Source organism: Nelumbo lutea, chromosome 6, assembly GCF_056320005.1.
Source record: "Nelumbo lutea isolate HS-2025 chromosome 6, American lotus-T2T, whole genome shotgun sequence".
Classification (NCBI taxonomy): Eukaryota; Viridiplantae; Streptophyta; class Magnoliopsida; order Proteales; family Nelumbonaceae; genus Nelumbo; species Nelumbo lutea.
In genome coordinates this window covers 30775664-31041910 of record NC_142689.1, presented here as the reverse complement: position 1 = coordinate 31041910, position 266247 = coordinate 30775664, and the positions used below count along the sequence as shown (strand labels likewise).

General features: G+C 37.2%; 13 protein-coding genes and 3 pseudogenes across 26 annotated transcripts; 9 read left to right on the top strand and 7 right to left on the bottom strand.

Annotated features, from left to right (window-relative positions):
- Positions 1–14135: 14135 nt before the first annotated feature.
- Positions 14136–24306, bottom strand: LOC148848334 (dihydrolipoyllysine-residue succinyltransferase component of 2-oxoglutarate dehydrogenase complex 1, mitochondrial-like). Its single transcript, XM_088949895.1, has 15 exons — positions 23891–24306; positions 20941–21018; positions 20747–20821; positions 18926–18986; positions 18805–18832; positions 18502–18572; positions 18212–18286; positions 18003–18058; positions 17814–17858; positions 17434–17697; positions 17246–17340; positions 16712–16802; positions 16415–16525; positions 15331–15525; positions 14136–14597 (listed from the first exon to the last, which is right to left on the bottom strand). The coding sequence occupies exons 2-15, from the start codon at positions 20992–20994 to the stop codon at positions 14406–14408; spliced, it is 1413 nt and encodes a 470-aa protein (XP_088806021.1). The 5' UTR covers positions 20995–21018; positions 23891–24306; the 3' UTR covers positions 14136–14405.
- A 6266-nt stretch (positions 24307–30572) lies between these two features.
- LOC148848333 (U-box domain-containing protein 28 pseudogene) lies at positions 30573–31370 on the top strand (annotated as a pseudogene).
- An 11286-nt stretch (positions 31371–42656) lies between these two features.
- Positions 42657–69424, top strand: LOC148848332 (ubiquinol-cytochrome C chaperone family protein). Of its 2 annotated transcripts, XM_088950780.1 has the most exons (8): positions 42657–42919; positions 43155–43366; positions 44545–44758; positions 46751–46917; positions 48318–48442; positions 60651–60711; positions 62567–62615; positions 69004–69424. In XM_088950780.1, exons 2-8 carry the CDS (start codon positions 43193–43195, stop codon positions 69060–69062), a joined length of 849 nt encoding a protein of 282 aa, XP_088806906.1. In that variant the 5' UTR covers positions 42657–42919; positions 43155–43192; the 3' UTR covers positions 69063–69424. The 2 variants fall into 2 exon arrangements, with proteins under 2 accessions (XP_088806906.1, XP_088806907.1); XM_088950781.1 differs by lacking the exon at positions 62567–62615 and having other exon boundaries at positions 42660–42919.
- A 4252-nt stretch (positions 69425–73676) lies between these two features.
- LOC148848331 (putative kinase-like protein TMKL1) lies at positions 73677–77094 on the bottom strand. The gene is made up of 2 exons (XM_088950779.1): positions 76140–77094; positions 73677–75293 (listed from the first exon to the last, which is right to left on the bottom strand). Exons 1-2 carry the CDS (start codon positions 76621–76623, stop codon positions 74704–74706), a joined length of 1074 nt encoding a protein of 357 aa, XP_088806905.1. The 5' UTR covers positions 76624–77094; the 3' UTR covers positions 73677–74703.
- A 14234-nt stretch (positions 77095–91328) lies between these two features.
- On the top strand, positions 91329–93739 carry LOC148848330 (uncharacterized). The gene has a single exon (XM_088950778.1). It carries the CDS (start codon positions 91624–91626, stop codon positions 93289–93291), a length of 1668 nt encoding a protein of 555 aa, XP_088806904.1. The 5' UTR covers positions 91329–91623; the 3' UTR covers positions 93292–93739.
- A 9755-nt stretch (positions 93740–103494) lies between these two features.
- LOC148848329 (phosphatidylglycerophosphate phosphatase PTPMT2-like) lies at positions 103495–113289 on the top strand. Of its 5 annotated transcripts, XM_088950774.1 has the most exons (8): positions 103495–103737; positions 103838–104013; positions 104256–104669; positions 108634–108756; positions 109798–109891; positions 112201–112283; positions 112370–112459; positions 112757–113289. In XM_088950774.1, exons 3-8 carry the CDS (start codon positions 104460–104462, stop codon positions 113147–113149), a joined length of 993 nt encoding a protein of 330 aa, XP_088806900.1. In that variant the 5' UTR covers positions 103495–103737; positions 103838–104013; positions 104256–104459; the 3' UTR covers positions 113150–113289. The 5 variants fall into 5 exon arrangements, with proteins under 5 accessions (XP_088806900.1, XP_088806899.1, XP_088806902.1 ...); XM_088950773.1 differs by lacking the exon at positions 103495–103737 and having other exon boundaries at positions 103738–104024; XM_088950776.1 differs by lacking the exon at positions 103495–103737 and having other exon boundaries at positions 103809–104013.
- Positions 113290–115749: 2460 nt separating this feature from the next.
- LOC148848328 (acid phosphatase 1-like) lies at positions 115750–121925 on the top strand. Its single transcript, XM_088950771.1, has 3 exons — positions 115750–116548; positions 116705–116914; positions 121594–121925. The coding sequence occupies exons 1-3, from the start codon at positions 116088–116090 to the stop codon at positions 121769–121771; spliced, it is 849 nt and encodes a 282-aa protein (XP_088806897.1). The 5' UTR covers positions 115750–116087; the 3' UTR covers positions 121772–121925.
- Positions 121926–123648: 1723 nt separating this feature from the next.
- On the bottom strand, positions 123649–126208 carry LOC148848327 (uncharacterized). Of its 2 annotated transcripts, XM_088948478.1 has the most exons (3): positions 125946–126192; positions 124358–125864; positions 123649–124219 (listed from the first exon to the last, which is right to left on the bottom strand). In XM_088948478.1, exons 1-3 carry the CDS (start codon positions 126019–126021, stop codon positions 124201–124203), a joined length of 1602 nt encoding a protein of 533 aa, XP_088804604.1. In that variant the 5' UTR covers positions 126022–126192; the 3' UTR covers positions 123649–124200. The 2 variants fall into 2 exon arrangements, with proteins under 2 accessions (XP_088804604.1, XP_088804602.1); XM_088948476.1 differs by having other exon boundaries at positions 124358–126208.
- A 14319-nt stretch (positions 126209–140527) lies between these two features.
- Positions 140528–151907, top strand: CRK (ARP2/3 complex 16 kDa subunit (p16-Arc)). Its single transcript, XM_088949510.1, has 4 exons — positions 140528–140860; positions 140953–141025; positions 141170–141270; positions 151504–151907. Exons 1-4 carry the CDS (start codon positions 140763–140765, stop codon positions 151637–151639), a joined length of 408 nt encoding a protein of 135 aa, XP_088805636.1. The 5' UTR covers positions 140528–140762; the 3' UTR covers positions 151640–151907.
- A 2343-nt stretch (positions 151908–154250) lies between these two features.
- LOC148848325 (homeobox-leucine zipper protein HAT4-like) lies at positions 154251–156522 on the bottom strand. The gene is made up of 3 exons (XM_088952303.1): positions 156113–156522; positions 155356–155666; positions 154251–155251 (listed from the first exon to the last, which is right to left on the bottom strand). The coding sequence occupies exons 1-3, from the start codon at positions 156273–156275 to the stop codon at positions 154817–154819; spliced, it is 909 nt and encodes a 302-aa protein (XP_088808429.1). The 5' UTR covers positions 156276–156522; the 3' UTR covers positions 154251–154816.
- Positions 156523–167700: 11178 nt separating this feature from the next.
- Positions 167701–186439, bottom strand: LOC148848323 (U-box domain-containing protein 35-like). 2 transcript variants are annotated; one of them, XM_088948604.1, is made up of 8 exons: positions 186331–186439; positions 185924–186045; positions 173357–173556; positions 172014–172321; positions 171178–171279; positions 170334–170762; positions 168761–169516; positions 167701–168054 (listed from the first exon to the last, which is right to left on the bottom strand). In XM_088948604.1, the coding sequence occupies exons 2-8, from the start codon at positions 185932–185934 to the stop codon at positions 168037–168039; spliced, it is 1824 nt and encodes a 607-aa protein (XP_088804730.1). In that variant the 5' UTR covers positions 185935–186045; positions 186331–186439; the 3' UTR covers positions 167701–168036. The 2 variants fall into 2 exon arrangements, with proteins under 2 accessions (XP_088804730.1, XP_088804729.1); XM_088948603.1 differs by lacking the exon at positions 186331–186439 and adding an exon at positions 186132–186242.
- LOC148848324 (uncharacterized) lies at positions 179508–183209 on the top strand (annotated as a pseudogene). Its single transcript, XR_016100673.1, has 4 exons — positions 179508–179724; positions 180630–180824; positions 181720–182804; positions 182910–183209. The product of XR_016100673.1 is annotated as an uncharacterized LOC148848324 (transcript).
- An 11177-nt stretch (positions 186440–197616) lies between the features above and the next one.
- LOC148848322 (enoyl-CoA delta isomerase 2, peroxisomal pseudogene) lies at positions 197617–198291 on the top strand (annotated as a pseudogene).
- Positions 198292–198524: 233 nt separating this feature from the next.
- LOC148848321 (rRNA processing protein-like protein) lies at positions 198525–218827 on the top strand. 2 transcript variants are annotated; one of them, XM_088950371.1, is made up of 14 exons: positions 198525–198754; positions 199004–199096; positions 199187–199374; positions 200068–200140; positions 200384–200458; positions 200550–200660; positions 200803–200845; positions 201699–201792; positions 203286–203388; positions 203483–203578; positions 203725–203751; positions 216992–217091; positions 218412–218496; positions 218620–218827. In XM_088950371.1, exons 1-14 carry the CDS (start codon positions 198746–198748, stop codon positions 218744–218746), a joined length of 1224 nt encoding a protein of 407 aa, XP_088806497.1. In that variant the 5' UTR covers positions 198525–198745; the 3' UTR covers positions 218747–218827. The 2 variants fall into 2 exon arrangements, with proteins under 2 accessions (XP_088806497.1, XP_088806498.1); XM_088950372.1 differs by lacking the exon at positions 203725–203751 and having other exon boundaries at positions 198542–198754.
- Positions 218828–219895: 1068 nt separating this feature from the next.
- Positions 219896–227851, bottom strand: LOC148848320 (MADS-box protein AeAP3-2-like). Of its 3 annotated transcripts, none has more exons than XM_088950369.1 (8): positions 227507–227851; positions 226933–227210; positions 223392–223458; positions 223064–223225; positions 222814–222855; positions 222673–222714; positions 220734–220954; positions 219896–220137 (listed from the first exon to the last, which is right to left on the bottom strand). In XM_088950369.1, coding segments are annotated over exons 2-8 (723 nt in total). In that variant the 5' UTR covers positions 227121–227210; positions 227507–227851; the 3' UTR covers positions 219896–220136. The 3 variants fall into 3 exon arrangements, with proteins under 3 accessions (XP_088806495.1, XP_088806494.1, XP_088806496.1); XM_088950368.1 differs by having other exon boundaries at positions 226933–227350; positions 227507–227814; XM_088950370.1 differs by having other exon boundaries at positions 226933–227213; positions 227507–227739.
- Positions 227852–231854: 4003 nt separating this feature from the next.
- Positions 231855–257705, bottom strand: LOC148848319 (ceramide kinase-like). Of its 3 annotated transcripts, none has more exons than XR_016100707.1 (14): positions 257082–257705; positions 253340–253501; positions 253074–253241; positions 252872–252964; positions 251286–251378; positions 245552–245777; positions 245419–245445; positions 245141–245234; positions 243978–244127; positions 234752–234853; positions 234014–234403; positions 233670–233736; positions 233350–233594; positions 231855–232369 (listed from the first exon to the last, which is right to left on the bottom strand). XR_016100707.1 is itself a non-coding variant. In XM_088949506.1 (14 exons), the coding sequence occupies exons 1-13, from the start codon at positions 257250–257252 to the stop codon at positions 233457–233459; spliced, it is 1881 nt and encodes a 626-aa protein (XP_088805632.1). In that variant the 5' UTR covers positions 257253–257705; the 3' UTR covers positions 231855–232369; positions 233427–233456. The 3 variants fall into 3 exon arrangements, 2 of the variants coding, with proteins under 2 accessions (XP_088805632.1, XP_088805635.1); XM_088949506.1 differs by having other exon boundaries at positions 233427–233594; XM_088949509.1 differs by having other exon boundaries at positions 233495–233594.
- Positions 257706–266247: the final 8542 nt, after the last annotated feature.

The following is a 266247-nucleotide window of genomic DNA, read 5'->3' as shown; positions in this document are numbered from 1 at the left end:
CTTATATATGAAAAAAATAATACATATATATGAGTTGAACGAGATAAAGTCAAAAAAAAAAATGATGTAATATCACTTATTGTAATAAGGAAATAACAAGTGTAAATGAATAATTTTGAATTCAATAACTAAGCGGGAACAATGTAGAGAGAAAAAAGAAAGTTATAAGGGTTGAGTTAAATTTGTTTAACCAATAAAAAAAATAAATGGAATATATTTGATAGCATTCCATTATATATATTTTTACTAAAGTTGAATTTTACCAAGATTCCAACCCATTTTATGAGAGTCTCTAAATATAGTTTTTTAACTATATGCTTTTATACCAAACATGGTTTTGAGAGCATTATGTAATTTAAAGTATGCTGATTATAATATATTTATGATCTACCTATAGACAAAACATTGCCATCACAAATGATTATGTATAATTGGATAGTTATTTATTTTTGGTGAATTAGTTCCCATTCTAAATTCAAAAACTTAAATGAATGAAATACAATTCATATTTATTAATTTTCTTTCCCTTTTCATAGTTGATACTTGTTTAATGGTGGATTTAAATCCTATACATGTTGCACTTGTTTAATAAGAGTTTTGTTTGTCAACACAATTTCAACCTCAACCTTTAAGATGTTCAAAACCTACTTAATCAAATACATTTTAGTTTCAACTTCAACTAAAAAAAAAAAAACATGAGGCACCTCAGCCACAACCTAAGTTCAAACCTACTTAGTCAAACACATTTTATTTTCAACTTCAGCTAAAATTAAAAAAAAAAAAACAAACAAAAACAAAACATGAGGTCACCTTAATAATCAAACACAATTTCAACTTTAGCCATTTACAAATTAACAACATACTCAATATGCATAATATCTAATTACCTTATTACGAGAAGTAAGCATAGCAAAATCAGTTTCATTATTCTAATTACCTTATACAAAAAAAAAAAAAAGAATTATCAAGTAAAATGTATCTTCAAAGAATATAGGGTCCTCCATATAAGGATTTCTAATTCATTCTTTTCATATTCTTATCCTTCCAACAACTTTGAATATGACTTTGCATATGACAAAAATAAATATAATCATTAATTGAATTTTTAATTATAAAAACAAAAATCGTAGGGTCGTCCAATTGAATACATATGTAAGAATAGTTAAATATATATTTTTTTTCGACTTAGTAGGCATGCAAATATTCAAGACGTAACATAAAATCTATGAGGTTAGAATCAATCATTAAATAAAGTTATGAACACAATTTGATATTATTATTTACGGATATTAGGGCAAATTTCTCATATAAAATTGATTTATCAAGTAGCCAAATATTCCTATCTGTGTTGACTATTGATATCGAAAATATCTTTTGGTTGGGTGCATCTAGTTGTTGTCCAAATTTCTATAAAAGTGCACATTTTTTATTGAAATAGTTGAATTCAAAGTTCATATACAATTATTTGATAAAATTATAGACTATTCTATGTAATAAGAATATTCCTTAGCCTCATTTCAACTATTGTAGAGACTATTTTAATTATAACACTTTATAGGAAATATGAAAAAATGCATTGATTCGTATACACGTCTTATGTTATGCCTAACCTGTGGTTGTTATTTTGTTATTCAATTACTTTTATTTTATTTGAGACTACTATTTGCATCATTGTGGATTAGTTTTTTGCTACTTGTTAGAGACTAGGGTACAATTAGAGTGGATTTGAAGGCAAGTTCAAGTTCAACTATATTAACTTAATCAATCTCTAACCTAATCCAAACTGACTATAGTTTATTTGTCTTTGACCTAAGAAAGATTAGGCTTGAAAGTGGTAATGTATTATTTCCTTTATGGATTGAAAGGGAGTATATGGGATTGATGAGGCTTGAACTAATTTCTCATTTTTCTTGGATATATATAAATCTGAATCTTATAATTGTTTTCTTGACATTGTTGTGTCCATAAACATTTTGGAAATAATGTACTGCATTCAGGCTCTACATAGAAGCAAATTGCATGAGGCTTTAACTGCTGTTAGGTTGGATTTGATTTCCTATTTTAAACCCAACTAGAGGTCTCAAAGTACCAACCTTACATTGGTGGAATTTGGGTTGGGCTCCAAAAAAATATAGCACATGTTTCTTATAGTTCTAATTATTCTATCACAATAACGAATTGACTTTTTATGTTTATGCAGTTTCATGCCTTTTTTTCACCATGCGTATGTGACTATTATGTTTTATTTTCTTTTTTCACTCATATATTTTATGTCAATTTTAGTTGCATTTGCCAAGTTCATTCTCAATGTATGTTGTCACACTTGCATTAACATTGTTTCTTCTTTGGAAACCTACCATGGTAGTTTTTGCCGCACCTTATGCGGTAATCCTTGATTGTCCATTCCCAATAGTAGTTGCTCTTCTAATTACATTCTACTTATTAGCTAAAAAGATTAAAATAGCGTTTCTTTTTTGTTTAGCCACTTACGTTACTCTTCTTGTAAGTTTGACTAAAACTTTAATTCTTTTAAAGTGCATTTTTTGTACCCGTACATATTTTCATATTTGTAAGAGTATGATTACAATTATCAATGACCAATGTATAATAACAACATTATTACCTGTTGAAAAGATAGTTGGGCGATAGTTGATGAAAAGTAGCCATTGATAATGCTTAGTTGCGGAATTCCTCAAAGATAAAAGGTGATGAAGAGAGCAAATCCGTGTTATATTTCCATCGGTGGAAAATTGGAACACATTTTTGCTTCCAAATTTTCAATGTACAATTATACCTCAAAATCGAGGGAAATATTGACAATATTGCATATTTTCCTCAATTTTTTGGTTTCTTTCACACCTTTTTCTAAACAATGGGAAAAGTGACTTAGGTGCATATTTCCTTCAAACTCGAATTTGCACTCTTCATAAATGAAACATAATTAGATTTTGTGTTGCTCAAAAGATTTTACTTCAAAAAGTCACAAGTATAATTTTATAGAGTCAAATTAGGATAAGCTGATTACGTTAACTAGAAAGTAAGATTTTAATTTCAAGTTGAATTGGTACCACTGGTTTTTGGAAAACCTTGAATCGAAACCAATTAGTTAAGCAGTTGTTCGGTTTAATTTTCAGCCTATTTGGTTTTTTTTATATTTATAATGTATATTATAAATAAATATATAAATACTATAAATACATATATATTGCATATATTATAAATATGTATACTTATATATAATGCATAGATAATATAAAATACATATGAAAAATGTATATAATATACATAAATATATATACTCGTTGGTGTGGTTAATTGCCGGTTTTCATATTGGTTAACCAAACCAAACCAGTACCTTTGATTTTTCAAAAAGATTGAATTGAAACCAAATTGATGTGTTCAATTAAGTAGAATTTTCGATTTGGTTTTGTCAAATTGGTTTAGGTTTTCGGTTGTTGATTTGCACCCCTACAACCAACACCAACTCTAAGGTTGCAATAGTATCAAAAAGGCATTTAAAATGCATATTTACTTCCTTAAAAAAAAGAACAAGAATGTACATTTAATTTCTTACCAAAAAAAGGAACATATATCTATACTACTATTAAAAGTGTGAATGAGGTCTAGATTCTAGATTTTTGACTAAAATACCCCTACTCTTTGAACTTAGTCTCCCTATAATTATGAATGCAAAAAACATAATTTGAACTACAACTATTAAATTCATTATGTTCCTCGTCATCAAGTCCTATATTTAAAGTATTAAGTCTCATTTCCTTTCATTAAATCTTATATTTAAAGGACATTAAATAAATGAGTTGTGTGGACTTTTCTTAACTAAAACACCCTTATTTATGAATTTAATCCCTCTTTTAACTAGGTAGGCAAAAAATGTAATTTAAAATACTATATATTATTTTCCACTTTATTAAATTTCTTTTCATTAAGGTATTAACTCTCATTCTCTCTCCTTAGATAATTTATTTGAAATATTTATGTTTCTCATAAATAAATTCTACAAATTAAATCTACATCTTTCAAAACCAACATGAAAAAGAACTAAATAAAGCATTATTTTGTCTAAGTGGCAAGTAAATAATTCAACCATCAGCATCAAATGGGTCAACCAATGTTTTCATAGTTAAATAATAAAAATTTAAAAATAAATATAAATATAAATATTAAAAAATTATGAAAAAACTATGAAAAATTTAGGCACATCTCTAATATTATATATTTATCATACAAAACAACATTAAGCATATTAAATAAAAGCATTTTTTATTTAATGGAAATGAAATACAAGATTTAAAACTAACCCAAAAACAAAACCATTTTCCCGTTCAAGTGGTGGGTCAATGATTCGAACTTTTAGCAAATGAATTAGCCCATGATATCATAAATAAATACAAGTCTCCCACCACGCCACATGCTTGTGTTTTAAATCAACCCCTAAACCACTAGTCTAACTTAATTCTTGCGTTAAATAGTGAAATAAAATAACTTTTATTAAATATTATATATATAATTACATACATGTAATCCAAATAAATAACACATAGTTATGTTTAACAATTCCTACTAAAAATTAAAAGAATAATATTCAAAATTGTTATTTTATAAACTAATAGAATAACTGAATAAATAACCTATCAAATTCACATTAAAATAAAAAAATATTTTGATCTCAAGAAATTTATGCAAATAAAAATATTAATAATAGAATAATTATTTTATTAATTAAAATCAATATATATCAATTATTAATTAATGTGCTAAATTACCTCACATTAAATAACAACATATTAGATATTTACAAATATTTGGGAATATAATATTAAATAGAATCTATAAACTCTACCAATTAAACTTTATACCAAAAATGGTTTTTAATTTTAGAAATAATATAAAAACAAAAATACTAATAATGTAATAATTATATTAGCAATTAAAAATTGCAACATATAATATAATTTTTAATTTTTAATTGCTATATATATCTTAGAAATTTTAACAAATTTGATATATTTTAAATTGAAAATATATATTGTTATAAATTATTAATTGCTATTTTAATTTAAATTTGAGAGTTTAATATTTGATTGACTTTTTTGTTAATGTAAAAAAGTAAGAAATAGTAAAATAGCAAATAATTGATATAATAATTAAAATGCAATATATGCATTTATGTGTCATAGACTCTTGATTGATGCATTATCTATAAAATTATATGATATTTATGCATCTCGACATATTAATTGTAATGCACTTTTCATATAAACTATTAACATATACATTTCATAGGTATTTATACATTATTTGTGGTTATTTGATTTTAAATTTGATATTATTAATATATATTAATGAAATACATATACTACCCCACCATAAATATAGAACAGGTTTTACTCGTTAAAACTTATTCTAAATTATAATGAAATATAGAATTCCAATATCTCATAGCTAGTCACGCTCGAAGATCAAATGTAGGGAGAGCTCCACTCTTTGCCTTGAATGATATACTGAAAACGTCGAAATCCTTGCAACCCTTGATGTTCTCCTCGGGATAAACAACCATCCCGGCCATGCTCCTTCCATATTCCCAATGGCACTACCGTGGGTACATTTTATGCTGTTAGGAGATATCACAATTCTTCCTCCTCTTCACCACGAATCTCACTGTGCCAGTGATATCAGAGAAACCCCCACTAATAAAAACAACACCGGAAACCCTAGAGAGAACCCTACTGCCGATCTCTTCCTCTCCATTTAAAAAACAAAAAAAAAATTGAAAGGGAAAAAATAAAGAGACTTGACAACGACAACGAGAGATTGTGATGAATTTTTTAGAACGAAATTATATAACCTATAATCTCAATGTCATCAGAAACTAGTTAGACAAAGATCTCACTGTACTTCAAGTTCGAGTAGGTTAAAACTTAAAACCATTGGGCAGTAGGAATGGCCACCAGTGAATAGTTTAACACAGTCAACAACGATGCCAAGACCTATAAATTGATGAAATTCCATTATTGGAGGCAGTCAGATTCACATATAAAATGGCATATGAACCAGTTAAATCATCACTCATCTAAATTCAATGCTCAGAGTCCATTTGGTTTGCAAACAAAACTAGAATCGGAATCACCTATTCCTGGTGCTTGTTTGGTTCACTCAGGAATCAGAATCAAATTCTGATTATTGTTGTCTGGTTCAATTGGAAATTAAAAATGAAATCAACTAAAATGTTCAATTCCATCCATATTAAAAGAACCTCATAAACAACCCACACATTATATATTTTCAATATATATACACATCGGCAAAATGTTAATAAATGCATATATGGAAAAAAAATATATAAAAGAAAAAACACACAAAAAATAAAAATCATTATCTACCATAAATTTTTGTAAAATCATTATCCAATTTAAAGAAAACAATTTTTTTGTGAAACTGATAATGACTAGAATCTATGTTGGTAACTGAGATACAGTCAAATACCATCTCTTTCATGGGAAGAAGCAGAATATCCTAGTATTCTGATTTTGTTGTCTTCATTACAACCCAACTAACACAACGGATGAGAATAGAGGAATTCAGGGAACTTATCCATGGTTCTTCAATCATAACTACATCATCCTACACACGTGACAATCTTTTAGATTCTTGGGACTTGTGCCATATTTGGCTTGTTTGTTATGTAGCATTAGTGATCTTTGGAATGTCTGAGACAATTTATCAATGATCTCTGTCGGTGTCAATGAGCTTGGAATTACATATTTACCCAACCCAAGATGTGCATAAGGACGGAAAGTAAACTATAGTGGCATAGAGTATTAGTTAGAAGGGCTGCTTCAGAACTAGGCCTGTTCATGGGTTAGTTTGGGTTGGGCTTCACCTCCCAAGCCCGGCCTGACCATCAAGCCTAGGTCTTGAGCCTAAGTCCAACCCTTATATAAAGTTTAAAGTTCAGGCCTGAGCCCAATCAAAAAATTGGAAAAAGATTTTTTCATTTTTTATTCAATAAAAATTGGTTTATTTATATTAAAAGACCTCAAAACCTAAAATATTATATATATATATATAATAGTTTTATCATATAATACATTATCAAGTTGAGCTCAGGCTCTAACTAGGTCTTTTTTTTTTGAGAAAGCCTGAGCCTGGCCCAAAAAAGTCGGGCCCGGTGTTTTAGGCCCAAGCTCAAGCCTGTGGGCTTGAAATCCTGTTCAAGCCCAACTTAGATTGGGTTGGATCAGGCTGGCCCATTGGGCTACCCGACCCATGAACAGGTCTATTCAGAACTAGCAGAGAGCTCACAAATGAGAGAAGCACTAGAAACTGAAATGGAAATTTGAACTTTTTATCAACAGATTGTCCTTGACCAGACTTCTGAATTACATTGGACAAATTTTGCTTTTATCTTCTAGAAGTGTGATGAAAGAATCTTGTATAAATTAGCAAGGATATATGGAGGAAATTGTTTGTTTCCCCACAATGTTTCTTGCAATCTAAACAATGGAAGTAGTTATATAAATTACTTTTCTGAATCTCAACCGAAGAGTAGCAAGCTAACAGATCTAATAAAAATGACTAAGACCATGGGATGTGAAACCTACTTTCACAGGGAGCTCAGACTGGGTATTGGCAGACTCCCTCACCAGATGTGAACTGGCAAGAGCCTTGCATCTATTCAGTTCATTTGTCCATGGATGGAGATTGCCAAATACAGCTCATCCATCCATTGATTGAAGCAATATGGCATCTACCTTGTTTTTTAATTCTCTCTTTTTTATTTTCAATTTTTTTTTTTTTTTGTGAATGGTGGGGGTGAAGAGGGTATTGATCATAGGATCTCGCTTTTATAACATCAGTTCTACACTGGCCGATAAAGCTGTAGCATGAAACTTTGTTCAAGATTTGAATTCTGAAATGGAGAAAGACCCAATAAACTGATGAAGGATAAGGATGTTTCTATTATCTATCAGTGTTCAATTGCACTACTCAAAGTTTGGACCTGATCGTACATTATGAGATCCATTTATGAAATATCTGAAGGGATAGGATATCCATCACATGGACGCCCAAAGATTGCGGAATAAGGGGGTGAATTTCAAAAATTTTTCTCTCCCTTCAACTAGGAATCGAATTCCGTATTTAGAAAATCATATTTTCAAGAATCATTATTGAACCATAAACTGAACCAGATCTGAACCAAAAGAAGTAGGGAGGGATTATACCTGATACGGAGAAGCAGTATCTCCCAACGGAGGTGTTCACGCCCAAGGAATGATCCAAAATCTGCTCCCACTGAAGATGGCGCAGTGCAGGGTGGAGCAGAATCAGTAGTGTTCTTCCAAAAGAACTTGACCCTTCGCAAGAATCAACTGGGCGGCTTGTGAATACAACTCCCACCAATATTTTCTCCAAAAGATTGGTATCAAGATCAAATCTTGATTTCTCCCAAGAACTGAAGATCGAACTGCTGGAAGCGGCAGCTGTAGGAAGGAGCCGGCAAGAGAGTATTTACAGGGTGCAAAATTCTCTCTTCTAGTAATCTCAGCTCTGAAGACAATGATCTGTGGATTGCATGCATGTCTGAAGACAATAATCTCAAAGGGATCAGCTCCTAATCCCATTAGGAGTTGTTAACCCAAATCATATTTGGATTAGAAGTCCCTTTTACGTGATAAGGTATAATCCTTATCTTATTTGCAGATTATATCAGCCATCTCCTAATCTAATTAGGAGGCTTCCAAGATCTAAATCTTATTTAGATCTTGGACTCTCTAAGTGGATAGGGTCTGGGCCCAATCCTATCAGCTGATCCATCTCAGAATTCGCCCCTTAAGTGACTAATCAAATTAGCACAGTTCGAAATGGGCTTAAGGCCCATTTAAGGTTATGTATTCATTTAGCCTTCCAAACTGCTGCCCAGTTGGGCTTCCTTGTATGGCGTGGGACCATAACATTGATCTACACATCAGCCACATGGGTTCAGCCCAGCCTTTGTTACAAGGCCTGGCCGAATACACTGTTATGGACAGTGCACCCCCTGAAAACCATCTCATGGTCTCTATGGGCCCAACACTTACCCTAAGTGGTCCCTAGGCCAAGCCACCTTGTAACACCCAAGGAATGTGAGCAGATGCAAGATTAGCCCATCAGGTATTATCCTCAATGGTCTTACACTTAACCTCTCAGCCCATAATGATCATACACTGCCCGACAAGAGAGGACCTCTCCCTCGGCTGCATGGAACAATGTTGCACTCTCTTTGGTATGGATCCCGAGAATTAAAACCTATTTGCAAACATTTCGAAACCATAATATATATACTTTTATATCTCATTAAAAATATATTTTGCAAAATGAATCTCAACGATTGAAATCTGTTGCCGGCAGTCTTGGTTTCCATTAGTGAAAGTACATCCCCGATCATTACTTTTGTTCGATAAAGGGGCTGATCTTGTCACTATGATCACCCACTCAGATGAATTCTCAGACTGTCCCAACATACCCAGGTTTTGACCCCCGCTAAGGATCTCACTAATTGGTATATCAAAGACAGTCCAATCTGACACCTAGTGCAGTATCATAATCGAATCTAGGGATCGGGCATAACTTTCCAGTTTTGCCCACCAATCTCCAAGGTCCAGGGCAATACTGGAAATCTGGTACAGTTCAAAGATTCAATTAATCGTACACTGTATGTGCCTAGGGTCTCACCCTAGTAGCTGAGACAAGCCACCCCAACCGACATGGTGACACCACAGTGTCAGCCTTGTCAGGATAGGTCTCCCCAGACCGACCCATTGGCTGTGAACATTCTAAACTAACACGAGTCTCATTAAGTGTCCAGTTTAAGGGTATCACACAGAAACATACCAAGGGAACATGAATCAAATATGCACTTTTATTCATTTACAATAAACTAATAAAATACATCATCTTGATTGAAGCTAAATACATACAAAACTGTCTAACAATATATTTTTTTACAAATAGTGGACTTATAAATGGAAATATAGCTGTCAATGCTAATCGGTCAACAAGTTTATGACAATTCAAGGTAGTTTTCCAAATGGTCAATGTATTTCAGCTACAGCATGGATAAGTTTTCTCATTCGACTGTCCCAATTTCTGATCATAAACTCCCATCATACCAGGTTATTTGGGGCCTCCAGATCCAACTTAACAAACATTGAGTATTCTATTGGCTTGAAGGAGAAGTTATCATCTAGATTTTCTCTGTCACATCAAAGAAAGAAGAGATGAAAAAAAAAGTTAAGATACACCACCCACATCCTTTTTTGGACACAATTCACTTCCATCCCATCCACATTCTTAGATCTCTGTATCGGGAGAGATATTTACTACAATTTGAAACCAATATGTTTCCCAATTGTACACCCTTGTAGTAAGAGCTATAAATACTTTTACCTGTTTGTTACTGAAGACTGATGAAAACACCAACAGAAAGGGTCTTTGTTGTAAATTAAAGTATGGAATCTTTGTCACTAGGGGTCCTTTTAATTTATCCAAAAAAAAAATCAATTTTAAGTGATTAAATATGAGTTGGAATTTATTACCAAAAAAAGATATGGGTTGGAATGGTTCACCACACCTGATCCATTTCCAAAACACTGAAATAGAACACAGCCCATAAAATATGAACATCAGATTAATGGCAAAACATTTAACGCATCAGCCGGGAATCGAAACCGGGTCTGAACCGTGGCAAGGAACTATTCTACCACCAGACCACTGCAGATTGACATTTGCCTTTCTGCTGAATATTTTATAACAAGTAAAGTAGAAAGGTAAAATTCGATATCTGATTCCCACACAATTGTATAATCTTTTTATGTTAAAAATTCTGTGTCATGATGATCAAGTACGGTTGCATCTCACAAACAACCGTGGAGGTTATGGTGCTTTCGGTGCTCTCCATCTAAACAGTCGTATTAATTTGGCTGAATTGTTTGAGTTTCCAATTCCAGTTTTCCTAAATTGCATCCACTTTTGTCGTCGAGGTGGTGACAAGTGACAACCTGCATTCATTAATCCCTTTTTGCCTCTCTGTGATCCTGAAACCGGGCCTTTATGTTTTTGTCATGGTTTTGAAAATCGGACTGGTTGATCTAAGAATCGGTCATGGCTCTGGGTCCCATTTTGTATTTTAAAGCTGTCTAATTGGGTTGGGTTGTAGATTAGGGGTCCGTTTGGCAAGTTTTTTTTGAGAATATTTTCTTGCTCTGATAGTTAATAGGCATATTGAGCTTTTGACATAAGATCTGGGCAGTCTAAAGACCGTTTGACAAGTTTTTTTAAGAAGATCTTCTCGTAGCTTTGATAGTTAATAGACATATTGAGCTTTTGACATAAGATTTGAATAGCCCGAAGACCGTTTGGTATATGCGCATCTTTTCGTGCGTCGTTTCGTGTCTTTCCACGTGAGATTAAAATGTGGAAGGCATGGGAAGCTTCATTTGGAGCTTCCTGAAATCAGCCCAAAATTGGCTTCCCGTGTCTTTTTGGTGCCCCATCTTTTGGTGGCGAGTTCTTCCGCATGTCAAATAGGAACAAATCAATTTTCGGTCTTCTCGGCTTGTAAGCATACAAAAGACCGTGTGAAAACACACACCAAACAGGGCCTAGATTATTGGACCATTTGACCTAAGAATCGATGGTCAAAACAGTTCAGTTTTCAGTCTGATTTTCAAAACCTAGGGTAAGCTATAAATAATCACCGCTCATTGCTTACAATCATACAAATAAAAGACTTCAGATCTCTTGCCCACGAGAACCCTATCCATGCCTAAATAATCCTAACTGTTCTGGGTCAAATTCCCTAGTTGAATGGTTTAGTTATTCAGTCCGAATAGATGACCTACTCTAATAAAAATATTTAAAATTTTAAAAAACAAAAAAAGGCTAAAAACTGTTGTTTGGATGAATGGTTTGATCACTTGAGTCAGCGATTCACTAACCAAATTAGCAACTTTTGGCCAAAAAATGGTTTTTGGGTGAAACAGAACCAATCAGGTCCCAGCTTTTCTGGTTCAATCTGGTTTTAAAAACATTGTATAATCCCAATTCAGCCTTCGAGAATGCCAGGAACATCTGGCACAAGAAAGGCTTCACTTGGGATCCAATCCCGCCTGCACTTGGGTTGGGGGATGGCTACCCCTTGTTGTGTACCGCTTCAATAATATATATACACACTATGAATTCAAGGATTTCTTTAGAACCTACATGTGAAATGCTGGGCTGAACAGATTAAAAGAAGAATGCCGCCAGGTCATTAAATTTTTTTAATTTAAAATGGAGAAACGACTAACCCTTCTATAAAAGCAAGAAGAAGAAGAAGTAGAAAAGAAAAAAGACATGATACCATAATAGATTTGGGCAATCAAACACCCCCACACCCTACCCCTTGAATTTGATAGATAAATTACCATGATTGGTTATCTTTTTTATGATACCAGTTGATTGATTACAATCAACCCGGTTTATAATTATGTGTTATTGGTGAACATTTTTTTAGAACGAAACCATTAATTGTTATCCACTATTATATCGATCTCCACAAAAATCAATATGGGGCAAAATTTGAGAAACCTTCAGCTCAAGCATAGGATAAAAAGAAGCATTACTAATTTTACAAGAAAAGGCTGAAAAACCAAGGGTAACAAGGCTTCCTGTCAGAAAATGGGCAAAACGCAAAAACATTTTCTCAAATTAAAAAGTTAAATTAGATGTCACTTCCGTTCTTATAAAGTGGGTTATTAATTACAAAGTGTATTGTATAGTGTAGATGAAAAATTAGTGGGTATAAATTAATAGATACTATACAACCAATTTACACCATACCATATAGTTTATGGAGTAATCTACACAATTGATCATAAAGTTCTGTTTGGAATGAATAAAAATACAAATACATACAAAATAATAGAAAATACAAGGTTCTATGCTCTACATATTTGTATTTGCACTCCTTCCAAATGGAACATAAATGTCTAATTTTTACAATTTATATGATAAACAAATTGAAAAAAAAAAGACATTGGCAATTGAATATAAAATTCAATAAAAATTGTAATAAAATAATTTTAAAAGTAAAATTTATTATTTTATTGATAAAAATTTTAAAAAAATAATATTTAAACAAATGAAATAACAAATTATTACAAAATGAGCATAGCATCAAATTATTTATGCAAACTAATAATCTATTAATTCCCATACTAGTTGTGGACAAAGCCTAGAGGAAAACTTTGGTGGAGATATCCCTTTGCAGCGAAGCACGGTAGCAAAGGAGATCTTCGGCGATAGAGAATGCTTTGTTGTAGGGTTTAGGAGGATGCGTGCGATGCATAATATCAAAAAATGGAGTGTAAACGGACTTCTTCCACGAGAAATTTGCATTGTTGATATTTTGGGATGTGAATAAGACCGATCCACGATATAGTGTGGACTGAACCCATCCACGCTCAACTGAACAACGTGTTCACCCCATGGTATGAACCAAAATGGTCCATCCATGAGATGAACACACTTCCAAACACCACCTAAGCCTTCTAGCTTAAATGAAAAGCTTATTCTAAATTTGTCACATAGACAATGGTTCAAAAACAATGTCCTATACAAGAATACGTGGTGGTTCAACCCGGAGAACAAACTGGCTAAGCTTATTCTAAAGATGGATTTCAAACACCGTCATTAACAATGTTTTTAAAACCAACCCGGAGAACAAACTGGCTAAGGGTCCAGTTTCTAGGTCGAATGGTTCAACTGCCCAGGTCAGTTGTTTGTTGACCAAATCAACATTCTTTTGCCAAAATCCGATTTTGGGGAAAAACAGAACCAGTCAACCTGACAGATTCCCGGCTTTTCCGGTCTGACCATCCAGTCTGGTCTGGTTTTGAAAACCATGATCAGTAACCTTCTTGCACAAAGATTTGGAAAGGAAAGAGAAAACCATGGTAAAAACAACATTTGGCGTGTCAAGTATCAACATATTGAAGGGCAATCCCCTATCTATTATACAACTTCTAGGGAAATCTCATGCATATTCTATGCTAGACATTCAGAATTCCCAAGAAACCATACGGAGGAACCAGAAATGAGATAAACATGAACACAACTCCACAAATATAAACCACAGTTAATGTAACCTAACAGAGTCTCTTAATCTGTAATTGTAAACAATGAAAGGGCCGCAGTTGTTGTATAACTTTCTGCAGGGTTTTACCAACAAAAAGATCCCTGCAACTGCAAAGTTTTAAGCTTTATATGAGTCAGGAATTATTGTGGTCCAATAAAAATTAAAATATGCCAGAATCTGAAGTGCCCTGGCAAATCACAAAATCAAAAAAATTCAATGGTGTATATCTTCATATATCAAGAAGCAGTCTGCGAGGATCCTCCACAACATCCTTGATGCGGCGTAAGAAGAAAACTGCCTCTCTTCCATCAATCAGCCTATGATCGTATGTCAATGCAATGTACATCATTGGCCTTGGAACAATGTTACCTCCAACAACCATTGGCCGGGTCACTATTGAGTGCATACCTAGGATAGCCGACTGCAAAATACAGATAATTTTGAGATTCTCATTCATATCAAAAGGGAATTTTAGTTCATTTACTGCCATCAATTGGTCGGGCTGAGTTGGAGTAGACCCAATAAGTAAATGTGCAGAACTAGTTCCAAAGAAGACCCTATTGGGTCTCTAATCGGGACTAATTATTATTTAGAAATAAAACTTGATTTAATCTCTTAAAATAAATAACAAATTTATTTATCAAATAAAATAATAACCTAAATTTACAACATAAAAATGGGTGTCAAACAAAATTTATCAGAACATATGAATAAAAGAATATCAAAATACTAGCCCCGCGGGGGTCATTCTCTAGTCATAATTGACAGTTAAACTTTTAACGTAATTTTGCAATAAACCTACTTATTTGTTAAATTGACACATTTGGACATCATAATATGATAATATTACAAGTATATCATGAGAAAAAAATAGGTATTAGAATGGGTTTATTTTTGTAATATGCCAATATACATATAAATAAAGCAGATCTACACCCTATTTAATTGGGTTGGTTTGGTTCAGGTCTGCCCCGGCCCACTGACATTTGACAGTCCTAGTCAACTGATAAAGAGATTTGAGCATGTTCAATTTAACTGAACAGTTAGGCATAAAATAATTCAAGAAAATGGCTTATAGCCACAAATAAAGGAAAAAGAGAAAAATGAAAATTGCCCATCCCATAAACCAAGTCAGAAGGGTAACAAAAGATTACCTGTGGGGGGTTAATAATAGGAGTGCTTAAAAGACTTCCATAGACCCCACCATTGGATATGGTAAATGAGCCCCCTGCCATCTCATCAATTGATATGGTGCCATCATTAGCCTTCTTTGCTAAGGTATTGATCTCCTTCTCTATCTCAGCAAAGTTCATCTTATCTGCATTGCGGATAACTGGAACCACAAGACCCTTGAAAACACAAAATGCAAATATTAACTCAATATATTTCACACCCATTCTAACTTTGTTATGCAAAACAAGCTCATATTGACAAACTGCAATAAAATTCTGTCTAGTTTGTCAAGAGAAACAGGCACATATGTTGTGCTACAGAACGAAAATTAGTTGTTCTCAGTGTTTTCAAAGGAGTAGGAGGCGTGTGCCTGGAGGCGCTGACACCTCTGAGGCATACACCTCAGGTGCAAGAGGCACACACCTCATACGTTTTTTTTTTTTCATGAGGTGTGCTAGAGACATACGCCTCATGCACCTCATGAAAAAAGACAAAAAAAAAAAAAAGAAAAAGAAAGAAAGAAAGAGAAAAAAAGGAAAGGAAAAGAAAGGAAAAGAAAGGGAAGGGGAAGAAAAAGAAGGAAAAAGATGAAAAAAGAGAAAAAGAAAGAAAAGAAAAGGGAAGGGAAGATAAGGAGAAAGAAAGTGCTATGCATCTTCATTATTCTTAATATAAAAGATTTTTATTAATATATATATATATATATATATATATGAGATTTATGTTCCTCTTCTTCCTCTTCTTCCTCCTCATCCCCCCTCCTCTTAAGGAGGCTTACACATCTTACATTCTGAACTACGCCTCACGCCTCTAAGTAGTGGAACACCTCCGCGTTTTAAAATATTCTTGTTCATTTTGGTTGAGTTCAAGGTTTCAAATTATGTTAACTTTAAAGTAGCTTTTCCATTGCATCTCAGGCAAAAAATCTTTTATCTCTTTTTAGCAGTTCAGTCATCAAACTTGAAAATTTTATGGAACAACATTGATTATTGGCTGGTCCACAAAATAACATAATGAAGAATGGATCAATAGTAGAGAAATTACATCAATGAGTCATTCACAAACCTTAGGAGTACCAACAGCAATACTGATATCAATATAATCCCTATATATGATATCATCACCATCAATGACTGCATTGATAATTGGCTGATTCTGGAGCCCACTGACAGCAGCCTGAAACAAAAATTAATATTATAAACAGAAAAAAAAAATCTATAGATACATGCATCATACAATTTTTTTAAGTAATCAAATATACAGATTACAGTATACATAATATTATATAATTACATACAACATATTATATTGTATACAAATTTGTGAAACTGCAAATTTCATTGTGTGACACATATTACATACTTTCACAAATCCAGACATAAGTCCTAGCTTCACACCATGCTTTTCCAGGAAAGCATCTTTATAATCAGAGCGCAGCTTTATCAGGTTGGTCCTGCATCATTCAGGAACCCATGTCAAAACATGCATAAATGTTGGTTATGTTCTATAAGCCAACTTATTCATGCAATAAAACCTAAACTTTAGCCTAGTTAATAAAACAGGTTGTTAAGATATGCCGAATATGGGTAGTTTAGTCTTCTTCTGTTTATTAAGTAACTTGCTTATGTGGCAGTGTTATTAGAGTTACTCTGCCCCACACTTAAGTAAGGGCATTTCTGTCTTTGTAAACATGATTAGAATCTAATATAGATTAAGGGGGTCGACTGGATGGGTTAACCATCAGATTTTTGACAGACCCTTCTTCTTCTTCTTCTTCTCGGACTACTGTAGCAGCAGTCGAAACACAGGTAATAGCAAACCACACTAAGAATATGCAGACATGACCATTTCAAATTTTAAGTGAGAAATAATGTTATACATTATCCATGAACTTACATATCAACCTCATTGAATGTGGTAAGCATAGCAAATGTGTTTTGTGAGTCTTTCAAACGTGTTGCAACCCGTTTTCTAAGCCTTGTCATAGGAACCTAGAATCAAGATAAATTGTCAAATATTAAAACAATATCAACAGGATTTCTTTCTAAATCATGTTAAGGAAATCCAAGAGTCGTGAGGCTTACACGTCTTTCCCTTTCCTTTGGAGGAAGCTGAGGTTCCTTAGCTAAGGCTTTTGGTGGTGGTGGTGGTGTCTTAGCCTTGTCCTTAGCTTCTGCTTTAGGCTCTTGTTTGGCCACACTGACTTCTTCTGGAGGAAGAGATGACTGAGAAGCCTTCTTATCTGATTTCTCCTCTGATGGAGCAGCATGAGTAGCACCTTCACCAGATTTTGAAATAACAGCAATCCTGGTTCCTGGTTCCACGGTATCACCTTCCTTGGCAACAAACTACAAACAAAGAGAATATAACTACATTCAGGACCATGCCTGATTTTCAATAGCAAGTGAAGAGAACATAAATAACTTTTAAACCAATATGCCATTAACTGCTAATGATATTTTACCTTCTGAATGACTCCAGCTTCAGGACTGGCAACATCAATGGTAACCTGATCACAAAATACACAATTAAAAATATGAGAATATCCTTCTCCCATGATCATCAACAACTTTTGAGTATTGCAACATCCAAGTCATAACCACCATTATTTCAACACTACAACATTTTGTAGACATTGCACCATGATAAATACCTTATCAGTTTCCACTTGAGCAATTGGCTCATCAACTTGTACACTATCACCAGGTTCTGCTCTCAATACATTAAATGCAATGAATTTAAGGGCAAGATATTATGTATATACGTTTGTGTGAATGTGTGTGAAAACTCAATCGTATACAAGAACAATGAATAGCACTTGTTGTTTATTAAGAATCATAAACATCTGTCAAGAGAGCATACTCTTCAAAAAATTTGCAAGAGTTCCATCAGTGATAGATTCACCCATGAATGGGACAACCGCATCAACCAAATCACCTTCATTTTACAAAAATAAGCATGTAAGACAATGCTGCTTGAGAGAAATGCTAGGCCAGAGACAGAACATGCATGTATATATACATAGGAGGATAAATAGACATACATACAAGCATGCATGTATGGGTATGTGTATACTTTTAGTTTGTAAGTATTTTTGTATTCATTCATAAATCTATGCAAGAAAAAACTATTGAACATGATAGCTGTCATACCATTGTCTGAAGAAAATGATCTACACCACACTCGAATGGGACTACCTGTTTGTGTAAATGCAACAAACTCCCTGCATATTTACCATAAAAGATTTTGAGGGAGAAAAGGGGAGAAAGAGACACTGAGGAACAGAATTTAACTCCTGTAAAATACACATTCTTTTCATTATCATTTCACATGGGTAAGTGTTTACTCCAAAAGGAGAAAAGTCACAGAAGTAATATTTGCAATATTCAAAATAAACTATCTTCATATCAATACTATGAAACATGATCTTCAAAAGATGAGAATACACGGCTAACCTTACAGGCTTCGAACTAACTGAGCCACCTGTACTAACACAAAATTTATAAAATCAGTTACCATGAATGTGTATGCAAGCACATCAATGAGCTGACAAAAAGCAATTATTTACAGGATTACCAGGAAGAAAATGGCAAGTGAAGTTCTGAAGCTGTCTAGATCCTCTTTTAAGGAGTAATGCCTGTGCAAATACTAGTAAATAAAAGGAAAAAGAAGCTTTGGAGAAGCAAAATAACAAACAATAATCAAAATAGATAAATTATGTGGCACAGTGCCAAGGAAGCTATGGGTAAATCAAGAATATAATATAAGCATAGTTTACATCAAATCACAACACTTAAAGTAGCAACCATGTGCTCCTGTCCCCGAATGGTCTACCTTCTATCTAGATGATCTCTAAAGGGTTAAGCTACTGACAGAAACCTTTGTCTGCAAGAAAACTGTTTTCTGGGTAGGTATGGACATTTTGTTAAAGAGGCGAGCCTCTTTGTTTCCAAGATAAAATTCATGCTCTATCAGATATACAGATCACCCAATGATGATACTAATTTATTTATTTACTTTGGTTGGTAAATGGGGAACCCTATGTTTTTATCAAAGTGAAAGGATAAGAACAGGGTACAAGGAGGGGAAATCAAGCCAAGCCCCACTGCTATTAAGAAAATAGCAGCAAACAAAATACAATAGAACCTCCACAAAAAAAGGGTCCACCGCAGGTCTGCAGAAGAACAAACCCCTAATACAGCTCAGGCCTGTCAGTTCAGATATGAAATATTGTTCTGGGCTTTCTTTCAAGGAGATTTTGGAGGATATTTGGTATTTATGTAATTCTGTCTTATGTTTTATTTTGTAATATCAAGTTATGTTGAGGGCTGCCTATCTATTATTCTATTAATTGTATGTGGCTAGTCCAACAAGCCAACTGGTAATATGAGTTGTCTGAGAAGCCATCGGGTATGGGCTAATTTAAGCCACTGTTATTTTCTGATTGAGACAGGAAAGATATAGACTGTGCCACTGTGGGATATACAGGGGTTATAGATTCCATCTAGGGATGACCATTGTCCAGTCCAGGTTGGGTTTTTATGGGGTAACAATGGCATTTAGTGCTGCCCAGGCCTGAAAATATATATGTCCGAGCCTGGGTCCAGACCAGGCTGGGCATCCTGGCTTGCCCATATAAATTAATAAATTAACATTTTAAAAAACTAAAATTTTAATTTAAGTTCACAATTAAAATTACGGAATATATATATACAGGAAATATGTATTACAGAAAATATATATAAAACTCCGGGCAGTGGGTCAGGCCTGCAATAAAAAGGCTGCCCAGGTAATATAGATACAATGTGTGTTTGTGTGTACAGGAAATATATATTACAGAAAATATATATATATATATATAATACTCTGGGCCAGTAGGTCAGGCCTGGAAGAAAAATGGCTGCCTGGGCCTAGAAATTTCTAGGATGGAACAAGACAGGCCAGGCTATGCGAGACCATACCAAAATGATCAACATTAATCCGAGCCCCTAGATCTGCTTGCTTTCATCTTATTCCCATTTTTCTGCTAATGGATTTATGCTATTCTCTCCCCAGTAGATTTATGATACTGAAATGAACCACATAAACATTGTGTATTTATTTTTTCTAGTTATTTTATTTGATGATTTATAGCTTCAAGAAGAGTCTTTAATATCCAGTTCTCTTCAAACCTGAATTGGTATGCTTTATAAAACCTATGATTGCCCACTTATACATGATATGATGGAATCAGATTGAGGGGCTATTATATCATAAGAACCGCTGCTTAGAATATTACTATATAAAAAGTTTAACCATTTTGTTATTCATGGAGGTAAGCTAAAACTAGTTCCAGAAAAAAATAATAATAATAACAAGAACATGGGGAAATGAATAAAACAATTCAACTATGGATACCTCCTTTCCTGCAATTGTGTAACTTCTTGATGCAGACACAGCAGGACGAATCCTATGCAATGGCTCTGCTAAAATCTGACACAAATGCAGATGAGTCCATGTGAAGTATCAAAATACTGTTCCACTAAACTCAAATCAATACGTAAATGCATACATAACCAATGAAACAGAATAAAAGACAGTTTAGGTTCTACCGAAGCACATGATCCACCATAAGCAACTTTTCGCCTTATAACCCCCCACATCATCACTCTCTTTCCCTAGAAACCAACCTAGAAATTCAAAATATAAACAAAACAATCTCAAATTCGTCCACCGTATTGCATATCCGTAGAAGGAAAAAATATTACAAATATAATATCAAGTTTTAATTTATGGAAAGGTTTTGATCCAACAATCATAACAATCATCTGTAGCTTAGCTCAGAACCAATGACTGGATTATTTTTTATTTCGGCCATTTGGAACCAACAGTAGTTCCATGAAGTAAATAACATCGAACACTAAACAGATTAAAGAAACCAAAAACAATTAATTCCAGGAATGATGTAATAAGTATAAGAACATAATAGATTTAAAAACAAAAAAAGGGGGGGAAATCATGAAAGGTGAAAAATAAATTATTAATTCACCATTAAAATAGATCTACACGAAAGGAAATATGACCTCAGTTGTGGATTTTGGAAACATTATCAGATCTTAGAAACTATAACATCTATGCCAGATGCCATCCACATTAATATTCTTCGAGAGCACAGAGGAAGAGTGAGAGATCAATAGGATGTATTTTTATCAGATTCTACAACCTTATTATTTAGAAAAACTAACCAAATTTCATTAGAAAAAGAAGTACATGAGAAGATGTACAACACAGAGGGGGAGCCCCAAAAGCTTACAACAGAGAAAGCCCATCACTACAAAAACTCCAAAAGATCACCAAATTTAGCTAAGTCATCTGCAATAGGATTTAGCTCCCTTGGAATCCAAATCAGGTTTGCATTTAGACAATCCAAAGAGTCCCTAGCCTTTTCTCAATAATGACTCAATCTCCATGGTCCACCGTACTTGTCTCTTAGCCATTTTATGGTATTTGCTGAATCACCTGCAATAGTTCAGTTCTGAAATTCCAAGTTTTTCACTATTCTAATTCCTGTGAGAGCAGCCTCGTAGAGTCAGCAAAGCCAATCGGACCACTGAAGACCCAGCAGATATTGCCCCTTTCATCCCTTATAATGCCTCCAATGCCAGCTAAACCAGGATTGCCTGAAGCGCTTCCATCAAAGTTTAGAGTCACCACTCCTTCACAGATAGATACTGCCTTTCACAAGATAGCTTGAGGAGAGTGTGGAAGGAACAGAAAAGTATGAGCATTTTCTGCTAAGGTCATTAACTGATAGACCTTTGAACAGATCCAATTAACAGCCCAAAGATTACAAAGGTAAGTAATACCAGAAATTAACTCTTCAAGGGATTTGGTCTTATTGTCAAAAGGCACTTGTTTCTTTCCTCTCAAACTTCCCACATTACTGCATGCAACACCCTTCCCCCCCCCCCCAAAAAAAAAAAAAAACCTTAAAAAGATGAGTGCCATATTAACTACTAAACGAGCGAGCGAGAGAGAGAGAGAGAGAGATCAAACATTCCATATCCAAATTCATAAATCACAGCATACCTTTTAGTTAATAATTGCAAGACCTAATTTATTCTTGTCATCATGGTGGTAGTGGTGCAGAACAAGAAAATGAACGAATAGAAATGAAAATTTACTAGTTTTTTTTTTTTTCCACTGGAGGTGTGTGTGGTGGGAGGGGGGCTCAAATGTCTGACATTTAGTGGATTCTCATTACACAACACAGTAAACAGTGGAAGAAAAAAAGTAATCTCTAAGGCTCAATTTGGAAGGAGTAAAATACAAATACATAGACCATAAAGCCTTGTTTTTGTGTTGTTTTGTATGTATTTGTACTGTACATATTCGTATTTGTACTCTTTCCAAACTGAGCTTAATGCACACATAGAATGTTATGCATCACACACTTCATTAGCATATTATTCATCATTATACTGCAAAGGAGCTGGGGATAACCTGTTAAGCCAATATAAAAAAGTCAATGAGAAATGTTACAAATTGTGTATATTTTCCAGTAAAAACCCACAAGGGTCCTAGAGCAAATGGGCCTGTGACTTTTTCTGCAACTAAAACACTCCTATGTTTTCGAGAAGTTGTTGAAATTGTGATATACACTACATATTTGTAGATCGAAACATTGATTTGTGTAAACTGGGATTTGTTGTGTGCATGGAGAATTTTAATGGATTCAGATTGGAATTTTCCGTCTAGGCTAGCATATTGACAATACTCCTTAGGTTTGAAGAGGACTTTGCCATTGAGCATGAACCACATATAAATTTGTTTGTACCATTAGACATATATCAGGTAGCGTGAAAACATCACTAATGGGAGAATCTGCATTAAAATTGAGGAAGAAGCTGGAGAAGATGATACACGAGACCATTGGTGATTGCAGAAGACGTTGAAAAAGATGAAACGAAACTGTTATTCTTAATGGAATTGTTCAACGTTCAACCCATGATGAGTCATGTAGTTATAATTAGGTGAAGCTTCTATTCCGATTATCAATCAACAACGAAAAAGACCTTTCCAAGAATAGTAGTTAAAACAAGTTCCCAGTTGATATCAATAAGAAGGCAGATGATTCAGGCTTTTCAGAAAATGGAAAACCCAAGCAATAAAAGGATCATGCTTTGACTCAAATTATTTCTTATGAATAGCTCGCACCATATTGTCAAATTTGTGAACAGGCTAGAAGCAAAGGATTTCTTAGAAGATTATTGGGTACAAAGACCATTTGTTTTGTTGGTCTCTTTCACAAGACTTTCCCATCAAACATTTGTTGGCTCTGTCCGGGGATGCGAAGAATCGAGGACCTCATAAGTAACACCTTAGATTATTCGACTTGGGATACCGATCGAACGTTGGGTGGAATTGTTTTGAGGGCGACATGTTGATTGAACAGAAGCTGGTAGAGAAAATCCACCCGACCTCCGGTTGTGTAAAGCGTGGAGCCAACCTTTGACAGAACAGAGAAGAATAGGAACAAGTAGCAGGAGAGAAGATTCATACCTGAACAGGGCGAGATCGACGCCGGTGCTTCTGCTTCTGCTCTTACTGTAAACCTAGCACCATAGGATGGAAAAGGCAAAGATGGTGGTTTCCCCTACCCACTGTTGTTCGTTCACGCGTGTGAAGGTATCGCCACTCGCCCGGACCAGTTCACTTCGTCAAAAGGCTCCGGGAATCTGGATGCAAGTCTCTGCCGAAGTCCGAAAAATGAACTGAGAAGCGTGAGTTGGCGGTGACGGGATCTGCTCTCACAAATGGGCGCCTGATACGCACGTGAATGAGGACTAATAAATACGGGAGATGCTCTCAATACATGGTTGGATGTGCGTGTGAGGCGCCAGGAGTGAGGAGCAGATCCGGTCTCGAGTTGGCGTGCGGGGCGCAACTCGTCGGACGTCTGGTCAAAATTCTAGAATGCAGTATTCCATATTGATCCCTGTATTTACGGTGGTAAACTTATTGGCCCTCAAACTTTATTTTGCGAGAAAGGCCACCCTGAACTTCTAGATCCCAGCATTTTTGCCACCCGGCCCATAAGCCGGGAGATGGTGAAAAATAAGGATATGTTTGGTTCATCTGGAACTAGAATTGAAATCAACCGAAAATTTTCAGTTGTGTATTTGTTTTGTTAGTATTGCTTATTTTTATTTTAATTGTATTATATATTAATATGTTATCTATATATTATTATATTATTTAATAATTAATGAATTTATATTTTACTATTAATTTATTAACAATTTTTATTGTCTTGTTATTACTTTAATGATATTTTATTATTTTACTAGTAATTTATTAATATTAGGGTTTGGTTTTTTACAGGGAGGGCATAAAACATGTTGGTTAGGATTTTAAGAAAATTAAGTTAAAAAAAAAACATAAAAGATAAAATAGTATTATAAAATGGGGTAAATTACAAAGACGTCATGTGTTATGGGGTAAGTGAGAAATACCCCCTATATTTTCATCTATGACAAAGATCCCTTGAACCTTTACATTGCAAAAAGACCCCCTTCATTAGCATTCCACAAGTTAACTTGGAAAATGATTATCATTTAGTCGTTTAAAGCCTTTAAATCCCAAAACTACCTTTTTATTATTTGTCTATATGGTTACCCTTTCAATTATACTTTCATAAATAGCTTATAATTCTTAAAAATATTGGTTCTCATATAATTAAAATAGTTATCATGAAACATGTGTACATAGATTCTTCTTCTCCAACGACAACGATAAATATATATTCACTACTTGGTGTATTGGACAGCTCTTAGCCAATGAAATACTGGCAACAACATTCCATAAAGAAGGTTGTAGAGTTCTCATCAAATGGTTCTCCAACAATATGTTTGTATAGCTTAGGCTTTGGGAGAAAATCAGAAATTTTGAGAAGAAAAAGAAGAGGAATGGCTCTGCTCGTTTTCGACATTCTAAAAATTTCAGTTCACATCCCCTTGACCTTGAATTACAAGAGGGTATTTTTGATAACTCAGTGCCTTCTGTCAGCTAATTTAACGGTTAGGGGGTCTTTGTCGCAATGTAAAAGTTTAAGGGGTCTATATCACAAATAAAACTATATGGGTTATTTATGACCCATAAGAGTAGAGGGGAGGGGCCTTTGTAATATACCATATAAACTAAGTATAATTCGAGGGTTTAAGAGTGTTTAAGAGCTTGTTTGGTTCCTTAGACGTTTTTCTGCATTTGCTTCATATATATATATATATATATATATATTTCAAATAATGCTCAAAAACACCTACACCTTGCAAAATAGATATAAGAGCCATTAAGTTAGGGGTGAAAGTTGGATAACTAGTTTTAAGGCTTTACACTACATCTCACTCGAGTTTTGGAACTGGGCCTGTTCAACTTTTGATAAAAACCCAACCCGAAAACCTCATTAGGGGGAGGTTTCAAAGTGGTGTTTTGTAGAACACCTTTCTCATTGGCGACCATGGTCTGCTTAGGTGGAACAGATGTGGCAAATGAAAGATTTGTTAAGATAAATCATAATACACCAAAGAGATTGGCTTTAGTGCTGGCACCGTTCGCATGGCCTTTTACAACCATGCATTGGGAATGTTTCCATACTTGTATACTTTTTTTTTTTTGTGGGGAGATATTCCCAATAAAAGGTTGCAAGGCTTGTGAGGACCAAATCTGATTTCACACCAAAGCCATCATGCATCATGAATTCATGATTCCAAATACACAAAAACCCTACTTTCTTCAACCTATTCGAAGATGACTGACGTTGCCTCCTTGTCGTCGTTGCCAAGTTGTTTATATTTGTAATCATTCACACAAAATGTTAACCCTACAAAGATTGTTGCCAGCAATACCTAAATGGCAACAATGGTCACGAACAAAAATAAGTGAAAATTTTTTACTTAATCATGGTTTATTAGGCATGGCCTTTGTTTTGTGAAAGGGTAAAATATAAAAATCTCTGGTAAGATTTCTGACAATCATAAAATCCTTCCCTAAAGTTTCATTTTAATAAAAATCTCTCCTATAAATTTGAAAAATCCTACAATTATCTCCTTTCCATCATTGTCTCAATTCATTACCAATAAAAAATTATTGTCGTCATAACAAAGCCTTTGAAGTTACAAATTTGCCCTTACTACTTTTTAGAGAATCATTTAATATAACCAAAATACCAGATATACCCTTTAGACTTCACTCAATCATAAATTTTGTTAGTTAAAAATTATAAGTTTTTTTTTTTTTGATATCTTAGTAAGTCTCCATCTGAATTGATAAAATATGTATTTTCAAAAAAACTAATACATTAAGCCAATATTTTCTAAATGAGATAATGAAAGAAATGAAGTAATTGCAGAATTTTTCAAATTTGTAGGAAAGGTTTTTGTTAAAATGAAACTTAGAAAAGATTTTTATGATTGTTAAAAACCTTAGGGAGGTTTTTATATTTTACCCCATGTGAAAAACGCCAATCATAAACAGCCACGCTACTAAATAGGCAAATACTTATGAAATTTGACGAAATGTTAACAACTGGAGTAAAGTGCTGAAATTCAAAAATTCAGGGATCTTTTATCATAAGACAATGTTCAGGGAGTAACTTCTGAATTCTTTGAATATCTAAGCAATTAATAAAATCAAAGTTGACGGCTACAGAGGCAAAGACTAGAGATTTTTGTTTTGTAAGAAGACTAGAGATCAGATAACCCAACCCTGGAAGAACTAAAAAAAATAAAAGAACTCACGAATAGGTAAAACTCATATATATATATGATACGAGTGGATCTGAGTAGGGGTGTCCATAAAAAACCGAAAAATAGAATTGAACCAAGAAAAATGAATTATAAAATGTGGTTAATCGAATCGATCGATTCGGTTTTGGTTTGGGATTTTTGAAAAACCGAAGGATCGGTTTGGTTTTTGGTTAATCTATAAAAAAATCGACCGGCATATATATTTTATATATATTTTTAATATATATCACATATTTTCTATGTATTATATATAAATGTATATATTCATTATATATGTAAATATATACCCATATTATATTTATAATGATCTATTTATAAATATATAATATATATTATAAATATAAAAAATAAAAAAAACTGAAGAATCGAATCGGTCAAAAACCAAAACCGGCAGACCGATTAACCGATACCACCAGTTCGGGTTACAAAAAAAATGCCATGGTTCAGTTAACCAAACTGTGAACACCCCTAGATCTCACATCGCACATCAAGAACATTTTTGTGGGCTCATTGTACAAGTATATCTCCGTGATCAGTGATATAATGCATCTCCCTACTCTTAAGTGTTAAAAAAACACACCGATCTCACAACTCCATCGATAACAATACAAGATGTTCCCTATATGTGGCTGAGATGTGCTGTGAGGTTGGTGTTAAAAGAGCATATTCGGACTCCGTGGAGAGAAATTGATGAAACACAAAAAGAAAAAAAAAAAAAGTGTGATATTGTTCATGGCTACATATTGGTGAAATGTAGAGTTTTCATTATTTATTTTTTATTTCATTTACAACAAATTCTATATTTTTTTACCTCTTGTAATGTGAATGTAAAGATGAACAAAATTTTAGGTTAATAATTTCTTGAACCCTAAGTTTTAGGAAATTCACTTACTCTATCCTACTATTTATGTATTGTCTTAAGCTATGTTTGGTTTGAATGAAAAGTACACTTTAATTTCCTGACAATTGACTAAAATCTCCTTATTACTAATATTTGTTAATGTAAAGATGAAAAAGACTATTTTATTCATCACTCTTCTTTAAATTTTCAAAACGAAACATTTGAATAAACTTGTTGATAATGCACAATCCGGCCACTCCTAGCTAAAAGCAACTGAGCTCCTAGCTGGCGACGGGCAAGAGATACCTGCGTGAAGAGAGATGAAGGAACCCGAGGTTGCTCACCCGATAGGAACACTCCGATGCTTAAGTTAGTACTCGGTTGCGAGCTAGAAGAAAATGAGTTTTACAAGAAGATGAGAAAGCTAGAGAGTGGTGAATATGCAATACCCTGGCCCCTGGGGGGTTGAAGTCTTTATATACTAACGCTCTGGCAGTTTTGAGGGGACTGATTCCAAATCTCTGTCACGACAATCTGTTGTCAGGCAATGTCTCGAAGTGATTGGCTATCATCGTCAGGATTGGGGAGTAGGTGGGCCAATACGATCGTTGTAGGGTAAGGTCCCGCCCAGCCAGGTGAGAGACAGTGAGTGTAGTCCTTAGAGTTGGCAGATGTTGCGCCGCCAGACAAGGGACGTGGGTGCAGCTTTCAGGGTTGACAGGTACGGTTGTCAGATAGGAAGCTTCTCGCGGGACTCATGGCTACTTGATAACGAACCCTATAGCGAGCTACCTTGTGGCGAGCTACTTGTGTCGAGTTGCTAGTGGCATGCCGAGGTGATTATGCCCGAGGTGAGTCATCTCCGAGGTGGCTCACTTGCTTGGGTCTAGACTGTCGTGAACTTGGTTGTTTTAGTCCGCGAATTGGGATGGACTCAACTCGAAGTACCTTCAGCTCAGGACATTATTGTACCCAAGCTCATTCTGAGGCGAGCTGATACTTGCTGAGTTGTCATCTACGTCAAGTCATGTCGACGTGTCGATCCGCTCATGTCAATTTGTTATTCATGTCAAGTCACGTACATGTGTCACCCATTTATAGGGTCGGACCAAATCACCTTTCATCACTTGTCATTAAGAGAAATGCAAGCACCAAACCTACTGCCGCATACCCCTGACAATCACTTCTTCAATTTATTTTTAGTTTTATGCTGGTTTTGAAGGCATTATTGTGGGGACCATAGAACCTAGACAAGTCAGGCAGGTTCTTGACATGCTCTTTTTTTGAGGTTCTAAGCTCAAGCGTGCATGTTCAACCTTTCCCAGTGAAGAAGATACACTTCTGCTCCGAGTGAAGTTTGTTTTTTTTTCTATTTGGTAAAACAATCAGGGAAAATTAAGTAGTTGAGTTCAAATAAAAGGGAGATGATAAATCTCAATGATGCTAAGCTGAAATTTCTTTTGAAGCTTGTTGAATTATAGTTTAAAAAAAGAACAATAGAGTGCAAAATCGACCATAAAAGGGTATTATTGGATTTTCAAAAAGTTCTGTGTCATGTGGTGTCATATGTAAATGACTTATGATGAAAATTAACAGAAGGGGAGGATTTAGTCAAATGTTAGAAACTTAGGGTTACTTTAAGACAATACATAAACAGTAGGGGTGGAGTTAGCCAATTTCCTAAAACTTAGGGGTACTTTTAAGAAATTTGCCCTTAAATGAATGTACCCCATGTGTTGATCAAGATATTTTAAACATATCATACGATTCATAAAACTGCCTGGATATATCTTGTAAGATGGTCCCACAGTACGGAGAAATATTCCATCACTTAAACATATAGACCATTTTATATGTCAATTGACATTTTTCAAAATTTCAATTTTACCCCTTTTTATATTATTTATGTTCTTCTTCAAATAAGTATGGCTTGTTTGTGAGTGCTTATTTGAAATAAATACTTAGGGTTGGACCACATCATTAAACACTTATTGGTGTTTTGGAAATAAGCCCAAAATAAGTGCTTATTTTAAAATGGACAAATTTCTTAAACTATCCCTAAGGTTTAAGAAATTGACTAACTCTATCCCTATTGTTTAAGCATTGTCTTAAAGTACCCCTATTATTTTTTAAATTGACTAAATCGTCCTTGTCATTACCACAAGGAAAATGAAAAAGACTATTTTACCCATTATTCTCTTTTAATTTTTCAAAATGAAATGACAGTGATTTGCATCCTCCCGGTAGATATTCACTTTAACTCACACTTCGAAGACCAATGAAAAGTGGAATGACCGAGTACAAATTACTAGGGGCTCAATGATTGGTGAGAAGTGGAATGCTTGTATAGGAACCTTGCCAATGCCTGATGAGCATCGATGATGAGCACGACCTTCCCGACCATGTTTTCGCTGAAGTAGGACCTTTGAATGATGTTGTTTCTTCACACGTTGACCCGTTCTCTCATCCAACTTCAAAAGCCACACTCCCCCATCCCCCACTTCTACATCTCTCGCTCCTCTCTCTCTCTCTCTAAGCTTTCAAAATCGATCTCAAAAGAGAAGAAACTTTTGATACATTGAAGTAGAAGGAAAATATGGTGACGAACGATCTGTTCATCACCATTATGAGCTTCTTCAAATGCCCCATCTCCCTTGACGTCATGAAATCCGATAACAAAACCTGTCTCCCCATTACCTACGACTGCTTTAGTATCCAGAAATGGCTCGACATCGGCAACAACACATGTCTCACCACCATGCAAGTCCTCTAGAGCAAGGACTTCGTTCCAAACCACACCCTCCACTGTCTCATCCAGATCTGGTCCGACAACCTTCCCAATACCACATCCTCTTCCTCCCCATTGGCCTCCCCTCTTTTGACTCAAGAGCAAGCTAGAATCTTGATCAAGAACATCGAGGACAAAACCGAGAACTGTCTTGATTATTTCTCCAAGCTTGTCGGTTTTGCCTAGTAGTCCAATGAGAACCGAGCCTTTTCTCGTGAAGATGGATGGTTTCATCTGAATCACCGTCGTTGTTCTTGGAAGCAATGCCAATAGCGGAGAAGAGGTAGTAGGGATTGAAACCTTCGAACATGTAGTTAGGATTTTGGATCTCACCCTGATGGATTACGCTGATAAAAAAAACAACTTATGAGATTAACATTGAAAAGGAATAAATATTTCCTATCATCAATCCTTCTTGTTTTAAAGAAGGGAAGCTTGGATTCGAGGATTGGATTTGCTAGGGTTTTTGAGGCAATCGATGTTACTGATGAATCCAAGCTTCTAATCACTGAGAAGGAAGGGTTATTGCCTGAGATAATCCGTCTAATGACTTCCAAGGCAGATTCGATCGCGATCAAGGGTGACGATTGTACAGAGAATTCTTAAAGTATCGAACACAATGATGGAGCATGCAATGGTAATCCTCTTGTCTCTTCTATCTGTTCAGAGACCATAAGGCGCAAGAAGCGGTAATGACCTTCCTGGCCACGCTTTCTATTTATACTAATTTCTTGAGAGTTGGAGTGTTGACTGTCCATGTGAATGGAGGTGAGGAGAGAAAGTGTATGTGAAAAATAGAGAAAGATTTTAAAGGGTGTTTTTGGAGTTTTTGAAAAAAAATGGTCAAGTGATGTTATATGTGATTGAGTGTGATGAAAAGTTAACAGTAGGGAAGGATTTAGTCAATTGTCAAAAATAGTAGGGGTACTTTAAGACAACACTAAAACAGTAGTAGTAGTAGTAGTAGTAGAGTTTGTCAATTTCCTAAACCTTATGGGTAGTTTAAGAATTTTTTTCCTTTTAAAAATAAGGGCTTAGTTTCAATTTTTTTCTTCCAAAATGATCCTTAGTTGAATTTTAAAATATCACTTGTAAAATTATCCCTAGTTGATTTTTATAAAAGTACTTTTGTAAAAGTGCTTTCATGAAATTGCTTTCATAAAAGCACTTCCGTAAAAGTATTTTTATAAAAGTGCTTTTATAAAATTAATTTAATAAAAATACTTTCATAAGGGTATATTTTGAAAATTTGAAAGAAAATGAAGGACCGAATACTCACAATGCTTATTTTAAGTGCTTATTAGAGAAAAAGACTACCAAATGACAAATGCCCAATATAAAATAAGTGCTTCTAAAGTAAGCACTTGAAAAAATTGGATGCCAAATGCAAATAATTGCTTATTCCAATAAATTTCCTAGTTATTATGGGATTTAACATTTAAGGGAACGGAGATCCCAATGAAGCAAAAAAAAATCCTATTTGCAATTTTCCCACCTTAAATCTTGGTAGAATTAGAAAATAGTGAGTCAATCACGACAAACCATGTTTGCTTTGAGTAATTCAAAGTTTCAAACTATTGAATGGAGAGGAGAAGGAAAAAGTGGGAAAAAATGGTACATTACAGGGATCCCTTTATACTTTAAAGCAAACATCGAAAGTGATGTATAATGTTGGTTAATGGAAAAGCTTCATACACTCTACCACATGAAACTATGACACTTTGGCTTAGATGGTTTAGATATACAACTTTGATGCCCAGGGCCTTTAGTTTAATTTAGTACATTGCTTGGATGGGTAAAACTAATCTGTATGTCTAAGGATAGAACACTTCGATAGCCTCGGTTTTTTGAGCCGATTTAGTATATCATTTAGATGGCCTAAATTGGTTGAATTGTGTCACCTGGATGGTTGAAATTAATCCATTAGACTTGTGAAAACACTCTAAAGACTCAGCCTTTTTTATTTCATACCTCATTTGCATGGACCAAATGAATTTAAATCTCAGTATGTAATTTCAATGAAGGAGATAATTTGATTAATCTTAGAAGGCCATTTTGATGTCTCATATGTTAGGATTGTTTCTAACATTATTTTATTTGGCTTCTATTTTATCCCTCATTTTGATATTCCATTTGAACCATTGTGATTAATTAAAATATTGGAACATTGCTTGGATGACCAAGGATTTTGGTCTTAAAGGACCTTTGGTAGCATAGATTTTTGTGTTTCAACACATTGGACAGCTGAGAGTGGTTCAACACATTTGGACGGTTGGAATTAATTGACCAAGATTGATTATTTACTTTGATGATACTTTTCTTTGCATACAAGGAGACCATTTTGATAGCCTATATTTCCGTGTTATTATAAATTTTGAATGCCTTAAATAAATAATAGTACCTTGTTTGGATGGTTGATAAGTTGAGGTCAATGCACTAATCTTAAAAGACTACTTTAATGACCAAACAATTGGATTTTTTTTTTTAGCCCCAAACTTTACTCTAGGTGGAGGTGCAACCATCTAAAAATTTATTACTGATCACAAATAAATGAATAAGTATAGGAGAGTATGTAGTTCACCTTGCCCCAAGAACCCAATAGACAAGCACTTCCTAAGTCACTCTTCCCAAACCCAAAAACAAGCATTACACCCAATTTAGACGTAACCACAAGATCCCAATCTTGTCTTTTTGCAAATATTTGATGATTGATTCAAGTAATGTGGAGCTCGACTAGTACAAAAATTGAGTCACAACCATGGTTTGCTAAGTTGGCATTTGATCACACTTTTCAGACCTCTGAAATCTAGAAGTGTTGCTTTTCAGACACCACTTATGTTTGGGTTGAGTATGTAAAGCATCAACTGCCACCTAAAGCATCAACCACCTAGTTGCATTTTTTGTAAGTGTGGCTATTTAAGGTTACCTGCTAACTAGAACCCTTGATTCCAACTCTAGCCAAACTCCAACCAATATGAGCTCATCATAGAGCCTTTAACCATCAAGAAGAGCTTGACCTTTGGCAAATGTTTTATAAACAAAAGGCCAAGATTGGATCATCATTTGCATCCCAAATGATAATTAGGAATGGAAATGGGGTGGGGTGGGGATAGGAAGCCACTCTCCACCCTCGTCCCCACAAAAATCTATATCCTCATTCCCATCTCCATCCCCTCAACAGGGACAAGGTTATCCCCATCCCTATCCCTATGAGGATCCCCACTCCCCGTGACAATTTTATGATGCCATCATTTTATTTAAAAATAAAATAGTTAAATTTTACAATCATATTAAAAAAGATCAAAATATATTCAACCATATCTTTAAAAATATTAATTTACATATATACTTATATGTATAGATACATGCATTACATACACACATGCATATACATATACATATACATACATATCTATCTATCTATCTATATATAAGTGGGGATCCCTATGGAACGAGAAGTTCTCTCCCCATCCCCACACCATTCCTGCCAATGAAGATGAAAATTTCCTCATCCCCATCCCCAATTGGGACAAGTCCCCACGAAAATTGTCATCCCACCACCACCTCCAATATTTGTGCTTTTCTCTAGTAGTCCAACACTTATCCTGGTTCAATCCACTTCACCACTCATAGTATTTAGTGGTGCAGATGCACTTCTTTCAAACCGATAACTTGAAGCATTAACTTTTTTTTTTGGGGGGGGTGTTCTTTTTTTTTTTTTATTTTAAGAGGGGGAAAAGTTGGTCAATGGGATTTTGGTTCCCATTGACTAAGAATCTCATGTTCATTTTTCAGATTAATGTGGGGATTTATTATCCAGATAAGTGATGCCCATCTCCTAGGTGGATAAATAACATTTTTACCTAGAATAAAAGTTGCTAATACTTGAATGGGACAAAATTACCGCTTTTAATAATGGATTTTTATGACTAAAATAGTCATTACCTTATTTAACCAATAAATAACTTACCGAAAATGGAACACAGGAGGTGTCTAGCCCTGTAGTGATTATAGTCACCATTGTTTGAATACTATTTGAATAACAACACTTTCAGAATGCCATAGCACAACGCTCTTTCCATATCTCCCAAAAAGATGAAAGTTGGCAGTACGCGACCCACAATACATTTTGCTTATACCAATATCATTGCCTAGATTATTTGTAACCATTGCATATCAATTGGATTTTTAATTAAGCTTAATCGAATAATCTTTCAATGATACAAATCACTAGCTAGAATTTTATCATTTAAAATATCTACTTCTTACATAAAAAAAAGCCATATTAAATGGATAAAAATAAAATTATCCTTTAAATTTAAATTAGGACACAACATTTTAGAATTTTGAAATACATAGTTTGTTACAGGAGGAATCTAATAAAAAATCTGCAAAGCCTATATTTTTTAGCATATATACTGGGCCACTTCATGGCCCGAGACATTAAAAGACTTAAAGTGCCCATTTGGGAGGGTTTTCGTGCAGCGGCTTCTGGCGTTACATGAGTCAAGAAACCAGCCATGGAGCCGAACCATGTTTGATAAATACTTAGAAACTATATCAAGTATTTTTTTTTTTTTCGAATGGCTCTATAAATGTAAAAGCCCTCCCAAACGGGTTCTTATATAAACTTAATAGAGGACGACAGATGCAAGAATTGCCAAGGAAGATTGGAACAAGATGATTGTAAAGCTTGAAGGATTGATTGAGAATCTAAGCAAATGAGTAAATGCCTCCGTCCAGCCTGCTTGACTTTCAAAAGAGCTCTATAAATGGCCATGAATTCTGCTTTCTCTACGATGCTGCCAACTGAAGATAAAGCTTGCTTCTTGGTAACCCAATAAAAGATAAATTACGAGTTAGACATAATAATAGCTGAGAGCATGACGAGTAATACCATTATCACAGAAAAAAACAAAGTTAACGTCATTAGGCACAGATAGAAGAAAAAATTTGATGGGGCATGGGTTTCATATCAGAATGAGAATGTTTTTGTAGAATCCAAATTCAATAAACTTAAAGTAGGAGTAGTTTTATACTTTTCTTAATAAACCTAATCAATCAATGAACACCCAATAATTATTAAAATTTTTTCATTCCTTCCATACCAAATATAATACAAAGCCACAACCGTTCAGGAAAACCTCTGGACCTGAATAGGTTTATCCATAATAAGTGAATTAAGATTAACCACAAATTGAGCCCGACTACCTTGAAATATTGGTCAAATGTAAAGTCTAAGGAGAGCCACACCATACTATCATTAGCCAAAGAGCCAAGGTTCCCTTTCAAAGGAACAAAACCATGAAACACCCAATTTATGAGGAGGAGAACTCTTAAGCTTCGATCAAATTTTGAGGCTAATTAATCATCATTCGAGGAGAAAGATGAGAAGTCCTAATGTCCCTTTCAACATAATAAACCTTATGGGTAATAACTAATAAGCCTCCAATACCTATCATTTAATTAATCATATCCAAGAATCCACAAAAAAAATGGGAGAATCACTAATATAAAAAATGTTAGTATGGGAGAAAAATTCTGGTCAAAGTAGTTAAGTTCCAATTATTATCAAGAGAAAAAGACAAAATCTATGGTACATTTACTCCATCATGCAACAAAAGATGTGATTGGTTGAATGTGATAGTAGGTATATCTATCTCTATCTATATTATATATAAAAGTGTGAATGTAGTGTTTAACTGTTTTTAGACTAAAATTACCCTCTATTTATTGATAAAGACTATAAAAGTCATTTTATTATAGTTTTTATGTTAGCTTTAATGGCTATAATAATGGTCATATTTGTGTGTTTAATCCATCTCTAATTGTAAATGTTGAAAATGTAACTTCAATTATTATTTTTCAGCTCATTTAATCTCCTCTCATTAAGTCTTATACTTAAGGTATTAAATCTCATTTTCTCTTATTAAATCCTATACTTTAAGTTATGTTTCATTAATAAATTCTAATAATTAGATCTATGCCAACATTTTTAACAATATAAACTGATATATTTTAAAACTGACTAAAAAACAAAACCAATATTTATCCAAACAGTAGCTAATCAATTCAACCATTCAAATCAAATTGATAAACTTATGAAGTCATAGTTACATAATAAAAATTTTAAAATAAAAATAAATATAAAAATTTACAAAAAAGTAGAAAATATTAGACACATTTATGTTATTTTTATTAATCAAATTAAAAAAAGTGTAATAAACAATAATTATTTTTATTCATAATGAAAATGAAATATATAATTTAGAACTGACCAAAAATGAAATATAAAGATTAATTATAAAAAGGTTCAACTTTTGAATCAAATGTGTTAACATTTAATGTCATAGACAAATAATAAAAATTGATAAAATAAAAAATAGAAAATACATAAATTTTGCAAAAAAAGCATTCAGGCACATGTAAATATCATGTATTTATCATATTAAACAAAACATAAATGTGACATATCAAGAATACTTTTACACACAAAAACACAAAAAAGTTATAAAAAAATTAAACACATTTATAATTATATTTTTACATTACTATTGAAAACATGAATAAGATTGTAGAACTTTCTTTTTACTAAAATCAAAGTTTTAAAAACCAATATAAAAACGGAACCACTTCGTCTTCTGATTTTCGGGTCAGGAGTTAAACTATCTAGTTTGAGCGGGTCAAATTGGTAAAATGTAAAATACAATGTAACTTTTTATTTTGACTGTTAGATTAGGATTAGGTTAAAGTCCACCATATATATACATAATTATGAAAGAGGAGTATAAGACATTGAGAAGTGGCTGGTTAATGTTGAAAAGTTAAAAAAAAAAGTGAAGAAACAAAAAAAAAATAGAAGGAAGCATCACCGGAGGTGGTTGTCACCATGTTTATCGATCGTTGTTGCATAATTATTTTGCCTTGAGAAGAAGAAGAAGACGCCATTGGCAGATATCTCCATGTTCATTATCACCACCACTACAATACTATATGCTCTCTTATCTCTCTAAATCTTTTTCAAATTCTATGTTGTTTGCCTCATTAGTGACTTGGTGTTGATGAGGGGTGATTCGGCTTGACCTAGTAAGTAAAGGACATGTGAACGTGGCCTGCCAGTAGGATGACAACTCAACACGAAGTGCCATGTCAACAGATCAGGGAGCTCGGGTGCTTGGTTGCCTTGGAGCTAAAATCACTTCGGTACCCATATATGTCGAGGTGCCATGTAATCGATTCTAAAAGCTTCTTAGCAGACTCCGAACTATTCGGGATCACATTATGTAATTATAGGCCTTGTCTCCTCCTCCCGCCCGAATTGGAGGGAAATGATAAACTTCATTAACCGATGTGTTACTATCCTAACTAAGCATAATGGATCCCAACATCACGGGCCAAAGATTTTGGGAACATTTCGAGAGACCTACGGCATCCTAGCTATATAATGGCATCAACCCCCAAGAGTTAGGTACGCGCGATTATTTGTTCACTAGATTATTTTTTCACTAGCTTACTAGTATATACACTTTTAGCTCCCACAATCCAATACTAACTTAAGCATCAAAGCGACATCACCGGGTTAGCCACCTTGGGTTCTCTAATCCTCTGTCTTGCAGCTTAGTCTAGTTCGCTACGTAACTAATGTCCAGGCCATCTTCCAACTAGGAGAATCAGGTGTATCTCAATTTTTAATAAAATATCAATGTTTAATCTCTCATCTTATGATTTTTTGTTCATTTTTATTTTCTAAGTTCTATTTTAAAATAAATAAAAAAAAAGGAATTAGTTTGGAAGCAACCCAAGAACCATTATTGGGTCAAACACTTCAAGGGTTAAACTAAACGAGTTAGTGGTTCTTTGACCATTTCAACAGATTTTTTGTAAAATAGCGATTTAGGGCCAAACCAAACCAATGACGATTGGTTCCTGGGCCAAAATGGTTCGACTATTCGGTCTGGTACGATTTTTAAAGTAGTGACTAAAATACTCATTATTTAATTTAATCCCTATTTAATTGTAAAGTTTAAACTATAAATCGAACTACTAATTTTTGCCCCATTCTCTTTATTTAAATCTTACATTTTTTTGATAAATGAACAAAAGAAAATGATACACCAAAAAGATAAAACGCTACAAAAATAAGAGTCTAGGCAAGTAGGTAGGCATGTTAATGATATTTGAAACTTCACAATTCGATCTGATTATCACATATTTGGATGGGGTGCTTATGTAATCAAATTTGAATTTTGCAATACGTATCCGATTAATAATACAAAAATAAAAAATAAAAATACATGAAGTTTTTAGAAATTTTTGGATATGATTATTATTATTATTATTATCATTATCTAGAATTGCCATGTGCAAAGCACATGCGCACTTACTGGTCTTTTAAAATGTGAAAATACACTTCATGAAACAATAACAAATAAAGGTAATTTGAGTTCAGTACCCCTCAGAATTCCTAATGCAATCATAGAATTTAGGTTAATGTTAAGGGGGGAAATATTCTCAATTTACGGGGGAGGGGGGTGGCATTTATAAGGGTGGGTGGGCATGATACATTTAAGAAACCAATAAAACAATTCAGAGGGGGACTAAACTCTAAAAAGGCCTAACAAATAAGCAACTCTAACAAGATAGGTTCATATACGAATTTAACCTACACCGAATATTAGTGATTGCATTATGGTTGAACTTGAAATTAAATCCACGATTTTAAAAGACAAAAGATTATGGGATAAAGGGCTCTGAATCATAAGAAGACCCTGTTTGCTTTTTGGTAAGTTACTTATCCAGGTAAATGCACTTACCTAGGCAAATGCTTCATAGGAAACACGTACTTAGGTAACTGTATATACCATGTTCTTTTATTTCCTAGGTAATCAAGATAATGACCATTTTATCCATAAAAATCCATTATTAAAAGGGGCATTTTTGTCCCATCCAAGTGTTGGCAACTTTCCCCCAGGTGGGAAAGTTATTTACTCACCTCGGAGATGGGTGTACTTATCCAGGTAAATGGTACCTAGGGAGATAAACTTTCCCCGGTCCCCACATAAAATTGAAAAAAAAAATAACATGGGTTTCTTGGTCGATGGGAACCAAAATCCCATTAACCAACTTTCTTTCCTCTCAAAATCCAAAAAATGAATGCCCCAATATCACTAGAATTTACCCAAGGAACCTGCCAAATGAACATTGAGCTAGAAGGATTAATCAAATAAGCAACTTCACTATGGAATTCTTTAAGAACTAGAACAACATTTCCACAAAAATTGAAGTCTTTTGTTTGATATGAAAGGGAAAAAATGTGATTGTTCTAAAGATATTTGGCTTTCCAATAGGACTGCCCAAAGTTTGAGATTTTCTTTCAATAATCTCAAAGTTAATAAAGTAAGGTTTTATTAAAAACACCAATATTTTGAAATACAAGATTGCCATGAAAAAGAGGCTATTTGGTACGGCTTTGTGTTGGAGGCGAGTTGCATTAGTTGAGCCATGGTGGTGAACACCCATGTGTTTTAGACAGACCACCTGGAATAACTTTGTAGTATAAGTGTGTGTGTGTGTGTTTTTTTTTTTTTTTTGGATTTTCACCAAATACAACTTCCATGATTTATGTGTGAGGCTCAACTAAGACTAAAAGTTGCATTATGAAAGCCCTCCCAATGGGCACACTAATCTATACTATATATAAAAGTGTGGATTTAGAGTGAAAGTTTGTATGGACTAAAACTACCCTCTATTTCTTTGTTTGAGAGAGGGTATAAAATTCATTTTATTACAATTTTAATACCGGCTTTAATGACTACTAAAATGCCCATATTTGTGTATTTAGTCAATCTTTAATTATAAAGGTTGAAAGTGTAATTTCAATTATTAATGTCCACCTCATTTAATCCCCTCTCATTATGTCTTATAGTATTAACTCCCATGTTCTCTTTATTAAATCCTATATTTAAGTTATTTTTCACTAATAGTTGCTACTAATTAGATCTATATCAATATTTTTAACAACGCAAACCCATATATTTTAAAATTGACTCAAGAACAAAGTCATTCTTTATCCAAGCGGTGGTTATGCAATTCAACCATCCAAATCAAATTGATCAACGTATGAAATCATTATTAGGTAGTAAAAAATTTTAAATAAAAATAAATGTAGAAATTTATAAAAATGTAAAAAAATTACACATTTATGATTTTTATTAATCAAATAAAAAAATAAGTGTAATCAACACAAAATATTTTTATTGATAATGAAAATGAAATACATAATTTAAATTGACCAAAAAATAAATTATTTTAATGCTTGGATCAATATTCAACTATTGGGTCAAATGTGTTAACATTTAATGCCATAAATAAATAATAAAAATTAATAAAATAGAAACATAAAAATAAAAAAATACATAAATTTTGTAAAAATGCATTCTATATTTACACTACTATTAAAAATATGAATAAGATTGTGAAACTTTCTTTTAACTAAAATACTCATTTTTGAATGTAGTTCCTATTTAATTGTGAAGTTTAAATTGTAATCTAAACTATTACTTTTTGCATCATTTAATTGCCTCTATTTAAATATACATTTTTTAATAAATGAACAAAAATGGATATACAAAAAAAAAAGTCCAGCCAAGCAAGTATGCTTGCCAAAGATACTTGAAACTTCACAACTTAATCTGATTAAGTGATTATCACATAATTTGGATGAGGTGTTATGTAATCTGATTTGAAGTTTTCAATCTACATTTGATTAATAATAAAAAAAAAAAAATACAATGCATTGAAAATTTTGGATACATTATTACTATCATTATCATTATCTAGAATTGTCTGTGAACACTTACTAGTATTTCATGGGGCTAAATGTAGAGGGTGCAATAGTACTATTTGTAGCTGTAGGCTTAGGTTAGACTTTTGTCAAGATTTGAGTGGGCTTGGCTTAGGTCTGATTTCGAAGCAGTATAAAATGCACTATCTTGCACCAACTCGAGTTACATCTTAGCTAAATGTCACACATTAGGGTTTTTATTTACCCCCCACCCACTAGGGATGCAAACAAACCAAATCAGATTTGAATTAAGGTATATTCGAATCCATTCTAATATATTGTAGGTCCAATCCGATATTAAGATCCGATCGGATTTCAAAAATATTGATTCAATTTGAGTATGATAAGAATGTTAGATATCAAAACTAATCCGGTCCAACATATTTTTAAAAATATTAATAAATTTTTAAAAGGAAAAGAAAATATAAAAGTTTAAATAAAGAAAAACTCACACCACCATCCAATATATTTGGATATGATTCCCAATTATATATAGGGAAAGTATCTAAACTTTCAAAATGTGCCAATTTAGCACATGTCATTAACAAGTTCATTAACCATCCGTTAAATGGCATTTGAAGAGACATTAATGCCCTTCAAGTATCATATAATTTTTTTTTATTAACCATCCAAATGTTGATAAAAATACATGAATACACCCAAATCCTTGCCTCTTTTATTCAAGAAAGTTAGGGTCACTAGATTGCCCATTTACTCTTTTTTGGTTTCCGAATGTCCATTGACCGTGACCCCAACTTTCTTAAATAGAAGATATAAGGATTTGAACCTGTTACTTTTTTATCAACTTTTGAATGACTAATAAAGATAATTAAATAAGATACGAAAGACATTTATGTCTTTTCAAATACCAATTAACGGTTGGTTGATAGATTGATTAATCGCAGGTACTAGATTGGCACTAGGGAGAATACTAATCAGGAATTTGCCATTATGTATACTTGAATTTTGTAATATCTATTTATTATTAGTAAAAGTTTGTTTAAATTTCGTTTTTTTTAATATAAATTTTGTGGTTCTGCTAAGGAACTGTTGCTTCAAGTTTTATTTTGTGGTTCTGCTATTCTATGTCCGTTCGTATCAGGTTCAAAACTGTCGGTTCACATTCAACTCGAACCCGAATAAAAACGGATCAATCTGGACTCGATCCGATCCATTTGCAGCCCTAGATCGAATGGAATCCCGCCTTCACCGCGGTTTGGGGAATTGAGATATTGGAGTTTGGTGCTTGTTGAGAGAACCTGTGAAGAACTGGAAGAAATCGATCAGACTAGTCCCTCTTGCTTGAACTCAGGTGATTACTTGTTTGTTTTCTTTATCCACAGATAGAAAATCCAACACCCAATTGAAATGAAACATCTCTTTGTTTCATTCCCCGGAGAATTTGGTGCTAATGTTCTTTTTCTCATTTCTTCTTACATTCATGCTTTCTTCTTCTGCTTATTCTTTTTGTAATTATTAATTTTCCTTATAGGGTTTGAAGCAAATTGCAAAAATTCCGTATTTTTCTGTGTTTTATTATTTGGCAGGTAAGAGAGGCATTGAATTAAGGTAGAGAAACCCGACAATGCTGCCAAGATGGAGAAGAACAATTATCCATCTCTCCAGGGCTGGACTACACAAGAGTACTGGAACCCCAAAAGATATATATGTTGCTTACAGAAACCATTCCAGGGTTGCTGCAGCTACTACTGTAACTTCGACTGATTCTACAGTAAAAGATTCGTCAAGCAAACAACCGGTATAAGTGCTAATTCCTTTTTGTCCACTTTTCCTTTATCATATACACCTATGTTCAAAATTCAGTCTTTGTTCTTTTTTGTGAGACAACTTTAGAAAACGAAGTTCAGAAAAGATCTTAGTGGACAATGTTGCTTATTTACACTTTGTGTTGCCAAAAAAGTGTATATCCTGCTCACGAAGAATGGATATGAAATTTCTACCTGTTATATGGAGGTGAAAATCCATACGGACTAGGATAGTATTTGCTTACCCTAATGAATATGGTTCACAGATATCTTTGCATTCCCCAATGAGTAATTAGTTCATATGAACCTATCCACGATTTCTGAGCAGAACGGTGCAAAATTTAGGCAATCCAGTGAATCCATATATAAAGAGGAAACATGTTAGTTTCCACTGTTCCACCTTTAAACAAGCATATCTTTTTAAGGGGCATGACATGAGGTAACTTTCAATATAAAGGAAAAAACTTCTAATTTAGGGACACTGCAGCAATCTTTATCTCTCAAGAAGATAAAAAACTAATTAATCTGAGGTACTAAATGAAATTAATTTTAATTATATTTAGAATTTAATCAATGAATTTGACAAAACCAGTCCAATGAATTTGATTGATCAAATTTAATGCGAGTGGCCAACCTACAAATTGTGTATTGTGGTTCAAGCCTGAATAAACCATGATATGAATCTGGAAACACTATCGTGTTATTCTAGTGAAGAGCTAAAGAAAAATAAAAAGTATAAGAACTTTACCCCATTTCATTAAGCTGTTTTGTGGTGCTAAAGCATATGGACACTGTTAATGAAAGTATTCTGGTGTTTGATGTTGCTAATAGTATTTGTCCTTTATGCATGATAAATAATTCAATATATTTCTGATTTTTTTCTCTTCCTATTGATATGGGTACATGCTCTGGGCAAGTGCATACATCTTGCATATAATGTACTTAACAGATTCATGTAATCCTTTGTCTCTGTGCTCCTGGGACAAGCTTAGATTTTCTTTTTCTTTGCATAGCTATTGTTCAATTCTTTCAACTTGTCATGACAGTATAAATGCAATCTGAATTTATTCACATCTTCAACTTGCTTCAGTTTCAAGCAGTGGCATACTGGCACTTTATGTTCAGTTAATTGTGTCTATTATTCATTTTATGCAATTGCCTGATTTGACAGGTCAACATAAATAAAATGTTTTGGAGCAAGGCATGCTCTTTGGCCCTGGCTTCTGATTCACCTCTGTATGTTGAAGAACCAAAGTATGAAGGATTTAAACACATCATGTTCAAGCTATTACTGTTTTATAGTAAGCAAAGCAAATCCATTCGTGGGGCAAATGTGGTGTACCGGCGCATTATTTCACAAGTTGATAAACCTGCTATTTATGATGGTGGGTTATTTTTCATTATACATACACAGAAAGAGAACCATATTACTTAATCTTTTCCCAGTAATTTTTCTGACCATCTTTGCCTGATCCTTTTGTTAATTGGTATTCCTATTGCACTTCTGCTCTTTGAAGGATGGAGACTATGTAGAATCTACATTGACAGTTCAAGTATTGTATTTTTTTGGTAGCAACTATTTGTAAAAAAGAATCTGATTATTATGAAGACATTCATTGTTTTTGGCCATATTTGTAGAACCCAGGTATTTTATGTACCTACTGATAGGCAGGTCATGTTTAGTAATTTCCATTTAATTGGATAAGATTGTCTTACAAAGAAAAAGAAAATGAAGTTCATTTCCTTTTCAGGAAGTAGTTTGTTTATTATTGGTTTCAGGTTATGCTTACCACTCTTATATTCTTCTTCATGGTTCTTTATATGTGATGGTAGTGCAATAAAACAGAATAGAGAAAGGGTACTTGTTAAGCAAGAAGCCTTGAGACCCCAAGTTGAAAGTCCATACTAGCTAGTTAGTAGATCTGATGATTGCCCTCCATAATTAGAGTCGTGTCAGGTTGTCATTCTCTTTGGATACCCTTGGTTGGGTTCAGTCACTAATCATGTGAATTACCAAAATTACCAATGCAGTCATGCTCAGTGCTTTCCCTTAAGTTTTAGGCTATGTTTGGTTTGAAAGAAAAGGTAGGGAAACCTGTACAAACCTTGTATAGGTGTCCCTATCTTTTCTTTCAAACCAAACACAGCCTTAAGGACAGGAATCCTTTAACAGTTGGTAATGGAAAATTTCTCACAACATTTCAGCACTCTTTTTCTTTGTCAATTATCATCCATCTAGATAGTTGCTTGTTTCTTGTTTATGTCTGAAGGGCAGTATTGGGAATTTTACACATCATACCTGATGTCCCTAAAAATTTTTTTGTCCTGTTTGAGATAATTACTGCTAATACAATAAGAAATACCAATATTTTTCTTTTTCTGTTGGGGTCGATTTGGTTTTAGAGGCAAGCTCCTTTGAAGAGTTCTTGGTGTTGCCATACATTTGGGCATTTTGAAGGACCAAACAGAGAACTTTTGTGATGCCATTATACTTCTCTGAGTGTCTACATTGCTATATGTGGTTCTTTTGAAAGGACTTCTGTTTCTTAAGAATTTATTGAGATTAATCTGATGCAATTAAAAGTTTTTAGCTCTGTTTTTTTTGGAAACATGTAACTTCTTATCATGTATGTATTTTTTCTCCTCGAGATATTCACTGGTTATTATTGGTTGAAAACACCTAAAATGGAAAGAGAAATTACAACTTCATGAATGGGGGCAATCAAGTGCAGGATAAGGATTCTTTACACCGTAGTCTTGTACCATTATATGACATAATCATTACTGGGACTATGGTCCATAGCTTTTCTACTTGGAGGGTAATAGGGTTATATTTCTTTGGTTTCTTTTCTTGCCCATTAGTAAATACACTTTGATTTGTTGCTGCTAAAAGTTCATGAATTGCGGAATAAGATTACTGGTAAAAAATTGCAGGATAAGATTATTTTTTCTAGACCCTTGTATTGCAACAGTACACCATAACCTTTTTAATGAATCTGTGTACAATCTCATGTTGGACTTAGCCTATTCTAATCATTATATTTGGTTAAGCTGATATTAGATTTTGATATCTTTTTCTCATCAATAATTTAATGTGTGCTCTTCCACCTGTAGTATTTAAACTTGGAGAAAACCATTAAAGCAATAATTTGTACAGCTTTCTGAGGGATCTTCTCCCTTTATCAGATACATATCCATCTTTCATAAAAAAGCAATCTTTTCTTTTTCTTGTGTACCATATTTGGCTTTGCTACAAAATACCTTTCTTAGCGAATTTGTATGCCATCTCATGATGCATTTAGCATTCTTCTGATCCTTATGTTTGGATATCTTTTTCTCTTCATTGATTTAATGCCTACCATTCTCTTCCACTGCAGTGTTTAACTTGGAGAAAACTTTTAAAACAACATTTTCTTTGCTTGTACTTCATATGTGGCTTTGCTTGCGCCGCTTGAAAGAAGAGGGAAAGGAAGGTGTTGAATTTGGCCAATACTTGTATGAGATCTACAATCATGATCTAGAATTGAGAGTATCCAAGGCTGGGGTTAGTTATGCTTATCTTGTTAACTTTAAACTCATGGAATTCAGGCAATGTTTCTTTTAACTTTTCAGTGATGTTTTCTGTTCTTATTCATGCAAGTGTCAGAAGGAGCAGGTGAAAAACTGCTTTCTAACAATTGTCTCACATTTTTGGAAGCTGGCACAGAGTTGAACGCATGCCAATAATTTCTAAGAAACTAGGAGTGGCTTAGAAATGATTTAAGCACTAATAATTTAACAATTGATGTGGCACAAAGCAGAATGGAATGTTGAAAGTTGAAACATGATTCTTGCATATATCTGGGATAAGGCCTAGATGGTGACAGTGACAATGATGAAACAAAGAGTGACCTAAACTTATTAAAAAAAAGAGTGGCCTATTTATTGGAAATGTTTAAGCAAGCTTTGTTGCCTCAGGATGATTTTTTCCCTTGAAGCTAACCGAATGTCAGCCTTAATATAGCTGAGCCTTATCATTTTAGTGAACATTATCCTCTTACTAGTAGTAGTAAGTAATTATTAAATCATGCCATTCTTCCATCTGATACCATGTCACATGTATCATTCATGTGCATAACTTCAAGAAATAGAGAAACCAAGTCATGATTGGAAAGGGCAGCCTGTCTAGTCAACTGGTCCAAGAGAAAATCAATACTTTATTTTAGAGTTCTGTAAGTTTATATCAATATCCTTCTGGGTATAGTGTATAGAGAATTAAATTTATGATATAGTTCATCTGATTCTGATGCACAATAGTACTGTACAAAACAATCTAGAACACAGTCCCTAATCTCTTACTCTGTACACTAAGGACTGTTAAATTTAAATTAGCATCTTGAAAGCACATGCATGACTTATTCATAAAAAAAACGTACATGCATGACTTGGTCATCATTCCTACTATGAGAAGCAACTAAGGTAGCTGGTGCCCATTGGAATGGCATATTTATGTAAAGTTAAGATGGTACACATGAATAGTAGAACCTTTCATTTGAATGCCAGACACGTAGATCTCATGTACTAACATTGACTAGACCAAATGCCTGAATAGAATTCAATCTTTCTCTTATGTACAGTCAAAAAGATTTACTAATTCGATTTTGGCATCACATCTCTTATGTGCTATCTACCTCATCTATTTATATGTATTGCCTGTATTTATATTTAATGCAAACTGTTGACTTATTCTCATTGATCACTGGAGCTCCATTTGTTCCTCTTACAGTTTCTACTGGTAATTTCGTGGAACATTTGTGATGTAAATCACTTATACTAACTTTGCATATATGGCTCAGAACAAGCATCTTTTTTGGTTAATGGTAATGGTACAAGTGTATAGTCTTTTTTGGGATTGCTTGACCTGTAACTTTTTGTTGCATTCTTCCTTGTTTCTTTGAAATGCAGGTTAACTTATTGTTGACCAGATGGATGAAGGATTTGGAGAAGATATTCTATGGGAATGTGGTTGCATATGATGCTGCAATGCTTCCTGAAGCTAGACCAGGTGAATTCCAAAATGTGATTTGGAGGTAGGGTTTTGATTGAAGCTACTATTTTTCAGCCTTCCCCAGTGAATGTTTGATGTACCTTTTATTTACTGAAAGAATAATGTGGAACATTGATTGCTTTTAGTTGCTATTAATACTTCATCCATAATCATGTTTAGAGGAATTACCTTTACCCAAAAGCAATGCAAGATAAATGGAAAAACATATTACTATGGAACATAAATATTCAACCATTACCTATGCTACAACAACTAACAAGGTTTAGACATAGTAACATATCCCCATTCCTTACCTCTATTCGTTTTGGGTAGGATACTAGAAAATAGGAAAAAGTTATGGAAGGGTGACTTTTTTTTTTTGATCAATAACTTTGAAATTTCATTAAGAATCAATAAGGAGTATAAGCAATCAAAAAAGGGGAGATAAACTCTCTTTACATATTACAACTTACAAATGAACCCAAAAAAGGTTTTCACTACCGCCCTGTTTTGCTAGAACATCAGCAAAGGGAATTAGCAGTCCTATTAGCTCAATGCAGCCTTACTTCAATGCCTAGTGTTAATTTCTTGAACTTCCTTCTTACATTCCTCTATCTTCAGAAAATTAGAAACTGTTTTCCTCCTTTTGCAACCAGCCCACTGCCAATATGGAATCACCTTCAATAATCAACTTTCTAATACTCATATCCCTTGTCCTTTGTACACCTTCCAGAACTTCCAAAATCCCAGCCCTTAATGAATCACCTAAACCAATTGGACCTGAATAAATTGCAAGAACTTTGCCTTCTTCTATTCTGAAAACACCTCCAATGCCTGAGGGGCCTGGATTAACCACACTGCTCCCATCAAAGTTAAGTTTAATAAACTGTTGGGACCCAAACACTCCCTTCGAACCCAACTATAGGAGTGGAGCAGGCCACCACCGAACAGCATTTCACTAGAAGACAACGTGGCAGATCCTCCCAGAGTTAGTTACACTCACAGCCTCCCATAGTTAGTTACACTGCCACCAGAAAATATTCTCTCCATGATTGCATACATGTAGGCCAGCTATATAAGGCCCTGATCATGTAATAAGTGGCGTGAATGAATAACCCTTTCACCTCTCTCTGAGTCATTTTCTTCCTACCTTTCCCCTCTCTTTCCCCCCATCTTTTGTTTTATGAGGTTAAGCCACCCTCGAAGGGACTTCCGAGGTGAGCGGTAACTCATCAGATTGGTATTAGAGCCAGGTTATCCAAATCCCAGGCTTCACGATGCCACAAACATGTTCCACTACCGTGGATGATAGGGTCGACCAGCTTGAGGTTGGATTCCACCAGGTGTTGAACGAACTCAAGGAACTCAAAGTGGTCGTCTCTAGCTTCGCCTCTCAGCAACAGTCCGGCGAGACCAGTCACCCAGCAGGAGCGAAAGCCTCTGCTTCCAGTAGCCAAAGAACAGGGTATTACCCCACTGAAAAAGTCACTAAGATCAACTTTCCCAACTATTCCGGTGGAGATCCCATTCCTTGGATCTTTCAAGCAGAAAGATATTTCGAATACTACGAAACTCCCGCACACCAACGTGTCTCCATCGCCTCCATTCATCTAGAAGGAGACGCGATTCTTTGGTTCTAGTGGTATCGCTAGAATCATCCCCAGGTAACTTGGGCGGAGTTCATCGAAGCTTTGTGCATCTGCTTTGGGCCGACGACGTTTGTGGACTACGACGAGCTTATCACTCGGTTGAAGCAGACTGGAATGGTAGTAGAGTACTGGCTTGAGTTCAAGCGGATGGCGACTAGGGTACACGACTGGCCGGAGAAAGCCTTAGTAGGATGTTTTGTGGGGGGCCTCAGAGAGGATATCCGTCTGGAGGTGAGGGCTCTCCGTCCGCCTACAAGAAAGAATCAACAACCTTCATAGAGCTAGCAAACCGACCTACCCGAATTTGAGGACTCCTCCACGGGTCGATCAGCTTCCTTGAAACCGGCTGGGGATCATCAGAAGCCCATATTGCCCCGGCCCACTATGCCCTTCAAACGTTTCTCATGGGCTGAGATGCAAGCCAGATGCGAGAAAGGCCTTTGTTATAATTGTGATGATAAGTTTGGACCGGGCCATAAATGCCGGGTCCAACGGGTGTTTCTCCTACAGATAGAGGAAGAGCCGGAAGAGACAGACCCAGAGCACTTAAATGACTGCAAACTGATTCCAGACGGACTAGAACCTGACGGGGCCAAGATCTCCTTACACGCCCTCATGGGCCTCAACTCTCTTCAGTCCATGCGCGTAGAAGGAAGATTGGTGGGCCGGACCGTGATGATTTTGATTGATAGTGGCTCTACCCTGAATTTCATCACTTGCAGTTTGGCTAAGCAGCTAGGTATGACCATACAACCCACTCCTCTCTTTTCAATCCATGTGACTAATGGTAGTCAGATGTCGTGTAATGGTGTATGTAAGAAGGAAAAAATCCTCATACAGGGCCATAATTTTGTGGTGGATCTCCACCCATTGGATTTCTCGGGGGCTGATATTATTTTGGGGATTCATTGGTTGCGTGGCCTGGGCCTGCTCTATGTGATTGGGCCAAAATGACAATGGATTTTCACCAGGATGGCCAGACTTGTCATTTACAAGGGGTGCGGCCCCCTAGTCCACAAGGTGACACTTTAGCCTCCATGATACGGGCCTCCAAGGATGCTAGCCAACCCATATTTATGCACTTGGGCATTCGGCCCACAGTCCAAATTTTGGACAACCAGGGCTGTGTTCACCCCACAGAAGCCCAACATGAGGCCTTACGATCAATACTCGATCAGTTTGGCGATGTATTCAAGGAGCCGAACCAATTACCTCCACCCCGGGCTCATGATCATCAAATACCTCTCTTACCCGGTTCTAAACCGGCTAATGTGAGGCCATATAGATACCCTTACTTTTAGAAGCTGGAAATTGAGAAGGCAGTGAGAGAACTATTGGAAAAAGGGCATATATAGACCAGCACCAACCCTTTTTCATCTCTCGTACTCTTAGTGAAGAAGAAGGATGGTAGTTGGCGCTTTTGCGTAGATTACTGGGCCTTGAATCAAATTACCATTAAGGACAAGTTTCCTATACCCCTAATTGATGAACTACTGGATGACTTAGGAGAGGCATGAGCGTTCTCCAAATTAGACCTGTGGTCCGGGTATCATTAGATTCGGGTCCACTAGGCTGACATCCACAAGACGGCCTTTAGGACCCACGATGGCCTTTATGAGTTTTTGGTTATGCCGTTTGGACTCACCAACGCCCCCTCCACCTTTTAGGCCCTCATGAATGACATCTTCAGGCCATTCCTAAGGCGATTTATTTTGGTGTTTTTCGATGATATTCTGGTGTACAACAGGGATTGGGACACACATATGGAACATCTGAAACTCACCCTCACAACTCTAAGGGGGCACCAGTTACATGCCAAAATGACAAAGTGTTCCTTTGGACAAGGACAAATTCAATACTTAGGCCATGTTGTTGCAGCAGGTCAAGTGGCCCAAACCCACTACTTTTAAGGTTATGTGGGGCTTTCTTGGGCTTATCGGATATTATAAGCGCTTCATTAAGGGGTATGGGCTTATGGCCACCCCTCTAACGTGTCTATTAAAGAAGGATTCCTTCAGTTGGACTGATAAAGCCCAACGGGCTTTTGAAGACTTGAAGATAACAGTTTCTAGCTCTCCAGTCCTCACTCTTCCAGACTTTTCTCCGCCCTTTGAAATAGAATGTGATGCGTTGGGTGTAGGAGTAGGGGCCGTCTTGATGCAGAAGGGGCAGCCCATTGCTTATTTCAGCAAGGCTCTCTAAACAACTCACCAAATTTCGTCCACTTATGTCAAAGAAATGATAGTTGTGGTAATGGCAGTGCAAAAGTGGCGTGCATACCTATTGGGACGCCAATTTGTTATTAGGATAGACCAACGGAGTTTCAAGTACATAGCAGAGCAAAGGGTGCACACCCCGAAGCAGCAAAAATGGCTTAGTAAACTGATGGGCTTTGACTACCTCATAGAATATAAGCCGGGGCCCGCAAATAGATTTGCTGATGCCTTGTCACGAGTAGAAGAGTTAGCCCATCTGACCTGCTCTCATCCCAGCTTCCCTTTGTTTGAAGCTATACGGCAAGAAGCCAGGTGATCCGCAGTTGCAGGTCATTAGAGATATGTGGAGGTGAGACCCTTCACAAGTTGCTGGTTACCAAGTTGTGGGGCCTGATCTTTTCTTTAGGGGTCGGTTTGTTGTTGCCCAGAATTCGGCCCACAAAGCTGAACTGCTAAGGTTGTTTCATGACTCCGCCTTGGGAGGGCACTCGGGGGTGCTACGGACCCTAAAGAGGCTCAACAACCACTATCATTGGGTAGGAATGAGTAAGGATGTATTGCACTATGTATCCGAATGCCAAACATGCCAACAGCAGAAATACTCGTCACAGTCTCCTGCTGGCCGTCTCACCAAGTACAACCATTTCTTTGCATTACCTCACCCTTACACTGCAGCAATGGTGGCTGACATCTTCATCCGGGACGTCGCCAAGCTGCATGGGACCCCAAGATCCATTGTCTCAGATCGGGACCCTGCTTTCCTGAGTTCATTTTGGAAGGAATATTTTCGGTTGCAAGGAACCCAACTGCACCCCTCCACGAGTTATCACCCGCAGACTGATGGGCATACTGGAGTTCTTAATCATTGCTTGGAAGCCTACCTTAGATGTTCCATAGGGGAAAAGCCTTGACAGTGGGCTCACTGGCTTCTGTGGGCAGAATACTGGTACAATTTGACTTATCAGTCGGCTGCTGAAATGACACCCTTCAAAGCTTTATATGGCAGAGAACCTTCTCCCATATTACCTTATGAAAAGCCTTGACAGTGGGCTCACTGGCTTCTGTGGGCAGAATACTGGTACAATTTGACTTATCAGTCGGCTGCTGAAATGACACCCTTCAAAGCTTTATATGGCAGAGAACCTTCTCCCATATTACCTTATGAATATGGGTAATCCAAGGTGGCAGAAGTAGAGACCCGTCTACTTGCGAGAGACGGGATTCTTAGATTGCTTAAGTCCAACTTGACAAAAGCCCAACAGCGAATGAAGGCCTACTATGACACTCACCACCGCCCATTAGAATTTCAGGTGGGTGACTTTGTTTACCTTAAGCTCCAACCTTACCGCCAGATCTCGGTATTAAGACGGGCTTGGCACAAGCTAGCACCCAGGTATTATGGGCCTTATAAGGTTCTAGAGAGAGTGGGCCTTGTTGCTTATCGGTTGGACCTCCTGCAACTTCAAAGCTTCATCCAGTGTTTCACATCTCACTTCTTAAGAAGGTGGTGGGAAATCATACACCTGTCTCACCCAACTTACCCGAATTCATTGAAGAAGGGGACACTGACACGGAGCCTATCAGAATTGTGGATTTCCGTTGGGTTTGACGAGGTGGTCAAGTTGTGCCAGAAGCCAAGGTAGAATGGGCTGGGCTTCCTCCAGATGATGCCACTTGGGACCCAAACACTCCCTCCGAACCCAACTATAGGAGTGGAGCAGGCCACCACCAAACAACATTTCACTAGAAGACAGAGAGGCTAGCATGACATGCGGCAGAGCCTCCCAGAGTTAGTTACACTCAGAGCCTTCCAGAGTTTGTTACACTGCCACCAGAAAATATTCTCTCCATGATTGCATACATGTAGGCCAGCTATATAAGGCCCTGATCATGTAATAATTGGCATGAATGAATAACCCTTTCATCTCTCTCTGAGTCATTTTCTTCCTAACTTTTTCCTCTCTCCCCCCCCCCCCCCATCTTCTGTTTAGGAGGTTAAGCCACCCTCGAAGGGGCTTCCGAGGTGAGTGGTAACTCATCATAAACCCACTAGCTAGAGGAGACCAAAGAGGAGTTGTGGCAGTCTTGTAAGGGGTTGAGTTTGTCACCTCCTTCCAACTACTAAACAGAACTTCCACTGGAATATCATCAAATAGGTCTTAGGTTTTTATCCAGTGGACCACTATTATGTTGATGACTTCAATAATTGCTTCTGTACTTCCTCTCCTTATTTGATAAGATCCTTGAAATTCTCTCCTCCCAAATAGTCCAGATAATAGCAGCTCTGTACATCTTCACAATATCCTTCCCCTTTTCTTTGGCTAACTAAATGTTGAAGATGCAAACAACAACAGTTCATCTAAAAAAAAAAGATGCAAACAACAAGCTTTGCACATTTGGTGGGGGAGTCCACCTGATCAAAGGTAAGAATTTTTTGTGTACATTTCTAGAAAGTGACTAGAGATTTATATTTTTGGTGTCTATATGTAGGTTTCTAAGATATGACTCTTAAATCTTAATAGGTTTTAGGGTACAGACTTTGTCAGAGCAGTTAACAGAAACAATGTTAAAAAGACTCTTGTTTGGTTTATAACAGGTGCTGAAGGTCTGATAGTGGCATAGTTTTCAAGGTGTCTAGGTGATTCTGGGCAACACTGGGGTGCTATAGTTGTCAAGTCGCCTAGGCGATGGAATTTGAAAGTATAACATGTATATCCCTACTCCTCTTAATCTACATTATTGGTTTTTTATACTAACAAACGTACCTGTATGCTAGCTATTAGCAATAAAATCATTTGAATAAAACATAAAGTTCCATAGCTAGCACCCAGGCCAAAAAAAATGGGGGATTGCAGATAAGAAAAGAGTGAAAAATAAGGGGGTGGAGCCCTTGTTTCGTTCACAACATAAGTTGTCCAAGAGGACGATGTGGACTGTGTTTAAGGGGGTGGAGACCCTGTTTCAGGCTAAAAAAAATGGAGGAGGATTGTTAAGAAGGAGGAGGAGGAGGAGGAGGAGGAGGCGGAGCCCCTGTTTCATCCCAAAAGAAGAAGAAGAATGTACCAGGAGGTCTTCCCGTCATCGTTTTCTCTTCTCAGCTCTCGGTCTTAGCTCTCGTTTTCTCGTTTATTAAAGTAAAAGAATTACTTTAATAGAAAAAGATAATATACAACAGGGTGTATTGTAATAAGATAAAACAAACCAATAAAAATGATATAATACATATGCACATTCAAAAAAATAGTATAGCATATATATGTCTGAGTGCCTAATACAAAAACACGTAGGCGTTGGGCGAGGCGACTTCTAAAAATCGCCTAGTCGCCTAGGCGCTACCTTGACAACTATGTGGGGCGCCTAGTTGCCTAGGTGATAAAAAATTTATAATATAAAAAACTAACTTTTGGATAGTTCCTTAGTTTTATATGGGCGACACAGTGGACTCCCTCTAGGAGCAAAATGCGCTTCAGCATTGATCTGGGAACCAGTCTTAGAGCGGCTAGAAAAGAAATTGGCAACTTGGAGGCTAAATGCTTGTCCTTGGGGGGCAGAATTACACTGTTAAAAAGCTCCTTATCCAACTTGCTGGCATTTTATCTCTCCTTATTCCCAATTCCAAGTAAAGTGGCCCAAAGAATTGAGAGGCTGCAAAGGGACTTTTTATGGAAAGGTTGGAAGGAGAATAGGAAGAAAATACACTTAGTGAGTTGGGACAAGGTGTGCTATTTGAAAAGTAAAGGAGGCTTGGGTCTTAGGCGAATGAGAACCTTTAATAAGGCTCTTCTTGGGAAATGGATCTGGAGGTTCAGGTTGGAAAGAAACCACTTGTGGAGGAAGTTAATGGCAACAAAATACAACATAGATAGAGGAGATTGGATCACCACTTCTCCCCCATCCTTAGGCTGTTCGGTATGGAGGAAAATATGGACATTCTCCCCATTTTCAGTAGAGGCTTAAGCTCCAACCTTGGGAAGGGTGACAGGCTGTCCTTCTGGAAAGGTCCCTTCCACACTCCTCTTCCCGAGTTATTTCCACATCTATTTCAGTTAGCAGACCATCAAGATGCAGTGATTGCTGAATGTTTTGAGGTGGTGGGGAACTCAGTAGCCTGGTGCCCTTCTTTCAGAAGGAATTTTCAGGATTGGGAAATTCCTGTCCTGGCTGATCGACTCGATCTGCTCTCCCTTCAACCCCTAAATCTACTCAATGAAGAGAGCTGGTCCTGGACTTGGAGTACAAATGGCCTCTTCTCAGTCGAGTCATTTGCCACTCACATGACAATGAGTACTTCAGAAGATATGTCTACTTCCAGAATCTGGAATCCAACCTCTCCCTCAAAAATCAATGTCTAGTGTGGGCTGCAGTTCTAGACAGGTGTTTAACTAAAGCCAACCTATGTAAGAGAGGGGTTCATATTCAGGACCAGAGGTGTGTGTTATGTAGTCAAGGAGTGGAAGATAGCAGTCATCTGTTTCTGCACTGCTCAATATCTGCTAGAATTTGGAATCATTTTCTTGGTTCGGTGGGTCTTGCCTTGTCAATGCCAACTTCGGTGAAGATGTTGTGGAGCTGGGGATTACAGGGATTGTCAAAGCTTGCTTCAGTTGTGTGGAATTCAATCTGCTCAGTTGGGGGCTAGGCTGAATTCTAGGAGCCTATGGCATCTGTAATTTTGCTATGTTTGGGCTGTTTCCCCATCTAAGGTGTTTGGGGGCCTTTGTACTAGTATCTTCTATTAATAAAAATTACATTACCTTTTCTCAAAAAAAAAAAAAAAAGAAATAGTTTCTTAATTTTATATACCATTCAGCATGTATATTAATTGAAAAAATAGCAATTCTCTTTAGTAAGAACATTAAATTTCCTCTAAAAATGTGGCAAATCATCACATTTAAAAGGTAAAAATCTTTTACATATATTAATTTCATTATTTTCAAAAATAATAATACTGTAATAAGTATTTAAGAGAGCAGTTTCATATCAATTAGCAGCTAAAGAGGTTGTTAACTTTATATGATAAATATTCAAGATGGAAACTAAAATAGAAAAAAACAAGGATGGAGTTTCTGTTTGATTTAATTAGAGACATAGAGAATAGAAAAAAAAGAACCTCTTTATAATTCTATTTTTTTTTTCCTCTTACCTTTCTTTTTTTTTCTTCTCTCTTCAAAACCCTTTGATCTTTTAAATTTCAATAGTAAAACATTAAAACAAAAATAATAAAATCTTTTAACACATGCATTAATAGATACAACAATATAAAAGGTGCTCACTTTGTCATTTTTTGTCGCCTAGAAGGGTGCCTAGTTGCTAACAGTCAAGGTGTTTGGGCGAGGTGCCCAGCCAAGGGTGCCTAGTCACCTAGGTGATGCCTTGACAACTATACTAAAAGCATAGTGGGATTGGGTATTGGAACAAAGGGTAAGAGCAATCTGCTAGTTTAACATCGGTTAACTCAGCAGAAATATTAGCCAGTGGGTAGTTGATTCTGGAGAACTGGGATAGGAGGGGGAGGTCCCTTTGTGGTTCTCTCAGGTGATCATTTCTTGGACAAGATGCAGTACCCAAATCCCATGGACCTACAGGCACAAAATTCAGGAAATTGAATGTATTACAAGGGAGTTGAATGTTGCTTTTAAATGGGTGAGAAAAACAGCAATTGAGATGTTCGGTACTCTCGCTAAACAAGGGGTGTTGGGCATCAAATGTTTTGGGTAAAGCTATAAAGTTGTTTGAAGTGGAGAAATTTCCCACCATGTTGTAATCTTCAAGTTTGACTTAAAAATCTTCTCTTATTGAACAAAAAAAAGTTAACACGGAGGTCTTCCTAGAAAGGGTCATTGAAAGAAATATTAACACTAGTCACTTGGACTCAATATCCTCCAATATTTCTGGTTATGCCTATTTTTATTTGTTGGGAAAATTTGGAATAAGGGCTCTAGCTGAAGCTTATGATGTTAATTAGGGGGCTTTTTTTTTTTTTAGTTTGGAGTTTAAGGAGGACAGGGAGAAAGTTCAGGGCAAGGAAGAAGGCCTACCATGAAGGTGATACAAATTTTTTAGAACTTGTGTGTGTCTGTGAAGAGGGGGAGGACGGGGGAGGGGGGGGTGTGTCCTGGAGGTGTAGGCACAAGATAGAAGTCTAGAAAGTGTGAAGTGCGGAAGGGAATGATATAATGATAGGGAATACAAGGATCCCAAAGTCTAAAGCAGTTGTGACCTTAGGTGGACCCTAAGGTCTGCCAATAACCTGACAGATGGGCTAGGAAAACAAGGAGCCACTGGAAATAAGTTGTACTGGGGTTTGAATCGTTTGATTCCCTAAAGGACATTGCAAGGAAAAATAGATTGATGGCTAGCCAAATGATGGGGTGCCTGGTACATTACTGTGTATATACCATTCTTTTAAAAAGCTAATAACAGTTACTGAGTAAAAAAAGGAAATTGTAAGGGAAAACAGATTGATGGTTAGTGGGACTAGGCAAAATGACAGGGTGTCTGGCACATCACTGTGTATATACCATTGTTTCTTAAAGTATCAAGAAAACAAATTACAGTTACTGAGTAAAAAAGTAAAATCTAGGATCCCTTATTTTTTGATCAATAATCTAGGATTCCTTTAATCAAAAAGCTTTGTAAGGCGTTTTTTGTTACATTTAAGTATGTTATTTTTTCCAATTTAGGTCCTTTTTTTTGGCGGGGGGGGGGTACCATTTGTCATTGTTTTGATCCTTGCTTCTTGGTTTTGTCTCATGTTGGTGTCCTTTTGAATGGGAAATTCCATGTTTTAGGGTTGGTTGCTTTGGGTAGGGGCCTAGAAGGTGATATAACCTATTGCATTTGAACAGCAATAGGTTGGACATCCTTTTACTGGGGATGGTTGGTGTTTTTACCTTGGTCTTGTACTTTTTCTCACGTTGACCTCTTTTACTCCATGGAAGAATTATATCAGGTTAAACCTTTCATCCGAAATTTCTATACATTTGTATTTATATTGAATTCAAGGATCAAAATATCAGCATCGGGCATCGTACCGAAGAACTCAGAATCGGTTACGCTTAAGAAATGCATGGATACGAACGGAAAATATGGAAATGCTTGGATATGCTAGGGAAACATATAAAAATTCCATAAATACATTAGTAATACTAAATTTAAAATCAAATAGCCACAAATAATGTATAAATACATAGGCTATGTATATTTTAATGGTGTATGAAAAAATACATTACAATTAATATAGCAGGATGCATAGATATCATACAATTTTATTGATAATACATTAGTCAAGAGTCCAAGACACATAACATGTGCACATATTATATTTTAATAATTATATCATTTGTTCTCTATTTTTTATTTTTACTTTTTTTACATTAACAAAAAAGTCAACCAAATATTAAATTCTCAAATGCAAATTTTTTGATCAATTAATATCAATTAATAATTTATAAAAATATAATCTCAATTTAAAATATATAAAATCTACTAGAATTTTTAAGATACACATCATATGCAAATTTGTAATTACTAAAATAATTATTCCATTATTAATGTAATGTAAATTAAAATATAATTAATTATTTAAATATATATTAACCTTAAGTACTAAAATAATTATTCCATTATTAATATTTTATTTGTATAAATTTCTTGAGGTGAAAATCATCTATTGATTTTAACGTGGATTTGATAGATTATTTATTCCATTAGTTTATAAAATATTAATTTTGAATATTATTCTTTTCAAAATTTTGTTGAAATTGTTAAAGATAAATATGTATTATTTATTTGGATCACATGTAGATACTGTATCTAATAAAAGATATTTTATTTTACTTATTAACATAAGAAGCAAGTTGGCCTAGTGGTTTAAAGGGTGGTTCAAGTCTTAGGCGCACTGCGTGCTAGGCAACTTAGGTTTGAATCACCCCATCTCCACTTTTTAGTAGAAAGATGCAGTGTATCAGTCCTTATCAATGTATATCGTCCAATACAATGCAATATGGACCGATACACACCCATATTGCCCCGATACTCCCCGATACGCATGACTGGCAGGATACACCTCCAATTGTAGCGTATCTAGTATCAGTTATGGTTGAGACCAATATGATACGCCCCATATCAGACGTATCGTATCGATACTTCAATCCTTGACTGAAATGAAAATTACTGTCTGAAATGAAGACAAACACATTTTCTGTTTGGATTAGATCAGGTTGCCCCAGACCTTGACTTGAGTATGAATCTTTTGAACCTCATTTCAATTTGGGATGGTGAGTTGGATTAAGCTTGGGCCTTAACCAAGTTGCAGTGTAGTTGCTCCATGAGTCAAGTGTCTGCTTGGTTTAACTCTTTGTTATGATGCTTGTCCATGCTGCAGGAATGTATTCTCTGATGATGGTTCACCAATGCCAAATGATGCTGCATCACATGCAGTGCAGGCACGCTCTCTCATCTTTCAATATTTTCAATTAAATTTACATTCATATTTTGCCTTCATTTATCACTTAAATCTGGAATTTGCTTTTAATTATGCATGGTTAATGATGTTAAATAGAGTCATATTCCTTGGGTACAAACTGGTGAAGGGACAAACTTTTCCTCACATTTCTTGTGGTTGATTTTTGAGTAAGAGATCCATTTGGTATGGTAGGGGCCATTACCTGGTGTTATGGTAAAATCCTGGGCTGGAAAGTGTGAAAACGGGTTTGAGTCTGAGAGCGGTCACTTTGTGCAAAAAAAAAATGCCAAAGGTTAGGACTGTATCCAGTCTATCTCTCCCAAGACCTCAGATAGACCAACATTGGGTAATGACCTTTTTTTTTTTGATCAATTGGATAATGGCCTTTTTGAGATCCATTTGGTATGATTAGATCCCCCAAGGTCCTTCCTGCTATTATAGTGGATACCTTATCCCTCTTCTTGAGTGAGTGGTAAAGATAGAGGCTACCTTAGCTATTTTCCTGAGCTAGTTGTTGAGTTCCAAAATAGTGTGATTGTGGGGAGGTTTTGATCATCCATTTGTCAAATCTGTATGGCTGTATCCTAATGCGAACCACAAGTAACACTTGGCCATCAGTGGAAACCAATTTGTGTGTACTGTTTCTGCAATTAAGAGTACTCTTGGATATCTTGACAGTTCATCACCATGGCTCCTTGACTATCCTGCACATTTTTTGTTGATTAGGATATAATCTAATGCTGGTACCTTTCAGTTAGATCCTGCTCACCTCTAAAATGTGTTTTTCTCATTTATGTCCCATGAGAAAAGGTGGAGCCTTTTAGAAAGTCCAGAGTTAGATCTTTCCATGGTGCCCTTTTTAGATGTATGAAATGCTGGTTGTATTTGGAGGAAATATGTTCCACATTGTATCGAGGCCTTTTTGTGGCCGATATTTTACTTGACAAGGTTCTCACTTTTTACCTTTCAATAATATAGGAATTCAGCTGCATGGATGTTGTATCATATGCATATCTACAAAGGAGTTGGTGAATCTGTTTCCTTTTTTGCTCCACCCTTTGAACGTTCTTTTGCTTTGTTTCAGACTTCATGGTTTGTCCTCCCTTGATGAGGCAAAGCAGTGTTTATCCTGGCATTTGGTTGTGGTTGTGAGAAGAGGAGCTACTATTTGGTCCATGGTTCCTTCTTCTATCTGTTAGGCTGTTTGGTAATAACAAAACCTAAGAAATTTTGAAAATTTGGAAGAGCTTTTGGGATGCCTATGTCAGATGTCAAGGAATTTTTGATGGATTTGTCACTAATTCTCATTTCTCAATGAGTTGAAAAACTCAAGGTGTAGTGGCTTTATTTATTGTCTGTCTAATGTTTTGGGTTTAGAGCTCAGTATATTGTAAAATTTCATCGTCTTTGGGCCTTTTCTTATATCTCTTCAATCTTCATACATGCATATTAACAAAAAGGCTTGATTACTAACCCTCCTCATCACCACCAAAAAAAAGCAAAAAGAAAAGTCCCATGAGAAAATATTCATGGTTCAAGAAATATTATTAATCCAATTGTTTGATATTGAGACAAGTCATTCCACTAAATCCCATGTGTAATTGGTCAGGGTGTAATCTTTTTGTTCTTAGACCATATTTTCACATATTGACCGCTGAATCTGAGCTTGCACACCTACTTCCCTTAAATGAGGGGTTTGCACATAACCTATCAAATCTTGAGCCAAGGGGAGTTACCCACGTGGCCATATTTGTATTTGGGCATCATTCACCCATAAACTAAACTGTTAAATGGGCATTGAAAGCCTGATTTAACTGTCTTTGTTATGCTTTCAGGCTATGTCAAGGTATGCTCGTCGGGAGTCTGCTTGCCTGTCATTAACAGGTAGGTCACCATTTCCCAACATTGGTTGCTTCTCATTGTATTTGTGTAGAGAACAGTGATGTGGGCCCCACAGCTGTGGTCCCACTCTGTCCGTAGGGTAGAATGTATCTAGTCACGGCTGTGGTTATTTTGCTGTTCTGTTATTTCTAGTTTCAGTTTTATATTGTTTGTTATTTGTTAGCAGTTATGATGTAAACACCAAGGGCAGATATGTCCTTTCATGTAACTAGCATAACCTATATATATTAACTTAAAGTGGCGGCGGCAGAATATTGACATTCTGTTCTTCTCCTAAAAATCTGTATTCTATTGCTCTTCCATCACTCTTTCTTCTACATCTTCTTCACATTCTCTTCTCATCGAACCTGAAATCTCTTAGTGATCAAGACTGAATAGCAGTCTTGAAAACCTACATGGTATCAAAGCCAAGCTAGGGTTTTTCATGTGAGTCTAATACCAGCCGACCACATGAGAATCTCCTAGGACTGAAAGCTGAAAAGGAGGAGTTCGCATATTGATTCTTGGAGATCGCCAGAGGTACTAGCATCTGTTGGAAACTTGCTAGGGTTGCAGAGTGTTGGTGGTCAGGAAGGATCAGAGAAGAGGTTCAGGTAACCCTAGAAGGCAACGAACTATTTTTTCCTTGTAAGTTGTTACTTTTTTAACAGAAGTTCTTTCAGAGAAGATAGGTTGGACCTATCTGGAGGGGAAGGCCGAACCATTCTAGCTCTTTCTCTCTTCAATTTCCTAGGGTTTTACAGCAAACCTTGGACCGAACTGTGTTTCTCTCTACTCTAGGGTTTGAAAGTGATCTGCGGCAAGCCCTAGTGGTTGACTGAACCCTGTGATCTACCTAGAGCTACTCTTAAGTTGATTGGTAGGTCCGATCAGATTCTAGGGTTTCTTATTAACCATACTGCAAGCTCATCTATACAGTTTGGACTGTGTGACTGAATTGCTTCCTTTCAGGACTGATTAAAACCCTAACTTTCCCTAGCATATCAGTTTTGTTTTAAAGCTGTTCTCAGAGTTCTAAGGGGGTTAGAGATCTACGGACAGCTACTGCTGTGTTGGCTAGTTGGTTTCAGATCAGAATTACTTCGGTTTTGTGCACATACACCAAGAATACAGATCAGGCCTATACTGTTTTGATTGTGATTGGTGATTCAAGTATTGTTTTGAGACTTGATAGAAGTGGAGTCTAAAATTCAGGCAGAAGGCAGTCTGGGGAACATCAGTTATGGTGGTGTTTCTGAGATGGGTGATCAGATTACGACCGTAAAGTTTGATGGATCAAACTATTTGGAATGGGTCCAATCAACCATGATGGCTATTGGTGGAAGAGGTAAATTAGGGTACCTTCTGGGAGATATGAAAGAACCTTCCAAGGGAGACCCGACATATACCAAGTGGATGCAAGAAAACTACTTGGTTATGACATGACTGTGTAATTCTATGCAGCCTCATATTAGCCGGAACTATTTGTGGGCAAAGACAGCTAAGGAGATATGGGATGTTATGAAAGAAATTTACTCCCAACCCCTTAATGTTGCCAGAGCATATGAATTGAAATGTGAACTGAACACCCTTAAACAAGGGGAGAAACCGGTATAAGTCTACTTCTCTACCTTGAAGTCCCTGTGGCATGAGATTGATCACTTAGAGACTCTTGAGTGGGAGAGTCCCAAAGATGCTCAGACCCATAGAAAGCACATCGAGACAAACAGAGTTTTTGAGTTCCTGGCGGGACTGAACCCAGAATATGATATTGTGAGGCAGTAGATTTTGACTAGAGACAGTGTGACTCTCTCTCAGGCTTACTCATTTGTACACAGTGAAGAAACCAGAAGGAAGGTTATGATGCAACCCGTATCAGCCTTTGTAGCGGCTACACCCAAATCAGGGGGTGATTCAGAGAAGGACAGGAGGAAGGAAGACAAGAAGGATGTAGTATGTGAACATTGTAAGAAACCCAAACATACAAAAGAGACATGTTGGAAACTGCATCCCCACTTGGTTCCTGCGAAGTTAAGAAACAAGAAGGGCACTGCTCATGTAGCCATGAACACTGATTCAACATCCTCATCTGGCACAAAAGGAACATCTTTGGAGACCTTAGCTGCAGTTCGGGCTGCCCTAATACAATTAGAAAAGGAGGTTGGAAATTCAACTCAGCCACCACAGCCTCCATTAGCCCCTGTCACATCTGCCTTCGCCCATTCAGGTACTCGAGCTTCAGCCTATCATGCCTCAGCTCCAGGTACTACTGAGCCTTGTTGGGTAATAGACTCAGGTGCATCTGATCACATGACTAACTTGCCTTCACTGTTTACTACTTACCATTTGTCTTCTGGTAGAGATAAGATATCTATTGCTGATGGTTCCCTGGTTCCTATTTCTGGGAAGGGTGACATCAAGATTTCAGATACTATGTCCCTATCATCTGTTTTGCATGTGCCTAAGCTTGATACTAACCTTCTTTCAGTCAGTAGTATTACCAAGCATATGAACTGCTCAATAACCTTCTTCCCTGACCGATGTGTTTTTCAGGACTTGGAGACGCAGAAGGTGATTGGGACTGGCCGTGAGACAAATGGGATCTATCTGCTTGGGGAGCGGTTCCGTCAGGGAGAGTCAGTAGAGAAGTTGCCTTTTGTTTCTCAGAGTGTGAGTCCGGTTATGCTTTGGCATAACTGATTAGGTCATTTGTCTTTTCGATCTTTACAGAGTTTGTTTCCTACTTTATTTGAGTCTATTGAGTTGTCTTAGCTATAGTGTGAAAGTTGTGAGTTTGCTAAGCATTGTAGAAAGCCTTATTTATTGAGTAATAAAAAGAGTGATAATTCTTTTGATATTGTGCATACTGACGTTTGGGGGCCTTATCATATCCCTTCAATGGGTGGGTACAGATATTTTTTGTTATTTGTCGATGACCATACCCGCTTTTCTTGGGTTTATCTCATGCGTTCACGAGATGAGGTACCTTCCCTGACCCAAAATTTTCACCAAATGATCCTAACCCAGTTTGATGCTAAGATCAAAGTTCTTCGATCTGATAACGCAAAGGAATACTTTGCCAAATCATTGACATCTTATCTTCTTCATCATGGGGTTATCCACCAGAGCTCTTGCCCTCATACACCTCAGCAGAATGGAGTTGCCAAGAGGAAGAATAGGCACATTTTGGAAGTGACTAGAAGCCTCATGTTTACTTCCAATGTCCCTATTCGCTTCTAGGGGGATGCTATCCTCACGGCGGTATACCTTATTAATCGGATCCCTTCCAGGGTCCTTGATATGCAATCTCCTTTTTCGCTTCTACACCCACATGAGGACTTGTTTTCTATTCCCCTTAAGACATTCGGTTGCACTTGCTTTGTGTAGCTTCTCAGACCCTATCCCTCCAAGTTCGAACCCAAAGCCTCCAAATGCATCTTCCTTGGTTATGCACAAACTCAAAAGGGTTATTGTTGTTATGATCCTGTCTCCGAGAGGGAGTTTGTCTCCATGGATGTCACTTTCTTTGAGGGGACACCCTATTATCCTCGGGTCGCCCCTCAGGGGGAGAGTAGTGAGAGCGAGGTTTGAGTTCTTGTCTTCAGGGGGAGAGCAGTGAGAGTGGGGCAGTTCCTTTACCTATTCCATTGGGTGATGAGAATTGCATTGGTGAGGGTGGTCAGAGGGATCAAAAGTTGAGGGAAAGCTGCAATGGTGAGGGTGGTCAGAGGGATCAGGAGTTGAGGGTTTATCACAGGAGGTGCAGGCAGGTTGATTCTGATCATCAGCAGTCCAGACCAGCTCCAATCTCATTTGCAGCTCCAGGTCCAGATACTTCAGTCCCAAAGCCCACAGAGACTTCCTCTACAGATGATCTTGACCTTCCAATTGTAGTCCGTAAAGGGAAACGACATTATACCACATCCACAACCCACTGTATTTCCCACTTTTTATCCTATGATCGTCTATCTCCTACCTACAGGTCCTACCTTAGCTCCATTTCCAATGTCCCTTGTCCAAGAACAGTGCAAGAAGCCCTATCCGTCCCTGAATGGAAAGATGCAATGCAAGTTGAGATGGATGCTCTGTTGAAGAACAACACCTGGGAGGTAGTTGATGTGCCAAAAGGAAAGAAACCAGTTGGATGCAGATGGGTATTTATGGTGAAGCATAATGCAAATGGATCTATTGAGAGGTATAAAGCTCGGTTAGTTGCAAGAGGGTTTACACAGACTTATGGCGTAGATTACTTGGAGACATTTGCACCGGTAGCCAAGATGACTATTATTCGAGTTCTCTTGTCCCTTGCAGCAAGTCACGCTTGGCCTTTATACCAAATGGACGTGAAAAATGCCTTTCTGAATGGAGATCTGTAGGAAGAAGTTTACATGCGTTTGCCTCCTGGGTTCTATGATGCAGAAGTAGGTAAGAAGGTCTGCCGGCTCAACAAGGCTTTGTATGATTTGAAACAGTCACCTAGGGCTTGGTTCGATAGATTCAGACTAGCACTTGTGAAGTTTGGATATGTACAGGTCCAGTCAGATCATACTCTATTCATCAAGAGGGTGGAGTTCTCTTTGACACTGTTGGCAGTATATGTTGATGATATTGTGGTCACAGGGAATGATAGCCATGAGATTGGGTCTCTTAAACAGCTTCTTCACCAAGAATTTGAGGTGAAGGACCTTGGTGTACTTTAGTATTTTTTGGGTATTGAGGTTGCTAGATCCAAACATGGGATCTTTATATCTTAGAGGAAATATGTCCTAGACCTGTTGGCAGAAACTGGAAAGTTAGGTGTCAAGCCTACAGATACACCAATTGAACAGAATCAAAGGATTAGTGCCGAGAGTGGGGAGCTTCTTGAAGACAAAGTTATGTTTCAGCAACTGGTAGGAAAGCTCCTATATCTCTGCCTCACTCGGCCAGATATTACTTATGCTGTTAGTGTTGTCAGCCAATATATGCATTCTCCTAGAACCACACATCTTCTTGTGGTAGAAAGAATCTTAGCTTACTTGAAGAGATGCCCAGGTAGGGGTATACTTTTCAAGAACAACAATCACATGAAGGTGGAGGTTTATACTGATGCAGTTTGGGCTGGGAGTGTTGATGACAGAAGGTCTACCTCGGGATACTGTGCCCTTGTGGGAGGAAACCTTGTCTCTTGGAGAAGTAAGAAACAAAGTGTTGTCTCTCGGTCAAGTGCTGAAGCAGAATACAGGTCCATGGCCAATGGAATGACTGAAATCCTATGGCTAAGATCTCTACTTGAGGAGTTGGGTATTGAGTATGAGAAGCCCCTGATGCTGTACTGTGATAATCAAGCCGCCATTAATATAGCACATAATCCAGTACAGCATGACAGAACCAAACACATTGAAGTTGACCGCCATTTTGTGCGAGAGAGGGTCTCATCTCAAGAAGTATGCCTCTCTTACATCACATCCAGTATGCAACTAGCAGGCATTCTTACTAAAGCCGTATCAAGAAAGAAGCTAGAGGCGGATCTATCCAAGTTGGGAATGATGAACATATACTCCCAACTTGAGGGGGAGTGTAGAGAACTGTGATGTGGGCCCCACAGCTGTGGTCCCACTCTGTCCGTAGGGTAGAATGTATCTAGTCACAGCTGTGGTTTTTTTGCTGTTCTGTTATTTCTAGTTTCAGTTTTATATTGTTTGTTATTTGTTAGCAGTTATGATGTAAACACCAAGGGCAGATATGTCCTTTCATGTAACTAGCATAACCTATATATATTAACTTAAAGTGGCGGCGGCAGAATATTGACATTCTGTTCTTCTCCTAAAAATCTGTATTCTATTGCTCTTCCATCACTCTTTCTTCTACATCTTCTTCACATTCTCTTCTCATCGAACCTGAAATCTCTTAGTGATCAAGACTGAATAGCAGTTTTGAAAACCTACACTTTGTAATTGCCATTTCTTGTCAGTTGTTTGTTAATTGAAGAATTAATGTGATGCACTGAATAACTGAATATAAAGCTGAGGCTTTGCATTGTAACTGAACTAACTGATTCAATGCACCACTGCCAGATACTGGTTCTTGTCTCAATTTGCTTATTAGAGAATAGGGGGTTGAAGACATCCTTGATCTGAGAGACCATGAGGGGAATATACCATCTCATTTATGTGAAGTGAATGACTTGCCATGTTTTCTTTACCACAGAATAGATCTTGATACTATTATACAACGGAATATGCTTTTAGGTATGAGAGTATCATTAAATGAGAATATTACATAGGGTTCTTGTTACCTTGCTGATTGGCACTTACTATTGTACAACTGTTTCTTCTTCAACTTTTGCGATTTTGATGTCCCGGTGCTGTATGTATCTCAAGGAACTAATGGTACTTTCTTGGCTGGACAGATGGAGAAGCTATATTTTCTGGCAACTTCAAGTTTAGCTCATTAGAGAATCTTCCGTGATTGCATGAGCTGATGAAAGAGTACTTGATGGGAATCCTGTACCTTTGCAGCCAAAGCAAAGTCTCATCTGTTATCTTAGTTTCAAGACAGGCTTTCTAATCGCAAGTTAAGCAATTGTAAAGTTTTCTTGGCTTGTCATTGTTAGGATACTTTATTGGGCTAAAGGTGAGTAGCAATAAACAATCCATGTTTGTAAACTTTGAAGTAAATTGATTCTTCATTATTGGGTTGATCATTGTCTTCTAAGCTTGTGAGGTTTCCTTTCCCGAATTACATAAGGTACAACAATAGTTGGTGTGATTTATAATTTCAACTCCATTGTCATATCAAGCATAAGTTATATTTCCTCTTGTTTCTCTTTATGGTTTTACGTCTTGTATCTATCCTTTATACGATGCAGATTCTTTTGTTTGAACTAATATATTATACAAAATTACAATCACTGGCTGATCATGTCTCATAGCTGCAAATAACCATAATTGCCTTAATATTCAAAATTTGAGGAAAAACTGATTGATTTAGGACATGTTGGTCAGTAATGGTCTTGGATGTCTATGTATATAGGGGTGGGAGGAGAATGAAAAAAAAAAGTCACAATGACAAAGGGACTTTTGGGATGGTTGGGCCCTCATAATTGTTCACTTTTCAGATTGTCGGGTTCCACAATTTAATGGGTCCAAGATGAGAGATTGAGCTAAAAAGTAGCTTGGACTGATCATACGGCTAGGTTCTGCTGTAATTATTTGGGCGGCAGTAAAAGAATCAAAAGATCGAAAAAGAGCTCAAAAAAATTCTGCACTGGTTTGGTTAAGGACCATTTGACCTGACTGATTCTTGCTGAGGGAATATTTTTGGGTGGGAATGTGTGACTGGTGGTGGTGACCGCCTTTATTTAGCATTTAGGGTCCAGTATTATCTGCATGTCCTGTAGAAGCAGACCCAATACGCTGTAGAATAACAGTGATGATGGGTCAAGGAATATAGTTCAACAGTTTTCGTTTTTCCCGGTAAAAGACTTGTTTATACGGGGAAAATTGTTAAAAGCGAAAATTTCTGATCAGTATCCTATACTTTAGGGGTTGTGTCGGGGTTGTGCCAAGTCAGTCCGCGAGAACTTCAAAACGTGTTTATTTATTTAGATTATGAACTTTCAAATTGTATCTAATAGATTCCGAATGTTAATGGATAAGTGAAATGATAGAAATACCTGTTGGATGTCATCTAATTTTCTTTATCTGCCACTTCTACATAAACCAACTCAAGAGCTGAGCAGGTTGAAATGGTAGTACTTCAGATGCGACGATTGTGGTGGAGAATCATCGCATTCGTTAATGTTGAGTTCATGCAGTATTCTTTTGCACATCCGGGGAGTGGGAGCTTCAACAATTGATCGGTGTCCGGTTTCATAACCCTTATTCCCCTTTCCTTCTTTTAACACTCAGACGAAATAGGTAAAGTGGTTAGAAAAATACCATAAAGGGTAATTTTATCATTTTAAAATTATTTTATATGCACCTGATGCCATGTGACTGTGTTGATTGATGGTCAACTAACGATAGGGACCTATTAGACACAATTTGAAAGTTCAAGGTACTGCAGAAACATATTTTGAAATTCAGGGACTGACCTGACACAACCCCCAAAGTACAGGTATTGGTCAAGAATTTTCTCTTGTTAAAATGCAGCTTTAGAAATGTTGATTGATCAAATCTATCTCAACTACATAACATGTTATAGCCTACAATCATGTTTCAAGGTATCGATACACCTTTGTGTATGAGAGGTGTATTGATACTTTAAAGTTTAAACCATGTTTTCAACCTGTCGTTGACTCGGCCGGTTGAACTGTTCAAGCTGTCACCCAGTCAGGATTATGGGTCCGATTCAGTCAAGACTTGTCAGATGGTCAAAAACAGTTTGACCCAACCGGTTTGGCTGTTGACCCAGTGACCAGGTCGTGGGTTGCACGCTCAATGCATGCAAATTTTCAGAGGCCATAATTTTGTACTCCGATGTTCAATTGGGGTGATTTATTTTTTTATTTTGGGTAGATTTTTGAGATCCATTCGTCCCAAGGTGTTACAGGTGCCTTATCTTGCCATTTTTGCAAAAAAACCTATTTTTTGGCATCAAATTGTAATTTTTAATATTTTTTATAAAAAAATTAAAAACTGAATTAAAAAACATAAATTAAATATAAAATAATACATATAATATATCTAAAACATATTTATACATTATTTATTGTTAAAATATGTATTTATACACACAAACATATATATATATATATATATATATATATATATATATATATATATATATATATATATATATATATATATATATATATATATATAAAACCCACGACTTAGACGCAAAAACAGTTTGACCTCCAGGTCGTTTTTTAAAACATTGATTTAAACCATGTGCTTTTATTTTTTTTAGTAAACACCTGTTTTGTAAACAAGTATATTGTGTACCCAAAGATATGGGGTATACCGTATCGATATCTTGAACTTTGCTTACAATACAATGCTTGTAAACTGTCGTTGATCTGACTGATAAAATTGGTAAAACCATCAGCCGGCCATAATTCCGGTTTAGTCAACCATAAACCTACAAACCTGGGTCCCCTACAAGCAAAAACTCTGCTCATAGCATCCAATCGTATACATTGAGAATATCTTCTGCACATATATGAAAAATTCATGGGGTGATGTTATCAATGCGTGGCTGGATTCCCATGTTTACAAGAGTGTGCAAAGTTTTGCTTGCAGAGTATCTTGTCGCCAAACCCACTAGCAGCTTAAAAACTTTTTTTGGTAATAACAGCTTAAAAATCACTGAATTGGTCAAAATCCATTCAATCTAGGTGGTTGACCATTGACCCACTTGATCAAATCAATGGATCATGGGTTACGAGTTACAATTGATATACAAACTTCTGGAGGTCATAACCTTGTAATCAGGGTGATTTTTTCTTTTTGATTTTAGATACATTTTGTGATATATGCATTCCAAAGTCGTTTTATCCCACTATTTTTGCTAAAAAATACCTTTTTTGGCCTCAAATTTAAATTTTTATTTTTATAAAAAATAAAAATTGAACCGATGACTTGCAACCCAGAGGGAAAACGGTTCAGCCTTAGGGTCGGTTTTAACATTACTACAATATTTAAGTGTATTAAGCTTATACTGATATAAACAGTTTTAAAAAAGATAATTTGAATTTGGTATCTATTTTCTAACATTTTCTCTTTTTAATCCCAGTGAGTCAAATAATTGAATTACATGATCAGATTACTCGACCGTGAGAAGGCCATTACCCAATGTTGATCCCAGCGATATGGGTTCTGGGTGGGACTGTGAGAGGGGTAGACTGGATAAGTGGATATGGTGTTAACATTTGGTTTTATTTATAGATTTATTTTTTCACAAAGTGACTGCTATCTATCAGGCTTGAAGCCCCGTTCTCATGACTCGTGTTTTTACCGGTCCGAAATTTTATCATTACACCAAGTAATGGTCCCTACTGGTCGACCCGTGACCCAGTGACCAAAATGGTTTCAAATTTCAAATATCAATCGGTCTGAGTCCAACAATTGAGAGTATTCATTCTTTTTGACTAGGGTTCATCACTTCACCTAAGGGGTGGTCAATCAATTGAACAACAGATTTTACCAGTAGGAGACATTACCTTTATTACTTGTCACAGACAAAAACCATCTTACCTTTAGGCTGGAGGTACCCTATTACAACCCTGCAGGCTCTGGAGCCTGCAGTAACAGGGATTTGCTTCATACGGAATGCTGATTCAATGATCCAATCTGTCCATACATTTGATGAGAAGTGCCATAAAAATTAAACCCAACCCCAAAGTTCACGGATTGGGTGGAGACTTCAGTCGTGGGCAGTTGGGCCTACCAAAGTTCTATCAAAGAGAGGCTGAGCTCCATCATGCCTGGCCTTGCTAGAAGCTAACAGCCTAACACCCCACACCATCCTCTGCGTCGTGTATATTATTATATTGTCTTGGACCTCCTTGTCTACCTTGTCAGGTGGTGCATTTCCTGTGGCAAATGGGCTATTGTCTCGGCCTGAGACATGCCATACGGAAGGAGGGTCACGAATCATGAGAGACGTCAAATGATGCCCTTATCATTTTAGACAGGATTCCAAACCTGCATTGGCCAAACACCAAACCTGGCCCTCATCTCTTTGGATGGAAGTGTCAAGTTTCCAAGTTAACAACCTTATTTGGAGTAGATGGACATCTGAATTTGAAGCTTCAGTTCCGGGACTTCAGATCCAGACAGGTGGACAACCAAAATATGTATTCCATCCAATTGATGAAAGTCCAGCTCAGTCACGCTGTGTCATTCCTTTGTTCTACTTCACCCCAACTACTTTCATACCCACTCACACCCACCATGGCACCCCATCCCCATGCCATGCCGGAGAAAGTAATAAATTAGGCATTGTATTCATGTTCTTATATTCTTCTTCTTCTTCTTACTATAAAAGTCATTATTAAAATAATGAATTTTGATATGAAAATCTTGCAGAAAGCAGCCAACAGATCGCACACTTGAGAGGAATAAATTACTTAGCAGATTCATTGAAAAGGCATGTGGAGGCTCTGTTTTTATATATTGAGAGGGTGGAAGGGGGCAGCCGGGATAAAAGAGGAAATAATTTAAATATCCCATCTGCAATTACATAAAATAGATTACAGTGTATCAAGTTTTGTATGGACTGATGTGGACAAAGATGGAAGATAATTTTTTATTACAGACCACTATGAAAATGACCTTAGAACCGTCTTTTCCTGTGCTGATGCTCTGTCTCCAGTAGCCATTGAAGAATGGTTTAGCCACCCAAGACAAAACTGCTTTTGGTTTAAAGGAATCTGATCACCAACCTCTTATGATGGAAACAAAGACACACTTATCCCTGAACAAATTCCTTGTAGTACAAGCTTGGATGATAATAAAAGAAACGATAGATGGAACTGCATTTGAGTAAGAGATAGGAGAAATGATCAAGTAGTGTCATCAAGAGGAACTTTGTTCTCTACATATTTTCCAGATATTCATGGTAAAAAGAATTTGGAAAAGCCTGATCCTACTTGCCGTTGGTTTGACTAGCTAACCTCCAAATGTAATTCAAACTCTACTCCATTCTTGAAGTAACTATGGTCAATTCTCCATTGAAGGTCCATTTCTTGAGTGCTTAAAGAAATCCAATCCTTTGCTATCTATAATGGGTTCTTCCACCATCTTGTAGAACTATATTTGTCAATGTGTTTATCAACAGTATCCAAGCTGGGGCCCATCAAATTCAATATTTCTTTCTTCTTAGCTTGCAAATGAACAAAAACTCTAAACACAACACATCCAATCACCGACTCTATCATCTTGCCCAGATGGCTGAAATTTTCAACTTTGGTTCAAGAGGAATACTCTTTCATTGCCCTTAAATTAAGATCATCGCCATCACAATTGTCATCATCATTTTGGTGGCCACAAACACTATCAAGAATAGATTATTGAAATGTAAGTGTTTGGCCGCTTCAAGACATCCCCATGTTGGCCACCATCAAATCAAGTTCCCAATAGTAGTCTGAAAAATCCAAGGACTTCTATCTTCCAATTTCTTCGAGCTTTATAAGCACTTGTTTTATATCTGGTCTCAAAGATGGGGAAGGAGAACAACAAGCCATTGCTAACTGAAAGAACATGAGGATGCGCTCTTCCATGATTGACTTTTGATCACTGCCTTCATTAAGAAGTAAGCTGGGATGAAATATGTCTGAGAACTTTTGATCAAGAATTGCATTTCTCATAGAGTTTGGCAGATATAGATCCTGAGTGGGTGATGAGTTGGTGATAATGGGCCCCTTCCTGGTAAGTAACTCAAGTAAGATGACCCCAAGATTGTATATATCACTCTCTTTGCTTGCATCCTTCATCTTGATCAACTCAGGGACTTTATATCCCTGAATGGCAGAAGCTTCAACCATTTCCTGACCTGCAGTTGGATTCAAGAGGAAATGTAGGCCAAAATCTGACACATAGGATTGGTAACTTCCATCTAGCAAAATATTCTTTGATTTAAGATTTCCATGAATAATGGGTTTCTGCAATCCAAAATGAAGATGATCTAGTCCTCTGGCAATACCAACGGAGATCCTGTAAATGATACCCCATTTGTGTGACTCACTGTCTCCATCTGTCAATAAGAAAACATATTTTCTCCATTTAAGATGTCTTGTTTAACTTGAAAAAGAGAATAAAAAATGGCAACTCAAAATGATCTCAATTCGAACTCGAGTTAATTCTGAAAGTTTCATAAAACTAAGAGAATGAATTCTCTTACAGGAGGAAGAGGAAAGAAGAAATAACAAAAAAAGTAGTTGAGATCAAACATAATTACATACAGAGAAGAAACAACATGACTATCGGAATTGGAACAGTGAGGTGATTTCTCCACATGCACAGAAAGAACAAAAAGCAGAATATGTGATTTCAGTGCAAATCTAATTAAGGGCTCCTCAGAAAGCTGGGAAAATAAACAAAAATACTTACAAAGTAGCCTCAAGAAAGAAATTATGTTTGCAAAGTGCAAACAAGATATAGTTGATAAAAAACTTCAAAATAAGCTTGATTTCAGTTTTTTAATTAAGAGAACATAGTATAACAAAAGCAGATATTGATTCAATGATTCAGAAAAGAAGGAAAATGGGTGTTTTTTTTTTTTTTGGTATTTCAGGAAATGGATGTAGATACATAGACAATATGAGAGAAATAAGTACATGGATATGTCGGTCAGAAACCATAAATATAAAAAGAATGTGAAAAAAAAAGAACTTATGTCTTCATTCGATTAACGTGAGGCAGATTTTAGTTCTCCATTTGGATTATAGAATCAAATCAAAGCTGTTTAACCCCGTCTTACATTTTTTCCAATTCAATCTATTCAACCATGATTCTAAATGTTCATCCAAGATGATCTGAAATGCATTTGCAGTAGAAAATAAATCGCAACAAATTTAAATAACAAATTGTAGGAGATTACCTTGAATGAACTGAGCCAGAGTACCTCGGCTTAAGAAGGGATAGACAAGAAGCTTCTCTCCTTTCGGCCCCGCATAGAAGGCCTGAAGAGGTACTAAATTGGGATGCCTGACATACCCCAGCATCTGAATTGCATCAATAATCTCCTTCATCCTTCCCGTGCACGCCGGTCTGAGAAACCGAAGCAACCTCACTGACTCATGCCTCTGTAAACTAGCCTTGTATAGTGTCCCGTAATTTGATTTTCCGACAACTTCTCCCGGAGCATCCAAGATATCATGAATGGTGAGACTCTCACCACCCGGAAAAGTAAGCAAGTCCTCTGTTTCGACTATATGTTCTTCCTTGCACTCGAGGTCCTCCATCTCTGCAGATGAGCGTCGCATCCATCTCTTGCGCCAGAGGTAGAACAAAGATAAGAGGACGATCAGCAATGTTGCACAGACTACGCTCACAACAACTCTGAGCTTGTGGTTGTGTTCCATGTCATGAACAGAGTAAAGACAAGTTTCCTATCTCCTACCTAATGGAAGAACTTATAAGCTTTATTCCATTGCTTTTCCATTCTAGGGTAATTAATCGGAAAGTGGGAGCTCATTAATGCGCGCAAACAATAAAAAATCGTAGATCAGAGAGAAATATCTGGACGCGTCAGATCCCAATAACTCTCAGTTACGTTGCCAGCAAAGTAGAAATAAAGAAAAGGGATGAAAAGCGTCCTTCAATTTGCTGAAGCCCAACAAACTCAAGAAAAAGCTTGGAGCTTTTTAAAACCCTAGAAATATTTTGAATTTTGAGGTTTCAGAGGTTCAAAGAAGATTCAATTTCTGGAAACCGGTCTCTTTCTTCTGGATTGAGGCCGGCGAGAAGCTTTTTGCGCACAGAGAGAGAGAGAGACGAAATCGGTGAAAATAACATCAGTCAGTACACGCGGCAAAGTATCGGATACCCGAGCCATATAAAGGGTGATTGATGCACGTGATAAATAGGTTCCTTCTATGAGCGATACCGTGCGGTTACCTGCAGATGAGGGCTCGATTCTCAACCGTTGGATTCATGTCTTCAACTACTGGTAGGTTTTCTTGTTAGAATATTCGAATCTGACGGTTGAAAGAGGCTATTTCCTATAGAAACTTAAATGACGAAAATGCTCCTGTTGCGTTGTAATAGTGTTGTCAGAGGTTCAGAGCCAGAGTCAGAGTCATCTCAAGTCATCTCTCTCTCTCTCTAATCTAATGTGTGTTGATTCTCTGATTCAGACGGTCCATGCGTGCTCAGAGACAGAGCTGACGGTCAAACTCTGGATAATTTCTGTACCAGGAACCAATGGCTGTGATCTTTCGGCTACAGATGCAGGTGGGCCCACCATGTGTGATGGACTGACAAACGTCTAGGTGTTGTTGGTGGTTCACCTTCACCAGATACCTTTTTTTTTTTTCCCTCAAAGCTACCTATGTCGTAAGGCATGGTTGGGTTCAGTGGCGTATAGATGGATTCAGATTTCATTATCGAAACCACGTTGGCTCATTTAACACCGTTGGATTGAGAGATGTGGAGAGATAAGATAGATTCACTTTCACTGTTTCGAATTTGAATTTACTAATGATAGCTTCGCGTGCTGCCACGTGGGGCCCTGTTAATCAAACAGATTAACCCCGCAATAGAACAAAAATGTGAAAAATAAAATAAAAAAGCAATGAGTAAGAAAAACAAAACGAAGAGAAAAGTAGAACAACAAAATTTGGAGGCAACATCATCAAAGAGTTGATGATGGGATGGAAGTGACGTGTCACACTAGTGAGTTGACACCATCAATTTCTCTCTTCTCCATTTCAAAAGCCTTTTTTTTTTCTGTAATTTCTTCCAGTCCAGCTGGCTAATTAATCGTGTGAATTTATTAAAGATTTGAGGTCTCTGTACCTGTAGTTTAAACAAAAAGAGGAGGAAAGGAATTAAGGAATCCTTTGATTGCTGCCGACACCTTACTGGGCTCATCATTTGTTGCACCCAACCTCCTCAAATAATCTCTCTCTCTTTCTCTCTCTTTCTCTCTCTCCCTCTATGTGACTCTCTTTTCACTCTTCTTCCTCATCCATTGATAATTCTTTAGGAAAATTACCGATTAGTATACTGTATTTTGGGTCTAATGACACTTTAATTCTTGAACTTTGAAACATGATAATTCAATACCCAAATTTTTAAAATGTGCCAATTTTGATATTTATTAATCATTCCGTTAATCAGATATTAAGTGACACTTGAAAAGACAAAAATGCCTTTATAATGTCATCTAATTCTTTTTACCAACTATCAAATTTATTGACAAAAAATGAACAAATCTTAAATACTTGCCTCTTCTATTGAAAAAGTTGGGATCACCAAAATAACTACTGAGACGTGATTCTAACTTTCTTGAATAGAAGAGGCAAAGATTTGAGATTTGTTCATTTTTTACCAATATATTTGATAGTTGATAAAGAGAATTAGATAACATTTGAAGGATATTTGTATCTTTTCAAATGCCACTTAATAGCTAATTAACGACAGGTAATGGATTAATATGTTTTGAAAATTCAAGGACCAAACTGTCACTAAACCCAAAGTACAGAATATTATTCTAGAATTTTCCCTCCTGAACTACTCTCTCTCTCTCTTCATTCACCCTTTTACTCATCCATTGATAATTCTTCCGGAGGAATTGGCCTCCTCTTGTTACTAAATACAAATCCATTTTCTTTAAAGCTGAAGGGAAGTAGAATGCTCCGAAAGTGGAAACAAATGAGGTATTAATTTTATTTAATAAAATAAATGGGGCATTAATGTTAAGTTCCAGGTTTCAACCCACAAGCTTTACTAGCTTTGCCTACCCAGAAAAAGAAAGACACTTCAATTCAATGAGTTATAATTCAAAATATGTATATGGAGAAAAACTAGGAACTCTGATTGAGAATATTATCCCTTTTCCGAGAATACTTCAATTGAGGGCTTGAATCATGATTCATGACCCTCCATTGACTGAGCTTTTATTGACATCATTCAAGTTATTAGGTATAGGTTATTAGCTTTGAGAAGCAAATTAATGAGGTGTTTATGATGCCAGCTAGTGAAAGCTTTCTTAAACAGATACCCATTTGTTTACAGCAGAACCAAGAAAATTAGATTACGTTTGCCAAGGGGATGACTGACCCAAGACCAATCCAGCCAATCAGTAGACTTGATACCACCAATTCAAATTTGAGTTATTTTTCTTTATTTTTTATTGATTTTTCTTGGTATTGTACCAGAATCTTGACTAGTTCTAGTTTTGCTATGTATCCTTGCTCTTTGGAGGATATCAAAATAGAATGGAAGATGAGTAGACAACTCTCTTGGGTTCAGTCAAAATTAAGTATGGTTGGGTCTTCAAAAACATTTATCACTAAAAACAATGTTGCCTGCGAGATCCCGCCCATGTAAAAGACTTTCGGAGCTCTTAGATACTAGTTTTCCTATCAAAAAAATAAAAACATTTTCTAAGCTTTTTGACCAGTAAAAGCTTTGGCATCTTTTCCCATATGAGTTTCAAATTGTCTTTAAAAGCCTTTGCCATACATACATGGTAGCTGTTTTCTGAGAAGATCCTTAGCAATTTTTCCTTGTTTTTTAGAAAGAAAGATAATGATGAAGATGTTGATTTTTAATTAATCTATATGGGTGTTGAGGATTTTGCTGTCATTGGCTTGATTTCATTGATAGCTCATTTCTTATTTGTTTTTGTTTAATTAGTTAGTCAGGACCACAACTTACTTTTTAGAAGCTGTTAAAGTAGTAGTTTATTTCTTTTTTAAGTTGTAAGCACTAGCTGTCATATTCTTGTATTTTAAGTATGAAGTTAATGAGAGAGGGGCGGGGCAGTCAGCATTATTGGCTTCTCTTCTTTTCTTCATTCTTTCTTCTTCACTTCTCTTATCTCACAACTTCTCTCTTTTCTTCTCTTTTATATTGATTTTAATTTTTTTGCTGATTTCTACTTGGTATTAGAGCCTAATTAAGCCTTTTTGAAGGTGGGTGATCCATGCTGTCCTAGATTAGTTGACTGCACGAGGAAATAGAGTGTTGATTGATTCCCTCTAGTTTGCCCTGTTCTTGAATTTTTTTGGGTGGGATTCAGTCATCAGGAGGGTAGTTTGTGTTTAGGCATCAAAATCACGAAGAACTAGAATGATGAGAAAAGTCATCAGGAGGTTTTTCTGGACACTTTAGGGGTTCAATGGAGGGCAGTTCAATTTCTGGCTCTCTTTGAGCTTCTTGGAGAGTTCGATTGGATTTTCTCCCTTTTCTCTCTATCCATGAGAATGGAGAAATCTCTCTTGATTGCGTTTTCAACTTCTAGAAGAAATTCTCATCCTTTTTTGTGAGATTGATCTGTCTTCGAGTATTTTTTAATTGCTTTCCTTATTGTTTTAAGTTGGTTGAGTTTTGATATGGAAGGCTATAGTGCTGAACAGAAATCAACCGACGAGCTGGGCTTTGGTGGAGGAAGTGCCGGTGACTGATTTGGATATAAAATTATTACTACAATTAAATTGGATGGTACAAATTAAATTATCTAGAATGAACACATTCAATTAAGATAGCTATTGGTGTATGTGGAAAATTGGGGTATATTACTTGAGAGGAGAAGAAACCTGATATAAATCTTTCCTAGTAGGTGCGGGAGAATTAAGAAAACAGATTTTATTGCATATCATAGACATGGATTAGAATTAGGCATGATTAACTGTCTTAGACATGCTCCATTAGTGTGATTTGGTTAGTATTCAATATTGATAAAAAAATATTCCTAGTGTTCTATTCTTAGAACTGGGACTTGCTCCTCACGTAGCACACCACACATTGACCTCACAACACATCCCACTATGTATTGGGAACCCCATGAATAATAACACATAAGCATTGGGGATTTTCTTGACGTGTGGTTGGGATGTGCTATAAGGTTGGTGTGAGGAGTAGACCCGGACTCCCATGATTAGCACTTGAGTTAAATGGACCAAATGGTAGGGGTGATCATTAAAAACTACAAAACTAAATCGAACCAAAATTTTCAATTAACTAAACCAATCAGTTCAGTATTTTCAAAAAATCAAAGGTACCGGTTTAGTTTCAGTTGACCAATATAAAAAATCGATGGTTAACCAAACTGACTGTTATACATATATTTATATGTATTATCTATATATTATATATATTCATATATATATATGTGCATTATATATGAATATATATTTATATTTTTTTATTTATAATATATTATAAAAAACAAATAACTGAAAAAACTACAAATTAGACTGGTGATTAACCGAACCGAGAGCAGTACTACTCTCTCGGTTTTGGTTATTGGTTTTCAAAAAAAACAGTACTACTAGCTCAGTTTGGGAAAAAAAAAAGCCCACAATTCGGTTAATTAAACCGAGAGCAGCCCTACTAAATGGGCAAAACAAGAGCCACGAAAACAAATTTAGTACATATTATGTAAAAGAAGGAATGGAGTCTATGAAACAACCTTAATGAAAAAGATCTTATGATAGGAATATCTTCTCTAGCCTTTATTGTTCTTTGTTCAATGACCATTAAATATGAGTAGTGATGCAGGCAATCAGACCCATCCCCGCTGACCAGGGTCAGGGCAGGCTTCAGGAAACTCTTAGCCTATGTTTGCTTTGAAGGAAAAGAAAGAAAAGGTAGGGAAATACATATAAGGTTTGTGAAGGTTTTCCTACATTTCCTTTTCTTTCCCTATTTTTTCCTTCCAATCAAACATAACCTTAATTCACGTGACGAGAGTGAGGTGAGGGTGGTATTTGTCCACCCCTCTCCTATATATATATATGTGTGTGTGCGTGCACATTTGCATATGCATGTATGTTATTATTATTATTATTATTATTTTAGAATGAATATATCAAAAGATACTTGATAAACCAAATCACCACATAGACATGAAGACATTATGAGTTTTAGAAGAATTTATAAAAAACAACTTGGTCAAGTTTCAATGTAACAACTAAAAATACAATAGGAGAAATTCAAGGATCCATGTTGGCTCCAAGAATGGGGATGGATGGGGCTGGGATTTCCAACCCTGTCGGGGCTAGGGTGGGGTACATATATTCGGGGCTGGGGATGGGATATGCAAAAATCGGCCCCACCCACCTAGTTGCCATTCTTATTTATGAGCAGCAAAGTATGATTCATGCAATTGGGTAAATGCAAAAACAGTTTCGTGAAATCATTATCATCTATACTTTGTCTCGACGACTATATGGGGTCAGCTACATGAATCTTGTTTTGCTATTTCATTTTTTTTCTGTATCATTATTTATGAGCAGCAAAGTATGATTCATGCAATTAGATAAATGCAAAAACAGTTTCGTGAAATCATTATCATTTATACCTTCTCTCGACGACTATGTGGGTCAGCTACATGAATCTTGTTTTGCTATTTCATTCTTTTCTGTATCATATTCAATTTTTAATTTATGGATCCTTAAATCATTTCTTCTTTATCTTCACCCAATTACTTTTCGGTTACCCCGGGCTCATCTATCCCTTCAACTTGTAACAACGGTTAACTTTTCTTAACGGGTGCTAGTAGATGGAAAGCTGTTTCATTGAAAAGCCTGTAAATTCATTATCAATCTTCATAATTTGACTGGCATGATTACTAATAGACTACTTCAAAGAGGACAGACGAAAGGACTGGTTCAGTAGATGACAGAAATCAGAGAATATCCTTGTATTCTATGACTGTTAACTTTGGTCCATCTCCTTTTTAGACTCAGATGGGTTTTCAATTAGACTTCCTATGCAGGAATCTACAATTGCAGTCGAGCATGCACAGACCTACAAGGTGCGAGAGGTTGAGAGTCATGAAACTTGTTAATTTGCTTGATGAATCACTCTGCTAAAAGCCACTAATTTGCTTGATGAATCACTTGTTAATTTGCTTGATGAATCACTTTGCTAAAAGCCAGACCTACAAGGTGCAAAGTGGGCCGTGCTCTTCATTCATCTGTGATTTAGCGGGCTGTGCTGGACTGACACACGGGTGTGGGTGGGCTGTATCAGACTACCCCAAAACCCTTAAAAGGTCAGGTTTGACATGGCCTACTAGGGGTTAGGCCGTTGGCTAGGCCATCGGAGGATTTATTTATCAAATAATAAAATAAAATAAAAAACTCAAGTCCAAAATGATCCATATAATGTTAGGCTATACAACCAGCATGACCCACTTTACAACTCTAATCTTTTGAAAATAGGAACTAATCTATTGGATGTAAATAATACATCATCTAATCATGTTGGCTTTCAGATTGGCCTCCTAGGTAATGATGAGATCATCCAGAGTTCACATAACACTCATGACTCATGCTGTATGTGAAAGATAAGCCATCTCATTCTGGGCATGAATGGTATACAGGCAATGATGGCTTTAAAACTAAAGCCTCAATTACAGATGGGTAAGAATGAAACTGAGATGTCTTACAGGCCACAGCATTGATTATGTTATTAGGCGTGCAAGGCATCTATGCATGAACATATAAGGCCGTGTTTGGTTTAATACAAAATTTTTTACATTTTTTTCTCATCTTTTTGTTTCTCTCTTATTTTCTATAAAACCAAATAGAGCCATAAGATAGATGTGACTGACGGTATTGATGCAAGGTGTGGTTTTCCTACTGAGTGATGGCTTAATCTCGTCCTCTATGACTCTATGAGGATGCTATAGACCAAATAGACCATCTCTTTTTGGGCATGGTTAATACATGGAACAGCCAAACGACGTTAAACTGAGGCTACTAAAATTTGATGGAACCGAAACCAAGATTGGTTGTAATGCAATTATGCAAATGACATCAAGAGTCAAGACTCCGCTAACCACAATCCCTTGTGTTTACATGCTAAATACATTTGAAACGTATTTTTACCCTAAGATACCGAGGATACAAAACACAGCACGCCTGCAGCCAAACAATGCGCGCAAAGGACAAATGAAACTCTGGGTTCAGTTCTGGATAGACCTGTCCATGGGTAAGGTCAGGACCAGGCCCAATATATATATTTATATTTATGGGCTTTAGGGTCAAGTTTTGACTCAAGATCTAGGCCCAATAGTTGGGTTATGGGCTCAAATTCGGGCTTGGACATTTTCTGTTAATAAAGAAGCAAGTCTTTGTCCAAATCCGGACTATCCAGTCCATGAACAGGTCTAGTTCTGGAATAAGGCAACAATAAAATGAAGTATTTTAGGTCATGTTTGGTTCACTGCTCTGAGCATCATTCTTTTAGGCTATGTTTGGTTTGAAGGAAAAATGTATGAAAACCTATACAAAGTTTGTAAAGGTTTCCTTGCCTTTCCCTACTTTTTCCTTCAAACTTTACATGGCTTTAATTCTTGCTTATTCTAGGCAAAAATGAATAACATGAGAGTGTTTGGTTACAAAATTCTTGCCATAGGCTACATTCTTTTTAGAATAAAAAATCAGTCCCATAGCACAAAAATTGAGTAGCTTGCAGCATGGAAAATAATCATGTCCCATCTTGCTCATTTTTATTCTTTGAGGAAACTTTGCCTACACAAATGCTGCCATATATGTTTACTTTTGCGAAAGCACTTTTACAAAAGTGCTTTTATGAAAGCATTTTTGTAAAAGAACTTATACATGAAAATACTTTTACACGAAAACCCTTTTATAAAAGCACTTTTATAAAAGTAAATTTATGAAAAGTACATTTGTGAAAGTAAAGTACTTTTATAAAAGCATTTTTACAAAAGTACTTTTATGAAAGCACTTTTACATTAAATCACTTTTATAAAAGTATTTTTGCTAAAGCACTTTTACAAAAAGCACTTTATGGAAGTACTTTTATGAAAGCATTTTTACGAAAGCGCTTTTATGAAAGTACTTTCACAAAACATATATATCAACCGATAAACATTGACTATTGGAGACCTAGGTTGGTAGTTTATGAATACCCACACTTTTTTATTTTTTTTTTGAAGAATGAAAATGAGCAACATAGTACACTTATAAGTCTGAAATGAATTCATTTTTAGGAAAACAAATGTTCGGTTCATAGCAATATTTTCTCATTCTACCTATTTTTATGATCCATTTTAGAATTTCATCTTGGGTAAAAATGAGAAAGAATGAGAATTGAACAAAATATGGCCTTAAGCGCTTAGATTTTCTGCTATACAAAGGGCATATATACTTAGAAAACTCAAACGGTCATCCCCTTTCAATATTAGTTAGGGTTGCAAGCCTGTAACTTGGTTGAATCCTCGATCAAATGAACCTGACTTGACTTCATATCTTTATGTTATATAAACATATATTCATGCAAACACTTATTAATATGTATGTGTGTTGTGTAGTTGTCAATGGATTCTTAAAGTTTGATATGATTCACATCGAATCTGATTATCCCATGTTTAGATATTAGAATTTGCATCCGAGTAATAATTGGATCAGATGTAGATTTAACTCCATTCGATCTCATTAAAAAAATTATTTTATAGTATAAGTATGTATATATAAAGATATTATATATAATTTATAATTAATAAATTTAATATTTATATTATATGCATTTGTCATGTATAAATAAAAAATAAATAATTTTTAAAATTTTAATTTTTTTACCATTTTAAGCATAATAAGTCAAATGTAGGTTAAATCTAAATGTGATCCAAGTCTGATATATCAGATTTTGGATTGGATCCATCCAAAGGTTTGATAATTGGATTGGAAGCAGATTTAGTTGGATCCGATCCCATTACATCCCTAGAAATATATCTCAAAAAGGGCCTTCTCTTCTACCTCCTTTCACCAATAAAAAACAATATATTAAGTTATTAGCTATGAACATCAATAAACACCATCCCATTATGAGAATGATAAAAATGCAAAGCACAAAAGTCTGTAGATTCCACACAGACTATCTAGTCCTGTGCTTATGCCACCGACCCTGAATTGGTAAACAAATTGCCAGGATTTTACACAGGAAAACATGAGCTCATGGTCGTGGGTGGTATATTTCATATTCCAAAAAGTTCCTAGACAAACATCCTCAATTATTGCTTATTTCAGTAGTAGGCTGATTTCAGTGAGAAACGATCCAGTTGATCGGGTTCCCCTGTACTTGCATGGGGTTGGCTGTTTGTTCATTTTTCTTCTTTACAGCAGATGATGAATGTGCAACAAATCAAAATGTGATGAGAGAATCCTACAACAGCCTCGTTTGTTTATAAATTTCTCACTTACTCGAATAAATAGATTTATTCAGATAAATGTTTCTTAGGTAATATTTACATGGGTAAGTTCACTTATTCGTGTTGTTTTGATGCCTAGGTAAATAATATAATGATGTTTTTATCCATAAAAAGCAAATGTTTAAAAGAATAATTTTGTCATATTATGTTTTATAATTTTTTTTTTCGGACAAGAAAGTTATTTATCCACATAGGAGATGGGATAAGTTATACCCAAGTAAATAAAATTCTCTTTACCATGTGGCCTTGTACTTAGACCTTGTTTGTTTACCGAAAGACCATTTACCTGGGTAAGTACACTTATCTATGTTTTTTTTTTTTATTTTTTTGTTAAATTTACCCAGTTAAATGAGGCCTCTCAACTTCTCATGTTCTTCTGTCTCACCCACATTTTTCTGGGTAAGTGGTTAATGTTTCTATTTTTTGTCATTTTACCCTTACAAGTCCATGTTTTTTGGATTATATTGTTTGAATAGATATTTTTGGTGGATTGTATTTTAAATATTTACTCTACATTCAGGAAAGTTAACTTTTTCAAATGTGACAAGGGTGATATTTTTTGAGGTATCATTTACCCGGGGAAATATATTTACCATGGGTTCTACTTAAATATTCAAAAAGAACGTGGGTATCATTTCCCCTTAATGCAAAAAGCATTATAAAATTGTTGAATGAAAAAAAGATACTTATTGATCAACTTTCCCCCTCTTATTTACGGATAAATAAAAGGGCCTAAAAGATTACAATTTGAAAAACTAGCAAAATCCACGTCCACATCAGACCGAGCCCATTGAACTCACATCTTGATTCGACCCTTCTGTCAGGCCCTGGTATTTTCTCACTACCGGCACCCACCGCCGGAGCTCCCTTCTGGTTGCTGACACCGGTGCCCTGCTGCCGCCTAGTGGCGAATCAAACTCAAACTCATTAGTATTGGTTGATGGGAGTTTTGGATGTTACTCCGGTTCACCACCCCATAATCATCAAGACTTTTCTTCATATGATTATATCGGGCTTGGGATTTGTGAACATTTGGATACATGGACTGATAAATTAATATTTTCACATTTTCCATTTGCTTTTCTGTTTGTTCAAAATTATAGTAAGTAGAAGCTCCCGGAACACAGAAAATGTAGTTTGGGACCTTTGGGTAAATTGGGTCGGTGGCATAGTCTGCACGAAAAGAAAAGAAAGAGATACCTTGTCACCTCGCTTCTTTTGATTTCTTCAAAAAGAAAGAATATAACTCTTCTCATGACTCATTTGCCATTTCGGTTGTCTGTTTTTATTGTGTGGATTTTTCATTGAAAACTATATTATACATAGAAATGTGGCATAGTTTTGAAAATCGAAGCAATAGATGAATAGAGATAAGCTTATACTTCATTAATCCAAAGTGATAAGTTCACTTTTGGTAATCTTTGAATGGAACCCTACAAATTCAGTAATAATGGGCCATGAGTAGACAAACACGCAAGTGCTGGCGAAGATCAACCAAAACCCACTCTAATCCACAACAAAGCCTTGTCTGTGCGTGTGCATATCATCCAAATGACCAAAACCTACTTTAGCATCTAAGAAAAAAGAATATTAGCAATGGCATCAATCACCTACACTCCCCCTGAGTTCACATGGGCGCCCCACAGGACGTGCCTCGTAGCGCTCCACATTCCCACAGCACATCCCAATTCTTCGAATGATAAGTATGAGAGATCTTTTCAATGCACGCTAAGATGTGCATGTTGGACGCTGATGTGATCTCATTCTCACTCCTTCCCCTCGAATTCATATCTATGCCTCACAATGCGCCCCACAGCCAATTTCAACTGTGTATTGGCAACATCTCCCAATGATAAGTATGAGAGATATTCCCAGTGCACGCTGAGATTTGTTGTGGGGCATTTTTGGGGCATAGATGTGAATTACCTCCCTCCTTTCTCTTTCTAATACTATATAAATAATTTCATTTAGAATGCCAATTAGGGGTGCCAATGGTATTTGGAAATCTGATTTTGAATTTGAGATTCGGAATAATAGAATCGAATCCGGATAATTTGAATATCTTGATTCAATCCGATAAATATTTGAATTCAACCGATTATTTAATTCTTATATATAATATATAAAATATTTAAATATTTTATATAATTTATATATGAAATAATTAAATTATATACTTTATATAAATAAAATATTTATTTTATATATTTATTAATTACCTAAAATAATTAATTGCTCGAATTCAAATCGATTCGAATATTTAATCAAATTCAATTTTGAATTTTTATTTTCAATATCTGGTGGATATCAAATCAAATTCAGATATTGGAATTTTCTAATCAGATTCAAATTCGGACATTGCCTGATTGGTTTTAATTTCGTTCCGTTTACACCCATAATGCCATTTTTTTTTGAAAATTTTCAATAAGTATATCCCTGAATTTCATCTTCTTGTGTGTATTGATTTTCGGGCCCTTGGTTCATTTGTTCTTATGCTTTCTTTTCTTTGGGAAATCACACGAAAAGTTGGGGAAACAACATAATCCATTTGTAAATATAACATAAAATGTTTTAATAAAAAATTAATATTTTAACCAAACATGTTAATTAATTGTGTTTCTAATATTAATTTTTAGACATATCTTTTAAAAATTTATATAGCACATTTGGGAGACAAAATTGGGTCAGTCATAGGGATGGCAATTTTCCCATTGAATTGAATTCTCGTCCCACTCCAAATGGGGTAGGTTTTCCCTAGGAATGGAAACAATGTGGGTTTGGAGTGGGGCACCCCATCCTTGTCCCTACTTTGTAGCCAAAATCCACTACCCCATCTCTGCCACATCCCGCATGTTCCTAGTGGTAGGGCAAGTTCAGGTGCAAGTTACCCATACTCAATGGGGACATGGAATTCTCGGATTTTCCTCATCCTAAGGCAATCACTTAAAAATACATCAAAATTTGGGAGTATTTTAGAAATGAGATTATAGGAATTTAGGGGTACCTTAGAAGTTAATATTAAACCTAAAGGATATTTTAATAATTAACTATCGAGTTTAGGGAATTATATGCAAATCACATCCCAGCCTTATTCCAGACTTGAGGTAAATATATTTTCCTTGTCCTTGTTTAAGATCAAGGGAATTGTCCCATTTGGGGTGGGACAAGGCAAGGCAAGATCCAAATTTTATGGGGAAAGTTGCCATTCCTAATTTTCTTCGATTTTAAATAAGGATGAGAAAAACTTTTTGCCCACAAATGGGGATGATGTTAGCATATAACTCCTTGAACCCGCTCTAAACCTGGTGTTAAATTATTAAATTACCCCTAGGTTTATTGTTAATTTCTAAAATGTTCCTAAGTTTCCCTCAAATTCCCAAAGCCTTATGATCTCATAATCTCATTTCTAATATACACATAAATTTACATAGTTTCATTTTTAAAATACCCTAAAATTCCCTATTGGTGCCTTACATCGAACCTCCCCCGCCATCGAGGATGGAGAGGGGATGGGGTAGGGGATTTTGTCTATGGGGCAAGATGTAGACTTCCTATAATGGGTATCGGTGCTGAAAAACAGATATGGGGCACTGATATCAAACAGAATGTGTTGTTATTGCCCTAGTAAAAATCTTACCTGGCAATAACATTTCCAAACAAACAAAAAAAAGACACCATCTTCTCAGAAAAATGGTACTTTCAACTCACATAGAAAACTGTATTGTATATGCAGCATTGGTGCCAAACATATACATAATTTATTTGGTCAATTCAGTTCTATTAGATAGACCTTACCCATTGACAGCTTTATCACTTATAATCCAAAACTCAGGTTTTTATAAGTGGAATAGGAAACTGTTCTGGGTCTGGTTTCCGGGTCAAATGGTCTAATTGTCTGATTCAAATGGACAATTCGCTTAGACAAAGAAATAAAAAATTTAAAAACACAAAAAACGGCCAAAAACCTTCCTAGGTCGAATGGTTCAGCAGCTTGACCGCCGGAATCAGTAATTTACTGTTTAAATCAACGATTTTTGGTCAAAAAACGGTTTTGAGTTAAATGGAACCGGTCAGGTTTTTTCCAGTCCGACTCCGATTATGAAAACATTGCTCAAAACTTCAAAAGTCACAACTCAGTGATTCACAGCTTTCTTTACTATTTTAATAAACGAGACTCAGCGTGGTCCTCAAGAGCGTCTAAACACCAAAATTCTTTCCACCGTATGACCCATTTGAACAAAAGTGAACAAAAGCGTTCTCTGCAAGCACAGAACTATTTACTAGTTTTCTAAAAGCAAGCGAGAGGAATCCTGACCACATCCACGCAACTTGATTACTTGACTGCCCCCCTCTTTTGCCCCAAATTCCAAAGGCATCCCCATTTTCTGCCTAAAAATGTAACTCCTGAACAATACAACACATTTTTTAAATTTGATATGTCAGAAATACCCATTTCTTTAACAAACATGGCTATGAACCACAACTGCAAATCTTGAGAGTTTATATTCCTTTATTGTCCTGGTAACATTATTTATTTATTTATTTTATTTATTTTTGGGTGGGTGGGGGGGGGGTGAGTGGGAGATTAGTGAAGGGTTCACATTGTTGATCCTAAGCAAGCATTATCTGTGGAGGGAAGGGACTATCCTAAATTTCTAAGCAAACTAACTATTTTAGACTCAAATCATGGTCATGGGTACTTGCCACGTGGAAAAGGTTAATATAAAAGAAAAGGATGCTGATGGCTAATTGGCTATAGGCTACACTTGCCACGTGGAAAAGGGTAATATACAGAACCACATGAACCCATTTTGAGTTGCCATCCAGAAGTCAGAAGGTCAAAGAATTTTGTATAAACAGAATCTGTATCCAGTTTGTTCTAGATCACTTACCTGACCTACATTCTAATTCTGCTTCTAGATTATTAATTTAAATTTGATTATTGTGGCAGTTTTATATATGCGTTAAAGGAGAGGTTATTTGTGTCATTTAAATACTAAACGGTTAACATGAAACCATCTCCTCCCAAACTTTCCCTTTTGCTTTCTTTCCTTAGACTCAAAGTTTCCTCCTCTTCCTCTTCTTCATCTGCTTCTGCTTCATTGGCTTCTAGATTCCTTTCTGCAAGAAACCGATTTCAAGAGAAAGAAAACCTTATCTCTGTTCTTCAATGGAGGATGTAGACTCTCACTACAGACCCCAACGACAGAGTTCTGAGGTAGGACCTTCAACTCCAATTGCAGCAAGTAAGTTCTACGCTCATTTCCTGTATAAAGCTGTTCTTGTCGCAATTTTGCTTATTGTTGTTCCACTTTTCCCGTCTCAAGCTCCCGAATTTATCAATCAAACTATACTGACCAGAAGCTGGGAGCTTCTCCATCTTCTCTTTGTTGGTATTGCCGTCTGTTACGGCCTATTTAGTCGACGAAATGTCGAAACAGAGAAGGAAAGCCAGACAAAAATAGATAGTGCTCAAAGTTACGTCTCTAGAATTCTTCAGGTTTCTTCAGTTTTTGATGATGAGGTTGAAAGCCCATGTGGGTCTGATGAGAACAAGATCCAAACCTGGAACTCTCAGCACTTTCATGGGGAACCCGTCGTTGTTGTTGAGCAAGAAACCCCTGCTCTTGATGAGCAGAAAAGTACCATCAGTACTATTAGTAATAAACCACTTCTTCTGCCTGTTCGAAGCTTGAAATCCCGGGTTTCACACCGAGATGCTCTTGAATCCACCGTTGAACCTCATGGTTTATCGTCGGCTTCGCTCAGCAGGTCCAATTCTGGTTCAAAGAGTTCTAATAAAACCAGAAATGGGGAGTTGGGTGGTTTGGATCCTCTAGATTTGGAGGAGAAATTGAAGGAAAGTGTTGTGCTGCCATCCCCAATTCCTTGGCGTTCTAGGTCGGGAAGAATGGAAATGAAGGAAGAAACAGGTGCTATGACCCCTCCTCTGTATTCTCTCCCTCCTTCAGTTGACGAATCTGAATTGGATCCGCTCGAGTCACGGTCCTTCCAATCCCAAACGTCTTGGTCATCTCGACCCAGTTCAACGACTTCCTCGCCGAAGAAGCTGTCTCCTGTTCCTTCACTTTCGCCAGAACTGCGAGGCAAGAGTGTGGAAGAAATGGTGAAGAAGAAGAGTTTTTACAAATCTTCTCCCCCTCCCGCCCCACCACCGCCACCTCCATTCTATCGAAAATCTGCATTCTTGTCATCGAATTCTAGCTCAGCAAGCGATGGGTCTTCTTATGGGAAGAGGGACGTGAGGAGAAGCATGGAAGACGAATTGAAGGATTTTAATAGGAAGAGGATGGAGGATATGCGGAGCAGAAGCAACTTGGGGTCTGGCAGTTTCAAGTCTGATGGTAGGCCAAGAAGTAATATTGAAAGATCATCATCAATGGGAAGATCGGTTAGAACAATTAAAGCAGGCGAACCAGTTTTGGAGGCAAGGAAAGCTCGAGAAAGCAATGAAGAACGAATGGATGACAAGTTTGTAAAAAGAAAGGTGGGAGGGCCGGAGCAACTTCCAGTTATCACTGAAAAACCAAAGCCACCACTGTCCAAATATCAAATAGAGGAGAGTAAAGAATTTCTGGACAAGGTTACTGTGGAATCTGATGAAGACTCTGATGGTGAGGCTGACGACTACGAAGAAAGCTTTGCCGATGAAGAAGTTGCCTCCAACACTGGCACTGAGGCTGTGGGCGATCCAAATGAAGTGGACAAGAAGGCTGCCGAGTTCATAGCCAAATTCAGAGAGCAGATTAGGCTTCAGAGGATTGAATCCATCAAGAGATCAACAGGGCAAGCCAGTAGTAGAAGCTCGTCAAGGTAAACTTGAAGCTTCTTCTGCCCTATAAAATTCAAAACAATATATCAATTTGAAATTTATGTTTTTCTTCCACTTTTCCCTTCTCTTTTATGTTCATATTTGCCACTTGGGTATCAAGTTAATTTTGAAATTCATAGCCATGAAGATGATATGCGAAGATGATCTACATGGGTTTACAATCTCTGTAACCAGCGTCTAGATTGGAGAAGTATCGCTACTGTTATTTATTTTCATTCTGGTTGGTTATAGCGGGTTGATGGCTTTTGATCTTTTGAGCTGCTGTACTTGAACAGTTGAACCGCACATCTTTTTAAAGAATGTGAGTTCTTATTCAGTTGCCTGCAACCCCTTTAAGAACCAAACTCCTTTACCTTTGTTATACATTTCAGAATTCAGAGTCTCTGGACGGAACTTGGATTACTGATCAGTGATCATGAAATATTTTTCTTCCCTTTCTTTTCTTTTTCTTTTATTTTGTGGTGTTATGGGCAGTTGGAATGAATTAGAACTTTCTACAATAGATTGGGCTAATGTCGTTGGTGTGGGCCTCTTATTTCTTTTGATGAGTGAGTGCCCCATCCGCTATCGAAAATTGAGCAATGGTAAGAATTCAAGATTTTTTTTGTAAGCCTTATACAAATTTATTGTACACCATAAGTCCGGAGTATTGCATCAATCGAGTTTGTCTTTTTTTTTTTTTTTTACTTTTTCGTAGATGAATCTATGATTATTAATGTGAGTTGTGGTGAAATCGGATTGGTTCTCACATAACCCTCTATGGAATGACATTCCCAATGCGTGGCGAGATGGTCCTGTCTCAATCGAGTGGTGGCTCAATTGGTATATTAGTTGGGTTGTTTCAACAAATTCATCTCCTCTCGTATAACCTTATACCATTCTTCTTGTGCTTTTATTACCGTGAATTTCTTAGAAGCTTTTAGGTTTATCTACATCTAAAAGCATTATATACTCGATTGGTGGGTATCTTCTTGATGGTTGCGTTTTGTAGTTGACATTCTTAAGTAAATGAGGGAGCCAATCCTCCTATTCATCCTCATCCACATCTTTATTGGGAACATTTTTATCATTTTTTAAATTTATATCTTGTTGTTGTACATCTCCCTCATCATTTCTATACATCAAGGGAGGAGAAAATGGATCTAAATCTACAAATTTACCATTTCTACTTGAGGCTTCTCAAATTTTTCATCAAGAAAGATCAAATCTTTGCTTCTAAGGATCTTCTTGTTCACTAAATCCCAGAACTTCTAACCAAAATTTGCATTTGTATAGCCCAAGAAAATACATTGCTTGGTTTTGCCATCAAGCTTAGACTACTCATCCTTAGATATATGCAAAAAAGCTCTACAACCAAACGCCTTGAGATGATCGTAGAAAAATGTCACTTGCTATCTATACTTTCAGCAATATTACCATTCAAGGGAACTAATGGAGATTAATTCACCAAATACACTACTATATGTATAATTTTTCCCTAATAGCATATTGACAACTTTCCTTGTGACAATATATATATGTAATTCTCTCTAAAATGGTGTGGTTCATTCTCTTAGCTACACTATTTTTTTTAAGGACTCTTAGGGACTGATTACCATGCTGAATGTCATGGTTCTTATAATAATTCTGAAATTGATTTCATATTCATCACTATTGTTAGTACATATGCACTTGAGAGTAGGGTGGCAATTTTTCACTCAATCCGCTGAACCCACCCAATATCTAACCCACCCAACACGCCCATTTACTTGGTGGGTTGTGTGGTCAACCCATCACCCAACCCTGCCCATTTAAATGGGTTGGGTTGTGGATAACCATTGGGTTAACCATTACATAAGTATTAATTCCTTAGCATTTTTTTTAATTTTCTTCCTTTGAATTAAATAATTTATAATTAATGCATTAATTTTCTATTAATTATTGACTAAATTTAGTTTTATCTTGAATCAACACACTTCACCCAACATAAATCCATATCAATTTGACTCGAGTTCGGACCAGTTCAATGCGGTCTGACCTGATCCAGTATATATTGATTTGGGTCAACTTGAATCTGAAATAGACCCCGGGCGGGATGGTTCGGTACCGCTTGCTCTGTTCGGTTTGGTTTGTCTGGCCCAACCAGTATTCACACAGACTGACCCAACTCGATACAAGCCGATCCAAGTCAAACCGAAGCTAAAACAGTTTTGGGCGGGATGTCCGCGTGTTTTTCCCAACCAGTATTCACATGGACCGACCTGACCCAATACAAGTCGATCCAAGTCAACCCGAATCTAAAACGTTTTTGGGCAGGATGGTTCGGTGTCCGCGTGTTTTGCCTAGTCTGGATCATCCGGTCCACTAATATCCACACAACCCGACCCGAATTCGGATCAACCCGATTTACTTACGTTGACCCACTAGTTCGGTCCCAAACCTATGCACAAACTTGATATGGTTTGGTCCAAGTCAATCCACCATTATTTGAACCAGTCCAATCCGGTCTGACCAGATTGATCCAGATCTAAACGGTTCAACCACCCTTGATGAGATTAGCTTGAAGATAATCCAATTAGATAATTCAAGTTGGTTTGATCGGTTTGAACCTAAGTGGTTCGATCAAACCCGAAATCCAAACATAGTCAAATGGCTTCGCCGCTTATGTAAAAATAACATGCAAGTAATGTGATTTGAACATTCACCGCCTGTGTAAATAGTAACTACAATTATCACCAAGCTATGACCAACTTATTTGTTAAGAGAGAGTTAGTTTATTTTTTAAGTCCATAAGTATAAGATTAATGGGTTTGGGCGGGTTGGATTGGGTTAAAGCGGGTTTGGGTTAAACCCAACCCATTTAATTTTATATAACAGGGTCATTAATGGGTTGGCAGGTTAGATGGGTTGGTTTGTAGCTCAACCCAAACCAAACCCAACCCAACCCGCCCAATTGCCACCACTACTTAAGATGTTTATTTGTCTCTCTTTCAACCATAGAATGAAAAATTTTAAAGACATCAAACACTTAATCCTTAGATTTCAAAGCATAAGCCTATACTTTTCTACTAGCATCATTTGGGAAAGTAACAAACTAAGATGCACCACCAAGAGTCTTAGCTTTCATAGGCCTACAAAACATCAGAATGAATCAATGAATTAATTTTAAAATGCGCATTCTTTTATGAGGATAACTTTGAAATGAAACTTTATTTTGTTTACTACATGGTTTTCAAAATCGGACTAGACCGGACAGATCGGAAAAACTGGGAACCGGTCAGGTGACCGGTTTCGTTTTTCCCCAAAACCAGGATTTCTCAAAAAAACGTTGATTTTGGTCAACAAACCGTTGACCTGGGCAGTTATCCGTTCAAACTGTTTTGACCATTTTTTATTTTTTAATTATTTTTTAATTTTTTTGTCATAATGGACCAACCGTTCGGTTTGAATGGCCGGACCGTTCAACCCGGTAATTGGACCCCTGGCTAGTTCGGTCTCCGGGTTGGTTTTAAAAACCATGGTTTACTATGTAAACAATGAATGCATGTATTAAAATGCATACCTTTCGTACTAGTTGAAAGATTTTTCTTTAAAAGAATTTGCATCCCCTTCTTACTCATGTAGCCCAACTCTCTATGCCATAAGTATGTTGGAATTTCCTTTTTTCATAGTATTACTTCACCTTTGCATATATAATATATATGGTAAAGAATGCAACACCTCTTGCCTTTTTCTACCACAATATACCCCCTTGGATAGTTTCCATTTTCATTATCAAATTGGTCATTGAAACAATATTCGTCTAGTTTCCTATCTGAAATCAAATTCAAGTAAAGATTTGGAATATGTCTGACATCCTTGATAACTAGTTTGTAGGTTGCATTAGTCTTAAGATAAATATCACCCATTCCCATAATTTTGGAAGTTCCACTATTTCTCATTCTCGTAACACCAAAATCGCTTGCACTGTTGGAGGTAAAATATTCCTTATGAGGGGTAGAACGATAGGAAAAACATGTATCAACAATATAATTTGTGTTATGGCATGCTAAATTGATGCAAGACTCTTCACGACCTATAAGAACAATAGCTCCACTTATAACTGTAATGGTGTTTCTCTTTCTTAATATTTTTCTTGAGTTCCCCACACTTACTTTGTAATGGTCTTATTTCTTACAATGAAAGAATGTGATGTCTTTCCTTGACTTTGATTTACTTTGACTTATACCCCGAGTTTCTGTAAGAAGAGCATTGGGTTTTGGATTCAGTGATTTTTTTTTCTAATTTCCTTATTAAGCAAACTACCTCTTAGCATATTTATTGTCACTAGTCCATCAGGTCCAAAGTTACTAAGAAATACCACAAGTGTCTTCCAACTTTTTAGCAATGAACTAAGCAATAATAGAGTTTGAAGCTTATCATCCAATACCATTTTCATTGAAGTCAATTGATTTATAATGTCTTGCATTTGATTAAAGTATTTGGTGATGGAGGTACATTCATTGTACTTCGAATTTACAAGGTTTTTAATCAAGAAAGCCTTATTATAAGTGGTCTTTTCATATAACTCTTCCAACTTGTTCCAAAGTGAAACAATATATAGTTTCATTAGTTACAAGGTAATAAAACAATCATCTAACCATTGTCTAATAAAAGCAACCACTTTCAAGTCAAGGAATTATCAATCATCATTGGACATATCTTTCAACTTGCCATTATAACCTTTCATATGTGCATATAAGTCTCTAGAAAACAATAAATCCTTGACTTTTGTTTTTTAGAGAAACCAATTCATTTCATTTAACAAAATCATTCTAATTGAACTTCCTTTCATGATTTACATAAGAGCTAAGTTCTTTAATACATTTAGTTGGGAATAAATTCCTATATTTTCCTTGTATAAACTAAAGAGATTTAACAACAAATGTCAAGCACATAGTAATAAAGGGGAACAATCAAATACAAAATAAACAATAGTAGAGAACACCAAGATTTACATGAAAAACCTCTTAATGTGAGGGTAAAAACCATGAAACCAAAGTTCGAAATTTTCATTATCAACAATTATAATGGGTACAATGTTTTTTTTTAATCTAGTTACAACTAGATGATGAACATCAATAAAAATTCTAGATTACAACAACAAACATCATCAACAAATATTGATAGAAAACATGAAATTTTTCACTAAGAGTGGATGCATAATAGTAAAGCAATAAAAGAGCTTGCGCTTTTAGCACTTTTTGTCTTTTATCACTTTATCTTTTATTTGTCTTTATTAATTGTGTCAGTACATGTAGATCACCGTCAAAGAGCTTGCAATGTGAACCGTAATGATATAGAAGTAACCGCCACAATATTTATGGTGAAGTTTGTTACCAATGCCAAAGGCAGTATAACCACATTGCTAGTAACTGAAATCGCAGGGCCCCATGACCTAACAAACCATATGGGACCTCTGATGGCGCCTGTGATGAGCTCACTAACCTCTTTATTAACATAGGTATCATTTAGAATAAGCGATTACAAAAATACAATATGCGATGTCACTAACAAACATAAGTGGCACAACCAACGATTGATGCGCTATCACAATCTATCAAAACTCTTGGATTAACCTAACATAGTGGGGTGCCTCTCAGGTAGCAATGGTGCCAGTCTATTTGCACTTTGCAATACTACATATTCATTATTAGGCATTTGCACAAAAGAGACACCACCCCACATGATTGATTACATTTAATCTCTTAAACAGGTTGTATCTGTACCTAAAAATTCTGATCCCAAGAAGATTTTTATGGACATGTGGCAAAATCCTAACAACTCTATCCGTTATGTGCTTAAAAAATCATAACGACCTTTCTAGGATAGGATGTTTCTTCTCGTCATTTTCCTATCTCCCTTTATAGCCTTATCTCTTCGTTCATAAATAGGAGAGGCCTAAAGCCCTCCATACGAGATCATCTCAAGAGCCCTAACTTCCCAGCCTTCAATCTCCTTCTTAACTTAACCTTACCAACACCCCCTACTTCCCTTATTTCTTTGGTCATCCTCTGTCTTTTAGGGAGACCCCTTCTATAGCCTTACCATCCAAATTATAAATAAATCCCACCGCATAAGGAGCAAACCCTAACAAAACCTATATTGGCAATAGTCGGTTTCAACAAAGATTATGAGGCTCCATGAAATAAAAAAGCAATCAATATGTACCTTCTAGGGCATCAATTAGATGAGGTGGTCAGAACTATCCTTTCGCCAAAGCAAATTACAATAGCTGCATCCAAAACTTCTAAACAAAGATTCATGGTTATTAAATACTTTGTAAAAAGTTAAAAAAAAAGAAAAAAGAAAAAGAAAAATCTTGTTGGGACTTTACTTAAATGGGGAAGATGGTTAGAAAGAGGAATAAGATGAGTAAATAGTGGAATGAGAAGAGTAGTGTGTAAACTAAGAGGAATAAGAAGATGAGCAAGTAGCATGTAAATTGAGAACTATGAGGGGAAGTTGCCACAAAGATGCAACATACTAATCATTTATGTTCTTATTTTTACATTTGTTTTGGGAAGTTTCCTATTATGGAGAGATATCTAAGAGCTTTGCCACGTGGCCTAATGAGAAGACTAGATAGAGGGAACTGAAGAACATGAGAGGTTCAATGAGAAAGGATAGGAAAGGGAAAAGGAGAGAGAGTTTAAGTCGAAGACTAGAAGACTAGATATCCATTTGTAATTTTTTTTAGGGAAATTGTCAAAAACTCACCATGAGTTTTCAATATTTCTCTTAAATTCACCACAACTTTTCAAAATGTCTAAAACTCACCATGTCACTAACTTGATGTTAAAGAGACTAATGGCTGTTAATATATTACTATTTTAACCTTCATAGAAAAATATAAAATATATACATATATTTTAATATTTAGATATGAAAAAAAGGAAAAAAAGTTCAAAAAATATTTTCAAATATAAAATACATAAAAAAAGAAATTGCAAAAAAATAAAAAATTATAGAAATTTCACACCAAATAAAAAATTATTTTCAAATTATAAAAACTACAAAAATTGAAAAACAAAATCAGAAAATAAAAATTGTAGAAAAAAACAAAAAATTATAGAAAAACACAAAAATTGCAAATAAATAACAAAAAATACAGGAAATTTTATAGATAGTAGAAAATAAAAAATGTAAAAAAACAAAAATTAGAAAAAAACATTAGAAATTATAACAAAACACTAAAATGTAAAAAAAAAATTGAAAAATGAAAAAAACCCTTTTCCTCTAACTCACCATTCAAGGGTGATTTGGTCATAAAAATTGTTATTTATGCTGACATTGACACCTTTGTTAAGAAACATTAATGGTGCACTAACGGGAGGTGAACTTTGGAAAATAAAAACTTACTGACATGGTGAGTTTTAGAAGTTTTGAAAAGTTGTGATGAGTTTAAGAGAAATGCTGAAACCTCATGGTGAGTTTTAGACAAATTCCCTTTTATTTATGTGTATAGAATGAATGATTTTTTTTTTCTTTTGCTATCAAAGAAAAAAAAAGTAAAAATACCCCTTATCAAGGGAAATGCCAAATAAATTAAAAACGGTGCTCCCAACACCCATATGCACATAACCCAAAAGATGGTATAAATGGTTGAATTCAAAGTTGCCCAATCAAACATGATTTTGAACTTTTGGTATCATAAAGTTAAAATACCTACATGATACTTACATGTGAGCCTTTCAATTTGGGGTGCAATCAATCCAAGATGAGCCAAACTTCTGTATGTCTTGGCTCGGGTTGACTAAAATACTATAAACTTGAGTTCAAGTTTGAGTTCGATTCAAACTTTATTTCCTGGTTCAAGCTAGTTTGATTAAAGCTCAAGTTTGGCTTGAAAGGTAGGAAGTATTTGCACATTATACATAGAATATAAAATTATATTTTACATATAAATCTATTTTCATACTATGTTATATCTATCTATCTATCTATCTATCTATCTATTTGTATATGTTAATCGAGTTAGGCTTATGAGCTTGAACTTTAGAGTTAAACTTTTTATTAGTCAAGCTCGAATTTGAATAACTAATCAAGCTTAGCTTAAGATTTGAACTAGAGCCTAAACTATTTGATTAGAACTCAGCTCACTTGAAGCCCTATTGTCAATGATACATTAATACTCGAAACTCTATGACTCGATCCAACATCTGATCCAATTATCTTGAATTCAAATGATGTGTTTACGTATTCGGATCAAATTTGTATTTTGCAATATGCATCCGATTAATAGTTGGATTGAATTTGGATTTGACTGCATCCAATCCTATTAAAATCTGAATCTAATTATATTATAATATTTATTAGTTTTAATATAAAAATATATAATTATATTTAAAATTATATAAGCTATTTATTTATATTATATTATATATGAATTTATATATAGTAAATTCAACATGTATATATATATATATATATATATATATATATATATATATTAATTTATTATATATAAAAGTTGAAAATTAATTAATTTTTTTATTTTAAAAAATTAAAGCAAAATCAAATTAAATCCGAATCATACTTGAGTCTATTAGGATTTGAATTTGAATTTGAGGTCTTCAAATTCAATTAGATTTTAGATTTTAGATTGAATCCAGATGCAAGTTATCTGTTTGTAGCCCTACTTAGGTTTTGAGCCCAAACCTGAACCCATGGGCCTAAATTTATGTCAAAGGCCAACTAAAAGTGGGGCGATGAGCCTACCTGGCCCATGAACATGTATATTAATGATTAGTGAGAGTGATCTCACCTAGGGGTGCAACTTGGGCAAGCCCAGCTTGAGCCCAAACTGGTCCAACTCGGAATTTTACACGGGTTGCGCTTAGGCCCAAGAAGTTTGGTTTTTTTATTTTTCGGGCCGGGCTCGGGTCTAGCCATTAGGTAGCCTGAACCCAGCCCAATTATATGCACACGTATTCTATTTGTATATATATTTTGCATACAAATTTACATACATACATAAATATATGAATATATATTTGCATAAATATATTTATATATGTGTAATTTTAGAGTGGGTTCATTCACCAACCCGAGCCCCGCGCAAGCCCGAACCCAACCCGAGTGCATCAAATTACGGGGGGGCTGGGCTCAGGTTGGGAAAATTGGGCTTGACCTCGAGCTCTGGCCTTAAGCCCAAATTTTAGAGTCGGGTCTGGGTTGACCATAAACCCGACCCAACCCACCCAACTTGCACCCCAAATCTCACCCACCAAACCTAAAACGGATGTTTACAAAAAATCCAAAACCAAGAGAATCAAAATTCAAAATTATATTTTCCTTGCCATTTACAATGGGTAGGAAAAATGATTTTTTTTGTCTATAAATAAATTATAGGGAAAATTCCTAATTAGTACCTTTTACTTTGGGCTTAGTGCCATTTTAGTCCCCAAACTTTAAAACGCGACAATTCAATACCCAATCTTTCAAAATGTGTCAATCCAATACTCATCGTTAATCAATTGTTAAATGACATTTGAAAAGACACAAATGTCCTTTAAGTGTCATCTAATTTTCTTTATCAATCATCCACATACCGATAAAAAATGAACAGTCTCAAATCATTGCCTCTTCCATTCAAGAAAGTTGAGGTTACGTACTAGTGGGCATTCTAGTGACTCCAATTTTCTTAAATAAAAGATGCACTGATTTGAGATGTTACTTTTTTTTTCTTTTTTGTCAATATTTGAATAATTGATAAAGAAAATTAAATGATATTTGAAGAATATTTGTGTCTTTTCAAATAACATTCGAGCTTGACTTACATCAAAATTTGACAAAAGCAACCTTGAACCTACACGTCTAATCACAAATGACAGGCAGTAGATTGACAAGTTTTGAAAACTCCCTTAATAAATTATCGCATTTTATAATTCAGGGAACAAAGCCCAAATTAGTGGGTACTAATCTAAATTATAAAAGCGCTGAAAATAACAACTAAAATATATTAATGGGTAATAAGATTATGCTCTATTTGTCCTTGAAAGTAGACTAATTACTAATGTACCGTTACTACAATAAAACAAATTTGGATTGCTTAATGAGTGCTGCAGGGTAAAAATCCCTTTATTTTTCTACTATATATTGTTTTTCTACGTAACTGACTCATTGAGCAAACGTATATCTCTCGGCAGATTGGAATCCATACTTATTGGTCCCATCTGAAATCAATCCAACGGTTACAATCGTCTGGCATTTAAGTTGTAGCTCTAGAGTCGAGACGCACTGTCGTATCAGATCGAACGATGTTAGGAAACTGGAACACTATCAGAGTATCATCATGCTGACGTTTTTGGTTGCTGGACTGAGTTCTCTGATTCCGGCATCACCAGTCCAAGTGTCCAGGCCCAGGGGCCTTGTCTTTGTAATAACAGGAATCTGGAAAAGAATCGATTGGTAATATCGTAAATTAGAGTAAAGTTGATGGCGCTTTGCAGGCTAAATTCCCCCTATTTTTTGTAGAAATTAGTTAATTAATTTGGCTTTCCATTTCCAGGGTTTGTTGAGAGGAGAAGGGTAGAGACGAGAATCTGACGGAACAAGAAAACTAGAAATTTTTAAAGTCTGTGCATGGTTGATGGTTCGATTCGATCACGACAAGGACAGCTAAGGAATCGGCGAATCGCTTGCAGGAGAGGAATCGTCTTTGTTCGTCTCTGCGTGGATTTTCAGGTTCAGTCATGGTAGATCTTGTGCAATCCAGTGAAGAATATGTGTTTTTCTTCGGTTCGGTCTGTCTCTGAATAATCATCATAGTTCAATTTCTCTTATAAATTCTAAGGTCCAACCGCTGATCATGTTGTGCTCTTGGTTTGGTTGGAAGGACTGTAGAGATTTTTGTGGCTTTTAGTTTTGATTCCTTGAGTTTTTTTGAGCTACAGAAGATATCAACCTTGTTTGGTGTTGGTTGCCAGAAATTGAAGGGAAAAGGACTAGGGAGTTTCGAGAGAAAGAGGGAATTGAGTTAAGAATAAAGATGCGTAAGTTACTTTTTCCTGTATGATGGTTTCAGAATTTTGACCCACCAGATATACGTTTGGGTGGCAGACACTAAAGCAATTTGTGCTTCGTAAACGAGGTGTTTTCAATTTGGTTCACCTGTGGATTCCATCGGAGGCATGCATATTGAAGAATTGAAGAAAGTGGACCTGGAAAGTGGAGAAGAAGAGACGGTGTCTAATGTTTTCTGTAACGAGATTGCTGTATCAAGTGCAAAAAGAGCTTTAATTGGAGCAGGAGCTCGTGTTCTCTTCTACCCAACTCTTCTGTATAATGTTGTCCGGAATAAGATTCAGGCCGAGTTTCGATGGTGGGATGGAGTCGACGAGGTACATTTTACATCCACGCATCCTTTGACATATTTATTTTTTGAGTTCGCCTGAGTTTCTCCTATGCGGTTTTGGGTTATTTTTTATGCCAAGGAGACATCTTTGTTTTCGGGAGATCTCCAATTATCGCTTTTCCTTTGGATTTAGGCATTAGTTGTTGATTTATGTAAATTAAAAGAGGGAACAATACGCTATAGGAAAACACAATTAGAGCATCAGAAAACCGTAATCACTCGTCATGTCAATTGTGTAGGTCATTAGTAAGTTTGAAGATGACAAAACCTTTACCTTAATTCTAATACTCCTAAGTTGCCATTTTTTTAATAAGAGATGGCCCTAAAACGGCAATAGAGAGAGCTGTTATCTTAACCAATGAAGATGTCATGCTTGAGAAGGGAGCCAGATATTACTATTTTCCTTAATGTTTTTACTGATTAATATAGTAACAACCTTGACGAGACCCATTTATGGCTTTATGCATTCTCTGATTTTTTTGGTTGTAAATAAAAAAGAAAGTTTATTCAAGACAAAAGAAAAAAGGAGAACAATTACAAGGTGACAAGGTATCACCCGCAAAGAAAAAGAAAGAAAAGCTCAACACCCTCCAAACAAACGTTGAAAATTCACCTTTGAGCCCCTACCCATTCTTTTACAACCTTAAAACTCCACCCTAAACTCAATCACTCCCATTCTAAACTCACCCTCAATCACCCTAGATTCAAAAACCTTTATAAAATACCCCAATTAGATGACAGACGTAGGCAAATTCTTTTCAATTCCAAGAATGCTTTATGTGCAAATTCCTCCCCTCCCAGAAATCGCAGACCTAATATTTTGCTCACTTGAACCTCTGTTTCAATAATTTTTTTAGGATCAAACTCCCCTTCCACCTCCCTCACCTGGTCAACAACTACCTCATCACCTTCTACTCGGTCTCTATCATCTTTTCATCTTCTTCACTCCCGTCTAACATATTTTCTTCTCCTTGAGATTCTGGAATCATTTTTCCTTTGCTTTTCTTAATCTTCCTCCATTCTTTAAAAACTCAGCCATTCTTCTCATCACCTCTTTGAATTTTATTTTTGGCCTTCACTCCCTTTTTCTTGTAGGCCCTCATAAATCTATTACATGGCCCCGCCCCCAAGTGACCACCATCCTTTAGATGTTAGAAAACTTTAGTTACGTGAATTAAAAAGTCAGGTCATTTTGGGGCTGCATGCATGGCATTTTGGGATGTTACACTATCAGTCTCTCTACATATCAGCTGTAATTGGAAGTTGAAGAAATACCAAAAACAAAGTAAGTAGTGCAGCAGATCTCTTCTTGACGATAATTGTTTTCATATTACCTTTCAAAAAAAAAGTCTTCATAATTCTAGATTTCAGTCAGTAATATTGTGACAGAGATTCTCCATTTGTATGTTACGTTCTGATGTGTCTATTTTTATTATTTTATGTGGAGAGAGAATAAAATCAGAATGAATGAATATAAACCACTTCAGAAAGGATGGAGCCAGTTATGGCTTAAAAATTGTGGTTTTCACTTGATTTTAAACTTCAGTAGTCTTACGATCATTATTATTGAAAAAAGTTAGAGGAAAAAGGAAATTCTGTTAGTGATAAATGATGCCATGGTTCTCTTAAAATATTTTTAAGATAAAAATAAAATTATTAAAACTAAAAAGGAGAGAATACACGAAAGGTGACCAAAGGTCACCAGAGAGAAGAAATAAACCACCCTACACCCTACACCCATGACCCAACCACACCTGAAGCCACCCCCTTGACTATAACTCACTCCAAAAACACAAATTCTCCATGCCCAAGATCTGGAGACAATCACCAGACCATATAAAACCCATAAAACAACAATAAATAGCCTGCAAACCAACATCTAAAATGGGATCAACTAGACATCCTACTGCCAAAACACCAAAACCCAGACTCTGCTACAGCCCTACATCACTTCACAAGACTACAAGATAAACATGGCCCAACACTTAACTCCTTTCTTCAAATCCTTCAGCAACTTGAACAGGAGCCTCTCTACTTCTCTTAAGAGCTTTCTTTGTTTTCTTCACCTTCTTAATAGGGCTGGCCCCCAATAAACCCCCATTCAATATGGAAAAATTTTCGAAACCTAAACTATATGTTTTTTCCTGACTTTTGAAATGTCTTGCAGCATTTGGAATCCTATTCAAATCTTTTAAAACCTTATTGTTGTCATTGATCCTCTTTAACTCCAAGACTGCATTCTTCTCAAAAGTCAGGTCTGCAACCTTCTTCCACCTTCTTTGTCTATCTCCCCATCATCTCCTTCCCTCAATCTGTCAAAAGCATCTTCAACCATTTAACTAAAAACAGTCTCTCTCTCTCTCTCTCTCTCTCTCTCTCTCTCTCCTGATCATTATTTTGCTCCAATTCTTTAATCCACTATGGAATGGGTGATGCAGTGGAGTGTGAAACAAGCTGGTAATATTCCTGCTTAGGAACTATTCAGTGGGCTTGGCCACTTCAGAACTATTCAGTGGGCTTGGCCACTTCAGAACTATTGTTCTTTCTGAAACATGAGATGGCAATCCATCATTGTTGGCATAAATTTACAGAAATAACTGATTAATTTGTTGCCTCTACACCAGGACACTTTTGTTTATTGATAAGGATTATACCATGGACTATTTCGTGGTGGACTAGTCTAGATTGCAAGATTATGATTAACTAGTTATTGACTTGGTTATTTTTTTTCTTGTAGATGCAAAGTTCTAGAATGCTTATAGAGGCAGTTTGGTCCAAATTATTTCATTCCATGGTGTATCTGACCTTGTTTCCATTAAGATATTAGATGTTATTGAAACATGCATCCATGCAGCCATTTTGATGTAGTCCTTTTCTTGGGATGCTGCCTCCATGTTTTTCTAATTTATCAGTCACACAATAAGATAATATGCTCCTTTCTTTGATTGTTCATCTCAAAGAACCACTCAACCTAAAAGCTTAAGCTGTTAGATGAGGTTCTTGAATAGGTTAGTATTCTCTAACATGCTCCCTCACACAAAAGCCCATTGGGCTTGAAGCGTGAACAAGCACAGGCCCACCCATACCTTGTGCTGAAACTTATTTAATTATAGTCGAATCCTTAATTATAATGGGGGTAACGAGGATTGAACACTAGACCACTTGGTCAAAATGGCTCTGATACCATCTCAAAGAACCATTCAACCTAAAAGCTTAAGCTGTTAGATGAGTCCTTGAATAGGTTGATATTCTCTAACAGTTCATTTGCCATTCAAAGGGTTCCCTTGCAAGTTTAAGCTACTACAACATTTCTGCATCATCTGAATTCTGAAGACCTTTTAGATTTCTTTGCTATGTCCACCTTTTCTTTTTCTTTTAGGTGTTGCCATTTTGCTGGTTATGCATGTTGAATGAATAACTTCTTTTTCATTTTGCAAAACTAATAGTTTCTTCAGTGCCTTTAATGGCTGCCAAGTTTGAATCCTTCTAGTCACCAAGTTAATGGCACTGAGAAAAATTCTCCGCACCTAATCCTGTCCAATATGCATAGTTGCTGTTGTCCTCTGCATTTATAATGATCTGGCTTAGATTGTATTTTCCTTGATAGTCTGCCTTTGGACATTCTTTCAATATGAATCATGATGGCTATTATCCTGTAGTTAAGTAAATGGTTCTGCTTTGGGTTCAAGTAGATCAGTAGATGTGGTTCTGTTCTCGTTTCTTAGGTATTCTAAGGTGTTTTTTTTTGTTCAATAATTTAGATAGTCTGGGTTTTCCTATGTAAACATTTACTAGCTTTGCTGCAGTTCAGTTATATGGTTATATTCTGAAACTAATTATCTGGATCTGTAGTTTAAAGGAATCTTGGACTTAAATGACTTATGTTTTATATTCATGATTTTGAAAGTATTAGCCATTTCTAAATATGGTACTAATACACTCATTATCAGTTTATATTGTTAGGTGCTGTTCCATTTCCAACTGATGTTCCACGCTTGAAACAACTTGGAGTTCATGGAGTCATCACACTAAATGAGCCATATGAGACTTTGGTTCCCACATCATTATATCATGTGAGTATTTATTTCTGTTATTATCTTTCACTTCATTTTCAGTTTTTCACTTGATCTTTTTTGCTGCTAGTTTTTACTTGTTTAGTTCTGCCAAATATCAGGCTTCTTGTTCTTATTCCTGTATGAAAGACAAAGTTGTAATTGTAAGAGGGGAAAAAATATAGCTGAAACCTTTTAAGTCTGAAAACTTTACTGTCATGTCAGTACATTAGATTAACAATGTGCATTTTTCACTGCCTTCTGGATTACTGTAAATTTTGAAAAGACAAATGAATCATTCTAGAATTTATTCATATGGCAAATACTGATCTATTATTTGCTAATGAAACAAACTTTTTTGTTAGTTAACTTTTATTTAATGAATTGTTTTTATAAGATCTTAACTTATGTTGACTGCGAATGGCTTCCAACTTCTTTTGGTTAATGTTGAGAATGAGATGGACTGGATTGGTTAAAAGTTGTGGTGAGGGCATTTCTTATAACTTATAGTAGGAAGCTTCCTTTTATCTCATTTTCTTGGCATGAACCATAGAATTCTTAATCATTTGAATCACTTGCTTGTTTAATTTTATTTTCCATGTTTTCCAAAAGAGGAAAAAAGAGACCCTTCTTGTTATGTGAATGATACTTCGCAGATAGGTGACAATAGATTTGTTCTGAAGGCATCCCAATTCCCAATGTTTTGACAACACACAACCTGATATCTACATTTGTTGAAGTGGTTGACTGTTGAGTGCTAATGACTGCTTTTCCATTTCCAGGATTCATACTCATTTCAGCTTTCACAGTTTCTTTTTTCTGAGAATCTATTATTTATGCAGTTTTTCCCCCTTTTGTGCACATGGTGTTTTTACTTGATTGAGTATTTCTAAGAAGATGTCATGATGTATATGTAAAGGATTACTAGATTGAGTTTCAGAACGGAAGCTAAGAAGACAGTATTATTTTGACACCATCAGTCAACCCTTTTTCTTTTATCCTTTTAATTGTTTTTAATAAAGTTCATTTGTTTATTCACTTACGTTCTCTGTATATTTGTAGGATTATGGCATTGAGCATTTGGTGATTCCTACAAGGGATTACCTTTTTGCTCCATCATTTGGAGATATATGCCAAGCTGTAGACTTCATACATAGTAAGTGATCTTTTCAGTTTCCCTTCCTGTCCTGGAACATTATAAACTGAATGGCTTTTTTTTTTTTTTCTTTTTCCTTAGAATTGGTGTCTAAAGTGTCCTTAAGGTTGATGCTGTTTTCGCTTCCAGGCATCAGCCAAGATAGGAATATGACTGTTCCACAGGTCTAATTTATTAGCTTAACAACCTTGAGAATATCAGCAGTAAATCACTGATAGACCCATTGAAATTAAAAGCTCTCAATGATTATCTGTCTACACCATGATCTGCACTAGAACCAGCAAGAGTTTCAGACTAAACTTTTGAAAGGCCTCAAATTTTCTTTGCCTGTATACTACTCTCTATTTCCACCCTTTTAGTAAAAAATAAATCAATATTTATTGGGCAAATTTCTTAAATTACCCCCAAGGTTTAGGAAATTGGCTAACTATACTCCTACTGTTTCAGTTTTGTCTTAAAGTACCCTTACTGTTTCTAACAATTGTCGCCATCGTTAAATTGTAACAGAGACACGAAAAGTCGTTTTTACCCCTACATTAAGAAAGGGAGCCAAATAGTAAAATACTATTTTGACCCTATATTTAACACAACAGGCGTAGAGATGTTTCTGAGTAGAGAAGAACATACACCGCTGCTGGAGTGGAGAAGAACATTGTTGCCAGTGAGGTTATTCCGGGAACATTGAAGGAGACGGAAGATGCTGAACACAGAGAGAAAATCAGAGTGCTATATCCCACAGAAACTAGCTTGTGGCTCTGAACAGAGAGAAAGTGAGGGAAATTGGAGGACGCTGAATAGAGAGAAAAAATTGGAGATCTTAAACTTGTAAAAATCGGAGTGACGCTGGTGCAAGGGAGCAGAGTCTACATCTCTGCGAGAGAGCTAATGCAGAACCACCGAGGTCAGATGCGTGAGCGAGGTCATTAAGAATGAATGCCTCGTTGATGGTCATCGCCCTCGTTGATGCTCATGGAGCTTATACTGCTGCTCTGAGGTTGCAAAGGAGAGTTTCGGGCGTTTGTCTGCAGCCTCAGTGGGGAGGGCGCTGTTGGTAATGGCTTGTAAGGAGGTGGAATGGGTTGGGTTGCTTACATTTTCAGTTTTGTGGGTTTGTTGGGTAGAGATTCATTTACAGATCACCAGAAATGTTATATTTTCTTATCCTTTTCTTTCTGCAATATATCAGATCTTACTGCACGATCAGATGAGAGGAGGTCTATGGCAGCTTAGGCAGTCCATCACTCACCGCCTCGCTCAGACTGATAAGGAGATGGGGGTGCACTGTAGAGCCGCTAGTTGTGCCATAGCCGAGTGCAATCCATTTCTCTCCAGACAGTGGATGCAGAGAGTGTATGACCTGAAAGAAACAGCGTATGACCCGGCAAGGGAGATGGACAAACAGGGGATTTTGGGTCCAGGAGGTGGTCGAGAGGAAGGGGAGAATGAACAGTAGATCTCTTTGTGCGTAAGTGAAAAGGGCATTTCCGACCATTAAAGGGTATTTTGGGTATAATTTAACATTAAATCAAACACGTGAGGTTATGTGTAAATGGTCTGTGACGGAGAGTTAACGGAAAGGGAGTTGTGCAACAATTGTCAGAAACAGTAGGGGTATAGTTGGTCAATTTCCTAAACCTCAGGGGTAGTTTAAGAAATTTGCCCATACTTATTCCAAGGATTACAGAATAGGAAACCAAGATGGGTTTGCATACAACTTGAAATAGAAACCATTGCATTTTGTTTTTCATAGCTTCAAGAGGTGCCTGTGACGGACCAAGTTCGAATCTACTCCCAACAAGCCACTACAGCCGCACAGTAGGAAGATCTCTCTTGTCGTTCAAGGGGAGATGTTCCCAATGTGCAGCTGTAGTGTCTTATTGAGAGGTTTGTTGGTAGCAGATCCAGTTTCTGATGGAGCATTATGGAATTCTTTTGATCTCTGTCAAAAAAGGGAGGGAAAATATTTCGATTCTTCTTATTTTCATTCTGATTGCAAATCTATTTGACTCAATTTTGAATGCAATATTTTATTGGTAAAGTGTAACAATAAAAAAATAATCTTACTTGAGATTGGGGTTTATGAGATTGGAGAAGTATCTCTGCTTATTATTACCTATGCATATCATAGCTTGTACAGATTGGGCCTTGGCGATGGACTGTTTGTACCTTTTGGCTTTGATGTCCTTTGCATACCGTGTTACTACCTGCCTCTATTTAATGCGTTGTCTTTAAAATAAAAGGCACTCAAGTTGCTCCGTAGAATTGCCTGTTATAGTAATTTGATCCTTTTCCCTTGTGTCCTCATGAAGAGAATGCATCTTGTGGGAAAACAACATACGTTCACTGTAAAGCTGGTCGTGGACGCAGTACAACTATTGTCCTCTGTTACTTGGTCAGCACTATACCCAAGAATCAGGCACAATGAATTAATTGAAACTTTTTCAGACTAATATTTTATTTTATTTTGTTTATATACAGGTGGAACACAAACAGATGACTCCTGATGCTGCATACGAGTATGTGAGATCAATTAGGCGAAGGGTGCTTTTGGCATCCTCCCAGTGGCAGGTATTGGTTTTTAATTTAACCATCAACTCACCCTTTTAACTTTTTCTTTTAATGGAGTGTTCTGGAAATTTCAGAGAACTCAAATTATACCTAATATGATTATATCCTACAGGATTTTAAGACTGTCAAGACAACTATCCTGATGGGATACAATCACATTTGACTTTTATATGTAAGCCCTTGTTTCTGGATTTGCGATAGAACATGGAATTCGACAATTGATGGCCATTTTCTACATTTGTATTGGTTGGATGACCAATTCTTTCTACTGGAATAATGTGAGGCCGTGAAATGCAGGCTGTCCAGGAGTATTACCGACGCAAACACCAGGTTGGAAGATCCGGCTTCTGGGTGAAGGTGCCAATTGTGAAAACCCCAGGTTCCACAAACACCGGAGACGTTGTGACATTTGACGATGGGTCAGTTGTGATGATCACGGAGTCAGATGTGGAAGGCTATGAAGAAAATCGCGAGTCAAATGTAGTGGGCAACGGCAACGAGATATGGGCACAGCTGAGCCTGGCGTACAGGGTTCAATTTGCTAGTCAGGCAGCTTGGACGAGGCTTTCGTGTCTATGGCTGCGCTGCCATGCGCGGCAGCAGGTCTCAGCAGAGAAGCTCGGCAGGGAGAGCAGCTGCTCTGTGGGGGCTGATAAGTTGGGAGGGCTTGTAAACATTCATGTCTATTGAGATTTCAAGTTGGTGATGAAAGTTTACAGAGATACTATGAAGTTGTTTTCGCCTGCTCTATGCATTTCCAACAATGTATGAGTACCAACAACAGTGTATGCGTTTCCATAAGTAATCTAAGAAAAATGGAATCTAAGTAACGTATTGGTCATTGGTCACCACCATCCCAGCAAGTGTAGGCCCTTTTTTTGTCATCTCTCTCTCTCTCTCTTTCTCTGGTGGAATTGGTATCTATAATCTATGGTGCGTTTGCACTAGTATATGCATGGGAGTGCAAATTCTGGTTCATTTTTCCTCTTCAGGATTTACTTTGCTTCAAGCTTTGCTGCTTCAGATGTAGGCAAATAAACAAAGTAAAACCTGAAGAAAAAATAAACCAGAGTTTTCTCTTCTCATTTGCATTAACATACTTTTGTGCTGGTGCAAATGAAATTGTTTTGCAAACAAACCAAGCCTTAGGGAATGTATAAATTTGGTAGAGAAGTTAAGATACACATAAATTAAGATACAAGCCGATACATTAAGAAAACTCAAAATTCCCCAATACAGATCAATAAAACTAAATCTGAGTCTTAATTATTATAAATTTTGTATATACACATTTTTAATAGTTTATGTGAAGTCTGAACCATCAAAAGAACACCGAAGGTAGAAGGTATAGGTAAAGCTTAAATCACATGTTATTTTAGGGCTGTCAATGGATTGGGTCCGACCTGATGGGACTGAACCGATTCTATTGGCTCTGGTTCTGGGATTTAGACCGATGGATTAGTTTTGGTTCTTTTTTGGTCCCGATTATTATTGGGCCAGGACTGCTTTTATCCCATCTTGAACCAACACAAATCCGACCCAAGTCATATATAAAATGAATAGTATTTTCGGCATGTTTTTTATAATCAGGTCCAATGGGCCCAAGAACAGATCGGTTTGATTCTAGGTCTAAAACTATAAACCTTATGGGGTCTGATTTGGTTCCAGGACTTTGACATTTCTTGTTGATTAAGCACTGGTTCAACCCTGTCCTGACCCAGACCCGATCCGTTGAGAGCTCTATGTTATTTTAACAATTGTAATGGTATAACTCGGTGGCAATAATCCATACAATTTTTTACAGCATTAGCTAATGTGATAATTTATAAACTTTAAAAGAGGCAAATATGTTATATGTTTCGATTTGCAATAGTGATTATCAATTTGTAATGGTCGAGTACTCGAGTGGTATGGGTATGTAATAATTGAGCTCGGTTTGTAATGATTTAATATGGGCTTGTTAAAGTTTGTGATAGTTTTTGTATCGACGTGGACCGATACATTAACCGATATTGTTGTCATTTCACCTATGCTTCATGACTGATGCTCAACTATTACAGACAGTCACAAATCCATATTCAACTGTTACAAACCATGATCAGCTATTATGAATATATATTTAACAATTACAAATCCATATATACCTGTCTGTTTTGAATTTGAATTTGAATTTGAACTATCCATCAATTAACAGTTTGGCTGGAAGACTTAAAACACGTCACCTAAATAAATTTATCATTAAGCCGAGTTGCTTACTCCTCAAATTGTCATACCGACCAATCTTGCCTTACATCGGGAATATCTTTAGTATATTTGTATATGCATGTTATTATTCATGGGAGATGTTTTTAATACACAGTGAGTGAGATATGGTGAGAGGTGGGTATTAGGAGTATTTGGTGAAGACCAAATTTTGATGTATATTTAGTTGACAATAAGTTGTAAAAAGTACATCAATAAAAAAGAAGTTAATTTGCATTCAAGTGAGCTTTTGATAAAAAAACGCACATGCTTTATTGGAATTCGTATTTGCATCAATTACAACTAAAAGTCTGTTTAGTAAGAAATAAATTTGTCAATGCAAAAATAATCCAACTTTGCAATTTATATGGACCGTTTCCCACTCTACATGTTTAAATTCACACTTATTTGCATCATCTCCAATTGCAACCTTAGTATTTTTTATATATTTTGGGGATTTATTTAAAATTTCCTTTGCAATATTTAAAGTATAGACACACATGATACATATACAAAACTTGTGTATCATCTATCATGAGCAAGTTCAAAGGGGCAATACTCAGTTTATTTATTTTTTAACTTCAAGTTTTAAGTTATGAAGAAGGTTCAGCTCCTTCATGGCTAGAGCTGAAATAGGGTTGAATGCTTTTTCCTAAAATATTTATCATAATTATATTATATTTAGCAAAAGAAAGTAATAAACCATTTTTTACTATTCAATTCAACTTAGAAAATAAAAACCCATTATTATCAAACGGCACCACTATTTTCAAAAGCAAAGTTGAGCAAGCCTTCTAAAAAAAATAGTCCAACTTTTCTTTTTTGAGTAATTTTCTCTTTCTTTTTTTTAAAAGGTGGACAAGGAGGCAGGAACGTCGTTGGTAAAAATGATTATGACGTGGCCAAATCGCCCGTTTACTAAAATCAGGATGCCTTAGTCAATTAGTTTGGTAAGTACACACAGATTCACCGAATCACGGATGCATTAGTCAATGATTATGTGTATCCATCTTCCCTTTATCTACCGACCATTGGCCCACCAATCGAATGGCTTGGATTCACGAGCATGACGGCACGTTGGTGAACGTATATTCGTTTCCATTTCCGCGCATTTTCATTAGCTTTTCCCTCCGGCTCCAAAAAAGTCTCCACCTACAGCTTTCAAATTCGTTCCCCTCCTTTGTTCTTTCTTCCATTAGTCCATTACTGATTCCTCTCCTCACAAGGCATCTCTCTCTCTCTCTCTCTCCCCCCCAGCCCCAGGAAATGAAAATTGTTTCCTGGTCATTGGGCCATCTTAAATTCTTAATCTGAAAAAAAATTTAAAGCATCCCCACCCCGCCCTCTATATTCCTCCTGCTCCTGATTCTCTTCTTAAATTCCAACCATGTCTTTGATTCCCACAAAAGTTTTTCTCTTTTATTTTCATCCTACCATGTATCATCTGGGATTTCTTCTCCTCTTGGGTATCTCTTCGATTGTCTCTGCTCACGAGAATTTCGATCCTCACCTGTTTCCTAGACCTTTAATCGTCCAATACCCTGATAGTCTGAAGCTCGAGTTGAAAGAATCTGACGAGGAGCTACTGTTACAATGTACGAGCTGGAGGTTTGCTGCTGAAACTAATAACTTAAACCCATGGAAGACGATCCCCTCAGAGTGCGCAGGTTATGTGAAGGACTACGTGACGGGCAGGGGTTACCTTGTCGATCTTGAAAGGGTCTCGAAGGAGGCGATTGCTTATGCGAGGAGTGTCCAGTTGGTAGGGGACGGGAAGGATGCCTGGATTTTCGATATCGACGAGACCCTGCTCTCCAATCTTCCGTATTACGCCGACCATGGCTACGGGTGAGATTCTTTATCTGTGGTTGCAATTGAATTTGGTCTTACTGTGATGGGTTCCTGATGGATTTGATTTCTGATTGTTTCTTCCTCCTTTAAACTGGGGCGATGGGTTTTTGCAACAAATTGGGTTCTCATTTGGGTTTTGGTGGCTTCCTTTAGCCTGGAGGTTTTCGATGGGCGTGAGTTTGATAAATGGGTGGAAAAGGCTATGGCTCCTGCCATAGAGTCCAGTTTAAAGTTGTACGAAGAGGTGTTGGAGTTGGGGTTCAAGGTTTTCTTGTTGACTGGGCGCAGCGAAAGGCATAGAAGTGTTACAATTGAGAATTTGAGAAATGCAGGATTCCAAAATTGTGACAAGCTCATACTGAGGTACGAACCGAAACTTCTATTGTGCATGGGTGGAACATTACTGACTGTTTCATTTGATGCTATCTATGGACGTCGGATAAATTGATAAATCCTTGGTGATTAAACTAAGTTCAGTTTTTCGTCTCCTTCAATTCCAATTGACTTTTGTTAATATGTAAATATCCAGGCTATCTGAACTATTATAACACCCTATGAGAAGTTTCAGTTTAGGGGATGGTAGGATTATCTTGTCAGTTTTTTTTTTTTTTTTGGGTAAGTTGATCTTCAAGGAGGGCCATTGTCTGCCTTTCATTTATTTCTACTGATAAAGAGTTCTGCTTAGAATTCCATTTTGGAGAATTGGAAACTACATTCTACACATGTTATATGCATTATATGTTCGTATCAACCCAAAGATGATTTCTTTGTGGGGTGAACATTCAGGAGCTGGATGTGCTGATTCTTGTGTGACACCAAGAGTTTGCCCTAATAAAACAAATGGACCTCCGTGTGAAAATTTGTATCTAGAGTCATTGGATGCTTAACTGAAAAGTGTCAACAAAGGGGTGTTTTGGTATATATAGTTCCGGTTCTAAAGTTCAGGGTCTTAGGGTTATAAGTTTGCTCTGGATTTAAATGTAAAGCTTTCAGCAAGAGGGAGGATTAGTGTCTAGCTTCCTATTGATAAGGAAACAATACTAGAGAAAAATATATAAAAAAGGAAGGCATTTTCATTTGATCATATTTTAAGGTTTAACCATTTCCATTTAAGTTGGAGGCTGAATCTTGAGTCTAGGAATAAATGACACATGCATGGGTCTGGAGCCCCTATAACTCCTATGTTTGGATATCAGAACCTGCCATTGGTTTGGTCCTGGAGGGTAGACTAGTTAGTTTAAACATCAGCACGCACAGGAGACCAAGTGCTTGTTTGAGAGGGTTTCCCTGCATTTTCTTTTTGGTCTTTCATGGATTTCAATTCACAGAAAGCCAAACAGCTACATTTGGTGAAAATGCAGAAAACTATCCCCAACTTCCTGAATGCTGATGTTCCAGTGTAATCTTTCAGGAACACCGAGCAGTTGCTAAGCCATTCCTGCTAAGCTGCTCAAGTTAAGCCCTCCCTAATGTGGTTTAAAAGGCATGCCTCTAGGTGCACAGGCGAGGCACATTTTAGGGCATGCGCCTTGCCTAGGTCCTAGGCACACCCCTTTCAAAAGGCACACGCCTGGTGTGCCTTGTGCCTCAGCCCAAGCATGCGCCTTTTTAAAATTCTGCACATTTTGCTTGTTTTTGAGCCTACCAGCTGGGCCGGGGGCAGAGCCCCAACCACGCCCCTCGAGGCAAGCCCAAACAAGGCCATGTTAGGGTCTTAAATTCTTATTTCTCACATAAAAAATAATGATTTTATAACTTTAATTGCCTTTTAAGAATATATTTTACTGGAATGAATGAATGAACAATATTAGCAAATGGGGGGGGGGGGTTTGGAGCTTCGAGTGAGCGAAGAATTTAAGACCCTAACATGGACTTGTTTGGGCTTGTCTCAAGGGGCATGGTACAAAGGCAGATAGAATCAAGAATGCAATATGTTTTACATCACATTAGCTACTTGAAGTAATGCAATTGAGGAAAAAAATGAAATTGTGGGTTTTACATGCTTGAAAGTGCTTTATATGTTTGCTTTTATTTTTAAAATTTCATTTGAATACACTTTACATGTTATGTTTATGTTTTCTAATTTTAGATAATAGGTTTTTAAAACGTTTATTTTAAAATTTAAGTTTATATTTTTATTAACATTATGTTTAATATTTTTTATTATTTTTTAATTTTTTGGCATGTTTTTGAATTTTCTGACTTTTTTATTTTTATTTTTTAGCTTCTTTTTTGTAATTTTGTGCCTTGCACTTTTAAAACACTGGATAGAAACAACAAATAATGCTCAAATCAAATTGTTAGACACCAACTGATTATGCTAATCTCTTAGATGATCAAAGTTTAATCTGGGGCTCTTCTAACCTTTGAAACAACATGAGCTAAATTATGGGGATCGTGGAACTTCTCCATCAGTCCTGTTGTTCCAGACCTTAGACACTTGATGTGTTGGAAATCTGACTAATAGTTGGTGGTTTAGTTTATCAGTTTCCATTAGGTGCTCTCTTTAGCTTTTTCTTGTGTATCCGAGCCAAAGATTCATCTATTTGATCATTTTGTTGGAATATCCATTTTCTGATCCCACTTTTGAGTTTTCTTGCTTTTGTCTGTCCGTTATCTCTTTGGCGCAATTTGATCAAACAACACATACCTGCCATAGCTGTTGGCATACATTTATTAGGTTCTTTTTTTTATCAACAACACAGAGAAGAATTTTACTAAAGAAATGAATAAGCAATTACGGCAAGAAGTTGTGTAAAAAGCCTACACATGTTGGAAATAATAGTACCTAATACACCTGATACTTTATGAACATTTTTGGAATATGCATTATAGAAAAAGTACTGAATAAGAATATATACTTTATCAAATTCATGCTATGAAAAAAATTTGTATATGTTAGAAGTTTAATTAAATTTGACAAGATATAAGGATTGAGAAATGATATTTAGCGCAAAAAGTTAAATATAAAAGCATGGTATCATCATATTAATTTGGATAGTGATGGAGCGCAATCCGGCCGGTCTTAGCTGTCAACGATTCTGCCTCTGATTGGAGCAACGGGGTGCCTGAAACGGAGAAGATGAGGGAACTCTGGGGGGAATCCGGTGAGATAACTCCGAAGCTCAAGTTAGTATTCTCTCAGAGGCAAAGTAAAGACCATATGGCGCAATAGTTCACATACCTTGTTGTTGGGGGTAGGGGGCCTTTTATAACCACTTCGCGCACTCACTCCGAGGTCTCTGTCAGGTCGGGTATGATTATCTCTGTTTCTGCCAGTTCGGGTGTCATCCTTTCTGCTGGGACAGAACCGCCACTGCTCCTTGTTGGAGCCGTCTCTGTAACTGGAGATGGCGGTGGCGGGTGGCCGTTTGAAGTGTGGCCGTCAAGCGTCAGATCCCAAGTCAGCCGGGTGCGCCGCCTCTTGGTACGAACTTCCTTGGTGTTAGGCATGGTATGGTTTGGCATCCTGGAGGCGAAGTCTTGGAGTGGTGAGTGAGGTGAAGTCTTGAGTTTGGAGGTATGACCTGTACTGCCATAGCGCAGGCCAGCTCGGTGAGGTGAGTCCTGAACTGCTACAAGACAGGCCAGTTCGGCGAGGTGTGTCCCGAATTGCTATAAGGCATGCCAGTTTGGTGAGGTGTGTCCCGAACTGCTATAAGGTAGGCCAGTTCGGCGAGTGTGTCCTGAACTGCTATAAGGCAGGCCAGTTCGGGTTACTGTCCCTTGAGTGGCTTGGGGCCTAAGGGAGAGTTCGGGCTCCTAGTAGGGAGTTCGAATTGCTGGTAGGGGAATTCGGTCTGCTGCTGGTTCTTCCCCTTAGTGCTCGCGCCTTAGGCGTGCTCTTGTGCCGATCCGTCGCCTTTGCCACGTGTTGCGTAACTATGAGGTCGGGCTAAATCTTCCTTCATCAGATAGTCTTTCCTATTAGTCATATCCTCACGTATTTGTATTCATAGGCATTCTTAGTCTAGATCCTTTTTTATACAGGCATATCTCTGAAAAGATTTTACATCCTAAAGTTTTATTCATGTTTAGAGTTTCAGGGGTTGCTTCTTATGATAGCACTTAGTGAAACGTACTGCCCTATAACTGGTCTTAAAAATGGAGGGAACAGAAGAGAAAGTGGACTCTTTTACCTTGTGGGATTGATGCTGGAAATATGGAAGTATATTACTATGTTATAATTTTATTTTTGGTGAAAAATATTATAATATATTTTTAGTGTTTTATGTTGGGTCTGATTTCATCATTCATTTAGAATTCTATCCATTTGAAGTTTGTTGCAAGTTATGTCATGTCTTCATTATTACAGCGCTAAAACTTGAAGGAGCAAGGTTACATGCTATGCCCATTATAATTTGTTCTGAGAATCAGGAACATACTACTATCATTCTTTCCCAATGCATGATGACAAGGAAAAAAGATATAAAAGAAAAAGAAAGAGTTACATTAATGAAAATGTTTTTGGTATATATATTATGTATATACTTATATATGTTTTTATTGCATATTATTTTATTTTATATTAAATATATTTTATACACATTATGTTTATGTGTCATATTATACAAATATATTATAAATGTTAAACATAATGAATTTAAAGTTGTAGGCCTGGGCTTGTGTAGTGCTGGGCCTGGTCCTGGGCTTTGTCCGTTATAATAGGTGTTAAAGTCCCACCTGGCCCATGATCACATTCCCCTAATCATAATAAAAGTCCAAAAATTAGGTAAGGATTCAAGAGGGCCCTATTAAATTATAGAGGTAATCTAATTTGGTCTGTTGGTCATTAAAACTCCATAAATATGCCTTAGTTTTTGGACATGTGATGCTTTTTAGAGCTTGAGCTGAAGTCCTCTTAAATGATTCTAAGGTTTTCTTTTCTTTTTTTTTTTTATGTTTTCCTTTGAATCTTGAATATTGATCTCTAATTCAAGAATATATAGTATTTATTTGTTTCTAGAGGCTTTAATCTTCAAATTACTGTACTTTTCTGATTTTCTCTAGTTTCTAAGGATTTTGATTTGCAACATGTGCAGAAACTTGGGGGATAATGGAAAATCGGCTACTTTATACAAGTCAGAGAGGAGAAGTGAGATGGTGAATGAGGGGTATAGGATTCTCGGGAACTCTGGAGACCAATGGAGTGATTTACTTGGTTCCTCCACATCTAACCGTTCTTTCAAACTTCCAAATCCCATGTACTACATTCCCTGATATGCATTTATTTTTAGCAAATAACAGCAATAGAGCCGAAACTTTTATATTGTGGCAAACAATATGTACTTGTGATTATGGACAAGTTGCTTAAGTGTTTCCAAACATCCAAAGTCAATTGTATTAATAATATGACAAGAAAAAATGTTATCAAGCATTGGGAACATTATGGTGTTCTGTACCATTGCTGTTTTTACCTAAAACTTTTGGGTTGACCATACAAATTGACATACAACTGTTATTTGAGGCTGTTTATAGTTGAATTAAAAAATGCATGTGAGGCTATCATATATGATGTAAAACACGTATCTCTCACCAATTTGTATTTTGATCAACCCAAAAGTTTCAGGTAGATACAGCAATGGTACCAACTACCAAACACTCTATATTGTCGTCATTGCTTAAGGCTTACATCAAGAATGTACATACTCATACACAAACATGCAGATACCTGAATAGGACAGTGTTATTGACACAACTACAGATTTTTTTCTTTTTGGTATTTGGTGCCGTGCACCATTGATAACTTCCCTTGACTCCCTTTCTCCCCTAAAGTGCTGGTTGCGGTAAGGTTCAAAATATCGATATGTATTGCTGTATCGGTCGATATGTATCATACCTGATATGCCTTTATAGAGGGTGTATCGGGGTTTTAACCGATTCGGGGGTGAACAGACCTTAAACCGGCCCCTCTGAACCAAATTTCAAAAAAAAAGAAAAAGAAAAACCTACCGATACTACCCGATATTCCTCTACCGACATATTGGGTGTATCAATATTTTGAACCTTGGGTTGCGGGATTCAATTCCGCATCAATGCTGGAAGCCTAGAACAAATCAGTCAACACACCAACAAGCCAGTCCTCAGTTGGTATTATAGACTATAAGAGACTGTATATGTTTCTCTCATTGACTTTAGTAGGATGCAAATTATTTTTAAAGATAGCTTCACAAACTAAAGTTAGAAGCATGTTATTAACTAATCATATTGGACACTCAGATTTGTATCGTTTCCTAAGAGTCCAATAAATCAAAGGTTGCATATTCACTTCTTTTTTAAGCTTAAGAAGATGCTAGTTGTTGTAGGAGATGAATTGAAACCATGGGTGCAAGTCGGTCTAGTCCATAGTTGTCAAGGAGACTCCTAGGTGACAAGGTGCACTTGGAGGCTTGTCTCATCTAATCACCAAGTAGTTTTGAACAATGAGTTATAAAATACTTTTATATTCTTAATTTTTTGTTGTTATAACTATAGAATAGACATTATTAAACTGAAATGTTCGTTTTGTGTGTTTATATACTAACTTCTTTTTATAATTTTCTTATTTGTTAGGATTTAATCAGCACAAACATTGCTAAATGTTGTATTGAACCCTCAAAGACTTCAAAGCCTGAACCAATAAATAATGAACAACTTAAAATGTTGTCTAATCAACACATTTTCTTCTTCTTCCACATTTTCTTTTCTTCTTTTACTATAAAGAAAATCATGGTTCAGCCCATATTTTTTTTGAAATTTCTTTTCTTTCTTCATATTCTTCTCATGAATATGTCAGAATATGTTGATTTTCTATACTTTAACATTAAGTTCATATTTTTCTTATGAAAATTATGGATAATTATTAAAGAAATATGTTTATGGAACCTACAGAACTCCCCTAGAATATATGTTTTTTACTTAAAAAAGTCCATTGCCTATGTGCCCCTTGTCGCCTAGCCCCGCCATGGTGCCTGAAAACTATAATTAGATCATGTTAAAGTCAACCCTAACCCAACCTAAGCTATTTAAAAAAAAAAATCGAATGATAAAATAACCTTACACCTCAAGAAAACCTACCTACAACTTACAGCATGATTTCAAATTCTTAAAAATACAAATAGATGTAATGGGCTGCGGTAGATTGGAATTTTTGGGATTCTTTGATAAAATACACCACGACTCACAGTAAGAATAATAGATTCATCTACCAAAAAGTAAAAAAAAAAAAAAAAAAAACTCGAATGACACAATATTCCAGACTTATACAAACATTCAACTCATTTCAAGAAGCCCACAAAGTAAAAGAAAGTGAAAGGGAAGAAAAATATTTCTTGATCAGTAACCCAAGTTCTTTGTTTCATTTTTTGTTGGTGGCGAAATTATCTGGACGAGGATACCAGTTCCATCCAGGGACTCCGCAATGTATATAGACTGCAACTGGATTCCATTCCATGTAGACACAGGTCAAGGAGTTCGACTTTTAATGAGGTTGCAGGCAGCTGAATAAGAACTCACATTCTTTAAAACGATGTGTGGTTCAAGTACAGCAGTTCAAAATATCAAAAGGCATCAACCCGCCATGACCGACCAGAATGAAAATACATAACAGTAGTATTACTTCTCCAATCTAGATGCTGGTTACAGAGAATGTAAACCCATGTAGATCATCTTCACATATCGTCCCCATGGCTATAAATTTCAAAATTACCTTGTTAGCCAAGTGGGCAAATATGAACATAAAAGAGAAGGGAAAGTGGGAGAAAAACAAAAACTTCAAATTCATATATTGTTTTGAATTTTATAGGGCAGAAGAAGCTTCAAGTTTACCTTGACGAGCTTCTACTACTGACTTGCCCTGTTGATCTCTTGATGGATGCAATCCTCTGAAGCCTAATCTGCTCTCTGAATTTGGCTATGAACTCTGAAGCCTTCTTATCCACTTCATTTGGATCGCCCCCAGCCTTAGTGACAGTGTTGGAGGCAACTTCTTCATCGGCAAAGCTTTCTTCGTAGTCGTCAAACTCACTATCAGAGTCTTCATCAGATTCCACGGTAACCTTGTCCAGAAATTCTTTATTCTCCTCTATTTGATATTTGGACATTGGTGGCTTTGGTTTTTCAGTGATAACTGGAAGTTGCTCCGGCCCTCCCACCTTTCTTTTTACAACCTTGTCATCCATTCGTTCTTCATTGCTTTCTCGAGCTTTCCTCGCCTCCAAAACTGGCTCGCCTGCTTTAATTGTTCTAAGCGATCTTCCCATTGATGATGATCTTTCAATATTAGTTCCTGGTTTACTATCAGACTTGAAACTGCCAGACCCCAAGTCGCTTCTGCTCCGCATATCCTTCATCCTCTTCCTATTAAAATCCTTCAATTCGTCTTCCATGCTTCTCCTCACGTCCCTCTTCCCATAAGAAGACCCATCGCTTGCTGAGCTAGAATTCGATGACAAGAGTGCAGATTTTCGGTAGAACGGAGGTGGCGGTGGTGGGGCGGGAGGGGGAGAAGATTTGTAAAAGCTCTTCTTCTTCACCATTTCTTCCACACTCTTGCCTCGCAGTTCTGGCGAAAGTGAAGGAGCAGGAGAGAGCTTCTTCGGCGAGGAAGTCGTCGAACTGGGTCGAGATGACCACGACGTTTGGGATTGGAAGGACCATGACTCGAGCGGATCCAAATCAGATTCGTGAACTGAAGGAGGGAGAGAATACAGAGGAGGGGTCATATCTACTGTTTCTTCCTTCATTTCCATTCTTCCCGACCTAGAACGCCAAGGAATTGGGGATGGAAGGACAACACTTTCCTTCAATTTCTCCTCCAAATGTAGAGGATCCAAACCACCCAACTCCCCATTTCTGGTTTTAGTAGAACTCTTTAAACCTGAATTGGACCTGCTGAGCGAAGCCGACGATAAACCAAGAGGTTCAACGGTGGATTCAAGAGCACCCCGGTGTGAAACCCGGTGTTTCAAGCTTCGAACAGGCAGCAGAAGTGGTTTATTACTAATATTACTGATGGTGCTTTTCAGCTCATCAAGAGCAGGGGTTTCTTGCTCAACAACAACGACGGGTTCCCCACGAAAGTACCGAGAGTTCCAGGTTTGGATCTTGTTCTCATCAGATCCACATGGGCTTTCGACCTCATCATCAAAAACCGAAGAAACCTGAAGAATTCTAGAGACGTAACTCTGAGCACTATCTATTTTTGTCTGGCTTTCCTTCTCTGTTTCGACATTTCGTCGACTAAATAGGCCATAAGAGACGGCAATACCAACGAAGAGAAGATGGAGAAGCTCCCAGCTTCCGGTCCGTATAGTTTGATTGATAAATTCGGGAGCTTGAGACGGGAAAAGTGGAACAACTATAAGCAAGATTGCGACAAGAACAGCTTTATACAGGAAATGAGCGTAGAACTTACTTGCTGCAATTGGAGTTGGAGGTCCTACCTCAGAACCCAGTCGTTGGGATCTGTAGTGAGAGTCTACATCCTCCATTGAAGAACAGAGATAACCTTTTCTTTGCCTTGAAATCGGTTTCTTGCAGAAAGGAATCTAGAAGCCAATGAAGCAGAAGAAGAGGAAGAGGAGGAGACTTTGAGTTTAAGGAAAGAAAGCAAAGGGGAAAGTTTGGGAGGAGAACTGGAGAAGAGAGCAGATTCCAAGCTTGCTTTGGTTCATGTTTACCGTTTAGTATTTAAATGACATAAATATCCTCTCCTATAATGCATATAAAAAACTGCAAAAATAATCGAATCTAAATTAATAATAATCTAGAAGCAGAATTAGAATGTAGGCCAGGCAAGTGATGTATGTAGAACAAACTGGTTAGAGATTCTGTTTATACAAAATTCCTTGCCCTTCTCACTTCTGGGTGCAGCCAAAAATGGGTTCATCTGTTTCTGTATATTACCCTTTTCCACGTGGCAAGTTTAGCCGATGGCCATCAACATACTTTGTCTTATATTACCCTTTCCACGTGGCAAATTCCCATGACCCTGTTTGCTAATCACAATTATAGAGAATGGTATTACTGACATTATAATATTATAAAATTCAAAATATGTGTTGTTCATGAGTCTGCCATTTTTAGGGTACACTTGGGATTTGGGTAAAGAAGGGGGCAACCAAGTAATCAAGTTGCGTGGATTCTTCTTTTGGAAAATATAAATAGGTCTGTGCTTGCAGAGAACGCTTTTGTTCAAATGGGTTATACTCATTGAAAAGGAATTTTTGGGTGTAGATGCTCTTGAGGATCACGCTGAGTCTTATTAATTAAAATAGAAAATAATGAATCGAACTAGGTAAGTCTCAGACGAGATGTGGTTTTGAGCCTCGTTGCTAGCAGTCTGAATGAATTGGAGACAAAATTATATACACCCGGCTGAATTATCATGTTTTTGTCTGCATTACTAACATGGCTTCAAATCCACCTTTGAATTACAGCCCCTATGGGGTAAAAGACGAATCAATACCAAAAAAATATTAAAAATAGAAAATAAAGTTGTGAGTTGTGACTTTTTTGAGTTTGGGATGATAAGTGATACGGTTGATGCCTTTCCAAACAGGAAGTCATCGATTTATCGGTGGACATGACTAGGCTTCAAGATTATGGTCACTAATCCGAAATCCGATTGGGGCCCATTTCGAGGTTGTCTTTGTCACAAAATAAGGAAATAAGGAGGTTGAATGGGTGAATTGTTGAATGCCCTCATAAACACCTGCCCATATGCTTACTAAGATTTGGAGTAAACCGGATGGTTGATTTGGTGAACCAATTGACTCAATTCAGTGATTTTCTTTTCTTTTTTTTGGGTAATTGGATCCCGGTTAAAGGACAATTTTTCATGGTTTAAATGGGCTAATCATCCAACTAACCGGTAAAGCTGCGATCCAATGAATAGGGGTGTCCATGAAAAACCGAGAAACTGAGAAATCAAACCGAAAAAATGTGAATAACCGAGTTGACTAGCATACTACATGCATTATGTATTAGTAAATTTATGGAGTCCATTAATTTGTGCTCATTTATTTGATTAAGGTGATCTTTATATTGATTTTAGGCAATTTTTTGAGATTTATGCATCATCTCCTACTATTTCTGCTATGAAAAAAAAAAAAACATTTTTGGTCTCAAATCCCAAATTTTAGCATTTTAATAAAAAATAAAACATATAAATTAGATATAAAATAATACATACATATACTACATATAGAATGTAATTATGCATTATTACACTCAACTTTTAAAATACTGATTTTATACTATATATATTTCTAACTATAAAAAGCTAGAAAACTAAATTGCTTAATCGGTTAACCAATTGATTCGGTTTGGAACTTTACAAAAAATGAAAGGACCAGTTTGGTTTCAAATATGTGCCCACGGTTCGGTTCATGATCACCCATTTTGATTTATAGTTCAAGTCTTGCAGCATTGTTATAATCAATTAGTAACCAAGTTCTCATCTAAGGATTTCTCTTAAATCAAATATGAAAATGATAATAACATAGACTTGCTTATGCATTTTCACTGGATTTCCCCCATTTTTCATGGGTAAGGGAAGAAATATTATATAAGTGATTTGAGTACAGTAGTACCCCTGGTCAAATAGTGGAGCATTTACTTTGCAGGGGGTATTCTTGTCATTCATCACCCTTAGAAAAGGAAGTGATGCTCTGTTAAAGTTTGTCAAAAGTGAGGAAAGCCTAAAAATTACTGCATCCAGTTTCTAGAAAAACAAATCCTAACAAATGGTTAACTAAATGCTAATTAATTTGCTATTGTCTAAAATAATCTAGGCTGCAACTTGGATTGGGTTGAGTTAGGAGTTTGTTATATTTTTAAGGAAGAATAATGGTTCAGCCCAGGGTTAGAATTTTTAGGCCCAAAATGCAGTTGGAGTGGGTGCTAGTTCGGAATTGATGTCAATTCACGGGTGGGTATTGGTGTGTAGGGTTGGGATTTTTGACATTTTGAATATTTATAGCTCTGCAGTGGAAATAAAAAATCTGTATTGGACATATCCATACTTCTCCATATTTTTTTAATGGCCCGAGCGTAGTTGAAATTCAATCAACTAACTTCTGAAAAAAAAAATAAAAAAAAAAAGAAAGTGTATTGATTTGTTTAAACAAAATGATAAAATGATGATAGTAATATTCAGACAAAAAGACAATTTTTTTCTCATAAGACCTAGTTTATTTGCAATGCCATTTCATTAGGACCGGTGCAAAAGTTTGGAAATGCAAATAAATTGAATGCAAATTCTGGTTTTTGTTTTAAATTTAACATTGTTTTATTTGTTTGTTGTAGTATAAATGAAGTAAAATAAAACTGAAGCAAACATGCAAATGAAGTTGCATTTTAAACAAGTGGAACCTAAACAGTAAATAAACATTAAAAAGTAAAAAGTCTGGTCTAGGCTGTTTAGCGTTGAAAGTCTGGGACCAATATTCCAACAATTGTCCTTGTGTCTCGTTTAAGAAGACCAAGACCATCATCTAACGGGTTTTCTGGGAGAGATCCAAAAATAAATTAGACATAACTAAAGGTTCTACTTTTTAATTTGGTCATTTTGGAGGGAAAATTCTCTGTTGAAGTTCAAAAGCAATACAAAGGTAAGAAGATAAAGCCATCAAGACAGAGGGTAAGAAAAAGCAAGGCAACGATGATAAAACAAATGGGAAGGAAGAGAACTGAGACAGAGAGCGTAATAAATTGGATCACATTCGGATCAATCTCTCTCTCTCTCTTTCTCTCTCTCTATATATATATTTATATTTATATTGCATTCTTGTTAAATTTTTTATGAAAAGGCATGTATATATATAAATTGTTATGTTTTTTCTTTGAATTGGACTGGATCTGATTTAGATATTTGACATTCTTAACAGATTTGGATTCAAAATCAACATTTATGAGATCTGGTCGAATCTTTGGTTCGGATTGGATTTAAATATATCCTAATTCAAATCCGATCCGATCCATTTGCATCCCTACCATGAAAGTGAGAGAAATAACTCCTGCATATATAACGCTTGATTTGTAAATATATAAGCAGTTTACTATTCCACTATAACTTTTATTAAGATTATATTATCAAAAATAATTTTTTAAATATAAGTAGTTATAGATGTTAAATGCAATCGGTTTAATCAGACCCAATTATTATATATAACTAAAAATTGGTTCTAATTCTGCATTTTTATCTTATAGAACCGATTAATATTTGGTAGGGTTGTTCACAGGTCGGGTTGGGTCGGTTTACTGTGGTTTTTCCAATTGACCCGACCTAGTCGGGTTACCTGACATATAAACTGAAACCGACCCAGTGTTAAGCAAAACCGACCTGGTCGGTTTGAGTCGGGTTGGGTCGGTTTCGGTTCTAAGTTCATCCCTATGATAAAATCGAGCTAATTTTAAAAACAGTTATAAATTGAACATCATTTCAGCCATCTTCTATGATAAAATTTAAATGAAAAGTTAATCACAAAAATTGTTCATTAATCACTATTCACTAATCCAAAGTTTCTTGCAACCATTCAAAAACTAGGTGGCCTAATGGACTTTGGAACTTCATGTTTGAACTGGGAACTAAGTCAATTCGGTTCGGGTCGGTTTCAGTTTTCTTGTGTGAAAATTGAAACCGACCCGAACCATCGGTTTAGGAATTTGCATAACTCGAAACCGACCTGTGCTGATGAAAATCCGACCAACTCAGGTTGGGTCGGTTTGGTCGGGTTGGGCCTTCTTATGAACAGCCCTAATATTTGGTTCGAGGCTGGTACACCCTAGCATCCTAGAGGTGCCCGTGGGGCGTGTTATGTGAGTAGTCGATCCCGTCTAAGAATGTAGATGGTTGATACCATTGCAAATATTAATATCCAATGTTTTCAAAATCGGACCGAACCGGATGGTCAGATTTGAAAAATCGGGACGATTGATTCCATTTTATCCCAAAACCATTAATTGGCCAAAAACTATTGATTTAATCAACAAACTGATGATCTGGGTGATTGAATCGTCAAACCCTAAAAACAGTTTTAAGTCATTTTTTTAAATTTTTTTGTTAAAATGGACCATTCATTCAGATCGAACAGTCAAACCGTTTGACCAAAAAACTGGACTTAGAATGATTCCCTATCCAATCCGATTTTAAAAACATTGCTAATATCTTTTTGGATGCTAAAGAGTATGTTTTGGTTAATTGGGTCATATGCACATGAATGGAGATTATCTTTGTCAGCAGTTGCGTGTTTGTCCACTCATATTATGGCACGTTACTACTTATTGAGTTGCAGGGTTCCATTCAAAAGGGCATACCAAACCAAAAGTGAACTTATCACTTATCCTTAAAATAAAGTATAGGCTTATCTCTTCATCTATTGCTTCATTCCGTTTTCGAAACTATTCCAACTTTCCCAAGTTAATCCATTGCATTCCTTTCCCATACCTCCTATATTTAATATAGTTTTCAACAAAAAAAAAAAAATCACGCATAATTCAAACAGACAACTGGAATGAATGGAAAACCAAGTGAACTGTGTCATCAGAAGAGTTTAAATTAAAGGATTATTCTTTCTTTTTGAAGAAATCAAAAGGAGCGAGTTGACAACGTATCTCTTTCTTTTGTTTTCGTGCAGACTATGCGACCCACCTAATTTACTCAAACTACATTTCTTTTTCAAGAATAACGAATACTGGAATTGATTCATTCCCACTGAATCATCCATCTCCTGTTCACACATACGTCGGGATCAATATCAAACAAAGTTTCTCTCTCTCTCGATTCTATTTATGCTGTTTCGGGAGCTTCTACTTACTGGTATGAATTTATACGAATGGCAACGGGACAGGGTGGGGATAGGGAGTCTCTCTCCATTTCATCTTAGTTCTCGTCCCAGTTAGTCGGGACAAGTTTGTTCTCATCTTCGTCTCCACAGGGATATTTATTCCTCATGATTTTTTATAATGTTAATCATTTTATTTTTGTTTTTATTTTATTTTATTTAAATAAATATAATTAAAATAATTAAAATTTATTACAATGCTATTTAAAAAGATTCAACTATATTTTTAAAAATATTAATATATAGATGTATATATATATATTAGTGGGGATCCAAGAAGTGAAGATCATGGATTATACACGACTGTTCACAAATCACAAGCCCAACGCATAAGAATTAAAATCCTCATGATTATGGAGTGGTTAATCAAAATAATATCCAACACTCCCATCAACCAATACTACTGAATTTGATTCTCCACTAGGTGACATTGGGGCACCAGTGTCAGTAACAAAAAGGGGAAATCAGATTAGATCATTACAAGAGCTTGCTCATATTGTTTCGTGCAGTTCTTTGCATCCTTATATTGGGAATATCTTCGCATGAAAAAATATATATATACAGACATTTTCAATGCGTGGCTGTAAAAGGCTGTGTGAATAATGTGAGCACAACCTAGTGAGCACTGAAGTCGATCTCGTAGAAAAGAGCTCCAGCGGTGGGTTCAATGGGTTCCATCAGATATAGATGTGGGTTTTGCTGGTTTTTTAAGCCGTTCCAGTTCAATCTCTTTAGTGTCTAAGATTCTTTCACCATATGTTGGTTTGTTTCACATTCATCATCAGCTGTAGAGAACAAAATGAGCAAACAGCCAACCACCCCATGCAAGTTTCCCAACTTTAATCTAAAATTTGTTCATTACATACATCTTTGTATGTTTGATGTCTGAACTAACAAACAAGTGTAAAGCTCAGTTTGGAAGGAGTACAAATACTTACAAAATACTATAAAATACATAGTTTTGTACTCTACATATTTATATTTGTACTCCTTCCAAACTGAGCTAGGGGACACAGAGAGCTAATGAGACTTTCCACTGAACGAGCACTGTTCATCTTCTTCTCCATCAAGCACAAAATAGAGAGAAACAATGTCTTCCCTCTTTCTTCCTCCTCCCTTCCTTTCTTATTCTCTCTTTATTCCACCTCTCTTCTTCTATTATATTCTTCCTCCATCGTCACTGCAGCCAACCCAAAAGTTGAGCCGTTGCTTCTCCCATCCTTCCTCCCTCCTCTTTCCCCATTTTCTTGAACACTGAATAACAGAGACCACCAAGTTTCCAAACTTTAGATCCCAAAAGAGTTTGCCAACATCATAAAAGTCCATTATTTGATTAGTTTTTTTTTTTCATTGGAAAATTATATAGGCGCAATAGATGGTACACACACATGCTTCAAGTTGAATGTAGAGGAAGAAAGTTAACAATCACCCAAAATGTGATGTGTGTATGTTTGTTTGATATGCTTTTCACATTTGTTGAAATATGATGAAAGAGTATTGTACCTGATTCTAGGGTTTTTTTCGAGAGAATTCAAAACCCTAACAATATGTTCCCTCTACCACAAGAAGAATAGCAACAATACTAACTATAATTGTATTGTCATCTGGGAAAACATGTCTATATGATGTGATTGACTTAGGTTACACAAATATGTCTATGTTTCTATCTCCGTATCAGTCTGGATATACCATTTGAGAGACTTTCAAGGAAGAGGTGGTCATCCCAGAAGTATTAAAGAATACTTTAATTATGTTTGCTCTTCATTGAGGAATGTTATAGAACATTGTTTTGGTGTTCTAAAGGCAAAATTCTCAGTATTAAAATTAATGCCTCTCCCTATTTACTTCACAGAAAATTAGGATTGTTTTTGCTTATTGTGCATTGCACAATTTCATCCAACTTTGAAGAACACAAAATAAATTTTGGAATGATTTCCTACAAATTAATGTCCAGGTCAAAAGAGGGAAGAATGTTTCATAGTGCAACATTGATTACTATAAAGTGGGACCCTAAGTTTCTAGATTGATGGAACAAGTCCGAGATGAAAGTATGTTTAAAATGACTGAACATTATAACCTACACGTCAATCGCACCCCGTCCAAGAAGTAGGAGAATAAGGAAATCCAATTAGTTGAGAATTTGTATGCATGCTTGAACAATTAACTTTTTCAAATAAATGGCAATGTTTGATGCTTGTGTGTTTTAAGTACAAATTAAGACATTTTGATGTGTTAACTGGTAAAAGAAATCATGTACTTGTATTTTAAAAATAAATCAGGACATTTAAACTTTTTTAATTATGATATGATGTTCAATTATTTTGTTATTTAAGTTCATGACTACTATTTGAAGGGGGCCAATGTGTCCATGCTGATGGACATATGACGGGCATGTATGTGGGTCCCACATGTGGTAAATGTATGTATGACCCACAAATATCCTATGCATAGATAGACATGTGTGGGGGCCCAAATAGGTAAATATGTGCTAAAATGCATTAATTGTCCCTATACATAACATTTTACAGGATTAACACTTGTTGTATATTACACATATTTTCATCACATTACCAAATAGTCTTTCAATTTTTTTTGGCTTTTTAAAAGATCTATAAAAAAAATGTTTCAATGAAATAATCTTTGGTCTTTCAAGATCTATCTACAAAAGCTCGTAATATCTTTTAACTAATAGATCTATGGAAAGATCTTCCTAAACAGCACCTTATATTTTTTAGAATGTAACTCTACAATAGCAATAGCAATATAGTAAGAAGAAACTCTTCCACCACCACCTGAGATCATAGGTAGAGTTCAAATCTTCCTGAATTTTTATTATTAATTATAATAATTTTTATTATTATTAAATTCACTAAATAGCAAACAGCACCTTTACGAATCTTGTATTGGTTTTCCTGTCTTTGTCTTTCCCTTCATTTCCCTATCTTTTCCTTCAAACCAAACATAACCTAAGGGATTAAGACTTGAGACTGTTTTGAGTTAAAATCGAATGTAAAAATATATTCTGGTGCATTGCATACTAGCAAGATGAATGTACACCATGACTACCCATAAATCTATCCTAGGTTCTCTTTTTGGTTCTATGCTTTTAGAACCATTAGATCTACATTTAGATGTTAATCTGTGTGTAATAATAAGCCAATCATCAAAAACTTTTTTTTTTTAATCTAACCATTGTATGAGAGATTAGTATTATAGGGTGGTGTCACATTGAATAGGTAACCGTGCCAGCACTAAGGGTGCAACTTGGGCTCATCCCTCAGGCCAGGCCCACTCAAAATTTGAAAAAAGCCCAACCTGAGCCTACCCAATACCAAAGACAGTATTGCTCAAAACACTTGTTCAACACCTAATCAGCATAAGTACCAAGCAAACAAATTTCATGTCTAATGCTTGTTTGGGTGTTTTGACATGAAATGGCATTCATCTCTAAACATTTGAGGTTGAAGTAGCAATAATACCAAACACAACCTATATTGCTTCTCCATTGATCATAGGTTGTTTTACTTTTAGGTTAGCACTATATGGGAAATTTAAGAGAAAAATAAAATCAAATAGTTACATTAATTGCTTATTTGTGAAAATATATAAACCAGTTCAACCATAATTTAAGGAATAATTCTTCGATTACATTCAACTTATTATTAATTAAAGGGCATTTAATCATAAGTATTATTAGAAAACAAATTAGCAATTTGACATTGGTTCATTTTCGCTGTGGGCTGTTCGGTTTGGACAGCTACCATGGGCTTGTCCCTTGTGGGCAGAAGCCTGTCTCATGGTTACAGAGAATACCCAAGGAAACTTGGCGACGCTTTTGGGCCCCCAATCATCTTACCAATTGGAGGCCCAAGGTTGTCTCGAACTTTAGGTGACATCTGGCTATGCTGGTGAATTCACTGGAGACTGGACCCACTAGACATAAAGGGACGGCCTAAGCCGGTAAGCCCCCACAATCAGGATTCTAAATCCAGAACCAAAATCAGAAATCTATTCTAGGGAGGTATAATTCACAGCCTTTTGGGCTTGGGCCTAACCTAGGCCTTAATGGTCCGCAGAGGGTGACGAGGAAAAGAATTGGACCATTTGGGTTTGGGCCGCGTTCTATTGATTGTGACAATTGGATCCTTGACTTGTAAAAGAAATTCAATGCCTAATTTGCCATTAAACAAATATTTAAAGTACAAAAAAGTGCACCATTAGATGCATGCATTGCATACCCAATGCACTGGACGTTAATCGGGAACGCCTGAAATTTCCAACCGTCTGTTCCCGGCGGTGAAACGACACATCCCCTCCGGCACCAGCCAACAACGCTTCAAATTTGGAACCATGTCCGAACAGTCGCGAACGCTTTTCAATCTTCCTCTATATATCGATGGACCAGGTTTCTGCACGGACCCACAACACTTCTGCTCAGATCTCTGCAACTACAGCCAAGTCCCCTACCGGTCAATTTTCAAATTTTCATGGATACACTGGCATCTTTGCTTGCTTTCCACAAGGTCGAGAGGGAAATCTTCCGCCGACTGATCGATATGGATCTAAATCCGCAGGTAGCCAGAAACATAATCTGCCTTTGGCTATGGCTGGAAGAGATCGGATTCTATGACATGGTGAGACAAATCTCCATTCAAAGCAATGAATTCTTGGCCCTGGTTGCAGCCGAAGCTGAGGCTGCATTTACGTTCATCGAACCAGACGGAATGGCGCCTACTGCGTACGTTCGCCTCCCACTCACTTCCCAACTTGCCAACACACCTCTGTCTCTCAATTACTTCTCCTTGGTCAAGAGGGATGCCTTTCATGGGGTTTCTAACACCCTGAACCGAGTCGGCAATATAATCTTCAACGACATCTTGGAGGAGAGAGGACGTGTTGATACAGGGAATGGCGGAGCGATGGCTGGTGCACAAGCAGAGATGACTAGTGCTAGCGCTGCGCAACTCATGGGGCGGACACAGGTCTGGCCGTTTGGAGAGGGTACGAGCGGACTAGGCAGCGGCGGGATTGGTAATACTGGCTTGTTCGACGTTTCTGGGCTGTTCGGCATGCCGACTACGGGAGACGGTACGAGGCAACAAAAGCCCGAGCATGTTGCCTCCGGTTTGCCGGGGATTCCTGGGTTTGAAATGTGGGTAAGGCCGCCAGCTGCTGCCATTTCCACCCCCGCAGGAGCGGAGAGACTGGCAGGTGGGATGCTGCCTCTGACAAGGAACGAAGCCATGGACTTTAATTTCTCTAGGTACGTACTTATACTACTGTAAAGCCATTTATTCATTTTCTCGTTCTCTTCATGGGACGATGGAGTGTAAGTTTCTGTATGTGTTTTTGTGGTTGCAGCATTAGGCACGGGAGGGAAAGCTCAGAAAGCGTGTATGTTGATGAAGCGAAGCAGGGAGAGGCACCAGTTGTTTCTACGACAGTGTCTGTTAATGTAACGTCAATCGTGGAGGGGAATGAGAAAGAAGAGTCAGGCGTCGCCGGCAAGCCGGGGTGGTGCAACAGTAGGTTTCAGACGAGGAACTAGCTAGCGTAGTGATAAGATTGCTATACAGTTCTGAGTTCTGAGTTCTGAGTTTTCCAATCCCCATCTCTGTTTTCTTGCTCTTCATATCCCAATTTCTCAAACAAAAATAATAAATGAAGGAAGCGATGAATACTATATATTTGATGTTCTATTTTGCCCACACATATAAGCGTCATTCTAAATGAAAATCGGGTATTCGGGTTGCCCAGAGTCCATAACAATTAACAAGGAAGCTCTGATTTATCATTTTTAAGGGTCATTTAGTGAGGCCTAATCCGATAGTTTCTATGGTTTGAGAAGATAAAATAAAATAGACAACAAAAATATTTTTCTATTATTGATTCTGTGGGTGATCATTGGTTCAACGTTTCCTTTCACAGATTATTAAATAAACGCTAAAAAAATTGAAACTCTTTGATTTATGTGTAATGAAGCATTTGGGAAACATCAAATTCTACAAATTCTAGTTTTCAGGTAACACTTGGGTATTTCTTGAAATAAAATGCTAATGTAACATATTTTAAGCTGAGTTGGAAACTAATTTCATGGGCTGTTACTTAAAATGCCCGTAACGCCAACCAAATAGAAAAAATAAAAGCGTTTAAAACATCATTTTTCAATAAACACTCCCTCAATAAATGCACATGAAACCAAACAAATACTAAAAAGCTGTTGAAACATTTTTAAAAATAAAATAAAAATAAATATTCTCAAATGAATATACAAACAATTCCTAGCAGCAAGATTCAAAGTATCGGGCATTAGCATGGCCTAACATAAAAATAAATATTCTCTAATGATATTGTGACACATGGCACCTCGGAACAACTAGGTGACACCCGGAACCATTTAGGCAACAACTTGCCTTAGCCAAGTTGATGGTGTCCCCATCGGGCGGCCTGGCCCAGGCGTGATTTGGCAGCCTGGTCCAAGCGCGACCTAGCAACCTGGCCCTGGCGCGACCTGGCAGCTTGGCACAGGTGCGACCTGGCGGCTTGGCACGGACGCTGACCTAGCCAAAAAATTGATTCATCAATTGGCACCGTCTGTGGGAAACACTACAAAAAGCTAAGTTCTCATCCTCTGAAAGGCTAAGTCCTCTTCTTCCAGAAAACTAAGTTCTCACATTTTAGAAACTAAAAGCTCTCACTTTCTAGTTTCCATTTTTTATGAACTCAAAGACTATGCAAGAAGTTGATGGCCAATAGACTAAGCAGCTCTACCAACTTTATTTCAACTCGAATAAAGCCTCATCAGTCCTCTTCGTGAGGTACCCTCTACAAAGATGAGCTCTTCGTGGCTTCCGTGGGAGTAGGCGACGAACAGACTGCATGGACGTCCTTGCCGGTTGAGCCTTCCAAGGCTCCCGTGCGAGCTGGTGACCTAAAGCCAGTAGTACTGCCCCCATAGGTCGAGCTCCTAATAGCTTCTTGTAGGAGTGGGTAACCGACGTCACTAATGAGGCTGATGCAGTGCAGCCATAGCTCTAAGGTGTCGAGCTAATAAAAGACATCGACACCACATAAGACCCAGTTGCCTCTTCGGCATGGGCAAAATCAAAGATCAAGGAGAGTAGACTACGAGTCGCTCCTAGAGCCCAAGGGCTAAGGTGCCGAGCTGATAAAAGACTTTGGCACCACATAAGTCCTAGTCGCCTCCTCGGCATGGGCATACAAGTCCCAGTCGCCTCATCGGCATGGGCACATAAGACCCAGTCGCCTCTTTGGCATGGGCAAAATCAAGGATAAGGAGAGTGGACTACGAGTCGCTCCCAGAGTATAAGGAATTGAATCGATGCTTACGAGCTCATTGAATTAGTCATTTCAGGCCAAAAGGAGCAATCTACTCCCTTCGCCAAGTTACTTTCAGCTCGGGAGTGGGGGGCAAATGATGAGGGTGGATTTGGCCCTCCAATGATATTGTGACACATGGCATCTCGGAAAAACCAGGTGACACCCGGAACCACTTAGGCAACAACTTGCCTTAGCCAAGTTGATGGTGTCCCACCGGGTGGCCTGGCCCAGGCACGACTTGGTGGCCTGGCCTTGGCGCAACCTAGCGGCCTGGCACAGGTGCGACCTGGCGTCCTGATCCAGGCGCAAACTGGTGGCCTGGCCCTGGTGCAACCTGGTGACCTAGCCCTGGCACCGACCCGGCGGCCTGGCCCAAGCGCCGAACTGGCGGCCTAGCACAGGTGCCGACCTGGCAACCTGCGATCCTTGGAAGTAGACCCACGTACCAAATGATCCAGAGGGTGGCAGTTGCCTTCGGGAATCTTGGGCCACTTAGACGACCTCTCAGAAATCTTGGATGTGGTGCCTGATGCCCATGCCAAACAATGCCTATATAAAGGCACCATCTCCAATGGCATGGGGGGGGGGGCAAATAAGCATATTCTAGCTCTCATACTTTGTGATTTTTAGCTCGCAGCCTACTATAAGAGTACTGACTTAAGCATCGGAGCGACCTTGCCGGGTTAGCCACCCCGGGTCCTCTAACATTGATTCCTTGCAGGTCTCTAAAGAACTATGAAGCTCAACAATCAATCCAGCTCGGCCCTCTGGACAGTTCGACAACTAATAGGCAACTCGGCCCTCTGGTCAGCTCGACAACTAATAGGCAGTTCGGCCCTCTAGTTAGCTTGGCAACTAATAGGCAGCTCGACCCTCTAGTCAGCTCGGTAACTAATAGGCAGCTCGACCCTCTGGTCAGTTCGACAACTAATAGGCAACTCAGCCCTCTGGTCAGCTCGGCAACTAATAGGTAGTTCGGCCCTCTAGTTAGCTTGGCAACTAATAGGCAGCTCGACCCTCTGGTCAGCTCGGTAACTAATAGGCAGCTCGGCCCTCTGGTCAGCTTGGCACTCTAGTCAGCTCGTCACCTAACCTGCCTAGCTCGACCCAATCAGCTCGTCACCTAACCTGCCTAGCTCGGCCCAGTCAACTCGTCACCTAACCTGCCTAGCTCGACCCGGTCAGTTCAGCACCTAACTTGCCCAGCTCGGCCCAATTAACTCGGCACCTAATCTGCCCCCAGCTCGGCATTCAAGTCCTCATCCAGCAAAAGTTCACTTCATCCTCTGAGTCATTAGCCACTTGGAAGCAGACCAAATGACGTTAGCACAAAAAATTGATGCATAACCAAAAAGGTGTTGAAACATTTTTAAAAATAAAATAAAAGTAAATATTCTCAAATGAAGATACAAACAATTCCTACCAGCAAGATTCAAAGTATCGGGCATTAGCATGGCCTAGCATTTTTTTGGGCATGTAGTATTATCTATGGGTACCAGATACATGGGAGAAAATAAGTTGAAACAAAAGTGAAACTTGTTTGATCTCTAATGCCATTAAGCACATACATGGGCCTTGGGCCTTGGGCCAGGTGTGGGCGTTATCTTGGGACTAGCATTTTTTTTTTTTTTCCTTCATTGGGCTAACAACGGTATACCCGTCCCAATTCCAACCTGGTGGTAGTGGGTATGGATTAGGTGTGCAATTTGGGTGGATTTGGATTGGGCTTCTGTCAAATTTGAATGGGCCCGGCCCAAAGCTCGAACCCAAGTTACACCCCTAGATTTGATCCGAAGTGTTCGCTACAAACAGCCAGATCCGGACAAGCATGTATGTGTCGGGATCTGCTGACGACAAGACGCTGTGCACAGAACAGTGATACACTGCGTAAAGTACAAGATGGAAACTCCCCAATCTCCATCTATATGGGATACTGGCAAGCAGGAAAGCAACACTGCAGCAGTTTCCGAGTGTCACCAAACCCCCTTCTCCTGTTTGTTGAAGATTAGTCTTCGGAGTTGAAAGTAGAAGAACAAGAGTGAGAAATGGCCGGACAGGAAGAGTTCGTGGAGGTGGATAACGCCGAAGCTATCATCACAAGAATCGAACACAAGTCCCGGAAGATCGAAAGCTTGCTCAAACAGTATGACTTCAGCAAACCCCAATTTCCTCTTCATACTCTCATTAATCTCAGTTCCTTTTTTTATGGGCACTAATTTCATTTCTGTACGTAAGGTCTAAACCAGTTGAGGCCCTCAAAACAGCTCTTGAAGGATCACCTCCGAAGACCAGAGATGAGAGATGCAAGGTTTTTTCTTTTTGTCCTTTTTCTGGTTTTTTTAGAAAAGTTCTTTGATTAACTTTATCTTGTGATGAAGAGAAATAGAGAATTGGGTTGATGAGTCCTTTCCTTTTTTTTTTTTTTTTTTTCCTTTTTCCCCTTTGTTTGTAGTCTGCAAACTGGATAGTTGTGCATCGTGCAATAATGGCTATAAAAGATGCCGATGGGATGTTCTCCTCTTTGGATCCCGAGTACTACGACATCCTCATGAAGTAAGTCTATTTCTTCTTGGTTCTTTCTGTTTCTTATTTATATCCAGAATTTCTCCTAATTTGTAGTTTTCTACTTGTCATGGGAATCTCTACTGTTTATGGGTAATTATACTTATTATCTTCGTTTGCTATTTAAAGCAGAATTATTTTGAGCTGGTCTCTAGAACACAACAATGTGATACGTAATGAGGTTTAAATAGTATTAGGTCCTACTGTAGGTTATTTTGTTGCAGTGAAGAAAAGAGCATCTGCTAATGTAAAAAGGAGAGAAATCTTGAAAAGCTACCTTTCATCAACGCAGATGATTTTAAAGAGTAGTTCTTAGACCTGACATACCGCGGTTATGCTTACAGTCAATATTTTAATTCAACCACCAGGGATGCTTGCCATTTAGATAAACGTTTGCACTTGGGGTAGTCGCCTATATGAGTATGTTGGAACAGAGAGGTGGGTGGATTACCGAAAGATTTTTGCCTTGTGCCAGTTTTCATGGATTCTAGAATATATTTAGTTTCATGTTGCCATTGTGAATTGGAGAAGGCTTCAAGCTTACTGTTATTCTTCAAACTCTCCCATAATGAGTAATTTCTGGTAGCCATGTGTTCTATATCCTGAAATTCATTGATGATGATTTGGCATTCCATGAATTCTTGATGGACAACTCAACATAACATTTTCCTCTATCTGCTTGCTTATTTGACATAAATGGATTGCTAATATACACAATGGATGCCATTTTTTCTTCTTGCCAAATCAAACTCCCAGACTCATGTTCAATTTTGAATCAATGGCCTATGTTTTTTGATCAATTCGAGTCCAGATCTGCTGACCACAACACATTGCTGGCCACACTCATCCAGCCACACGTCAAGAATATCAGTGATGTAAAGTACAACCAATGTTCCAGATGTGCGGCTGGGTGAGCGCGGCCAGCAATGTGTTGTGGTCAGCAGATCTGAATTCATTGAATTGTGACAGGTCTTTAAAATTAAAAAAAAAAAGTGAGGATTAGTTGAAGGAGAGAAACAAAAGGTATTATAATATATGTAAATCTGAATTAAACTTAAGACTGGAATCTAAAAAAGAAACTAAGGCTATAGTTCAATTATAAATTATTATCCAGAACAAGTATGGGATGAACACCAACATCACACTCTCCAAGCCTTGGAGGGATATTCTCTCATATACAATCTTTTCATTCCTTTCATTGGGTATGATCTTGGTGACAGATTCTAGTCTGACCTTTGGTGGGGTATTGAGCTTCTGAATATTGCTTTCATAAGATTTTATTTATTTATTTACCTACTGCAGAGTATGTTGTTTTCTCTATCCTGTTGGGAAGACCATAGTTTATCATGAAACATCATTTGAAGGCCAATCAGGGGGGAGAAAGAGGAAGTTGTGATGTAGGACCAGTTTAGTTTTTGTCCTTAGAGAATGTTGAATGCTTCTTTGATCAGAATTTTATGGTTGTTGATGACTGTAATGGCTTCTTGAAGGAATAAGAGAGAAAATAGGAAGAGAAAGAAGAGAGAAAATACCTGGAATCACTCACAGGGTTCCTAAGCTGAAGAAAACCCAATAAACTCCATTGCCTATTGTGTAAAGCATCCATACATATTTATAAACTCTATACTCAACAATCCTAGGAGTCAACTGCTAGACTCATAATAGTCTTAGGAGTCAAACTATCCTATTTCAATTCAAAGAAGACTCAATAACTCTAATCCTACTAATGCAATGACTCTGAAATTTTAAACATTAAAAAACTATAAATAGATAATCAAGCCCTATTATTGGACCCCACAGAAATTTGCAAAATGAGAAAAATACCCCTACTGTCCAAAAATATAGAAATACATAAATTTTCATAAAATTCCAATTTTGACTTTTCATCTCTTGCATTAAGTTGCCCCTTTTTTTATTCTCCCAACTTCCAAGGAGGTTTTACCTCTCCATATCTACTCTTGATAGATACATTTAGGGGCCTTCACCCTTCGGGACCTGTTCCACGAAACCCTTCTACCATACTCTCATGCAAATCCTGCAGTATCTACTTTTATTGAGAAAAGACTGGCATTATTTCTCCCACCTAAAGATTCCTTCTTTTGAGAAGCTATTTACAGGAAAGATAAGCATATACGATTTGTTTCAATGGAAAAGATCAGTCACCACTACATCTTCCCCTACGTGTGCATTATGTGCCTTTAGGACAGGATACTCACTTTGTCCTTCACCATGCAGTAAATGGACAGTTCTGACACTTTCTTTTGGGTCTAACTGAACTCGATTGTGTTGCTTCTAACAACATCATGCATATTATATATTAGAAAGGGCACAGGGTTTGGTGTTAGGGACAGAAAACCTTCAATGGCTTTTTTTTCTTTTGGCAGCAATATGGAGTTACTGGACCAAACGACAGCTGATACATGTTGAAACATTCTTGAGATGTTTCAGTGCTCCCTAGGCCTTCAAGGAGGGTTGCTCCTCCCATCCCCTGCCTTGTGGAAGGGTAGATTAGCCTTAAAGTTCAAGTTTGCAAATGCATCTCATCTTTGGCTATTGAAGCTGACTTGGCTAATGCGATTCAATGTTTTCTAAAGGTAGGCAGCAGACTAATGGTGCATAGAAGATTTGCTTAATGAAACTGAAGATTACTTGGGGATCTTTTGTATAGCAACAGCTCCACTTCCACATTGTGTATTTTAATACTTGGGGATAGTAAATTTAACTAATAGCAAGTTCTTTGCTTCCTTGTGCTCCTCTCCGCTGGCTCAACCCTTTCATAACAAGAAAGTTTGGTCCAAACCTGTCCCTCCAAAAGTGGGAGCCCTTTGTTGGGAAGTCTCCCTTGGAAAAATCAACACTTTGGATGTTTTGCAAAAAAGGAGACAGTCTTTGTATCTCTCCCAACTGGTGTATCCTATGCAAAGCAAATGAAGAAAGTTGCTACCATATACTAATCACTTGCCCTTTTGTCGTAGGCCTTTGGGAAAAGCTTTTTGATCTTTTTGGGTGAAGGTGGACAGCACTAGAGCATATTTGCAATCTTTTTGACCCTACAACTTTTAGGTGGCCAAAGATAAGAGGAAGAGTTTTGTGGAGGTGTGCTAGAGCTGCTTTGGTGTGGACTGTGTGGGAAGAACGAAATGCTAGAGTCTTTAATGACAAGGAGAGGGATTAGACATGTGTGTTAGAAAGTATTTTATCTAGGGCCATAAGCTGGGTAAAATCCTTGGACCTGTTCTCGTCCTACTCTTTTGATGATATAAGTAGGAATTGGGAACAACTAGCCAAAAGTTCTGCAGTCAGTAGCAAGTCATTGGTGGATTGGAAGCCTCCCGATGTAGGTTTCATTAAATTAAATTTTGATGGCAGTAGTTTGGGCAACCCGGTGCCATCTGGATTAAATTAAATTTTGATGGCAGTAGTTTGGGCAACCCGGTGCCATCTGGAATAGGGGGAGTCTTTAGAAATGCTGAGGACCAGATTGTAGCTCTATTTTCTGGTCCTATAGGGATGGGAGATTCAGTCAATGCAGAACTCCAAGCTGTCATACAAGGAGCAGAAATTGCATTAGAGTTGGCAGTGGAGCATTTAATAATTGAAAGTGACTCCAAATTGGTTATTGGAAGGCTAAAAGAACTGGAGATGGCAGCCTGGCCTTATAGGGGGCCTTTGAGAAGATTTAAGTGGCTAACATTAAGTCTCTTAGTCACAGTTCAATGGGAAAGAAAATCGGCAAATGGGCTGGCAGATTTCCTAGCCAAACAAGGAGTACATAGGAATCAGCTCTTTGGCTTTGAGAAGATTTAAGTGGCTAACATTGTCTCTTAGTCACAGTTCAATGGGAAAGAAAATCAGCAAATGGGCTGGCAGATTTCCTAACCAAACAAGGAGTACATAGGAATCAGCTCTTTTGGGCTCAATTGTAAGCTTTATGATGTAGTTTGGAGGCTGCACCTTGTGCCTCTTTGTGGGGAGTTGTATGATGTATACTATTTTTTTATTCTATTTAATAAAATTATCATTATCTATCAAAAAAATTAACTAATAGGAGGGGAAATGCCATATTTCAAACTACAAGATAGAGACATTAGGTTGATTACAGATGCAATTTTATTTTATTGTTTTATTATATTTTTGGATGACCAAAGAGGTCAAATTGGAAAAAATGGTTTATTGGTAGGCTAGCAAAGCAGTCTTTGATATCCAAGAAGCGAAGGTGATAAAAATAATGACATAAGAGGTTGAATATGATGGTTAAACCTGGGACACAGGATTAACATTTGGGTATGGAACCCTCGTTACTTTCCTCCTATCCCATGTTATGAGCATTGGAATCCCACCATCAGATTGGGTTGGGCTTAAAGGATCATCTTGGCTAAAATACAACTTATATAGATTATAGAAGGTTACAATCTTCTGATATTACTGCTTTTTAATGGACAGTGGAGAAAGTCTCTTATGGCAGTTAAGGGGATGCCAGATTGCCAGATCTGTAGATGATGCTATGTTCCCAGACCCCACATCAAAAGGCATTCCCTGGTTCTGTTCATATTTTCCTCCATGTGGTCAGCTACATGAATCTTTTTTTTTTTTTTTGCCACTCTGCTCAAGAAAATGGCAACTGATTTTGGTAGAGAAGTAGATAGACTTGAAGACCAAAGTTCACAGATTTAATAAATAGAGGGAAAACAAAAACAAATTTCCAGCAATTTGAATTCCACTCCTCCATTTGATTTACAGTTATTGTTTCAACTATGCTATGACCATTATTGCATGCATATGATACAGGAGTGATAATCTAGTGCAGTTATAGGAGCTTAACTGGGCTAACTAATTGCAACCAAAAAAAGGGCTAGCTAAAAAATATGGATGTAGGGAGATGCCCAAATAGCACCCCTGAAGTATTTGATAATTACTTAATGTACCCTTTAGGTTTGAATACTTAAAGACCCTTAGTCCAAAGGACCAGAGAAGCCCACTGATTTGAAATTTGAGAGGTGAGGTGCCTTCTTATTGTTTGATGTCTTCAACGTCTACCCAGAACACAGTAACAGAGTATGTTTGTTGTATTGCCACTGTTATCTGAACCAATAGGATTGGTTAAATTTTGTCATTTGATACTTACCACAATTATAAATTTAAATGATTGAAGAACACTGAAAGCCTGGATCTGTGTGTTAGGCATTTGGTTTCATAAAATTATCAATAAAAACAACAAAAACTCTCAACATGATTTTGGCTTTGCAAAGAAGATTGGCCAAAGCTTTATGACTCTATGTTACTTGTTCACAAAACTTGCTAATAGTGGAATTTTTAAAACCAGAAAAGCTTAAGGGTTTCACATTCAATCTATAAATCGCTTTTGGCAACCCTGTTGTAGTGGAGGAGAGGAAGATGAAGGGGAGAAGGAAGAAGGAGGAGGAGGGGAGAGAGAGAGGGAGGGAAAAGAGCTCTATCACCGCTTCTCCGTTTTGGTGGTCTGTGTTTAAAAACGGAGCAAAGAATGCCTTTGCTGTCAAATTGATTATAAAAGCTCCATTGCAGCTTCTTTCACAAACTCAAAAGAAAAAAAAAAAAATCTGCCCGTTGAACATCGAAGCTCCTGCTCCGTGCTCTATTTCTGACTCCCTCTTTTTTTTATCAGCAGATTAATTTCATTTATTAAATTGAAACAGAGAACAAGTGTATATCTACTCGGTGCTAAGTTTATTTGCTTATCTCAAGAAATGACCAAGAGTGAATCTCCTTCTACTTCCAAATCCCTAACCTCTAGTCGTACTGCTAGTTTCAAGCCTTGCAAAAGAGTCATGACTCCTCCCTCTTCTCTCATTTGTTTTTAATCGTTTGAAAAACGGTATGTTTTTTTATCTATTATGGGTACCAAGCTTCATTACAGAACTTACCCTTGCTGCCAGAGAAGAGGTTCCCAGCCATACGCCTATACAAGATCTAAAAAAATGTTCAGTGTGGATGTTGAATATGTTTTGCAGTCCTAACTCTGAAGACAAAAATTGATAGAATAGGAGGGAAACAAGATTTTACAAATGAATGTGTTAAAAAAAATTGTAATTTTGTCTAGAACGTGGAATGTTAAACCAATAAGAGGAGGCCCACTCATTGCAGCAATGGTGATGAATGGTGTTTGAGATGGTAATTCAATATTCTTAATGATGGTGGCTTTGATCGGGAAGCTATTGATGGAATCCATATAAATAATGGCGATGTCCATTTGGGCATGTGGAGGTAGCCTATGTCTTTGAGCTCTATTAGTTATTTCCAGTGTTGACCTTTCCTTCAGTTTCTTCTCCAATGGTGCCCACTGTGCCATTAAATTATTTGAAAGTGATTTTTGAGAAGGTAAATTTCGAAAATTTGAAGAATAGTAAGGAGAAAAACAGTCTTTTTGTCCAATTTAACAGCCCAAGGTAATGGAAAATGAATTTCTAAAACCTCGGGTACTTTAAGTAGTTAACCCAAAAGAGTATAGGGGCCATTACTTGGTGTAATGATAAAATCTCAGGTTGGCAAGCCGGATAATGTAGCTTCGAGCTTGCAGTCATGATTTCCTACTAACTTTGCTCTCTCCTCTACTAACCCAATGAACCAATTTCAACCAGTGTTTTAAGACTCAGATTGGATTGGACGGTTGGACCAGTCAACTCAAGAACTGGAAGGGATTCCCGTTTTTTAGAAACCCAATTTTCATTTTTCTGAAAAACTGATAAAACCAGTCAAAACCCAGTAGAATCGTTGAAAACCAGTTGGGTTTCAATGACCCAGCCAGTTTTCACGAACGCTCAGATCACTTAAGTGTTAAAATTTTAAAATGGTGGTAAGAAGAAGATTCAAATCTGGGTTCTCTTAATTACATGCATTAGCATTAAACCATCAACCCATCTTTTTTTTTTTTTTTGTGCTTACTGTTGCCCCTTTTAATACACACACACACACACACTAATTAAATACGTGTATATTCTGAAAAATGAATGCAAATTGAAAGATTTGAACCCTTGTCATATATATCAAAAAACAGCACTTTGACCATCTATCTGCCACTTACAAGTCTATTTTGTCTTACAAAATCTATTATATATAATTGTTACGTGACTTGCCATCAAATTGTTTGACCAGTGGTCAAATTATTTGACCCATGACCCAGTAAGCATTTTGATTTTGTGTCTGTCTTAAAGCACTGATTTCAACTGTCCCTCATCATGTGACAAGAGTCCTAACTGGTATACTTCGTTGAAAAATATCTATTTTTTAGGCATGAATCCTTTCCAGAAATAAAAACAATATCTATCTATTCTATTTCTTTGTGTCAACCAGTAGGAAAGAAAGTAGCAAACCAAGAAGAAAATAGAGAAAACACCAAGATTTAATGTGATTTGGCTTGATAGCCTACATCCACGAGAAGAGAGGGAATACAAGACGTCCATTCTCACTCAACCCTAATCCCACACAACCATTGGCTTAAATAAGCAAAAGACCAAATTATATCAGAATTACACAAGGCTTCTCTTCCTCCCATAAATACATACAAGTCCCCAATATTAATCAACATTACAAATATATCCTTGTAACCTCCAACACTCTCCCTACAATAAAACCCAAATACAACCGATTACAATATTATCTCTCTACACCCTCCCTTAAACTCAAGGTGGGGAAACCAGCTTAAGTTTGCAAGGATGTTGGAGTAACCTCCATGAAAATAGGTATACTATTGAAGCAGCAACCATGAAACTTGAGACCAAAGTTATGTGTTAGAAAGCTGAATGAACTCATATCGAAAGTCAAAATATTTAGTAATCACCAAATTGAACTGGCCAATGAAAACAGGGGCGGAGCCAAGGGAGCCATGGCCCCCCTTTGATCCAGAAATCCCCACTATAATACAATATTCCATGTAAATTAGCCCTCTCCCCCCACTTCCCACCTATTCCTGAATGGAAAGCCAACACATATCATGCCAAAGAATGGTTACCACTTGATGAGGCCATGTGAAAGTGAAAAATGATCACTACACTTTATTTGAACACAAATGGATCTTCACAAACTTACTAACAGTCCATCAATGCACTACAAACTACCACACACTTTACCACATTGAAGACTGAACACAGTTGCATCTACGACTTCTTGCATGACTACACGCCTACCACCAAAAAAAAGTCTTTTTACTTGAGAAACTAGGATAGCATTACACACTTACCACCAAGATATCACCACATCACAAAACTGCCCTCTTCGATCTGCCGAGAAGAGGGACCTTGGAAAAACACCACCAACACACAAAACACTGCAACCTAAGGCATTAAAGCCCCTTTCACACTTACTGTTAACAGTAATCGGTTATTAATAGTAGTGGTCGATTGTTAACTGTAATAGTCGATTGTTTTAATAAGCAATCGGCTCTTGGACAAGAAAAGGAACTTATGCAGAAAAAAAGCTTTACCTCCCCAACATTTAAAACAATGTCTGTTGTAAGCTCGGATGTGACATATCTGATACAACTGCCATCAGCTTTAAACACATCTGGCTTCGATCCCAATTTCATAAACTTCATCTCCCAATACCTAGAATACAAAACCCAGAAAATCCTCTGAAAACAATCCAAAAATCTGCCTATAAAAAAAATCACCTTTGAATTTCAAAAACCACAATTCTGACATCACTGTTGAACCCACTCTCAAGTTTCTCCCCAATCAGATCAGATTTCCTTGCAGGTTGCTTCACTGATTCAAGCACCACAGACCTCACGTGAACAGTAACTCGATTGCTAGTCTTCCTTGGTTCATCAAACTAATTCCCACACTAAACTTGTTCTGATACCATATCAATCAACAGGTAAGAGAATAGTAAACCAAGAAGAAAATAGGAAGAAGAAAGAGAGAAAGCACCAAGATTTAACATGATTCAGCTTGGTAGTCTACATCCATGGGAAGAGAGGGAAAACATCCACTATGAGAATAGATACAAAATGCCCACTCTCACTCAACCCTAATCCCATACAAAATGTCCCAAATACTTATCAACATCACAAATATATCCCTATAACCTCCAACATTCTCCCTAAAAGAAAACCCAAATACAATATCTCTCTACACTCCACAACCTCTTCTCCTTTCTTTTTTTACCTGTTCACTGAAACTTTAATCCCCTTTCTGTTTTTCTTCTCTCTTTGCACACTTAGGTATCGTGGGCTTTTCTAAAGAAACAAACATTGACATGCACCCTGATACCCAAGCATGATGAGACCATATCGATCACAAATTAGTGTCATTGAGAACCGTGGCAGTTCGTCAAGAACAATGGACTGCCATCTTAAGATCCATAACTTTGTACAGGTAACTTCTTCATGTTTGCATTTGGCAATTATTTAGCCTAAGAGCTAAATGCCATGCTTCCAGAAATTTTGGGGATGATCAGGGGTGATTTGAGTAGTGATGGTATTTTTTACCATGGATTTGAAGAGAGGAAAAAGAAGAAATTTTAAAATTAAGCTTCATATCTACAAGTAAAAACAACGGTAGCAATGGTGTTTTTAATTTACTTGCATTGTTGTCAGTGATATATTTAAATGAAATAATAGAAGATAAATAGAAACCTTATGCATGACTTCTAGATCATCCTTAAAATTGGTTGGCTGGTCGAGTCTGGGGGCCACCACTTAACTATTATCTGAAATACCTTACATTATGTTAGGAAAGGAATTGTTAGAAACCACTAATCTAGTCTTCTTTTTTTAAGTTTTTTTGGTATTACATATTACACATTACAAGGGATCAAGGGACTGGGACAAAGGAGGGGAACGTAAGGCTCAGTTTGGAAAGAGTACAAATACAAATATGTACAGTACAAATACATACAAAATAATAAGAGGTTTTGCAGTCTACATATTTGTATTTGTACTCCTTCCAAACTGAGTCTCAAGTCCACTGACCTTACTGGAGAGCCTGCAGTTATGCGGATTTTATCAACTCTTGTTCCATTCACAGGATTTTCCTGATATGAAGAGGGAGAAAGACTTGTGTTCTTGTTTTGGGATTGAAAAAATGGATGCAGGACAGTTATTGTACAGGAGATTTGATTGGCACTATCTGCCAGTCAGTGGATTCATAACCTTTGACCTGTAGCACATGTATGGTGGAGTCTGGCACCTAGGATTATTTGTATTAGTTATTTTGTTGCATATTTACATTTCCTAAATCGCTTCTGCAGGTACTTGTATAGAGGTTTGGCTACTGGAGACCGTCCCACATGTGACCAATGCCTACGGATTCATGAAAAACTAACAGAAAGAGCTGGGCTGGGATGCATATTGCGCGCCCTTGCAGACACTGTAAACACTGTTTGAAAGCTTCCCATTTGGTATTTTGAAGATGTAGATAAGCAACCCATGTGCGGTGATATGCTCCTCACAGTTTATAGTTATGAAAATCTCTGTTCAGTCCTTGTCACAACTGTTTGTATTAAGACCGGCTACAGTTTCAAGGTTGTTGGATCCGTAGAAAGAACAAATTAAGGAAACATTTTATGAAATAGTTTTGAAGTTAATGTTTCAGATTTTCAGTTGGCTTTATTTGGTCAATGACATTATAAAATACCATTGCACTTGGTTTGGATTTTGTAGAGCCTTTTTATTCTCTTTGTGATTCAGCATTGACACAGCATGGACAAAATTACACACAAAATTTGAGGTGGCTGACACGGACATGGAACCTTTTCTGAGTTCAGTTGTCTTCAAACCAATTCACATGCCTTATTTCATCATCAGTAGTAGTGGTTCTTTTCAACCCACCTCCCTATCCACTTGGCTTTGCAATTTGCAGGTCTGGGTTCCCCAATTTCAAGTCAGCTTAAGTAGGGCCGGCCAGAGGTATGGGTTTGGGCAGTTTCGAAATTGCTTTCAATTGAACTGTCTGTCCCGCCGGACACCCCACCCACTCCATTCAATCTAGAGTAAGCTGGATCTAATTCCCAACATGGATTTTGTTCAATACATGCTTGAATTCCAATCCGACCCGGATCAAATATACAAGAAGAAAAAGCCAATAGAACTTGAGTTTAAAGCAGTGATCATGAAAGGTTGCTTTAATGAGTCCGACACTATCCCGTTTGAGATCTACCACTGTTTTCTTGCATCATATTACTTGAAGCTCACGAAGGAAAAGGTGATGTGACATGAGGAAGGTGTGGATCCGACAAAGTCCTACCAAGAACAGGAAGGGTGTTGGTGGGGGTGGAGTCAATAATGGAAGGAGAGGTTCACCAATCTCACCCACCCTACTTTGTCTCTGTGTGTTTCCTCTTTGCGGAAAATATCAACTTTAAATCGGTGAATGGACCGATCTCCCAATCATTGCCCCTGTTTAGCTCATTCCTAAATCCCACTTGCTTTAGCCTTCAGGAAATTGGAGTAAATATGCACGGCTACCCATACTTGGTAATGGCTACTTGCTGTGCTGGCTCATCGTACTTCGATTTTTCACCTGTACACAGATGCTTGCTTTGCTGTATTGGACTGAACCCCATATCATAAAAGCGATGGTGTGAGTCACTCGATGTTGCAGTTGCACCCATCGAATCATGGCCATATATCATCATTTCAAGTTTATCCTCCACATGAAATCATCTTTTTTCATTTTTTAGTAAAAGTGATGAAATCATCTTGATTGGTCACTAAGTAACACTCAATAGACATGTTTTTACCAGGTTCTGTATTTTGTAATCATGGCCGGTGGAAATTCTCAAACCTTCTCTTTTTGTATTCTTCTCTTTATCGTTCTTAATTTTTTTTTTTTTCTTTTTAGTTAGCAAAAAAAAAAACATCAGAAAACATTGGAAATTGATGAACAGGGGTTAGCATAAAACATAAAAGAGGGAAGATAAAAAGGAAAAAAAAAACACAGAAGAACCAAAAAGAAAAAGAAGTCCAAGAAGATTTAGACAGGATACAGTGGTGATTGGGGGGAGAGAGAAGGGAAATGGGGATACGATGTAGAATCCAAAGAAACAGAAGAGGAAGAGGAAGTAATGGCCACATGCAAGGGAATTGGGAGCCAGGTAGCTAACCCTGCCATCCCCCACGTGATAGGTTCCCCATATTGGTCTTGGACATCTCCTCCCACACCCACGTGATGGCTTTCTCCATTATTCAAACAAATCCACCAGCGCATGGGTTCACTGGTTGGCCTTGTTTATAGACCCTCCTCCCCTTCCCTTTATTAGTTATACCCAGGACCATACAAATAAATAAAAGAAAGAACTTGGAATAAATCATATGGTTGAGATTTCAGGCTCACGTGGAATGTCCCCTCGTATCTTATGGGGGGGACCAACGGTTGGGGGTTAAAGGTCATACCAACTGTCGGAAGCAAAGACGTTTTATATAACCCCTTGATTCTTTTACTAAACTCTGAGCTCTTATTATAGTTGTGGTTAACTTTTGTCGATTGCAATTTAAAAGACCTCTGATTTGCGCCGTGTCCAAATCCAAACTTTATTAATCGAAGCGACGTTACTTTCTTTTTTACTTTTTTTCTATTCTTTTAGATTACTATCAAGTATTACCCTCTGATTATGGAACTGGCTAGCCAGCTATGGTTTCGATAATAAACTATTAATTATAATAAAAATAATTGAATCAGAACCCAAAGAATCCGAGATTGGGAACCAAAGCAAACCTATCAAAACATGTTTATCATGTGACTTAGATTCAAGTTGGGTATGATTGAAACGGAAGAAAGAGAGAGATCCAAGCTGGCATCTACCATCATCATCTTTGTTTTTTAGTCAATGTAACCAAAGAGCTTAAGTTTTATTATCTGCCTAAACATTATAATATATGTAAAAAGGGTCATGGTCCAAGAGCACCAACATGGACTAGACAATAATCTTTCTGGTCATTGATAGAGTCCGATTTTATGTCCCCACTAAATTCTCCTGCAATCTCTACACAACCACAATAAAACAAACCAAATAATTGTAATTTATAATCCATGATTTTTTTTCTTTCATTGGATGAACAAACTTGGATGAGACGAAAAATGAGACTTTACACCAAATTATCTCCGAAATTTTGACCTTTGACCAACCTCTTCTAATCCCTCACCCTCATTTTAGTTGTACTTTCAAAGAAAGAAAATCTCCCCTTTCTCTTCGCAGTCTATATCTCTAAACCAGACGAAAGAGGACGAACCACCAACTACTAATCCAAGATACAGAGAGATACGCCAAAATCAAAAAGCCGAGAAACATCCCCGCAATCATACACCCTAACAACCTCACCCCAGCCGTGTGAAACTTCTGCTTCCCCACTCATCCTCCAATACATGCTTTCATATTTTGAGTCTAGAACTACAAGGGGGGAGAGAGAGAGATTCTGCTAAAAAATGGCTTAATACTCTTCCGTACGAATCCCCCAAAACTTTAATTTTTTTTTTTTTTCAAACGTCTGAGGAATCATTGATTCACCAGAAGGCCCTTAACCTGCACTTGAAATGACCAGATCGCCCCTGAAGGGAGCGAATATTTACGATCTCGGGGCTGGAGCATCGAACGGCCTATGATGGATTGGCGCAGCTGCCCATGGGTTGATGGCGATGGGACGATGGTGGTGAGGACCAGCCATCGCCATCGGGTGGTGGGGAGCATCGACGGCGGCTGTTGCCGTGGCCGCCGACGACGACGACGAGACTGCGACGCGCTCGCATGAGGGACACATGGTGAGGGTGGTGGGTGGTGTCATGTGCATGTAGAACTGAGGGGACAGCTTGAGTGCCCTCAGTTCCTGCACCTCCTTCTGTAACCTCCTATTTTCCTCAGTCAAGTTCTCGCAGCATCTCTTCAAGAATTCACAGTCCACCTCCGTCTGCTTCAACTTGGTCCTTGCCCTCCTGTTCTGGAACCACACCTCCACTTGTCGAGGTCGCAGGTTTAATTGCTTCGCCAACGCCAGCTTTTGCTTCTGACAATAAACAACCAAATCAACATTAGCTTGGAAATAATGAACACAAATAATGTTCCGCCAAAGGAAACAGGGAATGACTTATGAATATCAGAGATACTTACGGGGTTCAGAGTGTTGTGTTCTTTGAAGCTCTCCTCGAGCACGGCAGACTGGTCCTTGGACAGTCTGAGCTTCTTTCGAGACATGTCACCGTCCTCTTCATCACTTATTCCACGAGAGCAAGCTCTCTCGATCTCGTGCTCTTCTCCATTTGTGTCTCTTTCGCTCCGCTTTCCACTGACGCTTGATATTGTGCTGTTTGGGGAGGAAACTGCTGCTTCTTCTTCACAGTCTACAGTTGATGGCATGCGGTTCACATCGATCCCTCTTAGGAACGTTCTTGTCTCACCTCTGAACATATCTGAGTTTCTGTCTGTAATGCAGAATGAGCCAAGGTTAGGAAAATGAAGATACTAGATCTGCATGTTAGATTGAAGTTAAGAGATGGTCGGGATTAATGTACGAATTGATTGGGAAACACGATACATCGAGAGGATCTTAAAGATCGAGGGCATTGAGGACAAAGATATACTAAGTGAAGGGAAAAAGAGATTGAGATACTTAGCAAAGCTTCGGTCCATGAACAGAAAAGAGTAAATCTTTGTTCATATATCAGCAAAAGAATTGGAAAAGCGGAAAAGAGAAAGGAAAAAAGGGGGAAAAAAAGAAAACACAATTTCTTCCGTGAAAAGAATCGGAAAAGCGTGAAAGGAGAAAGGAAAAAAGAAGACGAGATTTCTTCATCAGATCTAGAAGCAGATCAGATCAAGCATTCTCGATAACAAGCAGGAATCCTAACACGAAACAATCTCAAAATACCTGACGAAGCGAAGGCCTCATTCCAAGTGTTCTTCTGAGCCACGAAAGGCGAAGCAGGAGACGACGAGACCGACGAAGGCATGAGATTCAACTGCAACGAATGGCGACTGTCCGCGGTGCTCAGGCTCAGACTCAGCCCCAGATCCTCCTTCTCAACCATCATTTTCGCTATCCCTTCCCTTCCCGATCGACCTACTTTACTTTCTCCGGCTCTTCTAATCTCTTTTCCTTGTTTCAAATCGAATCCGGAACTCTCCTAGGGTTAGGTCCTTCGCCTTTTTAGGGTTTGATGCAATCACTCAATCTCAGAAAGCAGAGTGGAGGAGAAGAAAACAATGACAATTTTCGAACGCTTTCAGCTTTTCAGTACAGTGAGGGGGAGAAGTCTTTATATAGAGCAAGTGTTGTTCAATCATGATTTGTGTCAGGGCGCCAATTATCTCAATCATGACTCCCTAACCTAACCTAACCCTCGTTTAACTCAACCATGGTTCCCACGCTTCTTCCTTCCTTCGTATATCGTAACTCCCAACGCTTTAACCACGCTTCTCTTAACTCCTCATGTTGACCGTTGACTATCACCCGATATTTCCCAATTACTCCCGAGAAATTGAACTAATTACGAGTTTGTTGGGCTTCGTCAGTTACGCTGAAGGAAGATAAGTTCCGCATTTAAAGTTTCGGGGAACCGAAACTCGTTTGTTTCCGAAACTACCCTTACGTTTCGCCTCTTTCGGAACTTAAATGGCTCTTTAATGGTACGCGGATGTTTAGCATTTCAAGGTCATTTGCATTGAAAGAGACTGGAGAATTTAAATGACGAAAGTGACCTCACAAGGTACGAGATTTATTGCTATCTAGTTTTGGGATTTAGAAGAAAGTTGAGAGGTAATGTCGTCGAATAGAGTGACATTGGCGAAAGGGGGGGAATGGGGTAGGGAGTGGAAGGAAAGAGGGGACAAGGGAGAGTGGGAGTCACGTGGGGAGAGAGATGAGGGAAACCTGGATGAACTCACGTGGACCAACATGTCCTGCTAGGACACGTGCCTACAGGATATCGAGAAATGTGACATGTGGGCCCTCGCAAGCAACCACCAGCCGTGCGTGTCATCTTGTTCCTCAATGCCCCGACACCCACTCCTCATAATCATTGGACTCCCATCCCCCTCCCTCCCTCTCTCATCCCCAACTCAACCCTGTTTCTTCTCACTCCCTCTCCACTCCAGGTTTTCATGCAACCGGTCTCCTCTCCCTAAATTACATTAAAGCCCCTCCCTCTCTCTCATTCAATGACTGAGATACCCCATATGGCTCTAATGATTCCTCTCTGGTTATAAATTATAAATTAATAATATAATATATTATTAGGACGGCAAACGGATCGGATCTGATTCAATAATGGTGTATCCGATGGTTTCGATGAGAAATATTGATGGTGTATCCGATGGATTCGATAAGAAATACGACTGATTTGAATCTGATAAAAATTCTTAGGATTTTCAAAGCGTATGATTGGAATTCAAATTATAATATCTTATCGGATATTTGATTCGAATTTCGTTCTATTTAAATTGTAATATAAAAACTTGATGATATACTGTAAATAATATATTATATTATTCATATAATATATAATATATTATAACACATATTATATATTATATAATTATGTAAATAATATATAATATTTCATAATTAATGGATCGATTCGAATTCAATCCATTAACTAAATGGAACAACTTTTCCTATATGATCCGATTTGTTAGGACTAAGGGAGATGTCTAAATCCAGCTTACCAAATTGGATTCAGATTGGAATTGGATCTCATCCAATTCATTTGCAGCGCTAAGAAAATAAGATGGTTAATGTGGACTATAATTGATAACGAATCCCTTGAATTAGGGGTGTCAATTGAATTGGATTTGGTCAGATCGGATTGTGAATTCATTATAAATGGACCAAGTCTAATTCAATCCAATGAATGTTTTAGATTAATTTGGACCGGTTCAATTCAATGTCTGGACCTTTTAATCTATTCAAATTCGTTTTGATATAGATTGGTTTCAATCCTAATCCGGATCCATTGACACATATATTCTTATCTTATATCAATTAACGAGGTATTAGTTTAATCCAACCCAATTTAATATAAATTTGTTACGGACATATCAGTTCCAATCTAATCTAATAAATATTTTGGACCGGATTGATCCAACTCAATATGTCTTGTTGGTCCGACCAATCTATCCAAATTGATTTTCTGGTCCATTGACACCTTTACCTTGAATTGATAAAAAAAAAAGTAAAAAATCCCTAAACTTCCAATGCTTTTTGATAAATACTAAAACATTTTCTTAACTTTTTGTTTGCGGTGTAAATTTCACTTGCTGAGTGTTCTACCAAAAAAGAGGTATATTATCTAAAATTCATTATATCTTTTTCGCATTCTAGGCCGATTGTAAATTCTAATTCAACTTTGCTGTTACATTTTACTTTTGTTTCATTTGTTTATGAGAAAAAAAATGATTTGGTCCACATTTCATCCGAAAGAGAATGGAGGTAGGAATTATTTGATTGTAACAAGGTAGGAAGTAAGACATTGTGATTATATGAGAGACAATTGAGGTAGGAAAAAAGTGATGTAAATTTTGCATAAGTTCTTGGAATGCAAAATTTGCACTCCTAATGAACGAAAGGCTCAGTTTGGAACTAAATATAAATACAAAACATTGTATTTTATATGTATTTATACTGCACATATATTATATTTGTACTCCTTTCAAACTGAATCCAAATGATACAAAAAAAAATTGCAAATTTTGTATCAAATAGAAGTACAAATCATAATTATAAGCAAACAAACATAAAAATGAACCAGGTGTGAAATTTATATAGGTTCTGATTCGTACTGCAAACGAATAGAGCCAAAAGGACATTAATTACAGGATTAAAAAACCATTACTTATTTATTCTGCCACATGACCATATATAACATTAATGTTTCTTAAATTCCCAATAGAATTCCTATTTAATTCGACTTTAAATTAAATAGACCAAAATGCCCACTTTGACTGATCTTTGATGCTTGTAAACATCTATAAAAGCAGCAGCCTAAAGAATATGCAACAATTTCCTTTCTTTCTTTCGTAGAAGATCTGCCTTCTTCTCGAGTCAAAGGAAAATTAGAGTGTCTTAAAGGTGCATCAGCATCTATTGTCCAATGTGGCTAGTAGATTAACCATGTGGCTAACAAATTGATAAATGAGTTTAATGATTAGTATATTTGAGGGTAATTTAGTATTTTTATTAAAAACTTTATTGGGGGTTTAAGGATTCTTTTTTTTCTAAAATAAATTCACAACGTTATAAATTAATGTGGCACAAATTACACCTCCCACTCCAATATCTTTTTGTTGATGTCGCAATTGTTTATGCTTTAAAAACAAAGTCATACGTACCCAACCCGGATATATGATAGACTTGGCAATTGGGTTGGATGGGTCGGGTTTAGGTTGGGTTATCAAATGCTAGACCCTAATCGTAAATGTTTGGATTAAGGTTGGCCTATAGGCCAATTTGGATTATCCCAAAAAATAACTAAAATTAAAAAAAATAAAGAAAAACTACATGAAAAACGTCAAAATGAAAGGAATTAACCTTAAAATTTTAAATATAAAATAAAAAATAAATAAACATTTAACAATTCAAAAAGTAAACAATAAAAAGAAAAAATTAAAGAGTGAAAACTTCTAACAATGCATAAATAGTCCTAATTAGACTTGACAATTGGGTTAACAGGTTGACCCATGACCCAATCCAACCGATTTTTTCAGGTTGGGTCATTCTCATGTTCGAATAGCTAAATATGACACCCTAACGCCATTTTTCCATGTTACGTTCACGGACTAGATCAAATTTTTGCCTGAACTAGCATATGATATTTCTAAACGTTATATTTGCACACATTCCCCGTACAAAAACGAGTCAAGACCAAAATCAATCTCAAGTCTCCACTACAACCAGTCATAAACCTTACCAACTCAGCCAATTGGCACCTTGATGCTTAATTTCTACTTAACCTTTGTTAATTAGGAGGGATGTGCCATTAATCATTGTACATGATTTCATCTTAATATAATGTTTTATTTTAACAAAACTTAGTTTTATGATTAGATGCTTTCTCATTATAAGTGTTCAAAACAATTCTTCCCTAATAATTACATGACATTGTATAATAACATGAAATAATAATAATGCTGTTTCTTTTTAATGCAAACAGCGCTGGCTTATTATTATTTCATGTTATTATATAGCAAGAAAGCGGTAGGGGTAATTTCGTCAAATGAATAATTAGAGAAATCCAAGTTGGGGATTGGTTTGGGATATAAAATCCGGCAGGCTGTCGGATCATAATTAAGTGGCCCCACAGGTGCGTGCTAGCTGTCCCACGTGTCCCCCCAATTATAGATCCCCTCGCTATCCGACAACCCCTATCATAGCCTCCTCCATGGCTCCTTCCCCCGGCCTCCCATTCACCCGTACGTGACTACGACCCTCATCTCCCCCCATGTGATTTTCACGTGATTCTGGCCCCTCCCTCCTTCCACTGCATTTACTCAACTACCCCTTCTCCCATAGCAAGCAATCATTTGCCAATGGATTACAATTTTCAAATCTTTACGCTGGGCCCACCTGCAAAAGTGACGTCCATCCATCGTGGCCCATTAATAACCATGTCCGCATTTGGACTGATTACCGGATATCAACCCTTGGATCAAAAAACCTAGAAAGTCCTTTCCACCAACCCACTTACAGCAAGACAAGGGTTAATATGGTCATTTCGAACTCCCCCCGCCCACTTGCAGTTGCAGACTGTTGCAGACTTGCTCCTCTATTATTATCCGATTCATGTGAATCCTACGTGGGATACCAGGTAGACACGGCCGACGACAGCGAGGCGAACGTGTACTCTCGGTATCCGCACGTGCACATGCGGTCAAAGTTACCTTGTTTTCTTCTTGATCTGGTCAACGGTCAGATGCACTAAATCATTTGCTCGATTTGTTTAACCTCTTTTCGGTATTCGGTGCTTCTTCTCGCCTTCTTTTCCGGTGGAGTCGGTGAGGGCAATCCGACGACCCGGCACCCGCTTACGTGTCCGCACATTTGTACGATCCACACCGCACCGTCCGATGCAAATACCGCTCCTATACAGAACCGTTGATTACTGGAAACCTCTCCCACCTCACGTGCACATGCGGGAATACCAAGAGAAAAGATTTTTTTTTCTTTTTTAAATCCGTGTTTACTGTCGACTGCACGTGCGGGCGCAATCTACCTTTGTTACGAATATTCGTACTTCCCGGGGAGTGGGTGGGGCTCCCGCACTGGGTCATGTGACGGGGTGAGCTGGTAATCATGTGACCGTTAGTTCCGATGCAAAGGGTGCGGTTGCACGTGCGGTGTACGGAGATAAGGTGGAGAGCATCTGAGTGTCTAATGTCATATTTACCCCCGTCGAAATTCCTTTTGTCGTGCTGGAAACCGGGGTAATTTGGTCAAAGAAGGGGGTAGTGGGATGGTTTTGGCACTTTCCTGGAAGGTATGTTTGGTTGAATAGATTAGATACATTATGTGTATACATGGTTGGGAATATTGATGAAGAAGCACATGATGCGTTTGATGATTCTATTAATTATTCGATGTTGTCTAATCATTTCCCAACTCATAATAAGGGAGGATTTGTTTATGATTAAAAGCATGATAAGCCCACGTTTGTTTACTACTTTTCAGTTGGGTGTCTAATCGAATTTGGTCGGATGTTTGTCGCGTTTTTGTGGGCCCACGCCCATAAATGGGCCGGATCAAAGATCATGGGTGGGCTTATGGTGCGCAAGTGCTAAGACCTGGAAAGATGGTACAGATAGCAGATGTACATACATGGTTCATTAATTTGATCTTCTTGGTAAATGGGCTCTTGGAGCCCCATCCGGAACTCCTTTGAATCCGTTGTCTCAGGTTTCATCTTCTTCGTCTTGCTAGAATTTTTAGTTATAAATTATTTGAACTGAGTTTGTGAAAATCTCGATTTGTTTTGATTTAAATTGAATTTTGAGTCAAAATTCAAGTTGAATATATAGATTTGTTTGTTAGTGGAGTCTATCGAACTTGAACCGCGAGCTGAGTTTTAATATATAAGCTTTTGAGTTAAGTCAAATTTAAGTTCATATTTCTAACTTAAAATCGAATTTAAGTCAAAATGTCAGCCTCAATTTTATTTTTATTGAACTGAGCTCGAATAATTAGATATTCAGTTTGTTTTAGTTCGAATCGAGTTTGAATGGGCATTTGGTTGTTGAGTTGGGTAGGAAAAGGAATGAGAAATGAGACAAATGGTGATGAACCACTGAAGTAAGATGAATATGGGGATGGCATGGGCATGTAGAAAAGGCATGACATGGACATATGCATGAGTAGTGAAGGTGATAAGAAGGGTGGTTGGAATTAAAGAAAGAGGCATAGAGCATCGCGTAGGCAGACGCTCGTACACTTGTTTGCTTAGTACCTTGCATTGTTTTGAATGCAGTTAAAGGATTGGGGGTGGTGTGTGGTTCGATCTTACTTCTCAGAGACAATGACAGGTCTTGCCGTCTTGGTTGTGGGGAGCTTTACCGTTTTGCATGTTGATCCGTTTTGTTGAAACCATGTTGATGAGCTTTCAATAGTTACATTGGATAGTGCCACTTAGTACGATGAAGCTCCTTAATTTGTCCTACATCCTCTCTCTCTCTCTCTCTCTCTCTCTCTCTCTCTCTCTCTCTCTCTCTCTCTCTCTCCTCAATGAAGGAATGAAAGATACAGATAACTTCTCAACTATTTATAGGTGTCTCTTATTGAGCAATATGAGATGTAGCTAAAGAATAGAGTTGTTTCATGTTCCTGATGCAACATTATCCCTTGCAACTTGGTTATAGTTGAAATGTTGAATTCTTGTGCTAGTTTTTGTTTTCTTGCAAGGAAGATAAGATCCAAAAAGGACTAAAATTTCAGTCACGTTTGCAGAAAAGCAGCTAATTTCCCTAGAAAATGATGATTTGGAGAAAAGAAAAACTATGAAGCAATGATTGGATTATTGTGGCTGCTGTTTTCTAAACTACTGAAATATAGAGCCAGTTTTTGTGAAGGAAATAGAGTAATCAGACAAGAGAAAAAAGAGGGTACCTGCATCTCTCTCTCTCTCTCTCTCTAAAATCATCTAATAATATCCATGGCTATTTTTAATTATTTTTCAAATTACAGTATCATGGGTGTTCATAAAAAAGGGTTGTCCCCCTATTGTAGTTTATTCAAGATTACATGCAAAATATCAAGGTTTTTAAAAAAATGATATAAACCACCAATAAGGTAACAAATAAATAAACTACTTAGGGTTTTCTTAGGTTCTCCCAATTAGGGGTGAGCATTTGGTTTATTCAGTTAAAAATCAAACCGAATAAATCAAAATTTTAAAAACCGAAATAAAAAGATGAAAATCGAACTGAAACTGAATTATAAGAAAATCGAAACCGAAGTTTTTTATTTGGTTTTCGGTTATTTTGATTAAAAACCAAATTTAATTAATATAATATATATAATATTATATATTATAACCTATAATATATTATGAAATTGATTTTCATTATAATACATTATATATTATATTAATATATAAATATATAGCATATTATATATTATATGTTATATATTGTATATTATATATTACATATTATATAATGAATTTTGGTTAATTCGAATTTTTCAATTAACTGAATTTCTAACTCTGGAAACCAAAACCAAAAGCTAAAATTCATAAAAACCAGACTAACCAAAACAAATTATCTAAAACTAAAAAACCAAAACCGAAAACTAAAATTCATAAAAACCAAACTAACCGAAAAAAAATATCTAAAAACCAAAAAAAAAAAAACCGAAATTTTCGATTTGATATTTGAGTTTTAACCGAATAATACTCACCCCTACTCCCAAAACTTAATTTAGCTATAGATGGTTTGGGGAAGTTTTATGTAATCAAAAGATTGGTCCTTATGTTCAAAATCTTCAAAATCAAATAATGTTTCATAAATTACTAACAAGCAACAATGTTATAGTTATCTTGGTCCCGTTCATTGATTAAGGAAAATGGGGTGGGGCACTTCCCACTTTGCCACATGGCCCAACTTGGTCAATAGTTCAAATTGTTCTTATTTGCATCACCCATGCTTCATTATTAACGGTTCGGATCAGTCAAATGGAGGTCTAGGGGCTCTGGCTTTATGTAGGACCTGAGATCTTAGAAGCATAGTGACTAAGTTTTGAAACAAATGCGTTAATCGAGCGCAGAACAGCATATTATCTGGCCAATGCCATCTGGATGACGTGGCAAATTTTGGTTAAATGAACTTGTTTTTTGGATTGTAGGAATAGCAACAGGATGGATTTAGGGCAGGGATCATACTTGCCATTTCCAACCCTAACTTTGAAATAAATCCCTGTCTCTAACCCTGATCCTTACCAGGATAAAAATGATCCTCCATCCATGATCTCCGATATAGACAGATTCTCTGTTGGGGACTCAAATGTCCAAAATTTTTTTAAATGAAATGGTTTTTTAGAAAATAAATTTATTTAAAAAATATTTTGTTTAAATATAAAAATATTATATATATATATATATATATATATATATATATATATATATATATATATATATATATATATATATATATATATATATATATATAATTGGACTCGAGGCAGGATAGGGAATTCACTCTCCATTCCCGATCAGGCATCATTATCAATCCTTGCCCCTGTTACCACCAAATCAATCTCCATCCCTATCAGGTACCCGGCTTCTAACTCAGGGTGCACTTGATCGTTTGGGTTTACTTGTAATTTAACAAAGAACCCTAATTAGTTGGGCACAAATATTTAAACCCCCATATAATAACCAAAATACCCCTAAAATAGTGTCTCACATGGGCATTCCTTCCCAAGCTCTATAAATGCAGTGATCCTTAGCTGGGCTATCATGTGACCGTTGGTTCCCATTTATTTAAAGGTTTCGTTGCACATGTAATGTAGCAGTAGTACTGAACCTTATGCTTCCATCATTCCATTATTTAAATGACTACTTTAACCTCATTCATTCGGATACTTTATTATTATTATTATTATTATTAAAATAAAATAGGGAATGATGGAGGTACAGCACATGATAGTGTTGGGTCTATCTAGTTCTACTAATCATAGCTGAGCTTTACAATATTGCAAGTTTGATTATAAAATTATTGGCTACAAGTCCACATTTTGTGCTGCTGAGGGCCCAGTTCTGAATGTTGTTGCTCCATTATGTTGTGGGCTTGGTCAATTCACATTTGCCAGGTTTAGTGCAAGTGTTTTATCTCGAACCATTTCTCTCTCAATACATATATATATATATATATAGATAGATAGATATATGAATGCGGTTTGGACTTAAATTGGGGGCCCACATGAAAATGCATTTTCCCACCAAACATCATGAATGACTGCGTAAATTTGTTGTATTTGAAGCAAACGCAGTTGTCCATCCAGACCCAGTTGCGTGGACGTCTTTTCTTTCTTTCTTGAGATTTGAGGATTCTTAAAATCAAATGGTGATGGTGACAAACAGGAGGATAGAGATAGACCCTTAGACATGCTTCCTCATCCTACGTGCAATGGTGAAGTTATTAGTCAAAATTCAGAGATGATGTATGCAGTGGGCACCCATACATGTGATGCCATGTATACGTGCGTGACTATTGCAACTGTTTGGTTGTAATCGAAATTGGAATGGGCCATTTTGAATTCTGATTCAACTGTTTGGTTGAATGGAATCAGAATTCTATTCTCCCATTTGAGGGAACGGCCATTCCCTTCCCCTCCCTTAGGAATGAAATCCTATTGCGACTTATTACAATTCTAATTCAGATTCCAGTCTGTGAATCAAATAGACTATAAATAAACCATTTCAATTCCAATTATAAGAGATTTTGATTCTGATTCCAACTACAAATCAAACAGACCCTAAAGAACAACCACTGTTCACCACATGCACATCCTTACGCCCACACGTGTGCCCACTGTTTTAATTTCGAGCCCCAGGATTGGTTGGCCTCAGTCACAGCCCATCTTAATCCTACTAATCCAGCGAGTCTATTGAATTTCTGGGAGAGGATGGAAAGAAGTCTTCCAATGTTGGGTTATTTCTTAGCACTCAATCTCAACGTGTTAGGTCTGGAGGGAACCAAGACAGGACAGCCAAATCTAGTCTACCTACCATCTTTGCAGCACGGCAACCAGTTTGAGAGCTCTCATCTATAATCCACAGGTTTTAATCCAAACCTGCAACTCAACATTTGATTTGGTGCCTCTGATACCAGGAGTTGTACATCTCTGGCAATGGCCGTCATTTATTCTGGGTTTGCTTTACCTTTAAATTATTTCTATTTTCTAGTACTGATGTAAGTTGGTCTGGCCCTGCCAAATCAGCTACACCCTGGCAGTCGGGTTGGGTCAAATTTTGGGATGGGTCAGCAAAGGCTACTCTTATTTACAGTTGACCCACAGGTCAGACATGTCAATGGTTTAACCGTCTGGGTCAACTGGTCTTTGACCAAGTCAATAGTTTTTTACCAGAAATATAGATTTAGCCATCCAGTTCAAATGGTTCAAACAGTTCAATCATCCGGATCAAAGCCAGTTTGAAAACATTGGTTTGAAAAGAGGTGACCCGGTGATGATGACCTGCAACCCAACCCAACCTGACTTGAATTCTTTTTGGGTCGGGTCATGCTGCCTTCTACTTCGTGCTGCTTGATACGGAACCCTAAATCCGCTTTCTTTTCCCGGGTTGGGTCAACCTTTTGCCAGCTCTAGACTCAACCCAAGGACACTAGGGCTCATGAAATTTTGGTTAGATAAGTAGATAACATGGGGAAATGCAAATGGGAATGTAGGAATGGTTGGAACTAGGAAGTGGGTAGGACACTAGGGCTGACATGGATGGGGAATTCAATGCGTTGGCAAATCAGAGATTCCTTATTCAGTGGGTGGGTCAGGGCACCATTCAGAATCCCAATCTAAACTTCGGGTCCATCCACCTGAAACCCGCCCTTAGATTGAGAAGGCCACAATTTCATGCTGGAATGGATTTGGCTGCTTGGGCTAGCCAGCCCAATTTGGAGGTTATCTTTTCTCTTTCTAAATCTAAGCATTTACCTTCATCCAATCCCTGAACGAGTCCTGCTTGCGGATTTCTTATAGGAATTGCCTAGCCCATCAAGAGATTAGACAACTGAGGCCCCACAATGGCCCAATTTTAGGTTATTTATGTTGAATAACCTAAAATTAAAAAGTTTAAACATCTCTATAAATTTTATAACTAAAAAAATAAATATAATACTTCATAATGCTGGGAAAAACTCAATAACACTCAACAGAACTGAAAATCCTTAAGGCTGTGTTTGGTTTTAAGGAAATAGTAGGGAAAGGCAGGGAAACCTTTACAAAATTAGGTGCATATATTTATAAAAAAATAGGTTAGATAATTTAATTCACAGTTGTATCATACTTATAACACGAGTGTAATTTACAAAGCATTAAGACCATTGACTTGTCTGAGTTCTAAACAATACTTTTGTTTTCAGTTTTGATTCTTAATCCATATAGGCTGAACCAATTTTATTTGTTATGTCCTTTGGTTATTTACATATGTTCTATCCTCTATTCAAATCCAGCCTTCAAGTTCTGTTACAAAAGAGGTCAGTCCCTGTTGATACAAAGAAAAATGTGAACAGTCAAAATATTACCGAAGAAGTTAACAGCAGAGACAGTATAATTGGGCCATTGACGGTTCTCTTTCAGGTAAGACAATGTCTCTGCAAAAGAATAGTGAATTGAATGGTCAATATCAATGTTTAGTGGACTTCCACTCAGTAATTACATAAGTTCTTCCTTAATGTTTGACTATGAGAAAAGTACAACAGGAACAACAGGACTAATCTATCCAATCTGATGATATTTAATTATTTCTCAACCTTTATATGAAAAGTAGTCAAAATATATATAGAGTTAATCAAAATGACAGAAATATGCTTGTGACTCATAAAGAGACCATAAGTAAAGACTTCAACAGGAGGAAAGTAAAGTATGTCATCATGTGCTATGCTTGCATTTCCTATAACCATGAGCACATGGTTTCACAGAGTACCATTTGATAGCCCCATCAAATTTTTAGTAAAAAATGGTCCAACTGGCTGATTCTAACCATCTGATCTAGAACTTTATTACAGTTCCAGAACATTTTTTGCAGAAGAATATCCGATGGTTAGATGAACTGAACCAATTGATTTTGACTACAGAGATCTTTAATTGAGTTCCCTGTTGGATGGTAAGTCTAACCATTCTACATGTCATCTACAAGCATATAAACGGTGGTTTAAAACTGAGGTACAATATGCAGGCAAAAATTTACCCCTTTTTCTTTTTGAGAAAGCTGTGCTGCCAGAAAGAATTTTAGAAGTATAATAATCTTTGTTCAGATGTAAGATGCTAGTGCCATTGAGAGGATGCAATCATGCTTACTTTAAGTATTGGACAGATGAAGTGGCTTGGAGGGGATGGTTGGAGACCACCAGGAGCCAAACCTCTTCCTCTAGCAGCAATCTCTTTCAAGCTCTCCAGAACCGGAAGAACTTGAGTCCTCAAATCAGGTCTATCACCACGTCGTAGTTCTGTGCAGCTTAGTCCCAAAACAGCTAATTTCTGTGTCTCTTCAATCGGCCAATTCCCAGCCTCAGGATCCAAAATATCAATTAAGTGTCCATCACCTAATGCTGTTTCCACAATGTGGGCAAGTGCCATAGCAGGTTTTGCTGTTAGCAACTGCAATATCACCATCCCAAATGCATAAACATCAGACTTTGGTGAGACCAACCCAGTCCTTTGATACTCAGGATCTATGTAGCAGAGTGTCCCAACAGGGCCTGTGTTCTTGCATAGAGTAGCCACTGAGGAATGGGATGAAGGAAGCAATGTAGAAAGGCCTACATCACCAATCTTGATCACAAAGTTATGATCCAGCAAGATGTTTGCAGGTTTCAGATCACGATGGATGATTGGCTTTGGTTTTGAACTGTGTAGGAAAACCAGGGCTGATGCCATTTCCCAAGCTATTCGATACCGTTCAAACCATGGGATTGGGGGTGTATTATCCTTCCGAAGAAGCCTCTCATCTAGACTACCATTCTCCATGTACTCATAAACCAGGCAACCATGATCGGGACAGGCACCAATAAGAAGCAGCAAGTGGGGATGGTGAATTTTGCTCAAGATTTCAAGCTGAAATGCAATCAAGAAACATCTGATCAATGATCTATTAAACCTAATCTCTAAGATGCCACCTGGTCATCAAACTTGGAAAATAGAAAATTATGCAACTTGGAAATAAAAATGAGGCCATGAGAAATACAGACTATGTCAAATTCCATATGATGCCCTTACATGAAATATTGTATTGTCCTTGGTAACCTAGTTTTAGAGGATAGTAAATCAATGTATTATCCTCTATGCCACCACAATGCATTAGCAAGTCGTTTTTTGTTGAACATAATGGATTTTTTCCATAGATCATAAAACATTTTTGGAAATAAAATTTATCGGAATGTGTTTTAGGCCATTATTTTGTGGAGTATCAAAGTCTTTCACAAAGAATAAATTACAATGGAAAATGGAGAAAAATTTTAGAGAAAATTAAGTAGTTTATAGTATAAAAATGGCATTCCACCTAATATGATAATTTCTTGATTTACATGTGATGTGAATATGTGATTTCCAGTCAGAAGCTCTACAATAAGAGTTGTAGTATAAAATATTAGAGAAAAATCTCCAATACTAAAGCAGAAGAATGTATTCCATCTTGGCATAAATCTGTTATCTATGTTAGGATATTCACAAAGTCACATATGTTTATTTCAGCTCCCCCCCCCCCCCCCATGGTAAAAAAGCACCATAGAACCATAGAGACAGCTGATGCCTTCATAATGTAAGGTGGACACCTAAATACTGTGGACTCCTTATAACAGTTTAGAACTGTACGCTTATATTTGATGAAAAGGTGATAATACAGGCTTTCATTTTCCATACAAACAAAGCATACCTCCTGTTGGAACTGTTTGGCCCTGTGATTCTCTTTTGAGTGTAGAACTTTTACTGCAGCTACAGTATAGTGTAACTTACACTTATAAACAGTCCCATATGCCCCTCTTCCAATCCTAAGATTCTCAGAAAAAGATGAGGTAGCTGACACAATCTCTTCCCATGTGAACTTCTTGTATTGTTGATCAGGACCCATCAGCACCTTCTCAAGCCTTTCTTTCTCCCTGGTTTCACGGTTGGCTTTAGCCTCTGCCTCTTTCCTTTGTAAAGCTTCTCTTCCAGCACATTCATTCAAGAACTCAGCTTCCTTCCTTGCAGCTTCATGTTTCTCCTTCTCTTGTCTTACCAATTCCCCAGCTTCCACCTCCTTTAAGGTCACCTCCTTGAGCTTATTTGCTTCCTCCATCCGTTGTTTACTTAGATTGTTTAACTGGCAAAGAAAGAGCATTATTTTATTTAGCAATTGACTATTAGTTGTACAATTGTCCATATACCATTGATCCAAACTCCATCTACTTAATGGACCACCTCTTGTAGGGATGACCTGTGAATACAAGATTTTCCCCAGTTGACAATACTAATCATGAGCATGTATCAAGGTGGTAGGAAGCAATTTACAATAAAGTAATCAGATTACAATAGTGCAATGCTGTATGGTTGGGGTTATGTCAGATCAAAGAGATGGCCCATCAATTGGATGATCGGGAAAAGTAGCATGAGTACAATTCAGATTATGGTAATCTATATACCCATTCATCTATAAATGGTACCGTTTCTAAACTGATTCTAGCTGTTTCTCCATGGTTATCACAACAGATATGAACTTTATTCAACATTGAACTTACTCTCCAGGAAGCATCTAGAATCTCATTTTGAGCCATTGCATACATCCCTCGAACATGTCTGAGTTCAATTCTCAGCCTTTCTAGCTCAAAGTTAATATCAACCTGCATGTACAATACCAACCATGACATAAAATAAGATATTGAAGTATTGAAAAACCATTTGCATTCAATAAATACGAGATAGAAAAGAACATGCATGTGCATAAGAAAATTCAAGGTAACTTTTAAGCTGGTGGCAAATGCCATATACCAGTAGATGCATGGTTTATTAACTAACCATTTAATGGTTCACAATCAAAAGAATTTACCATGCCAAAACCACAATCATAGATGCATCATTAGTAACTAAGTCACTAACATTTTCGGATTGATCTTTCAAATTAACCAATAGGTCAAATATTGTACAATCATCTCATGATCAAATATTTTTTTAGCAGACATCAAGGTAGAACCTGAAAGTGGTGTGACATTCTCCTTTCATGCACACCAAGTCTAGGTCACAACTAGATGACTATCCAGAGTTTCCTTAGATTCTCTATATGCATTATTCCATCCTATGAAACACTTTACCTCCTATCTTCTGATTGTCTCTTTTAATTATTTTAAACAAAGAATGTCATGTTAGGATTGTGACAAAACCTTTTCAGATGTGCCTAATAATAGACAGAATCAGATGTATATCTTTTCATACACCTGTCTTCAACTTCTTTAGTTTTCCAGGTATGTCAAAAAGTAATGTCAGCTTCATCTGCTGAATTTGACTTATGACCATTGCTATATAGAAGAACTTCTTTGAAAAACAAGGAAAGAGAAAAAAAAATAAAAGAAAAAGTTACCTGGTTATCTTGTGGAGAAGAATCTGTTGGGGCATCTGATGTGGAAGCTTGATCAGAATTCCAAGATCCATGATCTGTCCCAAAGCTTCTGTAGCTAGGGACCTTGCTTCTACAATACTGACTATCCGTGCTGCTAGATAAAGAACTCATAACATCCTCCCTATCATTGATATCAAGAGATGAACCTCTAGAATGACTGGAGTCAGTTGGATTTGACTTTTTTTGAAGGAGGGTTTGGTTTATGGTCGAAAGAGCTTGAAACCACTGAATCCATAGAGAAGGGTAGTTGAAAGAGCTTGAACCTGGGTCTGTCCATACAAATAACAAGAACAAAAAATTATAAGCTCTTTGCTATTAGCTTAATGCCCTTACTTGCAATTCAAAATTCTAACATCCAGTTTCCTTTCATTACCAATTCTAACCCTAGGTTAAGTTCATTTCTTTCACCACTCTCATTGGTTTACATTGCTGCATAGGTGCAAAGGGGTGCCAATCATCATTTTGATAGGTCCACCCTCTGTTTAATACACATTGAAAATTAATACTTATTGAATTTGTTTTAAATGGAAAGGATTTTGACTGAAAACTGAAAAATTCTCCCAAAAGGAATTACCAAAACCCAAAACCCAAATCATCTTTCTTGAACTACTCCAATTTTTAGAAAGGAAACCAACAAATGACAGGGTATTTTTTGCTCTTTTGCAGTAAATCAGCATTGATTAGAAGATAGGGAATATATGTGTTTATCATGTGCATTTCTATGACTAGTATTTACCTTCTTCCTTCTTGGGTTGATACTGCATCCCTCCCCATAATATCTTTCCAGTCTTATAAATTAGTAAGACCCCAACCAATTTTGTGATTTTTGGCCAACTAAAAAGAAAAAACATACATGCACATATTTATGTTATGAATCAATGTTACCTAATGAAATCATATACAGGTAAGGCAAATATTATGGGGAGTGCCTTGCCTGAACCTAGGTACAGCTCTGCCAGATTGTTGTTATGTTTTGATGGATTAATCTTCAATTTGATTTTTCAATAGGTAATTTACCATATTAAATGTTGTGGCATAATTTTCAGAATTCAGACAGTAGCCCATGCAAGGCTTGAACCTGAGTGGCTATAATATTCATGTTAATAACATGACCCCAGCCAATTTTGTGATTTAGATTTGCATATTGATATATATTAAGTTTCTTTTTTTTTCCTTTATAATTAGGACTTAATGTCATTTACCATGCACCTCATGCCTCAGAATCTAGGAACCCCTTGTGCTTTAGCTGCATTTCTTGCTTCTAGAGACTGGCTAACTTAAAGTTAACTGAAAGAGAAAACTACCTGTTTGAAAGCTGGAAGCATAAGTTGAACCACTACATGTGGAACTACTTCTGTCACTACATTCAGCTTTGGTGCTCCCATTTGTATCTGAAGTAGATGGGCGCACAGATGATAATTTTCCTTTTGAAACAACATAGACTGTACAAAATCTTGGAGTGCAATCTGAGATTCTTGTGGATATATTATGTGCCTTGGATTTCCTATAAACACATAAACAAATAAAGTGATGAATAAAATGCAGAAATAAATGAAGCACTTGACATTCAGAAAAAAAAAAATGAATGAAAGGATGATTAGAATTTGCACTTTGACATTCAGAGTAAAAAATTATATTTTTGGGTGGAAGGACGATTGAGAAAAAGAAAGTAGAAAATGAATAGTAAGAGAAATAAAGGCAGAGGGAATCAATAGATTCCAATGATAACAGCTTAAACTACTATTATTATCAAAAGACTAGAAAAGGATGACCTGAGTAATCTAAAGAGACTAGATGTTAGGGTGTCAAAAATGGTACACATAAATATTGATAAGCATCACAACAAACGAAATAATGGGTCAAATAAATCAATTGAAATAACTAAAGCACAAAACTTTGCTTTTTATTTCCTTCAAATGTTAGACAAGGGGTGATCATTGGCCAGGCTAGGCTTAGTACCTGTGATAAGGGTTATAGCCCACACCAAGCCGAGCTGAACCTTGGGCCAATGGCATATAATAATAAAAATATAATTGTTTAGAAAATTTTAAATTAAATAATGTATAATACATGAAAAAAAAAATATTGCACAAGCCCAAGCCAAATCAGGCTTGGCTAGGCATTGGTCCTATGGCACAAAAAGTAAGGCATGGGCCTCATCTAATTCCTAGACTGTTTGGCTTGGCTGGCCCATCTTTTATAGATGAAGGCCTTGCCTAGGAAGACAACTCTCATACTTGGATTGACCTCATGTGTTGGTAGATGTGTTAACTCATTTTTTGATACGTGTCAAATCATGATTACGTATATGTTAAAACTTTTATATTTTATATAAAATGTTTAATATAAAATAAAATATATTTGCATGTATGTTACATATAAAATATATAGATAAGTATATAAAACTTATTATATGTAATACATGATACAATACTATATCACCCCTATGTTAGACTCCACCAAGCAGACTAATAGATTGAAATATTGGAAAATAGGAATCTGAATTTTGAATATCTAAACCTAATCAACTCACTAGATCCTATGTGAGTTGAGAAATCTAACAACCAATAATAAGCTATATCATTTTAATTGTTTTCAAGGCATAAATCCAAATATAATACAAATACAAGTACAAACTACAAAAATTTAAAGATTGAAATGTTCATTTAAGGAAAGAAATATTGAGGAATAATGAAATCATTATAGGATCAACGTATTGGAAAATGACTACTATGTGTTGGAAACAATGTTTTAAAACGCGGAGGCATGATGCCAGGCGTTCCACTACCTAGAGGCGTGAGGCGTAGTTCAGAATGTAAGAGGCATAAGCCTCCCAAACACAAAGAGGCGTAAGCCTACTTAAGAAGGGGGATGAGGAGGAAGAAGGAGGAGGGAGAAGACGAAGGAGGATCTCATTTTTCTTTATTTTTAATAAAAATCTTTTATATTAAGAAGAATGAAGATGCATACCACAGTGTAGCAGCAACATAGAGGCTTATAGTGCCTTCCTTTTTCTAAACTCATGCTTTATTGATTTGATCAGATGGTTTGGATTCAACAGATTGACTAACAAGTAAGAGATCAGCTAATTACAAAGTTCTGCACCGAATCAGATTGCTGAAAACTCAGAAGTCTTATATGGACTTCAATAGAAGTTCAAATCAGAAAACACTCATATCTGATTAATCCCCTCCAGAAATAAATGTCAACTGTGTGCATAGAATATCCAAGGAATGCAAATGACTACAAGGAAGGGAAGAAGAGAATAGAAATAAAAAACAAACAATAGGCAACAGAACAGTATGCCCCAATTTGTAAGTAAATATGGCTTGAATGAGTTGAATAGCACACTTCAATGCAGAGGATCCATCAACATATAAAACTTCAATTCAAAAGAAAATAAGAGAAACAATGTCCAAAACAAAACCAACTTGGAAAAATGTTGACATATGATTTTTGGGCAGAAAATGGGTTCTGATCTGACATATTCCATGGCCCACCATTGGAGGATGGGACAGCCAAGAAAGGATCAGAGTTTTCTCATGCAAAATGCACCAAGAAGAGGAGTGTGCAACCCAAGAAAGGAGTACAAAGCACTGGACTGGGATCTAATACCATGTGAGTTCAAAGAGAAGAATCTTCAAATAAATACATTTGCATAATTCAGACTCAAAATATGGGTTTAGATAGAGTACACAACCAAAATACCAAAACAGAGACTAAATAATACATGGCTATGGCAGATCCATTTATGATTCTAATAATAGTTCTAACTTAAGACTATGATATTTTTCCAAAATTAGGAGCAACTCAACTCAAGAAAGCCTTATCCCTAGTTCCCAACTATATGGGGTTAGCTCATATTAAAACAACACCCATTCAATAAATAGTTCTCATTGATCATACAAAACAAACCAAAAATGACACCTCTCAATGCAAATTATTAGCTTCCCTGGGTGTTAAACTAAAGTGTATTTAGGGGATATATGGAGCTCTTTCTTTTGTTTTTTTTTTTTTTGATAAATGAATGGCAGATTTATTAAGAATTGTAAAAGTGTACAATCGCCCTACGAGAAGGCACAAGATTTTACCTCCCCTTAGACATGAGAATATGATCACACTCTAAACAGAATTACAATTATAAGGTAGCCCAAAACAATTCACCCCTTGATACCCCTTGTTTAGCCAAAGAATCAGGCATAGCATTTCCCAATCTGTTAACCCACCAAAATCTAACTGACATGTTCCTTGTAAACCAATTACCTTTCTTGAGAAGATCCTTGTAGCCCCAAAAGACTGTTTCTGGATCCAACATCCAGCCCACTACCACCTTAGAATCCCCTTCAACTATCAAGTTCTCCACTCCAAGATGATTAGAAACCTGTATTCCTTCAACTATCAAGGGCCCTGAATTGCCTTTACTACTCTTATACCCAAGGACCCTCCAAAGGGGGTCTCCAGTCTGTAATATTCTTTTTGGAGGTTGTGGATGCCACTTCTGCCCAACTTCTCTGAAGATCAACAAAAGAATAATTTACAAAAAGGTCTGAAGTTTTCAGCTAGAGGATTGTCCTTCTCAATATGCATTCCTTTACTTCAGCAAGGCTTCTTTCCTTTTCTTGGAATATTCTAGCATTCCTCTCCTCTCAAATAGTCCACAAAATAGCTGCTCTGATACACCTCCACAAGTCCACATTAGTTTCCCTCTCTTTGTCAGCCACCCAAAGGTAGATGGATCAAAAAGCAGGTTTACTTCAGGGGACAAGTTCCAACTGCACCCAAACAACATAAAGACCCAACTCCAAATAATAGCAGCAAAAGAAAAGTGGTGGCAGTCCTCACTCTTCACTTTACACAAAATACACCAATTTGGAGACAAACAAAAATAAGGTCTCTTCTTTTGTAGGTTATACAAAGTATTGATCTTGCCATAATAGGCTTTCCAATAGAAAATAGCTATTTTAGGAGAGATACGCCTTGACCAGATTTCTTTAACAAGGAAAACCTAAGAGGAAGGTGTGGAACAAAGGGAGTTGAAGAAAGAGGCACAAGTGGAGGAGCTACTCGAAGTCAAAGTCCAAATTATTTTATCAAGTTTAGGCGGGGTCCAAACAAATAGTGTCTAGAAGAAGCAAAAGATAAAAAACACAAACAGATTCATCATCCCTTAAACCTCTACGAAACCCAAAGTCCCAATTTAAAGTCAACGAGAGAACTGGGGGAAAGGAACCTTGAGAGGGAGATATAATAAAGAGAGGGGAAGCAGTCTTTTAGGGGTTGAGTACCCACCCAAACATCTTCCCAAAAAAGAACAAAGTTTCCAGAGCAGACATCATACCTTACATACCTGAGGAATTTAGGGAGAGTTTCAAAAATTTCCTTCCAAGGTGTTAGGAGCAAAGCCCTTCAAGATACCCCAACATCCCAACTGGTTTCAAAGCAGTCATGGATACTAGCCAGTAGCCACCACTTCATGCCATAATCTCTCTCTTTCTAGAGGCCACCTCCAAAGGCATTTCCCTAGAAGTACTTCATTCTTACTAACTAAATTCCCTAACCCTAAACCCCCTTCTTTTTTAGTTCAACTCGCCACTTCCCACCTGATCAAGTGATCTTTTTTCTCTTCCCTAAGCTCCCACAAGAAATCCCTCATCAATTTTTCCATCCTCATAGCTTCCCTGTTAGGTATCCTAAATACTAACAGATAATAGATTGGCAGGTTGGCTAGTGTTGCTCTAACCAAAGTTACTCAGCCCCTAGAGAAATGTAGTTTTTCTTCCAAGCTACCAATCTTTTTTCAAACTTTTCTACCACAGGGTTCCAAAACCTACTTTCCTTTAGGTACCTACAGGGAGTCCTAAATAGACTAAAAGCCACTCAGAACAAGTACAATCTAAACAGGCTACAATAGACTCCATTCCCCTCCGTCCAAGTTTAACCCCACTACACAACTCTTCTTGAAATTGATTTTCAGGTTTGAGGCCTCTCGAATAGGATTATTAATTCAGATTTCTCAACTTCATCAAATCACAACCCTCACTAAAAATTATAATGCTATCTACAAACTAAAGATGAGTAACTAGAACTCTATCTTTACCTATTCGCCACCCTCTTATTGACCCGGCCCTAGTCGCTTTTGATAAGAGTCTACTAAAGGCATCAACAATCCATGTGAATAAGAAATGGGACAATGGATCACCTTATCTTAGGCCCCTATAGGCTGGGAAAAAATCATTAACTACCCCATTGACTAATATAGAGTAATGACAAGAAGTAAAGAAACCATTTATCCATTTACGCCATCTCTCCCCAAAACCAACTTCCTTAGCACCTCTAACAAGAAGCTCCAATCCACTAGATCATAGGCCTTTTCAAGATCCAAATTACAAACAAAGCCTTGATTACTTGAACTTCTCATCTCCTCTACGCATTCATTTACTATTAGAATTTGATCAATTATATGTCTTCCCTAAACAAAGGCACCTTGAGATTGATTGATGAGGGAGGGGAGCTAGGGGTGTCAACGGTATTCAAAAATTCGATTTCAAATTCGAGATTCGACATAATCAAATCGAATTCAAATAATTTGAATATCTAATCGGTCGAATTCGGATATGACCTGATTTGATTCAATAAATATCCAAATTCAACCTATTATTTAATTTTTATATATAATATATAAAATATTTAAATGTTTTATATAATTTATATATAATAATTAAATTATATAAATAAAATATTTATTTTCTATATTTATTAATTACCTAAAATAATTAATTGGTCAAATTTGAATTAAATCGAATATTCAAATATTTAATCGAATTTGAATATTAATTTTCAATATCCGTTGGATATCGAATCGGATTCAAATGTCGGATTTTCTAATTGGATTTGAATTCGGATACTGCCTTATTCAATTCAAATTCAATCCGTTTACACCCCTAAGGGGAGCACCTTTTTTATCCTCAAAGATAAGACCTTAGCCAGAATCTTATACAAGCTAATAGGTCTTATGATATAAGTAATTTTTTAATGAAAGCTTGATGTATTTTATTAAAAGTTACATCTTTCTTCTTGAACATGTTGTGGTTCATAGAATTACTCAAAGGTTGACCATTGTTGTCTAGGGCTTGTTGGCTATGTGGTATCCTACTCAAATCAGTCTATGACATTGAAAGGTGTCCTCATCTTACATTGATTATTAGGGGTGAGCAAAAAATAACCGAAAAACCGAACCAACCCAAACCAAACCGAAAAATCGGTTAACCGAACCGGCCGGTTCATTTTCAATTCGATGTTTTCAAAAAACTGACATTTTGGTTTGGTTTCGGTTAACCATTTAAAAAAAACGGCGGTTAACCGAACCGACCGATATATATTCAGTAATATATATTAATGAGAGATTTCCTCTAGGAACCTAGGGAGTCAAAAAAGGATCACCTAGTGAAGTGGGAAATGGTCTCTAGGAAAAAAGACAAAGGGGGTTTAGGGATTGGAAATATCCATCTAAGAAACATAGCACTCTTAGGTAAGTGGTTGTGGAGGTTTCCCAAGAAGCAAGAAAGTTTGTGGCATAGAGTGATAGAAAGCATACATGGATTGGCAGCAAATGGATGGGATGCTGGTATCAACCCAAGGGCTTCTCGTTCCTCTCCATGGAAAGACATTGTTGGTATCTTGCCCGCCTTTTCTCCTTTCATTAGGTATGTCACATGTTTGGGTAATAAGGTCCTTTTTTGGGAGGACCTTTGGGTTGGGGACCAGCCTCTTAAGGATAGGTACCCGACCCTCTGCTCCTTGTCCTTGAACAAATTTAAAGTCATCTCTACCTTTCGTGTCTCTAATGAGGCGTGGGATTTAGGGTTCAGGAGAGGGTTGAGGGAGTCAGAAATAGGGTTGGCAGATGATCTTTTCTCCCTTCTAAATTCAGTGTTTTTGGATCATTCTTGTTTGGATAATAGAATTTGGTCTAAAGAGTCCTCTAGTTGTATTTCATGCTCTTCTTTTTTCAATGCTTTAGTGCACTCTTCTAATTTAGTTTACTCTTTTCCTATAAAAGAAGTGTGGAGTGCTCCTATACCTCCAAAGGTGAGGGCTTTTTTGTTGGGAAGTGGTTCTCCAAAAAATCAACACTTTGGACTTGCTTCAGAAAAATAGACTGAATTGGTTCTTATCCCCTCATGTTTGTAGCCTTTGCTTGAAGAGTGGTGAGACGGTAAATCATCTACTAATATCTTGTCCTTTTGTTACTCTTATTTGGGGTTGGTTTTCCTCTCTCTTTGGGTGTTGGTGGGTTCCTCCTACAAACGTGGTGGATCTTTTTGAATCTAGCTTTTTTCTTCAGTCAAAGAAAAGAGAAAGGGTAATGTGGAGAGCAACGAGGGCAGTAGTTGTTTGGGTAGTGTGGGAAGAGAGAAATAACAGAATCTTTCAAGGGAAAGAAAAATCAGCACATGAAGTCATAGAAGGGATCACCATCAAGATCATACATTGGCTGAAATTGGGGGTGTCTTTAAGAGGGCTGGTTGCCCCCGTTATCTTTGGATGTTAAGTTAAACTTTGATGGCAGTTCTATAGGTAATCCAGGCCCCTCTGGAATTGGGGGTGTCTTTAGAGATGAGGGAGGAAATGTCCTAGCCCTTTATTCTGGCCTGATAGGACTGGGGGACTCTCTTAGGGCAGAAGTTTTGGCACTCCTACAAGGGCTCCAGCTGGCTAAACAGCTGGGTTTTCAGCAGTTGGAAGTGGAGGGAGACTCGAAACTGATAATAGGTTGGACGCAAACAAACAGCTTAGGCGCGTGGTCCCTTAGACAACCTGTAAGGGAAATTATGCCACTAACAAGGGAGCTTGAAGTCAGGTTTAAATGGAGTAGGAGATCAGCCAATGCAATGGCTGATACTTTAGCAAAGCAAGGAGTTAGTAGGCAGAACCTTTTTTGGGCCTGTTTGTAATTTGTGGAGGGGTCACCTTGGTTTTTGAAGGTGACAGTTGTACTAAGTTTCTTAAAGAATTAATGAAAGTTACTATTTCCAATCAAAAAAATATATACAGTAATATATATTTATATAATATTATATATTATTTTTTTTTTTAAATCTAGTAAAAAGTTCGGCAGTCTGAGAGTGTTCAGACTGCCGAACTGAGACTTTCTGGTTTCAATTCGCCAATCTGGTAGATTGGCAGCCAGACTGGTGAACAGCCTGTCTAACACCCGCCACGCAGGGACTTTTCCCTTTCTTTCCCTCTCTCTTTGAGCTCTCTCTCTCTCGGACTCTCACTCTCTGAGACTCCCACTCTCCCAGTTCTATAAGCTCTCTCTTAGTCTCTCTCTGAGCTCTCTCTCTCTCAGACTCCCACTCTCCTAGTTCTCTTCTTCCCCAATGGACCAATGGCCTTTGGCGCTCCGCCCTCCAACCGAATCACCGATGGCCTCCGATACTGGCAATCCCTCCTGCTTTGGTGACACTGGAGGCTCGGCTGCATTTGCTCGACGGGTTAGAGGCTCTACTACATCTCCCAGCTCTCTTCGACTCCTTGTTTTTCCCCTTTTTTTAGGGGAAAATTTCCGATAGGTACCCTGTACTTTAGGCCAAGTGTCAATTTAGTACCTGAACTTTAAAGCGCGACAATCTAGTACCCAAACTTTCATTTTGCGATGATTTAGTACGTGACGTTAACTCACCATTAAATGTCATAAGAAAAGACATAAACGCCCCTTATGTGTCATCTAATTTTCTTTATCAACCTTCTGTTATATCCAATTCCAGTCTGTCTATTCGGACTAGCGGTGTAGATGGACATGCAAGTCAGTTGTTAAACAGATCAGTGAGCACTGGCGTAGCGATTCCACCCGTCTCTACTCTCCATCTTAGCAGCCCTAGCAGTCCTTCTGGATCCGACGTAAGTGATTCTAGCCTTTCGATGATGTCATCTTCTCACATTTATCGACGTGTGGCGAGGACAGGCGGTATCCTACCTCCTCAGCAGTCGCCACAACCACAGCTGGAAACATCGTCTTCCACCAACAATCCTCCCACTTTCTGAGTCTTTCCCTCCCCATAGCCGACTCGTGTGAGGTTTCGAATCATGTCTTCAGATCCAACCATGTGCCAAACCCACCAAACCCTAGCCAGTTAGTATCGCCACTATCTCTTCCACCGCCGACAGCCGTACTATTGCAACAGGTGTCCCCGGCGCCTCACCATATGCAGTTCAACGAGTTCGCTTCACCAGCGGTAAGAACTACATGTCGTTTAGTACAGAGTTTCTACCAGTGATGAAGTTAAGAACTACATGTCAGGGCTTGGGCAGAAAGGCCTATGTTTGCAGGCTGACGGGATTGGAAATGCTGCAGTGAAGCGTATCGGCATCAGCAAGATGGTGACGGTGAAGCCAAAGCTTCTCCTTCTCCATTTACATCCTGAGATTTCTCCAGCATAACCGCATCGCAGCTATCAAATTCCTTGGAAGGATCGCAAAAAGATGGATCAGAGAAGCGACCCTCCTGGTCTTGCGATTCAGAACCTGGTTCTTTTGACGAACCTATTGTTTTTTGTTTGCTTGGAGTTATATTCACAGGCATGTTGCCTGCAACCATGTTCAATTCAACCTCCTTGTCCAGGGAAGCTAGTGTCTCTTCTGGTACTAGAGTTCAGGACTTAAGTAGCTTGAATCCTATGTTCTCTGCCATTTCTCAGCAACCGCAACAACAGAAGATCAAGAGGAAGAGAAATCTCCCCGGAAACCCAGGTAAATGTCCCTCCTTGTTCTCAATTTTCATTAATATTGTATTGGATTTCTTGCAGCTGATTCTAATTAATCTCCCTATATGTGTCTTTCATTTTATTGTTTCAGACCCAAATGGTGAAGTGATTGCTTTATCCCCTAAAACTCTATTGGCAACCAACAGATTTGTGTGCGAGATCTGCAACAAGGGTTTCCAGAGAGATCAGAACCTTCAGCTTCACAGGAGAGGCCATAATCTTCCATGGAAGCTGAGGCAGAGAACCAGCACGTTCCGGCGGAAATGAGAAATTGAAAGCAAAAAAGTTGGACTCTGTTTTATTTTAAAGTTCCTAAATTGGCACTTGGCGTAAAGTACAAGGTACATATAAAAATTTCCCAATTGTCACTTGATAAATTTCCTTTTTTTAATTTCGAGGGCATAAAAAAAACTTAAAAATCGAACCACGGTTAACCGACTGTCTTGGTTTGATTTCAGTTCGATTAAATGTAAAAACTAAACAAGTTAGTTTGGTCCAAAAAATTACCCTGCGGTTTGATTAACTGAATTGTGAGCACCCCTATTGATTATATACCTTGGTTAAAGTTATCCCTTCTATTTATTGATGTGACTTTTGGTGTCAAAGCTATTACCCAAGTGTTTGAACCCTCCTTGACGCCCTCAGGGAAAAAAAGTAACTAGACTATTTATCACTTGCCAATCACATCATGCATAACGGCCAATCCTCAAGAAATCCAAGCTCATTGTTCCTAAAATTGCAGGATAAAATTGAAACATATAGGATACAACAAAATCTAATTAATTATTCACATATAGAAAGTAGAAATTTCAAATAGCATCTATAGATTCTTATGCAACAAAGTTGAGAATTGAGCATTCAATTCAGGTTGAGAAATCCAACCCACCCATATTGACCTAGTAACCCATTTGCCACCCATGTTAGTGGATTAGAGAACTATATATTTAAAATAAATACTTTAATTCAAAACAGACACATTTTTCTAATTTTTTTATCTATTCTAATTGTATAAAAACATAGAACTATATATTTCAACTAAAAACTATAAAAGTTCATTTAACAAAATAAAAAACGCATAAAAACAAATAAAAAGGCAAAAAATATATATTTCATGTCAAACATAAAAAAAATTGCAGAAAAATACAGGAAATTGAAATAAATTGAAGGAAATTTCAGAAAAATGAAAAAGAGAGGCAGAAAAAATACAAAATTTGCAAAAAAACTAAATATAAAAATTGAAGGAAACAGAAATTGCAAAAACAACAAAAAATATCAAATACAACAAAAATTATAGAAAAACATAGAAATTGCAAATAAATAAATAAATAAATACAGAAAATGTATAAATTGCACAAAACAGAAATTGCAAAAAAAAACAACAGAATTTATAAAAATTTTGGAAATTATAGAAGAACGCTGAAATAGGAAAATGAAATAAACAATCTGAAATTTGAAAAAGAATGCAGAAACTTGATTGAGTATGTGTACATTATATTTTTCAAAAAAACAGAAATTGATATAAAAATTCAAAGATTATATATTTCAATAAACACAAAACAGAAGCAAAAATTGAAGAAATTTTTTCAAAAAATAAGAAATTACAAAAAAGTTACAAAAAATGGTGTAAGTTATATATTTTAGAAAAAATTGGATAAACAGAAAATGCCATGTTTACTGTTTAAGTTCTTGACCAAGCAATTGAGAAAGAGGGAGAACCCCTGCTTTTTTGAGAAACAAGAAGAATAAGAAAATTGAGCATGCACGCATGAGAGAGTGAGAGAGAGAGATCCTATTTAACCATTGATGTCCCTCACTCAGCCCCGTTTCTTCTCTATTACTAAACAAGAAGAAGACTAGAGAAAACATAGACTGCTATGCCATCAGCCTCATCTATTGGCAGCAATCTTGGTAGTGGTAATCATGTTCAACAAAGTGAGAGGAAGAGACTTAAGAGACCAAATCAAACCCTAAATCCTTTTCTTTTTTGTTTTTCCCAATTTCCCCTCAACCCTAAGAAAGTGACCCAATGGGTAACCCTCGACCTAACCCCACCCTGACCCTAATGGGTCACTCGACCCATATTGACTAGCAGTGCAAATGGATCGGATGATCCGATCCAATCCGAAATTTGATCCTATTTTGTCATATTTGGATATACTCCTGCCGGATTTTCAGATCGGATCGGATTCAAGTCAGCCCCTATCTGATCCAATTATATACATATATATATATATATATATGCTATTTATTTATTTATAAATATGTTTATATTGCATTTTTGTAATTTTATGTTATTTATTTTTTATATAAATACATGTATATATATGATGAGGATAGTTGAAGAAAATACTTGTATTTTTTGTTTTTTCTTTATATAAACTGTTATATTTTTTAAAATTTTCAGAAATTAAATCAGATCGGATCATAACCGAATATCCAACATTATTAACAGATCTGAATTCAAATCTGTGTTTGAGAGATCCAATCAGATCTTTGGATTGGATAGGATCTTCTTTTTGTACCGTTGGATCGGAATCAGATAATGCCCTTATTCAAATCCGATCCAATCCATTTGCAGCCCTAATATTGACCCAACACTAGAATGGGGGGTTTCAAGGTGGGTGGGTTGGGAAGGTCAAATGGGTTGGGGTCAAGATTGCCAGCCCTATCAACAGATTTTCAGTTTGATGACTTGACAAACAGTCAAAAGAAAAAGTGAAAAATATTATGTGTCACATTGTGGTAAGGAACTATAAGCATGCTTGCATAAATTGTTGCCACAGTTCTAGACAATAGCTTTCTTATTCTGAATCTTCTCACAGATGATTAAGTTTTCTTCATTAAATCCCCATAACCCATCTATCAATTCGCCCATGAATTGAACCATGGGGTATTGATTCTTGCTCTGGGCTCAATAGCTTTTTGAGAATGGATGAATCTAGATTACTAGTCTGTGCAGGCATTATTGACTAACATAGCTAATACATAGTAACTATATCTAGATGGTTTTTTTCTGAATTATAGATGATCAGATTTTATTCAAGATAGACAATCAAGGGTCTAACACAAACTACCAGCTGAAAGGCGGCTATGCAATGCAATTACCTTGTAAACATGCTATGTGATGAAGCTCCTATAACAAGCCTGCTTATAGCAAGATTAGCAACCTCTCCTGATATTGCCTTTGCCACATCGTCCGCTTCAACAATGAGAATATCTACTTGCACCTGCATGGAAAACCAAGTTGACTACTTCTATGTTGTGCCAAAATCAAGAAAACACAACAGAAATGAAATAACAAATAAAGGCACACAAGATTTAACATGATTTGGCAATTTGTGTTTATGTCCATGGATGAACTCCTGCAAAACCTCTACTTATAAAATAATAAAAAACTGTGAATTTTCACTTTTCTCACTCAAAGATGACAGACTTAGCACATAAAGCTAGTCTTTTATATCACCAAATTAGGTTTCACTGCTTTTCTAATTCAAGTACAACTGAGAACATACATGCAAAAAGTGAATCCCATGAACACCTCCCTGAAAAGAGAGGCTAACAAGCACACAAACACTCGAAAATTCGCGTTTCTCTCGAATTCAGAAGCAAATACTGAAGCGGACAAAGAACCGAGCACACAAACTGCATCTATACTTGAAGGGAAGCGTGCAAGGGATTACATTCCCAAATGCGAAAATTGCTACCACCCGAACAAGTACGTCGTTTTCATTTTTAATTCGATACTTGTAAAAAACTCCATTTCCGAAGTTTGTTGTGGTCGTCGTTGCCAGTACATTTGTTTATATTTGTTCAAATAGAGTCGCTAACGCTATCCAATATATGAATGCCACGTACATGTGTGCAAGGAAAACTACTACAGTACAGTAGACCGAAAATATTTATATTTTCGTATTTCGATTTAATTTTTGCAAATAATCCAGTCGTTCGCTCGTTCTTCCCTCTCTCTCCCTCCCCATCTCCCCCAGCTCGATAAACATAAATAAAACTACTAAAAACGCGTCAACCAGAAGAAGTAAATGAAAATTCTGAGAAAGAACGCGTTTCAGATGAACACATTTCCCGCGAAAACGACTTGTGGCGCTCTGCCGGTTACAACGACCGACGTAAACGGTCGTTATCACGACCCTTCCGCACTACGGATACGAAATGGCTTTCCGGCTTATGACGATACCAGCTCCGACCTCCAAACTCCAATTCCCACCTGCCAACCAAGTAATCCTTTTTCTTTTCAACTTTTTATCGGTTTTGTTTCATCAAAAACTGTAAGGATTCTCTGAACTTGTACGAGACTTCAGCCTTCAGAGTCCACTCTAGAGAGAGAGAGAGAGAGTCAAAGTCGTCTTCATAGCTCGTGATCCACGTCCGTCTGCACTTCCTCCTGGTCCGACTATATGAAGGCAACCCACATGTGCCCTACAGCACATCCCAACCGTGAATTGGGGACATCTGCCCATGATAAGGGCAAATGTTTCAGTGCATACTGGGATGTGTTGTGGGGCATCTGTGGGGAGCCGATCCGAACTCGCAAAGAACAGTCCCGTTTGGACTACCATGATATTGATAGCTTTACGTATCAATGCAGAGAGAGAGAAAGATGAAGCAACAACATGGTATATTTATAGAAAAGTGTAGCCTGCCGTATGTTGAAATGTCGTTCAGAAGCCCAAACGTACGGAACTGTAATACAATAATCCAACTTGATTAAGTTATCTTCACATCATCCTCTTTATTTCTTGAGTACATTTGTGGCCAGGGATATCCTCCATGGCTGATGCCAATATCCTCTTGACTCCTTATGAATGAATGAATTAATGAATGTTCACTGTCATGAACAGGTTCTGTACAGTTATATATATATATATATATATGAAGCACATTTTGATAATCAATCCACTAAAGCCATCCAACAAATACTTTATAGAATTGTTGTTCCAAGTCAAATGAAAAAATAAATGGAAAAGGACGTGAGAAACTAGCTAACATGTTGTTGCTGTTTTATACAAATCCATGAGAATATCGTCTGTGGGACAGCCAAAGCCAGTTATTTATGTTGATAGAGAGTGCATTTGACCATAGAAGCTATATGTTTCTTTCCTCAATGAAATTATATTAATTATAGAAAAATCTATGATACCAGAAAGGCATGATAAGAAAGGTTTTGACAAATCACAATCCCTATGAATTTGATGAAAATTCCCCTAATTGATTACTACTTGTATGATGTGAGTTGATTGGTTGTATTTTATTTTTTTATTTTTTGCATGATTGGTGAGAAAGAAACTAGTGGAGTTGATATTTGTTAGAAAGATGAGACCGATTACAGTTGCAACGGGTTACCAACTGTTTTTTATTTAACTCAGTTCCCTTGAACAACAGTTATTCTTGTTCAAATTAACCTACCACCTTCCACAAATTTGAATCAAGGGAAAAAGTAAGGAAACACGATGCAAAATTCTGAATTCCAGCTCCCCCCCCCCCTACAACTAGCCCTGTCCCCCCTATAAATCACATCTTGCTCATGAATTTGGCATCAATTCACGGTCAAGATGCATCCCCCTATACTTTGGGCCTAGTAAATTCTGAGCTGGGCTAATTTGTACTTGTCCCTTTGAATCAATGGATTCAATTTATATATAGATAGATAGATAGATACGTTGATCAATCGGAGTGTTTTCATCTGATGTGACTCAAATCAAACAGCACTCGGAAAGAAGGTTGTCAACTTCAGTGTGGTGGGGCTAGACCCCTCTCTATAGGATTTTATTTTGGTTGATATTAGGTTTTTGCTTCCAACTCTTTTGCATTCATATTCAACTTTCCTTTCTCTCGGATCTTGAGAATTTCTCCATATCTTCTTCGATTTTAATAATTTCTCAAAAACTAAACACAGCCTAAGAGAGTTCGGATTTGCTAATCATAACACACTGCCGGTCACATTCACCCAACCGCACATTAGGAATATCGGCAATCAAAACTCTACAACCAATCCTTGGTTCCTAGTTTAACCGCTTGTTTTATTATCAAAAAAGATTCTAAGGCCATGTTTGGGAGTGCTTGAAAATAAGTTCTTATTTGAAATAAGTGCTTATTTGGGCCGGGATCACACCATTAAGCACTTGTTGGTGTTTGGGAAATAAGCCCAAAATAAGTGTTTATTTTAAAAATAAGGGCTTATTTTTTAAGCCTAAATTTCTAGCTTTTTTAAGTGCTTATTGTATAAGCACTTATTCAATTTTTTTTTCTTTCAAAATTATCCCTAGTTGAATTTTATAAAAGTACTTTCACAAAAGTACATCTGTAAAAGTATTTTTATAAAAGCACTTTTGTAAAAATGTTTTTTGCAAAAACGATTTTGTGAAAGCATTTTCATAAAAGTAATATACTTTTATAAAAGTACTTCATAAAATTTAAAAGAAAATAATGGACAAAATAATCACAAATGCTTATTCGAGAAAAACAAAACTATCAAATACCTAATTGGGTGTCAAATACAAATAAATATTTATTAGAATAAACATTTATTTTTAAGCACTTACTTTTAACATAAATACTCCCAAACATGGAGTAAGTCTAAAACAAGAAACCATCCACGAAACTCTTTGGGCCTTCATCCTGCCTCAATCTGAGACTTTGAGTATAATCATAGGCCCGACAAGGTTTTCATAGGGATATTAGAGCAATTTGAGCTGCCAGGGCGGAATATCTAGACTTGCGCAAAGTAGCTTTAGGGAAATCCACTCTCCAAGCAGTTGGATGTAACAAACTCCAGCCGAGTCATTGTTGTATGATTCGTGACCAGTGATCGTAGGAGTCTAGGAAATACAGGCTCAGTTTGGAAGGAGTATAAATACAAATATGTATACTATAAATACATATAAAATAATATAAAATATAAAGTTTTATACTCTAAGTATTTATATTTATACTCCTTCCAAATGGAGCCACAATGACTGTAGTGATAAGAAATTCTGATCCAATTGCAGTCAGAAAAAAAAAAGAAAATAGTGGTGGAAAGTAGAAACAACTTCTGAAATAACAATTACAATCCACAAGAACATTTTTCATTTTCAGTTTTTAATTTATTTCTTACAAATTCAGGGCCATTTATTTGCAATTCAGTTTGGAAGGAATACAAATGCAAATATGTAGAGTGCAAAACCTTGTATTTTGTATTATTTTGTATGTATTTGTACTGTACTTATTTCAAATATGTAGAGTGCAAAACCTTATATTTTGTATGTATTTGCACTGTACTTATCTGTATTTGTAAGCTCAGTTTGGAAAGAATACAAATTCAGGGCCATTGAATCGATAGCTTGTTCCACAGAATGTAACCCCAACTGCAACATTTTGGTTGCAACTTGCAACTGGAGTGTTAATTTTGACTCCTTCACCCTAAAACGCATTGTTAAAAATTTTAGTGTCTAATAGAAAAAGAAAATTTTAAAAATTGTTCAAGTGAACAAAATTAAGTACCTTTTCTACTCGAATCCACCTAACCATACATTATGTAGAGGATCCATTGGATTGATAACATCTTATTGATGGTTTTCATGATTGGTATTAATCAGGCAACCTAAAACATAAAATAGGTGTTTGGTATTTGAGCGTTTCACAAGTGTTTTGTTTCTGTTGATATATCATAAACGCTACATCCACAATTAAAAAGGAATCCGTAAAAACAAAGGAAAATGTCACTTCCGTATCTTGGCATAATGTCAATTGATGATGCGCAACTTGGTCACTCTTAGCTAGAAATGGTTGCACTCTTAGCTGGCGGCGGACGAAGCACCTGCGAAGAATAAGATGAAGGGATCCCGGGGAGCTCACCCGGCAGGAACACTCCGATGCTTAAGTTATTAACTGGGAGAGAAAGCTGAGAGCTGAAAGAGAAAATTGCAAAGAGAAATAAAAGGGCTAGAGTGTAGATCACGCAAGTTGCAATACCTTGCTCTTTAGGGGTCGGAGCTCTTATATAGCGGAATCCTAACAGATCTGGCATAACCGCCTCTAATTTTCTGTTGTAGCTGTTACTTACCAGGGCTGAGCTAGTGGGCGCAGGTAACCGTTGCAGAGTACGACCATGCCAGACAAGGGACACCTCTTAGGGCTGGCAAGGACGATGCCGCCTGGTGAGAGACGTGGGTGCAGGTCTCCAGGTTTGGCAGTTACGGTTGTCAGACAGGAGATCTTCGTGTGATATGCCGAGCTGCTCTTCCGCCGACCTGCCTTGTACCGAGCTGCAGGTGCCATATCGAGGTGCTTCTACCTGAGGTGGCCTACTTAGGTTTGGGTAGGAGTAAATTTATTCTAACTTAGGAGGCTCCTGAGCTCAACCCAAAGTGCCTTCAGCTCGGGATATTCCCGACTTCGAAGAACCTTAGCTCAGGGTAATCGGAGTGTCATCTCGTAGCGAGCTACCACGCTGGATCTTGGCGGACTGGTTGTGCTGAGTTGTCGCTTATGTTGAGTCATGTCCACGTGTCCCCTCATGATGAGGTCGGGCCAAATCACCCTCCATCATCAAGTTAATACCCAAACTTTTAAATGTCACTGCAGTACCCAAACTTTCAAAAAGTAATAATCTAAACATACAAAACATTGTAAACTTTTTGTAATTTTCATAGTTGGCATTGCTTCAATTGCTTATTTCTGTGCTGGTGGGGTTCCATTTCTGTTAGGTTCATTCTCTGCCAAATGCCATAGCAGTAAATCCAAACCAGGTCTGAAGTATGACCTTGGGTTTTCGTTCTGATTCAGTTTGAATGAGCCTTGAAGAAATATGGCCTTGTTGAAAAGATTGATGAGGATTACGCGCTCATTCTCTCCCTTTCCCTCTCCTCACTCTCAAAAATTTCCATTTCAGGTGCAATACCAGCACGATATTCAGAGACTATGAGAGTATTAAGGCTGCGACTGAGCATATACATCTTCATCATATTTCCAAAGATCCCAACAAGGATTTAGCCAGTAAGATTGATGTTGGGAAAATGCATCATAGTGATAGTTTGTTTTTGCACTGAATGCCAAAATCTGGAGCAAACCCTAGTTGTTGTGATGACGACAACTTCGTCTTCTCTAGCAATGGCGATGGAGTGAAAATAGAGAGTGAGAGAGAAATAGAGAGCTGATAACATATCAATTTAAATTTTGGGAAATTTAAAGTTATTTAGATTAATGACAATTACTTTATGGCAGTTATTCGATGCAAAGGGAAAGAAGTTGACGGAGTGTTACAATCTGACACAGGCTTAGCCTTGCCTATGTTTGGCAGGCTTACATTAGGGACATCACCGTCATTTTCGCATGTAAGATTTTTGGGCACCTCGCCAGCCCCTTGGCCAAGCTGATTGAGCTATCCCAATGCCCCTAGCGCACGGGTGTGCTCCGGCCCAAGCGGTTGCCTATCAACATGGCACACAGGTGCCCATCATAATCGGCATACAGGAAGCCCTTCACATCGGTGCCAAGTCACCTCTTCAGCGCATAGTCGCCTTGCATTATGGTCGTCCCCCTTTAGCACGTAAGCGGTGCCTCCCATGGACCGGTTTGAGCCAGCAGAGTGCCCCGACCATTGGACTTGAGGTCATGATCCAGTGCTACTGACTTTGGTGGAGCCATCCCATCGGGCAACTCCTAGCCTCTAAGCACAAAAAGGCTTGTCCTGGCCTACCTTGGCCTAGACGCTGCATGGGTTTCTTCCGCTGTAGAACTACCCCCATGACAATTGGTACCAGAGCCAGTTGAAGCAGTCATCACAACAAGCAACAACTTTGTGGGGTGCAGTCCCTAGGCACTTCCACCCAGGATCGAGCAGAATTCTTATCAGGCCTGGCAAGAGGCCATTTGTTGTTCATGTCCCCATTCCAATGACCCTAAAACAGTTTCCCTTGCGGGGGCAGATGCATTGGTTGTTGTCCTCATGCAGGGGCAAACGCGTGAGCCTTGTTAGGAATGTGGGTACACTAGCCATTGGAGCATGGCGGCCCTACACTGGCAAAGTATCAGGTGGATCACTTGCAGCAACAACAGCTCATCACAAGGCGAGTGCATGTTCGGCAACATCATGGGGTAAAAGTTGCCACCACTCGCACAGATTGTGGTCAGGTCTCCTTGAGGCAGCAGCAATGGGGCCCCTCGGAGTGAAGAGGTAGCCCGAGTCGGCGAGGCGAAGCGTAGTTTCGAGGGCCAAGAGAGCATAAGCCATGGCTAGGTTTGAGTAACCCGAATCGGTGAGGTGAAGTCTGCAGGCCAGCGTGGTGAAAGGGTACCCAAGTCATCGCCAACATGAGGAGTAGACCTATCAGTGTGTTTGGTAGCACCACTGAAAAGCTACCAAGAAGACGGTTGAGCCTTGAGGTAAGATGATACATGGGGCGGGCCTCCGCGAAGCACCGCACACATTTCTTCAAGGTCCCTTCTTTCACAGATCAACGGCATAGCCATTGCACGGTTTGAGTAACCTCAACACTAGGAGTGAAGTCCAGGCAGACCAGCATGGTGAAATCGTTTCGTCCCCATAAATGGACACCAATATAGGCGAGACCCAGGTTGGCCAGGCGAGCCCTGGAAATGGCAAAAGAGTGGATGGCGTGGGACACAAACGCCCATTCACGGAAGGAGTCATTGTCGAGGACAACAATGAATTGAGTGGGGGAGCCTGTTACGATTTGACACATGCTTAGCCTTGCTTACGCTTGGTAGGCTTACGTTAGGGACATCATCATCATTTTCGCCTATAAGATTTTGGGGAGAATTGATGTTATCTTCAGGCAGACCACCAAAAGCTCAACGCACTCTTTGAGGAGGGGTGGTCGACCTCCTTGGGTGCTTAGCCTGAGCACTCCTAGACCTTCATCCCTTGCGGGGCAGCCCTGGTTAATGGCTAGCATGGGTACCAGGGTTCCCATGGGCGCACACATGCTCATGGGGACATTGTTGGACTGGCACTATGCTGTCGACACTCAAGGGAGGCTTGGCATGCGGGCCTGGCTCAAGCATGACCCTTCACCTTACCAGTCCCTTGCCCAAGCTGATTGAGCTATTTCGTTGCCCCTAGTGCACAGGTGTGTTCCGGCCCAAGCGGTTGCCTATCAACATGGCACACAGGTGCCAATCATCATCGGCATACAGGAGACCCTTCACATTGGTGCCAAGTCACCTCTTCGGCGCATAGTCGTCTTGCATTATGGTCGTCCCCCTTTAGCACGTAAGCGGCGCCTCCCATGGACCGGTTTGAGCCAGTAGAGTGCCCCGGCCATTGGACTTGAGGTCATGATCCAATGCTACTGACTTTGGTGGAGCCATCCCATCGGGCAACTCCTAGCCTCTAAGCACAAAAAGGCTTATCCTGGCCTACCTTGGCCTAGATGCCGCATGGGTTTCTTCCACTGTAGAACTACCCCCATGACAGGAGGCCATAAGGAAATAAAGATCCTCACTCGGAGGAACAATTGGAAACAAAAATAATTTCTATAAAGCTCTTTGCATTTGAATCTTCTAGTCCAGTTTTGTCATTTCAATTTCAAATAATGAAACTGGTTACATTTGGGTCACCATTCACCATTTTGCTTTCTTTAATCGTTGAGCAATAAATTAAAGATGACTTCTTACATCTATGTTAACGAAAACAAAGAAAGAACATGCCAAGTGGAAGACAATGAACAATGTCTTCTTTTGAATAATAGTTTTGACATTTTTAGAAACTTTTAGTTGCACATGTCATCACGTGATCAAATAACTAACAGTCGGTTAACTTTGGGATTCGGGAAAAGAGGGGATTCTTGAAATGTAAAATTTTTGTTTATTAAATTGCCTTAGTGATCTTGAATCGCATTGGTGGCATGGCACATTGAGATTGAAAAAATTGACTACTTTTTGAAATGTCACACAATTATCATTATAAATATATTATAATATTAAGCCAAATCACTTTAAATGCCTACTTGCATCTCTTTTTTTTTTAATTTATCAAAAAAAAAACAAGTGAAATGAAACACTTATGAATTAGGGCCCACTTGTGAAAGGAAACGCTCATATGCCAAACATCACCAAAGTAGATGCTTCCAAACTGTTATTAGATAGATAACTTAGAAACCCACCTTGTAAATCCAATCAAAAGAGTCATTATTAAGAGAGATGGGATGGGTAGGAATGGCAACGAGGTGGGTTCAGGGCGGGGATTACACCCCCATCCCCATACCCCAATTTCCAAATCATCCCCCATCTTCGTCCTCGATCCCTGTCAGAGAAAAAAAATGCTCCTCCATCCCTGACCTCGATGGGGATGGGTTCCCTATCGGAGACCCAAATCCCCGATTGGTCTTGGTTCATGAACCCTGTCAATCTGTCATTGATATTTGGGATATGAAACAATAGAGTATCAAGGAATCATTTACAAAAAAAATAATTAATGACTGATTTGTGTGTGATTTTGTTCCTTTGTGTTCTACTTAAAGAAGCTAGACTCAGGGAGATTTGTAGCAAATGCTACAGTGACATGACCACCCACAACAATCAGGGAGATGGCTGGGTTTTGCTTGACAATGGAGAAATTTTGGGACAATCATAACTAATGGAGGGTGATTTGGCCCGACCTCATAATAAGGGGACACGTGGACATGACTCGACATAGGTGCCAACTCGGCATGGCCAGCTTTCTACAAAGTGATACTCCACTACCCCGAACTAAGGGTTCGAGCTGAAATCATCCCGAGCTAAGGGCACCTCAGTACCGGGTCGCAGCACCAGTACATAATTTGATTTGAGGTGTACGAGCCTTACCTCGAGAACATCAATTCGAGGTAGAAACTAGCTCGGGTATACCGATCTGCCCTCAATATAACCCCGAAAGTCACTCCAATGGTTCCCAAATTTTGCGGGATCACGCCTCGTAACAACTAAGTATTATCTCCCTGTCCGATTCGGGCAGAAGTGATTAACCTTATCAACTGATAATGTTATCTCCAGTTAACGTGGAAATGGATTCTATCATGGCAATGATATTGGAACTACTCCGCGAAGCCCGCGATGACTCCATTATATAAAGGCCTCCCTCCAGGGGCCGAAGGTACGCGTGCAATTACTGCTTACTAGCTCTCTTGCATTATAATCACTTTCAGCTCATACATACTGACTTAAGCATCAGAGCGACCTCGTCGGGTAAGCATCCCCAGGTTCTCTACTTCTTTTTGTGCAGATTCTCCACGTCCGTTGTCTACTGGGAGCCAAGTCACCTCCAGCTAGGAACAGCCAGATTGCATCACATCAATAACCAACACAAGAAGAATTTTTTTGTAGTTCTATCTCTTTGAAATACATTAATCAATAAATCAATAATTAGGTTGCACTTACCAAAATGAAATCACCGATGGAACTTTGAAATAGATTCCTATTTTATAGGAAAAAAAACTTGCAAATATATATATATATATATATATATATATATATATAAAAGAGAGAGAGAGAGAGAGAGAGAGAGAGAGAGAGAGAGAGAGAGAGAGAGAGAGAGAGAGAGAGAGAGAGAGAGAGAGAGGGCCGTTGCCTCACCTGAAATCTGGAGCTGGTCCAACTGGAAGTACCAAAGATGAAGAAGAAGAGTATAAGAGAAGTAGGGTTTTGGTTTCAACTGCCAGGTTCTATTCTCTGTTTTGTCGAGTTTTGAGAGTCGAGAGCTTTTGAGTAATTGAGTTTTTGTTATTTGTTAATTTGTTTAATTAATTAGTTTAGGTGTAACTGTGTAAAGCATTTAGTGAACTTAATTATTTAATTACTTAATTAGTGTTTTGCTAATTTTTAATTGTTAATCAAATAATATAAACTAATATAAATATTAGGGTAAATTACAAAGACCCCCTTATACTATAGGGTCACTGACAAAGCCCCACCTATACTTTTTTTTTGCAACAAAGACCCCCTCCATTAGCATTATATTCGTTAACTTTGAAGAAGATTCTCATTTGAACATTTAAAAATTTAAATGCCCAAACTACCTTTTTTTATATTGTTCATTGTTTTCTTGATTGAAGCTCAAAAGTAACCTCAAGCACTCTCACACAGTCCCAAACCCGACCATTGCCAGGTAGTAGTGGCAAGACCTATGCGACAAGCTCAACTGCTCGGACTGTCAATCCTTCCATTTATGTAGAAAATCCTGAAGTACTACTCTATCTTGTGTATTGTAATTATAGGGAAGCCCTGGGCCCTCGTTTACTTTTACTTGTAACGAGAATTCATAAAATTTGTCTTTTTGATTGGTAATGAATTTAGTGTATAATCATTTTGTTTTTGATAAAAAATGAATCTTTATCTAGATCTCCGTTTTGTTTGTTTGCTTACTATACTGAGAGTCTTGAGAATTTGGGGTGGAAGTAATTGAGGTCATCTTGCAGGGAATGGATGCAAAAGAGGCCATAAAAGCTCATATCGTTCAAGATGAAAGCAACTCATTTTCCTCTGCCACACCATCGTATGTGTCGTTTCCAAAGTTGGAGAGTAGGGAGGTGAACCAGTCCATGGACCCTTTGACACAACAGAAGTGGCGCCACTACCACAAGGCCAACGGGGTTGCAATAGAGTGGGAAAACGGTGGCAATGGGGCGACGTTGGACGTTGAAAAAGAAATCCAGCTAATGTTTCTCTCCGCTTAACTTCATCCGTCACCATCGACAAAGGGGAGCCATCCAAATCCGCGCAACTGATGTTTGGGCGACGTTGAAAAAGAAATCCAACGGATGTTTCCACCCATAAATAGTTTGGTGGAGAGAGTGGGAAACGACATGGGGGCAACGTTGAAAAAGAAATCCAACGGCTTCCTCCACCGGCTTCAGCACATGGGCGATGGCTTAACCTGCTCTCCTTCCCTATGCCCATTATAGCAGCGGTATCGGGGTACGCCGTTGCTGCTGGGTTCATGCTCGCGCTTAGCCACGACTACGTCTTGATGAGGAAGGACAGGGGGGGTCCTCTACATGAGTGAGCTCGACATCAGGCTTACCCTTTCCGACTTCTTCATGGCGTTGTCGAGAGAAAAGATCAATCGCGATGGCTCGGAGCGACGTGGTTCTGCATGCCGCGAAGGTGAAGGCCAAGGAGGTGGTCAAAATGGGGATCATAGACTCGGCACAAGATAGAATGACGGAGACTCTGGAGACCGCACTACGCATGGGTGAGAAGTTGGTCTTGGTCGCTAGGAAGTGAGATGGAGGGGTTTATGCCAAGATACGAAAGTCGTCATTTCCGGAACTCTGTAGAGTGCTCGGGCTACGGAGGAGATTAGCAATCAAAACAAATAAAATCACTCTCGAGGACCATATATCCATTTCCTAGGTTTTAAGAGAAAAAGGGTAAAAAAAGAAAATAAAAAAAGTTTAGTGGGATATTTTGATAATTTAACACTTTTGTCATCTGACTTAACCGTCAAGGGGTCTTTGTCTAATGACTAAAGTTCAGGAAATCTTTATCACAAAAAAAAGTACAGGAAGACTTTGTCACTAACTATTGAGGATGGGAAAGTGGTAGATGCCTAGATGGAAACTACGCAACTTGATTAACTTCCAGGCTTCTACAAACCGGGCCACCGGTCCAACCGGCCGAGTCAACACATGCAAGAGAGTGAAAGAGGATGAGCAATTGAGTAACCGGAAAGGGAAAAATGAATAAAATGATTATATTAAAATTTTTACATGGTAGTGGTCTGGACGTGAAGCCCTAAAACCCCAAAGGCCCTAAAATCTCCCCCTTCTCTTTTGAACATAAAGAAGGCCGACGGTCTCTGAATAAACCATTCAAGCCCTCAACTTGCTGAACATCGCAGAGAGAGAGAGAGAGAGAGAGAGAGAGAGAGAGAGAGAGAGAGAGAAAGCCGTATTCAAGGAGTCCTTTTCTGCTTCTCCATCCGTGTTTAACATGGCAAAGGTAAACCGTCCTTGCCTATCCAAAGAACTCCTAACACCGCAAACCTTTACGTTTCACTTCATGACAGTACATCGGACCTATCAAATTCAAACCCAGTTGGAATATGACTTCAATCGCTGTTTGTCAACGGATTTTTGTCACCTGGACTTTCCTTTGTGCTTCGTTATTATTCTCTTATAACATATTCTGCGTTTTTTCTTCAACCGATTTTATCAATAATAGTGAATTTGATGCTGTCTGTGTTCTTAGAGGTTCAAAATGGGGTTAGTTTCAAAGAAGGTTAGACGAGTAGGTCGCAATGACGCTGGTTCCGAAGACGAGAGCGACCCAGAGATTGAAACGGTACTTCAATTTGTATATGGATTGGTTTTTGGCTTATCAATGTTCTTTTTTCAATTAACGGGGCTTAACAAGTTGAGGATTTTGATGCAGGAGGAGGAGGAGGAGGCCAGAGAAGAATTGGAAATGGAAGACGAAGGTGAAGATGAGGAGGTGGATGAGGAGGAGGAGGAGGAAGAGGAAGAAGATGGTGATGATGATGATAAGCAAATTGCTAGCAAAAAGGATGCCGAGATTGAGGAGCTCGAGAAAGAATACTTGGATCTTCGCCACCAGGAACAGTAAGTTTTCGAATCGCCCAGATAACTTCAATTAATCTGTGCCTGAAGCATTTAGTGTGAGGAACATGAATCTGACGTTTGAAATATTACTGGTTATAGTGGAGAATTATTATTTGTGTTTCTTTTTCTATGGTGTTGATCTCTGGTAGCTTTATGTTTCAATGTGGCTTTATAGTTTTCTTCTCCTACTTTAATTTAATACTCCCTGGCTCACGAATTGTTATTTGAAATTACGGTGATCGTTTTTTTCCTGATAGAAGACTACCAAAAACAATTTTTGACTGAAAAAATGGACAATTATTTAAGAAATAGTTGGAAGATTAAGGGGATATAGGGATTTGCAAGCATACCTGTACAGACTGAAAATACACTCAGGAAAACATTTCCTTTATTCCTTTTGTTTGTTCAACTTTTTCAAGTGTATCACTTATCTAATAAACAGTTTGATGTGGGGTTACAACAAATAAACGGTGTCGGCTTTTTCAATGAAATTGATTTGGTGCTGCTGGTTACAGATACTGCATATACATGCATGTTCATCTAGGCTTACTGAAAAAATTTTGGCACTCATTTTCTCTTTCCTAAGTGATGAATACTCCTTTAATTGTTTGCTGATAAAAAATGCCTTAATTGTTATGCTTGTAATCTTATTCCTAAGATTCTGCCCCCTTTCTTTTTTCCTTCTTCACATAGGGATCTTTTGAAGAGTTTGAAGCGTCATAAGGATGAAGATCTTCTAAAAGGTCAAGCTGTGAAGAACCAACAGGTATGGTGCATTGACCTATTTTTTTGTTTTATTTTACTTTCTCTTTCTCTGGCACCTGACCTAGTTAACCATTGATTGTAAATGCAGAACATCTTTTCTTTCTGAATTTTGTTTTTTGGACAATGGTCAATTTTGTTATATTCTTTGTTTTGGTACTTACTGAAGGGTATATATTCTGTATCTTTTTGTGATTGGTTGTATTACTTCTCTGAATCTTATTTTTTTGTTCCTTTTCTGGTGAAGGTTCTATGGGACAAATCTCTTGAGTTCAGATTTCTTCTGCAGAAAGCATTTTCAAGTTCAAATAAGCTACCGCAGGTTTTGCTTTGGTTTTGTCCCTGAGAATAAAAAAATGTAAAAACTGGCTTCTTGCTACATATCTAGTGAATGGATCACAAATTGTTTGCAGGAACCCATGAGATCTTCATTATGTGATTCTGATGAAGCAGTCAAGAAAGCATATTCAAACCTAATAACTTCATCTAACCAGGTTTTGGATTCCTTGTTGGAATTGCAGGAGGTAAATCTTCATACTCAATTATGTTGATCTGCACCTTGATGTTGACTTCCAGTAATTTAACAAGATACTGGTTTCCTCTTATGACATTACATTTTCAATCTCATTTTGGTTTCTTTACCCATTATTATGTTTATTTTGACAGGCTTTACTTGAGAAGAATCCTTCTATTTCTCAAGGCACAGATGGTATGACATAACATCCATATTATTCTCCTTTTTTTGGGTGGGGGGTATCATGAATGATGTGGCATAGCATATCCATATTATTTACGTCTCAAATTTTTGCTTCTTTCCAGGAGTTTTTTTTGAGTGCTTATATTATGTCACTATACCATTTCTTTGGTTGTTTTGGTGGGATTTTCAATATTTCAAGCTGTGTTTGGATTGTAACAGCAGAATGGATTTGAACTTCAATTCTGTGTCAATTTCATGGAAATGAATGGCCATCCTCCTGGAAGAATTCTGTAAAACGTTGGATTCAACAGTCTTTTTCTTTGTTTCTCTGGATTTGATGCCTCTGAAAGAAACCCAAATGATGGAATCTGGATTTTTACAGAATTTAAAAATCCAAATGCATCATGAGTTTTATTCAATTTATCTTTTTGAGGGGGTTCAAGAAACGTGGGGTTCTTTTTGAGAAGGTGGTGTTTTCAGCTTATGAGTTTGTATGGAAATGATATGCTATTATATTTGGATGAAGAAGTTGGATATCAGGTTACTGTCTAGTCCTAACTTCTTGAAAAAGAATTATTACACCATATGGGAAAAGTCGGAGAATTTTGTGTCTCCTACATTTTTATCCAATAACAAAACAAGGTCAGCTCATGATCTTGGTTTAAAGGTGTATTTTGTTATTTGGATCTCCTTGAGTTCTTTTTCTCTTCCCTCAAAGTAATCTCTTTCTTGTTGTAAGAGATTACAACAAAGTTACTGTCTACATTTTCTCTTCCCAGCTTGTTTTCAATTTCATGGTGAAGAAAAAAGAGTTCTAAGGATCTTGTAAGATCTTTCTTGTTCTAATATACTTTCTCTTTCCAAGGGATCAATGAATCTTCTAAGTTTACAGAAGTATCTAAGAATTTGGATGGTGAAGGTGATAAAGAGTGGTCACGGATTTATCAAGTTCATTCCAGGTATTATGTAAATGTAAACCACTTGGTGCTTGTTTTAATTCTGCCTATCTTTATATCTATACTTGTCCAAACAATGTTTTATCACTACTTTATAAGAGAACATAAAAACATATCATTCTTGAAGGCAGCCATTGATATTTATTTTGGTTGGAAACAGAAACTTTTATTAATAGATTAAATCATTAATATCAGGAAGTTACAAATTCCAAGCAATCCAATCATAGGGTTGAACCCCAAAACAATTAGTGTTACAATTCTTCCCAAAACAACTTGTTCCTATTTGCCCCTTGTTTGGCCAGAGTGTCTGCCAAACCAATAGCTGATGTTTTATATTATTGCCAAAGAGTTAACTTAATCATGTTTTATTCTAGGCAAGTTTCATTCTAATAGGCTTCTGTTCTTTGTGGATTATCTTGAATAGAGGATATTTGCTAGTGAGTTGAAAAGCTTATTTGATTTCCACAAAGTTCCTATCCTGATATTGGGTTTGGGTTCCTATCTGCTCCATTTTATTAGACAGTTGGCCCATGCCCCCATCAAATAATGCTCAAAAGCTTGTAGTTGTGTCGTAATGTTAGAAATTTTGTGGCCCAACTCTTTAAACAATTCACTTGACCTTCTCAAGGTAGAAATTCTACAAGCATACTTCTTTTTTCTTTTTCAATGTTGTGGCTTGGTTTCTGGATTTCTGCAAATACAACTTAGTTGATGGAGAACTATAAAAACCTATGAGATAAAAGATTAAAGAAGGTACATTTATATATGGATTTTTTTTAGTCTCCTCTTCAGAAACCATTTAGAAGTATAGATAACACAATTGATGCCCTTGCAGTGCAACCAATGTATTGCTGTTATCTTGGCAAATGAAGCCTTGTCCTGGATGATTATCCTTGTTAATGCACTAGTTAAGGTTTAACGTCAATATTTTTTCTGGATCTTCTCTTTGAAGGGAAGTGTTCAAGCATAACTTTGACTAGTCATTTGTTCTGATTCCATGTGTTGGTAATTTGATCTAAAAGAACATTTCTTTATATTGTATATTAGCAAATCCACTACCATCCCTAGTTTGGTATTAAGGCAGTTTGCTGTTGTTTACCTTGTAACTTTTCACCATGGTTTTGCATATGCTGGACTAAAAAATAAATATAATTGACATTTTTCCATACAATATTGTAGTTCTAAGTTCTGATACTTTGTAATAGATGATTTTTCCATAGGACCTTTTTTGTTTTGTTTTTTTAGTCCATGTAGATGTAGTTAAAAACTTTTTCTACAGTGTGGTTTGTTCTATGTTAGCATTCTGCCAATGGCATAACCTTCCTTGAGTCCCATTGAATGCTCTGTAGTGTTAGGATTGACTCTGGTTTGGATCACTAAAATTCTTTTCTTTCTTATACTCTAGTGAAAGAAGTCTTGCTACACAATCAATAATTTTTGTGCTGAAGCACTTCAAAAGTCATGCTTGTTATTGACTTTGTGTTCCTATCTTGCAGAATAGCTCCATTTAGAGACAGCTCAATAGATAAGTGGCAGAAAAAGACACAAGTGACAACTGGTGCAGCTGCTTTCAAAGGGAATTTAAAAGCTTTTAATCAGGTTTGCCTCAAATTTTTGCCTAATGTTCATTGTCTATGAAAGATATCAAGGAACCTACCCATTTTCTTTATTTCTTTTCTTTTCCTGAGAGCAGAAAATTAGTGAACAAGTTGCTGATTATATGAGGAATCCAAATAAAATGATTAAGGGCATGCAATTGCACCGATCTGCAGTTGGTGTTTTTGGGGCTGTAAGTTCACTAGTCTTTCTCTGAGAATCTCAATTTTAATGAGGAAATAAGTTCCTTAGCATCCAAATGTGATGAATATTAAGTATTATTATTATAATTCTGTTTATCTTATGTGTGTTCTAATTACCTGGCTTATAACCTTGCAGGTTCCTACTACATCAAGTGATGTTAAGGTCATTTTTTAAGCCTATTCTGCCTTGTATGCACTTCAATTAGTTTTAAGTTTTGGTTTATGTGTGAGTTTTCTTTGTCAAATGTTTGTGTTAAACCCAATTAACTTTTCTCAAAAAAAAAAAAAAAGAACAAAGAAAAAAAGGAAGCACTAGAAAAGATGAGGCATGGCCCCAAAGGTCCTCAAGCCTACATTTCAAACAGGTTTTGTTCCTTAAGGTATTTTCCTTCAATCGTTTTAACTCACAGATTCTCATGGTCAATTAAGATCTTCCATCCTAATTTTTTCCATACAAGTCATGTTAATGTTTTTTGCCTCTCTGATCCCTAGCCCTCCCTGGTTTATTGGTCTACACATGTACTTCATTTGGCCCATGCAGTTGGCTTTGTGTCGTATCAATTTCTTTTAACACAAATCTTGGGAGTTGGGGGTGGGAAGCATGCCATTTGATAAAAAAGGGATGTCACTTGTCATTGCTTTTATGAGAGTTTCCTATCCCACTTTTGATAATTGCTGGCTTTCAAACCTTACATTTTTGCTTTAATCTTGTCAATCGACTCTCTTAACCTTTTCTTACTCTGGAGCACCAGAGCTCCCATGTATTTTTCTTTTTTACTAGCAATTGGGATATTCATCTTTCTTGCAATCATCTTTGGAGCCTATTAGGGACTAGGGGGGTTTTTTCAAGAAGAATAATTTTGATTTTCTGTAGTTTATTTTTTTTTGTCCTAAAGCCAACTCATAATTTCTCAGAATATCCAAAATCTCGTTACAGTTGGAGAGGAAAGCAGTCCCATATATCTTGCAATCATTTGCAAATTGGAACATTGGGATTTTTGGGCATTCTATGGCTATTTTGATGCCAATTTGTGCTTTCTCTTCCTCTCCTTTTTTGCACAGCTTATGAGTTAAGGCTTCTACTCAAATGATGAAGATATAGGGCAATAGTGGGTCTCCCTGTCTAATCCCTTTAGAAGTGTTAAATTTGGGTCCTAACAAACCATGAAACCATTTATAATTATGCTAAAGGATGGTGTTGTGATACACTCTCTGATCCCACTTTATCCATTTTCCGCTGAATCCCCTCGTACGATGACATTCCTCTATGAAATTCCAGTCAAGTCTATTGTATGCTTTTTCCATGTCTCATCACATTTAGGCTTTGGCCCTTTTTTTTCATCGAGTTGAAAATTTCATAAGCTATCAATACGTTGCCCGTGATTTGTCTTTTTCGAGCAAATGCTCCTTGATGAGGCAAAATTATCTTGTCCACTAAGGGTCTTAATCTGCCCATCAGAATACTTACAATAATTTTATAAGTGATGTTGCATAGACCGATGGGTTTATAGTGCTTTGGGTTTTTGGGGTTTTGCACTTTAGGAATTAGGACTATGTAGGTCTGATTTATGTTTTGATCAAATAGGTCTGATTTATTTCTTTCATCATTTTACTCTTATGAAAGAAGGCGTCTACAATTTTAATTTTGCTTTCCCCAACAATTGCCTAGTATTTCTTGAAGAAATTGTGTGAAGTCCATCTGGATCCGGGGCCTTGAGATCTGAGATGTGATTAAGCGCTTCACAGATTTCAAGGTTTGTTGACTACTACTCTTAGCTCTTGTAGAAATTTACCGATTCCTTTTGTCTCTTCTGCGGTAAGGTAGCTTTTAGGACCAACGTTTTCGAACCGCTGTTGACCTGGACGGTTAGACCGTTCAGCCTGGGAATCGTCTAGGCAACCAGTTCCGTTTTACCCAAAACCTGGAATCTGGTAAAAAACCATTGAAAAAGTCAACAAACATTGACTCGGGCGGTCGAACCGTCGACCCATTCAACGGTTCTGACCGTTTTTTTACTTTTTAATTTTGCTGTCAGAACAGGCCATCCGTTTGAACCGGACGGTCGGGACGTTGACCCGGAGTTCGGTGGCCAGAACGGTTCTGTTTTCAGGTCGTTTTTTAAAACGTTGTTTAGAACTGTCAGTTATAGTGATTTCTTAAAGTTTCCTTAGCAATCCCTTTATTTGATCATGAATATCATAGAAATGAGTTATGTTCCACACGTGACAAATTAAAGAAAATTTGACATTTTTTTTCGATACTTGCCACCCCTAGAGCCAGCTATATTTTTTCTCCAAGCATCCTTAACGACTGACTTTAGGGATGGTTCATATAGCCACATAAGGGCCTAATTTCTCTAGAACGACCAAGTTTGCATACACCATTAGTGGAGCATGGTCTGACTCGATGAAGGGAGATTGTAAATTTATGCATCAGGGAAGCTTCTTTTCCAGGGTGACCAACTCATTCAGTGGTTTGCAAAGCCAATTGGGCTTGAACTTCTTTGAATCCTTAAATTCGTAACAATTGAACTTGACTTCCTTAGCTTCTTTGAAAGCACCCTTACATTCAAAGTTCTTGCCATTGCTTGCTTCTCTTTCCTGCTCCCAACGGCGTTAGAAGAAAGACAGTCCCAAAAGAACAAGAAAACTGGTTAAAAGAAGGGTAAAAACAAAGGAGATAGCAGCAAGAAGAAGAAGAAGAAGGCAAAGGAGCCGACTTGACCGGCGCCAACTTGATCTGTTTGAACAAGGAAAAGGAGCCGGTCCAAGGAAGAACTGGATCTAGACCGGATAAAACCAAACCGAGTGCGTGTGACTCTTTTAAAAGTCACGTGAGGTCGCAGTGGCTTAAAAATGGGCCAGAGCCAAAGCCCATTCGAAAAGTCTTGGGTGCGATTAAAGGCCTATTTGGGTCAGCGGGCCCGATCCAGTGGTTTAAGAAGGCGCATGAGCCTTTAGTAACTCACGTGACTGGGGACACGACTAAGATAGACGATGCTAATGGTCTATCATCGTCCCCCGTCGCGAGACAAAGGGGGGAATGCACGCAACACCAAAAAACATTGAAGTTGCTCGATTTGCAGTGGGTTTCCCGACGAAGGCTGAAGGAGTTTAGCCCCCTGTGGTGCTCCTCAGAGAAGCCGAAGCCAAGTTACGTTAAGGGAAGACCTGAAGAGAAGGAAGATAAGGATGAAGGCTGGGCGGAGTGCAGTGAAGGTGATGAAGACTCAGAGGACTGTTCGGTTGATGGTACTAGCTTGGGCAATGTAAACGACAAAGGCAGTTGCGCTGGAGGTGACGTGGATGGGTGGAATGTTGTAAGTTTATTTCAAGGTGACGAAGGCAAGCGGTACAACTCGTTCCCAAGACCACAGAGTGTGCTAGGAGGATCAGAAGGGGCAGACCGGGAGAACCGAAAGTAGGGCGGGAACACACCATCAAGGGGTGAACCGGGGGTAGAGTGGAAAGATCACCAGGGTGACCAAAGGACAGAAGTACTTCCCGACCAACTCAGGGAGAAATTTTTACCAACCTCTGTAACAAGAGAGGGAGGCAGGGAGCAGTCCTTTTCCAGTTTGTCCATCAATCCCGGGTAACCAAGTGATTTCGGTTTGTGCTACTAATGTGTCTCCAGTGTCTTTGGTTCCAAATTCCGTTCTTGCTCCATGTTCTATAGCCCATGATTATGTAGCCGAGCCAACAGGTGGGCTCTCCGAGGAGGGAGAGATTGGAAGGAAGGAAGGTGGGAAGGTGCCAGAAGGAAGGTTTAGGAGTGAAAAAGTATGGGAAATTATTGAAAGAGTGCTTAAGGAAGTGGAAGGAGAGCTGATCTGGAGTGGGGAAGGGGAGGTGGGAAGAGGGGAGGGGTTAGTGGAGAGGAGGGAAAGGAATGAGGGTAGAGATGGAGAGGACTACGAGGAGAGAGCAGGGTTGGAGGGAGGTAATAGGAAATGGAGGGTGGATGGAGAAGAAAGAGTAGAGGTGGGACCAGAGGAGAGGAAGAAGGGGCAGATGGATAGAGATGGAGGGGATCCTGTAGGAAGGATAGGGCTGGTGGACTTGATGAGAGAAGACTTGATAGCAGAATTTGTAGGGAAGCTAGGTTGTAGATTGAAAGATCTGAATGTGCTGAAAGAAAACTTATAGAAGAGGAAGGAGAAGATCAGAATAAAGAAGAGGAGATTGAGTGAAGTAGAGAGATTGAAGAGAGATGTAGAAGGTGATAAGAGGCTCGGGGTAAAGGGAGACAGGAGGAAAGGGGAAAGTAGTGGTAAGTGGCAAGGGGTTCACCAAGAAGCGGAATGAAGATTCTTAGTTGGAATGTGAGGGGAATTGGGAGTGCAAGGAAGAGGGCGGCAATAAAAGAGGTAATAAGATGGTGTGACCCAGACATTGTGCTGCTACAAGAGTCTAAGAGAATGCAGTTTAATGATAAATGGGCAAGGAGTGTATGGAAAGCCATGGGATTTATTTGGGTGGCTGCCCCCTCGTGGGGTGCTTCCGGGGGGATTGTAACAATGTGGAAGAAGGATGTGGTGGAAGGTCTGGAGGAGTTGATCGGAAAGTACTCAGTGTTTCTGAAGTTTAAGCAGCAAGAGGATGACTATACATGGGTGGTCACAAATGTTTACGGACCGAATGACTATAGAGAGAGAGAGGAGTTGTGGGAGGAACTGGCTGATGTTAGAGGGTTGTGGGATGGGCTGTGGTGCATGGGTGGGGATTTCAATGTGTTCAGATTCTCGGAGGAGTCCAATAAGGTTAACCAGAAGGTGACAAAAAGCATGAGGAAGTTTAATAGTTTTGTGGATGCCTTTGAGCTTAAAGAGATTCCCCTAGCCCATAAGACGTTTACATGGTCAAACTTTCAATCTAGACCCATTTGCTCTAAACTGGATAGATTCCTGTTCTCTTTGGATTGGGAAGAACATTGGGGAACCTTGGCTTCTAGCGCTCTCCCAAGGGTGACCTCAGATCACTGGCCCATAGTATTATGTAAGGAGGAAAGGTGTGGAGGTCCTACCCCCTTTAGATTTGAAAATATGTGGTTACGTCATCCAGGGTTTACTAACAAAGTGAGGGAATGGTGGCATGACTGTAACCCACTGGTGGATTGGGAGGGGATGAGATTTCATAAGAAACTACAATTCTTGAAAGCAAGAATCAAGGAGTGGAACTTGATGGAATTTGGGAGGATAGAAGAAAGAAAGGGAGATTTGATGGATAAGATTGAAAGCCTTGACTCTAAAGAAGAAAGGGGAGAATTTGGAGAGAAAGACAATGATCTCAGGAGAGATTTGAGAAGATAGCTAGAGGATTGTCTGCACAAGGAGGAAATTAGTTAGAGGCAAAAATCTCGATGTAAGTGGTTGCAAGAGGGAGACAGAAACACTAGGTATTTCCATTCTCTAGTAGATGGCAGGAGAAGGAAAAACTTTATCTCCAAATTGGTAGTAGATGGAGTCGAGTTAGTACAACAAGAGGAGATTGCCAGGGCCTGTGTGGAGTACTTCAAATCTATTCTAAGAAGGCTTGTAAGTAGAAGGGTGTGGGTAGAAGGTTTGGACTGGCCAGATGTAGGGGTGGAGAACAGGAGAAGGCTGGAAAGAAGCTTTACTCTAGAAGAGATCAAGGAGGCTGTGTTTTCTATGGATAGAACAAAATCTCTAGGGCCGGATGGGTTCATAATGGCTTTTTATCAGGATTGTTTTGATATCGTGAAAGTTGATCTCTTGCGGGTGTTTGAGGAGTTTTTCAGGAGAGGAATTGTCAATCCGGGTGTGAACTCTACATTAGCTTTAATTCCAAAAAAGAAAGATGCATCCCACCCGAAGGATTTTAGGCCAATTAGCCTGGTTAATAGCTTGTATAAGATCATTGCAAAAGTGTTGTCTATGAGGTTGAAAAAGGTATTGTCCGATATCATTGCACACTATCAAGGAGCTTTTGTGAGTGGGAGACAAATTACTGATAAGATTTTAATTACTAAAGAGAGTGTGGAGAACTTTAAGAGGGATAAGAAGAAGGGAGTGGTTTGTAAGTTGGACTTGAAAAAGGCTGATGACTTGGTGGACTGGGATTTCTTGAGGAGAGTTTTGACTAAATTTGGGTTTGGGGCTAGATGGTGCAAGCGGATCATGGGTTGTGTCTGGAGCTGTCACTATTCAGTACTAGTGAATGGGACAGTGGTAGATTTCTTTCCAGCCAGTAGGGGTATAGGACAAGGAGACCCCCTGTCTCCTTTCTTGTTCATTCTAATTGAAGAGGTTCTAGGGAAACTGATCCACAGAGCAGATGATAGGGGGCTCATTAGAGGCTGGAGAGTTGGGAGGGTGGAAACCCCCCTCACTCACAGTTTGCTGATGACACGATTCTATTTTGTGAAGGCGGCAATGTGAATTTGATCAGTGGTGTGTTCTATGTAAAGCGGATGGGGAGACTGGTTTTCACCTACTGGTGTCTTGCCACTTTGCGAGGTCAATTTGGGATTGGGCTTCCCCCTTATTTGGATGCAGTTGGAATCCCCCATCAGACTTGTAGGGCCTTTTCTCCCCCACCTTTTTCAGGTGGCAGATAAAAAGGGGAAGGATAATATGGAGAGGACTAAGGGCTGCAGTATGTTGGACATTGTGGAGGAAGGAAATTCCAGGATATTCTCAGAAACCCAAAGTGGAGCAACAGATCTGAAGGCTATTATACATATTAGGGCGGTACAGTGGCTGAAATATTTGGAACTATTCATAGATTACACTGTGGATGACATGTTGAGGAAGTGGGGTGAAATTTCAAATTACACACAGACCAAGTCAGTAATGAAAGTGGTTTGGACTCCTCCACCTAGAGGTTTCTTGAAATTAAACTTTCATGGATGTAGTAGGGGAAATCCGGGGCAATCGGGGATTGGTGTTTTTGGGGACGAAATTGGGGTCATCTCTGCCATGTTCTCAGGCCCAATTGGAGTGGGTGACTCTCTTAGAGCTGAGATCCTTGCAGTTTTGAAGGAGTCCGGAAAGCTAAGGAGTTGAAAATCAAGAAACTCATAATTGAAGGGGATTCAGAGGTGGTGATAGGATGGCTGACTAAAGATCAAAATGGTTTATGGAAGTATAACAATGAGAGGAGGGAATTCATGTGGCTGGCGCGGGAGATGGAAGTTAAGACGTGTTGGGTTAAACGATCGGCTAATTCTCTACCTGACGATTTAGCTAACCAAGGGGCAGAAAGGGATTCACTGTTTTGGGCTAAGATGTAACTTTAGTGTATTCTTTTCTCTCTTTCTTTTATGAGGCTCTTAGTGACTCTTGGAAGATAAGTGTTTGTCTTCCTCTTGTAAATTTTCTACTGATGATTAATGAAAGTGTTGTTGAAAAAAAAAAAGAAGAAGAAGAACAAGAAGAGTTCAGTTGTGAGAAGGGTGAGGAGAAGAGTTGTTCGTACTATACCTCCTTCCCCTAATCCTTTCATTAAAAAATTAATCACTAATTTTCAGAAATTACAAGCAAGCCCATTGGGCAACCGGCTAATTAAACAAAAATAAAACTGATGTTAACATGCCCATAAGAGAAGGCCCATTAACAAAACAAAACAGAAGAATAAATAAGAAATAACAACTGTGGGCTATGGGCCATTTGGCCCATCTTCTCTGTACTCCCCCTCAAGCTGAGCATAGATGTTAATCATGCCCACCTTGCCTGTATCATGTTATAGCTTGGCCTTGGAGACTCCTTTGGTAAGAATGTCAATTAATTGTTCTTCAGATGCAATGAAAGGTTGACAATCTTCTCCTGAAGCCACTCTTTCTCTGATGAAATGCATGTCAACTTCGATGTGTTTAGTTCTATTGTATTGTATTATGTTGTAGCTTGGCCTTGGAGACTCCTTTGGTAAGAATGTCAACTAACTGTTCTTCAGATGCAATGAAAGGTAGACAAACTTCTTCAGAAGCCACTCTTTCTTTGTTGAAATGCATGTCAACTTCAATGTTTTTAGTTCTATCGTGTTGCACAGGATTATGGACAATGTTAATGGTAGCCTGATTGTCACAATAAAACATTAGTGGTCCGTCATACTCAACCCCTAATTCCTCCATTAGGGATCAAAGCCAAAGTAACTCAGAAACTCCATGAGCCATTAGCTCTGTACTCTATCTCAGCTGAAGATCTAGCAACCACAAATTGTTTCTTCCTTCTCCAAGAAACAATATTGCTTGCTACCATACTATAGTATTTCAAAGTTGACCTATAATCAATGTTGTTTGCCCAGTCAACATTTGTATAGGCCTCTAGTTTCATATGATCATGTTTAGCAAAAAGAATACCCTTCTTCACAGTGCTCTTCAAATAACATAAAATCCTCTTTGTTGCTGCCCTATGTGTATCTTTGGGAGCATGCATGAATTGGCTAGTGCAGATAACAACATATGCAATGTCAGGGCGAGTCGTACAAAAATATAGCAGTTTCCCTAATAACCTTTGAAACACTCCCTTATCCTCCAACAATTTTCCATCAGAGGCAGAAAGCTTGTGACTCGTATCAATTGGTGTAGCCATTAGTCTTGCACCCATTTTACTTGTTTCAATGAGCAAGTCTAGCGCATACTTGCGTTGAGAAATAAAGATTCCATATTTAAACTGAGCCACTTCAATACCTAGGAAATACCTCAATTTCCCCAGGTCTTTGATCTCAAGCTTTGTGTGAAGGAAGGATTTAAGGTTACCAATTCCTGTTAATTTAGTGCCAGTCACTACAATGTCATCCACATAGACTATAAGATATATTACCGATGAACCTCTCTTATTCACAAAGAGGGTATGTTTAGACTGAGTTTGTGTGTAACCAAATTTAAGAAGACCAGTCCTAAACCTTTCAAGCTAGGTTCTAGGTGACTGTTTGAGTCTATAGAGAGATTTCTTCAACTTGCACACCTTACCCTCCATGTTTGTGCCATACATCCTTGGTGGGAGAGACATATAAACCTCCTCTTGTAATTCTCCATTCAAGAAGGCATTTTTCACATCTAGCTGATAGAGGGGCTAGTCTGAATGATAGAGGTCATCTTCGCAACAAGGGCAAAAGTCTCTAGGTAGTCAATCCCATAAGTCTTTGTGTAGCCTTTTGCAACCAATTAAGCTTTGTATCTCTCAATAGAGCCATCAACATTATATTTGATGGTGTACACCCATTTACAACCCACTGGCTCCTTCCCTTTAGGTAAATTAACCACTTCCCATGTGTCATTTTTGTGCAGAGTCTCTATCTCGGTTCTCATAGCATCCCTTCATTTTGGAATAGAGAGAGCTTCTGATACAGACCTGGGTATAGGGTTAGAAGCAACAGAGGAAAGAAATGAATAATATGTAGGAGAAAGAAGGGCATAGGAAAGATGTTTAGAAATGCAGTGTGCAATACACTTTCGTTTATCTTTCCTTATGGCAATAGGGACATCAAGGTCTGGGAAGGGAGGCTGCAAGGGTGTGACCTCAGTACCTGTTGTCTCTTTAGCAACTAGAAGTGTAGGAGACTCATGTGGTGTAGAGGAAACAAACTGCTCTCTCATGGTCTTTTGCCATTGGTACCACCTGTGAGTAGATAGAGGACGGGGAGGCAATGGAGGAGGAACATGAATAGTGAAGGGATTCGGAGATAATTGTTCCCTTTTGGACTCTAACATAAGAAAACTCAAATCAAGAAGACTCAATAGGAACATGAAGGGGGAGTGCAAACAATTGTGACCAATACTCCCCCTGAGAACGATGCTCCCCCTGAGATGAATCATAGAAAGGAGTGGACTCAGCAAAAGTGACATCCATTGAGACATAATGAGTCCCACTACTAGGATCAAAATAGCAATAACCCTTTTGTGTGGAGGCATAACCAAGAAAAATGCACTTATGGACCTTTGGTTCAAATTTATGTCTCTGGGTACTAGAAATGCATATATAACAGGTGCAACCAAAGACACGAAGGGGAAGAGAAAAAAATTCCTTATCTGGATAAAGAAGATTAAAAGGAGACTTAAAGCCCAAAACTTTGAATGGCATACGATTGATTAGGTATGTTGCAGTGAGAACAACATCCCCTTAGAACTTTGTAGGAACATGTGAGGCAAACAAAATGCTTCTTGCAACTTCAACTATGTGACAATTCTTCCTTTCAACTACTCCATTTTGTTTCGGAGTATGAACACAAGAGCTTTGGTGGATGACCCCAAAGTCAATGAGATAAGAGTTGGTTTTTCCCAAAGTATTCTTTTTCATTATCAGACCTAAATATCTTGATTCTTGTATCAAATTGGGTTAAGAACAAATTCATGAAATTGCCTTACAAGCTTGGGAACTTCGTTACGAGATCTCATAAAAAATAACCAAGCATATCGAGAAAAATCATCAATGAACAAGATAAAATATCGATAATCACCCATAAAAGGCAAGTGGCATGGCCCCCACACATTAGAGTGCACAATATGAAAAGGAAAAGTGGATCTCTTATTACTTAAAGGATAAGTGCTTTTTCAATGTTTTGATTACTCACATGACTCACAGTAAAGACTAGACAAGTTAATTCCCTTAAACAATTTTGGGAATAAATGAATCAATGCAGAAAAAGGATAAATGACCCAAACAAAGATGATATAACATGACATGACTAAAAGACTTTGAAGAAGTAGACCCAAAAGCAACTTTTTCAGGCTGTCATTTGCTTTATCTAGGAGTATTTAGCAAATATGTTCTATTCGCCTCATGGCCACTCCCAATCACTTTTTGAGACTTCAAGTCTTGAAAAACACAATAAGGGAAGAATGTTACATCGCAGTTTAAGGATTTAGTTAGGCTACTCACTAACATCAAATTAGTATGCAGTTTAGGGACATGAAGGATTGAAGTAAGGGAAAAGGGAGTCTGTGGCCTTGATGACTCCCTTGCCAGAGATAGGAGCAAGAGAGCCATCAGCTAGGGTAATCTTATCACGGCCAAAAAGTAAGTCATAAGAGCTAAATATAGTAGAAATGCAGGTCATATGATCAGAAGCACCTGAATCAATAATCCAAGGGATCCTACGATTACTTGAGATGGCTGCATGGTTGGCAGTAGCATGTATACATGAATGAGCAAATGCAGACGTAGTTGGATTGCCTAAAGAGTTGGAAGAGGTGGCTGCACTTTCAAGGAGGTTGATCATCCTCCCACATTTCTCATACTCTGCCTTCATAACAGCTAACTACTCACTAGCAGTTTTCTCATTTGTGGCACTTCTATCATTATCGAACACTGTGGCTGCATTGGCACTCCCGGTCTTCCCAATTTTGACCTTTTGAAAATGGGGTGGAATAAGGTCTGGATGTAGCTTCCAACATTTATCCTTTGTATGTTTCATATAACCTCCTTCCCTGTACCACCTATAGTCATCTTAGGTTTTAAACCCCATATTAGCAAAATGGTCAACTGGAATAGTCCCTTGAACTCGAACCTCTTCCTGCTCTCCTCACTAAGACAAAGATACATTGTCTTCAGCTAGGATATTCTGTATGGTAATATCAAATTCTGGATTCAACCTTGTCAAGAATTCAAAAATCCTTTTCCTCTCAACTAATTTTCTCTCTGTCTTTGCATCATTTGTACTTTCCCAGACAATTGTTTCTATGAGATCCATCTCTTGCCACAAGGATTTTAGCATTGAGAAGTAGACTGCTAAAGGTTTCTCCCCCTGCCTTAGATTGTTCACATCACTTCTTAACTTATATGATCTAGCCACATTCAGTTTTTGTGAATAGGTTTCTACAACACTATCCCATATTTCATTGGCAGAATTCATCCACAAATAGTGTTGACCAATTTGTGGATGCATCGAATTCACTAACTACCCAATAATAGTGTAATTCTCTTGCAACCATTTCTCATAAGACGGGTCATCTTCCTTTGGTGCTTTCTTGCTCCCGGAAACGTGTATCTTTACTGATTGTGACCATACTAGATAGTTAGTCCCATCAAGCTTGATTGTGGTCACAACCAATAAAGAGTCTATAGGTGCTTCCGGGACATGTTCGGACTCTAAGCCCATCTTATTTTCAACTCTAGAAGCATCCATCTTCCTCAAACAACTCCTAAAACAGTTTCAGATGGCAAATAAAGAAGACAGGAAATAACAAACACCAAGTACCAACCTTCGTAGATCCCTAACAGTCAATTGTGTCTCACTCGGAACTCGAGAGAAATAGAAAAAGGGCAGCCACTCCCTGTAGGCTTCACATAACTGTGCAAAGCTTGGATTGATCTCCAAGGTGAAGCTTCCTGTGGGACCCACAATCAAAATTCTCTAGTTGATTAGGGTTTTTGGGCAAAAAACCAAAAACTATTAAAAAGATGAGAAGGATATCTTCCTTTTTCTCCAAGAAACCACTACCAACTGGGTTGAATATCTTCTTCAATCAATCATTTGATTCAGCTCTTCATACACACTGTGTATGGGAAAAAAAGAAAAAAAAAGGGGAAAGAAAAAAAGGGACCTGCTCTGATACCAAGAAGAAAAACAGTCCCAAAAGAATAAGAAAATTGATCAAAGGAAGGGGAAAAACAAAGGAGATAGCAGCAGCAAGAAGAAGAAGAGAGAAGAAGAAGAGTTCAGTTGTGAGAAGGGTGAGAAGAGTTGTTCGTGCTATCCCTCCTTCCCCTAATCCTTTCATTAAAAAATTAATCACTAATTTTCAGAAATTACAAGTAAGCCCTTAATTGGGCAGCCAGCTAATTAAACAAAATAAAACTGATATTAACAGGCCCATTAACAAAACAGAACAGAAGAATAAAGAAGAAATAACAACTGTGGGCTATGGGCCATATGACTCATCTTCTCTACAGCATTGAAAGTTGGTTCACAAGATCCTAGTCAGAACTGTTCCTATATCTCTCCTTCAGATTTTTTCCCCAAAACTCTCTCCTTTCAACTTGGATGAACACCTGCAAGTTCATATTCTATCTCCTTTTCAGTGCTCCTACCTTCTTATCTCTTTTAGTCATAAAAGGTATTCCTTAGTGCTGTTATCTCTTCAGGAAGGAGACAGTTCCTTTTTTGGATGATTTCCACTGTTATGTTTTCCTCTGTTTCTGAGATTAGGTTAAGGGAATCTCCATATCCTGTCAGCATGGAATCACCCAGCTTAGTCCTTGTTAATCTCCATATCCTGTTCACAGTTCCTTTTTGGCCCTATGCTGATTCATACAAGTTCTTAGCATAGTCCTCGTTAATCTCTTCCTTGCTGGTACGATTAAAAGCTTTGCTAATTCAGGGAAGGCATTGAAGATAAAAACCCACTTCTGTTGTTATTTTGCTAATCAAGCAAAGTGAACATTTTCTCATCTTTGTTTTGGAAATGATGATATTTATTTTCTCCTTTTAACTGTGTTCAGGATGCAAATGTTGACGGAGATCCTGAGCTTCTGGATGATTCTGAATTTTACCAGCAACTTCTGAAGGAATTCTTCGAGTCATTTGACCCAAATTCATCTGGTAAGTTTTCTTCAGTTCCCTTTGGGTTTCTGATTGAACCTTTTCTGCATGTCCATGGCCTCAAAATCCTTGTGTGCACTTTGGGCATGCCTTTTGATGTTTATTTTCTATCTTTTCACATAGGGTTAATCAAATACATACTGATGGATGAATTTCATTTTTTGGATAATTTGCATATCTAGCTTATCATAGAAGGGATGAGATTTTTGGATTGTATTATCCTATTAAGGACTTTGGGCTATGGGTGCAAACTTGCGTACCCCAATTTTAGAAATAATCAACCCATCCTCCCTTTAACAGGGGAAAAAAATTCAGGCCTTCCCAGGTTGCACCCTAATTTAGACAGGCGAGGTCTGGTATCGTAGGTTGACATCCCCCCTCCCTCAAAAGTTCCCACTTAGTGCAAATGTTTGCCAAGAAAAACCTCACAATATAGACGGAAAGAAATGAGGTAAAATCTGTGAGTAGAGGCTACACTGGTTCCCAGAAAGAATTGATGCCTACCAGTGGATGTTAAATCCCATGGTATCATGTCATTGTGATGAGTTTCTACCCGGTAGTCCTCTGCTGCATGGAAGAAAGAAGCCAATCCTCAATACATCCAAACAATCCCTGACACTTTTAGCTTAAGGACACCTTTTGTCACACTTAAGAAGGATGCCACCACGACCATTTATAATGTATTTTTTTCATAAATGAAGAGAGTTTTATTATCAAAAAGATCAAGTGGTGAAAGCAATACAGGTTACCCTTGGAGAGGCACAGGATGTTTACCTCTCCTGAAAATTGAGAATTACATCAAAACAAAAACAAGAGATTACAGAGCCGCCCAAAGTAATTGTTCCCTTTGAGGTCCCTTGCTAGCTAAACAATCAGCTAGGCTACCCTTGAGACTACTTGCTTAGCTAAATGACCATTTATAAAATTTTCTCTTCTTTATCAGTATCAGACTGGCTGAATCTGACTCTCTTTCCAATCAAATGGTTTTAGATTAAGGAGGGCAGTGCCACCATGACCCATAATAAAATTGTTTTTCGTTTTAATAACATCCATTGCAAACTTGTTCAAGTCTGACTGTCTTCCTAAATTTACACTTGAATTAAAGAAGGTGAAGACACTTGGACTTGTCTTCCTAAATTTTGGAAGCTATTTTGTAATTTCCTGGAGTGGCAAGTAGCTTGCTATATTTCAAGCTTCTTTCCCCCAGAATGGTCTAATTGGCACCCAGAGTTGATAAAAATTGGCAAAATGTAATTGTCATGGTTTGGTGTATTAAGTTGTTATTTTGATATACTTAATTATATATTGACTTGTCTACAGAGACTGTTTTCTATGCGTTAAAGAGGATGCAAACTAAGAAACGGAAGATTGTTGATCGGCGTGCTTCAAAAAGCCGCAAGATCAGGTTTGCACTGTATTTTGTTTTGTGCTGTGCAGTCAGCATGGCAGAGTCCCCTTTCCCCCCTTGTTAGTGGGCCATCATGATTTGTCATCTGTTTCATCATTGAATATTTGAATTGTTATGCAGGTACCATGTACATGAAAAGATAGTCAATTTCATGGCTCCAGAGCCTATGAACCTTCCTCCAATGGCCCCCAAATTATTTGAGAATTTGTTTGGCCTGAAAAATAAAAAAACTGCCTCCGTGTCTTAGTATATTCAACTCAAGCAGGAAGATGTAAAGAAAACTTGATGAGCTGATAAGTTTTGTAATGTTATTTAAATATTTTCCCAAGTTCCTCTTTTATGCCTGATATTTGTCCTTGCTATCACTTCACTCTACGAGAATTACCTATAAAAAAAATCTCTACGAGAATGAATTTATTTATTGTTTTCAGGGCAAATGACACAACAGAGGGGAGGAGGTATATATAGCCCAAAACGAATGAAATTCGATTTTCTTGTGGCGTCTTCTGATTCCATGAACTGGATATCCATCTGCGAGTAGTCTGGACTCTGGAACCCAAAATTAGATCAACTGTCGACACCAACTAGATCATTTCGACCGCTCAGACTACTTATTCAAGGGCAGCACGTTGAAATAAAAAGTAGATAGATTTTTCAGTTAACACTACTATAAAGTGAAAAAAGAAAGGAAGAGAGGGATTAGTCAAACCACGCAGGCACGCACCATGTGTTCCATGAAGGGTCCAGCTGACATGGCATGTAATGCGCCAATAATGTGCAAACATCATATCAAAGAGTTTCCTCATGATTCAAACAAAATGTGTTTGGTTCCTCTCAACTGACCCAAGACTTGTTTTTTAAAGGTTTTACTTATTTTTTTCAAAACTGGTTCAGAGGGGTTGGTTTAAGGTCCTTTATATAAATTGGTGAGAACCGTATTGTTACATCATATATGTCACTTTAACTAGAATTGTCGGATTTTACTGCCCCTGGACCAAGAAACTACAAATTGACAGTTCTAGAAACAACCTTCCATGTTGCATTTTTAAGATATGACTCTGGTTGTAGCGGAGACTTGGGATCAAATCCCATTTGCATCTGGATTGGGAAGGGGGGGGGTTATGTGTTTGGGGGATGGGCTACTCATGTAGCCCCTTTGAAAAAAAAAAAGAATTTAAAAAAAAAAAGATATGGCTGTTTCAACTATAAACAGCCTCGAATAACAGTTGTATGCCAATTTGTTTGGTCAACCCAAAACATCTCAAGTACAAATACAAATGGTAATTAAACACAAGCTTGATCAGGAATATGAGAATACCCAAAACAAATGGTACTTAAACACAAGCTTGATCAGGAATATGAGAATACCCAAAACAAATGGTACTTAAACACAAGCTTGATCAGGAATATGAGAATACCCATCTCTTCATAATTATATATATATAGTGTTGGATTAAGTATTGAATCCACCTGACAGAACCTTATATAGAAGTCAAGCTTTCTTTACCTTATCAACTGATCAACTCAACTAAAAGAAGCACTTCTCTAGACTAGATGACTGCTATGAATTATATTTTCTATGCCTACTCTTCATCATGATCTGAGGCACTTCTCAAGTTATCATGGCAAGTGATGACTCTGCAAAAGTAAGTGAATAAAAAATCAATTAAAATATTAAAAAATATTTATCTTCTAAGCCAAATTAATTGATAATTCGGACATTGGATTAGTGGGTCCAAATTGAGTCGTCAAGGGCCAAACCCAATATAATTTATTATATAAACAAAAGACCCCAAATTAACCAATCCATTATTTTAGGCATGGTTTTCAAACCACCATCGACCCGGATGGTCGGACCGTTTGGGCTAGGAACCATCCAGGCAATCGGTTCCATTTTACCCCAAACTCGATCCTTGACCAAAAACTGTTGAATCAGTCAACAATCCTTTGACTCGGGCGGTCAAATCATCGATCCGTTCAATGGTTTATAACCATCTTTTATTTTTATTTGTCAGAATGGCCAATTCATTCGAAGCAGATGATCAAATCATTGACCCAAAAACCGGTGGCCAGAACGATTCCATTTTCGAATCGTTTTTTAAAATCATGATTTTAGGATCCAACTGTTTTCAAATTCAAGCAGATTTGAATCATCAGTGCTAGGAATTTCTAATCTGAGGATGAGTTCTGACTTGGCCCAACCCATGTTCTTTGAGAGTGAGAAAGGTCAGTACCAGAGCTGTAAACCATGTCCCTGGAGATTAGTTTCCTGTAGATTGGGCTGAGTAGGCTGGAGGCGGTAAGGATTTATTTGAGGAGAGAGAGTAGAAAGCTGAAGCATATTTCTCCCCTGCTCCTCTGCATAAAGCCCGAAATGATCCAATACTGTATGTTCCGTACTCCTCTGTTCCATCAGTGATTGCTGGTGCTCCATTGCCGCTTGATGCTCTATAAGCTAATTAACCACAGTCTACAACAGTTAACATACAATACATTCTTATCAATAGGACCCTCTAATTAAAGTGGGTCCAATACAAAAGTTTTTTTGCATCAGAAAACAGCGGATGGCAATGGGCGGGTTTGGGGAGGGTTTTGTAAATTCTACATCCTATCTACCTCCCTAAACCCCCCACTTCATACCCGCCCTAAAATTTGTAGCAGGTTGGATTATGACAATCCAAATCCTTTCCGCACATTAAAATGTAAAACTTTCTCCGCATTCAAGGATTAGGGGTGGATTGGATTTGGAATTCATATCTAATTTCTTATTATGTGTTGTCATATATAAACAATAAATAAATAAAATAACACAAATAAACAACAAAATTTCTAATTATTTGATTAAGACATGTAGAAAACACACAAGCAAGGAATCATCTTTCACATAAAATTTAAAATATGACTAAATTCAACACTTGGTACATAAAGTTTATATGCTTTCCTACAATATGTGGGTCAGGTAGGATTGGGTTTAGTCTAATACTGTACCTTATCTATACTAGGTTGTAGAATCCTAAAACCCATCACTACCCCAAAACCTATCCTTCAAGCAAAAAAATCTGCTCCATCAAAGAGAAGTAGGAGCGAATACCCACCGGGTAGGGTAGAAATTGCCATCCCTACTGATTATTGTGCATTGAGGGCTCCTACACGGATGCCACTTTTTAGGATCACTTGGGCTGATTACATTATATATACACATCAATCATACTAATCAGGTAATAGAGATGATAATCAAGTACTGACACTGTGACCCTTAACTTGGGTTGGGTTAGCCCGAAATCCAACAATTGAAGTTTGGGTTAGAGAAGGTATGAATCCGATTTAACTTTGAATTGGGTAGGGTTGAGGCTTTATCCAACCTGACCCAACTCAAAATTGACTTAGTTTCATATTTTTATGTACAATTATTATATAAACATGTATCTATACAAGTATTATATATATATAGATGTATGCTTATATGTTTATATGCAACCATGCATCTATGTATGTATCTAATTATCTATTTATAATATATCTGAATGATTGTCTAAAGCATGATGATTATGTCATTTTAGATGTAATAATGTTAAAATTAAATTAACCTCAAGCTTTGGTTGTAGAGAAAAGAACATTTGACAGATGGAAATGGAGCAGTTGGATAGCCCGATCCCAATCCAATCCAACCCCAAAACAGCTAAGGTTGGGTTAAGGTAGACCTCAACTCGGCCTGACTTGCACCCCTACCTTTAATCATCATTCATCAGTATCACGTGTCAAATACCACCATTTTCATCAACTGACCTCAACCCGAAGTTTTAAGCCTCCAATCCTAAACCCTAAATCTTAATAGTAACCCAACCCGACCTTCAACTTTACCTGTTCAACCCTAACCCTAGCCCTACCTAAAATCCTTCAGCCTTAACCCAATCAACCCGAAGTTGGTTTTGGGTCTGACTAGGCTCAGGTTAGGTCCAACCAGACCCTTGGGTTAGATTCGGGCTGATCCGGCTCAAGTTGTGACCCGACTCCCACCCCACCCATTTTTGGAATTACAACTTGTTCAACTATTCGTTTAAATCGGGTTCGGGTTTAAGTTGAGCATCTCATGGACCGACCCATTACCATTCTCCTATCAAGAGTTGTACAAACTAAAAAGCATACCTACTAGCTAGCTGGTTTAGAACTTACACAACGGTACAAGTGACTGTTCTGCTCCTGTAATATTTGCTCCTGTCGCCATATATATAAAATCAACAAACAAGATGAGAGAGTGAGAGAGAGAGAGAGAGAGAGAGAGAACTTATTACTCATTTAGTCATTAGTTATTACCTTCCTCCGTAGGTTGTCCAGCTGTTGTTGCAGGAGCTGATTCTGTATGTTCAGTGTGTCATCATAAAGAAATTGAAATCAGGTGTTCTTGTTAAACTTACAAATGTACAAGCAAACCAAGAGTGGATTAAAATTCCACCCTAAATCACTAACGTTAGTGTATTGGGTGCTTATTTTCTATCATCTTTCAACGAAAAACCATCTGATTACTGGCGGTTTTAGAGTTCAGACAATTGAATCAGAAAATTACCTTCCTGGCTCGAACCTTGTTAACAGAATTTTCTAGTTGCTCTTCAAGCTGATGCAAGTCGTTATAAGGTAAAGAGGCCAAGTCCTCTCCGGCGAAGTGTCGCATGCTTGCCTGTAGCCTGTCCGTCTCGTTTTTCATCCTCGTCATCTCGCTGTATACTAGCTGAAACAGTTCAACAAAAATCAAAACCACAATTTACAGAGTCTTATTGATGGTTTTGCTTTTCTTAAATCATCAAACAAATGGCCCAAAATCTCTCTCTCTCTCTCTCTCTCTCACACACACACACACACACATCTATAGACTATCAAGATCAAGACTAGTCTACCTGGTTATCATACTCTTGGATACGAGTTCCTGAGACCTTTTGGTACCTTTCGATGATTTGTTGCATGCTGCAGCAGACAGAAGTAAATAACAACTCAAGTTAAATACACAAGTAGTTAATGTAATATTGCAGACATCTGCCTTTATGTTTGACTTTTTCTTTGATTTGTTAATATAATATTTCTTTAGATTTGATTTGTTATTAAATGATATTAAATTATTAATTAATTACTTGGAAAATTATATTCACTTATTTTATTTGGGAAATGGGACCAACTATCCATATGATAAATTTAGATTTGACTTTTTCTTTGATTTAAGAGACCAAATTGGGTTTGATTTATAATTTATAATCCACTTTATGTAAAAGAATGGGATTATATGGTAAGGTATTGAGCCTTTTGAGCCTTTTGCTTTAGTAAGTTAAGTCAGATTTTATCTGTTATTAAAAGATATGATGTAACTTTTAAACCTGAGTTAAAATTTATTCATTCATTTTCTTAGTGGGAGGTTTAGAACTGGCAATTGGGTTGGGTGGGTCGGGTTCGGGTTGGGTCAAAGATATTTTGGGTCGAATTTTGGGTTGGGTTGTCAAATGCTAGATTCTAACCCTAAATTTTTGGGTTAGGATTGACCCATGGGTCAATTTGGGTTATCTCAAAAAATAACTGAAATTTAAAAAATAAAGAAAAACTACATGAAAATGCCAAAATTTAAAGAATTAATCTTAAAATTTTAAATATAAAATAAAAAAACTTGAATATTTAACAATTTAAAGAGTAAAAAATAAAGAGTAAAGACCAAATAGAAAAAAATTAAAGAGTGGAAACTTTTAAGAATGCATAAATAGTCCCAATTAGGCTTGACAATCGGGTCAGCAGGTTGACCCATGACGCAATCCAGCCCAATCAAACCCAGTTTTTTCCGGGTTGGGTCAGGTCGGGTCATTCTCACATTCAGGTAGCTAAATATGAGACCCTAACCCTGTTTTTTCGGGTTGGGTTGGGTTGGGTTGGGTCAACTTTTTGCCAGGTCTAGGGAGGTTAGCCATATTTTTTAACATGGTTTTTGCACTGTCATTAATCTGAATGGTCAGACCAGCCCAGAAACTGGCCAAGTAACTGATTTCATTTCACCCTTGAACCACCTTTTATTAGAAAATTGTTGACTTGATCAGAGAACCGCTGATTTAGATGGTTGAATCATTAAACTATTTGAACCGATGGACGGTTTTCCAATCAATTTTATTTTTTAATTATTTTTTATTTTATATAATTTTTTAAGTATATTTCAGATAATCCATTTGGACCATTAAAACTTTGTTTTTGAAAGAGAAGTTCCTAAATCGATACATATATACATGCATGCATTAATATGGGCACCGAGTTTTCTTTAGCTTGGAAGAAGTATAGAATGGTACATAAAGAATAAATCCACAATAATCTCATCATTTTTTACATACAAACAAATTTTGCACTCTACATACCTGAACCATAGTATCTAAGTCATGACAAGTGTTTTATTTAGCATCTTTACTATATAATGCTGATACTTGCTTTGCCTTTGGCTTGATGTGTTCAAGCCATAATAGTTAAAACTCAAAATATTTTAATAGTTTCATATAATATCAGTGCTTGGAAAGAATCGTTACATTGTTCAAATAATTTTTTCTTTAATCTAACGAGTAAAGACCTAGGATCTCTAACTCATTGGAGTAGAGACCTAAGTTAAGCATTTAAAAAGCACAGTAAAAAAATTCAAAATAAATATAAATGTCTTCTCATCTTTCTACCCATTTATCTTTAATTGTGCATATATATACCCTTATACTAGTATATTGAAAACAAAACATAGAAGAATATAATGTATAATATATCTATACATAGAAGAATATAATATATCTATACATGCACCCTATATATCTAAACTTCGTGCATATCTGAGATGCCATCAAGAGTGCAAAAATTCTAAATTCCGAATAATTACCAACTTGCTCGGCTGGCAGAGTCAATGGATATAGCTCCCACTGAGGCACACTGACCTAAAATTTATCAATCCAACAACTGTCGCCCAAATTTTTGACTGTGCTTTAATGGAGACACATCTCCATTGATGTTTCATGAGTGAATCTCTTTCATGATGTCTATAATTAACTTGAATTCTTTTTTAAGACAATTGTATTTTGCACCAAATTGTCCATCTATCTTATTCAATCACATGGCTCAAGGCTAGCAGATCGGAAGGTAAAGTGCTTCCTCATTATAATTCCTTTTAATTATATTGTGACACAACATTGTAAGAGAACATTTATATAGAGAGTATGGGTGCAATCAAATCGAACTTTAGTCAAACAGTTTCTACTCAAGTTCAATTATATATGTATTGCATTTTTGAGTCAAACTCGAACTCATTGAATATTTAATGGAATCGAACCAAGACATGCTAAAATTCAGCCTGATTCAATTACACCCATTGTGCAGAGAACACCCAATTGACTGCACTCCCTTGCAACCCCTAATGAAAAAGGTAATACACCGGCAATGCAAATAAAAAAAGGAGTTCACCCAAATTTATAACTAGGTTTTGTTTAGCAACTAAGTAGATGGTGTTAATATATAGTCCAAATGGCTTATGGACCTGGTTCCTGTCACAGCTGGTCTAACCGGCCGGATTAATTCTCCTATTTTGGATTTTAAAACATGAATTGAAAGGAGAAATCATCAATTAAATCCATACTTAAAAAACCTGGCCAATAAAGCCCACAAAATTAATCAGAACGATTACAACAAAATACAAAAGAGAAGTTAGGCTTTTTTTGGTTTGATAAACAGAAAGTTGAAGGTAAGTTCTTAATAAGTTTTATGAAATTCCTCAATAACTGTTCCTCAACTTTCTTTTTTTTCTCTCTTAATTATTTTCTATCATCCAAACACAGCCTTATTGTACGGATCAATCTGTCGACACACAGTACCAAAAAAAAAAAACTAGTCAAAGAAGAAAGTCTTGAGAAATTTAAGGCCGTGTTGATTTCACAAGGAAAAATGGGGCTGACAAACTAATTAATTATCATCTCAAAGCTGCCAAATTACAACTACGTTAATTGGAAAGAGCAATGATCATGCGCCAACGTTGACGCTGAGTAAACCATGTGAACTATCAACTATATATCGTGTTCATCAGCTTGTTTGGTGCAATAACTTGAAAAGCAAGCTAGCTGGCCATTAATTAATGTTTTGGCCAGTGAGTGATGAACACGCTAGGGTTCACAGTGTTTTCCCAGTTTGAACGTTCCTGTTGAATCATCAGTCAATTGGAAAACATGTTATCAGATGAAACTTTTCAAGCAGATAAAATATGAAGTACACATATATGTTGCACTGAGGATTCACAGAAATTAAATAAGACTAATTAAATGAAAAATCTGGGAAGACATGACAATTGACAACCTGAGTGCAACAATACGATGCATCAGAAGTGAAAAATAGGAAAGCATTAAAGCTATAGCTGTGTAAGAAAAATGAAAAACTAATAAGCTTACAGACCTAGACTGTGAGCTGCAGTACTCGTACATCTTGCCAGAACTGGAGAAGATGATCAACCCAAGGTGGGCATCACACAGAACAGAAAGTTCATGGGCCTTCTTCATCAGCCCTCCTCGGCGCTTGGAGAAGGTAACTTGTCTGTTGGTTGTATTCTCGATCCTCTTGATCTCTATCTTTCCTCGCCCCATAATTATCAAACAGTGGAGGGTTGTCTGTCTTCTTGTTAGGGAAAGAGAGAAAACAAGGGAATTTTAACCTTTTTCTTCTGCCTGATTTTCCTGCTGGTTCAAGTGTCGAAAACAGAGACCATCGATCAATTGGAGAAATCCCAAGAAGGCAGACAAATGGAGGTTTTGCTTTATTGGTAAGAAAGCTTAATTTGGGTGAAGCTTAAATAAGGATTAATGGGCAGAAAGAGCTGTCATCAAAAGTAGAAACTTAGTTTATGAAAACCCAAATGATTATTTTTTATATATATTTAGATTGTAAAGGAGGAGGTGCAATGAAAGATAGGGAGAGGAGAGAAAGCAGAAACAGAAGGCTGAGAGCTGAGACTGTGTTTCAGTTTGATTACCTGTTGTTGCTTGCTTTTCTTGTTGCTGCACAGTACTGCTTGCAATGAAATGTGTCCTATGTGCTGAGCTAGACCATTTAAAACAAGACAACCTAGAGAGAGAGAGAGAGAGAGAGAGAGAGAGTTTACATGATTTTGGGCAAATAGTAATTCAAAAATCTTAACTATTGACCACTTTCATCTATCTCTCTTAAGATGGTTCTTAATGTCACTTCTATATTTGTTGTTTGGCTAATTCCACCAGATGATGATCCAAATGAGTTAAATTGGGTGATTCAGATGGTTTGCACCATCAATCTACAATGCACAAGCATACCATATGAAATCATCTTCATAGTTATAATTAAGAGGTATTGCTTTCTAGTGGTGACGTTTATGTAATTTTCACCTTGGATTAATTAGTCCTAATTCCAAGCCCTACAAAGAAAGCATGAAGAAAAAGTTCAGTGTGACTGTTAACCACCACTGCCCTGATTTTCCATGCAAGCTTTTCTGGGTGTATACCCATTTGGCTAAGTTGTGCAGATGTTAGAAAACCAGGAATTCCCAAAGAGGGAATTATGTGGAGGTTGGCCAAAACCCTAGACACAATGGGAAACGACAGAGCGTCACAAAGTCTGAAAAGGACTTAAAATTTCCCTTTCTGGTATTTGGTTCATGGTTTTGTCATTGAGCATTATTCGTCATATGGAACGAGAGATAAAAGCGTCAGAGATTCTAGACATGATGACTTTAAGAGTTAAGACTCTACTGGTGTCCTCTCAGCCAAAAGACTATATTACCCTCGTTCAAAATTTCAATTTATTTTTTTAACCATAACCATATAGCTAGGCCTGCAACATCCTTAATTGTCTTGGAATTTTATACTATCTCTGATTTGATAGAAAATAAGATAGAAGAAAGTTGAGAGGAAAGTTCTTGAGTAATTCTGTGAAATTCCTTAAAAAGAACATTCCCTCAACTTTCTGTTTTTCTCTTATTATTATTTTCTATCAGACCAAACACTGCTTTATTGGAATATATATATATGGAAAGACTTAATCTGGTCAATCAGGTTTAGAGTCTTGCTCATGCATGGAAATCAAGATTAATGGTTCACTTCTAAGTTTTGAAATGTCACCAGTGCAAGTTAATTGCTTGTTAATTGCTTAAAATCTCTTCTTCTTAATTGCATAATTGTGTAGTTTCTAACATACTAATATTTTACAATAATCATTCTCTGGAATGGATATTTACAAAAATTTATAACTTGTTTAATTCCATTATCTAGTCACTTTATATACAAAAAGCAGAATGACATCCTGATTTCTCAAGGACACTTTTGTCCATCCAATTTTGTAGTATAAATCTCCTGAACATTTTTCCCTTTATGAAAGTAATTATTATTAGTATAATAATTTGTTTTCTCATAAGCTTGAGTTACAATTTTACCCTTACAATAAAATTCACGTTTAATGATATTATAAGATGATATCTTCTCATTTTTCTTCTCTCAGATACGTTAATGCATAAATTGAAAAGAAAAAATGCAGTCACGATGGAGTTGTGAATATGTTTCATACTTGTAGCTAATCTGAAGGTTTTCTTCTGGCTCCATTTGTTTGCAATGCATTTTCATTAGCACTGTACAAATGCATGGGAGTGCAAACAAAAGGAATCTACATTCTGGTTCACTTTTGTTATGGATTTTACTTTGCTAGCTTCAGGTTTGCACTTTTGCACCAGTGCAAATGCAAATAAACAATTTTGGCATTGCTCAGACAGATGCTTAATCCAAGTATAAGCTCTAAAGGATCTGTGAGTTCAATGTGAAGCTGTATTTCTTGAAGGCTATTTTGGGTATTAAACCAAAATGATCTCTCTCTCTCTCCATGCAAACGAAAACCTAGGTGCAACAAAACATGTGAAAAGTTTCTTAAAGAGGAATGCTAGGCTCGAATGTTTGGTCCCCTCCGTTCTTTCTTGAACCTTAATTTCTCTCTCAGCTTCATGGAATCCCACTTCGACCAGCTGCAACTTTATTGCCATTAAAATCTTCCTCTGCATTCCTACTATCTCTCCTATTCATTCAACCCCACGTAAACGTTTTTAATTAATTACTCTCTCTCTCTCTCTCTCTCTCTCTCTCTCTCTCTAGCTATATATGTAAACAGGTTTAAATTTGAGTTGTGCAGCTTCCAGTCCAACCAACTCGTATTGGATTGTCATAGCCAATCGACCAACCCATTTCTTTTAGAGCTCCTGCCTTCAACAAGGTTCAGTCTCAGTTGTCCTGCTGGCCCAGTAATACACCTTCATGCAGGTGGAAAACATGGAGTTTAGTGAAGGAAGAGGTTATTGAATTCTAAAAAAAAGATTAAACACACACACACACACAAAGAATAATATTGGAATCTCTTAGCACAGTTGCCATATGCAGAAGGAAGTTGGGAAATCAACTGTGTAAATTAACGAAACAAAGGCATATAGACATTAATCAAATAGAGATTTTCTTCCATGCATATATCCTCAAACAAGTTCTTTATAGGAAAGATTACAGTAGAACAATTAAGAGACGCCTAGTTGCATTTTTGGTCTTCTAGTGAACAGATCAATACAACAAAATGGTCGACAAATGACTGAAAAAATCCTACAGCTGAAACCTGGGAAACATTGCAGTGAGAAATCTCACGGGGGATTTTCTCCTACAGAAGGAGAGACGTACGTTTTGGGTCAGAATATACAGGGTACTTCACTTGGGTGCACCCATGATTGTGTCTTAACCTACCCTACAAAGGCTACAAGGGAAAAGGAGAACAATGACATGGGTGTCCCAAAATTGGGTCTCTTTGTGGTCCAAGGTGGTTTCACGTCCACTTCATTCCTTCTGTTTTGGGTCTATGGTCTCTTACTCCTAGCACTAGCAGGCCTTTGAAAAATGAAACCTATTAAAAAATAGTTTTTCTTCTTAATTTCATTAATGCGTATATAGTTTGAGTTTTCAGAAAGCCAATGGATTGTTGATTTGTAGTAGAGAGAGAGAGAGAGAGAGAGAGATGCAAACATAGAATGTTATTTCAACTCAGAAAAGACGTGGTCATGCTTAGAATTAAGTATAGAGAGGCTTATATTTAGGCTTAGGGGGTGTTCTACGATAGGAATGTTTTTATTTTCATTTGTTTTTGAAATCGCCACATCAGCAAAAAAAAACATGTTCTGTATTTTAGTTTTGAGAAGGAAAAATAAGTTGATTTTGTTTCAAAGAAACAAAAATAATACTTGTTTTTGAAACCATCAATGTTTCAAATCAGTTGGCTTTGTTTTGTTTTTGGAACTTGTAACAAGAAAAACAATTCACGTTGGAGAACCCCCCCTTAATTTATTTGTTGAAAATTGCTAAATTAATATGCGTAGAGGCATACCATAAATTTAATTTGCTTCTTCTGAACTTATCTAACACACCAGAGTATCTCATTAAGCTAGGGTACATCTCAATGTATAGTCCTTTTCTTATCCTTAACCAGGTTTTGGAAAGTTAAAATTCTCAATATCAAACCTTCCTTTTTTATATATCTAAATATCTAGTTAAGTAGGAAGAATGGAAAAGAAGATCAAATTTGAACTTAAGTAATAATAATAGATATAAAAAAATGCAGTGAACTTAACTCCTCAGAAAAATGCTTACTGTTTGATTTCCAATTATGGGTTTTTAATACCAAAATTGGAAAGAGGGTCTAGATGACAAAGTATAAGTAAATGGACATTGATTGACTTCTCTAGGAAAGGAGAAATTACCCAAATAGGGGAAATTCTGTAACTTCCTCAGTTGAAAAAGCAAAAATAGAAGAAGCAATAAAATGTTTATGCCACTTCCAAATGCACTACCTATGTTTTGATTTGAATACCAATTGTTCGACTTTATGCAATATTGTCTGACATTATATACTGACTAAAAACCTTCGAGTGTTCAAGAATCAAGACGGTTAAATTCATATCCAATTTGACCATTATCGTTGGATCAAGTCAACAAATTTGATTCTGTATCTATTCCAAATAGCAATCTTGAAACTCTGGTTTCCACTCATTTCTCACACTCACAGAATGATACAACCAGAGATGCATCTCTTTCATTAACCGAGCAGTTAGAAGACCAGAAAAGCTTCCAGTGTAATAATAAGCAATGGCTCTAGTAACGATCACCAAGAAATGAAATATCCAATAGGAGGGAGATTTGATGTCAGGTGAACTGATCACTTAGGTTTAGAAAATTGGAAGTTCCATTGGATTAGTTTAACCAAAATGCAGGAAAGCCTCACGTCTTTAATTAGGAACATTTTCTTATCAGCATCTTTCATCAGGAACATTGAGATATCACAAATATTAATTAATAACAGATTCATACTGAGTTTAAGCGAAAGCATCTCAAATGGGTGTTAAAGAAAAAGACCAACCAATAAAAAAGAACTATAACATACACAAGAAATGCAGATACAATACAGTTAAGTATCAGGGACTCAAAGTTCTGTGCAGTTTGGGGGTTAGAAAAATCACCCCAACTTATGTAGATTACAATAGATTTACAATCTAGCTTTCTTTTGCTTCCTTCCCGTACCTTGAGAAGCTAATCAAGATGGAATTCAACCAAGCCCCCGCCGTCTCCTCTAAACTGCATATCTGAATTATAAGTCCATTGGATGTTTACCTTGGTCTAAATATACCATATTTATGGTGTTCTGTCTGCATTTTAAAATGCAATTGAATCTCCAAAAATCACCCTATGATCATGTTGGTTTCAGGCTGCAGAGAGAGAAGCCACTCGGTGCTTAAGTAATGTGAAAAACCATTAAAAGCCACAACTTAGGATGTTCTTTCACCTTAGAGTCCCTGAAAAAAAAAGCAAATATAAAGAAATACATCAAACTCTAAATGTGACAAGTTGACACAGGGAAATGTGAAAGTCATTTTGGTAAGGTCTCCTTACAGACTCAAGTAAGATCCTGTAAAACATTTGGAGTTCAAATACCAAAATTGAGATATGTTCTTGATACATTCTACATTCTAGATAAATGGTAGATATTTACAATCATGATGAATGGGAAAAACAAAGGAAGGGAAAAAAAGTTAAAAACATTAATAATCTCCATCTTAATTATTATTACTGTTATTCTTCTTGTTGTTATGTTATTGTAATATTGTTTTTTTAAGCAAACTCTGTTAACAAAGTTATAAAAAAATCAAAGTAAAGTGGCCGATATTTATGTAGAAAAATAACCTAAGAGAAAATTTTGACCTGATTTTAATTTTAGAAATGGTAATATGAATTATCAATACTTTAATCCCAATTCGTGTTATAACCTCTTCCTTTTATTTCAAGATCATTTTCCCCACGTTCATTTGTAAGTTTTTTTTTTCTTTTATTTATTTCTTTCCTTACTTATCTTTCTTGCTTTTGTTTCCCTTTTTTTCCTTTAACAGTTTAGATTTGATCTTAATAGATCTGGGATAAATCTACATTTTGACTACTGAAAATGATGATTTCCATCCATAATAGAATATCAAGGCAACCGCTGGGGGAGGGGGAGATTGCTTGGTGCAATAGTAAAATCTTGTGCTAAGCGTGAGGAATGTGGGCTTGGATTTAGAGAGGTTGCCTAGTGCTAAAAATGCCAGAGGTTAGTCCATACCCAATCAGCCCTTTCCAAGACCCCAGATTGCAGGGACCAGCATTATCTAATGGCCTTTTTTTAATGGAATATCAAGGCACATGGTACATGTCAGGATTTCAGACAAATTATTGGACATGTCCTTCCTTATAGATCTTTTCATAAAAACAAACTGATCCAATAAAACAATAATATGCTTACCTTCTGAAACAACAAAGTTTCACCTAGTGAGAATGATCATGAATGCCATAAACAAGAGATCTAAGTAAGATTCTTACAAGGAACCTTTTCTGAGATATCCTACACCCTTAAACTTCAGGACCAGATGCAAATAAACTGATAAGACCTTGTATTACTTGCACTGACAGTTGATGTGCTTCAAAGAGCTCACCATCCAAATTCCATACACTCGTATCACCAAAAGAAGTAAAAGTGAAAGCTCTGGTCTGTACATAAAGCACGAAATAATTACAGAAGTTCTGTAGGTAAACCAAGAAATATTGAAGGATAATGGTACATACTTTATGATGCTCCACAAACTCGAAATTTAAGGGGTCACCACCCTTCCTAGCAACCTGTGTAAGGTGCCTGTTGATATCAACTGATATTAGGACCAAGTACATGTCAATTTCAGGAATCCCTTAAAAAAAACAGGAAAAGGCATGCAATTGAAGGGTGACCATGGATACTAAAAGAAATAAACAATTTAAAGAGAAATATGATACTGAAAAAAAAAACATGTTATGGCATACTACAGAAAGAAATTACCATGAAAAGGCCTCCCAAATTCATCTGAGTAAAAATCTAGAAATACTACTTTAAAGAGATAGAGGAGGTAAAACTCATGAAAAGACTTGTAAATTACCATAAAAAGAGAGCACGGGGGCACTCTTTGATTAATACAAGATGCAGGAAACCATCTGCAAGGTGTGCATCAGCCACCAAACCATCGGGAGCTCTTTCATTACGACATGAGATGACAGCAGCACCAACACTTAAAAAACGCCCTTTGCATTGCAACCACTTTAATTCTTCAGAAGATGTGTAGCCTGTTATGATGGGATCTTTTGAAGGTGCCTGAATTGGCTTGAGGCACTCACTACAGACACTGCAGTTAACACTGCAGACCAGTCTTCTAGATTTTTTTTGTGGGTTCCACAGTGATTGTTTTTCACTTCCCTGAAGATCTTTTTTATTGGTTTGGTTTTCATTTTCCGCTTTGGCTTCTAGAAATCTTATCTCTGCCTCATATGACCTGAGGAAAGGAAATATCATGATTATAATGATCATAAACATAAAATTTCAAGTCAAGCCAGCAATGAGGTGAGTCAAGGCAACTTGGTGATGTATGAGTCGTGATTCTTGAATGCATTTAGATTTGATATGCACTAGAAAGTGACATCTTGTGGCTGAAAAGCAAGCATCAAATATACTGACAAATTTCAATCATTCTATAAAACCAAAGCATTGCTCAGTTTGGAAAGAGTACAAATACAAATATGTACGGTGCAAATAAATAGAAAATAATACAAAATATAAGATTTTACACTACATATTTGCATTTATAGTACTTACAAACTAAGCCTAAGGGATGAAGGAATACCTGTGCTTCAAAAACACCTTTGCTCCTGCATAATCGTAGCGTTTAGGGCCCATCCAGCGGTAATCTTCACTCTCCTTAATGACATCACCAAAAAATCCATATCTGGCAGAGATAGTAGGTTCTGGTTTTAAATAACAATAAACATCCCAGAAACACAAGTATTACGATACGTAAAAGAGTAAAAGAGATTGAGATTATTACAATTCCATACTATTCATATTAACAAAAAGTCCACTGTTTATAAAGTATCTTGGTTCTCTGCTTCATAATAACTCTGTCATTCCCTTTCTGTAATGTTGTCTAAATAACACTTACTCTCCAGATGTTATTCTTTTCTATTATAAACCTAAAACAGCACCACTGGGTAACCGTTCTTGTGGAGATAAAGGCCCTCATGCAGGGTCCTAGGTTGAGGTTTTTACTTATTCAGGTCAGGTAGTTGCAGGGGCCATCCACAAAATTTTATCAAGTGGTTTAGACTTTAGAAATGGTACTGATGAAAACCCTCACTTCCAGAGTGAACATCTTGTTCAGATGGATGAACAGATCAGCCAACTCTAAGTCTATGGCTGATACCTTGGCAAGAGGGATGGGTGGAGACTGGAGAGGACTGAGTCGTACTTGGGAGAATTCTCCCTTATAGATTATTGCCTCCTTTCTTTTTCTTGTACTTCGTAATATTTATCTTCTTCCATGAAAGGTTTCTTGTCTTCTGCTCCTCATGGGTGTAACTGTGTACGTGATGTTTGTATTACTCACAATTTCTCTTTATTAGAAAACTTTATTTTACCTATCAAAACAGGAAAACAAGCACTTCTGGACCCGAACAAACCCTACCTAAACTATTGCTAGACCTCCATTCCTTTGTCTTCTGCTAATTATCAGGCCACTTCCAAGCCCTAATATCATCTTTTGTCAACTTGTAAGCAAATTATTCCCTATTTGACAATCCCAAAGATCTCTTAAATCCTTACCATAAACCTATCTAGTTCACTTTATAGTCATAACAAACCTTTTCCCCACATGTCCATCAAGTATTTTTCCTGTTTCATGATGTCAGTTGTGGTCTTGTGGATACAAGGTTCTATATGAATCCTGGCTCGTTCTTTAAGGAATGGAGCTCAGAAACATTTGAATGGACTAAATACATAATTTCAAGATTCTTGTAGGTATAGTAGATAAAGTAATAAAACAGGGATGATAGCAATGCAGGAGACAAGTGGTCATATATGGATTTCTTTTTTTTTTTTTTTTTTTTTGTATTTCTATAGTAGCAGTATGTTGGTCATTTACATGTTGCATATGGGGTTCAACCTAATAGTTTGAAGAATTATCTATCTATAATTGGATTTCATAGAATATCAGTCATTCTTGAGTTTATTTGAGTTTTTATAGATTTTGCTAAGTGTGGCAAGAGATTTCCATGCCCCATAGTGATTATATTCTAGGCACCCCATTGAATAATTGTGGATTTTTTCTTCTTTCATTATTTTCTTTTTAATTTTGTAAGCAGACATAATAGCCATGAATAGCCTATAAATTCTTCACTGAAGGCATTCATTCAACATTCCCAAAAGACTGAAGCTGATCTATGTGAGTTTTTCTTTATTTTACATCAGAACCTGAAATTTTGCATTCTAGCCATTTTTGTCCTTTTGTGCCAAACTATATCCTATTGATCCCATATTTGGATGCCCCCATAGATATTCATAACCTTTCTTTTTATCATATCTCATTTCTAAATGCTACATGGATCACAAGATTTCAGAACTTTTGGGTTTTCTTCATAAAGCCAACTTTTTGGCCTTTTTTCCAAGAAGTACTCTGAATCCTATCAAACTTGGTTGCCTCCTAAAACCATCTACTCCAAAACCTACCCAACAAACTGCACTTAAATTTTCCAACTATAGACCTATTTTCCTTAATTTGAAGCTTCTCATAGTTTTGGACAAACATGCACATTCTGTAGTTAAAACCCCAAGACCCTTCCAAACCAAATTTATCTCTACCTTTAGTCTTAAAGTCAACCCTAAACCATTCTAGACAATCATTACCTTCCTAGGTGGACCTCTTGGTCATAGTCATCATATACCAAGTTGTTATTAAAGCAGGCAGTCCTACATCAATTTTGATTTCTTACATTATTGCAAGAAAAGAAGGAAATCTCCAAAATGGCTTTACTGGTATGTACTATTGCATCCAAGTGGGACCAATTTTAAATATATTTGAAGCAGGGATGAGAAGTCAAATATTACTAGAAGATCTATTTAATTAGTATCTTATTAAATATGCCAAGATCGGTAAAGGATTAAGTTCATGAACTTAAGATGGACTATGCCAAGATCGGTAAAGGAGTTTTTGTGTTGCTGGAACATCAAAGGTTTAACAAGAAAAGGAAGATAGTGTGGAAGATTATTCCTAGTGCTGTCTTATGGTCCATCTGGTCCGAGAGGAATAGTAGGCTTTTCTGTAATAAGGCCTTAAGTCCAGAAGATTTAATCCAGAAGGATGCGGGCAAGTTAATCTCTTGGGTGTCAGTTTCTGAGGAGTTTAGAAATTGTAATTTGTCTGTTGCTTTTCATTCTAGTTCTTGGTGGAGTATGTAATTGGTGAGTTGATCAGTCAGCCTTTCTGGGACTGATCTCAGCTTGTATGTGCCGCTTTTGTTTCAATAAATATTACGTTACCTTTTTTCCAAAAAAAAAAATTCTATAAGGAAATATTTAAGTTACACATGGAGTCAAAACTTTAATTAATGAATTAATACTTTAATTCATTAAAGGAAAAATGTTTTTCAGATCTCAATGAAGAGTTTAATCCTCTAAAAGATGCTATAAAGTATAATTACTAGAAAAGCAATATTTTCCATCATTTAAGTTAGGGGTGCTCATAAAAAACTGAACCAAACTGAAAAATCCAGTTAACCAAACCGGTTCTTTAAATATATACTTGTAATATAATATATTATAATTAGGGTAAATTGCTGAAACCTCCCATAATGTTTGGTAATTGCAATCACCTCCCCTTAACTTTTTGACATAGTTGCAAGTAGACCCCCTAGGGTAAAATCTTCTAAAAGGGGGCATGAAAATGTCCAAAATACCCATGCAGTTACTTTTAACAAAAATGTTTATTTTCCAAATATTCTCTTCATATGAATCATCTTTTTTTTTTTTTTTCTGAAATTGATTTATTTTTCAAAATTGCCCTTCATATTAATCATTCAATGGTAAAACTGCAACTTTAAATTCTCTTTGTTTTTGTTGTTCATAAAGTTTGTATTGTTTTTTATCCATAGAAACCAGCCTCAATAGTAACTGCATGGGTATTTTGGGCATTTTCATGCCTTTTTTAGAAGATTCTACCAGAGGGGATCTACTTGCAACTGTATGAGAAAGTTCAGAGGAAGTGATTGCAAATTTGCAATTACTAAACTTCAAGGGAGGTTTCAGCAATTTACCCTATATATTATTTATAATAAAATATTATATATTTATATATTATTGTTAAAATAATGTTAAAATAATTTAGTTGCTGATGTTAGGGCCTGTTTGGCTAATTAAAGTGTTTTTTATTTTCGTTTTTTCTTTCTGTTATGTCTGTTATTGTACTCAGGGGCACAAGGGTCTTTTCCCTTGTTATTTCTGCCGCCCTATATATATTAAAACAAAGGCTGGCGCCGCCAGCACTGTTACATTGCAAAACCCTTCTTTCTTCCCTCCTCTCTTCTCTTCTCTTCCTCTTAATTCTGGCTGGCCATACTGTTAAGATGGTATCAGAGCGGGAATACTGATTAAAGAGAGCAGATCGAACAACCTTACTGAGATAACAGGTCAAACAGACTAGCAGAACCTGGGCGGAACAGAAATCTGATTTGGGACTGAAAAAACAGCTACAACTGATACAGTTCTCCCTGTTTTTCTCTTCTTTACCCTCCTTGGTCATGTGCTGAGTGAAAACCCTATGAGTCTGGGCGGCTGAATGCTGTCGAATCTGTATACCCCGTGTTTTTTTGGATCGTGTGATCCTGTTCATGTGTTAAGACAACTGTAGGTCGAAGATGACCTGTCTTCTCAATGGTTTGATTTGACTATAAGTAAGAAGGATCTCTCCTGCTGATTAGTGGCTGTTAGACATTTTGGAATTCTGGTAGATTGGGACTGTTAAAACTATGCAGGTCTAAAATCTGCCGAATATTACCTCTGTTTTGTCCGAAATTTGGTACTGTTTGTGCTCAACCTGGTTGTTAAACCCAAGTGTGTGGGTGTGAACTGAGTGGAGCATTGTTTTTGTGGAGTAAGGAGAGGTCCTAAGTCTGGTGTTTGGGACTGATTTACTGTTTGACCATGTTGACTGAGAATTCTGCTACTTTAGAGATTACAGGGAGCCACAATGGAGTGAGTGGGGGAATGGATATGAGCTTTCCCATGGCTGTTATTCCCTTTGATGGTCTGAATTACCTTGAGTGGTCTAGGGGAATAAAACTCTACATCACTGCTAGGGGGAAAATAGGATACATCAATGGGAGAGTGAAGGAGCCAAAGTATGGAAGTGCTGAGCAGGATAAGTGGAACCAAGAGAACAATATGGTGATGTCTTGGCTCTTGGTTTCAATGCTGCCACAAGTAAGGAAGACTTTTATGTGGGCTGAAACTGCTTGTGAGATATGGGAACAAGCGAAGTCCACCTATTCAGAGCAGAGACACTATGCCAAGATATATCAACTACAAGCTGAATCCTCTACTTGCAAGCAGGGGGAGAGGAGTTTCTCGATGTACTATTCTGATTTGACATCAATATGGAAAGAACTTGATCACTATCAGAATGTGAATTGGAAGGGTGATGAAGATGCAAAGGCCTATAAGTCACTTGTATCTCAGCAACGAGTGTTTGCCTTCCTCCTAGGGCTGAATCCGTCATATGAGTCCATCAGGGTGCAGATCTTGGGTAGTAAAGGCTTGCCATCAATTCAGGAGGTGTATGCCTTGGTGCAGTTAGAAGAATGCAGAAGTGTGATGAATGGTGTAGAAGGGGAGTCAATTGCCCTAGCTGTCCAGGGAAACTCAGATACAAATGTCGAAAGTGGTTTTAAAAAGGGTGACACTCAGAAAAAATCAGATGATAAGAGCAAGCTTTGGTGCACTCATTGCCAGAAAACACGACACACGAAAGATACATGTTGGGATCTCCATGGAAAACCTAAATGGGCATAGGATTTCGGTAAGAAGTCAGCACCTGATCAGAGCAAGAAACCAGGCCAACAGAATAAAAAAAGGTATAACTCAGTTAATATGGCATCGACGGAGACTAGTCCTTCGGCAACTCAGCTAATATGGTAGGACTCTCCGCCAGATGAATTTTGGGCCTACTCCTTCTACCTCGTTTGCGTCTACATCAGGTAATGCCACAACCTTCCATGTGTCATCTCATAATACTAATTCTCCTTGGATGATTGACTCTGGAGCCTCAAATCACATGACCGGTAAGTCTAATTTGTTTCAGATCTATAACCTTCTCTCTGGGACCAGAGAGAAGGTAAGACTGGCTGATGGTTCTTTTTCTATCATAGCTGGCCGAGGCACTATACCTCTCTCACTTGGCCTTACTCTTCCTAATGTACTACATGTTCCGAAGTTACCTATTAATTTGTTGTCTATTGGTAGTTTGACTCACTCCTTGAACTGCTCAATCACTTTTTTTCCGTCTTCATGCGTGTTTTTGGGTGTCGTTGTTTTGTCCATAACCTGTCCCCTACTCGTGGTAAGCTTGATCCTCGGGCTATTCCTTGTGTTTTTCTTGGTTACTCTTTGTCTCAAAAGGGGTATCGTTGCTATGATCCCATTGCTTGCAAGTACTATGTTTCCATTGATGTCTCATTCTTTGAGAATCAACCTTTTCTCTCGGTTTCCCCTTAGGGGGAGAGTAGGGTTGAGGAGAAACAGGCGACGACTCAAATTCAACTACCTCCTTTACCCGATCCTCCTCCATTTCGGGTTTTTCATCATCGCCATAAGAGCCAGCGGAGTTCAAGAGTTGTGGAGCCTGACACTATGCAACCAATATCATTGGATTCACCCGAGGCAGATCCGTCTCATCAGCCAGGTACATTTGCTCCCATTGATATATTTGCTCCTTTAAATGTTGATTCACTTGTCACCAATGATCTTCATATTCCTATTACTAAGAGGAAGGGTGTTAGGTCTTGTACCACTAATCATCCTATCTCTAATTTTGTGTCCTATGATCATGTTTCGCCGTTGTACCGTGCCTTTCTCTCTTCTGTGGATAGTATCCCCGTTCCTAAGACTGTGGTAGAAGCTTTGTCAAAACCTGAATGGACAAATGCAATGGAGGAAGAAATTGATGCTTTACACAAAAATGGCACTTGGGAGTCGGTAGACCTTCCTGAAGGGAAGGAACTAGTGGGGTGCAAGTGGGTGTTCACAATGAAACACAAGGCTGATGGAACCGTTGAAAGGTACAAGGCTAGACTGGTAGCAAGAGGCTTCACACAGGTATATGGAGTGGACTATGCAGAGACTTTTGCTCCAGTAGCCAAGATGAACTCTATCAAGATTCTTCTTTCCTTGGCAACAAATCTTGACTAGGATCTTCACCAATTGGACATAAAAAATGCTTTCTTGAATGGTGACTTGGAGGAGGAAATGTACATGACCCAACCCCTAGGGTTCTGTGCCAAAGGTAGTGAACAAAATGTGTGCAGGTTAAAAAAATCTCTATATGGGTTGAAACAATCACCTCGGGCTTGGTTTAGTAAGTTCCATTTATCAGTTCAACAGATGGGGTTCAAACAATGCCAGTCGGATCATACTCTGTTTGTGAAAAGAGGTGAAGGTAAAATTGCAACCCTTATTGTGTATGTGGATGACATAGTGATCACAGGAGATTGGGAGGCTGAAATCCGGAGACTGAAAAAATTCTTAGCCACTAAATTTGAGGTGAAGGATCTAGGCCCCTTACGATACTTTCTTGGACTTGAAGTTGCCCACTCTCACAAGGGCATCTTTATTTCCCAACGGAAGTATGTACTAGATCTACTAGAGGATACATGCAAGTTGGGGGTAAAGCCATTTGATTCACCTATTGAACCTAATCATCATCTGGGAGACAATCAGGGAGAGTTTTTGAAATATGTAAAGATGTTCCAGAGACTCGTGGGGAGACTTTTGTATTTGTCTATGACCAGGCCTGATATTGCCTATGCAGTGGGTGTCCTTAGTCAATTCATGCACAGCTCTAGGACAACTCACTTTGAGGCTGTAGAGAGGATCTTGAGATATCTCAAGAAGTTTCTTAGAGCTGGTTTGTTGTTCCAGAAACACAGTCACTTAAAAGTGGAAGTATATACTGATGTAGATTGGGCAGGAGCAGTCAATGACCGAAAGTCTACTAGTGGGTATTGTGCCTTTGTAGGAGGAAACCTTGTCACATGGAGAAGCAAAAAACAAAGTGTGGTGGTTAGATCCAGTGCTGAAGCAGAGTATAGGGCTCATGGGGTTGTGGAAATCACGTGGATAAGAAATCTATTAGGTGAACTGGGTTTCGCAGTTAGCAATCCTATGTCACTCTATTGTGACAATAAAGCTACCATCAATATTGCTGCTAATCCAGTTCTGCATGATAGGACGAAACACATTGAAGTGGACAAGCATTTTATTAGAGAGAAACTTGAAAGTGGAGAAGTGTGTACACCATATGTCAGCTCAAAAGAACAACTTGCAGATATCTTCACCAAAGGTCTCTGATGGAGGAAGATTTGACCCGACCCCTTGGCCATACGACATGTGGAAGCAACCAAGAGTGACCTGGCAGAAGCGCCAGCTCGGCACGACAGCGGGCCCCACAACCCGAGCTCCGAGCAAAAAGTCCCAAACCCCCCCAAAGGGGGAACCTACAACCCGAGCTCCGAGCTGAAGAGTCCCAAGCTCCCCAAGGAGGAACCCGAGCTCTCCCTTCGAGGTCCTGAGCCTAACAAAAAGCACAAAAGGCAAAGACCCGAACTGCCCACCCAGAGGCAGTTCGGGCCACACTTCCACCCGAGCTCAAGACTTCACCTCACACACCACTTCGGCTCCAAGTGTCCTGACTGAACAACCGTACCTGATGACCAGGAGACCCGTACACGGAGGCGGCACACCTGACTGATTAAAGGTCCGACACATGACAACCTCCATCCAACGGCCACCTGCCACCGCCATCTCAGATGAGCAGAGGCGGACCTGACAGCTGGCAGTGGAGGTTATGACACCCGAACTGGTGATTGGCAGAGGAAATGACACCCGACCTGGTAGAGGAGGTGACCCGATCTGGCAGAGGTAATGATGCCTGAACTGGCAAAGGCATGGAAGTAAGTGTACAGGGTGATTATAAAAGGCCCCCACCTCACAAAGAAGAGGGTATGTGATTCTTATGCTTTCTGGTCTTAGAATTCCTCATTTCCCTTGCCTTCTGAAGGAGTACTAACTTGAGCTTTAGAGTGTTCTAATCGGGTTCCTCCCCGGAAGTCTCCATTTTCTTCCTTGTTTCAGGCACCTCCAATCTCGTCAGAAGCGAGGTAACCGGCAGCTAGGACCGACCAGATTGCGCACCATCAGTCTCCATCATGTGCAGCACAAAGATTTGTGTGACAAGTTGGGCATGATTGACATCTATGCTCCAACTTGAGGGGCAGTGTTAAAATAATGTTAAAATAATTTAGTTGCTGATGTTAGGGCCTGTTTGGATAATTAAAGTATTTTTTATTTTCGTTTTTTCTTTCTGTTATGTCTGTTATTGTACTCAGGGGCACAAGCGTCTTTTCCCTTGTTATTTCTGCCGCCCTATATATATTAAAATAAACGCTGGCGCCGCCAGCACTGTTACATTGCAAAACCCTTCTTTCTTCCCTCCTCTCTTCTCTTCTCTTCTCTTCCTCTTAATTCTGACCGGCCATACTGTCAAGAATTATAAATATAAAAAACCAAAAAACTGAAGAACCGAACTGATCAACCGATTAACCCATTGGTTTTGGTTTGGTTTCGGTTCACGGTTTTCCAAAAATAGAAGGACCAGTTTGGTTTGGGAAAAAGGCCCACAGTTCAGTAAGAGAACATCCAGATTCATGAAAAAAACAAATTTCAGACAGTATATACAATAATTTACTTCTGGATAAAAATCTTAGGCAACCTCTTAAAAACTACCATATGCAGAAGTAAACAGGAGTTACCCAGCAAAAGAAGCAGCATAGCGTATATAGGGTGCATCCTTCGATGAAGTTGTTGTTCTCCATCTAACAACTTGAGCTATATCAAGGCATACCCTTTTACCAAGAATGATCTGTAGAGCAGATGTTACAGGATCTCTAGCCCCAGTTGTACTGTGAACAGAAACATAAAGACTCACTTAGAACAAGGCCCATTGGAACAGGGCCAAGCATAAAAATGGATCCTTCAACTTAAAACTCATTGGTTAATAACATTGTAGAGATGATGGACCAACCACTCATTAGTTTTCTTCCTTTTTATGTTTAAGGGTATCTTTGTAATTGTAACATCATTATGATCAAGTTAATAAAACATGATGAAGGAGAGGATTGGAGAACAATTGATTCTCTTTTAATTCTTCCTATTCTCCTCCCCATTCTTCTTCCTCTTGATCTGATCTCTCTTCACTTATTTTTCTTCTTATTTCCTTGATTAAACCTTAAGTCTGTTGCTGTTCTGATTTCAGTCTAACATAAAGGCCCATTAGAACAGGGCCAAGCAAAAAATGGATTCTTCAACTTAAACTCATTGGTTAATAACATGAAGGCCCATTGGAACAGGGCCAACAACCAATCAAACAAGACCTATCCCAGATGCATCTCATCAGTTATAAACCTCAGTAATATTCTTTACACTTATATTATAGACTATCAATTTTTAAGCAATTCTGTTGACCAATTAGATGTGCAAAAATGATACCATTTTAACAAAACCTCAAAACAGGTTCAATTTTTATGAATGCCTTTTCAATTTCAACTAGCACAAATATTGATGGTGAAACTTGGCTTTTAAAGCAAGCAACCAATACTTGATTGCCATTAATTTTCCTACTAACAGTTCATCCTCTATACAATGTTGTCTGGAATTAAGTACAGAACACATTTCCTCCGAGTCTACTTTTCTCTATTTATCCCAGGTACTGAACCATATCCATTCAGATCTACACTCTTTACGTGGGTGGACAAAATAATTTTGGATTTTACAATTATGTATTACCAAAGAAAAGGCAGTACCAATGATGTAATGTATAATGTATACAAACTGAGTTTGCTTGAAATGAACTTGGGTATGAGACAAATCATATGCTTGATTCAAGTAATACAAACAAGGAAATGCAAGAAAATACCAAACCGCAATGGCATCAGTTGAACCAGCAGGAATAATCCCAAGCCTAAAATGTTCATTTGGGAAAGTAAATGTAGGAGATTGATCTGCAGATTCTGCACAAGTTGAAGTAACAGAATTATAGAAGTCAAATTCAAGCATTACAAATAAATGAATTTCTCCTTTTATAAATATTCTGGAGAAAAATGGGATTTTTCCTTTTCTAACCACAAAAAAAGAAAAAAAAATGCAAGCAAAGAGAGATTAATTAGCTTATAGAAATACAGAATATAAACTAACCTGTATTACAAGATCCACTTTTGTTTCCTGTAATACCAGATAAACCCAGTGATATATCAGGTCCCCACCTCTTACAGCTAGGAATCAAAGCTAAAGTTAAATTTATATGGAATACGGTAATAATTATACATACTGCAAGTTGGAAGGCCTGATATAGTAGGTCCCGAACTATCAAGAAAAGTATCCTGATGGTCATTTTGAAAAGAAGTTGCAGGGGCATTTCCATTTGCATCGTGAACAAAGACAGTACCATTTTTCCCAGATAAATGCACAAAATCTGTGGGTGCTGGTGGGTAAGGAACCTTGTGCCTCGAAGATAGCAGTCCATTCAGAATTTCATTAAAGAAGCCATCACCACCCTGATGATTCACCCCAAGTAAGAAGATGTTAATAGAGATGCTTTTATTTCTAATTTTTGGACCACACTAGATGATAGTGGAGGTCAATTTGGTTGCTTGATTGTACCTGTTGCAATTCTTATAATTTGATGTTTTGTTTCTTTTATAGGTTTCACCTTTTTCTTGTAATTTCTTTTTTTTGTTCATTTTACCTTATTAATGGTAAAAACCTCAGGCTGGCAAATGTAAAATATGGGTTCAAGTCTGAGAGAGGCCACTTTGTGCAAACAAATTGTCAAAGGTCAGGACAATATCCAGTCTACCCTCACAAGACCCCAGAGAGCCGGGACCAACATTGGGTAATTGCCTTTTAATAAAATTTTATCCTATTGCCAAAAGAAAATTACAGCACCAATAAATTCATCATCCAAGAAGTAGAATATATGCTGGAAAGAACTTAGAAAATGCTTAAATGGTTAGCCCTGAGGCTACAGGTAATTAGGGCTGCCAATAAGTCGGATCAGATCCATTTGAATCCGATACCGATTCGTTAAGAGGCGGATTTGGATATCCCTCTTGATCCTAACAAATCGGATTGTTGTCCAATAATTGGATACTTGATTATTGTCCAATAATTGAATGATTTCTGAACCAATTATCTAGATCTTTAATTAAGACTATGCTTTGAACTGTAATTATGAAACTTTCATTATGTTTACATTAAAGAGCTTGCTTCAAATGAATCCTTGTCAAAGCCAGACTGCTAAGAAATTTGATGATAAGACCCTCTTACCGTGAATAAGGTAAGGAGAAAAGAGAAAAAGAAAGGCTTCTGGACAAAATCTTAGGGTTGACAAAGGCTTCTTCACATTTCTTGACTAAAACACCCCCTTTTTGAATTTAGTCACTTGCTATTGTGAGAGCAGAAATTGTAATTTGAATACTACTTCTCTCTCATTGAATATTGTATTTAACGTATTTTCATTTCTCATCGTTAAACTCCACTAATTAAAACCATGAATAATAATTTTAATAGCACAAAACCTATACTATTAAACCTGATCTGCGAAACCTATACTATTAAACCTGATCTGCAAACAAAACCAGTTTCCTTTAGGTGGTGGGTAAGCGGTTCAAACCCTTTGGGTCATCAAATAGGTGAACCCATGATGCCAAAATTAAATACTAAAAATCTAAAAATAGATAAAAATACAAAAATAAAGAAAATTTGTAGAAAATTTTGTGCATATCTCTAATATTATATATTCATCATATTAAACAAAAACAAGTATGACAAATAAGAAGTTTCATCATATTAAACAAAAACAAGAATGCATATTAATGATGAAAATGAAATGCAAAATTTAAAACCACCCCAGAAATGAAATCATTTCTCTGCCCAAGTGTCGAGTCAGTGGCTCAATCATTCAGGTCAAATTATTCAACCCATGATATCATAATCAAATAATAAAATTCTTAAAAATAGAAAAAAAACAAAAAATAGAAACATCTCTAATATAATATATTAATCATATTAAACAAAAGTTAAAGACGTATTTTCATTAATTATGTAAATGACATACAAAATTTAAAACCAACCAGAAAATGATATAATTTTCCAGTCTAGGTGACAGGTTAATGTTGGGTCAACCTATGTTACCCATCATGCCATGATTAAATAATAAATATTTAAAAAATAAAAAAATGAAAATATATGAAAAAGTACAAAAAATTTGCAGAAAGATATTTGGCCACACCTCAAATATTATATGTTCATCACATTAAACAAAAGTAAGTATAAAAAATAAGAACTTTTATTAATGATGAAATGGTCAACTCGTGATGTCATAATATAATAAAATTAAAAAATAGATAGATATATAATAACGTATGAAATATATAGAAATTTTGTAGAAAAATATGGACACATCTCTAATATTATATATTGGTCATATTAAAAAATAAATGTGTTAAATAAAAATTATTTTTTTAATGATGGAATTGGAATACAAAAATTAGGAAAAAGGCAAATTAATGTCTAATCCGTGATCCCACTAACAAGGATAAATGGTTTAATGGTAAAATTAGCTAGATCACCATATTGTTGGTTGTGTCAATGATTTTTCAAAGACAAGTAGTTTGGTGGTAAATGGACCTAAATCCTGGTTATATGATAGGTCAACCAACCCAATTGATTGATTTGGCCATGGGGTAAAAAATTGATAAAAAACCGAAGTTCTAAAAATCAATTGAAACCACATTTCCCTCTCAGTCAAACAACTCAACTTGTGACATCATAAATTAAATAACAAAAATAAAAAATAAAAATATTATAAGATTTATGGTGCGTGTGCATTTGAGTATGTCTTTAATATTATATATTCAATATATTAAACAAAAATACGTGTGAAAAATGAGAATTGTTGTTATTAATGATGGAAATGGATAAAATATAAAGAAAAGGTTTTATCCATGGCCCATTAGCCTAGTAAAATAAGTCGACACTTCAACTAGTATGGTTACATGGCTATTGACCAACTTAATATTTCTATTTGTTTTTTGTTTTTGCAACAAAATGAATTGAATTAAAACATACTTGGAAATTTATCTAGGTGATAGATCAATCAATCTGATTGTCTAGTTCAACCACAAGTTGAAAACATTTATATAAACTTCAAGTAAGAATATTTGAAGCTTGGTCTTTAGAGTAAAAGGCAACAAATCCACTGGTATATGGTATACCTTGCTTCAATTACTTGTCATTATTACGTGGGCTTTGACAAGAACGTAGAAATCTGATATTACATTTACTAGTTACAAGAAAATCCCCAATGGATCTGATATTACATTACACATACACATAATGTATTTATGTATTTTCTTTCTAAGGTAACCTCATTCCTCATATACCTCTTCCCAAGATACCTTGACATAGAAGTGCTAGAAGAACTAGCCACCATTAGTTTGATACTTTTTCAGCATTATTAACTACTATTTTCTTTATCCAACTTTTTGGCAAAGAAAAGAATAGGTAAAGCAAGAAGCAATCCTATGGTTTCAACATTACTAAATTCCATGCAATAATAAAAATACAATAGTTTATCGACATTATAAAGAAAATAAGTCTATAGTGTGAAACAAGGAATCAAGTTGACCAAAAACATGGCTCCTAATAGAGATTAATGGCAGGATGGGATACATGTAGCCAACACCAAATAGTTCGAGTTAAGGCTGAGCTGATTTGAGTTGAGTAGAACAAGGAGGGGTAAGGTGCCATGGGGAATCACACCCCATGTGATTTTTTTTGTGTGTGTATTTGGGCCGAAATAAATGAAAGGATCTTTGAGGGCAGAGTCACTTCCATAGATCAATCACATCTAAGGACATTTTGTGCTCTTGGTTATCTAGCCATACCTTGCTCAGGGGTATACCCTACAATAGGTTTTTTGATGTTGATAGTTTCTTGAGGGAAGACTTTGTAATGGAAGGATTGGGCTGATTTGTGGCTATGACTTGGTTTTGTACAGTCCCTTAGTGTACAAAAGGATTTTTATAAGAAACTCAATCCAATACTTTACTTGTTGATAAAAAAACAAAGAATAATGAATAAAATGCCTCTTTCATAAGCATAAAAAAATATGCAATCAATGTTTTAAAAACTGACCCGGAGGCTGAACCGTTTTTGCCTTTGGGCCATGGGTCAGCGGTTCAACTGTCCAGGTCAAATGGGCCAAAGGTCCAACAAGCCAGGTCGAATGGTTTTTGAACAAATTCCAGGTTGTACTAGAACTGGACTTGGAATCATGGCCAGGTGATGGTTTGAATAGTTCAACCGGTTGAAAACATTGTATACAATAATAAAATTATTGCATTCTTTAATTGCGTGTAAGCTTAACAGTCTACCCAGTGTTTTAAAAGCACAAAGCGCAAAAAATAAATAAATAAAATATAAAGGGCATTTTGCAACCAAGGCACAAGGTGCAAGGTGAGGCACACACCCTTTTGAAGCAAGGTGCAAATTTTATAAAACAAGAAAATGTAAAAATTCAAAAAATATTAAAAATAGTATTAATTAAAAATGAAAACTTTGATTTTAAATTAAATGTTTTAAAAAGCCTATTAACTCATTAAAATACATTGACATAGCATATAAAACATATTCAAAGAAGAAATGCAAAAATAAGACCAAGCATAGCATATAAAACATATTCAACCATGTCAAACTTTCAACTTCTTTATTTATTTCCCAATTGCATCATTTCAAATAGCTAATGTGATGTTAAACATCCTTCATTCCTATTTCTACGAGCCACCTTTGTACCAAGCCCCTTGAGGCCCAAAGCCCCCAAACAAGTCCATATTAGGGTCTTAAATTCTTAATCCCTACAAAAAATGGATTTATAATTTTAATTATCTTTTAAAAAATGTCTTGTATTAAGAAGAACAAATGAACTAGCAAAAAGGGGGATCTTGGAGCAGAGGCACAAAAAAATGCATAATTAAACAAAAGCACATGCCTGAGCTGAGTCACAAAGCGCACCAGACGCACTAAGTGTGTGCCTTTTAAAAAGGGCTGCACCTCAGCCTAGGTGAGGCAAGACCTTGGAATGCACCTCACCTGTGCACCCAGGCACACCTTTTAAATCACTAGGTCTACCAAGCCAGCAACATAAATGCACTGCATGTCTCTTGGAGAAGAATCTTTTGTAACGCTTTTCCAAGAAGCTGCATTACATATGGCTTATATTCTCAATTTCAGGCAAGTCTATAACCATATCTACCATTCAGAATTTCATGGATATACATTTGCAGTCCATTTGCAGGAATCTAGTTTCTCCCTATAAAGAAATGGAAGTTGATCTGTCTGGCAACACCTCAAACAAAGGAAATTGATAAAGAACCTTCTATGCTTTCCTATTATGTAATATTTACCAATGCTTTTATTCCAAATCGTTATGCTGCACAAGGTTCAAAATTTCGATACTTATCGGGTCATATCGGGGGCTTCCCAATATGCCCCTACAGGGGGTGTTTTGGGGTTTAACCCGGTTCAGGGGGGTAGACAGGCCTTAAACCAACCCATCTGAACCAGGTTTAAAAAAACAAAAAAAAGGGAGCAAGCCCCGATACAGTCCAATACACCCCTACTGGCGTATCGGGCTGTATTGATATTTTGAACCTTGATGCTGCATACTGGAAAAGATTTTAATTAGCAATACTAAGTAGTTAATGAAGAAAAAGAAGTGTTAATACAAGCCCTTAAAGTTGACAAAAATAGGAAAAGGGAAGCCCAAGCCTGTGCAAAAGGGATTTCCATATGACAGATACAAATACATATATATATATATATATATATAACCCTGAAAAGAATTTCCCCATAGAAGATCAGTCCCCATCACTCCCCCTCTGGTTAGACTCTCTGCAATCAAGCTAGCATCTACTCTAAATGAAGACAAAACAAAAGAGGCCATATTATAACTCAGGCAAAACAAAAGAGGTGAATGTATGTAAGAAAAGCCGATTACTTACAACAGCAACAACCCCATCATAAGAATTAAGTTCCTCATCTGTAATGGATGACATTACATCAAATGCATGTCCCGCCTTCTTTGTCACAGTCACCTGACAGAAAAGTTGAAAACTAATACAATAAGTAACACTGAAAACACATGGCATGACTAGATTGAGAATGTTATCTATAAATGTTCTTTTTCCATTTGGGATCGCTGACTCATGAATTTATAGCCACAACCCCTGATGACACTGCATATCTAAGATATAATATGCTTCTGTTGTTCATTTCTTCTCTTCTTTCCATATTACATCACAGTCTTATGATCAGATCCATAGATACCACAGTAAAATCATGGCTCTAGGCTTACGATGTCACTGAGTCAGGTTTAGCATAGGTGGTTCAACCCGAACCTTAGCCAAAGTAACTTCAACATCAACCCGACCCAATCTGACTAAACCCAATTGAATCTGTCCATCATAAAGCACACATATACTCAACGTGGACTATCTATTTGTTTTAATGCTGCAATGTGAATGGGCCAGGTTTGGTACAGGCCTTCCTCAACCCAACCCAAAACTCAATTAAGGTTGACCCAGCCCTAACCCAATAGGTTAGGGTCAATGCAAGTTTGCACTTAATCCAACCCTCTTAGCATCTTTATATAGGCCCATCAACCACCCAGTAAACTGATTTTTTGTATGCAAAGTCACCAATCCATATAGCAATGAAATTACTTTGTTTCTGTGCATATACACTGATACCAACTACTTGTAAATGCCTATGATATAACAAATCATACTAAAAATCTATATATTAGAAATTTCATTAAATTTGGTAACATATAAGTCTTGAGAAATGGAACTTAGCTTCAGAAACTAGATATAAAAACATGATATAAGAATCATAATAACGCCTATATCCATATTAGTCTCCAGGATTTTAGGCAATGGAGAGTTGTATCCCCATTTCCTATCTGTGTCCATGTTGCTATCTATGGACTATATATGGGGATCATATAAGTAGATACTTATATTTAATATGTCATATATTTGCTATAAATCTGCAGTTATACCCTTAATGGTTTTGATCCTATAATTGTCACATGGATTAAAAAGAATAAATCCTGAAGATCCTGAATGCCCACAATGCAAAATCAATTGTATATTAGCATCTTGTCCAAATGCAGTGCCTTAAAGGGTTGGCTGTCGTCATCTAAACTGAGTGATGAACAACGTGGATCATGTGTTGTCTACAATCTTAGCAACTGTTAACTTGTGGAAAATTCAGATTTACAATCATCAAATGCATTCCACCCCGTCAGGGAGGCATTTTCATTATCAGAATGATTTATAATATGCAGATTTTGATTGGCTTATACTTTAGACAGGCAGATCATGGACCAAGTTCTTAATTTTTAAGAGATCCCTGGACAATTAGAGTTTTCTTGTTCTAAACAAACACATTTGTGTATATTGTAACATTCCATAGATAAAAGTGGCATAGGTTCTAAAATAGTCTTCTAGAACTCGGTGTTGTGAGTCTGTGACTCCAAATTGATACATGTATAAACATTGTCTTATGCAGTGCATCCAAAACTCACCTTTGTTTCTACTTTAGCACGACAGAATATAGGAGCCACAGATTCCCAAGTTCTACAACCATTTCCATTCCCACTCAAAGGATGCACAAAAACCTAGCAAATTATGAGGTTCTGAACTAGATTAGCTAATAAATTTAAATAAACCTAGTTAATCATTTAAAAGAACCTAAAACTGAAATGTTAAATTAAGAACTAAACAAACCAAAAGGTTCTTGGGTCTCCCTATTTCCCTATTTATATAATCATTGATCTGATTCATCCATGTCTGGCATGTTTGCAAATCCTTGTGTCCAAAAGTGTACATAGCCTGGATCCAAACAGAACCCCTGGTCTTTGACCTTTGTACCCCATGCACTACAAATCGATGCATCTGCATCAAAAAGAGAAATATATCCACTTACAAACATATGCAACAAAATGACCCAAAAATGAAGAAAAAGGATAACAAAGAAATGAATGGATTATAACCTCAGAGTCACAATCCATAATACATCCTCCAGCATTTGGAATATTTGCTTCACGAATCAAACCCCAACTGATGAACTCAACAGCATAAACATCAGAAAATTTTATTTCAGTTTCAGTTTTTGAAGTGAGATTTATGCCAAAACAAGTAGATCCATCCATGTCCTGCATACACAAATAAGCGGTTAGATAGTGAAAGTTAAATTGTCCCAAGTAGCCTTATGAATAGCAGGGATATATCTCACAAAAAATTAGAGTTTAAGGAAGGTTAAAAATATCAACACAATATGTCTGATACATCCCCATATCAATTTCAGTGCCACTGCAACCGTTTCCACCGTATCACCTCATGCATCCTCTGATCCTCATGTATTACCCAATGCCCCCATTTTTGCATTAATTCTTTAATATTAATAAATTATACAATGCATTGCTAACAACAAGTATAGAACCCAGGCCATTTACTTGACAATTAAGAAGCACACCATTAGGCTACAACACAACAGGTTGTGTAAATAACATGTTTTTTAAGTTTTAGCTTTAACCAAATTTTACTAATTCTTTTGTTTGTCTTGATTTCCTAAGGTAGGTAGACATGCATATTTTAATTCTTTTTCAAATTATCAAAGTTTCATAACTCCCAAGTGTATCCTGATAGTTAACACTTCACATACACTATTAAAGTATGAGTTTCCGATGTGTTTAAACCTAGTGTACAGTTATTTAAACCATATATTTATTGTTATTAATGCATTATTGGGATTTGTACGAATTTCCTCACTATATTTGTGTATATCCTAATCATCCACTGTATCCGTGCATGCCAAAGCATATTGTGATATGTATCCTGAAATTCAACATCAATTTATTATCACATAAAGAGGAAATGAATAAGCGCACATAAAGAGGAAATGAAATATGCACTCCCCAGTAGCAAAAAAGTGCAAACTGTATGTGAACCTACATAAAACCATTTAAGACATTCTCTGTCTCATAGCCTCTTATTCTATGATGGTCTACATGTTGATGGAAGAGGCTTTGCTACCACTAGCCAACAATTAGTTCTATAAGAATGTTATCATACTACAGTTTAGATGCATTTTGACCATTTTTTAGAAGAAATTCAATGTATTTGTATTGGTGCAAAATATATATACATATGTACATTAGCTCCTGTATAATCAAGTGCTATATATAGGAGAATGACCAAAAGATACTCACATTGCAAAATCAAGAACAATTTTTTAACAGGTACAGTATGTGTATATCTGTCAAAAATATTTGAAGATCGTCCATGTACACCAATAATCTGTACATTGGGATATACACCGTATGGCTATATGTGCTAGAGATTTTAATTACAAGAACAAAGCTAAAGATTTTAATTACAAGAATAGTGTAGCATAATTAAAAAGAGTGAAGTAAGAAGATTCCCTGAAGTTGTGGTTTATGGTTAACCATGATTTTATTATGGTCCAAGCCCTCCTGAGCACCTCATCCTCAGTGTTTTATAGTGTTAAAAAAATCCCTGCATTCCTCACATTCCATATGGTCCAACAGACGCAATGTGGTATCGTAAACCATATACAATTTTCCATTTTTTGTTTGCCCTTTATCTGCCAGCTTTGAAGAAGTTCCTTAATGGTGTTGGGCATGCGCCATAGTATTTGAGCAATAATTTCTCTTTCATCTGCACGACTCTAGTTCTATACTTGAAAACCATTTATTGGAAATTATTGATTTAGGATATCTCTTAACCATTAACTTTATCTGTTCTCAGTTTTTTTTACTGAGTTTTTTTATGACAGTTGCACTCTAAATACAATCTTTCTTACTCTGGTTTATTTGATTCATTTTGGTTCTAAAGCATCACTCCATAGTTCTGACTTGCATTTATCCTTCTCTGTAGTTTTGACCACTAGAAAACAATATTACCTTTTATATTTACCTATTTAATTCATCCATAATCGATTTGTTTGTCATGCAAACAAATAGGTGGAGTACAAATTCTGGTTCACTTTTCTTCAGATTTTACTTTGCTTTGTTTGTTTGGGAGAAATAATGGTAAATAAAATGATGTAATCTCCACTTTATATAGGAGAGAATGAATGTTAGAGGAAAGTTATGCAAACTTTGCATCAGTCTTTAGGAAAACTTGCAACACCAGTGAGTTCAATAAGGCCAAAAAAGTGCAAGTTTTACCCCAGATAGTGGTGCAAATACACACTACAGACAAACACTTTTAAATTCAAACCAGATGCAACAAAACAAAAGGAGCCTAATAATGGGGAAGAAATACATGCTCAACATCAGCCCTTTCTTTGTAACAGCTGTGATTGGAAATACTCTAGTCTCTAGTACAAGTTACAGCTTCAACAAAATGCTCTTAATCATGTTATTAAATCTGCTTGAGGTTTCTTTCTTCAAAATGTCCTAAGCCTCCTATGCAAGTTATTGATTCATCATAATGCCCTTAAACCATGTTAAGATGGATGCTTGAGGCTTCGTTCTTCATAAAAACTTACTGGATTATCTCTTTAGGTACCTATCTTATGCATTCTCTAAGTACTATCCCATGAAAATCTTTTTTGTCTTTTAAGCTTCCCATCAACCCCTTAAATCAATTGCTTCAATGATCAATCTTCTTGGCATAAAATCCATAGTGTTGTATCCTCAATTTATATCTTATAAATCAAATATTCTATCAAAGAGTCCAATGACGTCCTATGAGCTTAATTTTAAGACATTTGATGAAACTCCTGATCCCTCTGTTTTCATATACGGATATAAAAACCTTTTCCCTCCACTTGTATTTTTTTCTATGTATTGGCAATCTTGTAACACTGTTGTAATCAATGATGTGGCCAAGATCAACTAAATAACTCACTCAAATTAAGCCTTATAAAAACCATTTGGGAATTGGGATTAACATCTTCCATGCATTTTAAACCTTCATTGCAATACCAACTCATTCTACAGCTCTTTGTGTGTTCATCTCTTTCTGGATTTGTTCTTAACTTCAAAATATACTTGCAATTTCTAATTTCAACCAAAGCTATGGAGTCCTCATACATACCAGCTCAACATAGTCTTTATTTAATAATCTCTGAGAAAATAACTTTTCCTTCTCTCTTGGACCTAACCAAGATTATTTGTTTCTCTCTTGATGCATCAAACACAATCTAGGTCAGTGTTATCATTCAAGAGTTTATACTTTCAGAGGAGAAGCAAGGAGAATGCTTTGATGCTCAATCTTGGGACTCGGAGGGTTCAAGACTCAAAATGTTTCTTTAATAGGTATGGAAGGGATTGTCATCATCAGAACTCAGTGCAGTTTTTAAGTTGAATTCTTTATCACTGTTTTTGGAATTGAAATTAATAGGTTCTTGTTATCTAACATTTAATAGGCGACAACGTATTGGGCGGGAATATGTGTTGTATCTGTCTGATTAAGAAGAGAAAAATAGATTTCTAATTTTGTATCTTCATTGGGTTGCATTAATTACAATAGTTTCCCCCAGATGGATTAATTTCCTTGAAAATGTATCGGCATGCTATAGAAAAAATCCACCTGCACATCTAAAAGCGACAAGAAAATATAAACACCAAAATTGCCAAACAAGTGCAACCAATTTACTGATTAGTACTCTTAACTAAAAAAAGTGACAGTTCAACAAGAAAGGAGAGAGAGGGAAGAAAGAAGAAGAGAAAACCGTGCGCACAGAAGGAAAGATAATAAACTCACATTATCCATGGTTTCCACCAGTTTCCACGATAACCCATCTGAATTAAGATTAAGAACGACCTCTCCAACTTGATCCAAGTATAAATTCGAGCTAACGCTTGGCACTTCTTCATCAAACTCAGTACTAGGGCGAGATTTTTCTGCCGTACACTCATCTTTAGTTCTCTCCATCGTTGGTAAACCAACAATTTCTCAGCTATGAAGCTCCAGAGAGAACTTCTACTCCATTCCCAATGTAAATTATCTAACAGTCACTCGTTCCATGTTCTACCCATCTCAAAAAAGTATACATATCCATTGCTCCGAGTCAACATTATTGAATTTGTCTGGTTCCAATGGTTGACGTTTCTCTTAGCCACTTTGATCATGCAAAGACAAGCAGATGTGCTTCAAACGGACACCATGCGCAAGATAGCAATTTTGGCTCGTGTGGTTTCCTATTTGGTAGAGGTTCGCGAATGCTTCGGCTCGCCCACCGGAACCCCAAGTTTTCTGCTATCAATATATGATGCTACAGCGCCAGACATTGATGAGGAAGATACTAAACGTCTGCAACTAACAATTCAGGCTCGAATCTGAACTCTGGAGTCTCGACTCCCCCCAGTCCTCACTCGTCCGGAAAATGATTCAGAATGCAATCCTTAACCGTTTATTTGGAATCCTTCTGGGAAACGAGTCTGCTCCCTATCTCTTGTTGACGGGTTTGGTTTTGGTTGCGGATACTAGAATCACTTCCAAGTTCCGAAATGGAGCGGATAGGTGTCCTATGACCGACCCTACTCATAAATATCCGCATTTTCCTTTATAATTTGACACTGACCGAAATGAATATATGGATCAGGAAGCAAATCCACGCTTTGAGATACAACTCAACAGCTATCATAACCAATTTCTCCGTTCAAAGAAATATAGATCAGAATTTAATTGGAGCAATCCAGATCCCGATCCAGTCTGATGCCCCACCCACATTATGAAAGCAAGAGCTGTTCCAGCAAGCTGTGAATTCACACTAGTCATAAAATATTCCAGCTCCATGTATTTTATCATCGGTATCGGGCATTATCATTGGTTCTACAGCCCCCTAAAGTTCAGCTAATCCGGACTATCCACATCAGCCCAAGTTACTTGAAAAGGTGAATGAACTGAACGGAATGGTTGTTCAGCAGATAATGTGGAACCAATGATAACGAGCATGGTTTAGGAGAACGCGAATCTAAATTCAATGATAGTATCCCACATCAATGATAAAATACATGAAACCTACTCCACAGCCCGCTACACATTGTACACAGTCATTGGGTTCAGTTAACCCGAATTAATCACTCATGGGTTAAATCGGTTAAAAGAAATAAGAGATTGGTAAAAATAATAAAAAATTATTTAAGCAACCATAATAATGGATATGAAAACAGGATTAAGGATTAATGTAGGGAACCCCATATGATGGTGGGGATAAGGCTTACATGGTGTGCTGATATACTAGTCAAAACTGTCCCCCAATCTTAGCCAGGGTAAATGCACTTAACACTTATAAGGTAAACGATACTCAGGGAAAATAAATTTTATATGGACCCTATATAAATCTGAAAAAAAAAAAAAAGAATATAAGGTTTTTCATCAATGGGAATCAAAATCCTATGAACTGTGCTCATAGGCTTTTATAGCTGTCCATTAGGAACATCTTGTATTTTTTTTTCATGGGGAGATATTCCCAATGCATGACTACAAGGGACTATGAGAATGTTGTGAAGATGTTTTTGTGAGGACCAAATCTGCTTTCGAGAAAATGCTGGTTGGGTCACCTCCTTTGTTTGACGGCTAAGGGAGTGGGGCCAAAATTGAAGCTTAAAAAGATATAAGATGTGTGTGACAACGGAGTCAAGATCTCCTGCCCCACATCTACTCACATAACATCACAGCTACACATGGAAAACATCTCATCCTCTTATATGGTATTATGCACAGGGAGATGTTTTCAATGCACGGGGGTAATGTGTTATGGGTAGATGTGGATAGAGTTCTTGTGGACAGGAGATCTGGAGTCTAATAACATCCCAAAACACATTGTTGCTAACACAGATCTTGTTTAATAAGTCAAGTGGGGCCATCCCATTGAGTATAATTAAGTAGTTTTTGGAACCATTAGATATATTTAGAAGATGTTTAGGATTGTCAATGGATCGGGTCCAACCCGATGGACCTAAACCGATTAGGTAGATTCCGATTTTAGGAACTGATTTGGAACTGATTCTACCCGACCCTAAACTGACTGAGACCCAACTCAATCAGAGATCACAGATTTCTGAAAAATCAGAGAAATTGTTTGTTTGGTAACATTGCTACCATGTCAGTTAATTTCTCAGAAATTGGATATAAGTTTGCTTGGCAGTGATTATCAGCAATGACTTTTGTGTTGATGGGAATTATCTCCCACATCCATGTCAAATGATGCACCATCCAAAAATAGTCAGAATCGGCCTAAGAAGAGAAATCATCGAAATTGTTGATTTTTTCAGCTCTATTTTAATAATTGTTTTCTGATTAATTTGTCGATTTCTCAAAAATCAGCCAACCAAACACCAAAATAATCATTGATTTTTGAATTGATAATGTGGCTCTAACGTGCCCAAACACCACCTTTTTAGTAAAAGTGTGCATAGGATATATTTAATTAACTAACCCTTAAATAAATTTTAATGCCTATGTGGACAACTTTACATTATAATGGTGACTTGACTAGGGGTGGCCACAAGTCAAGTTCTTCAAGCTGAGTTCGAGTCCAATTTATAGGCTCAATTAATAAATGAGCCTAATAGAGCTTGGCTCGTGCGGCTTGCAAGCCAAGTATATTATATATATATATATATATATTTAAATATCAAATAAAAATGTTTTTATATATAATTTTTTTATTTTTATAAAACATTTTTCTCAAATCGAACTCGAGCTCAAGGTTCTAGTTTGAACCAAACCCAAGCTCGAGCCTCTTACTATTCGGCTCGGGTCGGCTCAAATGCACCCCTAGACTTGACGAAATGTTGGTTCTTCTCTAAAGAAATGTATATGACAGGCGTCTTGAGAGGTTTAAACGGGAGGTGAGTTAACAAAAGTGAGGGAGAGTTTTAGATAATGACCCTACTATTTATATTGATTTTTTAACTTAGTCATTATAATATAATAAGGGTGTTTTCTATTCCCACCCAAAAAAAACGGTATTTTCCATCTCTCCATCAGTGGTGTTCACTTTAATAATTACAAATTTATTCATCATCATTATTCGTGCCTTATTACAACTATGGGACTACATGAATTATATTTTTCCAATCCATTATATTTAAAGCTATATCCATTGTTAAATTATTATTAAAGCTAATTTATATGTGTTTGCAATCCATTGTTGATTCATCCAATTGGACTAGCAACCCATTGACCTAATCACAATCTCAATTCGGGTCAATTTCTAGCTTGCTATTATATTTAATAATATGAACATTATTAAATCAATTATAATTATTTTTTGTATTTTTAATAAATATTTTAAAATTTACTATATAATTTTGTTAGAATATTTAAATAATTCTTAAATTTTTTAATTCAAACTTTTCTTTAGATAGATGTAGATAAAAAGTGAGTGAGAAGATAAATAAGAATTAGAGATAATTTAGGAGAGAAACTAAATTAGGGATAGCTTAGGAGAAAGTTGGGGATAATGAGGGAGGTTGTTTTAGAGAAATTTTAGGATATTAGATTATTTAGGTTATTGGAACATGCCGAAGAGAGAGAGAGAGAGAGAGAGAGAGAGAGAGTGAGTGATTTTAGGAAGATTTTTTTTTTGTTTTTGGGAAAGTAGAGTTTCTAATTGGTAGTTTCAAAAATGACATGGATTAAAAAATTAAAAAAGAAGGAGAAAATTTTTAGACTTCCTTGTTATTTTGATATTTGTTAATTTGGTTTCAATTGGGTTTTCTCCCTTAGAATTTTGGCTTATTCAGTTTGATTTTAACCGAATGTTCAGCCCTAGATCCACCTGATTTGTTCGTTCTATTGATTATTATAATTATTTTTTGGGTAAAATGACAAAACCTCCCCTGAAGTTTCAGACAATCATAAAATCTTCCCCTATAGTTTTATTTTAGTAAAAACCTTCCATTAAGTTTTGGAAAATTCAACAAATACCTCCCTTCCATCAAGGACAAAGGCGAAAATGTTAAGGAGATGATATTTTTCAAAATACCTATTTTACCCTTTCATGAATTAATGTGCATCTGTTTTTACTAAAATAGTCCTGATGTCCCCACCTCTGCTTCCCCTCCACCTGTTCCATCACCACCATTCCTTGAATAGGATCAGTTCCTCGATGGCGGCATCTTTCAGTGAGCTTTCAACCCATACGGTGTTTGCTTACACCTTCATCCAAATGGGTACTTATAGGGGTGGCCTCAACACTTTCGCTGTTGTTGGTCTTGCCTCCAAGCCTCTCCATGTCTACGGTAAGCTCCAGTCGGGTTCAGAAAGCTTACCAATCTCTATTACTTCGACGCTTCAACTAACAATCTCGAAGGAGATCTCTCAGAACTTAGATCCTTGACGTAGCTCATCTCTATACAACTCTTCGAGAATAATCTATTGGATTTTAAGTATCTCGTGAATTTGATGCTTTACTGAAACAACCTAAATGGTACTCTCCCTCAGAGGCTTGGTTACTAGATGGACTTTGATACCATCAATGTCTTTGAGAATTATTTGACAGGTCCGATTCCACCTGATATGTGCAAGAACGACATGTTGAAAGCCTTGCTCATGCTGTAGAACAAGTTTACTAGAGAAATTTCGGCCACTTATGCGAATTGTTCAACTCTAACTCGTTTCCGCGTAAGCAATAATTCCCTTTCTCGCAGTGTCCCTACTGGAATTTGGGGTTTGCCTCACTTCAACATCATCAATTTTGCTATGAATCACCTAGGAAGAGCCGTTATGTCCGAAGTCATGAATGCCAAAGCACTATGGCAGTTATACATAGCAAATAATAGATTTTTAGGTGAATTGCCGTCAAAAATCTCAGAAGCGACGACTCTGGTTTCTATTGATTTGAGCTCCAACAAGTTCTTAGGTGACATTCTGCTTAGTATCAAAAAATTAAAGAGGCTCAACATTATTCAGCTGCAAGACAACATGTTTTCTGGCAGCATACCCGACACGTTAGGTTCATGCGTTTCTTTGAATGTCATAAATTTCACCAACAACTCACTCACTGGTCAAATTCCATCTACACTGGGGGCATTACCCTCCCTCCCTGAACTCATTAAACCTATCAAATAACTAGCTAACAGGATCAATTCCGGTGAGTTTATCTTCTCTTAGGCTTAACCTTTTCGATGTGTCACACAATAGGTTAATAGTATGCATACCGCAATCTCTTGGGCTGGAAGGTTATAATGACAGCTCCAGACTCTGTGGTCCGAACAATGGCTGCTTAATTTGGTCCTTGTCCGTCAGATTCTAGCAGTTCAATGGGGCTCCTTACACTTGTATTTTGCTTTGTAGCGGGAATTGCTGTGTTGATAGCATTGTTTGGGTGCTTCATTTTCATAAAAAGCAAGAGACGAAATGATGAACAAGACCGTGCATTGTCAAAAGACTCTTAGAATGTAAAATCGTTTCGTGTGTTGAGTTTCTGCGAAGAAGATATATTGAATTCGATAAAAGATGAGAATTTGATTCGGAAGGGAGGGTCTGGGGAATGTTTATAAAGTGATTCTAGGGAACAGGAAGGAGCTGGCAGTAAAACACATATGGAGTTCAGAATCCAAGGGTCGGAAAAGCTAGAGTAGCAGCACGGCAATGCTGAAGAAGAAGAGATCAGGAAACCCACTGGAATTCGATGCGGAGGTGATAGCTCATCTCTCTGCGATAGTACTACTCATGGCTCTAGCTACAAAATGATTTGGTGTTATAGAGCGAGATGGTGTATTGGATCTCCGGTGCAAATTCAATGGTCCGGGTATTGGAATATGTGATGTGTCTGGAGGGGGAGTGCACCACCATTCTGCCGCTGTGTGTGAGGAAGAAGATGAACAGTATTATTATGGAGTTACTTAGGGTTATTTTAGTAAAAATCAATGCACATTAATTCGTAAAAGGGTAAAATAGGTATTTTGAAAAAAGATAATCTTTTTAACTTTTTCCGTCTAAACCATTGACGGAAAGGAGGTATTTATTCAAATTTTCAAAAATAGAGGGGAGGTTTTTGCTAAAGTAAAACTACAGGGGAGGTTTTTATGATTGTTAGAAACTTTAGGAGAGGTTTTTGTATTTTACCCTTATTTTATTTTTTTTTTCACTTTTTTCTGAGGTTTCCTTATAGTGATGACATCATGGGTTAATCTAGATGGTTGAACAGCTGACCATTGACTCGGATGAAAAAGTGGTTCAACCTCAGGCCTAGTTTTATATTTAACCAAATTAAAATTTTAATAAACTAGTTAACTAATTGACCCTATTATCATTTACCATTAGGAACCATTTTACTTGGTCCAATTAAAAAGAGTTTGGATGCTAACCACAATACATTGTTGGTCATGTTCACCTAGCCACACACTGAGAACATCTCTTGTACTTTATATCATTAGTATTGGAATGAAGTGGCCAGCAATGTATTGTGATCAGCAGATCTGGAGTCCAATTAAGGCTGCATTTGGCATTCCTTGTTTTAATGACTTATCTCATTTTTTCGGTTAAAATACCCATATAAATAATGGATTTTTAATATTTAGAAACCACTTTTCTAAATATTATAAGCATAATAAAGCACGTTGCAATTATATTTGTTATGAGTGTGACTTGGAGGTGAGCTAGCAATTATATCTATAGCCCACCTAACAAGAAAAATGACTTCATTATTTGACTTGTTAATCATGCCATTTCTGTAAGGTGTGTTTGCCTGTTTGGTGTGATTAAAAATAAGAGAGAAACAGAAAATTTGAAGGAAAGTTCTCAAGGAATTTCACAAATTTTTGTTTGAAAACTTTCCCCAACTCTCTCTCTCTCTTTCTCTAATTTTCTTTCAAACCAAACATAGCCCTTGGTCACAACCAAATTCTCTTGCTTCAGCAGTAGCCAATTTGAATTCAACCACACCAATAATAATTAACTATTTGTATCTTTGACAAAATTTAAAGTATGGACCATTAGTGACTAAATGGAAAAAAAAAATCAATGACAATCATTGGCATGTCCTTGTATCTTTTCTTCTAAAGTCTTTTAATGAAATATACCTTACCTTTTATCAAAAATAGAATAAAATAAAAAGCATATGCTAAACATATTAACCCCAGCTTATACACATCAATGGTTATAGTAAACATAATCAGAGAAAAGTTTGGATCATTGATCCAATATGCTCTGTTTGCTTGCGAAAGTCTTGTCACATTGTACAAGATCAACATTTAGGATCATTATTATTAAGGGTCAATGTACAAGAACAGTCACCTGATGCTCATCTTTCACAATTTTCTATTTACAATCACTCAAGCACCTCCTCCATTTGCAGTTCTTAGCAACTTTTCAGATATTGTTTTTGTACCATTCTCTTATTGAAGTAAATGTAAGAGTTAAAATCTTTGATCAATACAAAATTGGGGTCCTGATGAAGTTTTGCCTCATAAATATGTGTTTTATAGATTCTGCTCCGTCTGTAACTAATGAAGGAAGATTTGGCCCGACCTCATAGTTACGCAACACGTGGGAAAGGCAACAACTCGGCATAACAGCACGCCTAAGGTGCGAGCACCATAGGGAGGAACCAGCAGTCCGAACTCACTACTGGGAAACCGCTCTCCCTTAGGCCCCGAGCCAAACCCGAACTGGCCTGCCCTATGGCAGTTCGAAGCACCTCCGAACTGGCCTGCCCTATGGCAGTTCGGAGCACCTCCAAACTGGCCTACCTTATAGCAGTTCGGGACACACCTCACCAAACTGGCCTGCCTTATAGCAGTTCGGGACACATCTCACTGAACTGGCCTACCCTATGACAGTTCAGGACATACCTCCGAACTCAAGACTTCACCTCGCTCACCACTCCAGCACTTCACTTCCAGGACGCCAAACTGAACAAACCGTACCCTGCCTGACATCGAGGAAGTTCGTATCTAGGGGCGGCGCACCTGACTAACTTGGGATCTGACGCTTGACAGCCGCACTTCAAACGGCCACCTGCCACCGCCACCTGCCACCGCCATCTCCAGTTACAGAGACGGCTCCGACAAGGAGCAGTGGCGGTTCTATCCCAGCAGAAAGGATGACATCCGAACTGGCAGAAACACAGAAGTAATCATACCCTACCTGACAGAGGCCTCGGAGTGAGTGCGCGAATTGGTTATAAAAGGCCCCTTACCCCCCAACAACAAGGTATGTGAACTTTGCGACATTTGGTCTTTACCTTGCCTTTGAGAATACTAACTTGAGCTTTGGAGTTATCTCACTGGGTTTCCCCCAAGAGTTCTCTCATCTTCCCTGTTTCAGGCTCCCTGTTGCTCCAGTCAGAGGCAAAATCATTGACAGCTAGGACCGACCGAATTGTGCACCATCAATTGGTGCCGTCTGTGGGAATGCTTCTAAAAGCCTCCCTCTAAATCTCTCTTACCTCTCTTACCTACTCTTCTTCCAAAAAACTCCAACACCCATGGCTTCCTCCAACAATGCCGGACGTGGCACAAAAATGACCACCACCGGAGAGCAACTCCAAGTTCCTGTGGTGTGCATTGGGTAGTTCACCATCCCTCTTTCAGTGGATGGGATCCCCAGTTTGAATGCGCCACAAGCAGTGACGCCTCTGAACCTTCCTGCATTGAACACCCCTCTTCCACTCCCTATCGAAACAACCTTCGCTGAACCAACTGTTGTCCCACTGGCAACCTGCCAGAACTAGCTGGACGACCTAATGCAATGCATGCGGGCAATGCTGAAAGAATGGTAGGATCCATCTAATGGACGCCATAAAGGTTGCGGAATGGGTAGGCGAATTTCAAAAATTTCCTACCTTCTCTCAACTGGGAATCATATTCCCTAAATTTAGAATACAGTATTCAAGGATCCTACTTGAACCATAATCAAACTAGATCTGTACCAAAAGATAAATGGGAGGAATATACCTGATTCGGAGAAGCAG

What these genes read in the sequence shown, in the direction of transcription:
- LOC148848334 (XM_088949895.1), bottom strand. Translation starts at nt 20,994, where the DNA reads ATGATGTGGGGGGTTATAAGGCGAAAAGTTGCTTATGGTGGATCATGT. An exon ending in CACTTGCCATTTTCTTCCTG is followed by an intron (nt 18,833 to 18,925) that starts GTAATCCTGTAA and finishes GTGTTAGTACAG; the next exon opens with GTGGCTCAGTTAGTTCGAAG. An exon ending in GTTAGTTCGAAGCCTGTAAG is followed by an intron (nt 18,573 to 18,804) that starts GTTAGCCGTGTA and finishes GTAAATATGCAG; the next exon opens with GGAGTTTGTTGCATTTACAC.
- LOC148848332 (XM_088950780.1), top strand. Translation starts at nt 43,193, where the DNA reads ATGCTGCCAAGATGGAGAAGAACAATTATCCATCTCTCCAGGGCTGGA. An exon ending in ATTCGTCAAGCAAACAACCG is followed by an intron (nt 43,367 to 44,544) that starts GTATAAGTGCTA and finishes CTGATTTGACAG; the next exon opens with GTCAACATAAATAAAATGTT. An exon ending in TGCTTGCCTGTCATTAACAG is followed by an intron (nt 62,616 to 69,003) that starts GTAGGTCACCAT and finishes TTGGCTGGACAG; the next exon opens with ATGGAGAAGCTATATTTTCT.
- LOC148848331 (XM_088950779.1), bottom strand. Translation starts at nt 76,623, where the DNA reads ATGGAACACAACCACAAGCTCAGAGTTGTTGTGAGCGTAGTCTGTGCA. An exon ending in TCTGGCTCAGTTCATTCAAG is followed by an intron (nt 75,294 to 76,139) that starts GTAATCTCCTAC and finishes TCTTATTGACAG; the next exon opens with ATGGAGACAGTGAGTCACAC.
- LOC148848330 (XM_088950778.1), top strand. Translation starts at nt 91,624, where the DNA reads ATGGAGGATGTAGACTCTCACTACAGACCCCAACGACAGAGTTCTGAG.
- LOC148848329 (XM_088950774.1), top strand. Translation starts at nt 104,460, where the DNA reads ATGCATATTGAAGAATTGAAGAAAGTGGACCTGGAAAGTGGAGAAGAA. An exon ending in TTCCCACATCATTATATCAT is followed by an intron (nt 108,757 to 109,797) that starts GTGAGTATTTAT and finishes GTATATTTGTAG; the next exon opens with GATTATGGCATTGAGCATTT. An exon ending in CTATTGTCCTCTGTTACTTG is followed by an intron (nt 112,284 to 112,369) that starts GTCAGCACTATA and finishes GTTTATATACAG; the next exon opens with GTGGAACACAAACAGATGAC.
- LOC148848328 (XM_088950771.1), top strand. Translation starts at nt 116,088, where the DNA reads ATGTCTTTGATTCCCACAAAAGTTTTTCTCTTTTATTTTCATCCTACC. An exon ending in TACGCCGACCATGGCTACGG is followed by an intron (nt 116,549 to 116,704) that starts GTGAGATTCTTT and finishes GGCTTCCTTTAG; the next exon opens with CCTGGAGGTTTTCGATGGGC. An exon ending in TGTGACAAGCTCATACTGAG is followed by an intron (nt 116,915 to 121,593) that starts GTACGAACCGAA and finishes CAACATGTGCAG; the next exon opens with AAACTTGGGGGATAATGGAA.
- LOC148848327 (XM_088948476.1), bottom strand. Translation starts at nt 126,021, where the DNA reads ATGGAGGATGTAGACTCTCACTACAGATCCCAACGACTGGGTTCTGAG.
- CRK (XM_088949510.1), top strand. Translation starts at nt 140,763, where the DNA reads ATGGCCGGACAGGAAGAGTTCGTGGAGGTGGATAACGCCGAAGCTATC. An exon ending in CCAGAGATGAGAGATGCAAG is followed by an intron (nt 141,026 to 141,169) that starts GTTTTTTCTTTT and finishes CTTTGTTTGTAG; the next exon opens with TCTGCAAACTGGATAGTTGT. An exon ending in TACTACGACATCCTCATGAA is followed by an intron (nt 141,271 to 151,503) that starts GTAAGTCTATTT and finishes TCGCTTCTGCAG; the next exon opens with GTACTTGTATAGAGGTTTGG.
- LOC148848325 (XM_088952303.1), bottom strand. Translation starts at nt 156,275, where the DNA reads ATGATGGTTGAGAAGGAGGATCTGGGGCTGAGTCTGAGCCTGAGCACC. An exon ending in TGAGGCCTTCGCTTCGTCAG is followed by an intron (nt 155,667 to 156,112) that starts GTATTTTGAGAT and finishes TCTGCATTACAG; the next exon opens with ACAGAAACTCAGATATGTTC. An exon ending in AACACAACACTCTGAACCCC is followed by an intron (nt 155,252 to 155,355) that starts GTAAGTATCTCT and finishes GTTTATTGTCAG; the next exon opens with AAGCAAAAGCTGGCGTTGGC.
- LOC148848323 (XM_088948603.1), bottom strand. Translation starts at nt 186,170, where the DNA reads ATGGACATAAACACAAATTGCCAAATCATGTTAAATCTT. An exon ending in GCCAAATCATGTTAAATCTT is followed by an intron (nt 186,046 to 186,131) that starts GTGTGCCTTTAT and finishes TTTTCCATGCAG; the next exon opens with GTGCAAGTAGATATTCTCAT. An exon ending in CCAAACAGTTCCAACAGGAG is followed by an intron (nt 169,517 to 170,333) that starts GTATGCTTTGTT and finishes ATTGCATTTCAG; the next exon opens with CTTGAAATCTTGAGCAAAAT.
- LOC148848321 (XM_088950371.1), top strand. An exon ending in ATTTATCAAGTTCATTCCAG is followed by an intron (nt 201,793 to 203,285) that starts GTATTATGTAAA and finishes CCTATCTTGCAG; the next exon opens with AATAGCTCCATTTAGAGACA. An exon ending in CAGTTGGTGTTTTTGGGGCT is followed by an intron (nt 203,579 to 203,724) that starts GTAAGTTCACTA and finishes ATAACCTTGCAG; the next exon opens with GTTCCTACTACATCAAGTGA.
- LOC148848320 (XM_088950369.1), bottom strand. Translation starts at nt 227,120, where the DNA reads ATGGGGCGAGGAAAGATAGAGATCAAGAGGATCGAGAATACAACCAAC. An exon ending in TACTGCAGCTCACAGTCTAG is followed by an intron (nt 223,459 to 226,932) that starts GTCTGTAAGCTT and finishes TGTCTGCTGCAG; the next exon opens with CATGCAACAAATCATCGAAA. An exon ending in ACAAGGTTCGAGCCAGGAAG is followed by an intron (nt 222,856 to 223,063) that starts GTAATTTTCTGA and finishes CTGAACATACAG; the next exon opens with AATCAGCTCCTGCAACAACA.
- LOC148848319 (XM_088949506.1), bottom strand. Translation starts at nt 257,252, where the DNA reads ATGGAGAGAACTAAAGATGAGTGTACGGCAGAAAAATCTCGCCCTAGT. An exon ending in ATGATGGGGTTGTTGCTGTT is followed by an intron (nt 245,778 to 251,285) that starts GTAAGTAATCGG and finishes GTGAATCATCAG; the next exon opens with GGTGGTGATGGCTTCTTTAA. An exon ending in AAGGTGTTTTTGAAGCACAG is followed by an intron (nt 234,404 to 234,751) that starts GTATTCCTTCAT and finishes TCCTTTCCTCAG; the next exon opens with GTCATATGAGGCAGAGATAA.